Source organism: Periplaneta americana, chromosome 3 (genome assembly GCF_040183065.1).
Source record: "Periplaneta americana isolate PAMFEO1 chromosome 3, P.americana_PAMFEO1_priV1, whole genome shotgun sequence".
NCBI classification, from domain to species: domain Eukaryota; kingdom Metazoa; phylum Arthropoda; class Insecta; order Blattodea; family Blattidae; genus Periplaneta; species Periplaneta americana.
In genome coordinates this window covers 126,047,655-126,284,308 of record NC_091119.1, presented here as the reverse complement: position 1 = coordinate 126,284,308, position 236,654 = coordinate 126,047,655, and the positions used below count along the sequence as shown (strand labels likewise).

At 35.7% G+C, this 236,654-nt stretch overlaps 1 protein-coding gene and 1 long non-coding RNA gene across 4 annotated transcripts; both read right to left on the bottom strand.

Annotated features, from left to right (window-relative positions):
* Positions 1-11,948: 11,948 nt before the first annotated feature.
* Positions 11,949-43,474, bottom strand: LOC138696510 (uncharacterized). 2 transcript variants are annotated; one of them, XR_011331400.1, is made up of 5 exons: positions 43,307-43,474; positions 42,894-43,020; positions 40,349-40,504; positions 34,586-34,729; positions 11,949-28,421 (listed from the first exon to the last, which is right to left on the bottom strand). It is a non-coding gene; the product is annotated as an uncharacterized lncRNA (long non-coding RNA). The 2 variants fall into 2 exon arrangements; XR_011331401.1 differs by lacking the exon at positions 43,307-43,474 and adding an exon at positions 43,146-43,270.
* Positions 43,475-50,256: 6,782 nt separating this feature from the next.
* Positions 50,257-225,836, bottom strand: LOC138696509 (uncharacterized). 2 transcript variants are annotated; one of them, XM_069821565.1, is made up of 9 exons: positions 225,681-225,836; positions 175,987-176,092; positions 115,625-115,741; positions 69,734-69,876; positions 64,089-64,284; positions 59,572-59,881; positions 56,759-56,940; positions 52,936-53,046; positions 50,257-51,002 (listed from the first exon to the last, which is right to left on the bottom strand). In XM_069821565.1, exons 3-9 carry the CDS (start codon positions 115,695-115,697, stop codon positions 50,695-50,697), a joined length of 1,323 nt encoding a protein of 440 aa, XP_069677666.1. In that variant the 5' UTR covers positions 115,698-115,741; positions 175,987-176,092; positions 225,681-225,836; the 3' UTR covers positions 50,257-50,694. The 2 variants fall into 2 exon arrangements, with proteins under 2 accessions (XP_069677666.1, XP_069677665.1); XM_069821564.1 differs by lacking the exon at positions 175,987-176,092 and having other exon boundaries at positions 50,546-51,002; positions 225,681-225,789.
* Positions 225,837-236,654: the final 10,818 nt, after the last annotated feature.

Below are 236,654 nucleotides of genomic sequence, written 5' to 3'. Positions count from 1 at the left end.
AAAACCATATTAAAGATCTTATCACCCTTTAAAATTCATTGGCCTCGGCTTTTCTTTATTGAATATGTAAATGAAATGCGATAGAATTTTTAAATATAATGTGACTTGAAATCGCTTTGTTACTGGTGTGTTGCCACAACGGAATTTAACAGCTGTTTCAGAGTTAGACGCGGTGAGTTAATCTTTCTTGATAATCTTTTTAAATATTATCCCCACCAATTTCTTGTTCGCCATTCATTGTAGAAATTTACTACGATGTACCGCTACACGAAGAAATCTTATGTGACACATTTTACACTTCACTTGTCATTTTCGTACCCAACTCTTTCTTTACCAACAGTGTTTGCTAGTGCAGGGAACTAAGTACCCCGCTAATCCGAAATTTGGTATAATCCGAATCGAAATTCCGAAATTAAAAAGTCGTCAAATTTCTAAACTTGAGTGAAGTACAGAAGAAAAAAATACAATATACGGCAACGTAAAATAGTTATAGGCCTACTCTTTATTTAAGAGACCAAAATCCAATACTGTCCGCAAAGAACGAAATTACAGTAATCATAGGAAAAAGTAAATACATTTTCGTTATTAAGTAAATTTAAGGAAATAATTTATCAAGGGTAACCATGATGCTTTCTGTACATAGGATGATTCAACACTAAAGCTACATTGTTAACAAGGTGCATCTTTATTTCTACAATTATATCCTTGTATTTTTTTATTTATCCAACGAAGAATCTAATTACGTTTTTAAATAGGACACGGTTTTTTTTATGTATTTTGTACACTGCATATCTAGATCCTTCTCTAACAATTCATGGCACGCGTTTAAACGCGATTAGACAGGCAATTTTTTGCACGTTGTAATTCTATAAAGACAATTTAATGTTTAACTGTTATAAAAGTTTTACATATAAATTATATAATTTTCACATCTTTAATTTGTGGTCAATTTGTTTTATTGCCCTTTCCGAATTATTCAAAAGTTTAGCCAATCATTTTCTGTGAGGTCCGTTACATGTTACTGAGCAATTGACAGCTCCATCAAGGATTTTATCCTTCATCCCTACATATCCCGAAATACCAGAATCTGTTGACGGGGCTGGACTCAGTTTTCTGGCTAGCCCGTCCTCCAGCGCGACGAATGTTGCCGCCAGCAACTGAATCACTTATATTCAGAATGAGGAAAGCAAAAATGCCTTACCCCAATCAATTTGTATGTCAAGGACAGACATCCCTTTTCTTCTCCCTTAGTAAAAATGCACACCCTTTCCCACATTATGTCCTCAGCTAATTGGCTAGTACCTTAAATTAAGATAACTTATCCAGAGTGTGATTCTTCGTAGTTCTCCTAAGGCGCTAAAACAAATGTCGGGATGAGCCCTAAAATAAATGGGCCATGGACCTAAATTCCCTTCTCATATAAATTTCGGCATTTCGCAAACTTACCATCAAGCCTAAATTATGACTGCACAGAAAGACAGGTAGATAGGTAGAGATTATTTGTACTTCCACCATGATTGTTACCAATGACTTTATATAGTTACTATAAATGTAATAGAAATTTTTCCAGCTCACCGGAAGATTCAGAACTCTAAACTGGATTGAGGTATGGACCCTGCGATTTGTCAGTGTGGAGCTTGCAAAAATTTTGAAGATATTTTAAGATTTTCTTCTGAATGCTGTTCATTCCCTAGAAGATAGGATAGGTCTACTAATAATAAAGGAGAAAATGGTTATCATAGCTGAATGTTTTGGAATAAGCCCCATTCTTTTATAAGCAAAACTGTATTATAATAAAATAATATTAAACTGCCCTCCATTGAGGGTAGCCTTTACGGATTCAGTATATCCTCAAAAAAAATTATTATACATATGTAAACATAGATATTAAATTAAAAAAAAAAAGTGAAACAAAGAAAAGGGCGTGAAAAATTGCAATTGCTATTAATGTGGCACCATGTGATTAATTAGGATTTGGCAGGATATTTTTAATACAATTATCACGATGTCATCCCTCAGAGATATTGGCAGAGCAAACTGCCGTCGAAATTCTTCGAAAAAAGCTGGTATAGTCCCTCGAGCATCTATGAGCAAGGCGAATACCTCAACGTGAATTAAGGCATATTTCACCTTGAAATAGTTGACTGTAGGCTCATAGATCGACTTCTTAAGGTGGACCTCGGCTGACTGATGACATTCTACTTCAAAACGTATCGTGGGGTCCACAATAATGCCCTGTTTAGTGTCAGCATTGTACGCTAAAATATCTACTCGTCTCGTTGACCCATTTTCAGCTAGACAGGAGATTTCTTCTTCTACTATCCAGCCCTTATTTCTTAATGCGGCAGCAATTTTGGATCTTATAAGATGATGTCTAGAGTTTTCAAGAGCAATCCCTGTTCACAGAATCCCAAGACGTGTGCTAAAGTTTCAATCTCCAGGCAGCCATGTCTGCACCGGGTACCGTCGAGAGATCTGCCGGGAACGGAACGAACAGCTGCTAAATTTGCTGTAATTTTCAGGCTAGATATCCATTCAGTAGTCGAAAGTCCTTTCTTGTTTGCAATCCAACTGTTGGCGGCTGTTACTTCGCTATACCTCTCAACACCTTTTCCCCGTCCTGAAAGGATCTTCCATGATTCATATTCGCGACCTCGCAATTCTTCTCGAAAATTTTGAATTGTAGCTTTAGTAAAATCTTCGGGAAAAGAAAGGCAGAGGGAATCACACGACGATTTGAGTTCGACATCTGTCTCATCATTTTAACATGCGGATTAACTGCTCTGATTAATAATAGACAGATGTTACAATGTTGAAGAAAAGCTTCCCACGAAGCGCATATTAACTGAAGTCCTTTTAACTTTTTACTAGTGTACAGCATGCTATTTGGAATATCAGCCGGGAGAAAAAGCATTTCTTTAACAGAGCTTCGAAGGATCTTATCAACGTCTTCCAAAAAACTTCGAGATAACTTATGTAAGGGAGCCATTTGCAGAGGATATATGAGCTTGGGCCAGAAATATTGATTAACAATATTAAGTTTTTGATCAGGCCGCAACATGGGTGTCGATACTAAAAGTTCAAGATCCTGACGAAGGGAAACTATCAATTCTTCGGAATTAAACTGCAGTTCATCATTGAAAGTTATTCCTAAATATTTTATTGTGTCTCCTGGTCCAATGGCCTTTATATATGAGTCAAGTAGCTTTCCTTTATGAATATTAATTGACGCCGATTTCTGGACATTGAGTTGTAGGCCAAAGTTATAAAGTTATTTCTTAACAAAATTAGAAGATTTTTAAATCATACTATTGTAATTTATTTTACTCTACAAAATGTTATATTAATTTCAAACAGAAACCAATCCATGCCACGCAATCTTTTTTTTTTTTTTTAACTAGTGGCGGGAACTTGATTTTTCGTCATTCACTCGTATGAAGTCAGTTGTATAGATCAATTTACCGACAGAGTCGTTGGCCAGGATGCGTCACAGTAGGCTGGTCTACGCTACGATGAGGTGAGATGATGGAGATTTGTTGGAATGCCACAGCGGAATCGGAGTTCCCGGAGAAAACCCCTGTGTTACCTGGACCATGGGCTTGCCCAACACAAGTTATAAGTAGGGAGTACACCGAAGATAATAATAGCTACATTTTTGGATACACTTGTATAATCACTGATGCACGTTATTGAACAGTAATAACTACAGTACTTCACTGTGTTAATATTGTAAATTTTGATGGTAAATTACCTGGTTGACTAGTTTCGACGTGGTTTGCTCATCCTGACTAAGATTCAGAGGATGACGCAAATCACGTCGAAACTAGTCAACCAGGTAATTTATCAATAGTAATCTCACTAGAGATTTTGATTTATCTAGAGGAAATTAAAATTCGAGTTGGATTTAATTTGACTATTACACGATTAGAAGAAAGTATATAAAGATTAGAAGAAATAAAGTATTCTAATACAATAAAATCTTAATGAAATTCTATTTCACTAATGCTAGCTTCACAAAAACGTTTGAACGGAGTCGCCATTTTCAGTTGACTGTGTAGGCTGTAAGCAAATGACGATCGCGAAGTATGTTTTATAGTACCGTAAAGAATTTGCAGTTTGAAATGTTGGCAAACAAAGAAACAAATGGTAGGTAGGTGATAAAAACAGAAGAAAGTATATAGAGAGTAGAAGAAATAGAGTACTCTAATACAATAAAATAGATATTAATTGACTTACTAAAATTCTATTTCACTAATGTTACCTTCACTAAAATGTTTGAACGGGGCCGCCATTTTCAGCCGACTATCTATGCGGGAAACAAATTACGATCGCAAAGCATGTTTCATAGTAGTACCGTAAAGAATTTGCAGTTTGAAATGTTGGCAAATAAAGAAACAAATGCTAGGGTAGTGATAAAAACAACAAATGCTAGGGAAGCGATAAAATTTAAACAAATGCTAGGGAAGCGATCAAATTGTGTGATAAGCAGCCATGATTGGTTGAAAGACGTCCTTTCGTACGGTTTTATTGGTCAAAAGTAGTATGACGTACTAAAGGGTAATAGCCTAGCTCACCAGATAGCTCATCCCTATGTTAAAATCGGTAACAGATAGCTCATCCCTATGTTAAAATCGGTAACACTCTGAAGAAAACCGCCAGGATCGCCACCCGTCCGCCGTAAACGAACACGAGATGGCAGTACAGTCGCTAATGCAATTCAAATTGGAGTTATGACGTGACTCCTTATGTAACAACTAGATGGCAGCATAGTAAACCTGACAAAAGTTGTTACCGTCAAAGCCTATAAGGCCGAGCAATCTGGGTATATATGATCTAGGGTAATAGTCACCAAAATTTACAACGTTAACAGTGAAGTAGTTATTACATGTTCAATAATGTTCATCAGAGAATAATTGCTATTTTTTTTAGAATTACTGTAAGTAGGCTAATTTCAACCAAGACCACGAATATCGGACTCATCTGTAGTTCGGTCAGCTGACAGATTTTCATCAAAGAGACAGGGACTCTATTCCCGGTACATTCTGTATTATCTGTGGTGGACAAACCTGCTGTGTAGCAGGTTTTCTGCGAGTACGTCGATTTATCATGCCATTATTTCCCCTTTATTATTATCTCATTTATAAATCTAAATAGGTCCCGTAGATTAAATAAATATCGTTAAAGAAACGACTGTTACTACAGCTATCCCGTTGTGTGGAAAAAGGACACGCTACATGGTGTGAGAAGTGAAGTCATCATTTACGAATTAGGGCTGATGTGGTGAAACGAGGTGACTTGACCAGGGGTCACTGGACTAGAGCCCTACTGACCCCGCCCCCCGTCCCGTTACGCAGTGACCAGCGCGACTCCTACACGTCGCAATGTGCCATATGCCCTGCGAGGAACAAGTTCCGAGACGACACATTTGCATGACAGCGCCTGCTGGGCACGCCTCCCGCATTGCTATCTGGCTCAAGCTTGTTTGTTTGCTTGTTGCAATGTTTAAAAAAAAATTAAGTTAACGGCACGACGTAAGACTCACAGTGCTCAACGTCGTGTGCACTATGTAATAATTATAGGGCCGTGACATCGGTATATTTGTATTAGTTTGAGGGTCGATTAAACGACGCCGGACAGAATGCAGTCGAAGTGTTTCATGTAGGATAGGCAGCGGAAGCGAATTTGACACACGGCTAAGCAAGTACGTTCTGTGTTTTTATACGATTATTATGTATTATAAAATCAAGACAATACAATCATATTACCGTATATCAGTATCTTACAAGATTTCAAGAATCCTAAAGATTAGGGATATAAGGTACATACACATTTTCTTCTTGAAGTTTGTTTTCTTGAAATCATTAATACAAGGCACCTGAACTTGGAGTCTCAAATTTCTAACTCAATAATTTTCCTCTAAATCCATCAATAAAAGGCATGAAAACAACAAATTATGTATGAAAAATAGTACAGAAAAGAAACAAGAAAATAACTGAATACAAATTAGGAATAGGAATATTTTTCTTAGGCCAATTCTAAACAGTTCAAAACTCCTCCTCACTTGTGAAGAGTTTCGTCACAGTCCTAGCGAATGTGTCTTATCTCCTCATTATTATTTATAGACTAGAGCATAACTTTTATATGGTTTACTACTCTTTGTGCGTCTTGACATTTGTAATATTCAAAAGAAAATCTCTCTTCTGCAACTTCAACTACTTTTTAATGTCAATGGAAATTTTCCTCCACTTCGATCTGCCTACCACAGTCTCACATAAATATACTGGCTTATTGTAGTCTTCGAGACTTCTCACAAGGGCTGGCAACGACGGTAGTACTCGTCGCCTTCCCGCAATAGTCGTGTGGTCGGATCGTACGACTTGTAGGTGTGAGAGGTTCGCTTATGTCGGACTGTCCAAAACAGCAGCATTGATGATACGAGTCCGAATAGCAATATTTAATTGTATCTTCGTTGCGTGGTTTGCGTCGACTGCTGTAATGTGTGAGCCGGCACACTGAAGATCATGGCTTCATTAAAGATCGGACATCCTCTCTCCTTTCTTCGTAGAAGTTTTCTTCTTGTGAACTTTCTACCCGTGCTGAAGCAGGTAGGCTACACATTAAATGAGAAAGATCTCTTCCATTGAAAAAGAGTTAGGAAATGATCCCAGGATGGAGGCAGCATTCCCTCGCTGAACCTCTATTCCAATGCGTTGACGAAGGAAATTGATAACATCTAGGATCGCCGGTATGGGACAGTAGGCGTGTACCAATTTGGGTGAGTAGATCTTTAGCGTCTAATCATTACATATAATGATTAATATCGGAAAGGTCTAAAATGCTGGTAAGGTTGAGAATAATTGTTGGAAATCATATCCTACTTAAATTGTCACAAATGTGGTAAAACATGTCTGAAAAAAATGTTTTTCTTTTGCATTACAGTTTTAGAATTCCGAAAACGTATATGGCGTACAATTTTGCTTTCACTACATTAAATGTTGCATTAATTTATTTACCACATCTATTCTGTATCTTAATTTCTTGCATGTTGTTTGCTTTGTTTCGGTTCCTGCTGCAATACACAACAACATTCATTTTCAATAATTTGCTATCAAAATTTGCTCCACCAATTTCATATCAGTCTTTTCGAGATATTCGATTGTAGAGGGGATAAATCCAAAATTATATTAAATATATTCACACTGTTTTTTAATATTTGGGTCACCAAGAAGAGTTTGGACATTACTTATGGAAGTTTCCGTCAATAGTACATAATCTCATCTCAAAAATGAATGGTCTGCAAGATGATTTAAGCAAAAAGGTGTGTGCGAAAATTAACACAGTAATACAAAAAAAACGGTGGTTTCAATTCATTATGCAAAATTGCAAGAGTTTTGTCAGATGAAAACGATTAAAGTCATCTCAAAACAGATTGCACCATTGTTTTTTTTTTTTTTAGAAAATATCACATGATTTTGAATACCTACATCACCCCCTTTCCATTTAAAATTTCAAAGTCGCATCCAAAATGGCGGCTTTTGAGATAGCTGAGGGCTAGAATCGAATGTGTCATTGGTAGAGCATTTGGTCTTACAAATACTGGTAACACCTATAGTAAACGAAAATCAAGCATATGGAAGATATTTATATGGTTCCAGACTATTGATTTACCCTGTAGTACGAAAAGAGAGTAGTGCAAGCCGCGAGACTTGTGGTTTAAAGCCTCTAAAGCAATGGTCGTCAGCACTCGGTGAAATGGGTAAAGGATAAGGAGTGTATCTGAATATGCACCATCGTGCAGAAGGGAGAGAAAGCATATCCGCCAGCAGCCACGGATGCACGCTAGTGCCTCTCTTATCCACATGTAAGAGACACTAGCCCGAGAGTGCAGCGTGTTGATGACCGCTGCTCTAAAGGCATGTCTACGACCTTGACCCGCAAGCTTAAGGGGGGACCGGGGAGGGGGCATCAATTCGCTACATCTCCGTACTAAAGGAGGCTAGCCTTCCGTCACAATATTATGTCGTGCTATATTGGTGGTCTCTGAAAGTGCTGCGTTGTTGAGTGTTAATTTAATCAAAAGTGCATCCCCGTGCATGTGTGTTCATGTTAATTTTATGTAAAATGGCTCATACTGAGAGAATATTGAGATCATTATTTGTATAATTAAAAGAGAAACCATTTTCAAGTTGGACGTATGAAACAAAATGGGATTACAAAGATCGACACTAAATTTACATACTAAAATAGTGGATGGAAGAAGACAAAATATAAATTTTCAATTTCCATGGTATAAGAAATATTCTTGGCTAAAAGGTGCTGAGACAAATAAGTTAGGTACCGTATATTGTTTTGCCTGTATTCTGTGTGGGGGTGAAAATAAGTGGTCATCATCTTCATGTGGGGTCTATGTCATAAAAATGTTCTCTAGAAAATTGGATAAACATCTGCTCTATAAAAAGATACAAGGTAAGCAGCCTACCCAGTATTTACAGCTTAACTTCGCCACTGATCATTGTAGGTGTGTGTATGTTTGTATGTTACAGGTTGACTCAAGAGGAAGCGTCAGTATTTTAGGAGTGATATTATGGTTTATTCTGAGTAAAAAAGTTCTTATAAACATGTGCCCTATTCTCAATGGATGCAGAGATACACCTGTTTGAATGGTACTCATAACAAGCCATACAAAAGGTATGAAAGAATGACAAGTGACTACGTAAGAGAAACAGCTCTTTGTGGTTCCCTTGGCTACAAGGATAGACCTAATCTTCCAGCATGATGGACCCCCTGTACATTTCAGCTGTCAGGTCACATATTATCTAAATGTCACATTCCCCGAAAGATGAGTCATCCATGGTGGTCATGTGCATTGGCCACCTAAGTCCCCAGATATTACTCTTGTCGATTTTTGTCTGTGGGAGTGGATGAAAGGTGAAGTGTACAAAAACAAAGTAAATAAGGGACGAATTGATAGCTCATATTATGAATAGCGCAGTCCTCATAAAAGACGACCTCAGAAGATAAACAATTTCTGTTGTCAAATAAGCAAAATATATGAAGGGTTCAGAACCATAATGGGCCAAGCGCCATTTACTAAAACTGTAGAAAACAATGGTTAAAATGAAGTTATTACCATAATTCAACGGAAATATATAGCACGTAATATAAAGTATCCACATTAAAACTAAATGATATGTCCGTCTTCATTAAACTATGGTATTCACTTAACTTTAACCCTTGCTTTCTCTGTTTTTAATAAATGGCGCTTGGCCCACTATGGTTCTGAACCCTTCATATGTAATCATTAAGTCATTCTTCTTTCCTTCTTGCCATTTATAATGCTTGTTCGTGAGTGACATTCAAACAGCTATATCTTCACACACATTAACAGTATGAACCTTTTTACTCACAAGGAAGGTTCATCAAGTGATAATGGATTTTCGCAACGATTTTTTTCTCCATATATTTCACATGAAATAAGAAACTTCCTAATAAATTTCTCCATTCGGAGAAGGCCTCGTTTTCAAGATATGATTTTTCAAAATAATCGCTTGACACCCATTTATTCGTATCCCCATTGCCATCACTAAGAAGTTGCAAATTTGTATTACTGTAAGGAAAGATGGACTCTTTCGTGAGAAATTAAAACATGTCTTCTGAGTGCAGTGGGACACCCTTATTTTGCGATTAGACTTAAGGCAGACAGATGAAAGAAGAGAGCTGAAGGTCACGTATACCAGTCTGAACGAGTCTCTCGTACCATTCAGTGTATAGACTAATCATAGCTTTTTTCACAAGTGTGTTTGCTTCATATTCAGTTTAATGGTGAGAATTAATCCTATAAATGTTATAAACCTGTTAATAGGTATATATCGTAACAGAAAACCAACACCAGTGAATGAAAAGGAATTCGAGCTAAAGGAGCAAAATCTTTGTTATTATAATAAATAGATATTTATATTTTTATTCAAGGTCTGAATTCTTTGTTTTCAGGAATAATTACTTATTTTGTCCACGCAGAGTCAGTTGATGTCGATATTGGACAAGATTTACAACTATTAAGTGATGATGGGAGAGTTTGGGAGGAAAAACAGAAGACACATGAGTCAACAGAGATGGTTTCAAGCAGTAGCCAGTCTTCACCGAGGTCTGGTGTGGGCCCAGATTTGAAGAGGAAGAAACAGATTGTTGAATAAAGATATATATATATATATATATATATATATTTACTTACTTACTGGCTTTTAAAGAACCCGGAGGTTCATTGCCGCCCTCACATAAGCCCGCCATTGGTCCCTATCCTGAGCAAGATTAATCCAGTCTCTATCATCATATCCCACCTTCCTCAAATCCATTTTAATATTATCTTCCCATCTACGTCTCGGCCTAACTAAAGGTCTTTTTCCCTCCGGCCTCCCAACTAACACTCTATATGCATTTCTGGATTCGCCCATACATGCTACATGCCCTGCCCATCTCAAACGTCTGGATTTAATGTTCCTAATTATGTCAGGTGAAGAATACAATGCGTGCAGTTCTGTGTTGTGTAACTTTCTCCATTCTCCTGCAACTTCATCCCTCTTAGCCCCAAATATTTTCCTAAGCACCTTATTCTCAAACACCCTTAATCTCTGTTCCTCTCTCAAAGTGACAGTCCAAGTTTCACAACCATACAGAACAACCGGTAATATAACTGTTTTATAAATTCTAACTTTCAGATTTTTCGACAGCAGACTGGATGATAAAAGTTTCTCAACCGAATAATAACAGGCATTTCCCACATTTATTCTGTGTTTAATTTCCTCCCGAGTATCATTTATATTTGTTACTATTGCTCCAAGATATTTGAACTTCTCCACCTCTTCAAAGGATAAATTTCCAATTTTTATGTTTCCATTTCGTACAATATTCTCGTCACGAGACATAACCATATACTTTGTCTTTTCGGGATTTACTTCCAAACCTATCTCTTTACTTGCTTCCAGTAAATTTCCCGTGTTTTCCCTTATCGTTTGTGGATTTTCTCCTAACATATTCACGTCATCCGCATAGACAAGCAGCTGATGTAACCCGTTCAATTCCAAGCCCTCTCTGTTATCCTGGACTTTGCTAATGGCATACTCTAAAGCAAAGTTAAAAAGTAAAGGTGATAGTGCATCTCCTTGCTTTAGCCCACAGTGAATTGGAAACGCATCTGAAAGAAACCGACCTATACTAACTCTGCTGTACGTTTCACTGAGACACATTTTAATTAATCTAACTAGTTTCTTGGGAATACCAAATTTTATAAGAATATCATATAAAACTTCTCTCTTAACCGAGTTATATGGTTTTTTGAAATCTATGAATAACTGATGCACTGTACCCTTATACTCCCACCTTTTCTCCATTATCTGTCGAAAACAAAATATCTGGTCAATAGTTGATCTATTACGCCCAAAACCACACTTATGATCCCCAATAATTTCATCTACATATGGAGTTAATCTTCTCAAAAGAATATTGGACAACATTTTGTACGACGTCAACAAAAGTGATATTCCTCGAAAGTTACTACAGTTAGTCTTGTCCCCCTTCTTAAAGATAGGTACGATAATGGACATACATGTCTAGCATAGCACTGTTTGTATCAACTGTTATAGCTCTGAATTGAAGAATTTGAAAAAAATCATATTTCGGAAACTAAGCTTTCTCCGGATGTAAAAGTTTATAGGGAGGTTTCTTTTTTCAAATGGAATATATGGTGGAAAAATCGTTGCGAAAATCTATTATCACTTGGTGAACCTTCCTTGTCAGAACAGTCCATACTACCACCTTCCAAAATATTTACTGTTCCTCCTGAATGACCCTGTATGTATGTATGTCTATATGTCATTACATGCGCAGGAGAAATAGAGGAAAATGGAAAAGAGGGGAGAGGCGTAGGAAGAGGAGGAAAAGAAGAAATACAGTGAATTTCAAACATCTTTATGACTAAAGTACTAGAAACACAAATGTACATTCTAAAGATATGCAACAATAATAGTACACCCTATTTCAAAAACATAAGAGAAAAGCTCGTCTATCCTACAAGATAGAAGTTTATTCTTTAAGAAATTTTTTCACTCGTAAATTATTTCCTTTTATTACCTTAGCATGTACAAAAATATTTCATAACTACTCATACACGATAGTGAACAACAAATATTTAGATATTACCTTTTTATATGTAAACCACTATCGAAACTGTCTTTCTACATCTTTTTCTAACATTCTACTACTATCACAGAAGAAAATACTGTACCTAGGTACTTGAACTAGTATTACTAGTTTCTTCTATTACTAAGGAACTATCCAAAATAAATTTCTAAAAATTTTTCAAGGCATGACTATTACAGTGACTAACATACTCATAACTTAATAAAAATACCACATACATGTATTTAAACCAGAAATTCCAGAGTTAGTTGAAGTTTTTGTAATCGCAAATTGAACTCTTGTTAACCGTCACTATTTCAGATTTCGAAACTTCATGGCACAGTTCTAAAAACTTTTGGAGAATAGGTTGAGAATCCCTGGTTTAAACACATTAGAGAGATTATATCCAGCAACATTTAAATTTAATGTTGCATCCAATTACATACTGGGGATCTCAATAGATTCAAGTGAAACTTTAATTTTCATACTATATGTAAGTTTTCGGAGTCAAAGTGATATAATGTGTGTGTGTGCGTGTGTAAAATATTATATACAGTATTGCTTCAATCCCAGGGAAAAATGATAATGAAGAAATTCTGGAATAAAAATGGCAAAAGAATGTCACTGAATGAGCTACAAGCCAGTCTTGGCACTTCCATGTAATAATGAAACATGATTCTGTTCTGTTCTATGTTTCTAATTGAGGGTCCAGTCAGAGAAAGGGATAAGCCACAAATTCTGATATTTATAAATCAGTTTTGCTTTCCACCAGAATGTTGTGCCTATGGGCAAGTGCACCGCTTGTTAACCAGTTCTCGGTGATTAGTGGGAGAGTAAAACAATAAAACAAACCGACCATATAACAATATACAAACAAATTTACGCCGCTCATTAGCCAGTTCTCGGTGACTAGCGGGAGGGTAAAACAATAAAACGAACTAACCATACAACAATACACAAACAAATTTAAGAGGCTCATTACTTACCATATTATCAAATGAGGTCTTGAAACTGCCGCCTTCATTCCCCACACATTTTTGGCACCTCTTTAGGAAATTATTCATCACTCGCTGTAGTTCATTTTGAGAAATCCGGACAGTTTCCTGATCAATATTATCTTCGAGTTCTCGAATGGTATGCGGGTTCTTCTTGTACACGGCATTTTTAAGTTAGTTTATCTTAGCAAAAGTTTTTCTATCGAGAGAACCCTACACTGCGTTTTTGGTTTCTTAGGCTGGACACTCAGTTTCCTGAAATTTATGATAAAGATTATGGACTGTTTTACGATCTGGAGTGTCTACATCCGGGAATCTTTCTTGAAACAGTTTTCGAACTTCACGAGCTGAGTTAACACACAACAATCGTAAATAAAGACATGCTGTGCCATTGTCAACCCACAAGGCATAATTCACTTTATGTATACTGTCGAATTAAGAAACGTACAACACAACACACACCCGGGAATAGCTGTGCTACGAGGTCAACAAGTAAGCAAGCAGACTTGCTACTCCCTTCAGTGCGCGGGAAACGAGTGGGGGCTCGCTCATAGGAAAAAACCTGTGCCTTGTGGGAAAGCATAACTGATCGCACTGTATCTCTTTAATATAATCAGCTATATCAAAGCACAATGGTTAAGTCAGTTTGGGCATATTATGTAGAATGTCGAATAAATAATAGGATGATTAAAAGAAACTATTTAAATGGAAACCTATTAATGCAAGATATATTGGTAGACCAAAGATCACATGGAAAGATGATGTAATTCATGACCTGAAGGAAATGAAAGTTAACTGGATTGTATCCAAGATAAGGAAAGATGCAAAGCAATTGTTGAGAAGGCAAAAGCATTTAATTATTTAAAGCTGTAGCGCCTAGAGAAGATAACAACCCCTTATCTCACTGGAATGTGAAGAAATAATAAGCCATCGGATTAGGTCAGGCAGTAGCACATTTGCTTCCTGATTCGGAGTTAAGCTCGAGTGTGGGGTCAATTCCCTCTTGGGCTGATTACTTGGTTGGGTTTTTTTCGAGGTTTTCCCCAACAGTAGAGCGAATGTCAAGTAATCTATGGCGAATCCTCGTTATCACCAATTCCATCGACGCTAAATAATCCAGTAGTTCATACAGCGTCGTTAAATAAAAAGTAATAATAATATCTTTAAACTAAATTCTATGACAACATATTTCAACGGTGTAATTCATATCTATAAAATGTGAGATTTATGAGCACAGATGGCAGACTATTTCAATTTATGTAAATATCTTCATTGTAGCTTATCCCTTTTCTGATTGGGCCTCTCAATTGTAAAGAGGAATTCCGTTGAACCTCAAAATCAGTAGGCCTACATATATTCTCACTGATAGCGATACAAAAACAACTTATTCTAAAGAATGAGCCTCGTTACGATTGATAATAGTAAAATTAGGTAATTTTCTTCACCAAACCTAACATAGTTTAATTTAGATTAGGTTCAGTTTAGTGAGAAGAAGAGCACCTACCTTTCTTTGAAAATCATCATTCAAAATTTATTTTAAAATCAACATACTATAGCCTACTGGATATGGAGAATGAAGAGTATAAAAACAAATTAAAATGGCTCCTGCAGTTATACTTACATAAAATTTAAATAAGAGATGGAAGATTAAATCTTAGGTACCGGTAGCCTAATTATGAAGATCCACTCCACCATCGGTTTTTTATTTTTTTTAATCCCTAATTTTTACCTCCTTTTTCGAAAGAACTTAGGGGAAAAAAAGTAGCAAGATGACTTAACCTAACCTAAATTTCGACTTACGCATCAATTCACCGAACTATTAAAGTACGAGGGATTGATGTGTGTTATCAGATTGATGTCTAAGTCGAAATTTAGATTAGGTTAGGTTAAGTAAGTCATCTTGCTACTTTTTTTTTTCCAAGTTCTTTTGAAAAAGGGAGTAAAAATTGGGGGTTCTCAGAAAAAAATTCATTGGTAGAGTGTATCTCCACAATTACCAAATCTTACAACTGAATTACTATAGCAATAATTCGACTAATATAGCAATAAAGCCATAGGAAAAAAAAAACTGGAAAGGGAAATTCACACGAATTTTTCTTATCTTAATATTAACCTATCAAATTATATCCAGCTTTAAACTTTAAATGTATTCAGATCCACAATACATAATTGGGTATGAAGTCAAAGTAGGCTACTGTTGTCCCTGTGTAGGTTCAAGGGGTCTCAGTGCATTGTAGCCCCATGTATCATTCATTACTTCATTGTACTGCATATACTAATTTCTTTGGTAATTCTGGAGGATGACCACTCTACGATTTTAGAACTTTTTTTCACAAATAATGATTATATGCCGATTTTCAAAAGGTACCTAATAGAAAAACATTTCGGAAACACATAATTTCGACTGTAACCTAACTTAACCCATCATAACTTAAACTAACCTGACATCATCTAACCCAAACAAAACTAACATAACATTACTAGGTTAGCTTAGTTTTGCTTGGGATAGTTAAGGTTAGTTTAATTAAGTTGTTATAGATTATGTAAGGTAAGTCGAAATTACGTTTCCGAATTTTTTTTTGTATCAACTTTCGAAAAATCGGGCATAAAATAGTTTGTGGGGGTCGTCCTCCAGAATTACCATTCTTTAATCTACATTTCACATATTCACCTCTAACAAAAAAAAAAAAAAAACTGTGTGAACTGTACTAATTTTCAGGGAAAAAATTGTTTGGCTTACCACAAACCCTGAATATATGCATGCAAATTTTACATGATTAGGCTCTGTATGAGACGTAACATAAAACATTAACCCTGTGTACACACATACGCCCACAGAGAAATACGTCGAACTCTGTGCTGTATAGTTCCTAGAATTCTACTGTTTTGCATAACGAAATCATATTTTCGTGTAAGTGTATTGATAATTTACAGTGTTTTACAACAATGAACACAACATACGATAAAATCTGTCATAGACTCATCTAACATACCTGTATTACGTATATTCCATCATATTATGGAAGCACATATTATATTCCTAATATGGTACTGGTAACCTACTGTTTTCTTGTTACTGAAGTGTCCTGTTATCAAAATTGACGTAATAATAAAATACCGAACATTTTTCCAATACAATTTAATTTACGTTCTGGCTCTGCCTGCGATTTTAAAACTAGCACAGAAGATTTCATGTGAAATACCACCAACTAAAAATCAATCACATTCAATAATTTCTACTTAATACATGTCTAACAATATATAAAAGTTCACGTAATGTAAACTGAACAAACGCAGAAACTGTCAATTAACAAAATGGTATACTGAATTTACAAATGTGTTTAAAAAAATAAGTCGTTATTTACATATATCACATACGAATTCTGTGATATATAACACAAAAAAAATGAACTAAGTCTAAAATTTAAATACCGTACCTAACTTGTTCATAAGTAATAAACTTAGGCTATGCATGAGAAGGGTTTTTCTTCATACGTCAAATTGTAATAATTTTATAAAAAAATATCACCCTCCACTAATAAATATGAAAAATTTTTTAAGATTTCACTAATCACATGTCTGTGCTTTTTCCTTTTTGTTCAGCCAATGAAATATCTCTAAATAAATACAAAACAGCATAATATGAAATAAATAGGAACAGAAATCTAATGTTAAAATTATATATTTGTTTTGGTAGCAATCTTATTTCCAAACATACTGTTTCAATATTTTAACTTTGCCGCAATATTTGATAATTTCATTGTTTTCCTACTACCATTTGTACATTTGAAGCCTTAAAATTTCAAAGGAGCTAAGTATCATAAATAGTCCACTTCAGTTTTTGTTACCAGTATAATCTATGTGCCACTGACTAAAGGAGCTATGGTTCTTTATATAGACATTACATTCCTAAAATAACAGACCATTATTGGGACCTTGCCTTTTAAGAGTAATTATTCATTGAGGAATACATGAAAGTGTAAAATGAAACACATGCAGCCAAATACTCCACTAAAAGTGAAAATTGTTCCATTAATATTGTTAGAGCACTATGAAGTATGAAATAAGTCAGGGAGCGATTTCTTAAGGCAATGGAGGCTACCTGTATTTGAATGTTCTTCTAAAGAGATTAAGAACTAATCTAATAGAAATTGCATATGTTCACTAAATGTAGCCAGTAGCCAATCTGTTTCCTATTACTTTCTATAAGTCCTTGATGATGGAGTACCACAGCCAAATGCCAGTTTAAGTACCACATTACTACCAGCCATCAGAGTGTATTCCAGACTATTTCATCATCTTGTTCTTCATTGTCATTTTGTGTAGGCAAATTGAAGAATTGTCGGAACTTCCAAGTGGTGAAAAGATCTCATTTAAATTGAAACAAGAAGGCAAGGATAAGCAGGACCATATCTCAGCAGAAAAAAAAAAAAAAACTTAACAAAAAGAATAAAACATAAAAGACGGGGGATGTTTTTTCTGGCATGTATATTTTACTGATCTTATATTAAATGTTTTGAATAAACGTGCAGGATATTTGATTAACACTTTCAAGATTATTGTTCCAGGCTACTTCTCAATGTCCACATCAGTGCAAAGAAATACTTGATGGCCGAAAGACAAAATTGTTTAAGAGCTTTTACATACGGAATTTAAACTCCTAGAAAAGCACCTAAGTGAATATTTTTGGTGTCTGTTTAGAAGAGTTGTTTGAAATACTGCTAATGAAAACGAAATTGCTAAACGTACAAAAAAGATAAACGAAGAAGAGTTATGTCTTTTAGGTTCACTTTGGCTGATAGGAATGAAGTCCACGATCACATTAGGTCCATTTAAATAGAATCTAGACACTACAACCGTAGATAATCTAAATATGAATATACTCTGCATAACTTTCTTAGAGAGACATCCAGGAAGAAGCTACGTGTTGATAACGTTAACATGTAACAACTTCAACAATGAAAAGGACAGCAAAGTTTATTTTGTAGTTAATAATGCAGAACATGAATAGAAATACACAATCAAAAAAACCAAAGGCGGCTTTTCAATATAGCTAAAGTGATAGTCTCTCTTCATCTACACTGTATAGGGATATTTCTATTAGTAAACATCTGCAAAAAGCTTTCGAATTACCAAAATTGAGATGCTCAAATATGTATTACTGTTGCCAGTTATTGTGCTACAATTTTGGAATCCACACAACACAAAATGTAATAATATACATTATGGCATGGAAGATGATAAACTGTCAAGTGAAGAAAATTAAATAGTTTCATGTCCGTTTCATGTCATCAGATGATGTGGAATTGAATTTCACAAATAAAAGCAAGTCACACATAAGGATTGATGAATGTGCTGGACAAATAATTTATTTTTTATTTATTTATTAATTTTTTTGCAACTAGTATATATGAACAAATTCAACGAAAGTCTAGTTGTAGGTTTCCTGCAGCTAATAGAGACTTATCGAACATTTCTGAATCTTAAAACATAAGAAATTTGAAAAAGTTTCTAAGGCAATAATAAGTTAGGAATTTCAAAAGCTGCATGGCTCTGCATCAACAAAGAAAAGCTAGAAGAACCAAAAGTCAGGATCACTTTCAATGATGGTAAGAACTGGAAAACTGTCAAGTTTTAAATTCTGGAATAACTCCACGAGCCACTCTATCAACGACTCTGGATACCTTACCTGACGCAATGTTCTTCCCAAAAGGATGACGATCTTCTGAAATAGATTTCTTATTTGAAAGAAGAAAATAAATTTTTTATTCAGACTTTGAGTTCAAAGGAGACATTGATACAAACTTTCACAAGTTGATAATCTAATTTAAAGATTATCTTAATAAATATATTGTTTTTGTTGTTTATGCTCTGCATTACTTTTCCCTTGTTATAATCAACACTCAGATTTTTCACTTTTTATTGCTAAATGTTAAATTTAAATATTTTCTTATAGAAATATAACAGTTATCATAGTCTGTATACTTGCATTCTGTATACTTGCATTAAATACAAACAAATAAAACATAGATTTATTTATGTCATGAATTTTTATTATAATAAAATCCTGGACTTAGCTTGAAAGATTAACACTGAAAATCCAGTTTTTTTTTTTTTTTTAAATCAAAGAATGAATAATTCTATGTAACAATTACAGTAGGTAACACATGTGCCAATATAGAATCAGTATAGGCTACTGCACATTTTTATAATTCAAAAATATGTATTGCTGTGGAAAGTAGAACGTTTTTCTTTAATACCAACAAATACTGATTTTTGGCATTTAGCTCATTTGGAATTTCGAGGATTCATTTGTTAGAGATTCTGGAGTCTTCATATACATAACTAATAAAGATACACACATTTATTGCAGTTATGATTCACCCAATTTATGTATTTGCACTGTTCATTTGTAAACCAATTTATGCCCGAATTTATATGCCTGGCATTCTCAACTTTACATCAATTTTATATCACATATTAATACTTCAATTTGTCAATGATTTTGCTTGTTAGTTCATGACTTAACACTCTTTCATGAAAAGAAAAGGCAGAGAACAAAATCTGACATAAATTCAGTACATTTAAAATTACAAAACATCCATATTATAAAGATGTAAATATATCTTGAAAATGAAATTATTTTATGAAAATACTGCTAGGCCATTTATCAGTTAGGCCTTAAATTGAAGTGGGTATACCAAGAAAATTAAAGTAATTTGTATTTAATGGAGCTGGATAGATGTTCTTCTGATGGCACACAAGATCAAGAAATTATTTACTTTGTTACAATGATATGGCTATCTTCAAAAGAAGAAGAAATTTTCAAGATTTCATAAGCAACTTCATGAACGAAAGACAAACAAAATATAAGGATTTAATACTTTATTCAAATTCTTTCATGTTACTCATTTGTTTTCTAAGTAGGCCTATTACTTTCTGCTGCAGGAATGCTGTTTGCTGATATATAAAGCCAGAAGTCAGGGCACGCTTGCTATCGCTGAAACTTTGTTAAAAAAAAGGACTTACCGGTACTATAAAAATAAAAATTTAATATTCACGAAATATTGAAGTTTATCATAACAATACTTCTTTTCAATTGCTTCATTTCAGATGCTTGAGAACGCTTATTTCGATATTTAACAAATCGAAAGTATCCAAAGGTATTCTTGTGTGTGTTATTTCGTTTTTTTCCCCTCGTACATTTATTCCTCGAAATAATGGTTTTGTCACTGTGGGAGCGAATTAGCCCTATTCGGAGTTATTATATAGTGTTAGTTGGGAGGCCTGAGGAAAAAACCTTTGGGGATACCGAGACGTAGATGGGAAGATAATATTAAAATGGATTTGAGGGAGGTGGGATATGATGGTAGAGACTGGATTAATCTTGCCCAGGATAGGGACCAATGGTGGGCTTATGTGAGGGCGGCAATGAACCTCCGAGTTCCTTAAAAGTAAGTAAGTATGCAGGATTATCTTCTGGAAGCTGAAAGAGGCTATTAATAACTGAATAAAAAAATGGCAGTCATATTAGAATTCCATATAGCGTTACACACAAATAAATTCGGATCTTTTTGTGAATTAAATTATGTTATTTTTATGTAAACATAATTTTTAATACAAATTTTAGCGAATTCATATGCGTCATGAGATAAGAGGTATAATTTAAAGTCTAATAAAATAAAGAAAAAAGATATTGATGATGTAAATTGAAGGGTACACGGGAAAAACTAACAATGTCACAATTCCTTTAAGGCTGAAGTCGTTATCTAATTCACTGTATGACTACAAACTTTAGTGCTATTTTTACCAAAAGTGGTAAAGGAGAATTAAAACCACGGATACACTCACATTTCCTTCATGTAGAAACAGCAGTAAATTTTGCAGTAATATACTGAAATAGGTCATTATCTCACCCTTAATGGAAATGTGACATTGTTCGCTTTTCCCGTATACCCTTGAAATTATGTTGTGATAACAGGCTAATCTCAAACATTTTAGAACGTAACTTGTGATTAGTGCTGTGACCTGTACCGAAGTGTAAAAAAGAAATACAATATGCATATGAGTGTCTGCAATGAGAGAGTATTCCTAAAAAAAGACGGAGCAAAAAATATTTCTGTTGGATCAGGCCCATTTTGTGAGATATGAAGTAGTCTCGTGTACCCAATAACAAGGAAATGAATGGAGGCAAAGAGTGCTCATTGAATGGAGTTTGAAAGATAGTAAGGAGATAATTGAAAGAGGAAATTATTAAGCAGATCTCAGCTCTGAAAAGAACTAAACTGAGGATTGAGGGACTTCTTGATAGGGAACTGTACTCTTAGAAAGTACACACACAAGATGGGACTTTATGACGAAAAAGAACGTGCATTAGCTTTGTGACGAAATAGAAGAAAATATTACCTGTCATTAAATCGCAAAGAGATAAATTGTTGGATATTATACGTATATCTGGGCCAGAGAAAGCCATCAAAAGGGATTGTAAGCCTCTGAATCTGATTAATATTTCAAGGTTGTTTAATTAACTCCGTTCTTTTTATGTTACGGAGGTAGGTACAATGGACCTATTGGAAATGAAGTGCATAGGACTAATTTAACCTACCTCTCGTTCAAAACTATATATCTAAGCATGGCGTTTATAATACTGCACTGTTAACACAGCTTCTATGTATTACTCCACTGTTCTGAAATACTTCTTTAGTGAATTGGTTTCCTAACTTTCATAAAAAGATACAATGATTAAAAACTTATCCTAGATACTTAGAAATCAAACAAGTAATGCTGAAGATTTTAACATATCATGGCCACAAATACAAAACAACACAAAGTAAACTAAGATAATTTTAAAGTGAACAGATGAACGACAAATACTGTCAATATAAATAAAACAAATATAATGTAAACTATTATAAAATGTCTGACATCACGAACTGAATAGTGAGAAGAATAACATCACAGGCTACAAAAATGCACATCAAGAACACACTTTTACTATTAATACTAATTATCTTGAAGAAATTCATTGAATAAAGAAAAATATACTTTCTAATCATGTCAAAATAGAATAATATTATTTCTAATCATTTTTACTATCTAACTGACAATGTTAAAAAGGAAAGTGAAAAACATGGTCATGAGTATTAAACTGCGACACATTCTACTCACTGACTCTCACTATATTACGTCTGTGGAAACTACACGGAATCTACTGTTTCTCCAAAAATAGTCTAATGTACAGTACGTAATTACCACAAATACTTTGCTTAACTGTTATGATGTATTCATAATTATTAAATTAACATTGTAAAACGACGTATGTACGAAGATCACTTTCAGCAAATGATCTCTGCACGATCCCCAATACCCTTTCTTAATAATTTTAGTTTTATAATACTGTAGCACACTTTTATTCACAGCAACAGAAAAAAAATTGAATTTTATGAATATATAAGAAACAAACAGATACACGGAAGAAATCAAAGTATAATTTCCTATATTCCCCCGTGAAAATGGTCTCTCCACATGTTGTATCACTGTCCAACTGCACAGTCTCTCATCTCTAGATGACAGTGCCCACTAATACAAACAACATGTGCTTATTATGTATCAGCTTACTGATAGTGATCTATATACAGGGTGATTCACGAGGATTTATCGTCACTTACGGAGCTTATTTCTGAAGATATTCTGAGCAAGAAATGTCATATAAACATGTGTCCTAATCTTAATATTTTCAGAGTTACACTAATTTGAATTTCTTAGTAAAATACCTTTTTTTTTCTTTAGTTTGAAGGGTAAAAAAAATATTACAAATAGAGAATGAACTATTCAGAAGTATCATTTCTTTAATTGGCTAGTGTTCTGAAGCTAAAAATATGTTGTTAATTGCTTTGTACAGATTTTGTTTTTCAATTTTTAATTAAAATTATATAATTCATACGCACTTATGACTTTAGGAACTTGATTCTTTACAGTTTAATTATGTATCCTAATGTACAATCTTGAAGAATTTACAAGAGCGGCGTGATTTGTAACAATGTTTGCTATATGCATAAGAAAGTGTAATTTTGCAGTTAAAAATCGGAAAAAAAAATCTGTTCGAAGCAACTGTGGAATTCACAACACATTTTTAGCTTCAGTATACTAGCTAATTAAAGAAATGATATTTGTGAATAGTTTATTCTTTATCTGTAATATTCTTTTACTCTTAAAACTCAAGAATAATTGTACTTTACAAATAATTTCAAATTAGCATAGCTCTGAAAATATTGAGATTAGGACAAATGTTTATATGACATTTTTGCTCAGAATGTCTTCGGAAATAAGCTCTGTAAGTGACGGCAAATCCTCCTGAACCACCCTGTATAATGAAATGAATGGATTAAGCGCCATTTATGATTAATTTTTTCTGGGCTGTATTTGTGTATGAATTTTTAATGCATAACTCTGACAATAATGTTACCTACGCAGCAATACCGGTACCATAAAAATATTCGGCCATTAGTCCATTATTCTACTTACTTATCTTTTACGCGGCAATGTACCTTCATCAGTATTACGAAAACAAAGTAATAAATTGCTTTCCATATTATAAATGTCCTTCCAAAACAATATTCAGAGATCATGGCCGATGGTATCTTAAACTGATGCCTATTCAGTAACATACACATCTATTTTTATTATCAAATGGTGAGAGTAAATAACAATGCTCTGGTTAAGGGTATGTGTGCGTGGGAGATCAGTTGGAAACAGAAAAGCATTGTACATCGCAGTAGGGAAAAGTGTAATGGCCTATTAATAGTACTGGTAGCTGTTGAAGGGAGGGTAAGAGTAGTGGTGCATCATAATGATGTGAAAAACGTATATCAACAAGAAATGAATGGAAGTAAGATATAGAGAAAAGGGATGATTAATTAATACCATTTCCTTTATTTGTAATGAGTTTAACATATTAGTGCATAGCCTTCAAACAATTGAGGAGCTTGGTATCAAAGTTGGACAACTCCACTTTTGTCTTTTTTTACAGGAGAGGCTAAAAACTAGATCCTTGGAAACCAATTCACCGTTATATGTACATTTTTTTTAATATTCTCATGGTCATAGAAATATTTTTTCAGTCTCAAAATGTGACTAAAATTAATATTCAGGTCGAAATTTAAGTTTAAAAAGTGGAGTTGTCCATCTCTGAAACTAAGTCATGGAGTTGTCTGTTTTTATAACCAAATGAACCCATATTTAAAGTGGAGTTGTCTGTTTTTGAAACCAAACGAAGTCATATTTAAAGCGAAATTGTCTACTATTGAATCTAAGTCTCTTCGAACTCGGTTTCAATGCAAATTTACGTAAGACAGTACTTATTCATTCAAAAACTGATTATATAAACAATCAGCTATGTTGGACTCGCGATGCGTGATGGGAAAAGGTGGTACGAATATGGACTTCTCATTGGCTACTGAAGGAATTGTCCAAATTTGAAACCAAGCCACAGTGGAGTTGTCTACATTTTCATTCTAAAGCGTACAATTAAGTGCTATTTTCGCTCTGTTGTCAGTTTTTGAACCTAAACATTTGCAGAATCGCATTCAGCACACAAAATTCTATGAGAAAGAATCAATATCTCGAAATCGCAAAAAATGGAGTTGTCTAACTTTGATACTATGCTCCTCAATTATTATATGCGTGTGATTGTGTTTATTTAATTATAATGTAAAACTGTGAAGAAATAATAAAAAACGAAGGATACTAATATTGGAACGATACATGATGGATAAAAATGTATAGTATTGTATAATAAAATATACCGGTAATAAAAGTAATAACAATGATAAATAATAGTAGGTCTAATAATAGGTGTTGCATACTACTATCAGAGTTCACAGCTTACTGTACAATGCCAGTTGGATGCAGTTTACTTTTACATAAATACACGTCATATTATGTCAATTTTATATGTACTGTATTATGATAAATTGTTTCATTAAATACCATAGTTATAATTAACTAGTTTGACTATTTGTCTTGGATGAATTTATTGGGGCTGGGTTCATTATACGATTACTTACAGTTCCATGAAAGACAAACCCCACCATTAAATAGTTTGATAAGAAATTGCAGTTTACATAGTGATTTAAGAATGGAGAAGGGTTTTTGGCAGAGGTCATTTGATGAAGTGTCTTTGTGCATTGTAACTTAAATCAGACTTTAATTCCTTGAAACAATATCCGTGTGTAGAACTGTATTGAACCACAATTATTTGTAGGCCACGTTTTTAAAGTCATCAAGGACCTCATCGAAGGCATCATACCTTCAATAAAACATTCTTAAAGAAACCAGGAAACCCATCCCAGTTCATCGGGGCCATCCTTAAAGTCATTGGACTCAGTATATTTTTAAGACTGGTAGTTCTAAAAGGTTACAGATGCGAGATTTGTGGTTGGCTGCCCCATGTGTTTGTCTTAGCAGACAACTGTAGAGCATTAATATTGCTGTCAAACTAGAAGCTATTGACAACGGAATCTAATTTTGTGAAAACGTTAATAAACTGTTAATTGGAAACAGAAACTGTCGAAAGAGGAATTAGCACGCTTTTATTTAATTTAACTGAAAGGAAGAACAAATATTACGAACTCAAGTTACATCAACAGTGATGTTCCATGTTATTATGACCTAGACTATCAGTAACATTTTTGGCTATCAAGAGTTCTATTTAAGTTAGTGTTGATAGTAAATTTTAAACTCTGAAATGATAATAGTGTAGGTAGGTCTATTGTGATAAATATTTACTACCTCAAGGTGCAAGAGACTTTATTCTCTGATAATCAAATATAAAATGGCATTAAATTTAACCCAGCAGAGATCGCTATGTACAGTAGGTTCATTCCAACAAGTGGTTCATGGATCAGTTCATGTACAGTTCCTGTACCATCTTATGCACATGCGCTAGTTGAGCATCTGCTATGGGATTGAAACTGGACTAGACGCTGTTGGAACACTTTCAGGGATCGTTATGTACTAAATCCAAAGATGCTATAACTGTGATCATCTTTGCTAAGAATGGAATACTTAATTATTATCGCTTCGCAGCTAATTTTAATTGCAGAAAATAGAATTTCGATAATTTTCTATAAAAACATAACAAAAAATATGGAAGGCAAGAATTCCGCTAATTCAATGTCGTATACTTGGAGACTCTCATCTAAAATAGTTCTTTTTTAATTATTAATTTATGTACGTTATTTATTATACTTTTAATCAAAGCTGCATGTTGAAATTGTAATTAACTATTTCAATACCCAAATAATTTTCATTCTCTTTCTTTTTGGCGAAAATTTAAATTAAATCTCTAGTTTTCTAGTTTTGTTATTTGTCTGCACTGTAACTTTTCATCTTAACCTCACTGATGTGAACAGTCGATCATGTCTTTCTTCAGTATCCAGGAGACGTTGGTGAGCTTCTGCGCATGCACATCTCACGTACTCTTCAGTACATGCCTCAATCCACTGACTACTTCTGACCGTTACGAACCAGTGTCAAAAGTTTGTTGGAATGCTTAACTGCAGTACATGTTTCCGGTTCAAAACTGGTTTGGACTGTGTTGGAACACCTTTTCTGTACTGCACATGCTCACGATAGTTACGGACGGTTCCTGACTGTTGTTGGAACGAACCTAGTATAGCTTGGGTAGTCACATACTTGAAATTTTGCCAAAATTAGCGCAGCATTGGATTTTTCTTTACATAATTCTAGAAAGGAATGAAATATCGAACTTGGTTAAGACTTGGTTGGGGCTTTCTTTTCATGAACCACAATATATGGTTTCTTTGAAAAGATTGCCCACAGGCCTATTTTAAAACTTCCCAGTCCTATTTGTGTTCTACTGGCTTTTGCATTGATTTTATTTTTTGAAGGAATAAGTTGCCTGGTGGAATCCCTGCATACAGAAAAGTATTAGGAACTTTTAAAAGCAAATAATAAACCCAATAGGATTAGAATTCCACTGACTTTACGAAGATATTATGACAGTAATTATTCCATCACAAGTGAGCTAATAGTTTGAGAAATATTTTCTTTAAGGAGTGCTATGTATTGTTCAAAGAAAATTCTTCTAGCAGGTAATAGCCAATACTTATAAAGTCAGCTAGAGAGAAGGACAAACTTGCAACCCCTTCCATTTTTATGTGATTGACTTCTGAGTTTGATACTGAGCCAAATGCTTGTTTAAATACAGTCATTTCATACTTAATAGATCCATCAAAATTCAGTGCTATTCCCTCGAGTTTATAACGTTCTCAGTGATCAGATTTATCCAGTCCCTAAGACAATGAAATCATATGTTAATGTTTACACAAATCTCCCACCCATTTGCTCCATTAAGACGTTTGTAAACTCAACAGACATTCAGTGTATTCTGAATCTCACCAGACCAATTGACATCAATGACGTCACACTGGAGTGTAATAGGAATAAAACTGCTTGAAGGTTCAAGGGCTATAATGGTGGCTGTGTAAGTTGTTGTATGTGCTACGCTAGCAAGATTTTGCGAAATTTTCATACATTCACTTCGCCCAAATAAAAAATAAAAGGAACCACAAACACTATTTCTTGATGTAGTAGTAATAACTGGTCCGTTGAAATGTTCGTTCATAAGCCATTAACTTATTTTTTTCACATTGTGCTCATTACAAACAACCATGACACAATAGTGCAAGATGTCATTTGTAAGCCATTTCCCGTCCTTTACAAGAACCAGTCAGATACATTGATGGCAGCTGATGAACATTGACATCACCTCTGCAAGCTGATGGAAGCACTGCTGAAGCATCAGGGACACCATTGCTAAAATTCGAAACACCTTGATGCCATTTGATTACTCACCACTGAGATTCAGAATATGCTGAATGTTGACTCAATGGAAAAATCTGTGACGTTAAGAACATTGATGGAAAATTCTAATAACTTTGGCAATGACTTAAAAAACGGGCCTGTGAACAAGATAAAAAAATATAGATATGAAGATATTCAGGTAATAAATTTCTGCTTACATACAGGAAAAACTTTTCCTTTAGATTCTAGAGTATAGCAATTCCTGATGAAATAATAGGTGTAAGAATCTTCGTTTTCTACTTTCTATACTATGAAAGTCAAACAGCTGCTAAATTCATGACTTGTAGTAATATATCAGAAAGACACTGTAACATATCCTGAATGTAGAGTTATCTTGAGTGAAGAGATTACAATGTACGGACTCACCTGCAATGGAAAAAAAATAAATAAATAAATAAAATAAAATAATAATAATAACAACAATATATAAAACACAGTACGCTTGCTTAGTAATTTTCCCAGTCATTGCAGCTGTGTGAATTGATCTCTAAGCACAACATGAGTATGGCAAAAGAAGGCAAAAAGTTGGATGTAAATTTCATGACAGACTGATTTCATGTAGAAATACAATGTTAATTTAGCTAATACATTTTAAAACGGATTCTTTGAATGACCAAAAAATCGGACGAAAGAGCTGCAGTTCTCAAAAGTTCCTGAGATTTGTATGAGAGAAGACACAATTTCTAAGACAGATGCAAGACAAGGAACAAAACTCTTTAAATTAAACTCCTACTGAATTCCAGGAGTTCAGGAATTACAGTCCCAAATTACAATATTACACTCAATTTTTGTAATTGAATGTTATATAAAGTAAATAACAAAGAAATTGATCTCAGATAGATTTTTTTTCCAATCAGGCTTGGCTTCATAGCCACACAGCATCACATAATAAAAGATACTGGTCAGCTAAGAAGCCAACAACTGTGAATGGGATTCCACTGTACGATGCAAAAAATACGGATGTGTGTCATCAGAGCCCATAGGATTACTATACGGTTCTTTCATGAAGAAATAATGAACTATGTGAAGTACAAAAGAGAAATTATTAAACCATATGAATTACCATATACCATACCATGGATAAACGACAGGCTACTGTACTAGTTTTATTGGACTATAGCAAAGCCTTTGATTCTGTTGACTTCGATCTACTATTGACTAAACTACAAACGCTACACCTTTCTGATAGTGCTATCACTTGGATGTACTCCTACCTTACTGGCCGCCAGCAGCGTGTCATATCTAATAATCGTTTCTCATCCTGGCGTACTGTAGATACAGGAGTTCCTCAGGGATCAGTATTAGGCCCCTTGCTCTTCTCTATTTATATAAATGGAATTTCTAAATCATTTAAGCACTGCAGATATCAAATATGTGCAGACGACGTTCAATTGTATATTTCAGCGCGTCCTGATGCACTAAATGATAGCATTAATAGTCTTAATGAAGATCTTGATTCCATCTCTTCCTGGTCTCAACAATTTGAGCTTAACCTAAACGCATGTAAATCACAGGCTATTCTGTTCGCAAACCATAGATTAATTCCTGAAGTCAACGACCTGAATATTCCACCTGTGAAAATGAATAAAACAATCATCCCGTTTAGCTCTACCGTAAAAAATCTCGGAGTGCATTTCGAATGTAATCTTAGTTGGGATACGCATATTAAATATACATGTAAGAAGGCATTCTCTATTCTCCATTCACTAAAAAGATTGTATCATTATCCATCTAAATTAAAACAGACGCTGGTACAGACACTCATTCTACCTCACTTCGATTATTGCGACGTTTTGTTCAATGATCTCAGGATTGATTCCGCCCAGAAACTACAGCGTGTTCATAATGCGTGCGTCCGCTTCATTTGTAATGTTCGATACTATGATCATATCTCACCTTCTTTCGAGAAGTTATCATGGCTTAGGTTACATGAGAGGAGAAATCTGCATTCACTTTCTCTCCTATACCGAATTATGCACACTTCATCCCCCTATTATTTATTCGCTCGTTTTCATACTCTCTCTCGCTATCATAATATTAATACTCGATCACAACGCAATAACACGCTAGAAATTCCACTTCACACATCATCTCTGTATTCCTCATCTTTCACTGTTGCTACCTCTCGTCACTGGAACTCTCTGCCGCCTGAAGTCAAGGGCTGCTGAACATTGAAATCTTTCAAATCCAAGTTAGAAAATTATCTTATGATGAGTTGCCAAACTAACTTACTATTATGACAAGTGTTGTATTGCATGTTTCCACGTATTCACATTTTTCTTATGTTCTAGTGATATTTAACTAATTTTATATTTTTGTTTTCATATTTTCCGATAATGGTATATCTCTAATGTGATAAGTTGAGCTATATATAAACATAATTTTCCTTACTGTGTATACTTAAAAATATTGTATTCATTGTATGCTTTGTACTGCACTATTTTATTACTACTATTAGTATTATTATTACTATTAGGCCTGTTATTATTATTTTATTATTATTTATTATTATTATTATTATTATTATTATCATTACTATTCTTATTTATTATTATTATTATTATTATTATTATTATTATTATTATCATCAATAATTGTCTTATTTTTTATACTTTGTAGGCCTCATTTATTTTTGACCTGCTGTTCACATTTTATTATGCTTTTTTCTTTCCTTCTCTATGTTATATATTATGTCTGATTTATTCTTACTTGTTGTTTACATTTTATTATTATTATCTTATTCAATTTTGTGTGTACTTTGTAAATTTGTAGTGTTTCTGTAACGCAGTTTTTACTCCTGTTGAGTGTTAGAGAAGGCAGTATGGCCTTAACTCTGCCAGGTTAAATAAATCATCATCATCATTATTATTATTATTATTATTATTATTATTATATTATGTGGATTGTTTCACATGGTATTTTCAGCAGAATAACGCCACAGCTCATACTACTAATGTATCCATAACTGAATTGTGCTGAATATTAAATTAAACAGTACTATTTCGAAATCTAAGTTCGTTGGATATTTAGTCACTTCAAAAAATCTGTATTTTCTGGTAAAATACGACAGAAAATTCTTGATTAAAGTAACATAGTTTTGCAATTTATTGTACTACAGAATTTAATAAAATAATAAGCTAAATATTATACATTTCATTTTTCTGCAAAGTGTAAGAAAATAGTAACATCTCTTAACTTGTGACTAGTTAAAAAAAAGGGGGGGAAGAAAAGAGAGGAGATGAGGGGAGGGGAAGGGAAGGGAAGGGAAGGGAAGGGAAGGGAAGGGAAGGGATGGGATGGGAAGGGAAGGGAAGGGAAGGGAAGGGAAGGGAAGGGAAGGGAAGGGAAGGGAAGGGAAGGGAAAGGAAGGGAAGGGAAGGGAAGGGAAGGGAAGGGAAGGGAAGGGAAGGGAAGGGAAAGAGAAAATAAGGGTACGGCCACACGAGCTACATTTGTAGCAAGTTTTCTGCGACAAATGTAGCTGGAATTATAGGCAGCATTGAGTTAAATGGAAGCGGCCACACGGAGCAGTAAATGTAGCAAGTTTGGCGCATCCCAAGGTCGTGTCGCAACTCGAATGGGTCCGGGTCCATTTTTTCTGCGACATTTACTGCTGTTGGGTGGCCACACGTAGCGACATGGGTGGCTACACATGCAGCTACATTTGTAGCAACTTTCTGCGACAAATGTAGCTGGAATTATAGACCGCATTGAGTTAAATGGAAGCGGCCACACGGAGCAGTAAGTGAAGCAAGTTTGCCGCCGTCTGACATGAGGTCTATTCATGACCAATAATTTTCCAGCCTAAACGAATTAACATTGTTGTTAGTTACTGGGAATTTCTTATTACGAAATCCATATTTTTTAAACTTTAAATTTATATTAATATTTATTTCCGCTTTACTAATTCCCAGAGTGAGTCAAAGAATATACATGTCAAAAGACTTTTATCTACTAACTGACAATAAATAAAGAATAAATATCATGCAAAAGAAAACAAAAAAATTGTAATAAAAGTACAAACAACCGTGTAAAATGAATGTTTATGCTTTAATTTTTTAGGAATGAGATAGAAAGCGAAAATCAAATGTCATGTAAAGGACACACAGATTAAGACTTTAAAAAGAGTGAAATAACAAATCAAAGTTATTCATTTTACAGTAGAGAATTACAATAATTTAGCGCAATGTAAGTTTACAAACGCGTATGGATACACGCGTAAGCTAATTTTAAATACTATTTTCTTAATCTTACTCCTGTTTTTTTTTGTTACTTCACCAGAAGGAAAGTAAATATCGCCACTAAGTTCCTTTCTGGTAATTGAATTTGCAGCCAGGCATACAACACCTTGGCATTTTATTCAGGCTTAATGTATTTAAAAATAAAACAAGTGACATTGATGAGTGCAGTGAAATTTGTCTCTCGAATTAGCTATAAGATATCGCAATTTGTACCACCCAGCTTATCTTTTAGCGTTAAAATTTTCTTTTGTTGGTAAAAAAGCTTTGAGACATGAAACTGTAACATACCCTAAGATTCATAGTTCAGTTTCCCCCTCCCCCGAAATTTAATAATCTGAAAAACGTGATCTATCATGTTTAAGAGGACGTAAACTCTGTTTTCTATAGGATAAGATGTAGGCCTAAAATGGGAGAAAGGCATTCTCAAATTTGAAGGAAAACCCGTTTTTTTAATGGTTGAAATTCTCAGTATGTACATGTAATCATAACAACAGAATTAACTTGTGTTTATGAGGGAGTGAAGTAGAGAGGGAGATTGACTTTTAGATGGGAAATTATTATCATGACATATTTATAACAATACGATGCCAATATATATAACAAATTTTGTTACTAACAATACGGTGCCAATAAATATTGCTTCGCTTATGTATAGTCCAGGGTAAGTTCCCCATTTTTTAACTCTCTTCAAAATATCTTTCTTTAAAAAGTACATACATTTTTCTTCTTTCAATTTCGACCTAAAGAATTCTTCAATAATAAAATGTATACAAAAGCGTTCTAGCAAGCCGTTCACAGCAATTTATTTGGTAAAAAAAAAACGTACAATTCTTTTGCAGGACAGACATCACAAATCAGTATTGTTTATAAATATTGTGTTATAAAGACATTTCCACTTTGAGTTGTATTTTGGGATATAAGGGTCAAGTTTAAATTGCCGCAACGTCCAATAAGAATTCTGCAAAACCAAGAAAAAGAGAACTTTTATGTTAGATGTGTTTACTTAGACTCTTTTCAAGATACCGTTCTTTGAGAGTACACATTTTTTTTCTTTCATTTTCGACCAAAGGTTTCCTTCGATAATAAAATCTATACAATAGCGTACCAGTAAACCCTTCACAGCGACTTCATTTGGTAAAAAAAAAAGACACAATTCTTTTACAAGACATCTCTCAAATATGTTACAAACAGATTGCCTCTTTGAGTTGTGTTTTGGGTCATGTTTAAAACTCCTTTTTACTTGGAGATGCTTCAGAAATTCATGTATTGGAAAGGGAAGAGCATGTCTAATCTGTAACTTCTGGTGAAGTAACAAAAAACAGAAATAAGATTAAGAAAATAGTATTTAAAATTAGCTTACGCGTGTATCCATACGCATTTGTAAATTTACATTGTGCTAAATTATTGTAATTCTCTACTGTAAAATGAATAACTTTGATTTGTTATTTCACTCTTTTTAAAGTCTTAATCTGTGTATCCTTTACATGACATTTGATTTTCGCTTTCTATCTCATTCCTAAAGAATTAAAGCATAACCATTCATTTTACACGGTTGTTTTTACTTTTATTACAATTTTTTTTTGTTTTCTTTTGCATAATATTTATTCTTTATGTATTGTCAGTTAGTAGGTAAAAGTCTTTTGACATGTATATTCTTTGACTCGCTGAGTCTCCTCTGGGAATTAGTAAAGCGGAAATAAATATTAATATAAATTTAAAGTTTAAAAATATGGATTTTATAATAAGAAATTCCCAGTAACTAACAACAATGTTAATTCGTTTAAGGTGGGAAATTATTGGTCACGAATAGACCTAACATGTCAGACGGCGCCAAACTTGCTACACTTACTGCTCCGTGTGGCCGCTTCCATTTAACTCAATGCGGTCTATAATTCCAGCTACATTTGTCGCAGAAAGTTGCTACAAATGTCGCTACGTGTGGCATGTCATGTGGCCACACGTAGCGAAATTTAACGCAGAAACTAGCAGTAATTGTAGCGCCCGTGTGGCCACCCATTTTGCGACAATTACGGCAGCTTCATTTGTAGCAGAAAACCTGCGACAAATGTAGCTCGTGTGGCCGTACCCTAAAAGAAAAGAAAGGGCGAAAGGAAAAGGGAGAGAAAAGGAAAGAAAAAGGAAGAGGAAAAGAAACGGGAAAGAAAGAGGAAGGGAAAGAGAAGGGGAAAGGAAAGAAAAAGAATCAGTTTATAAATGAGAAAGGTATATGAAGCCAGCAAAATGATTTCACATTTTAAAAATAAAATAAGTTAAGATTAAAATAAATACCTTGTAAAATATCTTCTGGTTCATAATTTATCCTCCATGAAAATAAATATTTGCACAAATGCAGAGCAAAGTTATGCAGAGTGCGTTGTAATAGATAAGTCTCTTGAATTTTGGATCAACATCACCCTGACGGTACCAAATTATCTGAAAATGAATGAAAGCTTATGTACAATTCTAGAAAATTAAAGATAAATCATTCTGATGTATTACACATTTAACTTTCAAACCCTCACTTTTTTTTAAATGTAATTTATTACATTTATTTTCGCATGAATGTTTAGGAATATAAAAAGTATGCATTGCATTACAAACTTTTCTCAATCATTTCAAATTAATTATTTTTCAGAAAAAAAAAAAAAATCAAACGTCTCCACATTCAACTTCTTAAGAGAGGCAGACAGTTCAAATCAAATACTCAATAATGCTGCAAACCTTTGTATAGATACCCATAATTTTCTTTTAATTTCATTAAGTACTTACAATGAAATTTTATGTAAAAATAGCAAATTATATACTTGTCAAAATTCCATGGAAAAAATGTGAATGTCTCAAGTAGTAGTAAGCTACAGTGGAAATCATGTAAAATATTGAACAATATTGACAAATATAAAATAAATTATCGAGTTTTCCAATGTCACCCACCTTATTTAATATTTATATAAATAACATTACCAAAAATTGGAAAGACGAATTGCTCACAAATTTTATGATTGACAACTTCCCACTTAACACATTATTTTACGCAGATGATCAGATAATCTTAGCAAATTCTGAAGACAACTTACAAAGAGCAATACACACACTAAACAAGATAGCAAAAATTATAATTTGGAAATCTATATAAATAAAACCAGAATCATGGCCTTCCAAGGAAAGAATCATGTAAGATCCAAAATTGCATTCAATAATAATGTATAGAACAAGTCAACACATTCAACTATCTTGGCTGCAATCTTTCTTATATAAACTTCAGGGACGTAGATATTAAACTTGCCAAATTTCAGCAACTGGTAAGGACAATCAAATCAACTCTATTACAAAAGTTCGACCAGAAACAATTTTGGAATTATATTAAGTTATGGCAGTCCCGGCATTATTATATGGATCAGAGACATGGTCATTAACGAAAGGACAACTTCGAAGAATAGAAGCTGCTGAAATGCGATTGCTACGACCTCTTGCAGGAGATACTTTTTACGACCATAAAAGGAACGCTGACATCCGAACAGAATTGAATATCACCGCCATTACGGATATTATCGAATCTTACCGCAACAACTGGTATGAACATGTATTAAGAATGTCCAACAATAGGGTACCCAAGAGACTATTGGACTATACACCTCATGAAAAACGAGACATCGGAAGACCAAGGAAGAGATGGAAAGACCAACTTTCTTCTGGAAGCGGAACCGGCCAGGAGGCCTAATCCAAGACTGTTATTGATGATGATGATAAAATAAATTTAATTTACATACCAGTAATACTTTATGATTGTGTGTGTGTGTGTGTGTGTGTGTGTGTGTGTGTGTGTGTGTGTATATATATATATATATATATATATATATATATATATATATATATCATATACATATATTTATGTCAACATATCCTTGCGTCAACTGTTACTCTGATGGCACTCGTGACGAAATAGAAACAAGGCTTCCAAAGCATAGAATGGAATCTCTGAACGTGGTATAATTTAGTTTCAAATGTTAAGAATACATTCCCCAAGTTTCATGAATATATTCAACCTACAAAATAATTTGTAAAAAAAGTCAGCAGTTAAAACGTTAATAGCAGGTCTTAGTTGAAAAAAAAAATGTTATGTTTAGAAACAAAGTACTCTATTAAAACACAGCTGGAACTATAGTTAAGAAAAAAAATAATAAATGCAGATAATATTTTTAGTACGCCAATCAAAACAAAAATAATGAGTATTCAATTGCAGTAAGTAGAAAATAAATTTAGTTGTAAAGGAAAGAACAAAATGGAACAACATCAGCATAAATACTATCGGAACTGTAAAACCTGTTTAATGAAATATTCAAATAGTGAAATATTTTATTATTTGGAAACTAACATTATCGAAACTACTAAGTAACAGGCCTATACACAAAGTGGAAGTGAAATAACCTTGCAGATTGAAAGGAATAATAGGGTACACGTAAATGAATAGAAAATCTATATTACATCTTGTGATTAAATGCATGGTGCAATTAGAAAATTAAGTTTGAAGTTTCAGCAGTCCGGCAACACAGTCGCTAACACACTCTTCGCGTGATACAGATGTAAGAGGTCAACGAACTCGGCGTGTCTCGGTAGGTGAGCTGTTCTCTGCCAAGACATTGCCACTTGCTCACATCGCGCAATGGCTTGAATTTCGAAGTTTTTTAAAAATTAAATTTACACGAAAACCGTGCACACTATTGAAATATGCGAGAGGGATAAATTATTCTTTATTAGATTTTCTACTCGCAACAGTTATCGAATAAGAGATTGTTAAAAATTTTGGAAAAAACTTTTTTTTTCTGGAACAAAAAAAAAAAAAACTATGAACTTGCCACCAATATGATATTATGTTGTTGTTGTTTTCTAATGCCAGGCATTTGACAATAAAGTCATTTGACCTCTTACACTCCAATATTTTTCAAAGATATTATCATGGTCAGCCACTGAAGCACAGATTTTGAAGTGTTCCGAATCCATTTCTTGGTTTGAGTTGCACAATGGGCAGTTAGGGGACAGTTTTTTGTTACATACAGCATGAGCTATTTGCTCTGGAAATCTGCAAGGCTATTTCATTTTCACCCTGTATAGTTCAATGCTTGCCACACATATTCACGTAACTATTTCCCAAAAATGTTAAAAATTCAGGGTAAGTATAACTCTTGCCTGAAAACAAGTTTACTGTAACATGTAATTTCTCATATTCAATCACTCTCGTTTTACCTAAATGCTATAAAAAAAATGGTACACTAATTTGTGTGTGCGTATATTTCTTTTTTTTTTTTCAGTGTCCACAGCAGTCAAAGTTTTTTCATGCTCAACTTGAAACTACGTAAGCTACATCTAAAATGATATCAACTTTTCAATATAAAAGAACCTGTAACATTACAGATGAAAATATGCACAACAATAATTAACCATGATTACAATTTCTGCTGAATTTCCCTGCTGAATGGAATTCTACAGAAGTACGAACATATGCGAATGGTTTGTTTAGGTTAGTTTTACTTTTCCATGCCAGTTAAAGTTTTGTTAGCTTACTTTTCGATTAAGCTTGGTTTACTCACACAAGTTTCAGTTTACTTATATGCAATTTCATTTGTTCAGTTACATTTTAGTTATTTGAAGTTAGTTTTGATTTCCTTAGCTTAGTTTCAATTTCTTTAGGTTAGGTTTGCTTTGCCTGCGTTATGTTTAGTTTTATTATGCGGCTCTACATGCTTCAGGTTAGTTTCAGTTTCATTCTGCAGCTTTACTAATGTCCGCTTCAAATAATGCCCTTCCTTTACCTCTTATCATTCACCAATCACAACTTTAAATTTTATATCCCTTTCCCATGTTATAACATCATTTGTCACACAGGCTATACTGTTATTGCAAGTTATCTTGAACCTTCTGAGCGGGGACAGAGGGGCAGAGGGAAGGAAGCGCGTAACGCGGGTGGAGCCAACTGAGTTGTTTGCGCATGCTCCGCAGCATAATCTCTTGTCAAGAAACATAGGACTATTTCCTTCACTGCGTACCAGTAGTGTTACCATGGAGCAGCAACCACATGGTAGTAATTGTAGTGAAATCACACCACCGTGGAGAAAAAGTAACGCTGTTATCCGTAGCCGAGAAAGAGAAATTATCGCAAATATAATAAAATTAAGCGTTGCGAGGAGGAAAAATTAAACAAATAGTTGCTGGAACCTCTTGCTAAGGAACATGAGAGAGCGGCTAAATACTCTAGCAAAAGTATTAGTTCCGTGAAAAGAATTTAAAATAATATTGAATTACAACCGAATGAACCTCACACTACTCCGGGAAAGAATAGGTATGTAATGTTTAGAAATTATTGCTATAATAGTTTTGTACAATAGTGTGTGTATTGAGAGCGACATAATGAATTACTGTTGCAAGTTATTATTTTCTTATAGTTCTACTAAACATATTATTTCATTCCAGAATTAGACTTGTGTAAAGTTGAAGTGGACGACTTCGATCAACATGTTATTCGGGATACGATCGAAGAATTCTATCTTGTTCAGAAAGTAGTACCTACGATTAAGAAGATAATTCCGAATGGATGATGCCATTGACGAAATAATTAATTTTGGAACAAGCGATGATGGCAGCAATGATAGGGATATGGATTGTGTATAATTGTAAATTAATGTAAATTCAAATAATAAGCCTGTAAAATATTGTTATAAGAATATGTACTTATTAGCTGAAGGTGTAAGTTATGCAGGCCTATATAATGTATAGAAGTAGCTGTAGTAACTCCTCCATTGCCGGTCCTCAGCCCGGATGAGAGAGGAGTGTACATACGATTATATTTAAATACTTACTCATTACAGGTTAATAAAAGCTTGCTACGAAACTATGTTCTCCTCTCAAAATCGGAGGATCGAGAGAAGATGATGTCTGTAATGAACCAAGTTCTTTTACAGTAGAGAACCGTAAGGTAAAAGAACCAACGTTTTCTGAAAAGAGTCACGTTACCCGAGGGAGGGGCATCCTTGCCGGGTCGTTACGTTGATGAGTACACGCCGTACCGAGCAGTTCCAAAGACAGACTTAGGGGATGTAAGGTTCAAGATAAGTTGCAATGACAGTAGGTTTGTTCCAGCACGGTTCAGAATCGATTCTGAACTGCCTGCTCATGCGCAGTAGCTCAATGTGCGTTCCAACAAGACTAGAACTGATTCCGAATTGATACTGAACTCTCAGTTCCCTATTCCAATGTGCTTTAGAACTCGTTCGGAATGAGTGAAATTGGTTCTTGATTAAGAGCAGGAACTGGGAATTCTGAATTGCTGACGCATGCGCAGATGGTTGTATCTGAAGTTCTGATTAAAACGCTCGAAACTAGGCAGGTTAAAATAAAAAAAAAGTTCATCATGAGTGATTTGGAAGGTGATAGTGTTATATTTTACGCAGAATTAAGTTTGGAAGATGAATGTAATTTTAATATGAGAAGAAACTCAGACAGCCGTGGAAGAAGAGGTCAAGAAAAGTTCCAATAGCGTAAAATTCCAAACAAGTGCTGACACTGTACACACTGACACAGGCATCGAAAGATGTTCAGTATTAGTTCGGAACACGTTCTGAATTGCTTGCTGGAACAAGCCTTATATTTAATCTATATTCCTTCAAATGACTTCGTAGCTTATTGGTCTAAATATAAGACTATTGATCTGCAATAATGCTACCACTACAGTTTCCAATCTTAACTAAATTATAGTTTCATAACATTATAAGTGTATTACTAAACATTAATGTGACAGTTGACAGAAGTGCAAAGTGAAAAAGATTATGACAGAAAAAAAGAGAGGTGGAGGGAAAAGAAAGAGACAAAGATGGTCCGTATATACAGTATATTAACAAATATTTTCTTTTTTTTTCTCATTACCCATAACCACTTTATTCATGCTGTCCAACTGATGCAACAAAACATCCCAGTTATTATTTGGATTTTAGACTTTTATCTAAACAGAAATACATTATTTACTTTAGTCTACAAATAATAATAATGTAAGAGATTACTTACTAAAAGTACATGTGAGGCACATATCATTGCTATCACAAATGTCAATGTAATGTTCAGCCCTCTGGAAGAATTGTTATCAAATACAAAGGCACTTATCATTGTAATTATAACAATAAATACTGTGACGAAACCAACAACTACGTTGACAACTCGAGCCTGCAAAAAGTAAATAAAAATTACATGTGTGTGGTATCAAAAAAAAAAAAAAAAAGGGAGGCATAAATACACAATGCGGGCGCGCTTCCGAACAGGAGCAGCAGCATTTTCCCTAAGGTTAGAGCCCAGTTTAAGTGTGTATGTATTAATCGAAAAAAATGTCATATAAACATGCGTCCTATTCTCAATATTTTCTAGCCACTAATTTTCCATTAATACACACACACACCTAAACTGGACTCTAACCTTAGAGGAAATACCGCTGCCCCTGTTCGGAAGCGCGCCCGTTCTTTTTTATACAGAGGGGGACACTTTCACTTATGAGATTTCAACCAGTCTTCGAATTGACTAAAATACATACATAAAGGAGAGCCTAAAGGTTTGCACTGTAGCCTGAGGCTTATTGTGCTGACCTTCTTAGGTAGAGATGATTATTTTAGGTTCGCAGGAATGCATTCCTGTAAATATCGTGATTCACTGTTTGGTGTCATTATCGATTCAGCTACACAACACCCAGGTCTGATATGCCCCCCCCCCCACCCTCCTGAGAGTTCTGCAGCCTCCTCAAATCTATGCCAATTGTCTGAGAGTCATGGTACTACATCCTGCTGCATCCTACATTGACCTGAAGACTGCGTTCCTGTAGGTATTGTGAATTACTATTTGGCGCCATCTATCAATCCAGTTACACATCAACAGGCCCAAAAGGAATCTGCTACAAAAAAAAAAAAACCTGTCTCCTGGGACTTCTGCAGCTTCCTCAAATAGATGACATTAGGAAGAGTACAGGGGAAAAAGGAGGGATGTCCACTTTCAGGCAAAATTCAGATTTCCATTCCCTTATATACTTCATATGAAATGAATTCATTCTACACTTAGAACAGGGGAAGAAAGTTCTTAGTCGCAGAATAACTGCTGGTTAAATTCTCAGTATTATATTCGGAATGATAGAGTTTCACATTTTAAAATTGGTTTCCTGAGAATTGTTTAAAAGTGGACATCCCCCCTTTTTCCCCTGTACTCTTTTGTATGCAAGTCACTTTCCTACATTCTGCTACATCCTCAGGTCGACCTGAAACTATTGAAAGATGGTAGATGAAGTTGAAATTAATGAAGCAGCAATGAGTCCAGGATAGTGATGGGTGCTATCAAATACAAACTATTGAATTATTCACTATTCACTGACTACCGTTTCATTTGATAGTTTTGTAAAGTATTCAAATGATTCATTTATTTGTCAATACACTATCTAGAGAAAAGAATTCAAATGCTGTTTGCTCGTTGCATTCATGACTACTAAGATTAAAATTTAATTCGTGTATATGTATATGTATGTATGTATGTATGTATGTATGTATGTATGTATGTATGTATGTATGTATGTATGTGTGTGTATATATATATATATATATATATATATATATATATATAAAGCTTAAAATACACGAGTTTTTAATCAAATTCTTACCTGAGCTATACTTAAACTATCCATCCTTAGATCCAAAGTCACACAAACTTATACAGAACTATATTGTGGCTGTTGCTTGAACAATTTCTGATCTTTCTCCAGGAGAAATAATGTTTTAAATGGAAAGGGGTAATATTGTCAATGACATAAATAATGTGAATGATGGGTCAGGAGGACGGTGTGGAAGGGCAATGGCTTAGAACGTGGTGGACAGTGTGCCATAACGAAACATATGGGTAAGTTTGTAGGTATGTAAATTTTCTGGAGAAGTGTTCATGACCCCCAAACAAAATAAACTGTACGTCACTCCTTGGGACACTAGTGACCCAATGATAGTGAAGGGTAATGGACTGATTATTCCGGTTCACTATGATTACAGAAATACCGTACAAATTTTTATCGTTTCAAAGCAACGTGAAATGTTACCATTTTTTTTAAATGCTGTTTGACAGTTTCGCTATTGTTCATTATTTACCACTGTATTAAAATACAAGACCAAATACGGTAATCTGCTAGGAGACGTCGTTGCATATAGACCACTTTTACACTAAACCTAACCTTAGTGTATACAACGTATACTAAAACAGTAACCTAACGTAACCTGTCACAGATTAAGGAAAAGGTTAGGTTAGGTTAGGTTAGTTTAGGGTTTTAGTATATCTTGCAAAAACAAATTTTAGGTTTAGTGTAAAAGTGGTCTATATGCAACGACGTCTCCTAGTAAATTACCCCAAATACAATTTAAAAGTAACATATTACACAAAAAGAAAAATATGTACCGGTAACTACATAATAAGTAAATAACCAATATCAGTACACAGAATTTGTCATGGAACATAACCTATAACATGTTAGAAAAGGTTGCGAAATTCGATCCTAAAAGTAACTACAAATGAGCTGAAATTTAAATAAATATCTTACTGTAGAACTCCGTTCTCCAGCTCCAAATAGTGGAACATCAGGCGAGTCAACAGCTTCGTACGTCGACATTCTTGATTTAATAAATAAATTTCACAATTCCTGAAGCCAATAACCAAGGATGCTGGAACTGAAATTTCATATAGGGAAAAAAATTCTAAATATTTCAAATTACACTGACAATTTACATTTCTGCTACTCAACAAAATTAAAATTCAGAAAGCTCTGAACTACTGAACTGTAATTATCACTTACAATATTACATGTCAACTGATGTGAAATATCAGTATTAGCCGTTTTCATTAACATGATTACGTCGATATGTAAACAAAATAGCCTAAACAATAAAAAAAAACTTAGAATGAAATATTTTTCAGTGAAGTGAAACATAACCTGGATATGACAACTAATCTCACCTCATTTAATTAACTACATGACGAAATTATCGCTTACTTTACCAACAAATGCTCAGTTTAGGATGCAGAAATAAACTATGACAACAACTCTTAAACGACGTAACAGCAAAGTCAGAATCACATGTTACAAACATATGTCAGTCACCTACATCCTCCCACATCATCTAATTCTCTACGCTCTTTGCTTAGTTATTATATAGAGAGAAATTTTTTAATTTGTTGGAATCAAGAGGGAAATTCTTAGCTACAATTTATGCCATATGGCGGCTTTGAATATGGCGCGTTTATTCAAATTTCAAAGTTATGAACACCAAAAGAACACATTAAAAAACTTTCCCATAATTTTCTTTACTTTAGCCCTTGCTCTTCCTACTGAACTCTTCAATCTTGGCCCTCTTTCTTTCGAATCCGTAACAGAATATCAGCACACACATTCATCATCAATTTTGCAAATTCCTTGTTAAGGTATTTCAGCAGTCAAACATCATTAGATCATTAATTCATTACCTATTCAGAATCTTTCAATACGATGCCTACATTACCATTTATGTAGAATACCAATAGAAGTCTCTATCTGAGCTTTATTCTCGGAATTCATGTTCATTTAAATATATACTGTAAGGCTTTTAGAGTCGGAAAACATAATAAAGTGTTATGAACACCACATTACCGTATTGTGTAGGCTACTATAGGCTACTGTACCTATGTTCGAATTGAATGGTGGAAGTCGGAAAATATTTCCCCTTCTGGATTTTTTCTCAACTTCTTCATTTTTTATTTCCAACTGGGGAAAGAAAATTCCCCTCTCTGAATATATATTTTAATCTTTATTAGTAGGTAGGCTATCACACCAGTCCAGTGGCGATTTCACTTAAGGAGCAATGGAGCAGTGCACCACCTCTTCAAATAACGCATGTTTTTAAATGCATATCAATGAGCTGCAGTACACTATGTGGGCGACATAATTCTTTATTATAATACTATGTAAAAATAACACTGCACGTGTACTGTTCTTGTTGACGCCTGGGACTTACGTTTCCCACTCGACACTTGCGGCACACTGTTCCATTCGAGCATGCGCAGTAGTACTGTTTCACTGGCAGGCTTTGGAGCATGGTAGGGAGGCAGTACACAGTGTGCGTAGGAGGAGTTAGGAGCACTTTCAGATGTGTTCTCAAACTCGTTCCATCACAAATGTTACAATGAATAGTGTGCAAAATCTTTTTAATGTGTAATTTTCTATAAGACCTTTACACGAAAAGATCAAAATAAAGAAGATGGGTAGACCTACACATGAATTAAAATTATAAGTGACGAAGAACAGTAATAGAGAAGTGACAAGAAAATTCAACATTCGGACTTACGAAAAATGCAATGTGCGGCTGCAATGTAAAAGACGCTGTATTTTGTTTTCCTTGCCTATTGTTCGACGGCGAACATTTATTGACAAAAATAAGAACGTGTTATGAATTTTATTTATTTTTCTGTTTGAATTTAGGACTGTCTGTAGTAACTAAATAATTTTGATTATCGTTCTGCAGGTATGGTTCGTTTGAAGCACATGAACGAAAGAATTAAAAAAACACCATTCTTTAGCTGCACACGTCAACAATAATGTTAAATTAGCAGTGTTGGGTCAAACAAACATACAGACACAATTGGATTCAATTGGATTGTTGCACTTCACAATGATAAAGTTACCAAGAACAGATATGTGCGTGCGGTTTTGTTGAGCTTTTGAGTTGGCTTTAAGAGGTCACGAAGACGAAAACTCATCTTTAAACGCTAGTATTTTTCTTGGCCTCTTCAATTTCAGTTATAAATTAGACGCACTCTTAAGGAACATTTGGAAAGAGGAACAATGTTTAAGAACACATCAAACACCATACAGAACGAAGTCCTTCAAGCCATTTTGATGTATGGCATGATGAGATTTCAAAGAAATAAAGAAAGCTGCTGACTTTTTAGCAGTTAAGGCTGATGAGACGACACACGCATCGAATGCTTGTGAACGTGTGAACTGTGTTATAAAACGCAAAATAGCGAAAACAATATTATTTACGGTGTGCTGCAATATAAATTGAACACTTTACTTTGCTATTACTGGACCTAGCCTACATAGGAAACTGATTAACTGCAATTTCTTGACTAACAAAATTATGTTAATAGTTATGTAGTAGTTAGTACCTATAATAATAATAATAATAATAATAATAATAATAATAATAATAATAATAATAATAATAATAATAATAATAATAATAATAATATCAGAATCATAATAAATATTTGTGCACCACCAGGATTATTTATCACCACACGCCACTGCACCAGTCTGAATAGCGATATTTTTCCTGAATCATTCATCAACCATTGTCATACTTCTGGGAAGAATGTATTGTACTCACTTTAGAAAAGAAGTGTTTTCTTAAATTAAATCATGGAAATGCATGCATGAAAACTCTGAAATGACTTTAATTTGAAACAATGCTTTCACCTTATAGAGACCCCCATGTAAAATTTGTCGGCCACTTCTAGCCCATGTTTGAAATCGCTGAATAATCTCTGCAGCTGAAAGCATCATTAAATAAAATACAACACCTGGACCAAACACGATTCAGGTCACTTCATAGTACAAGTTAAGTCTCTGATTGAGGTTCTGGCTGATATAATTATTATACATCTATTATCAGGCAGTAGGCTATATCAGACAATATGTGTCAGAGGAAGAACAATTTGTATGCATCTGGAGTCTGACTAGTGTAATATGTAATTAGTCAGCGATGTATACAAGTACAATGGAGGAGAAAGGAACTAGCCACCCTACCCCATTATCTCCTGGCCTAGTTGTCTCATAAGTGATCCATTGTTGGTATCACTTGTGAGGTTCAGACCTGTCTTCTGACAGTTGACTAAACAACAACAATAGTACCAGAACAGTGGCGGCTCCTGGTCAAAATTTTGAGAGATGCACTTGACAAAAGTTTTGACATTTTAAGGTAATCTAATTATTAAAAATATCCATTTTGTTGGTTAGATTTATCAATACAGTACACCTATAACCCATGGAAAAATGGTGCTCAAGCTTACAATACACATACTTGTAAGAGTAAATTAGTACAGTAAGCCTAACAATTTTCTTCCCACAAGATGCTAGATTAATGCTTGCATCATATAAAAGTACTGTATTAATATCATCCAAAAATGTTGCGTCAAATTAGCTGCAACCTCATTAGTATGTATTTTTCATACAAACACAAATACACGTTCATGACAAAACATAATACCGGTATCATACATAAATATATACTCCTGCACTGCAGCCTGAGGCTTATTGTACTTAACCACTCTTCTTCTGAGAATGATATTTGTCGCCGAATGGTCACGCTTTTGTTTGAATACAGCATGCTGCACAGTGAACTTAATCTGGGATATGGTAATGATAATGATGATGATATGTGAATAAATGATGGAGAAATGAATCCGAAGTCCAACGCCGAAAGTTATCCAGCAATTTTGCTTCAGTTGGTTGAGAAAAATCCTCGAGAAAAACCCAACCAGAATTTGAACCCAGGCCCACTCATTTCACAGTCAGATATGCTAACCATTATTCCACAGCAGTGGACATATTTGCTCTTACTTAACTGTTCTACAAAATATAGGTTAGGCCTATTTGGTAAATTAATTTGTCTGTCTTTTAATTTAATTAAACTACATTGCTTTAAGTGACTGTACTGAGTTATCCAGCTTTCATTAGTTTATGCACTTAAAGAAAAACTACCTACTAAAAGCATTTTAAGTTAATTCAGAGAAATAATTAAAATCACAATTAGCCCATAATTTTAACAACTACTATATATATATATATTTTTTTTTTATTATTATTTTATTGGGTTATTTTACGACGCTGTATCAACATCTAGGTTATTTAGTGTCTGAATATGAAGATGATAATGCCGGTGAAATGAGTCCGGGGTCCAGCACCGAAAGTTACCCAGCATTTGCCCGGATTGGGTTGAGGAAAAACCCCGGAAAAAACCTCAACCAGGTAACCTGCCCCGACCGGGATTTGAACCCGGGCCACCTGGTTTCACGGCCAGACACACTGACCGTTACTCCACAGGTGTGGGCTCTATTATATTTAAAGATTGTAGGCTACTGATATATTTGATTTTACAGAAATGAAAGGTTGGATTGTAATATAATGTTGTAGTAGGGAACATATTTGCTTGGCAAGTTAGTCTGCTGGTTCATTGCCTTGAATTCCACAGTGACCTGGAATTCATTATGAACTGAAGCACCGAAACAGCTGTAAGCCGCACATACTTACACAATTAACACGAGTAAGAAACTATTTTCTTATTAAGATTATGGAGCTGTTTAATAATGTAGCAACATTAGTAATACTTTAGATGTTTTTGTTCAGTCATTACTGATTACTGCATTGATTGGATTGGATTGGATTGGATTGGATTGGAATCAGTAAAAATAACAGCTCTGGAAAATGTTTTCACCCTTTGAACTAAGTTGTTAAGAACAGTGTAGGGCCTAGATGGCTTCATTTCCCCCTCAACGTTTGTGGTACTCTTCTCAACTGGTTTATATATATATATATATAAAAAAAAAAAAGTTACACACGACTCCTCCTCCCATACCATCGTGACTGTTCAGCAAAGAACCATCAATATAAATACGAAGCTAGCTTTCAGAAGGATATTTAGGTCTACTATTATCGGGTAGGTAATTGTTTGTAGTGCTAGTTGTTTCGTTTCAACTGAATTAATGTCTCCTTTCTTAAATTCTTCCATAAAGGTGATTTCAAAGTTAGTATTGAAAATTCTAACGGATTCCTTTTTATTTTAAGCATTTCGATGATTGGGAAAGTTGAGGGGGCTTTGAAGTTTTTGTGCTTTTTGAATGAAGCCTTCCTGTGTAATTAATTTATGTGGTCAAGCACTGTATTTTCTCGAATAGTTTGTGTTTGGTAGTCTGATTATTTTATTTTTTTTTTATACGAACGTTTACTGCCTGGGCTAGAATAGGACACCTTGTTACAGAATCTTATCTGCATCGCTTTAAATTATTAGAGTCACCACTATGTAAAAAATGTTTAACAGAAGGAGAAACTATAGAACACATCCTACTTCTATGTAATAACACCAACCATAAACTGCAGGAATGAGTGAAAAACCACTCATTACACGAAATTCTTACCAATCCACATCTCTGGAAAAATTTCATATTTGATTTACAATGGACATAGTGTAATCAACTTATAGCTGGACACACGTATTAAGAAGTGAGAAATAAAGAACAAAAATTGTTGCTATGGAAATGAAAGTACCTACTTTTTCCTCTCATATTTTATGTAGGTCTAACAATGATAAGATTAGCAAAACTGGATACTTTAAATAACAAAGGTGCTAAGTGCCAAAATAATGAAACAGATAGATACATTAGAAAAATTGTTTATTAGGTAAAGTTTTGACAGTACACATGAGAAAATTTAACTAAAGGTAGTGATGTTTCCTTGGATCAGTATGTTGGTAATGATTACTTGTAACAAGATAGTAACACACATCATCATGAGATAACACTTTTCTTACGAAGTATCTTATTGAGTTCACATTCACACCATTTTCTGACATAATTTTAAACAACTTGCAGAGGCCGTAAAACTTTTTAAGATACAATAAAATTTGGTACCTATATAGCACCAGTCTAGTGTAATGACTCATTATTTTTAATATTGACACTTATCACCTTCGTTATTTGACGTATCCAATTACAGAAATACTATTATATATTTATCTGAACCACTGATCAGAGAAAGAAATCAAGATACCGATGTAGAAAAGTTTATAGGAAACAGGCTTTCACGTATATAAGGATAAAATATTGAGTGCCAGATTTAGGATGATCATAATTCATTATTATTACTGATAGCTTCAGTATCAAATAATATGGCAAAGTAATCAGCAACATCATTTTTTATTAAAGATATGGACAGTATTGGAACAATAGTTGCAATATTTATGTGATATTGAGTGACAAATCTAAAGTTGGCTCAGGAATGTATTATTCGTTTAATTTACCTAATGAAACAATAATTGTAAATATTGCAATTTTCTAGAATTTTTTCCGTTTATACTTACAAATTGGACTATTTATGTTTCATCTCCAGTAACTCACAACTGTAGTACAAAATGAAAATTAGTGTAGCAAAAGAAATCTTGTTGTGTAAATATGTTTATAATCTGAGAAGCAATGTCAATATGAAATTTTCAAATGTAATCTTCATCTTACGATGTTTGGTGACGTATACACGTCTGTTGATGTGACATATTAATGAATTTAAATATTATTATAGTCACAATCATGCCATGGTATGAAAGAAAAATTTCACAACCTCGAGCGGGAATCGAACCTGCGACTCCCTGTTCTCCAGTCTGGCGGTCTACCACTGAGCTATCGATACAAGTTTGTAAAGTTTCTTTCAACCCATAAGCAGTGCTGACTAGATCAGACGCTATGGGCAGTACTCTATAACAGAGTAGCTAGTATGAAAGGATAATTCCAAGCCTTTGGCATGAGACGAACTCGATAGCTCAGTGGTAGAGCTATGAGAACAGGAAGTCGCAGGTTCGATTCCCGCTCGAGGTTGTGAAATTTTTCTTTCATACCATGGCATGATTGTGACTATAATAGTATTTAAATTCATGACATTTTCGTTGTGGCACTTGGTTATATGAAAAAAATAAAAAAATAAAAATAGAATATGTACCGACTTTTTTTTCAAGTGCCAGATAATTGTTTTGTTTCTCTATAATGTCGTCATGTCATATTGTTTAAACACAATAATTTTAGAAAATGCATACCGTAAGTGTGAAGTGTGATGGTACATATCAAAATATATGTCTCTTTGGATATTAATAATTATGACAAGCACGTTAGCTCTTAAACAATCTTTACTTCTATAAAAAATAATATTTACAATAATTATTATATTATTCAGTTACAATTTGCAGCTATGTAACACATAATATATGAAATAATCATTAGTATAAGTCTGGTTAAATTTTACATAAATAATAGATTCACTTAACTGATAAAAAAACTGCCCGTTCAAGTTCAGTATTTGAATCGAGTGGGCAGGATCAGGGGTGATGCACCTTAACAGCTTTGTTCCTAAGTCAGTCCTGATCAACCATTGGTGGAAAAAATTGGTTTCTGGCTTCGTTCACAGACTTTAAGCAATAAGCAATATTGTAAAACTTTGGCTGCTTTCACTGTGCAAAAACGAATTTTTACCTTACTGGTGGTAAATATAGAAGTGCAAGATGAACGAACTGTCTGTTTAAATAAATAAACAAGCATTGTTCACGTGCTTAGGCTTCTGACTGAGAGTTTGTTTCAATCATGATGCACGGCTGCTCCTGTCGAACCAGGTGGTGTGTGGGGATCCGTATTGTAAAGACACCAGAATAATTGTGATCCGAATCATTATGGTGTGCACAGTCTGTATCACTTTCACCCTGTCCTTGAATGTCGATAGTCTCAACTTCACAGTGTCCATTCCTTCCTTCATTCAAGGATCCTTCGAAATCTACTTCACTTGCATTGCAATCTCGTAGCGAATTCTCGAAGTTCTCATAAATTGAAACTGAAGATGTGTCATCTGGTGGTGCATTTTGACCTGGTTGAAGACAGAAGAAATTTTTATAAATCTTACTTCATAATAGAAATAATTGTTGTCATGCTGAATGTATTTTTTGTAAAATGTAATTAAATTTTTACCAGTTTTGGTTTACTGAAAGAATGGTGTCATACTTTACAAAAACATTTATCAATAAAATATGTAAATTTTCAAATATTCACTCAAAAAAGAGAGGAGAGAAAAAAAGAGAAAAAGAAACTAAATAAAAGAAAGAAATAATGAAAGAGATAAAAGAAAGAACGAGAGAGAGAGAGAGAGAGAGAGAGAAGAAAAGTAGAGATATGAAAGGTCAGAAAATTTAATTCCTCAATATTGTTATTGTTGTAGACTGACATAAATATCTTCCTTGGCACAGGACTAACTTTCATCTATGAAAGAATTATCTCAAACATACGCACCTTGCACATTTCTCCCTATTCTATGGATCCAATGGTATAGCCATACTAATTGTTAGTGAGAATATTGTGCCACATTACCTATATTATTTAAATTTTTGTTACCTTCTAGTCAAAATCTGTAACTATAACCAGTACCGGTACCGGTAATTGTACAGTTCTTCTAGAAAACAAAAAAGTAAAGAAACAGTTCAAGAAGAATAATTACATTATATTGTTCTCAAGCGAAAAGATTTCATGCTAAAAAAGCATCTCACTTGATGATACGTGTCAGAAGAAGAACAATTATTACATATATCTTAAGTCTGATTAGCAGTGGCGGCTGAAGCCACTTTGTCTGAGTAGTGCCAGAACATTCAAGTCAGAAACGAAAAGTAAGATAATGTATCGTTTTAATTGGTGAATATTTTATGCAACTAGACTAATAATAATAATAATAATAATAATAATAATAATAATAATAATAATAATAATAATAATAATAATAATAATAGACTTAGTAATAAGTTAATATAATAAATTCACGGAACTTTGAAGTTTTCTAAACTGTTCTATACTTGAATTATATTTTTCTGTAATTTTCAGCAAAGAGTTCAATGACTTTCTGGCTAAAATTGGAGATCTCGCCCTGAGAAACACATTTATTTTCATCTTAATACTAAATGACTATGGCTTAACAATGTTTTTAACTAATGGCGGACACTTGACTTGTGTTATTCATCCAAGGGTCCTCATTTAGTGGGCGATATGCAAAGCTTGTAGTTATTTCGGTGCCATGAAGGCGTTGCCCTTGATGCACCATAAGAGGCGAACTACATAATGCCATATGGTGATTAATGGAGTAATGGTGGAATGCTGGTAAGAGAAAAGGGAGTTTCCCGCGAAAACCTACGACCGAACACCGCATTTGTTCACCACAAATTCCAGTTGAACCCACCAGGATTCGAACATTGCAATAATTTCAAAAGCAAAATCTAAAATATTGGCGTTTCGAGGTAAAAATTAAAAAAAAAAGGAAAAACCATAATAACAAAAAGATTATGGAACAAGTAAATTCAGTTAACTATCTAGGAATTTAATTTTATATGAAAATGAAAAGAAGGTATTTCAGTCAGCGAATATTAATATACTATCTTGTGTTAAAGAAACATTTGATAATACAAAATAATTTTACAATATAATGAAACTATGCTCTTATTGCAAATATGAAAAAATTATGTCCTCGAACTAAAGGAAATTGCAATGTACCAATGACCAATAAAAACCGTGCATAAATTAATTTGAATTTTGAGATAGAGATCAAGAAAGAAATATGACATCTAATAGAAAACTGAGCTCTTTGACTATTGATTACTGTGGTATTCAAGGAAATGGCACTATAGCTTGTTTTAAATGTTATAAAATAATTTTACTTCTAATGAAATGTTAGTCAGTTCAATCTGATCATTTCATAACTTTTTCATTTTTAGATTTACGTCAGTGGGAAGAGAGTCTGGAATCGGAAAGAAATTACTTACCTGAGACTCGTTTCCTTAGGCCAGGGATGAACCACCAAGCTGTGAGAGCACAGCCAATCACTCCTCCCACCACCAGGATGATCATAAGTACCATTTGCACAACGCTTTGATCTGTGAGGATAAATGTAAGTCATTGTACATTCATTACTTGCTATGATGGTAGTGGTTTATACATTGTATTCAAGCTCATGAATTAATTTTTACCGGTAAATATTTTTCTGGTTTCAATTACAAATGGCTATCATTTCCCATTTCTCTTCCTCTCCCTCATACTTTTTGTATTTCTTTTTATCTCTTTTATCTTTCTCCTTTCCTGTCCACTAATTCTAGCTATATCTCATTCCCTTTGTTTCTTTCTATCGATCTTTCATTTTCTTTGTTTCTCTATTAATTTGTCATTTCCTTTTTTTCTCTCTATATATCACTCATTCTCTATTTCCCTCTATCGATCTCTTGATATCTATTTTTCTTCATCAATCTCCAATTCTCTATTTCTCTGTATCGATTTCTCAAGTTCTATTTCTATCAACCTTCAATTCTCTATTCCCTCTATCGACCTATCAATGTTTATTTTCCTCTGTCGACCTCTCAATCTGTATTTCTATCTATCAACCTCCAATTCTCTATTTCTCTCCATTGACTCCTCATTCCCTGTTTTTTTTTAGACTTCTCATTCTTTATTTCTCTTCATTCTGTTATTTTCCTTCTTTCCTTTTCGTTGTTTTCTGTTTCTTAACCATTACCTCTTTATTGTATCCAGTGAGGGAAGTGAGATGGTATGCGATGGTATGGAATACCGCCACTGGTTTCTATGACCAGAAGATATAGGGTACTCTTAGTGAAAAACGACATACCGTCATGAAAAAATGTGATCCGTAAAAATTTGTTTATACATTTCTTCACAACAAAGAGTAGGCTACTACCTATTTGCTTCGTAAATCTAAACCACAACCTTCAGCAACTGTATTCAACGTGTATTTAGACACGTTTATTTGATAAGTCAATCCCTGGAATGCTTACGAGTGGCTGTGGTCAGTAGCTTGTGGTGGCCATTGTTGCCAATTTAGTGACTGTGTCATTTTTGTTGTTGTTGCACTTTTTATTTATAATTAAGTAAGTCACTTTGAAGCTTTAACATTATTTTAAATGATAAGTCTCAGTGGACATTGTAAAATAATGTAGTAGATAACTAAAGTAACTTGAAATTATTTTATTAAGAAATTTAATATGTTGCTTAAGCTTCAAAGATTCGCGTTACTGATTGTAACGAAACAATTTATTGTATACATCATTTATGTGTATGTTATAAGGAAGGGTTTTTTTTCCACTTCCCTCACTGATTATATCCCTTATATACTCTTTCTATATCTCTCTCCGTTTGGTACAGCTTAAACTATGGTTCCGCTACGGCGATCATCGCCGAGCGAACAACGCTGACGATGATCGCTCAGCGCTCAACGTCGGCTATGCAGTTTCCTTTTGCAGCGAACATCGCCGTCTTTGCTGTACAGAATAATCGATTTCCAAGAATCGACAATCAGTCGATCGAGGACATCGCAGATTAATATAGATTGTCTCCAGCTGTTTAACAATGAACTTGAGAATTTACAAGTTGTTACAATGGCTTTAAATAGGGGAAAAATAATTACTGTATTACTTCTTGAGGAAGAATAATATGATCGAATTAAATATAATGTATACCAATAGACAGAATACTCCAAACCAATGATATGTTTAAAACCAGACGTACAGAAGGATGTTTCAATGGGCTAATTTGTAGACATATACTTAGGCTTACTGATCAAATTAAATTCAAAGACTATTTTACACTTACTATAGAGCAGTTCAATTTTATTTTGTCTTTAATTGAAAGTGCTGTGAAGACAAATCCTACTTCATTTGTTGAAAAACCATCCAGCGAGAAATTGTCTATTACTTTTTAAGATAGGCCCACCGGTAGCGTAAAATGATATTGCAATTATGTTAAAACAATTATTCATGTTTATTAAATTCTATAATTTTCAGAAATATATAGTTTTCCTCCGTCTGCTTGTTACAAACATAATACTCGACAGGTGCAGGAGCAATACTAAGGAAACTGGCCACATAGGTAGGCTACAATAATTCATCCTGGATCTCTCGCATGTTATGTTGGTAAATTAACAAGTGGAGTGGGGCTACAACAGTGCATAAGAATATAAAGATAGGCATTAAACGATTTTTATTCCGTATTGAAAATACATGTGGCTGCAGACTACTACTAGGTCCGTGTTTATCAATATACAGTATGTAGCTAAAGCTCACAGAAGTCAGTGAAGGGAAAGAATATTGTGCCCTCTTTGTTTTAGCTTTTCCGGAAAAATACCTGTATTTTCCGAGCGAGCAAATCATGTCAACAAAATAAATTACATTGTTCGTTATAAATTGTAGTGGTTTCAATATTCAAGCTGTGGCCTAGCTATTCAACTGAAATCTAATGATAAGACACACTTCATTTGAATTTTAAAATAGTCTCGAGTAGGCTAATTAATTAGACCTACATTACTGTAATCGTCGTTATTAAAGGTTGAAATTTAATGGAAGAGATTCTCTTGACACCCTGTTTATACATCCCTGCTTAAAAACACTCAATTCGGCATTTTTATAACACCGTCATTAAAAAGTTCATTTGTAATATTGTTTTTCTAATGTATCTATTCGCATATTATCCTATCTCGAAAACATGTTACTTTACCACCCTTCCCTATAATTTCACCAACTTCCTTCCACAACATTTATTTTTTATGGGCATCTCTATATACTTTCGAACCCATATCATACAAGCAGGATGACTGGAAACAAAATTAATTAAAATATCATTTATTGTTGAGAAGTTCTAAATACACGTTTTGAAGCCATATTGCTTTACCGTCATTCTTTTGTTTTCTGAATGTACGACGATCATCGCTCTCAATTTGAAGTCAAATCAACCCAGAGCGATGAACGCTGACGCACATCGCTGCAGCCAGCGATGAACGTCGTAAAGAAACCAGCTGCGTATATTTACACGTAATCCTCATTTCAGTTTGGTTGATAGGCTTTCCCCTCTACTCACACTCTTTACCATCCGTGAAGGGGAAGATGCTACTGTCTATCTTACTAACGTTCGACTAATTGACTTTGAACATAGTGAAAATTCTTATTATTGCAAATGTTTACTGGTAATCTATATTTAAAAAATCTAGGCCTATAATAAGCGTTTGTATTTCATTTGATTGTTGTTTATATCAACTGGCACAATAAAAAGCTACTGACAGCAGAAGATAAATGTTTTCTTCACCGCTAGTTGCTACTCTAAGCATATACAACGGGACAATCTGCACTGTGTCACTCCCCCCTGACTTCATAATACAAACTAACATTTCTTAATTTAATTAATTAATTATTAGTTGAAGATATTGTAAGAACGACACTAAAATATACTGAAACATGTAATTGTCAAACATCTGTGTCACTGTATTTTATATCGACTTATATACTTTATTTAATATATTATTTTCTTGTGTGCACAACTTGGGGGGTGCAAGTATAAGAAGTAACAGCTACCGGTCTCTTACTGACGGACTCAGGGCAAGTGGAAGGGGAAGGAAATGCCTTCGCATCCTCTCAACTTGTATGAAATGTCGTTTAGAGCTAATCGAGCGGCGTTGTTCGCTCGGCAATGATTGCCGTAGCGGAACCATAGCTTTACTCTCTTATTGAACCATAGAACATTTAGGTGTATTTACAGATTAATTTGTATTTATATTGCTAGCCCTCCTGGTCCATCACAGCACTTCCTCACCTTGCAGCATCCTCCCTGTGTGCGTGTCCACTATCTGCTGATGGCGCAGGAGGTGGGATACCTGCACATCGTTAACTGACTCGGCGCTCTCTGCCTCGAACGCCATCACTTCAGGCTGGATGTGTTCCACTCTGTTGCTATTGCCAGGCTCATCTCTGTGCCGGTTTGTTGGGAGATTGATGCTGTAATGTTCAAGATAACAGTTTCCTGAATAGTCATTTTAAAAAGCTGTTTAAAGATAAAAGATTTTATAAAACAGTTAACTTCCTTTTGAAAGTCTTGAGGCTATTGAAGACGATGAAACGATGATTCTGCAAGAATGAAGCAGAAATAGAATGACGTCAGCAGAGGAACCAAGATATTCTAAGAAAATCTGTCCCATATCATGTTATATCGTATAGCAGGGCTTCACAAATGCTCAAAATTGCAAGCGCGCAAATAGCCGTGCAACAGTGCAATGCACGGTGCAACAAGGTAAAGAGTACTGCTGTGAGGTATCCAAATACATCTTCCGGGATTATTGCAGTATGACTAGGGGGCGGAACTAAACGGCGGAGCATGAGTCGAAAGGTTACGCAGTTTAGCGATCGATCTTTTTTGTTCTAACCTTCAGAATAAGTTAGTATTGTTTAGATAAATAAAAAATACCTTTGTTATGTTTGGTTAGGCTACATTAGATAAATAAAATCTTAGGTTGGCACAACATGTAAAGATTTGTGTGGTATCGATCACTAAACGGAGCGTAACTTTGTTTACTTTAAGTTTTACTCAACTTGTATACTGTATGTGAACGATTTTTTTCTGTCCTCAAGTGCACAAAAACAAAATTGCGGTCGAGTATTTCAGATGCTAATTTAAACCATATTCTCAGGGTTTCTGTCAGTCTACTATTGCTCCTGATATAACTGGTATCATAGCAAAAAAAAAATAATAACGACGGAAATATCAATAGGCTACGTTTTATGTTAAGTGTTATGTTTCTGTCAATAAAAAAAGATTCAAGTTACCTCAACACACTTCCTGTCAGACATTACTTAATAAAAACAAAAATTGTAAATACATTTATGTAACTTACATTTATTTATTTCGCCGTCACGTATACAGTTCGCACTGACACCCCCTCAGTATTGTCTTGTTAATGCACGTGCAAAGTGCATTGGGCAGTGCAGTGCACCCTGTGAAGCACAGTCGTATAAGATACTCTGAGAATCGAACCCAGAGTCATCATGAGACGGCATTACCTGAGGTACGGCTGAGTCTTACATCACGTTTTTAATATAGGCTAACAATCTTCTCTCGAATTTATTAGACACCTTATATGTATGTGACTAGAAACTTGGTCTTCAGTGGGCTCGTCTTTATCAAGAGGGCTTAGATTATATTCTAAGCCACCGGTGGCGAAAATGTAATCGTGCGCCCAGCCACTGTGTAACCTGCAACGTGCATAGCACCTATGGAGGAAGGCGGACACCCGAAGGGGAAGTGAAGCAACTGTCTGACTTATTAACGGATTTTCATTTTCCTTACGTCAAGCACTTAAATATAATTTTATACAGTACAAGGCTACAAACTATGTTTAGTACGTGTAACGAAGAAAGAAATGAACAATAAATGAACAATATCACAACCTAAAATTGTCTTCAGAATGTCTCTGCGACAAAGTTTCAAAATCAGGAATTATGTCACTTACTGCCAGTCGTAGTTGATCACGAAGGTATTTGTCTGTCAGTTGTGATCTAAATTGCTTTTTACTATTTTAATTGTTGAAAATAATTTTTCACAAACGTAAGTTGTAGCGAACATGGCTTCAACAGAGCAAGCGATAGAACGAAGCTTCGGATATTTATTTTTTGGCAAAGATTTGAAAGTTCAACATTTGTCAAGTCCTTACAGTAATAGTAGTAGGGCTTAAAAAGGGCGCGTCAGCTACTATAGCTATTTGCGCCCTTATCTAAAATTCTTCATAAAACAAAGACATAAATAATATAACAATAAGGATGCTAAAGAAACTAAACAGCGTTGTCACGGTAAAACGAGGTACACTCAAGTCCTTACATCTAGCTTTCATTTGACATCACATAGTAAATCAGTGAGTTCAAATTGAAGAGCTAACCGCATTATTCGTACATCTGCTGAAAAAGGGTCGACGTACAGAGATGATGATGATGATGATGATGATGATGATGATGATGATAACAACAATAATAACACTTAACCTTTTAATGTTTCATCAGCAACATGTAGTATAATGCCGTTTTATGTTATACAACCGTTTTTCTCATAATACTTGTGAACAAATTATACATTTAATATTCTCATCATATTGACAGCAAAAAAATGCGTCCTCCCATCCTACTTGGAACTTTCGTACATGGTTTCGAGACAGACATTATGCCACTCGCAGGTCAGAGACAAATACAAATCGAACGGAGTTTGGCTCCAGTGAGTGAAAGGGTGGGGGTTGGCGGAGGTTAGAAGCAAGCACAGCTATCACTGCGAGCCACAATGTCTCGCGAGTCACGTTCTCGCCACGGCTGTCTAAGCCCTCTTGATATGAATCGTCTCCTACTTATTACATTGACAAGTTTACGCTTAGTACACATTTCAGTTTGAGATTGTAAATAATAGTACAGTACAACGTGCTGAGTTTGCCAGTAGCAACCAAAATTCTACACCACCGATTTTGGCTGCAGAAGTTTCTTTGCACTTCCTACCAAGGTCACACTCCCTCCGAAAGGCCTTCGTGAGCTAAAGGCAATACACATGCCAGAAAAGTTACAATTAAAGAGAACTGAAGTATGTTTAACTCGTACCCAGCTCTGACAGTGAGCGTCTCTGGCTGGAAGGAACAGAGCACGAGGAACCTCCTGGTACTGTGTGTGAGGATAGGCAGGTTCTCCTGCACCAGCACGAAAGTAGCCACCGTGGTCTCGTTGACGTGGGTGCCGCACAACTTGTGGTCGATGCGGAGGATGTACGTGTCTCGGGGGCTGTCTGGGTCCCCGTCCACCGCGCAAAGCTCCCCGTCGCCAGCCTCCACGGCGATGCGGCCCCCGAAGTGCGGACCAGTCGCTACCTCCACCTCACTCGCGTGAGGCAAGCACTGCGTCGCGCGTGCTGAAACTGAACATTGCTACGATTACAAAGAAGCCTCAGTACTGAGCTCTGAGCAGGAAAGTTGTAAGCAAAGTCTAGTATATACAGTCACGAAGCTCAACACGTAGTAAATATGCATCCATAGATAGTTGCTCACCACTAGGATCGCTAATATCGCCTCTTTACAGACAATGCGAAATAATACCGGCACAGCCTATTGTTCCTAGCACCCTCACAACTCAAGCTTCGTGACTGTCTATACTGGATTGTGGTTGTAAGTTTAAGAACTGACTAACGCTGCTATTATACTATCAAAGTTCTTTGACAAAGATCTTTTATAAAATATATATTATAAAATATATGACAGTTTCTTTGATAAAAGATCTTTTATAAAATGCAAGTGCATCTTGTTATCTTTGATAAAAGATTTCTATACCTTGAAACAAATATGGCGGAACGCAAATATAACTGGAATGTTACTACCACAAAAATTCTGATATCGGAGTGTGAAAGAAATTAAATGTTATGAATAAATAATTTGTATAATATAATATTAATATTAGGCTATATAATAATATTTTATAATAATTTGTATAACTTTTTAAGTCTTCGCATTGTAGCTCTTTTAATAAGTTCTGATGGATACCTCTCTTGTCACGTTTTGCAATCTACAGTTTAACCCACAACGTTTCTTTTTCTGTTTCTTTTTCAGTAAAATGCTTACGTAATAATTGAACTAATTTTAACTAAACAAACATAATACTGTTATTCATTCATGGTGTTATAAATAACGTGTAAATATTAGTATCAACAAATTATAAAATTAACGCGTAAATATTAGTTTTAACAAATCATACACTTAACGCGTAAATATTAATATCAACAAATCCTCGGAACACGTGTTCACTGTTGTGGAACAAGTGTTAGGTGAGCTTTTGTTTCTAATTTTAGGTTATCTTTGATAAAATATTTTGTAAAAGATTTTACTTATGTAGTGTAATATACCCCAAATCCTATCTCTTATCAAAGATCTTTGATAAAATATTTTATCACATTCTTTGCAGCCTAACATAGGCTCAAGCGAAGCACATGAAAAGCACTAATGGTGAAAAGTGTGGCTACTAAGCATTCAGAAAACATTAGTCACATCATCTTGAATGCAACGCAATGTTTTAAACGATATTAGTTATCCCATCATTATAGTTGAAAAAAATATAATATCCTTAAGTACCTCAAGAAGAACACTTGAAATCCGACAAGATATCCATTCATATCAAGTCCGAACTCACTTTAAATATTTGTACACAGGTAAATAGGTACTGTAAAGAACATACAGGTATGGCTACCATTACAAAATGTAAGACACCAAAGATAGGTTTGTAAATATCAAATGTCAAATAAAAAAAATAAAATGATGTAAACATATGCATATGGTCTTGAGAACTCTGATTGGCTGTTGGATGCATCGCACGTTTTCTCCCATGAAATAGTCTAGCGAAATACATCCATTTTATTTTTATTGATAAGCTTTTAAAGATAGTTTTAAATAAATGCTGTATAATACAAAGAAAGATTTTCTTTTGTTTGTTGCCATGTGAACAGATCTGTATAGATATACTTACTTTTAAAGAACGCGGAAGTTCATTGCCGCCCTCACATAAGCCCACCATCGGTCCCTATCCTGAGCAATTAACAGTCCCTAGCATCATATCCCACCTCCCTCAAATCCATTTTAATATTCTCCTCCCATCTACGTCTCGGCCTCCCCGAAGGTACTTTTCCCCTCAAGTCTCTCAACTAACACACTCTATGCATTTCTGGATTCACCCATACGTGCTATATGCCCTGCTTATCTCAAACGTCTGAACAGATCTATGTGTATTATTAAATATGGTGTCACGAATATTTTTTAACAACGGCGGAGTGATACATCCCGGTTTGTAATAGTGTTCTGCAGGGCTAATCCGGATAGCTGAGACTGAGCGTAACGAACTCAACAGAGTAGGCGACCCTTTGGTCGTACCTATCTAACCTGATGATGGAACTTGTATGTAGTTCTGAAACGTTGAAAATGTCAAGTTCCAGGACATGGTGGAACACCCAAATGCCTAATTCTAATCATAGTCACCACGAAAGCCTAAACACTCATATTTCCTCTCTTATTATTGTAAGCTTTAGGTCTACTGAGTTTTAGCTTGATGAATATACAGGGAGTATTAGAAAAGCAACAACAAATTTTCACGGTTGGTTACCCTAAGCGGTTAACATATTTACCGAGATTCGAGGGTTTAAATCGAGCAGAGGACGTTAATGTTTAGGGAAATAATATCTAGCATGGTTTCCGTCAGAAGGGAAGTAAAATCAAGAAACTTGTGTTAATAGATTTATATAGAGTGACCAGAAGTCCTCTTTTGTCCGGACATGTCCTTCTTTTTAGGCCTTTGTCCGGGGTCCTGGCGGATTTAAAAAAATTAAGAAATGTCCTCCTTTTCGTAACTTGTAGGCCTATGCCTGATATTTTGAAATTATCTGATTTGACGCCTTTCTCAAGTAATTTGCCTGTAGGTGGAATATACTCTTTGCCAACGATCATAACTCTCTTTGCTCCTATTTCTTATTGTCGTTGCTTTCATACATGTAGCTAACTGTAAAATCATTTTATATCAAGTTTTGTCATAAGTAGACCTATGCTGTAATAAAATATAATATATTGACATAATTTTAAGTATAATATAGGCCTAAGCCTAAATATAAATAGATATTATCTGTCCTCTTTAATAAGTGAATCTGTTATTTCGAAAATGTAACATGTACTGTTCTGCGCAAACTACTTCAGTAGCATTTATTACGTTCACCAAACTAAAAGTCCATTTCTTATCCATTTCTATAGATGATGTATGTGACTTATTTTATGATTTTTAATAACAATATGTTATAGGAAAAAGTAAAGAGTACTCCAGTTAAAAAAAGTAACATGCGCGAAAATGTCACATGTTAGCTACGTTTTCGAAGTAATCGATTCAATTATAGTTCCCTCGACTTTGATATGTAGCTAACTGTAAAATCATTATTATTTTTTCATAATATTGTGTAATAAAATAGATATTAATATATTTTTATGCTCGACCATGCCGAAATGTAGTAATTATACACCTGGTAGTAGCCCTTTAATGCACCTCATTAAAATACACCTATTCATTATAATTCAGTTGTTCAGCCAATGTGAAATTACCTTTGTACTGATTGTACCATTATAAAACAGCAAGTATCGATTATTCTCGGATATGCAATCGAAAGACAATTAGCGAAAAGTCACGGAGGCTGGAAACCCAATACTGTTGCAGAAGGTTATATTCTGTTACTATAATAATTAGCGTTAATTTTAAATAATATTCAAATAAATTCAATTTGTTATCTCGTTTTTCAATTCTAAATCAATTTCTAGGTTACATCAAGCCTAATGTTCATGTTATTCTCTAGATTATATCAAGGCCAATGACATTCGTGTTTCGGAAAAAAATAATATTTTCGCGTCTGCGCACATCTCACAATTCAGGTCAGTTCCACTCCTCACTTACATAACCATAACATGAATACTTCTGAATAATTTCAAGTTAGAAATATGGTCGAGCATAAAAAGTCGTATGAAACTTGCCTATAATGGTAATTAAGACGCTTGTATGAAAATTATGAAGCTCGCTTGCGCTCGTTTCATAAACAAACATACTCGCGTCTTAATTACTACCATTATAGGCTCGTTGCATAATGTAGTATTAAGTAGTATGATATAACCCTAAATCTCTACTGTAAATATTTTGTAATAAAATAGATAATGACGGAATTTAAACTACATGTACAATAAGCCTAAATCTAAATACATATTTTCTGTCCTCTTTTTTCAAACAATGTCCTCCTTTTTTAAGCTTTGTGTCCTCTTCGTTTATCGATGTGAATCTGGTCACCCTAGATTTAACATTACAAGCTAGAAAACACTATCTCTGAATAAGGCAACACTATGTAAATTTCTTCGTCTATATTTTTGCCCACATCGAAATTTATCATCCTTACCTAGCTACCATCTTATAATCAGAGGTAATTAATACATTCCGTCTTACAAATGTCGCCCCTTCCACCTTTCCCATCTGAAGTAAGGATATAAAAATTACATTTTAAATAGTGTGCTTGCTACTTCATAGGAATTTATAATGGACAAAGTCACATATTCAGAACTCACAGCCTTTGGTAGGGACGATAATGCTCTTGTGCATCAATTTACTTTCGCTGCGGAGGTCTTCTCTGAGCCCGGTCTCCACGGGCCACACTTCGAACGAGTAATTAGTGGACATGCGAAGACCACTGATGATGACGGAGTACACGCGGAACTTGGAGTTCTCGGAGATTACCTCACGTCCCAGTGAGTCGTCTACCAGCTGCAAAACAACCAATCGAACTCAAAGATTTCCAGAGAAGCGGTGTACAAACAAGAAACAACACAGTAAGGTGTCTACAAAGATACAGAGTGCGGCAATGAATAGGGCGATTTTAAAAACGTTATCATTGGTGAATGACTAGATTTATTCACCTTTATCACAGACGAACACAAAGTATACATATAAGCATTTAGTTTACAAGCAATTTAACTGAATGAACAGTCCTTATTTTGCGAAAATAACGTTCTGCAAATGACCACCATCCCTGTGTACGCACTCGGTAAATCGTTTCTTTCCTAACATCACCCATTACTCTTTGCAGCATCGCCACAGGAATTCGTTCAATTTCTTACCGAATTCGGTGTTTAAACCCCTGAATCGTGTGTGGACCTGGAGCACTAAAAACATGAGATTTCAAGTACCCCCAGAGAAAGAAGTCACAGTCTGAAAGCCGGTCATCCAATAATCCCCGTGTCTGGAGATAACATGATTAGGAAACAAATTCCTCACAGCTCAAAGTTACGAACCCAGGCCTTGATGGCATGAGATGACGGAGCAGCATGATTCCAATGAATCCCGAACTCTCTCCGAAATTCACGCTGAGCGATCACGTAACAGTCGCCCGCCGTTTTTGTAAAATGCTTTTACAGCATAAGCACGTTGCGCTCCTGATCGTAACTCCATTGTAACAGAAATGCCTTGAAGTGCTTTACCAGAGGGCGTCACCCTCATTCCCACCACTCAAGCCAAAGCAAAATAAGCGCTGTTACAAAATCGCCCGATTCACTCCTGCAATTTGTATATAAACTATAGTAAGAACGCTCTGCAGTAATTAAAACAGTATGTTGCCTCTGCTACAATAAAACAATGTAAAACACAGTTGGATCTCTCGGCAATAATAGAAGCTCTTTGCAACGATGAGAAACGTAGTAGGCCTACGATAATGAAGAACACAATTTGACTTCTCTGCAATAAATAAATACTCTGTAGGGCCTTTCTGTAACAATGGAAAATGCAGTAGGAATTCTCTGCAATAATACAAACATATAGTGACGTAAGACGGCAGCATACTGCCTCGGACAGGATGGTTTTGTCTCGGACCTTTCTACATGACTGTGATTACATGCATTGTTATGAGTAGGGAACGGATTTCTAGTCGTTAAAAAAAGAGAGAGATTTATGATTTTATTTAGGATTTTTAGGAGTTCATATAAAGTTGACAATTAATAATTTTATTTTTAGTAAATATTCCATTTTAGATGGAATTTATGTGCAAAGAACTGATGCTGAAAATGAACGCTTCTGAAGTGAAGACTTAAATTAGGTATATCAGTGAAAGAGACTGATTGCTGATTGGTTAGTTTCATTTCGCATAACGGGGTGCATCGACGCGAAAATTAATTTGTAAGCTCTCGCCTAACCTGAACAACCTACCACCCCTTTTATGCTAGGATGGACTAAATAAAAAGGCGCTTTTAAGGCACGAACATGGGTCTTAGGGGTTTATGATTCATTTAGACGTCTAGGACCTAAAGAATTTTACTAGGGGGATCCTGTGTACATGAAGCATAGAGATATCTGAATAACATACGTCTAGGACGCAGCAAGCAAAATAGATAAGAACTAGAAATCCGTTCCCTAGTTATGAGGCTGCAGCATACTGCATCGGACATCCTGTGTAATCACATCGAACGGTCTGAGACAAAATGGGCGATACAGTATGCTGCTGGCCTATTCTGTAAGAATGAAAAGCTCAATAAGAGCTGTAGGCAATACTGCAAGACACAGTAGGATCTCTCTGCAAGAGTGAAAGACTATGTAGGTCCTCCCCGCAACAATGAGAGTTCCTGTAGACTTATCTGCAACAATTAAGATTCTGTACGACCTCTCTGCAAGAAAGGAAGATTCTTTAGGACCTCTGTAGAACCTCTTTATAACAATGAACATAGGCGGAGTTATGGGGGGCACTGCCCCCAAAACTTGGCCGAACTCTTTTTTTTTCTATTAACGTTAGAAAATATTGAGTTCAAAAGATTTTTCTTGCTTTTGTTTATCAGTAAGTTTCTGTGCTTAAAGTGACGAATTAATGTCTTCAGACCATGTGTATGGACTATAATATTTATTTTAAATTTCTGAATGTATAAGAATTTCTATACCTCATTTGAGGAATGGAAGCATTGTAATGTTTTTTTGTAACAGACTGCTGACGTGTTAGAACTCTGCAAGTGTTCAAGCAGTCACTTGGAGAAATATGAATAACATACGGAACAACAATGCAGAAAAAAGAAAAGTGATCCCAATATAATGTGTAAATTTAAGGAAGAGATTAAATAAAATAATTAGAGTTTACATTTCAAATGATATCTTGCTTTTTAAATAAACAGATAAAGTAAATGTAAAATTGGTCCACCGCTGTGGAGTAATGATTAGCATGTCTGGTCATGAAACTAGCGGGCCCAGATTCAAATCTTGGTTGGGACAAGTTACTTGGTTGGAGTTTTTCCTCAACCAATTGAAGCATAACTGCTGGGTAATTTTCAGTGTTGGACCTCGAACTCATTTCGCCATCATTAATTCACATATAATAATAATAATAATAATAATAATAATAATAATAATAATAAACATCATCATCATCATCATCAATACAATAGCCCGGGTTAAGTTCACGGTGCGGCGTGATGTACTTGTATAAGAGTACGGCCGTTCGGCTACCCAATCATTCACAGAATAGGAGTGGTAAGCACAATAAGCTTCAGGCTGCAGTGTAAGCCTTCGGGTCCCTCAGTTCTGTACAAGAGGAAAAAAAAAAGTTGAATATTTCCAAAAATTTTACTGCTGTAAGCTGTACTTAACCCTTAACGTCAATATTTCTGCTTTCTTCACTTTCAATGGCGAGTACAGGTCATGAACTCAGTCTCATCTGCGACATTGTACTATGAAGATGTATCTTTATTACTTTTAGCTTACTGAATGGGTGCTTCGGTCAATGCTATAGTGACTGGTGGTAAAGTGAGGAGAAGGAAAGTTGCAGAGCTGTACAATAGATCAGGAACACTGCTAGCAATAGCAGAATTTTCTACAATTATTAATAATTCGGCCATTTTCTCATTTTCTTTATTGTTGAAAGTACGAATTCCTTCCATCATTGTGAATCGAAAACTGATCAGTTGTTGAGGAAAAGTAATAAATAAATCCTGTAGCATAATATTCCTAAAATATGTTGGCTTTTTCGATAATTTCCTTTTCAGTTAAGGTGTTGAGTTTTGATGGCAGGAGCAGCGAGAATTTAGCGGAGATGTTCATGCTTTCAAAGCGTACGTTAACCTGCTGAATTATGATGTCCAGGCAACCATTAAAAACATATACTCAGAACCTTTCTTCTGCGTTCTATAATCGTTCAACTGCCAATTCATCAAAGAACTTTTTAACATGGCGTTGCCGTGTTGCTTTGAAAACAGGGTCTTTTTCCAGGAATCTGAGATTTCCTCTGCTTCCTTTACAATAGTACTCGAAAATTACTGCCTCAAATGACGAAGTATCCACCAATAGACATAAAGATACTCTATCATTATTTCAGATTTATTTTTAACAGTGATGTGGCCGTGAATAAGTCAATGGACTTTTCTTGTAAATATTTTGAAACAATATTGGCGTACTGTAGGCCTAATATTTCATACTAAAACACAAGCATAACTACAAAGTCAAAGGAATTCAGTTCATTTTTCAATGTAAGAGCTGTTTTTTTTTTTCGGAAGATTTGTTCGAGAACGTAATTATAATTTGAAAGCATATAGTCACCTACAAAAACTCCCTGTCAACGTGAATAAGCTATCAAACCGCGACGACCATCTCGTAAGGTAGAGTTTTTTTAGTGCTTTTGGTTGTCATATTATCCAGGGAACTATTTTTCAGTCATAGCTGAGAGTTGAAAACGTGATGGAGAAGCGGGATAGGGATTAAATTTGCGTCATCGAAAAGAAAAAAATATATATAGCAACTTGAGAAGTGATTGTTGGAAGAAACTATTGTAATAATGCTAAGTGCATAGGCGGAGAGAAAACCGTTTCCTTGGGGGGCAAAGCAAAACCATAGAATCCCGATGTAACGAGATTATGGGGGACCTCATTTACCTCCCCCTCGTGTTATAGCTTGACCTTGGTACAATATATCGGAATATGATCAATTAATAAAGGTATTGTAAAATAAAGTAAAGTTGTAACAAAATGTACAGAGAATTTTACTTTTTCTTTCCTCTTGTACGAAGGAAGGACCCGAAGGCTTGCACTGCAGCCTGAGGCTTATTGTGCTTATCACTCCTATTCTGTGAATGATTGGGTACCTGAACGGCCATGCTTTTGCACAAGTACAGCACGTCGCACAGTGAACTTAACCCGGGCTATTGTATGGTTAATGGTATGTGAATTAATGATGGCGAAATGAGTCCGAGGTCCAGCAATTCTGCTTCAACTGGTTGAGGAAAAATCCCAACCAAGTAACTTGTCCCAACCAGGATTTGAACCTGGGCCCGCTTGTTTCATGACCAGACGTCCACAGCGGTGGACCAATTTTACATTTACTTCATCTGTTTATTCAAAAAAGCAAGATATTATATGAAATGTAAATACTAATTATTTTATTTAATCTCGTCTTTAAGTTCACACATTATATCGGGATCACTTTTCTTTTTTCTGCATTGTTGTGCAGTATGTTATTCATATTTTTACAAGGGCTGCTTGAACACCTGCAGAGTTCTAACACATCAGTACAGGCTGTTACAAAAACATTACAATGCTTGCATTCCTCAAATGAGGTATAGAAATTCTTATACATTTAGAAATTTAAAATAAATATTATAGTCCAGACACATGGTCTGAAGACATTAATTCGTCAATTTAAGCAGAGAAACTTAATCATAAACAAAAGCAAGAAAAAACTTTTGAATTCAATATTTTCTAACGTTAATAGAAAAAAAAAGAGTTCAACCAAGTTTGGAGGAGGCAGTGCCCCCCTATGCTCCCTCATAACTCCGCCTATGGCTAAGTAGTATACATTTGCATGAACGAAATATCGTGTGAATACTATTCAAAATAGAAATAATGTCTGCAGGTAAAATATAGAACGGTTTTCTACCTCCCCTCCGTATCGCGGGCCCTGTGGGCCCGTTAGTTACGCCCCTGCTCTGAAATTACATAATTCACAGTTGGATCTCTCTACAAAGACATAATTTTATACTTCAATGTGTTTACAAAAGACCCTATACATTTCAGTCTCTCTCTCTCTCTCTCTCTCTCTCTACAAGGACATAAAAGGATCTCTGTAAAATTATATAACATACAGTTATATTTCTTCACAATAATTACATCAAATACAACTGTTGCAGTAGGATTCTCTACAATAGGATAACGATATCGTACACAGAGAACAAAATGAGACTCGTCGATCTCACCTTGGTTCGACATCGGTTCTGTCCCCAGGCCTGCAGTTCGCAGTAGTGCACCTGGAAGCCGTACAACTTGGGAGCGTGGCGATCGTATTCCCAACGCAGGCGCACGTCTCGAAAGTCTGGCTCCGCCGACAAGTGCAGAATCTCTGCAATCACACAATTACCACGGATTACTTACATTTCTCTACATCATAACGACCATAAATAATCACCGTCAGACTCAGGATATACTGAGACATGAGGGCAAAACAAACTTGTGAATAAAATTCTTACGAGAAGTACATAGTTAATTAGACGAAGCAATGACATGATGCAAAGAAGAATTTTATTGAACTGAGCAATTTCGTTGAAGATGAAGTTATTCATTCCCTGAGGCGATTTAAGACATGAGAGAGGATGTCTGCTATGGCATGTCCGTGAAGAGAAATTGATCGATTGACAGCAATGAGCCGACACAGTGAAGCGAAACAGAGAGATTGAGTCTAATTATTTCTGATCTTGCTGCTGTTGAATCATTGCTATTTATTTTATTCCACAATAAAATTGATCATTCCAAAACCTTTTGCGTAAGGTGACCATCTGTCCAGAATCTTCCGGGATAGTCCCGAATTTAGACCCCTTAATTGGACTGCTACGAACAATCGGCGAAAGATACCTGGAGGAGAATAAAGAAGTGCATATAGTATTTGTGGACTTAGAAAAGGCGTTTGACAGAGTGGATTGGAATAAACTGATGGGGATCCTAAAGAAAATTGGCGTTGTTTGGAAAGAGAGGAGGCTGTTCAATAACCTTTATATGAAACAATAGGTCGAAGTCAGGATATGAGAAGAAATGTCAGAAGGAAGTTTAATAGGGAGAGGAATACGACAAGGATGCCCTTTATCACTTACCCTGTTCAACATCTACTTGGAGGATTTAATAAAGAACTGTTTTCAGAACATGGAAGGAGTGATAGTAGACGGAAGAAAAATAAACCGTATAAGATTTGCTGATCATATGACATTGTTAGCAGAAGAGGAGATGATACTAAGGGATATGCTACTGGAGCTAAAAGACAGCTGTGAGCAGTATGAAATGGAGATAAATGCCAACAAGACGAAGACCATGGTCATAAGAAGAAAAGTAAAGAAGGTAAACTTGCGAATTATAAATGAGGTAGTACAGCAAGTGAACAGTTTCAAATACTTGGGATGTACTATAAGCAGTAACATGAGCTGCTGCCAAGAAGTCAAAAGGAGAATTGCAATGGCAAAAGAAACTTTTAATAGAAAAAGGAGCATCGTCTGCGGGCCTCTGGAGAAAGAGCTAAGCAAGAGACTAATGAAGTGCTTTGTGTGGAGTGTAGCATTGCATGGGACAGAAACATAGACATTACGACGAAGTGAAGAGAAACGAATAGAAGCATTTGAAATGTGGATATGGAGAAGGATGGAGCGTGTGAAATGGACAGACAGAGTGAGAAACGAAGCTATGTAGGAAAGAGTGAATGAAGAAAGAATGATGCTGAAACTGATCAAATCGAGGAAAAAGAATTGGCTGGGTCACTGGTTGAGAAGAAACTGCCTACTGAAGGATGCACTGGAAGAAATGGTGAACGGGAGAAGAGTTCGTGGTAGACGATGATGGACGACATAAAGATATATGGATCATATGCGGAGACAAAGAGGAAGGCGGAAAATAGGAAAGACTGAAGAATGCTGGGTTTGCAGTGAAAGACCTGCCCTTTGGTAGAAAACTATTTATGAAGGAATGTCCCAGATTTTTCTGAAGTCATTTTGGGTTGCCAATTTTATTTGTCCTGAATTTTGTCAAAATGTTATGATTTATCCCCATTTAGGTTTTTCTACATTCAAAGTCAAGTTTTTAAGGGATGTGAACTGTAAAGTTGACAATATAGCCGGTTGCCACTACTGGCAATAGTAGTACGATATCTCATTTACTTCAAAATTGAATTAAATGTGAGTGGTAGCCAATAAGAGGAGCTGGCAGTGCCAGTATTACAATGCGCTGTGTTTCGATTGGGGGAAATGTTATAGCCTAAGCCATGTGATTGGCTAAAATTAATTTTCTGGCCATACAGAATTTATTTGTTATGGTAACGATTGATATTAGTGGAGAAAAACACTAGAGGAGGAGAATTCGATTTGGTGCTGTGGATTGAACTTCGGCGTAACTCTGTGTGAGGGTACGTACACGTTGGAGCGACGATAAACGATAAAAGAAGCAGCGATGCTATATCAGAGAGAATTGAAGCATGCATTGGCACTGAGGTGTGCATATTGGAGCAACGATAAAAGCGAAGATACACGATAAAAGCGACGAAAAAGAAAAGTTCCATTTTCTTCGCTCTTGTCGTTCATATGATCTCTGATTAAGATAATATTAATCTGTATAAATACCGGTGGTTATCAATATATCCGAATATTAATAGATTTATTATCATTTCGGTATATTAAATTAATTATCATAAATATTGGTAAGTTGATCAGTTGTGTATTTATTCGAGATACGTTAGGCCTATGTGATCACAAGAACCAATCACAACACAATGAATTATACTAGCTTTGGGATAAGAATCGAGTTCAATTTTGTACGTATTTAAGTTATATTAACCTTGAACCTAGCAGCTGATATATCCTATATATCTTTTTTCATTAAGTGGATGCATAGAATATCTTCTACTGATAAATCAAAATGTTCGCTTCCCGCGTCCTCGTTGCTCCGGTATGAACACTTGATTCTTTGATAATACCAAAGCGTCGCTAGATCATTTCTCTTATCGTTTATCGTTGCTTCAACGTGTACGTACCCTTAGAGCGCTTGGTACTGTACGTAGAACCAAGGACCCGGGTTTAATACCCGGCGCCGGAGCGAATTTCTCTCCTCTAATAGCAATAAGTGATTAAAGTTTTCATTCCATGCCTGATGCTACAAGTTTGCACTTTCATATGACTCATAAGAAAAGTACTCTTCTCACCAGTCGCTATTCTAAAAAAACATCTATCGGCAGAATCAAGAATTTAACTAACAAAGCAGAGAAGCCGACAAAAAAAAAAACAGTACAATTCCCTACATTGTCTAGAAAGCTGGTGAGACACAACCGGAAACCGTAAAACACGCAATTGATGAAGTTTCAGACCTCCTTAAAAAGGGCTAAATACATCCTCTTCTGAAAAGAATAAAAATCTATATAAAAATAATCACTCATCTCCCAGGGGCAAAGGACAGCTAGTGTTTGGTTTGATGCTGAGAGCTACGAACAGAGAAAAGAAACGATCAAGCTTCTGCACAGAGCATGTACAGACATCTCCGAAGCAAATTTAAATCTCTATGCAGAGAAAATGAAAGCAAAGAGAAAGGAAATTAACTTCATAGAAGAGCAAAGAAAGCCGAAGGTCAAGAGGCGCTAACAAAGAGCAGAGTCTTTTCTTGGCATTGGAAGAAAGTTAACCAGCACTGTCACAAAGATCCCAATGGAATCTTGGGGAAAAATTTTTCCTTTCTCCTAACAGAAGTAGCTTAATCATCGCGAGAATCATATAACACACGTGATAAGCATGGCGGAAGTAAGAGCAGCCATCCTCAAGGAGAAAGACAAGCTAGCAACCGCACTATAGTAGATTGAATTTGTAATTAAGAACTCAAGGAACATTTAAGTTGACTCCCTTCTGGACAGATTTATGCAACACATGTAATCGATTGTAATATGTATAATATGTCTAATATGTTATTTTTGTGTTTTTATGTTGTTGTATACATGTATTGCAATGTGTTGTTTTTATCGTGATTATGTTTATTTTTATTGCGTATTTACATTTATTATGTAAATTTATATAAAAGTTTACTATTCATTTACTATCCCAATTTACGAGATATCTCGATTTTGGGACTTGAAAATCTGGTCACCTTATTTTACGGTGTATAGCGTACCTTCATCATTTAACCTACGTCCTGGACGTTTTTTTTACTTGGTTATTTAACGACGCTGTATCAACTACGAGGTTATTTAGCGTCGATGTAATTGATGATAGCGATATATTTGGCGAGGTGAGGCCGAGGATTCGGTTACCTGACATTTGCCTTACGGTTGGGGAAAACCTCGGAAAAAACCCAACCAGGTAATCAGCCCAAGGGAGAATCGAACCGCGTCCGAGAGCAACTCCGGATCGGCAGGAAAGCGCCTTAGCCGACCGGTGGCTTCCTGGACATACTTCCGATAATAGTCGGATGTCTTGAAAAGTGACCTATTCAATTGTTCATGACTGTATTTCTGATTTGTTTTTTTTATGCTTCCATTTTGTCTTTTGTCTAGCAATCTGTATTCTACTACTGTCAACAGAAAGTATTTTGCGTTCCTGAAATAATTTTAATAGCCACGTCTGTAACTAAAGGTTAGAGAGCTGGTCTTCCATTTAGGCAGCAAGGTTTCGATTCTGTCCAGGTGATAGGATTAATGGAGAACAAAACAGGCGTTGCAGAGGATTTTTCTAGGGTTACTCTCGTTTGTCTCTTTCATTCCACCAACACACTCTAACTTCACCTCATTCCAAATATCACTTAAAAAAAATCAACAGAGAGTGCAGCTTTTATGTTTTTTTTTTATTTTAGTCCGTTATTTAACGACGCTGTATCAACTACGATGTTATTTAGAGTTGATGAGTTTGTGATAGCGAGATGGTATTTGGCGAGATGAGGCCGAGGATTCGCCATAGATTACCTGGAATTCACCTTACGATTGGGGAAAACCTCGGAAAAAACCCAACCAGGTAATCAGCCCAAGCGGGGATCGAACCCGCGCCCGAGCACAATTTCAGACCGGCAGGCAAGCGTCTTAACCGACTGAGCCACGCCGGTGGCCGGTTTTATGTTGATGAGTGAAGTAATGAATTCTTTAAATTCGAAATTGCATGCTGAAGGAATATTTTGTGATTTGGCTAAAGCTTTTGACTATGTAGAACACAATACATTGATGATCAAATTATTAAGTTTAACTTCTCTCGACTTTTACTAAATATACGATGCGAAGTATCACACATTGGCGGAGCTACGTGAGAAATTTGAAATGGCATATTCAACACCACATTAATCCACCGCTGTGGGGTAAAAGTTAACATGTCTGATTGTGAAACGAGCGAGCCCGGGTTCAAATCCTGGTTGGGAGAAATTATCTGGTTGGGGTTTTATCCGATGTATTCCTACAACCAAAATGAAGTCGAACTGCGGATAACTTTCGGCGTTGGACCTCGGGCTTATTTCGCCATCATTTATTCACATGTCATTGTCATCATTACCATAGTCTGGGTTAAGTCCACTATGCAGCGTACTGCATTTGTACAAGAGCTCGACCGTTCGGCTACAAATATCATGCATAAGCATTCCCCAAAAGCCAGCTGGCGACTCACGGATGGGGTTGGTGCAGGGACGAGTAGGACGGTTAGTTGCGTCCCTTCTACCTGACTTGTTATTGAAATATGTGTGCCTTTATTTTTCTTTTTGCTGTAAAATAAACAAATCGAAAAATATACAGCAATTTTTCAGTGTATTATAAGATAGTGTGAATCACGAGATGTATTATTCGCCCCAACAGAAATGTATGTGGACTCTGAACTCGCTATACATACCGCTGCCAAACTTGTTTTTCCTTCGGTTTCACCTAGGCCAGAATTGGTGGGAAAAAATCCAAAATTTTGTTTGGCAGCAGAATTTAAAGCAAACTCAGAAAAATGTAAGTTTCTGAAGTATTTTTTTGGCTTAGCCTTTTTTAATCCAGAAGATACTGATGACTGTTTTACTGAAGATATCATGGAGGCGATAGAATTGCAATGTTTACTGATTACATTTTTGATAATTATAATTATAACGAAGCCCTGTTTCCACCGGTTATTTGGACAGCGTTCAGTACAATGACAAATCGCACAACAAACAAATGCGGATCTTTTCACGCCAAATTTCTACACATCTCGTTCAACCATCTACAATTTTGTTGACGTTCTGAAGGAAAGACAGTGTGATGTATACATCAAAATAAGAAGCACAGAAGGAAGAAAGAAAACAAACAAAAAAATATAATGGTGACAGATATATTTCTCAGAGAACGAATGCCAAAATAATAAACAATTCCATATCTCGATTTGATTTTGTAAAATCACTGTCACATAAGTTTTTGTCTAATTGAAAGAAACTTCTGGAAACTAAACAAAACTACGTATTTCTAGTGGCTACATGCATAAAAAATTTTTTTGAGTGTTCATGCAGTCAACCTCCTCGTGATGTCTCTTGGGTAGTCTAACGCTAATGGATTGTTTAACGAATGCTAAAGGACGCAACTGACCGGTAATTGAATCAATGGGTGGACGCAACTAACCTGATTCTTACTTGTGGGAATGCAACTAACCGAACACGGGATTACCTGCTCGAAACGTGTATACACAACGAACCTTAGTTTAGTCAACCGGTGTGGATTGAGAATGCACTCAGTTCGAGGTTTAGTGCAATTAATCTTCTATGTCGCAGTGCTGGGTCGTAGTGCCCCCATCCTGAAATTCAAGTCAAAGTATCACAGTAGACATATTGGTCAACGTTGCTCATGGAGTAGTTTGCGTTCGGCAGAACTGTGCACGCCAATGGGAAGCACTTTGAGCACTTGTGATACTACTTGTTAAACATGTCTCATAACATACCTTGATGTACGAGTATATATCAATTTAATAGTAACGTTTTACGCAGATGTATTTTGCACGTGATATTTTGATGTGTGTAAATCGTTTTTGAGCCCATCTGTAGAACAATTTTTTTTATTATATGCAACTGACTATTATTTCTTTCTTTATGTAATCTTTTATTTAGAATACCTATATCTGTACGATTTTTCAAAAGAGGTTTCACTCCAACGATTTTTAAGAGTTCATTTGTTATTTTCCATTCAAGAATCTCTAGCTCTTCATTATAGTTAACTGAATTAGTATTTAAATGGAAACCACTTCGTGAATCAAGTTTTAAGCAATTCGTGAAAAAGTGGAGATTCATATCTGAGCGTTGCCATGGGAAAGACTCCGAATAAACAGCGCATCCGTAACCTATTAAAACCGCAAAGGCGCTGCTGTTGCACGGAGGTTCACTGGCCGGGGTCACGTCATTTCCGTCTTTGCCGTTGATAATCTTCGCGGGCCCATGATAACGGTAGCTCTGAGCGACAAATCCGCTGTTATTCTGTTTCATGCCGACATTCCGCCCCACTTACTTAAGCGAGCGTTCAGGTAAATTGTTGCAACATGCAGCTACGTACTCAAACGTTCATATCAGCGTCAGAATTTGGATATTTTAGTTCATATTTACACATATCCTCATTTGAAGTGTGATTTAATACTTTCGCCGCGAGTCTTGCGATTTTGAATCGCTCAGATGCACAAATCACCCAATGTTTCGGAGCTACGTATCGATTCGCAGTCTTGATAGTTTAGCGCGTGTCTCAAACTTGAAGTCTATACTAGTGACTAGCAACTAGCTGACTAATGAACTACACAGTTAGAGCTTTGAACATGTATGCTTGAATCACGGCCTTATTCATAGACCATTTTTTTTAAAAGAAACATGACATCATAGAGCAGCACTGAATTAAGAAGCCAGTGTCCTAATGCAGTTTCACCACGAGTTGTGTGGAAAAGATAATGGCCTAAATATTACAATGTTTAACAAATATAAGGTAGGTACTGGTACTAACAATGTCAATACTTCCAAAGCATCTTTAGATTTCCGGTGATTTGGTTCGGTTCTTGAGGAGGAGGAGGAGGAGGAGGAGGAGGAGGAGGATGATGATGATGATGATGATGATGATGATGACGACGACGACGATGGTGGTGACAACGTCGGATGAGTTCATTATTATATCCTAGAAATCAACATCATTTACATCACACAAGGATTAGGTACTTCTGTCTGTTCCAACTCTTTTGGTCATACGTATATTTTATCGTATACATCTTGCTTTGGCCTTCATAAACTTGCTTTCTATAGCAGTACTTGCAATGCTTATACTACTGTATCTTCTGACTGTTGGTTCAAATTATCCAACCATTTCCTACCATAGTCTTTTACAGGTCTATATTTTTGTTTCTAACATTTTAATTTATCTTTTCAGCCGATAACACCTAACCTGCAGCTGCTAGTAAAAACTTCATTTCTGCAGCCTGATTTATTTTTTATTAATGTCAAAGTCTCAGACCCATACCAGAAAGCCGGCACCGCCATCACTACAGAAAATTTCTACTGCGTGTCTGCGTGTTTTCTTCTTATGTTGTCTTATTATTACGCCATACGTATTTTCAGAATATTGAAACTCTCTTTTGAAATCATAAATATATGATTATTCAAAAGTCATGAAACATTTGAAATTCCCGTAATTTTGTTAAAAAGTAAGTTTATAAAAATAATAATAGAGTTTTGTTTATAAAATAATGGGATTTATTTTCACATTAACTTCTGTTTCAATTATTTCACTGTTGTTGCTATGGAAAATGAAATAAATAAATAGAAATTAAAACTATTCTTGAATATGTTAATATCAGTTTTCTTTGCAAATTCATAACACAAACATATAGTGGTTTTGCTTGCTTATACAAATGTGATTTAGCCTTATTCAATGTTACTATGAATGTAACAGAATTTGTTTCAGAAACATTAACTTCTGTTTCAATTGTTTCACTATTGTTTCTATGGAAAATGAAATAAATAAATAAATAGGAATTAAAACTGTTCTTGAGTATGTTAATATGAGTTTTCTTTGCAAATTCATACCACAAACATAGGCCTATAGTGTTTTTGCTTGCTTATACAAATGTGATTTAGCCTTATTCAATGTTACTATGAATGTAACTGAATTTGTTTGAGAGCATTGAGAAGGTTCAGAACTCGAAATGGATTGTGGTATAGACCCTGCAATTTGTCATTGTGGAAGCTTGTAAAAAATGTGAAGAGACCGGTTCCGTGGCAGATAAAAACTTTGTAGTAAACTACAGACCATAGAAAATGATGTAAATGCTGCGATTGTTTTGTAAGAAGTCCAAGAACACACAAATTCCACAATTTGGGACATCTGGCCGAAATCTACGGCTGACCACTAGGATCCAGAATACAAAGCAGAGGTTAAATTAAAAATACAATATGATTGCGGAGAGAATACAGAACAATGATAAATTTAAAAATAAAGTACAATTTGATTTCGGAGAAATATGAAATGAAAATACATTGAAGAGTAATGAAATGAAGTAAAAAAAAATTACAAAGTATTATACAAATGATTGTGTAAAATGGATAATGAATCTCTCAATACCATTAGACAAATTTTGTTAATATCCTCATTAGAAAATTTAAGAGAAAGGAGAATGGTTTTGGTTAACTTAAATGAAGTTCCCCTAGCGCCAAAAAGAAGTCCTTTCACTTCCCATGTATTAATATTCATTTTGTATCTCTCACTGAAGTGAGGAATACATGGGTTGTAAATGGACTTCTTTTCATCGTTAACGTTATTGGCTCGTTGATCATCCTTCTCAAATTGATTATCAATACATTATTGATGTCATAGCAACCCCTTCATTATAGACCATGACATCAAAATATTTTAAATTCTTATTAATTATTGTATTTGTTTATTAATTGCTTTATAATGCTGCCGTATATAAAATAACGTATGAAACACGTTTATAAGGTTATAATAATTACTGCACTCCTTTCGCGTGTTTCCTAAACATTGACTCATGCAATGAAGTCTAACACTACAGACGTGTTTCATAATAACTATTATGATAAAAGTTACGCCATCATAATACGGTAGAAGCCATTACGTCTTAGTTAGCATGACAATATCTTACCACACTGGTTGAATAATGTGGTATACTGTGCAGAATTTTGATTATAATGCCGGTGTACAAAGAGTAAGTTATTGAATAAGACACAATAACAAGCGTAACTATTACTACTCCTGAAAGTATACAGACTGGGGCATGACTCGTGTAGATCTGTGAGTTGCTGATGAACAAATCGGATTTATACTATATGGATTTGATGGCTGGAGAGAAATGCGTAGTGATGGTGGGACGGATTATTTGGGTAGCAGTCGGCACATATCTTATTCCATCATGGGTGTCCAGAAAGCCTTTTCGTGTTCAAGTGTTTGGGGATGTTCTATGTCCCTTTAAAGAAACATCTCTGTAGTTTTAAATCTTTTCGGGATTTACTTCCAAACCTATAGCTTTACTTTCTTCAAGTAAAATTTCCGTGTTTTCCTTAATCGTCTGTGGATTTTCTCCTAACATATTCACGTCATCCGCATAGATAAAAAGCTGATGTAACCCGTTCAATTCCAAACCCTGTTATCCTGAACTTTCTGTCTGTTATCCTGAACTTTCCTAATGGCATATTCTAGAGCAAAGTTAAAAGATAAAGATAATGAATTGAAAAGCATCAGATAAAATCTGGCCTATACGGACTCTGCTGTAAGTTTCACCGAGACACATTTTAATTAATCGAACTAGTTTCTTGGGAATGCCAAATTCAATAAGAATATTATATAAAACTTCTCTCTTAACCGAGTCATATGCCTTTTTGAAATCCATGAACAACTGATGTACTGTACTCTTATACTCCCATTTTTTCTCCAATATCTGTCGAATACAAAAAATCTGATCAATAGTCGATCTATTACGCCTAAAACCGCACTGATGATCCCCAATAATTTCATCTACGTACGGAGTTAATCTTCTCACAGTCTTGTAACCGATTAAAATTAGATTGAAAGATAATAAAACTTGTTCGACTATTACGTTCAGTGTACTGTGCTCTGTTACCGGTACAAGTCTGGCAGTTACACCGTTCACACTCTGTGGATGTCTTAGCGTTGCATATTATGGCCCGCGGCTCCATATACTGTCGCTGTGCGCCTACACTGTGTGAGAGAAGAGCCAGGTCTTCCTCGCGGGAGGACTTTTCCCGTTAGGCATTTCTCCGCTGTTGGCATAATCGTTTCCTCATACCACGTTACCACAATAAAGTAATCCGAAGCTGAAGGTCGCTTGACAGAATTTAGCGGTAGGACAACAACACTAACCGGCCCATCAGCTCCCAGTTAGCAAACTGGTTCAATTACCTCAGATTAGCAGAGGGGCGGAAGGGAGGGGGCGGGCTGCATTTATATGCACCACGCCTCGTTGCGTCGTGCTACGGTGCTCTTGTCACCAGCTGAGGATGTTTACGTACCGAAGTTCAGATGTATTCCGCTGCGGCCACTTTTGAAAATATACTCTTCTTATCCATCTTCTGTTATTGTAAATAGAATTGATTTCAACTTTAGAGGCCATTCAAGAACGATAAAATGTTATTGGAATAATGGGGCAATGGTGAAACGAGAATGAAGTGTATAATTGAGTCGCCTGAAATCAAACTGCACTTTAGCAAAAAACCTGATTTTTCAGGAAAGACGCAAAACTAACGCAGTGATTTTACAGTTAACAGTTAAACTGCAATTTGACTCCAAACGAGCAGCTTAACATATTCCTTGCTAAATTCTGCACTCAAACATATCTTAATCCCATATTTCATAATTTGGAGGAAGTGCAGTTTGATTCTAGACGACTCAAATCCAATATTTGGAGAAAGATTACCAATGGATACTCTCACTGTGAGAGAAAGCATAAGCTGATTAAGCTATGGTCAGTCGCAGCTCGTAGTTAAAGGCCGCTCCAATAAAAACCTGATATTATACAGAATGTTAAAAAGTATCCTGTATTTTAGGAGGTGCTAGTATGTATCAAAACAAGAAAATTATGTTTAATAAACATGAGTCCTACAACACTTACTTTCTCAGATCAGAACACTTGTTCATAGGAGGTGCTCAATGTGACGTCCATTCATGGCAATGAATTTCTCTGCCCTACAATACAGCAGACTACCAGATAATCATACCGTAGTTGACATCCCTGGCATGGAATAGTGATACGTCGCAAGGAATACTGAAAACAAAAGTCTGGTTGCGGATATGGGCAGGGTTCAGCAGAGATGGTGTTGTGAATTTTCGTAATCAGCATGTGTAGGTTGATGAAAATCCCCATCCAGTTGAAGAAACAAGGCATCAGCACCGATTCTCAATCAACTTATGGGCAGGCGTTCTTGGTGATAGATTAATAGGGACATACGTGCTACCACAGAGATTAACTGGGGATCATTATCAGGACTTTCTTATTAACGTATTAAAACAAATTTCAAAGAGTGCGTGATTCTTTACGCCGAAGGTCAGAGGAATGCATTGCCATGAATGGACGTCACTTTGAGCACCTCCTTATGAACAAGTGTTCATATCTCAGAAAGTAACTGTTGTAGAACTCATGTTTATTAGACATAATTTTCTTGTTTTGATGCATACTAGCACCTCCTAAAATATTGGATACTTTTTTTACATCCTGTATTTAGCAATAATGGAATTTAGAATTTAAATTAATAGGAAATGTTTCAAAATTTTACTCTGCCCATTATCTAATAGCAGTCAACATACTCGTGTTTGGAACTGCTGATATAATTATATCCTTGCAGATTTCTAGAGCGAATAGCTCATGTTGTATGTAACAAATATCATATTGGTGGAAAGTTCATAGTTTTCTTCAGAAAAAATGTTTTTTTTTTTTTCCTCAAATGTTAGCAACTATTGCGGTAACTATTGCGAGTAGGATCGTGAATTTTGTCGATATCGAAAGGAAATCTAATTCATTCATTCATTCATTTAGTGTTCTGCCCAAGGACAGGTCTTTCACTGCAAACCCAGCTTTCTCCAGTCTTAAAGAATAATTTATTCCCCTGGCGTACTTCAATAACGTGCACGGTTTTCGTTTAAATTTAATTAAAAGAAACCCTAAATTGAAGCCATTGCATGAAGCGCGCGTGTGGCAACGTCTTGGTAGAAATCAGATTACATATGGAGACTCACCGGTTTCGTTGACCTCTTACATCTGTATATGAGTAGAGTGTTTTAGCGACGATGTTGCCTGACTGCTGAAACTTCAAACTTAATTTTCTAATTAACCGTGCATTTAATCACAAAACGTAATATTTATAATATAGGGTTTCTATTCATTTACGTGCCTCTTTCAATATGTAAGGTTATTTCACTTTCATCCTGTATATAGCTTCTTAGGAAAACCACATACTAGCTCGCAGACCTATGATTTTCCTAAGACAGTTCGCCGTATAGTGTCTTTTTGTGGAAAGAAACGTTAAAAAATCTTTACTTATCGTTAATTCCATCAGTTTATTTTATCTGGTATACCTAAAAGACTGTTTTAATTACAGAATTTTAATTAAATACAGTTTACCTACTAACTAATAAAGTTTCTTCTTGAGGCAACTATTTTTCAGAAATTTGTTTGTTTACTAGTAGGCCTAAGCTTAGTAAACCCCTTAAAAATAGATCCGAATAAATTATTCTTGTACTGATAGTGTGCACAGCCACTGTAGTGCCCTGGTGAGGTCTTGTGTAAAAACAGAGCGGAAAGAAAGGAGTGAAGCCATCACTGCTGCTAAAGATATGGAGTGAGTAAACCAAGCTTGCTTGTCTCTCACCCTCACTCCCCACCCCTGCTGTAGGAGCTGTTCAGAAACGAGAAAGTGATGGAGATGACCTTCTTCACCACAACCACAACCACCACACCGGCTTGAGCTTTCTTCTTTATTAATTCCTGATTCTAAGAATCTAATGTATAATTTGCGTCAGAGTGGACCAACAGAAGCCGAGGAAAAACTGTAAGGATGAATGGCGTTGAACCGTCCTGTCGATAGTGTTAACATATACTGGAATCACACGGTAACGTGTTCTTTACTGTAAACAAAGCTATAAAAATTATAGGAGAAAAAGTACATCCAAAGACTGGATCCAAGTTGAGTGTCAAAATTATCTTTGCGATATAAGTACTGCCAGAGATCATGAAAGACTTAGAGGAGCTCCAGAGGGATAGAAGGGGTTATCTAACTTTAAGAAGTATTATTATTATTATTATTATTATTATTAATATTATTATTATTATTATTATTATTATTATTATTATTATTATTATTTAGGTAAAGGTTCTTTATACGCCAATAAAGGAGTTTGGGGATTGGAGACATGAAGGTAGAACTCTAAGATTCACGGCCTCGGCACTAGAATGCGGTAGTGTTCTCGGCATCACTCTCGGTTCGCCTTTTATTCCGAAAAAGACCCGGCACTCAATTTGGTAGGAGGCTGAGTGGAACCTAAAACCGTTCTTAAAGCTTTTACAACGATAAAAATTCTTCCACCACCCGGGATTGAACTTGACACCTTCCAGTTCGTAGCCAATGTCTGTACTGACTCAGCTACCCGGCCACCATTATTATTATTATTATTATTATTATTATTATTCATAGATTTCAAAAAGCCATATCACTCGGTTAAGAGAGAAGTTTTATATAATTATTCTTATTGAATTTGGTTCGATTAACTAAAATGTGTCTAAGTGCAACGTGCAGCAGAGTCCATATAGGCCAGTTTCTGTGATATGTTTTTCCAATTCACTACGGGCTAAAACAGGGAGATGCACTATCATCTTTACTTGTTAACTTTGCTCTAGAATATGCCATTAGGAAAGTCCAGGATAACAGACAGGGTTTGAAATTGAACGGGTTACATCAGCTCCTCGTTTATGTGGATGACGTGACTATACTAGGAGAAAATCCACATACTATTAGGGAAAACACTGGAATTTTAGTTGAAGCAAGTAAAGAAATAGGTTTGAAAGTAAATCCCGAAAAGATAAAGTGTATGATTATGCCTCGTGACCAGAACATTGTACGAAATGGAAATACTGAAATTGGAAATTTATCCTTTGAAGAGGTGGAAAAATTCAAATATCTTGGAGCAACAGTAACACATATAAATGATACTCGGGAGGAAATTAAACGCAGAATAAATATGGGGCATGCATGTTATTATTCGGTTGAGGAGCTTTTGTCATCCAGTCTGCTCTAAAAAAAACCCTGAAAGTTAGAATTTATAAAACAATTACACTACCGGTTGTTCTGTATGGTTGTGAAACTTAGTCTCTCACTTTGAGACAGGAATAGAAGTTAAGGGTGTTTGAGAATAAGGTGCTTAGGGAAATATTTGGGGCTAAGAGGGATGAAGTTACATGAGAATGGAAAAAGTTACACGACGCAGAACTGCAAGCATTTTATTCTTCAACTGACATAATTAGGAACATTAAATCGAGACTTTATGATGGGCAGGGCACATAGCACGTATGGGCGAATCCAGAAATGCATATAGATTGTTAGTTGGGAGGCCGGAGGGAAAAAGACCTTTGGAGATGCCGAGACGTAGGTGGAAGGATAATATTAAAATGGATTTGAGGGATGTGGAATATGACGGTAGTGACTGGATTAATCTTGCTGAAGATCCCTATGGGCGTATGTGAGGGCGGCAGTGAACCTCCGGATTCCTTAAAAGCCGTAAGTAAGTAAGTAAGTAAGTAAGTAAGTAAGTGGGTAAGTAAGTAAATAAGTAAGTTATTATTATTATTATTAGCCTACTATTAGTATTTTTAAATCAGATTTGGAAATATAGTCTATATGCGGAGTTGTGAAATGCACGTAGACGTATTATACTTTCCCTGATCTGGAATAAAATAAATTATAATGATGCAGCATCGTCCAAAACTAAATGTGTGTGAAGAGATGGGAGGACACTTCCAACTGACTAAGCTGCCGATTAAGAGTGTGGGACGATTTCTGTTGTAGAGAGAACGATGGAACGGGTGGTTACACCACTTGCTTTCATTTTCCATGTCCATTCATTCATAGTGTTCTGCCCAAGGGCAGGTCTTTCACTGCAAACCCAACCTTCTCCAATCTTTCATATTTTCTGCGTTTCTCTTTATCTCCGCATATGTTCCATACAATTTTTCATGTATGCTCTGTTATTTCTTCCACTTTTTATTGTTATTGACCTATAATTCATTATCGATTCAAGCTTTCGGAGATTTTATGTCTCAATCACAAGTTTCCTCAATTCTCTTCTGCCGTACGCTTTATATTCAGTTCCTCCTACTCAATCTAGGTCCAAGCAAACTTGACCTTTCCATCTCAATTTAGGTCCGCCCAATGGTCTATGACGAGTGGGGTTTTCCTGCCACACTGTTTTCAATAATTAAGAATCTTCGGAGTCTTATTAATGAAATAACAATGAACAGATAATGGAAAAGGAAACCACTATCAAATAGCAGGTGCTTGAATTCCTCTCGCTTGGTTAGAAGCCGTCAGCTGATGTCGACTCCTGCTAGCGATCAGGTCCGTCCAGTGCTGTCATGGGGGCCATACGGCACCATACGGCGTATGGGAACCTACAATTTTTTAATGAATCGTATGGGGAAGAGAAAATTCTGCCTATACGGAGCCATACGGCGTATGCGTGCCTAAGTTTTGTAAGCCTACATGAAGATCTACATTTTTACACGGAGATCTGTACTGATCTTAGATTCTCACTTGCTGTTCCTAGTATAATTATCTTACTTGTTGCTTATGAAGTATGGTCATAAATGGTCCATCTCTACAGCGCTGGAATCCAGAAGCATAATTGCATAATTGAAAAACATCGAAGTCCTGCAGATATGCACTCCAAGATTCATCAAGATACGTGTGCATCTACTGTGAGGGCTTGTGAGGTATTCTTTAAATAAAGCTTATTTTGTAATAATGAAAATGTAAATCAAAACAATAATTCTTTACTTTTTGTTATATTAAAAGATTCTAAGTAACTGTTAGCAAGTCTGACTGTGAAACAAACGAAACAGGGTTCAACCACAGTCTAGTATATACAGTCACGAAGTTCAATACGTAGTAAATATGCATCCATAGATAGTTGCTAACCACTAGGATCGCTACTATCGCCTCATTACAGACAATGCGAAACAGTACCGGCACAGTCTATTGTTGCTAGTACCCTCACAACTCAAGCTTCGTGACTGTATATACTAGACTGTGATTCAACTCCTAGTTGAGATAAGTTAGGTACCTGGTTGAGGTTTCATCTGGGATTTTTCCAAAAATCCATTAACAGCAAATGCAACCATCGCAGTTGATGAAGCGACGTAAAATATATATTATAAGAACCATTAAATGACGGTAGGAGAGAGAGAGAGAGAGAGAGAGAGAGAGAGAGAGAGAGTAAAATATATTTTTCAAGGGAGAAAAATAGAGAGTATGGCGTATGGTCAAGAAAAGAATAACCTTGACAGCACTGGGTCCGTCGACCACCGCGTATGGATTGAGTTCTGGATGCGGGACGAGATTGCAATGTGAAAGATAGACGATCTCGCTGCCGCGGGCTAAGCAATCGTCTCCATAACGAAAATATTTTGTTTAACGGTAACGAGCGATGCAGCTGGTCTTTTTAATTTGCTTCGATTGCGAAGCGACAGTTACTTTACTGTAAACGGGACGATCAGCTGCAGAGCATTCTTGTGGGATTCGCAACAATAGCGACGGCGAAGTCACGTTCCAGCTGTGAGGGACAGCTCGCGGACGGGTACCTTCCCATTCACTTTGCGAGCTTGCAAATTACAGGCTTACAAGAACACGGCAGTGAGGAAGTACTGCTTAAGAGAACTAGGGAGAGCGATAAAAAGAGAAAGACAAAGAAAAAAGAGGGAAAGTAAACAAGATCGATCAATCAATCAATCAATCAATCAATCAATCAATCAATCAATATGACTCTTTTAGGCTTTCACGGTGACTGATTAAAATTAGGTTTTTGGGTAATCCACCGTGTCCAGGAACTTGACATTTCAGAACTAAATACAGGTTCCATCATCAGGAAAAGACTAGAGAGTCGCCTTACTCTGTAGGGGTAGTTATGCCAGGCTAATCCGGAGGACTGAGCCCAGTCGATAAAGAAATGAGAAGAGAAACGATAAAGAAATATAAAACATAATGAAATTAAGACAAACAAAAACGAAATAATGACAAGAGAAACAGTAACGAAATACTGAAAAGGGAAACAATAACGAAATAATGAGGACAGAAATAGTAACGAAATAAAAATTGCGAGGAAAAATAACGAAATACTAATAAGAGACATCATGACGAAATGACAAGAGACAGAGTAACGAAATAATGAGAGAAACAATAACAAAACAATAATAACATAAAAAGTAACGAAATGTTGAAAAGGGAAACATTAACGAAATGAGAAGAGAAATAAAAGCGAAATCATAAAAAGTGGGACAATAACGAAATGATGAGAATAGAAACAGTAACGAAATAATGAGAGGAACAATAACGAAATAGTAATAAGAGATACCATGGCGAAATAATAACAGACAGAATAACGAAATAATGAGAGAAACAATAACAAAATAATAATAACATAAACAGTAACGAAATATTGAAAAGGAGAACATTAACGAAATGAGAAGAGAAACAATAGCGAAATAATAAGAGACACAATAACGAAATGATCAGAACAGAAACAGTAACAAAATAATGAGAGAAACAATAACGAAATAGTAATAAGAGATACCATGGCGAAATAATGATCAAAGACAGAATAACAAAATAATGAGAGAAACAATAAAAAGTAATAAGATAAACTCTAACGAAATATTGAAAACGGAAACATTAACGAAATGAGAAGAGAAACAATAGCGAAATAATAATAAGAAACACAATAACAAAATGATGAGAACAGAAACAGTAACAAAATAATAATAATAAGAGATAACATGACGAAATAATGATATGAGACACAATAACGAAATAATGAGACAAACAATAACAAAATAATAACAATAAGAGAAACAGTAACGAAATATTGAGAACATAAATAACGAAATAATGAGAACAGAAACAGTAACGAAATAATAATGAGAGTAACAATAACGAAATAATAATAATAAGAGATAACATGACGAAATAATGATAAGAGACACAATAACGAAATAATGAGAGAAACAATAACAAAATAATAAGAGAAATAGTAACGAAATATTGAAAAGGCAAATAATAACGAAATAATGAGAAGAGAAACAACAGCGAAATAATGAGAAGAGACACAATAACGAAATAATGAGAGAAACAATATCAAAATAATAATAAAAGAAACAGTAACAAAATATTGAGAAGAAAATCAATAACGAAATAATGAGAAAATGAACAACAACGAAATAATAAGAGAAACAACAACAAAATAATAAGAGAAACAGTAACGAAATATTGAGTAGAAAATCAATAACAAAATAATGAGAAAATGAACAACGAAATAAAAAGAGAAACAGCAACAAAATAATAAGCGAAACAATAACGATCTATTAAATTGATAAACAATACTGAAATAAGAGGAGAACAATAATGCAATAATAAGAGAAGGAACAATGAAATAAAAAGAGAAACAACAGTGAAATAAGGGGAGAAAATAATAAATAGAAAGAAAACAAAAAATGAAATAAGAGAAAAAATATAATGAAACAAGAGACAAACATAATGAACTAGGAAGAGAAACAATAATGAAGTAAGAAAAGGTAGAGCATAAGGAAAAGGCAATGAAAGGAAGGAAGATAAAACACAGAAAAATAAACAATAGAAAGTTATAAAAGGAAATTAAGAATAAATGCTAATAGAGGCAGAAGAAGAGGAAGCAAAAATTATGGAATAACAAAGAATAAAATGAAAGGCAAAAGAATCAGAGAAATTACCATTGAAGGAATGAAAATGGAGGAAAAAAGTCCAAGGAAATAAAGAGAGGGAGTGCAGCAAAACAAGAAGAAAGGAGCGTGATGTGATCAAGCTTTAGAAGAAGGGACAAACTGACAAAGGCCCCGAAGAAGGAATGGACTTGCTAGTGCAACTCACTCACTTTAACGAGCCTGTCGCTTGTGATGAACTGCTTTGTATGTGGGGCACATTCTTACGTGTAATTGTAGAAATCTGCACGATCCTCACATCAGCTCTTTGTAGGACAAATATTCAGTCCTAAGCTCAGTGACTGTTAAGTTTCCTCTTCTTCAAGTCTTCCAACATTATGCTTACCACTGCGTCTAAATCGGCAATGCAAACATAACAAAACTTTCTCCAAACATTCCAATTTCCGCCTTCTGTACCTTGCCCCTCATAGAGTTTATTTAACACTCGAATATAGAAGTGATATTCAGGTGCATCGCTTCTATGCAGGGAAGGTAAAGCACAATGAAATTATGAATAATTTCGGATAAACAGCACAAGCAGGTATTATAAATTTCCGGGTACAGTCGATTGAGTCCAGGGCAGGATTTAGGTATAGTGCCATCTCTAGACAGTGCTAAAATTTGCCGCCTCCCAACTCTCACAAACAGTTTATGAGCAGCTAATATACAGGTCATGTTTAGTTTAAATTGGTTTCAAATGAAAATGTTACAATTCAGAAAACAATAAATTACTGGAATCAAAATACATGCGCCTTACTTGTGAATTATAAAGATTTCCTTCGCACTTTCTTCACAGATGATTTCATCAAAGTCGACCTGACGAAGTACATCAGACTCGATGCAAAGAAATATATTCAAACTCATTCATTGTTGAGACAAAATTAATTTGTGAAAGGCAGGCTGTGGTTCATTTTTAAGCATTGGTTTTGTTGGTGGTATAATTATTATTACGAGTTTTTTTTTACTTCGATAGGAAGTATAAAGTAAATTGAAAAGTAAACTCCAACTCTTTTGCAGAATAAACATTTCATATCGAATTATATAGTGCACATGCTGGAAAGAGATTAAATAGTATTGTTAATGATATAAAAGTTGCGGCAAAACATCCTCCCTAATTTAAAGTTTAAATAAAAACAGATGTATCAAAATAAGGAAACTTTATTCATATGAATGGTATCTTAACAGTGGGAATTTTTCATTTTTTTGAATAATGTGTCTCTCAAGTAGTGTCCTTCACTACCAATGCATTGTTGAATGCAAGTTCGGAAATTCTGAATCACTCTAACTAGGCCTAGCATTCCTTGAGGAATAAGACCAATTTCTTCCTGTATTGCATTTCTTAGGTCTGGCAAAGTCCTCGGCCGATGTTTGAACACCTCAGCCGTAAGATGCCCCATAGAAAAAGTTGCAGTGTGAAAGGTCTGGTGATCGTGCTGGCCAGGGGACGTCGCCACGTGAAGAATTTAAGCGTCCGGGAAACATCTGTGCAGCGAGAACGGAATTACCACTTACCAGAAACGATACCACAGCGTAAGCACGTTCTTCACCCCTCCACGGCATAGTTGGAATTCGTTACAAATTACAGTTTGCACTAATTGAATGTCAATTCCGTGTATTCAATGTACTATTCAATTCTTGTTGTTTTGCGCATGTCATTTGATATCGCTATGGCAACGCATGTAAACCTAAATTTTCCACTGTTTAGATAAGTTCATATTAATAGAGTTTCCTTATTTTGATCCATCTGTGTTTTATTTAAATTTTAAATTAGGGAGAATGTTTTGCCGCACTCTTTATTATATTGGAAATGTAACTGATATTTCTGGTTACTATTCACAGCGATAATATAATAAACACACATATAATTTGGTTTTCAACAATGCATCCTTGTTTATAGAAGCAGTTAAATTTAAGCAGTTTCATAGTATAATAACTTGATACCGGCATTACAATAAAACTATGCAGCTACGCACTTTCCTTTTATTCTCGCCACGACCACGACAATGCAATAACAAAACAATATCTGACTTCCACAAGGTGTTCAAGAACAAACTTCAGAAAAGATTTACCAACAAGTGTTTTAAAAACAAATTTCACTGTGAGATGAAATGTTAAAAAAAAAAGGAAGAGAAAAAATGAGAGAAAACGCAGCCCTCCCCCGGAAGTTGCCGCCCTAGGCAACTGCCTAGGTCGCCTAGGCCTAAATCCGGCACTGATTGTGTCCCGTAGCCAGTTTTCTATCTCAGTTCAGTCCAAAGGATTTCTGGATCATGCGTCAGTTCCGTTCGGATGATTTTTGAGTAGCTATTCAATTCCGTCCCAGCATTCTTACCTTCAATGCTAACACAAACAACAATTCCTTTCTCATTTTGCAGACTTAGGATTGCAGACAATTTTACTTGTTTTCATGAACATTACAGGTACGTTAAATATTATTTGTGACATTTTTACCTTAAAATGTAGTGGTATTTAAAACCATTAGTCTACTTTAAAATTATTTAGGTAGAAACTTACACGATACAACCAACTTATAAAATTCTTTAGTAAAAACTTACATGATACAGTTCTGATAAAATTCAATGTATCAATTCGTCCTTGTAGAACTCAGTTATGTCAGAGGATGTGGACAAACGTTCACACTTCAGCAAGTACTAAAATAAGTACAGATACGGAATTAAAATTTGGAGCAAGTCTTGATGGGAGTCCACCTGTATGTAGGCAACAATTTCGCACGACTATCCACAAGTAGTATACATACAGGGGCTCTTGTTTACTGCACATGCGCAGTGTGTTGTAAGCAGGCTTTGCATTTTCGTTCCCAAACAAGTTAGGAAAGTTATCGGTTAGTATATCCTGGAGTTTTAGAGTTCAAAATCTAACTTCAAATGCTTATGTCAGGATTGTACGAAAGGTAAAATCTAGTTCGGTAAATAATAATAATAATAATAATAATAATAATAATAATAATAATAATAATAATAATAATAATGGATCATGACAACTGTAAATGGGATTGGTACTAAATTGAAATGGTCTATCCAGCTACTTTTTAACCACATAAATGCACTAACATTGCAAAACTAGCGCTCTACAAAATATTAGTGCCACATATGACAGGAAATATAATTAGATCGAGTTTTTTTGAGTTGGTTATTTAACGACGCTGTATCAACTGCTAGGTTATTTAGCGTCGATGAGATTGGTGATAGCGAGATGGTATTTGGCGAGATGAGGCCGAGGATTCGCTATAGATTACCTGGCATTCACCTTACAGTTGGGGAAAACCTCGGAAAAAACCCAACCAGGTAACCAGCCCAAGTGGGGATCGAACCCAATTAGATCGATGATAATACTGAACTAGTATATATAATATATATTATAGAACATAATATAATAGCAAACATGATACACATTAACTGTTTATACCAAAAGATGGTAATCGCATGGTCCCAGATCAGAACTGTAAGGCGGTTGTTTCAGTGTTGTCCATCCAAGTTTTCTGATCTGGTCTGTAGTCTTGTGATTGACATGTGGCCGTGCGTTGTCGTGCAATAGCAGAACATCCTGCTTCTGCCGATGTGATCGAACACGACTCAGTCGAGCTTGAAGTTTCTTGAGAGTTGCCAAATACGCGTCAGAATTAATGGTGGTTCCGTGTGGCATAATGTCAACAAGCAAGAGTCCTTCTGAATCGAAAAATGCAGTAGGAATAACTCTTCCTGCTGAAGGCGCGGTATTGGATCTATTTTTCGTTGGTGAATTTGCATGATGTCACTCCTTGTCTGCCTCTTTGTCTCCGGTTCAAAATGGTGGAGCCATGTTTCATTCTTGCAAGAAAGTCATGTCCACCATTCTCATACTGGTCCAAAATTTTTCTACACACCGTTTTTCGGGTTTCTTTGTGGGCTTCTGGCAACATCCTAGAAAACCCACCTGGCACAAACCTTTTTTAACCCCAACTCTTTCAATATTCTGCAAACACTTGATTCTCCTATTCCAACTTTGAGCGCAATTCTTTCACCGTTACGCGTTTGTCAGCCACAACCATATTGTCAGGACTTCATGCAGTGCAGGGTCTGCCGCTGAGTGGAGTATCCCGAATAGTGGCGTTCCCTCTTTCACCAGATAATCTGCTTGCCCACCGACTAACCGTACGCTACTACGATTGACAGCTGCTTCTCCATATACCTTTTTCAAACTCTAGTGAATGTTTCCCACTGTCTCGTTCTCACAGTACAGGAACTCGATAACAGCACGTCGCTTCTGACGAATGTCAAGTACGGCAGCCATCTTGAAGGAGTGCTATCATGGCGCCACTAATGGGAACGACTTAAATTAAATTTGAATATAAGCGGCAAGGATGTATCTATCACCTCCATAAATTGCAAAGGTGTAGAATAAAAATTAATAAAAAATGTGCATTACTTTTGGAGTGACCCTTGTACATTATGTTTTTAATGCATCATTATATTATTATTATTATTATTATTATTATTATTATTATTATTATTATTATTATTATTATTATTATTATTAAAGGCTACTTATGCTTTTCCTCCCGACTGGTATTCCAAATAGTAAAAGGTTAAAAGGACTTCAGTTAATACGCGCTCCGTGGGAAGCTTTTCTTCAATATTGTAACATCTGTCTATCATTAATCAGAGCAGATAATCCGCATGTTAACATGATGAGACAGTCCGATGTCGAACTCAAATCGTCGTGTGATACCCTCTGCCTTTCTTTTCCCGAAGACTTCACTACGAAATTTTCGAGAAATTGCGGGGTCGTGAATATGAATCATGGAAGACCCTTTCAGGGCGGGGAAAAGGTGTTGAGATGTACAGCGAAGTAACAGCCGCCAACAGTTGGATTGCGAACAAGAAAGGGCTTTCGACTACTGAATGGATATCTAGCCTGAAAATTACAGCAAATTTAGCAGCTGTTCGTTCCGTTCCCGGCAGATCTCTTGACGGTACTCGGTGCAGGCATGGCTGCTCGGAGATTGAAACTTTAGCACACGTCTTGGGATTCTGTGAATAGGGATTGGTCTTGAGTAACTCTAGACATCATCTTATAAGATCCAAAATTGCTGCCGCATTAAGAAATAAGGGCTGGATAGTGGAAGAAGAAATCTCCTGTCTAGCTGAAAATGGGTCAAATAGACGAGTAGATATTTTAGCGTACAATGCTGACACTAAACAGGGCATCATTGTGGACCCCACGATACGTTTTGAAGTAGGATGTCATCAGTCAGCCGAGGTCCACCATGAGAAGAAGTCGATCTATGAGCCTACAGTCAACTATTTCAAGCTGAAATATGCCTTAATTCACGTTGAGGTATTCGGCTTGCTCATAGGTGTTCGAGGGATTATACCAGCTTCCTTCGAAGAATTTCGACGGCAGTTTGTTGTGCCAACATCCCTGAGGGAATACATTGTGATAACTGTGTTAAAAAAATCCTATCAAATCCTGATTAATCACATGGTACCACATTAACAGCAATTGTAATTTTTCATGTCCTTTTCTTTGTTTTTTTTTTTAAATTTAATTATCAATATATGCCTAACTTAGAGTCAGACCACAAAGGGAAACATTGAAGGAGGAGAGTTCGGTCCGGTGCTGTGGATTGAATTCGGCATAGCTCAGAAGTCAGAGCGCTTGGTACGTAGAACCAAGGACCCGGGTTCGATCCCCAGCGCCGGAGCGAATTTTTCTCCTCAAATATTAATTGTCAATACTACAGATATCATTCTGTAGGAGAAATTAATAAATATATAATATTAATTATCAATGTTTACATAAGTTATGTATATTTATTATATTTTAAGAATATACTGAGTCAGTAATAGCTATACTCAATGAGGGAGCAGTTTGTAATTAATTAATTCCGTTCATTAGACACACTTAATTCTTGCTACTTTTTTAACTTATAGACTACTACATCAATTCCATTACTCTAATTCCTACATAGACGTTATACTGTATACGCAATGATAGGGATTTCTTCAAATCGCCTGTCACTTTTTATTTTCCTATTTTCGCGTTGTTCTTTAGTCATTTTTAGGTACTAACACTCAGACCGCAGGGAAGAAAAAATTTAATGAATTCAATTTCTAACCCGCCTCCTACGAGCGAATCTTTCATTCGTGAAAACTGTGCGCCTTTTGTGCAAATTTCGCACTTTGCATCCCGCAGATGCGCATGCCAGGCGTTCAGCTACTTACTCTGCGACAGAAACCCGCCCCCGTAATTGTGTTGCCGGGATTTTATCTGCCGGCCACTTGAGCAAATTGTGTTGTGTTCCGTATCAGCCGCGAAGCCACTTGACTGCCCGCAGAAGCATTCTTTACTCAGATCGTGAGCAAGGGACGGTTAAGTTTCCACTAAGCGGGCATCGAACCACCATCTGTAGCTTCACACACCGGTAGTCAGGTGTTAGGCGAGACTCGTGCTTCGAGACTGTGTCAGGTCGTGGATTCGAATCCTGCTTGGGCTGATTACCTCGGCATTATTCCGAAGTTTTTCTAAACTGTTGGGCAAATGTCAGGTTATCTCATGGCAAATCCTTGTACTCAACTTATCAATATACCATCTTACTATCGCCAATCCCATCGACGCTAGATAATCCCTTAGTTAATACAGCTTCTAGATCAACCGTTAAATGGGACAGAAAACAAAAAATGAACTCACTGAAAGAGTGTCGACTCAAAGACACATTAGTTTTGTAGCGGTATTTGTAATTTGTTTATTTACTTCAAATTCTTTTTTATCATCGTTCCTTTCTGTTCTCGCGTTTATGTGTGTATTTACATAGGCCTCAAACAAGACGAAGACAATAGTTATCGGAAGAAAAATAAAGAAGGTAAACTTGCGAATTCGAAGAGGCAGTAGAACAAGTGGACAGTTTCATATACTTGGGGTGTACGGTGAGCAGTAACATGAGCTGCTGCCAAGAAGTCAAAAAAGAGAACAGCAATGGCAAAGGAAGCTTTTAATAGAAAAAGGAGCATCTTCTGCGGACCTCTGGAAAAATAACTAAGGAAGAGACTAGTGATGTGCTTTGTGTGGAGTATTGCATTGTATGGGGCAGAAACATTGACATTACGACGAAGTGAAGAGAAGCGACTAGAAGCATTTGGAATGTGGATATAGATAAGAACGGAGCGCGTGAAATGGACAGACAGAATAAGAAATTAAGTTTTGTTGGAAAGAGTGGGTGAAGAAAGAATGATGTTGAAAATGATCACGAAGAGAAGAATAAATTGGCTGCCTACTGAAGGATGCACTGGAAGGAATGGTGAACGGGAGAAGAGTTCGTGGCAAAAGAAGATATCAGATGATAGACAAAATTAAGATAAAAGGATCGTACGCAAAGTCTAAGAGGAAGGGGAAAATAGGAAGATTGGAGAATGCTGGTTTTGCAGTGAAGGACCTGCCATTGGGCTGAAAATAATGAATGAATGAATGTAAGCTTAGTCCTAATTAAGTACTCCCACTGTTCCAAAATATGGTATAGGAAGATGTCATTTATACAGTTCCAAAATATGTTATACATTTGTTAAAGTTCTCTGGAATATAATGTAACTTCAATGCATCTTCTAGATACTTATTTGTTTGACAAATTAACACAAGAAAAACAAATAAATAAAGTACATTCAATTCTGTGTGATGTCAAATTAATAAAAGAAAAAACAAACGTTGTTTTGAGAGAGGCAAATTAACATAAACATTGCAATAAATTACAACCTGTTTTTATACGACTGTTATGTCTTAGATGTTCTATTCAACATTGTCTGGGTTGGTGTTCCATTTTCTGCAACAGAAAAACCATAACAGGTACCCATTTGATTTCTGTCCATAATGAACTATTTAAATATTATAGTTTGATGCACTACAGAAGACTAAAAACATTCACAACTGCACTGTTGATAGTCCCTTCACTACTGAACAGAGTACCACTCCACGTAATATTTTGTGCGCGCATTCGTAATAATCAAACTTGTTTTGTTTGTTACTATACCATATTTCGGAACGGAGGGAGTGCATATTTATTTGGCAAGTAAATATGTATAAATATTTATTTAGTCACTTTGTATCCATTTGTATTGTCTATTTGTGTTGATTTACATTGAATATATAATTCGTTTATTTATTTATAAATATTCGCTAATTTATTTAATAACTGTTTACTTGCGTGATTTTAGTCAGTTATTTAAATACGCTTCATCAGCCACTCAGGGTTTGAGCTAGAATATAAATAGTTGCCGCAAAAATACACAAACGTAAAATTATATTTGTGCAAATTGCGAAAAGCTTGTGCAATATTATAAATAATTGTACAGAAAGATAAAATTAATAAAGTATGCAGAAACAAAAAGTTACAGTATGTAATTGTTTCTTGGAGTTTCATTGTTTTAAATCCATCTTACCACACTCTAGATATACTTATGTAAGTAAATCATTACTAGGCTTCGTAATCCAGCTACCTAAAGACTGAAGTTAAAGACACTTTGGGTATATAGAACGCCGAACGCAGATGATGCAACGGATAAGGATATAAACAAACACGTCATCGCTGCGTGTTCGTGGAGTACAGTCAACTCCCGACATTTGAAGCTATGCTAGTAAACACTTGCTTGAGCCGTGATGTTCATTTTCGTCGGGATCTTTGCAGTGAATAGTAACGTGCATCCGTAAGTTACGGAACTTGAACATATGCGGATGTCACTTGAAATGATTTTATATTGCAAGAAATTCTTTCAATAGCACATGACGTTATTGGTGCATGATGTAGTACAAGATATTCCTATTGTGTGATATTTTTTCGCGTTTCATTAGGATATTGCATCTCACTCATCAATGAAAAGCCACTAATTTTCTATGTACTTTTCTAGAAATTCCCTAAAATGGAGATTATTTAATTTATTAATTGGGATGTTGGCCCTGAACATCATGGTAGGCTACACAATTCCATGCTAAACGTCGAGTTAATATCTTCATAATTTTGAGATTTTGATGGTACTGGTTCTTTTTTATTACGTTCAATACACTTCTGTACCTTTTGGTATTGCAGTGTCTTTCAGTGCACTGTTTTTGTCACTTTTACGTTTATTTTACACAATTTATATGTAATGTTGTCTATATCGACAGTAAAAATATTAGTTCAAATATCCTCAACTATGCCCCGCAATATTACACGCTCTGAAACGAACCTTCAATCAGCCACAAAGTTGTAGTTATTTAAATAATCCTAATACGACTCGTAAGGACAGTGATCGATAAGACTTCATCCTGTTTATAGGTAGCTGGAATACGAAACCTGATCATTACACATACGTATGTTTAGAATCAATTACGCTGAATTTGCATCACATCAAAGTACGTTATTTTATGTGTACTTTTAGAAGTCGAGTAGCAAAATGCGACAAATGCAACTACGGCTTAAACCCTGCAACTATTAGGTTATTTGTGAATTTGTGTTTTTACTCATATTGTTTGTATATTTATTTATTCTTTTTGGATTCCATTGTGAGTAGCTATATTTCTTTCGAATTTATTTACTGGCGCTCAATTATACTGAATGCTTATTTACTCGTTTGTTTCATCATATAATTAATACAATAATTACACTGGTCAACAGCCATTTTGCGCCAGACATAAAACTAACAAATTCTTACTAATTTCGACCTCCTGAATTAAAAAAATAACAAGCAAAATATTCTATCAATTCGGGTTTTCGAGATGCACAATATAATTCATTTTCTATGCATTTTATTTAAAAAATCACCGTATTTCGTATGTAACCACTTTGTTTTACAAATGTGACGACCCATTATGTGAAAACAATATTAGTATAAGTAGGCCACCATATTAGAACCATTTGTAGATACGGAAACTATTTTATTGCTCTTTTACGAATCTATTTGGAGGGGCAGGTTCGAGATATGAATTCGCTTGAGTTTACCTGATTTTACTTGAGATGTGTATTTCTTACACTGTCATCTTTAATTATATTACTGCAGTTTATATTTTGCAATAGACCACCCTGTCAAAAACCAGTTCTAGAAGCGGAAATTGTTTTATAGCCCTTTTCGGTTCCATTTGGAGGGGAAGAAACAGTTTCGCCATATGAAATCGCTTCAATTTATCAGGAGATTTCCATGATGTTAGTATTCTGTGTAAGACGTTTAAAGTGTGCTTTAATGATAATATTCAAAGTATGAATTATTTATAGGGCCTATGTGCGGATTTGAAGGTTGTAACAGTGCTTCTTGGAATATAATTAAGCTACACAAAATTTTGCTGCTTTCTGTGCGAATGAGACTGTCGCGCACGAAATAAGCATTATAAAATAAAACGAAAATCACTAGAGAAGAAGAATATTACACATCAATCCCTTGTACCTCAAAGTAAAGTAATTTTACCCCCTTTACACATTAAGTTAGAGTTAATGAACAATTTTGTTAAAGAGTTGAATCATAAAACTGAAACATGTAAACATATCCAGGAAAAATTTCCTAATGGATCACAAATTAGAAAATTAATGAATGCCAATCACTTTGAATCTTTGTTGAAGAGAGAGTCGCCTGGATTGCATTCAAGGTGGTTGTATTAAATTTTCTGGGTAACCGTAGAAGTGAGAACTATGAGGAACTAGTGCAAAATTTACTGTTGGCGTATGAAACTATGGGTGATAACATGTGCCTGAAAATTCACTTCCTTCACCCCCATCTTGTCTTTTTCCCCGAGAATTGTGGCGATTTCAGTGATGAGCATGGTGAGCGCTTTCATCAAGAAATTTCAACTATGGAAAAAAGATACCAAGGACAATGGAATACCAATATGCTAGCAGACTATTGCTGGACTTTAGCTCGTGATGTACCTGATGTTCAGTGTAAAAGAAAATGCAGAAAACAGAGCTGTAATCTTCTGAACAGTGAATATTTAATCTTATTGTCATTATATAAAGCAGTATTTTGAATTGATATAAATTCGAAAATTTCTCAAAAACCGTAACCAACAACTGTTTTTTATTGTCATATTCGTATTCAGGAGGCTCAAATTACATAGAAAACATGAATCACATGCCCAACGCAAAAAAAAAAAAGTTAAAATTTGTTACGTAGTGTTAATTAAGAGTATGGTCCACACCTGTGGGGTAACGGTTAGCGCATCTGGCCGCGAAACCAGGTGGCCCGGGTTAGATTTCCGGTCAGGGCAAGTTACCTGGTTGAGGTTTTTTCCGGGGTTTTCCCTCAACCGAATATGAGCAAATCTAGGTAACTTCCGATGTTGAACCCGGACTCATTTCACCGGCATTATCACGTTCATATCATTCAGACACTAAATAACCTAAGATGTTGATAAAGCGTCGTAAAATAACCTATTAACAAAATTAAGAGTATGGATGTTTTACCTACCTGCTGTCAAATGTGAGGTTCTGCATTTTGTTAGGCGGAGATTAACAGAGTCACATGCATAGATCGAAATAAGCGCAAATTATGGTATTGCAATCTTCCTAGGGGTATGAGAAATTCTCACTCTACGCTCACTAGTCATTCACATTAAGTGCATTGGGATAAATTCTTAAGTACTAATTTGTATGCAGTTGTTTTTTCGAAATCCTATTGTTGTAGGTATGATGCCACTAGTGACGATTAGCCCACAGGTTACAATTAGTGAAGACCCGTCCCTGCGCTTGCGCCACTCCGAAGTGGGACAACCCTTGCGCCATGCGGAGGTGTAGCAACAACCCGCAGCGGCCGGAACTGGTCCACTCGCCTTTGTGCGGACTTAACAGCTGGAACACAATGACCTCGGCACATGACCTCGATCGCTTCAGTTACAGGACGCCGGCTATTTCCGACTCACGTTTTTCTGGTCAATTTTGTCAGTTACTCCAGAAAAATAAAAAAAAAAAAACCTTTAAGTATACATTATGACTAGCTTACTCCAAAATCCATTATTATTTACAATTCGTTCATACTCCATGATAAGGCATTTGCACACTGTTTTCCGACACTATTTATATTTTCTTTGCCATAGGTGTTATAATGGGGGAGGGGCGATTATGTGCCCCTGAGTTGAAGGGGGGTGACGGGTGAAGTTTTAGCCATTTTCAATAAAAAATCGATTTTTTTTTCAAATTGAATCAGCAATCTCTTATTTATACGTTGAGCAATTTTTAACGCTCTGCGGCGCTCGAAAGCATAAAAGCGGCGCAATATATAAATGGCTGCACCTTTGAATTTCAATTTCTTGCAGATTTTACATGTTGTTTTCTCACATTTTTTTTTCAGAACATTTCGTCAGGTTCGAATTCTAAAGGCTCTTACAATTTTGTGCTCAGAACATGAAATTTTTACTTCATGTTCTACAGGGTTGTTTCCTATCTCTGATAACGAATTTGAATGACATCATATGCGTCAGGAGTCACTTACAGCTGAACTGTGGCGCGAGGTGACAGACCAGTAGTGAGTGATCTCATAGTCAGAGTGCACGGCGACTCACAGCAGAAATTCCCAAGAAAATCGAGCCTTTTTGAGAGGAGTACAGTTAAGTGAAAATAAAAAAGTCTGCAATAAACGAGGTTTCGTTATTTCCAAGAAAGGAATCTTGAAATTAATTTGTATCATCTTGTGGAGTGCGGCGACTTGTGACGGGCGGTGGATTTGTTTGCTTTTGTCCAATCTGGAATGAATCCCATCCGAGTTTTGTCAGTCTTATTAGGTACACACAAGATCTCTTTCTTGGAAATAACGAAACTACGTGTTTTGCAGGCTCCTATGATTTTCACGTAACTGTACTTCCCATCGGAAAGAGTTGTTATGTACTTCTCCCAAAAAGGCTCGATTTTCTTGTTCATTGCTACTGTGATACACCGTGCACCCTGATTATGAAATCACTCACTATTGGTCTGTAACCTCTCGCCGCAATTCAGCTGTCGGTGTGATTTCTGGCGCATATGACGTCATTCAAATTCGTTATCAGAGATCGAAAACAACCCTATGAATACACTGTGGTTAACAAATTAGAGTATCAGATTTTTGATATGTTAATTACTTTTTAAATTTAAAAATAAATTGTGTAACAATAGGTACTGGAAAATTAAAAAAAAAAAAAAAAACTTTTGACAAAATAATAATTTTTTTCTGTATTCTAAGAATATATTTCTAAAATATGGATGATTAATACTTTTGTAGGTACATCAAAGATACTGTAATTTTTTTCTGGAGTATATACTTAAAATTTGTACGAGGAGATAGATTTTGAAAATATGCACCAATTTTTTTTTTAGAAAAAGTACCTGAATGACATGGTTACGTTTCTGTGATGTCGCATACAGAAACGTAAACATGTTATTCAGGTACTGCCATCTGGTGGTAGATGAAAGAAACGCACTGTCCGATATTACCCGATGTCCGATACTACCCAGCTCTCTCCTATATATATATATATATATATATATATATATATATATATATATATATATATATATAATATGTGGAATATGTGTGTCAAACATGAATCAACTAGCTCAAAAACTACAGAAGTTAGAAATTTCACCCAGCTCCTTTCTTAAGATTAAAAAAAAAAAAACAATAATTGAGTAGTACTACTAAAGGAAAAATGTGAGAACTGTACTTTTAATAACAAAATATTCCACTTTTATAAACGCTTATGAAATAAAAGACGAGCTAGTTAATGACTTTACTCTAACGAAACCAAGGAGTTACCCTTTGCTACATCAGTGGTGGTTAATAATAATAATAATAATAATAATAATAATAATAATAATAATAATAATAATAATAATAAAACCGTGACGCTACAGCCCTTTAAAGGCCCAGATCGACCAACCGGCTGCTGGTCTCACGCCCACATACCGCAGCAGAGGTAGACGATCATCCAACCAGAATGGAGGTATCGTGTGGTTAGCACAATGATCCCCCCAGCCCTTATACCTGGCTTTAGTAACCGGATTTCGCTTCCAATCGTAGCTCCCCAAGTGAATCACGATGCTGGGTGGGCACTGGTCCTATACATTGGCCGAAATTTCACGAGAAAATATCTTCTCTCATTAAGACCCGAACCAGCGTGCATTCCGTAACGCCAGTCCTAGGCACAATGCCTTAGACCATGACGCCACGGCGCGGGTTAGTGGCTATTACCTATTGTAAATAGGAGTACAATGTTTTAAAATTAAAATTAATCTTTTATCAACAATACTGTGTGTGTTCATTTGTTGCACCTAATTCATATTAACAGCTAATGCATGCAAATTACATATCGTACAAGTAGAATATGAAGTTAAAATTATACCTTAGTGTGGAAGCTGGAAATGTACTGTAAAATGGGGTAAACTTGTAGTCTATATAAAACAAAAATAAGCCATGATATCAGCCTTATTTGTGACTTATAAATAATAAATAAAATATTTAAGAAATGGATAAAAACTTTAAAAATAGCTTCAGACATCTGATATAGATTAATTTTTTTATGGTGAAGTTTTACTCCAATGGCCAAGTTTATCGTAGTTCATGGTATAGAAAATAGTTCATTTCAGAGGAAATAACGAAAGAGTACGCCACACGACGTACCTTATAAGAACTTTTCTAAAAATCTTGCTCCCACCCAAGTAGGCACTGAAATGGTGACCCTGTCATCTACCTTCCTCATTCCACCTTTACTCCTTTATCGCCATATCACCTTATGTTGTCCCGGTGTTGTAATGATTACCAAGCTTGTTAGATCCGAGGATCAAGGGTTCTGTATCTGGAAGAGGGAGATGAAATTTTAAGGGCAATAGAAACCCTTAATATATTTTCTTTAGAAGGAAAGTGTACCTATCTAGGGAATAAATTTCGTAGATTTCGGAACGTGAAAGAATCCGGTCTCTGAATAAGAGAACTTCAATCAAGATTTATCAATAATTTCTCGCTTACGTCAAATTTCTTAGATAACATAATAGCCCTACTTGAGTTGCCTAAGAGCTAGTGGATTTGCCCCACCCTTCACATATAATCAATACCAAACTATATTGGTCCTAGGATCTCTGAATAACCTCTTTGAATTCAAATGAAACTTAAAGAATAACCACTACTTTCCATTCCAAATCAATTCATTATCGTTGTTGACATTTGTAAATACTGTTAAGTGGGAGGCTGAATAATTGACGTTTTAATGCAATGAGGCACGTGAACAATTTAAAATATATAACCATAACAGATACGCCGCCCTTCTCAAAAGCAGACAGCTTTAGTTGCTTATAAGCGTTTTAACGGTTGTACATTAGAACAGCAGATTTTTTAACTTGTTAGCTTCAAGTATAATACGTATATGTGTCCAGGATCAAATATTGATCACTAGGGAAGGCATGTATCACCAGTCACGTAAATACTACATCACTTTTTAATACACATTTTGAGTGACAGGCCTATTACTGTATAAAATCCGGGGATGATGGAAGAGAAGAAAAGTTGGTTATGATGTGTACAACTAGTTCTTATTTTCGACGCTATCAGAACAAATTTTTAAGCGTACTAAATCCGAGAAAGGCAAAAATCTCGTACATTATGCGAGTATTAACCAAGTTTGCAATTAATTAGTGTTTATTTTTCTTTTACTTACTTTATTTATTTCTCACTTTATCTATTGATAAACATATTTATTTATTTTATTTGTTTATTGTGTTCAATTGATGTTTTTCACTTACGTATTAACTTATTCCTTTATGTCAGCTGTGACCAAAACTCGAGCTGCGGTAATTACATGCGACAGACAGCCTATGAAGTAAGGAGACGGTGGAAAGGTACTTGGCATGAAAACTACAACCAGTGGTAGTTCTGTACTAACATCTTGATCAATCCCGCGGATAAAAATCTCAAGCTTTGCTGTATCAGTAATGTCACTGCCGTCATCAAGAGCCGATTTTTCTTGCTTCTTTTTTTAACTTTCCTCTTGAATATAGTCTAATCAAGAATTTTCTAAAGTCTTCTCTCGATACTTGGTCGAGAAATTCGTAGTTGTTCACACCTGTGGAGTAACGGTTAGCGCGTCTAGCCGCGAAACTAGGTGGCCCGGGTTCGATTCCCGGTAGGGTTAAGTTACCTGGTTGAGGGTTTTTCCAGGGTTTTCCCTCAACCCAATATGAGCAAGTGCTGGGTAACTTTCGGTGTTGGACCCCGGACTCATTTCACCGGCATTATCACCTTCATCTCATTCAGACAATAAATAACCTAAGCTGTTGATAAAGCGTCATATAATAACCTACTAGAATTAAAAAGAATTCGTAGTTTTTCAAAATCAAAATCTTCTTATGGACAAGTTATTTAAGCTATTTTAATCATTAGTCTTTTGAGAAATTCTGTTCTATTAAAAGGCTTTAGAGCACGAGTAGCTGACTTCCTAACATTTTATCTCATGTTTCTCTTCCTGGCTATGATTTAAGACATGTCAATGCCTGGCGTTTAACAGTTCGTTGACACATAATATTGAATCAATTTTTCTACAATATTGTTATTAAATTAAGAACTAATAAATAGTTACCCTCATCTAAAGATTAAGAAGATTAAAATTGAGATAAAACCCAATAATTTTATCCTTCCAGGGAGAAGGTCTAAAAATATCAATATTCATGCAAGTACAGAAGAATTATAGAAACACATACTTAGTGGTCAGTAATAATAATAATAATAATAATAATAATAATAATAATAATAATAATAATAATAATAATAATACATTACTTAGCATGGTAATTAATGTTTCTATATACTCCTAATTGAATCTTTGAGCAAAGTAAACATATTACATTTTGTCCGATAGAACAACAAAGAAGTTCTCCTTCTCAGTCTTCACGAAACCACCTCTTACTGCTTGTAGAGAAAGAGTTTGTAGAGCGATACGATACCGCTACTGCTTGCCTTCAGTACGTGAATGAAACACACAGCAATGTACAGGAAACTCCTCATACCCGTTTGAATGTCTGTGATTACATGATGTAATCTCGACACCCGGTTTGGTCACCGCTGGTTTATATCAATATAAGACTGCGAAGGTAGTCTAACTCCTGCACTCTACGTGCATCAGCGCTCGAAAGATTTGAATCAAACATGGCTAACTTCATCAACGCCTGTTAAAGTTTAGCAATTCGCTGGAGTCAATTTAACAGGCGATTTAACGAATAAGACGTAGCTAGTAAGCTATCATCATTCTCTGTTAAATTTCGTGTTAATTGAACGTCTCATTTTTGTGCTATTAATGATTAAAGTATTTTTAAACGTATTTTACAAGCATAATTGTTGTACAAAAAGTACTGAACGGTAAAGCATGTAAAATAATAATTGTGCCGAGAACAAATTATTATGTTAATTTACGTGAAAACAATAAACTATTGATAGTTAAGGCTGTCAAAAATTCTTTCAGCAAAGTGTTTGAAGAAATCAAAGCGATGCCTAACGTGCCACAAACAGAAACTAAAGGCCCGCTCCCACTTAGCGGAATCGAACCGAATCGAAAAGTCTGCTACCGCTCACATCTAGTGGAACCGAATCGAACAGTACTTTTATGTTTTGTCATACAAAAGAGGATAATTCTACACAAGATTTATTAATTTTTCTTCGTTCATATTAATTTGTGATTTTTGTATACGTACTATTTCAGCAGTAGCTTTCAATAGCAAATGAATTAAACCGGCAAGACTTCACGAGAACTTACGATCATACCTGAAACATGAAATTCTGTTCCGGCAGTGCAATCAATATTCTAGCTTCTGAATTCTGTTCTGTTCGATTCGATTCGAAGCGAAGCTTTCTGCTATCTTCCATTTAAATACATTGTGAAGAGAAATTCTGTTCGATTCCGCTAGGTGGAAGCGGGCTTTTATACGGAATTTTAGAATATAAAGCACTCATTCGATTCGATGTGTTTTAGGAGCTTATTGGTATGAAATTTAAGAAGTTAATTTTAATTTTAAAATATAACAGTTTATAAGAACAATGGAAACTTTCAGCATAAAGTTGTATTTGATTCACTATATTAGTGTACCATATACACCGTATAAGTCGCCCTGGTTGGCAAGTTGGTATAGCGCTGGCCTTCTATGCCCAAGGTTGCGGGTTCGATCCCGGGCCAGGTCGATGGCATTTAAGTGTGCTTAAATGTGACAGGCTCATGTCAGTAGATTTACTGGCATGTAAAAGAACTCCTGCGGGACAAAATTCCGGCACATCCGGCGACGCTGATATAACCTCTGCAGTTGCGAGCGTCGTTAAATAAAACATAACATTTACACCGTATACACCGTGACCACACTAAGAGTAGGCTATACAGAAATAATGGCTTATAATTTTACAACTGTATATTATAATTCCTTAAGATAAAGCTCAATCAATAGAAAAACTCCCCAAGATTTCGTTTCGTACCTTTTCCATGGCCATTGTTTTGCTTAATGTTTTATTTCATGCATATTGTTGCATGGCCATTGTTGTGTGAAATGTTTCGTTTCAAACTTATTGTTGCATGAATTAAAAATTTGCATTTATCAGTCTAGTTCCTTGTGAACAGAGGTGTGAACGGTACAGCAAAAAGTTCAATGCGTGCTCTGGTTTGCAGAATTGAATTCAGTTACGCGTGTTCAGCGGCACATACTGAGGGATTGGAATGTGGATCCTCCTACACCCAAATCCATTTACGAGTGGGATAGAACTCTACGAGATAATGGAAGCTTGATTTCAAAGACAGGGAAACATTCTAAAAAGCATGCGGCCGAAATGACTGTGGATCAGGTGCGTGAATCATTTGCTAGAATCCACGTAAATCAATTAGGCAGGCTAGTAAGGAAATGCAGATTCCTCTTGAGACAAGATCGGCGTCACTTTGACAGCAGACGTTCTATCTGCTAGGCGGGACTCAAACACAGCGTTTCGTATTAAGTGTGCTCTGCCTGTTATAACTTCTTATTTTGTCTCTCTTCATATTTCATACTTTTTCTTCCTCTTCATTGTCATAATCATATTATTTTTCCTTATTTAACATGTTTTCCTCGTCTTCCTGTCTTTTGTAGTTTTCTTAATTTATCCTATATTCATCTCAAACCTTATGTTCTTCTTCCCCTTACGCTCTCCTTCTTAAGATGTAGGTCTATCCTTTCTGGCGCCACGTGTTGTGTTTTCAAGCTAACGACTGAGACATTCGGTTCTCTTTGTGTTGCGTTGGTAATGCCTTCCTTATCGGGATCCAAACTACAAACCAAGTTGACCGAGTCATTAGTACCTTGACAATCCGACACATTAAAACACTGATCCTGTTAACTGTACTGTCCAACGTAATGGCCGAGGGATGCGATAACCAGCGCCACTGTGTATGCGCGAGGGAGATACAGACCGGAACAATCATGCGAAGGAAGAACACGGACGTGGGCCACACAACGCATGAGAATTCTAGTCATGTATAGCTATTATACCGCATGTCCCACGAGGTTTCAGACATCAGTCAGCTTGAATATTTGAAACAAGTATTATATTTCTGAATTCATAGGCTGCTTTCATAACTTTCATAGGTCATATTAGGTATTACTATTTACTCCTGGGAGTGCTGGTCTTCTGTGCTCTAGGTTGCGAGTTCGATCCCGGCCCAGGTCGATATGCTTAAATGCGACAGGCTCATGTCAGTAAAAGAACTCCTGCGGGACAAAAATTCCGGCACACCAGCGACGCTGATATAACCTCGGCAGTTGCGAGCGTCGTTAAATAAAACATAACATTTAATATAAAGGATTGTATTACATATTGATATTGGGCCCCTTATTGTTTCTAAACAATATAAATGATTTTGACAGTGTTAATTTTAATACAGTACAATTCCTCGTATCCGGCAACTGTGGGACAAATCCAGTGCCGGATAATTGGAAAATACGTTTATAGGTTACTTAAAGACATACTGTACTGCACAAAAATTTTTTTCCATGTTGAAATTTAGTAATTTTCATACAAATATAGTTTTTAAATACGTACAATGTTTATTTTTAGTACTGAATACGGTAATGCAGATTCATCAGTTCATAATTATTATAATGCAGTAATACATAATAGCATAAAAATACTAAAAGTTTTCGTAACCTTATGACAATTTTAAATAGCGGCCATGTGACGTGAAGAGCAGTGTAGTAAACATCGCAGCTGTGAAGATGAAGTAGCGCTCGATGATTTGAACCTCTTTAACATATCTCTAATGTCTTCTTGTTTATATATACTATCATTCTATCACTCGAATTAAACTTTTACGCGCTATAGGAACAGAAAATTTCACACTTTCCCATTTAGACTCGTCCAACACTCCTTAGAAACGGGCGAGTTCAAGTGGTAAATTTAAAGATATCGTCTCTGCGCATTGTTTGCAAGGCCCAAGTGACAGTTTACCGATGCTACCCGATCTACTCCAGGAGCATAACGGGGCTTTCTGTCTATGTTTTCAGGTGTGAACAATGTAAAGAGTAAACAATATGCGCCATGTGCGATCCACGAAAAACCACTCACATCTTCGTCCGACTCTTCCCTTTCACATGAATGACTTTCAAAAGTGCCGTTGTTTTGGTATTGCCGGTTATTTGGGTGCCGGATACGAGGGGTTTTACTGTACTGTTATTTTCATCTTACTATTAACTGTCATTGCGACACAAATATTGCCACAGTTTTGGCTTAAGATAGATTACAAGAAGCTTCCCTTTGGTTTAAAGCAAATTATTTTGTTCTCAATGAGAACAAAACTCAGTTTTTATTATTCTGCTTACAACAACAGAGTTGGCAAGATTGTAATCTCGTAAAATTTTTACTTGTTCCACATCTTAAAGCTTCAATGCTGATGTAAGATCTATGGAATAAAATAAATGAAATAAAAATGAGTAAGAAAATCTTCTAGGGTAACTTTTGACAATAAATAAACTTTTGAATGTAATATATAGATTATAATCTATAATGTTATACATTTTACCTTAAGTTCTAAAGCATTGTTTCTCTTGAGGAAATTGCAGGCACTTTTGCGCGTAACTATTTACTAATGAGTTGTCATGCTGTTTTTGGAAATCATATTATTATTATTATTATTATTATTATTATTATTATTATTATAAATTTTTCTCTTTAATAAAAAGGTAAAATCTAACCACATAGGCTACATATACCTGCTACTGGTAGAGGGAAAGAGAAGGCCTGATGGGATTATCTCTACCAGGTTAAATAAATAAATAAATAAATAAATAAATAAATAAATAAATAAAAGTGAAGCTTCGTGAAATGACTATTTCAGTGCGGACTATGAAGTCGCAAAATGTCTACTATGCCTTTCTTTACACGTCTCTGGAAAAGAGAGTGACTTGCGGGTGGCTGTTGTAACAGGCGCTTTGGACCGCCTCGTCCGTAATTTGTATTCCGCAGGCTTCTAGTTTCAGCTGCAGTGTGCATAGAATGATTGAACGAGGCAGTAGGTTATCCGTTATGACTCCGAAATAGGAATCTGAACACGTTTGTAGTAAAAGGGAATGTCGGAGAACACATGCGATCCGTCTGAGTACAATTGAAAATAAATAACGTACGTTTTACCCACTTAGAATAGCCTACAGCATATGTTTGAGTAACTATCATGTCTAAGTGAAACAGCTGTTAAATTGAATTATTTAAGAGTAACTGTCAAGTTTTTATAGCCACATAAAACACTATTACTGTACGTAAAAACTGATTATAAGTCAATCGTAAATCAATTGTCTTAGTGTCTCAGTATCGTAATCGTTGGCGTCCGCTGGAATGTATGCATTTTAAAGTGTTAAACCTATTTTCGTGGACGACTGATTTGTTATAGTTTGTTTCCTCTTTAAATATTGAGTATTTAAAAAAGGAGCAACCCGCAATTTATGACTGTAGAATTTATGTAGACAAATTCTAACACTAAGTTAAATAATTAGCTCAGTGCCAACATTGTACTCATTGTGTTCGCATGAACTAGTTTCCTTCAGTTCTCATCATCTCCTTCATGGTAAAGGTAAGACTCGTAGCTCGTTTTGTCTTCAAGAAAACTGATGAGATAATCTAATTTTCGGTCTACCTACGTTTCTTGGTTGATGTAAATTTACCAATCGAATGGAATATTATTGATGTATTAGGAAGGAACTACACATTGAGAAGATTCCAGCAGAAACTGGGATTTGCATACATACATACATTTTATGCACGAAATAAAGTTCAACAATACACACACGTCAACAGAAAACATTAATTTAGTGTATCTTATCTTAGGAGTACGACATAATAACAAGTGATAACAACAAGGCACCACTTATGAGGAAACTAAGTCAGGAGATAATGGGGTAGGATGATCAGTTCGTTTCCCCCTCCTTTGCATACATCGCCGACTAGCTACATATTACACTAATCAGACTTCAGATGATACAAACAATTTGTTCTTCCTCTCATACATATCGTCAAGTGAGATGTAATGCCTGATAATAGATGTACATATCAGCCAAAACCTCAATCAAAGCTGTATGTGAACGATATCGCTTTTAGTTGGTAAATTTACGTCAACAATTTTGCGTTTAATTGGTAAACTTCGTGAGAATTGCAGAATACAAAATCGAAAGAGAGTTTCACGAACAAAAGTTTTATTCTATTATTTAACTACATGATACAAGAACAAAGTTCTTCCTCCAGGAGGTCGCGATCCAGACACTCTTCATCACAAAATTTAAAATACCGATAATGTAAATTGTAAAAAAAATTAATAATAATCTCCCTCCCTTGACAAAACTCTTCGTACGCCACTGGAAGTAGCAGTAACTTTTAGCGTTGTAATCAGATATTATAAATGTTGCATGCAGTCAGTAGAAAGTCAGTGGTGACGTAATTTTTATTTCTAAGTGATGGCTATGACGATTAGTGAAAGAAATAAATTACCATAATAGAAGTTGAATGTGGTACGTAGCAAGTAAAAGGTGGGGTAATATTTTGGTAAGCTATTCCAAAGTGACACCAGTATCGGTTACTGAAACAAAAAAATTCTTACTTATTAGATGCTGTAGATTCTACGCCAGTGATGTCAAAGCAAGCGCATTTTTCTGACCTTGATGTCGTGCGCGGGCATCATGCGCTAAGTATGGAAAGAGGAAAGGTTGTGTGTATGAATAAGCAGCCTGTTGAATTAAGAAAACAGAGGTGCACAAACTTCAAACGGAACGTGAAATTTTATGTCGTTATTTTTATATGACTTCTTTTTGTTTGATATTATCTATGTTGTCTGTAAAACAAAAGTACTAATACCAATTCCTTAATATTTCAGTTGTGTTTTAAACGTTAATAACATAATAAAAAGTTAAGAAGGAATATTCACATAAATTACATAGTAGTACCTATAACTATACTGTACTAAATGGATGAAACACATCATTTATGAAGAAAGTGATATCCCAAAGAAAAAAGACTGAGTATGACATAATAAGTTGGAATTGATATTGGTGGTACCTTTAACATTATAAAAGTAATCAATAAAGTAATCAAAACAATATTACAGTACAAAGCAAAGTTAGCTAGGTGCTGTATATGTTTTAAGTGTAATTAATATTTCACAACAAAACCCTTATCGCATTATGCTTTTAAGGTGATATTGGTGAGCAACTTCCTATCATCAGAATATGAAATTATTTTCTCGAAATCTGCTGAAGCTATAGAGCTGACATTTTTACAACACATAGGCACGTATCTTTTGCTTACGATGTAACAGTAGTTGCTTTGTTAATTCATTTCCTTACAAACAATTTCCATGCGAATATTTTCATAATTTTCAATACACTATCTTCAGTATTACCCTAGATCATATAGGCCTATACCCAGATAGGTCGGCCTTATAGGCTTTGAGGTTAACAACTTTTGTCAGGTTTACTACGCTACCATCTAGTTGTTACATAAGGAGTCACGTCATAATTCCCATTTGAATTGCATTAACGACTGTACTGACATCTCGTGTTCGTTTACGGCGGACGGGTGGCGATCCTGGCGGTTGTTCTCTTCAAAGTGCTGCCGATTTTAACATAGCAATGAGTTATCTGTTACATATATGATCTAGGGTATTACGTATTTACGGTATATTAGATTTACGAGAACATTCTGTAAGGCTACTAAATAAATAGGCCTATATCTGAGAATTTCACTTTTCTATAAAAAAAAGTTGAGAAAATATTTATTTTGAATAAAAAATCAAACTTGTGAAAAATGAGCATTAAAATTAAAACTTACATTCTTATAATGCACTTATACTTCTCAGGAAAATCTAAAAATTAACATGGATACAGTTTCAATAAGTTCTCTTCCCTCTATCTATTGAATCAGTGCTGCCCATCCCGGTATATAGCTCGACCAAAGAGTTTGTAATACTTACTAGAGACACATACCCGTGAGTGGCAGGCAAGAAAAATGTCACAAATTGAATCGGCTAGCATCCGCCATTAAAGGGAGTGCTTGCGGCGCGAAATTCGAAAACAGTACCACAATACAGTACATTGATGTAGCCTGGTGATAGACACTGTTCTAAGCATCTTTTACAAAGGATGAGTCGTGATGAAATAAACATGAATGGCAGAGGAGCGCTATATTTATTAAAATATTATGATTCAACTTTGGCGACATTCTAAAAAATAAATTGAATCACCCATATACACTCGGGATAAGTATGTGAAATATTGAATAATGGCAATGTCAACATTAATTTTCGGTATTACTAGTATTGTTTTAAGAACATAATAATGGATATTTACTGTAATATTCAAAATGATCTATATTTCAGTCCTTTCCTGCAAAGGAAGAGGAAGGTATATGGTGCTTAGAAAATATTTAGTGGTGAAATATGAGATCATAAAAATTCTGGAAACTGATTTAAAATATAGTGAGAATAAATTTTATCACAAAAAATCTATTCAATGTGTAGTTGATGACCACCAAGTTAGAGGTCAGTAGACTTTTTAATACAATTAGTAGCGGTAATAGTAGGCCTAGGAGTAGTGGTAATAGTAGGCCTAGTAGTAGAGGTAATAGTGGGCCTAGTAGTAGTGGTAATAATAGACCTAGTAGTAGTGGTAATAATAGGCCTAGTAGTAGAGGTAATAGGCCTAGTAGTAGTGGTAATAGGAGGCCTAGTTTTGGTAGTATTAGTAGGCCTAGTAGTAGTGGTAATAGTAGGCCTAATAGTAGTGGTAATAGTAGGCCTAGTAGTAGTGGTCATAGTAGACCTAGTAGTAGTGGTAATAATAGGCCTAGCTAGGCCATCAGCTATTTTTTCACTAATTTCTTTGCATTTAACACAACCAAAAAGTAGAAACACATACTGCACAAAACGAAAATTACATGATTAATTCATTTATTGTGAAACAAAACAGTTTTAGACAGATATAATCTGAGGATTTTCTTATGCACTCTGCTATTATAATCCACTGTAATGTAATGGCACCTAACGCTTACATTGTACATTGTTGAAATCAACCTTATAAACCTGATTAATGTGTTTCTGGAAAAAAAAAACTTTATCCAAGAAATATTCCGACATTCTGTAAACACATTCAAAGGAGGAACTGCTTTTGGAACATTCTTTCAAATATTAAGATATCCATGCTTTCCTGAGCATCCTACAATAGTAGCTATGTTGGAACAATTATTTGCGGCGCAGTATTTCACCATTTTCTTATTATTTCCCTTCAAGTGTACTTATATTTATTCGTATCCTCAATAAGCATGAAATGCTTGCACTTCTGGCGAAGCATCAACTCCCTTTAATGGCGGCCGAACAGCGGTTCAATTTTGTACGCGAAACTAGCGATGTTGGTGTCTCTAGTTATATATTACAAACTCTTTGAGCTCGACCAAGCGGCATATACTATCTCTATCGTCTGTCTCTTTCCTTTCCGCTGTAAAGCGCTCAGGCTCTCCTGAGCTGTAAAGCGCGCTTGCTCCTATGGGTATCAATTGACATGACTGTTCTACGCTGTCAGTAAAGCAATGACTTGTTGATTTTTGTCTCAGCAATGTCAGCGACGGCTGGTGGAATGAAAGGACAAGGCACTGCAAACAGAAGCTGTATGTTGAGCAATGTGATGAGATGATGAGGGCTGTGTGTCAGGGTACTCACCTGGGAGCTCGGGGGCCGCGGCGGCCCACGCGGCCAGCTGACAGAGCAGCAGCAGTGCCCGTACTGCCCACATTCCCAACGTCAAGGTGAGTGACCGGCAGGCCGAGCAGCGCGAATCTGCAATTAGAACGCCGGAGATGTGGTCACAACTAATTGGCACGGGATTATGCAAGGAATACCCACACCAGACGTGTGATCAGGTGGGTTATTATGCAAGTAATTACACGAAACAAATGCAGAAATTGCAGGTTACTAATAATACCTTTAAAATGGTCTTTATTTACAGTTAGTGAAAATAAAGCTACATAAAAATAAAATAAACGGACGATTACAGGTAGTTAAACCGGTGGAAAAAGTGAAACACTTAAATAGCAATTAAAGTATATTCTTCTACTCTATTTTTAATACCTTAAGACATGAATAATATTCTTGTCCGTCACTTTGCGTGTTCGACTATCTGTCTATGTAACGTCATAATCCATGTCAAAGAGAGTTTTTGGCACATGGCGTGATTAATGACGTCGCAGATCAAGGGGTCCTGCATGTCTAGGTGCTCCAAATTTAATAATAATAACACTATTAATACTTATTTCTCTATTATTATTATTATTATTATTATTATTATTATTATTATTATTATTATTATTATTATTACTACTACTACTACTACTACTACTACTACTACTACCGAGACGTAGATGGGAGGATAACTTAAAAATGGATTTGAGGGATGTGAGATATGATGGTAGAGATTGGATTCATTTTGCTTAGGATAGGGACCGATGGCGAGCTTATGTGAGGGAGGCAATGAACCTCCGGGTTCCTTAAAAGCCATGTGTAATTAAGTAAGGAAGTAAGAGTTATTATTAGTATTATTATTATTATTATTATTATTATTATTATTATCATTATCATTATTATTATTAAAATTAATCAGTGATGAGAGTAGTAATTTTAAATTATTTTAATTTTAATTAATATACATATATATGGAGTCTTAGCATGCAGGCTTTCACGGCCGGTGTCTAGTTGAAACGGAGCTTTCGGGTTAAGATGCCGTGGTCTACTGGTGCAGATGTTACCAGATGTTTCGTCTACTACTGCGGCAGACATCAGGTATCCCGAGCAGAAGACTTCGACCGAGGATACCTAACCACTGAAGATGTCTGCCGCAGTAGTAGACGAAACGTCTGGTAACATCTGCACCAGTAGACCACGGCATCTTAGCCCGAAAGCTCTGTTTCAACTATATACAGAGTGTTAAAAAAGTATGAAATATTATTCATAACTTCTAAATTTTAAGTTATAGGACACGGAGGAATACACAGAGATCAGAGTTAAGATATAAGAGCATCGATGAAGTTTCACTTATACAATCCATAGGTACATTTTTATGTAAATAATTTGTATACATTTCTTCCCTCAATAGAGGTATATACAGTGAACTCTCCTAAGTTCTACAGAACAGAATTGAAAGTTCTGACCAATAAGGGTAGTGGGTGTGGCAGGTGAAATGAATACAAATTCTTATTGGGTATCCATCAACGAATACAGTACTGTACTTGCATTTCCTGCCCGCCCCGAGACTTGTGTATGCGCTTCTAGTACCACAGTGGGTTTCGACAGTTCCGTCTCACAAACGCTACAATTCTCAAATAGAAAAAGAAGAGTTCATTAATTTAAAATCAGTGATCAATATGGATGTCCTAATCAATAAAATATTCTGTTTTCCTTTAACAAAAGTATCACTACAAGACACAGGACCAATTTCCATTCAAATGTCAAACCCATTTTTTTAGTGCCCGTTTAGTGGCGTATCTAATTCTCATATGTAAGCAGTCGAACTATAGGATGTCGAACTTGATTTCTATCGAACTTAAGAGCTTCCACTCTACTTGGCTTGCGTCATTTACTCAACGTACACATCTAGGAGTGAAGCGCCGTAACTGTAGATCGTTTTCCCGTCGTAGCATTGCTCTCCGTGCACATGGAAAGCGAAATACTTAGCACGAGATGATGATTAACGAAGCTATGGTGGAATGTCGGTAGGGAAAACGGGAGTAGCCCGGCGAAACTCTACAACAAAGTACAGTCTTTGTCCACCACAAATTTCAATTAGATCCACCGGAATTCGAACCTGAGTTGCAGAGTGGAAAGCAGACGTTGAATCCGTTCGGCTAACGGTGAGCTAGTGGCACAGATTTATAATATGACTTAACTCCACATTGACAATTTACAAAATAAAGGAGAATTCTTAATAGTGACTTTAATCTCTCACACTTGCTTCATTATATAGACTTTCATGCCAATTACAATTAATCTGAAAATTTTAGTATTACTTAATGTGTCCGTCAGTATAGGCTAGTTCAGTGGATAGGACATGCGCTTCCCAGCCAAGGTATCCGTGGTTAGATTTCCGGTGTGAATAGAAGTTTATCTCCATTCCACGGGACTGAGTGCTTGTTCTTTGCCTTGTACTGATCCTATGACTTCTCCTCGGTGACCATGAGAGGTCCACCATGTGAGAGTTTAGGCAAAAATAATGATGTAGCTCTACAAGAAGAAGAATATTTATTATTTAAATCGCTCAGTTACACTGGACAACAAATTTAAACTTTGTTTCTGTCCTTTAGATGAAACTATGTATTTTTAACTAAACGAGAGGTGCTGAATTCGTTTCTGAAAACCAACATTTTCTAACACAAACCATTTTGATGATACACGCATTTCACATATTTACACAACTTTGTTATACTAGCACATAAAACAACATTTGTTTGGCCAAAATTCACAAATTAAAATGTCTTTTTTGATCTTTTAAGTTTGTAGACAGCTTCTGTAATCTCTCTGATGAGTGACCAGCAATAATCAGCCAGCATACTTGCATTCCACCTTCCACTGAAGCGCTTTTCGAAGGTAGATATTTCTTGATGAAACCTCTCCCCGTGTTCATTGCTTACAGCACCAAGGCTTTTTTGGAAAGAAGTTCAGATGGCTGTCAGGAAAGTGTACTTTCAGTGACATGTTGCATCTCATAAGGTAATGGTAGTGCAACATTTCACTAACATTAAATAACTCTGTATTACAATTATACAGTATGTAGTTACCAATATTTTGTATAGTGTGACGAAAACGGAGAATCCCAGAAAAATAGAGCAGATTAGAGGTTCGTAATAAAACGAAGTGAACTACCGGAGATATCAGGAGATGCGGGAGAGTTGGCAACTCTAAAGCCTCTACTTTCTTTCTTTTGTACCCCCTTCACTTCCTATTTTCAACTGTTATTGGTTGTGTACATAGCACTAGTCAGACCCGTTCTCTGCGTGTGGAATCAGCTGTATTTCGCGGTATCAGTTCCTGGTAACTCATTAAGCCGGCAGCCAAGGTCATCGGCCTTGAGATCATCTGCACAGGAGGCGCGACTTCGGAGCCCTGCGAGGTGTTGGGTCTGGTTTTTGTCTGGCAAACGGGACCGTGTGCATCGACTCCTTCCCCATGCTTCGCGTAGCAGACAGCGAACTACAGTAACATAGGCCGGGTATCATCAATTCTCAATTATTTCGGAACGTGTCCTCATTTTCAATGTCAGCAGTATCATCAGACAGAAATTCTGAGCAGTAACTAGTCAGTGTGGAGAATTGCTATAACATCGAATAGTATCTTTAAGGAAATAATAATAATAATAATAATAATAATAATAATAATAATAATAATAATAATAGAACAAATTAAATATTAATAGTTCAAAATTGTTAACGTACGATTTTAAAATAACTTAATACTATAATCTGGATTTGTACGTCCGCAGAGGCGTCATTTGGGGGGGGGGGCGGAGAGGAAAATTACCTTCTCCCTGAGTTTAAAAATTGTATTAAAACAATATTGATAATTTAGTAGTACTATTAAAAATGTGAGAACTACAGCTTTAATATTAAAGTATTCCACTTAAGAACTAAAAGACGGCCTGGTTAATGACCTTGCTCAAATGAAAACCAATGTGTTACCCTTGAAAATAAAATTTCTTTATCAATAAAATTTTGTGTTTATTTGTTCGCAGCTACGCCATATTAATAGCAAATCTATATAAATTACCCTTACGTTTTGTACAGGCTAAGTAGGACAAGAACTTGAAACAAGGTTTGTGTGCGTAAACTGAAAATGCACTGTAAATTCGTGTAAACTTGACCCTAACGTAATAAATTAAACCATGATGTCAGCCTATTTGTAGCTTAAAATAAAAGTACTTAAGAAACCGAAAAAAAATGAATTTTAAGTTCATCATTCCGATATCATTGTTACATTTTTGTATTGATTATTTATTTTTATTTATTTATTTGCTTTTTATTTTTATTACTTTCTATTTTATTTACCCATTTATTTATTTTGTTTCATGGTCAGAAACTAGTTTACGGTATGAAAAATAGTTAATTTCAGAAGATATTGTGAGTGCGTCACGCAATATATTCTATAAGGTCTTTCTTAAAGACTTGCTCCCTCCTAGCAAAAACTGAAATAACGCCTCTGTAGGTCTGGTTGTGAGAACATATCTTGACGAATAAATGAAATCTACTCCACAATGTTTCATATGTTGTGAACGCCGCTAAGAAAATATTGTCATGGGATATTGCGGGAGAATCAATGAAAGGCAGTTCACTTTTTAAATTCAATCACAAATCTTTTAATTTAATTTTCATGGCTATTTATCCAAAAATTAATAAGTGTTAAAAGTCATACCAAACAGAAAGTATTGTTAATAAATATAATAATACTATGAGTATCATGGAGTAGGTAATGAAACCATTATTAGTCCCAAGATAAACCAGAATGAAAATTTATAGAACTCTAGCTCGGCCATTTTGGCATATGGTTGTGAAACATGGACAGTCAAGAAAGCAGATGAGGTTCGAATAACCGCAGAGGAGATGATGCGTAAGCATGGCAACGGACATGGGTTTGATTAGGATCCAAGGACAGTTATTTGTCTATTTACTGACTCACTTCCGGGGATAAGATATTGCAGTATATGACTGACTCAAAGGGGAAATGCGCAACAGGGCATACTCGGGGATAATACAACAGAACTATTTAGTACCGGTATGTATCAGCACCTGCTTTGAGGTTTGCTAGCTCGTAAACCATCAATTAAAAACCATTGTAGCTTCATAAAATGCAGAACTCTTTAGCCATATGAACGTGCACTGTGTTTTAAAAAAACACCCGTTTGACATAACATAAACGCTTCTTGTTAACAGGTAGTTTTGAAGACCAGTCATATTAAGCCTAACTGCCAAACCGCTTTGATCTTTCGGAACTAGCTTTCTATGGCCTTTAATCAACTGAAGCACTATCAGGAAGATGGCGACATCGAGTAAGTCAATATGTGTGTAAAGAACACAAAACACACCTGTGACAAAACTTAAAGTTATGCTAGAGATAGGCTTGCCAACCTTCCCGTATTTCCCGGGACAGTCCCGATTTCGACCATTGTGTCCCGCGTCCCGAAATAATTTGCACACGCATCAAAATGTCCCGATTTCACGGCATATTAGACATTTACAGTTGATTTTCGTTCTTATCATATTGTTTGATTTAGTCCGAATGTTCAAGGCAGAAATTAATTATCGATGTGTCAACAGAGTGACGGGTGCAATGATCATAATACACAAGTTAGAACAGATTTGATCACAGCCTATATGGTGCTTACTGAATCATCTATCCTCTGAGCTCATCTTATGCACTTCGACTTTAGTTTGAGCCATTCAGTATTATGTCCACTTTGTTCCACTTGATGCGTCATTCATTGCTTTTGGGGGAAAAAAATGGAGGAAAAAAATTACGACCACTTCTACAATAGACATAGATATCAACGAGGTCAACAAAAAAAGACCTGTAAAATACTGTAGTTCCTCAAGTGTGGTAAGATCTGATAGCTCTGATGATAAATCACGTAAACGTCTCTGTGTTTTCCGAGAAGAGTGGCTGAAATCTTTTGTGTAGGTACGTTAGGTTAGTTCAGGTTACGTTAAATAGGTTAGTTTATATTAGGTTATTAATTACAATGGGTTCCTAGTTTTCAACAAGTTAGCATTTCTTTTATCATAAAGTTATACTATTTTTCAACTTGTTTTGTGGCAATTTGGTAAGTTTTTTGTATTTTTTACATGTGAAAAATATATATATATATATATATATATATATATATATATATATATATATATATATATATAATACTGTTATAAAAGTACTACTGCTCAATATGTGGATTGTTAGGTGGAAATAATTAGTGCAATAAAATTGTCAGTAATGTTTATGTCCCTAATTTTTACTTACGAAAGTTGGCAAGCCTAGCTAGAGAATGCCTTCTGAACGCAGCTTGTGGTCACGTATGCAACAAATAGATATGAATACCGCGCGCTATTAGCTTCCGAAATGTCTGTTGTCTGAGCAACCTGCATAAGCAGAGATGTGCGGTATCTCAACAGTCTACTCGCTCTCCCCTGGTAATGGTGCACCGGTAATTTTTAAGAACAAATGCTTAGCGCTCTGAGACACGATCTTTAATGTACCGGTAACTGTAACGGAAATGTTCATGCTCGAAGATAAAATGAATAAAACGTTACGGAATTTTCAATATCTGAAGTCACTTGCTTTTTGTAAGATGAAGTATTAAGGCTGATTATAGGGATAGCGCTATCGCTTTAGTTACTGCATCAGCCAATAGATGGCAGTTTCCAAAACACTTGCTTTTTGTAAGACGAAATTCCTAGAGTCTATTGCAGCGCCATCGCTTCAGTAAAACATTTACGTGGAACCACTAATCACATACTGTATAACAAATTGATCAGCCTAATGGACTTTCAAGGCAACCACTTTGATCAATTTCACTATGCTGCCATCTAGCGACTGCAAAAGAAGTCACGTTATAAACCTTATGTCATTGCATGGAGCAACTGTACTTCCATCTAGCGGTCGTTACCAAACAATGCCTTTTCGACGGTGGAGGCTCGGTGGTTGTTCTCATTTTATGTTGTCATTTCATAACATGGGAATGGCCGATATAGGCCTATATCTGATCAGTGGTAGAACAAAGTAGGGAAATACAAATATACAAATGACATCTGAATCAAATTTACAATATTATATAATCAAACCTATTAGAAAACATGCCAGTGTAGCCCTAATAACAGCTAATTCAATAACAGTAACTAAACTTGAACAAAGGCAGAACAATGCATTCAAGATTACTATCGAGAGCAGTGAAAACAACACCAATTACAGCAATTTAAAAACACACAAGCAACGCACCCAGCGTATAACAGAAAAATAAGCAACAAAACATACAAAGATAAAAAAGTCACTCCAAGATTAAAAATGGATAAGCTTACATAAAGTATGGAACCTCACAAAAGTAAACATCCAAAACACATTAATCATAAAAAAATCTATAATTATCTACAAGAACTGAAACTAGATTTGAAAACCATATATCCTACTCTAGAACTAGAAAACCTACTAACTTACCAAACAATAGAAGAACATCTGAACCTTGAAGAAGGCAGTCGAAAGGATAGACGGAGAGAGAACAGTTTCCTTGGAAGAGGGGGGGGGGGGAGGAAAACCATAGAGTCCTCATATAACGGGATTATGGGGGACATCATTTACTTCCTCTCCCCGTTATAGCTTGACCGTGGTACAGTATATCGGAATATGATCATTTTTAATAAAGGTATTTTCTGGGGCAAGTTTCTTACAGTGTTACAGCCATAACCACGATGTTTCGGACTGAGTTGTATAGGGCTTGAACTGTAGGTCTACTACAAATTATAATAGGACATAACTTAAAACAATCTCCCTCTTTTTGTCTCTCGTACAGAAACACATGCATAGATCAATAGAACTACGTAATTATGCCAACAGAAACTTTTTTAAATGAAGCTTACCATCCTGAAGATATCTTATGAAATGTAAACTCTATTTTGTTTAATCTCGTCTTTAAGTTTAGGCCTACACATTATACCGGGATCACTGTTCTTTTTCTGCATTGTTATGCAGTATGTTATTCATATTTCTCCAAGTGGCGGCCTGAACACCTGCAGACGTGTACAGGCTGTTACAAAAGAAATATTACAATGCTTCCATTCCTCAAATGAGGTATAGAAATTCTTACACATTCGGAAATTTAAAATAAATATTATAGTCCAGACAAATCATCTGAAGATATTAATTCGTCAATTTAAGCACAGAAACTTAGTCATAAACAAAAGCAAAAAAGTCTTTTGAATTCAATATTTTTTAACGTTATTAGAAAAAAAAAGAGTTGAGACAAGTTTGAGGGGGCAGTGCCTTCCATGCCCCCCATAACTCCGCCTATGGTCGAAAGCAAGACATTTCACCAGAGATGTTAAAACAGATACAAAGATCAACAACAGAAGATCAATTTCCTCCAGGAAAATGACTCCGAACCTATACTGATGGATCATTAACAAAAATAACAGTAACTCAGGAGCGGGATTAAGCTGCAAACTGCTTTTTCATTATATCTCAGTTGGGAAATACCAGCCACCTCGGAGACTGTCATGCCAATGCTGGAAAGCCGAAGTTGCGGAGTGGTAGCGTATTATGCATAAGTTAGTATTACAGCCACAAACTGATGACAACAAACTTATAGCAGCAACCCGCTTCCGATACTGGTCGTTCCTTTGCCGCATAGTAATTATAGATTGAGAACGGCAGAGGGAAACTGAAAAATCGGACACTTAGCCAATTTATGCGCTAAAAATCTGACACGATCTGCAGGGAATCAAAAGTCGGTCCCTTTTGACAAAAATCCGTCAGATGACTGAACTACGAATGGATCGAATAGTGTGCTGTGATTTGACGCCGTGACTCTGCACCAGAACGCCAGATGCCTGGTCTTCATCGAGCTATTCGGGCCAAGTTCATTTCTGACACATTAGAAGGGAGATCTCATTGAAAGGAACTAAAAACCAAGACAGTCGACAGTAGCAGCTGGTGTTATTCAACTCTATACAGTCACGATTAGAGAAGAGAATTGAAAGAAGAATTTTCTTTCTTCTGTTATCACGCAGGCGCAAACAAAGAAACAAATGTATTTCGTTTGTTTTACAAATTCCAGGATATACAATACGACTTTGTGAAAACAACAGCTTTTCGCTACTTTGCAAACATAACAAGGTAAAACTTACTGAATTATTCTTTTAATGTCTGTCATTTCCAATTCAACCAAACCGTAAACCAGTCAGCTGACTGACGGCAATTCATTTCTCGTCACGTTCTTTTGAGGTTAGGGAAGGAGGTTTATTTCTAGCACGACCATAAATTCAGACTCTAATAGGGTGCTATGCATAGACATTTCGCTAGCCCGCGCTACAAACGTCTTAAACTAGCCCTGGCTATTGACTGGTTACTTGTACAGGGTTCATATCATATAATATCGCTAACACTGGTTTATGAATACGAAAAACGTTAGTTCGCTGATCATCTACCGGAAACCCGCGCTAAGAATGTCTATGAATACAAAAGTCTAAATAGCCTGTCTGTAGTTTATCATCGTGGTCGTCATCATCATCATCATCGAACGTCTGCTCTATCGAGATATGATCTGATTGCAATTCAATTATGCAGTTAATTTATCAATCTCTTCTTTGGAAGGCCCAGTTATCTCCTCCACTTGAGTGGTAGTTCATTACGAACTACAGTACTGTTCTCCAACCAGGAGATCAACCGTGAAAGGAATGTGCTTACTATTGCGTCATCTATTGGAGCGAATTAGATAGATAATATTACCGCTATAATGTCAGTTTAAAAACCATGCGCTCTCCTGCATATGTTATTTCCTGTATGGAGAGATTAAAAGACCAGGAGATTAATTTTGTAACTAGGGTAGTATCAATATGTGTATATCAATGTTATTGTTTATGCTGTGAGAGCTAGCCAATACAGATACGAGCCCGCTTCGTCTCAGTCCCCAAAGACTTTCTCGTGGTTGGAGTACATTAGTTTACCGTCCTACATTCTTGTGTTCATTATACTCTGATCTTCCTATGGCCATCGTCTTCGTCTCATTTGCAAAGTATGACGAGTGAAAATATTGTAATGTTTTAAATATTATAATTTATATTTCTTAGAAATAAATAACATTTTGAGGGCCTATTATTGCGTTTTAAGTGCTTATTTTATAAGCTTACTTTAGGTGCATAAACATACATTCTTTTAGTGCCCTAAAATTCCAGGTCCAATAATAATTATTACACCAAATAAAACATATACGTACCTGTCCTGAATAATGACGCATCACGGTATGAAGTCACAATTTTAAAAGGTGCGCACTCGCGTTGGTTTAACAGATGATGCTTTTTTTGTTTCTCCCATCCCAACATCCGTCCTTCGATTGTTGGCAGTCAATATGCGACCAGTCAGTCATTCAGTCAGTCTGTCAGTCAGTGGCATGGAACTGATTCGATTGTGGATGTTTCGTCGCGTATTTTATCGCGGGACAATAGAAGATGCCGGCATACAATAGCTCGCCTCGCATCCCAACTGCTATCAAATAGAGTTAACGGTTCGCTGGACACCAGCAACGATAAGTAAACAACCGATATAATTACGTAACACATTTCATTTGCAGCAGCTGTAGTCCATTCGTTTAGATTGAAATTCAAAGATTGACAATTTCAAGTTCAGGAAAGAGTATTCTATAGACCAGCAACTCTAATTTCTCCTTTATTCTATTGTTGAAGTCAAGACTTTATTCTTGCGGCCGTTTATATCAACGTCCGTCGTCAGATTTTGCTTGAACGTAAAATTAATAAGTGTTTATTTTCTAACGTCTCATTAAAATAAGAGCAGTTTCACCAATATCGATCAACAATTAATTTATGACTCTGGTGACATCCTCAGAAGATGAATAACAAAATTGGAATTAAATATGATATGAAAATTAATAAAGAAAAAACTAAAATTATGGCCTTCTGCGCAAAATACCCTGTGTCTAGCAAAATATGTATAGATTAAAAAATATTAGAAAGAGTAAATTATTTTACATATCTCGGATACACATTATCTTTTTTCGATGAAGTAGACATTTCACAGAAAGTTTCTAAATACACCAAAAGAATGAAAATAATTAACAACAATATGAAACCTTCCCTAGTACAAACGCATACTATAATTCGCCTATACAAGACCTTGGCGAGACCTGTACTTTGTTACGGCAGTGAAGCACGGACATTGATGAAGAAAGACGAAAGCAGAATAAGGGCCAATGAAATGAAATTTATGAGATATACAGCGGGATATACGAAATGGGATCACAAATGCAATGAAGATGTAATGGAAGAATTACAACTAGAACATGTAATTAATCACGTAAAACATTATCGGAACAACTGGATAAGTCATCTGCATCGCATGCGTAGAGATAGAATCCCAAAAGTCATGCTCCACTATCGTCCAAACGGGAAGAGATCTCTCTTTCGTCCAAAAAAGCGCTGGATTGAAAATTCAACTGTGAGATCGTAACAGGCCATATGACCTAATACGTACTTGAAGGGAAGAAGAAGAAGCAGAAATAATTTATGATTCACAAGTTTGAAGATCTGTAGGTCATACGTACAGGAGGCCAAACATCTATCGTATAACAGAGGCTGTTAAATGGGAAAAACTCAAATGTAATTTATGATGTTGCTACAATTGACTGGAAGTCACCGGCGTAGCTCAGTCGGTTGAGGCGCTTGCCTGTCGATGTAAATCACACGCACATAGTTCTAGGTAAAGATATGCAGCATAGTAAAGATATGCATATGTCAATTTTCCCTGAGATATTCAAGTATAAGACGAATTTCATGTAATATAGCGACCTGACCAATACTTTACCTTGATGAGAAGGCGTGAGCTGAGAGTGAGCGAGAGAGGGACAGACAGACAGAGAGAGAGAGGAGATATAGAGAGAGCTAGATAGATAAAGAGAGATAACTATATATATATATGAGAGAGAGAGAGAGAGAGAGAGAGTTTGTTCCATGATGTTTAATAGCCTATTACATGAATCTATGTTATGTTTTATTTAACGACGCTCGCAACTGCCGAGGTTATATCAGTGTCGCTGGTGTGCCGGAATTTTATCCCGCAGGAGTTCTTTTACATGCTAGTAAATCTACTGACATGAGCCTGTCACATTTAAGCACACTTAAATGACCATCAACCTGGCCCGGGATCGAACCTACAACCTCGGGCATAGAAGGCCAGCGCTATAGCAACTGCACCAACCAAACCGACTTACATGAATCTACCGACACGGAAGTTCATCTCAAAGTAAACCATATGTTTCCCTGCATACCCATTGATAATATGGCCACGGCATATGATAAGGTCACAGGACAGGTCTTGCTTTCTCTGCTATCCCTCCGAGTGGTTATGTCGCAGTGTCGTCGAAAAGGGAGAAATCACTTGGCAGTTACTTAACGGAACCCTTTAGTTTAAATTATTTTGAACAGTTGTATGGTATTACGTAGACTTACAATTCCGTACAGCAAATATCTTCAGGAAAGAGCCTACCAGACTAGGCAATAGTCTTCACAGAGAGGGCAACAGAAATGGGTGGAGGAAACCGGGATGAGATATAACCACAGTCTAGTATATATAGTCACGAAGCTCAATACGTAGTAAATATGCATCCATAGGTAGTTGCTAACAACTAGGATCGCTACTATCGCCTCATTACAGACAATGCGAAATAGTACCTGCACAGTCTATTGTTCCTAGTACCCTCATAAACTCTAGCTTCGTGACTGTATATACTAGACTGTGATACAACCACTCAGAAGGACAGTACTACCCGTCCCTTGTAAATTAACCGAACTATCGGAGTGCGTCATCCCCCCTCCACGAATGCTTTGATCACCTCAATGTCCCGCGCTCCATAATCGTCTACTACGTCTTGTATACAACGACAGTGGCGACATGAGTGCTTAGCGGTCATGAAACATGGGACGCGTAATAACAGTGCGTGGAATAAGTCTCTCCGCAGCGAGGGCGATGCGCTAGCACAATCATTTATATTCAGTTATGTTGGCAACGAATTCCGCTTACAAGCATAACGTCCACACTCAGCTATACGTACGTAGAATGCTATTCAGTTACTACCTGCTCTAGGTCAAGGCCACACCGCTGCTCCGTCTACTTATCTTAGTGCTGTAATCTTAAGCGTTCCCACGTGCCTCTGAGTTCACTACGGAGAGACTTTTGCCACGCAGTGTACTTGAGTATGATACCATTAAATAAGAAATATATATATAGACTACACTGTCCAAACTCGAATTCTGCGTCCCCAGGTTGTTTGTGATGCTGGATAGTAGCGAAAGAAACAGTGAAGAGTGGGAATAACAGAGGCAAACTGTGGAACGGGGTGATATGACAGATACTATTAATGTAGGAAACATATGTCGTCTTAATGAGTATAGTTTTTCTGTCGACGTTCCAGAATCACAGATCTCGTCACAATCACTGTTGGAACTCACGTTGCAGATGACCATGATGTCGTTCACGAATATCAATTACGTACTGTCCTCAGTTTTACAGCAAAAATGAAGGAGTCTGTGTTTCTGAGCAGATTCAAAGATGAAGTCGGTCAAGCCTAGTGACGGCCGTGGAACACGTCTTTGAATTGGTTGAAATAATTAATTTAAACATCCTTTCTCATACTTCTTGCAAGGAAAGATTCGCCTCAAGTTCCCTTAGATGTACAAATGAAATAACACTGCCGGCGTTCAATTGGTGTAGGCGTAAGCAGCAAGACAGGGCAATGTCGGTGCATATTTTTGCCATGTAATAGATTACAGCACGCGAACTACGGATGTGTTCTAGATGGTTCCGGATATATCCTTTAGTTTATAGTGCATCGTCACTCAACGTGATTGGAATGAATTCTGCAAGCACTAGGAAATTACGTTAAAGCACTAATGCAAATGAGACGAAGTTATCCTGGACATAACACAATATCTGTTAAGAAACACTTCGCCAGTCATCCTCACTTTTTGCCATCTTGTCTGTACAAAGTCTCGTCACTATTGACCAGAGACAGTGAACTCAGAACCAAGCTATAAATGCAAGAGCAACTCGTGATCCAAGGCTACGCTCGAATGTGGGTGCGAATCTCGATTAGGCTGATTAATACCTGGTTGGGTTTTGACGCAGAACTATGTCTTTCTCCTCACCGGGTACAGGGAGATTTCTTGGGAATTAACCGTCCCACAAAAATGTAAACTCCTTCCTCCCCTTGTTCTCCCTGCAGTCCCCCTTGTTCTCCCTGTCTTTCCATTGTTCTCCCGGTTTTCTCCTTGTTCTCTTTGCCATCCCCTTATTCTCCGTACCTTCCTCTTCTTCTCCTTGTCTTCCCCCGTTTTCCTTGTATTCTCCTTGTTCTCCTGTTCTCCTTATCTTCTTCAGTTCTCCTTGTCGTCCCCTCATTTTCCTTGCCTTCCTCTTATTTTCCTTATCTTTCCTTGTTCTCCTTGCCTTTCTCTTGTTCTCCTGTCTTCTGCTTCTTCTCCTTGTCTTCCTCGTATTTTCCTTTTCTTAACCTTGTTCACCTTGCTTTACCTTTTTTCTCTTTGTCTTTCTCTTGTGTTCACCTTGTTCTCGTAGCATTCCTCTTGTTCTTCATGCATTCCCCTTGTTCTCCTTGCAAGTCCCTTGTTCTCCTTGAAATTCTCTTGTTCTCTTTGTAATTCCGTTGTTCTATTTATCTTTCTCTGTTCTCCTTGTCGTCCCCTCATTTCCCTTGCCTTTTCTCTAATTTCCTTATCTTTCCTTGTTCTCCTTGCCTCCCTCTTGTTCTTTCTATCTTCTGTTTCTTCTCTTTGTCTTCCCCGTATATGTATTTCTTCCCCTTGTTCACTTTGCTTTATCTTTTTTTTCTTTGTCTTTCCCTTGTGTTCATCTTGTTATCGTAGCATTCCCCTTGTTCTTCATGCATTCCCCTTATTCTCCTTGCAAGTCCCTTGTTCTCCTTGTCTTCCCATCGATTTCCTTTTCTTCTCTCTTATTCTCGTTCCCTTTCCCCTGTTCTCCTAGTCTTCCTGTTACCCTTGCATTCTTGTTCTCCTTGTACTCTCCTTGTTTCATTTCTCTCATCACCCACACGTAGTTCTACATTAGTACATTATGCAACGAGCCTATAATGGTAGTAATTAAGAGGCGAGTATGTTCGTTTATGATTTTCATACGAGCGTCTTAATTACCATTATAGGCAAGTTTCATACGACATTTTATGCTCGACCATATTTCTAACTTGAAATTATTCATAAGTATTCATGTTATGGTTATGTAAGTGATGAGCGGAACTGACCTAAATTGTGAGATGTGCGCAGACGCGAAAGTATTGATTTTTTCCGAGAAACAAATGTCATTGACCTTGATATAATCTAGAGAATAACATGAAGATTAATCTTGATATAACCTGGAAATTGATTTAGAATTGAAAAACGAGAAGACAAATTGAATTTATTTGAATATTATTTACAATTAACGCTAATTATTATAGTAACAGAACATAACCTTCTGCGACAGTATTGGATTTCCAGCCTCCGTGACGTTTTGCTAGTTGTCTTTCGATTGCATGTCCGAGAATTATCGATACTTGCGCTTTTATAATGCTACAACAGTGATTTCTCATTGGCTGAATAACTGAACTATAATGAATAGGTGTACTTTAATGAGGTGCATTGAAGGGCTACTACCAGGTGTATAATTACTACATTTCGGCATGATCGAGCATAAAAAAGATATACAGCATAGTAAAGGTGTGTAACTGTCGACAAATGATCGCAACCACACGTATTAAGTATATGTAAAGTTGAACATCATAACAGAGCTGTGTATCTGTTGTCAGATGATCTCACCTACACGTAGTTCAACATAAATATATGAAGTGTAGCAAAACTACAAATCTGTCGCCAGGTGATCAAATACGATTCCTTCTACAGTACTTCTTTTTCAGCATGGCACTTCAGTCCGAGAGTGGGTCTCGATATGAATGCAAATATGGAGTTTTTGTGTTTTTTTTTTTTTACATTCACGGAATGTAGCGCTTGTAATGTGGAGCACGCCGCCGGATATCCGCTTAATGATATACAATGATACGGCCAATAAAATCTTCGTTAATATAATTGTATTTATTACTAAATTTGTGCCTACAACATACTTCTTTTTGATAAAATAAGAGCGCTAGAAACTTATGGCACGCGTTCAATTTATGATTTTCCTAAATGATCTTATAAAAGCTTCTTTCTCCATATCGCGTTCAGTTGTAATTGAAAGTGTCCGATTTATTAATAATATATGATCAAATCTATTTTGGAACACCTTGTGCCGTTTATCGGTACATGTACCCGCACTTTCGTAGGGAAGATTATGTTCCTTCCTTAACGAGTCTCGTACTACTATAATACGTTTTAAAGATATTACCCGTATATGTACTTCTTTTTTCTTCCTGGTCGTTATGGGACCGCCGTGTTTCAATTGTCTGGCTTCTATGGGCCATAAATCAATGTCACACCAGAGAGTAGTTATGAGTGTTTTGGTTACACTGCTTGGCGTGGACTGATGGGGCTCAAACCCTTGGCTACAAATCATTTTAGGACAAAGAAGGGGAGAATTAACGGTACATTGTAACTATCGATTTTAGCCTACTTTTGTGAGAGGAATAACCCTTCTCAGAGGTTCACCAGCGTTTGTATCTGCATGTAATCATATATCTTCATAAAGTTCTGTTTCAGTGAATATATTTTGAACAATATAAATGTAAGTACAGTATTATACGTTATACAAATGAAAATAACACGTACTGCGGATGCCCGTTCGTAGACATCCACGAAGTGCCCTAGAATTCAAATCGTCTAAAAATGAGCCTTGGACGATCTAAAATTAAATTAATGGACCAGTATTTTATTAAGCCTCGTAAAGGGTCCTTTGCCCTAGCCTTGTAATGATAGAAGAAGAAATAGTTCATGTATAAAGATACTAATACTACTACTGCTGCTAAGGTTACTTTTTAAATTTTTTAAGTTGGTTATTTTATGATGTTGTATCAACATTTTAGGTTAATTAGCATCTGAATGAGATAAATGTGACAATGCCGGTGAAATGAAACCGGGGTCCAGCACCGACAGTTACCCAGTATTTGCTCATGTTGGGTTGAGGGAAAACTCCGGAAAAAAACTAAACTAGGTAACTTGTCTCGACCGGGAATCGAATCCGTGCCACCTGGTTTCGCGGCCAGACGCGTTAACCGTTACTCCACAGGTGTTTGCTGCTGCTGCTGCTACTGCTACCACTGCCACTGCCACTGCCACTACTACTATATTATTACTACTGCTGCCGCTACTACTACTGCTACTAATAAGAACAATACTAAAGGCTCTTCACGGGATTAAAAAAATGTCCATTATTGAGAAATGTTTGTAGACCCTACTTTATATGATTCATTTTGTTTTATACAGGGACATCATTTTATTTTTACTTCAATTTTTATTGTACCTGAGTTTTTGAATGTACTTCCCTCCCACTCATTCTACTAGTAAACTTCCACCCGTCCTCACACAGAACCAAGGCCGCATATGCAGTCAGAGACGTTCGGTCATAGTAGGTCTAAACAGTACTGAGTGAGTGGGTACAGTTCTTTCCAGAAATATGATCGCATTTTCCAGTGAAGAAAGAGCATTCATTATTGAATCATGGGTATTTTCGCACTGTTACGTCGCATCCCGGTTTCCCTCACCCATTTCTACTGGCTTTTCTGTAAAGGCTAGTGGTTACGTAATATTACACAAAAATATTTAAAATAATTTAAATGAAAAGGCCTCGTTAAGCAACTGTCACGTGATTTTCCCCCTTTCTACGACCCTGTGACATAACCACTTGAACGGACAATAGATAGCATATCTGAATAAATTGATCTGTGCGGATCGGGCAGAAGTGAAGAATGAATTTATAGTACGTAAGGTACTCTGTTATAGAGTAGGTAGAGAACTATTTCAACGTGAGCAGGATTATGGCTCCACATGTCGCGTGATTTAAGTGCTTTGTATTACTTATTTTCGGGTTATTGTAAAACAGTTGTGTTTGCTAAACATCCTACAACAACAGAAGAATTAAAGAATTACATTCAAGAAACAATGCATTCTATATCCGAAGATATGCTTAAAAACGTCTTCGGTAATATGCACAAAAGAATTTAAGCGTGTATCGGAATAAACAGTCACCATTTTCAACAGTTTGTTTAAATATCCAGATTTTCATTATTTTTCAATTTAAATGCACTCTCCATTTTGTATGTTAATGTGCTGTACATAGTATACTATATATTTCGTAATGAATACGTCCGACTGGATATTTCAGTTAATGAATAAAACACGCTTACTGTTAATACTGTACTATATTTAGAGTAAATAGGAACCGAACGGAAATTATAACAATTAAAATCGTACTAGTTTACGTATATAGATGTACTACTTTTCTTCCCTCCTATACCTAGTAAAGTGATTTGTTTTTATTTTACGCTAGTGTCATCAAACTCCGGTCGTGAAAGAGGTAACAAACAGTGTTTCCGATCCTCAACCTTTAATTCAAAGGTATAGCCAGGTTAATATTAGAAATATTAGTAAAAATAAAATGATGTCCTTGTATTTATTGTCATTTACGGTTAATTCTTTCAGAAAAGTATTAAAAATTTTAACACGAACATGGTCAATGTAAAGGAAGATAAAAAAAACAGCATTACTAGAATAATGCATATATTTCTATTTACTTTTCTCACACAGTTTTGGATTAATGTTCCTATGCGAATTTCAACTTCAGAAATAGTTACTGTTAGTAAATCTCACAGTAAGTTGTGTAAGTTTTGCAGTTATCAGTCGTAGTTGTGAGGCACTGTGGAACAAAGATCGCTGCGGGTTTGAATATATCCATTATTGAAAAAAATTTGTGAACTTTGCACATGCGTATTTACTGTACAACACGTGTTCACATCCGTTATTCACGGCAGAATGTCCGCAGCAGAGAAGATACTTTCTTATAAGAAAATATGTAAACATCTCTGTTAATTTTTAAATATCCACAATTGAGAGATGTCTTTAAGGAAAGTTAAACTGAACATGATAATCAAATTCCATTTAGGCCTAATAAGTTTTCAGGGAGAAAATGAATCGGTTTTTCATAACATAAATCAGCGCACTGAAGTGATCTGTTGGCACAATACTGAACTCATCGTTATTTATTACATTATTGATTTATATACAGAGTGATTCACGAGGATTTACCGTCCCTTACGGAGCTTATTTCCGAAGACATTCTGAGCGAAAAATGTCATATAAACATGGGTCCTAATCTCAATATTTTCAGAGTTACACTAATTTGAAGTTGTTAGTAAAATACCTTTTTTCTTTAGACTTAAGGGAAAAAAATTACAAATAGAGAACGAATTATTCAGAAGTATAACTTCTTTAATTAGCTAGTGTTCTGAAGCTAAAAATGTGTTAATTGCTTTGTATAGATTTTATTTTTCAATTTTTAACTGAAAATTACATCATTCTTACACACTTATCACAAAAATTGTTACAAATCATACGACTTTAGGAACTTGATTCTTTACAGTTTAATTATACATCTTAATGTACAGTCTTAAAGAATTTATAAGAGTAGCGTGATTTGTAACAATTGTTGTGATAAATGCGTAAGAAAATGTAATTTTGTAGTTAAAAATCTAAAAAAGAAATTCTGTACGAAGCAACTATGGAATTCACAACACCTTTTTTAGCTTCAGAATATTAGCTAATTAAAGAAATGATACTCTTGAATAGTTCATTCTTTATTTGTAATATTATCGTACCTTCAAAATTCAAGAATAATGGTATTTTACAAACAACTTCAAATTAGTGTAACTCTGAAAATATTGAGATTAGGACAAATGTTTATATGACATTTTTGGCTCAGAATGTCTTCGGAAATAAGCTCCCTAAGAGACGGTAAATTTTCGTCAATCACCCTGTAGATAAATTAGGAAATAGTCTAATGTTTATTAATGTTTCGTTTATTTGTATGTATTTCTCCTATATCCATGACACTTATTAATCAGTGTAAAGGAATTAATATTCATATCACTGCCTATTCTGATGCATGGCATGTGCTACATACGTACAGATACGGAAATAAAATTTGGAGCTATCTTAATATTGTTTCGCTTACAACATGTGCAGTAAACAAGAGCCCCTGTATACATGCTACTTGTGGACAGTCGTGCGAAATTGTTGCCTGCATATAGGTGGACTCCCATCAAGACTCATTCCAAATTTTAATTCCATATCTTTACATAGATTAAGTTAACTGGAAATGAAATAAATTATCTAATTCATTATAGATCAGAGGACAGTTTGTAAGTCCTAATCCGGACCAATTGTCATTTTAGTACATTTGTGAGTATACGCTCTTGGTTACTAGGAAAGACACATAAAGGGTGAAACCGATATAACTGTGCAGATGGAAGGGAGTAATTATATACAGGGTGTAACAACTTTAATGTTTAGAATTTCTGGAACATGTTCCCTGACACGTTCTACGTTGATTAAACCTAACATACCTATATCCGAAATTGAGAGGTTACAGAGATAACAGAGCTGGAAAAAATAGAACTTCTTGCAGCTCCAAGCATTATACCGTTTATACAAGGCCTATTTTATGGCATTACTAATTAGAGATACATAAGAAATATTTGAAAAGCAGTGAATGAAGGAAAATTTATTTTTAAGAGAAATTAAATTAAAATTGTTTAGGTTGCTAAGGAAACGAAACAGACAACAGTTTAAAATAACAGTTGCGAGAAAAATAAACCGTATTGTGACTAGTCTTTTTATTGAGTTTTGACCATTAAAACACGCCTTTTGTGTACACACATCAGGAATACGCCGACATAGTTCATGTGTATGGACTGTGTGATGGCAATGCAACAGCAGCTGTTTTGGCATACCAAGCACGGTTCCCAAATCGTAGGATTCCTAGTGCACAGGTATTTTCACGTGCCTATTGGTAAATTTCAAGAAGTACAGTGTTTGGAATCTTAAGGACATTTTTTTTTTCAACTTTGCACTGCTTCTTTCATACTCACAAGTAGTTGATATTAAAATGTAATATGGTAATAATAAAAATAATGACATAGACATGTCACTTTCGGAAATTGGTGTTACTTCTTTCAGTATTCAGCGATAAAATTAAACTAAAAAATTTAACTTTGGGGTACAAATAGTCCAAACCTATAGAACTTTGGATATAGGTATGTTAGCTTTAATCAACGTAGAACGTGTCAGGGAACATGTTCCAGAAATTCTAAACATTAAAGTTGTTACACCCTGTAGAATGCATTAAAATAAATAAAAACCAACTATGCGTTTTGTAATAAGTGCACGGTTAACTAGAACATTGGGCTCAAGTATAGCAACAGAGCGTCGCAGTTTAACGTGCGAAAGCACACAAGACTCGATCTGAGTTCCGTCCCTTGTCACTCTAGTAGGGTTGCAAAGCTTCCTAATGGCAGGAAATAACAATACGTGTTAATTTTTATTTAATTTTCAAGAAGACCTTCCATTCTATTGAAACACTGCAAAGAGAGAAATCATTCTTTATCAGCAGGGCCGAGTATTTATGGAGATCGCGAAAATCACGACATAATACTTGAGTTTTACTAATCTTTAGGAATTAAGTGATTCTGATTAGTAATATATAGATAAAACAATTGCGAAATAGAGTTCTAATAGCGAAATATGAACACATTCGCGAATTATTACTATTGTGTCGTTTTATAGCGAATTTCATATTCTGAGTTTTTTCGGATCTTTTCTGACTTGAATTTGTTCTATATCCAGGTAGGCTATATTACATGGTATTCCAGGTATCTGATTACGTTCTGAACTCAAAAGACGAAGAATTCAACATTTCACTAATAATTTGAAAGTGATAATTTGAGGGCTCCAAGTTTTTTTTTCTTTCGTTTTTAATGAATGTGTGTTAAATACAGTCTCACTCCAACAAATATTGTCTATTGGCCATACCGTATCTTTATCAGAATCCAACGAATCTTTAATGTTAATTATTTGGAAAGTAATATTTATACTGAGTTAATACTCCAATTCCAAAATAATTGTATTTTCCAGAATTTCAATTAATCTCCGCCAAGAGTACAAATCAATCTCCAACAATCTCCGTCGATACCAATATTAAAAAACACAAATTATAAAATTAATCGGTCCACACCTGTGGAGTAAAGGTTAGCGCGTCTGGCCGCGAAACCAGGTGGCCCGGGTTCGATTCTCGGTCGGGGCAAGTTATCTGGTTGAGATTTTTTCCGGGATTTTCCCTCAACCCAATATGAAAAAATGCTGGGTAACGTTCGGTTTTGGACCCGGACTCATTTCACAGGCATTATCACCATCTCATTCAGACACTAAATAACCAAAGATGTTTATAAAGCGTCGTAAAATAACCTACTAAAATAAAAAAAATTAATCTCCATAAATACCTGCCCCTGCTTATCACTTTCTCTATGTACAAGAGTAAAATTCAGTAGTTATCGAATAAAACAATATTAAGATTAAGGAAAAGTATTTTTTTTTCATTTGGAATTAATATGATATTAGAATTTTTTGTTGTACTCTATCCAGGGAATAAGCTGTTAAAACTGTACAGTGTTATTACTTCCACTCTGTATATCCGGGAAACCCTTAAACTTGAGAATGTAATAGAAGAAATTAAATTACAGCAGAAAAACTGGAAAGACCACGTAAATAGAATGAGTGCAGAAAGGATCATTAAACAAACTTTCTCATGCCAGTCAGTAGAACGAAGAGATTTGGGGCGACCAAGAAACAGATGGAATGACCAGAAGCACCTTCAACACAGTAGCGGAGCAGGACCTAGTGAACCTAATCCGGAATCATTCATCATGACGATTCTCTTTTTCATGTTGAAAAGCAAAGTGGAAACAAAATTTTATAATGAAGACGACATCTTCCTGCATGGATTTATATCGGCCATATTTATCCAAAAGTACACCATCCTTAATAATTAACAAATAGGAATAGGCCAATCTAGCTGATCAGGAAACTCTTCACAATGAGTAGGCAGTAAGTAAGATAAAGCTCACAACACTCACTACAATAATAGTGGGAAAAATTGACATGGAAGAGTAATGGCGTTAAAACATGTACTAGAACTTTTCAAACCCAATCCCAGAACGTGTCAAATAACCTCATGAAGGTTAAGCATTGTTAGGTTTTGTACAAATTTAAAATAACTTAAGAACTTAAGGGAAATAACAGATATTTAATTTCATATTTGTCTCAATTTATACTGCAGGACCTTTTTTTTCTAATGCCACTAGGTTGCCTTTCGACATTTTTGGCCTTCTCTCCTGGCAGTGGCTTAGATGTAACCCACTTCTGACGTTGGGGCACCTGGAAGGCGGAGTTACATTACCCCGATGATATGATAGGATGATTATGATTAATGATCCAGGAGAAGTATTAAATCTAAACTTAACCTAAATTCCAGACCATAGACGAAAACAGGAAAAATTCCTGTATTCTAATCGGGATTCGAACCCGGGACCACATGAACTATAGCCAGAAGCTCTGACCACAAGGCTGATCATTACTAAAGGACCTAATTTCTGAATATGGATGAAAAATTAAGCTGACATCAGCTACCAGTAGCGAAAGTTCTTTATTTCATTAATAATATTGAACTACACTTCTTGGAACTGTCTTTCAGAAAAAAGTACGATGTAAGATGAATTGTGAATTACAGAAACTCCAAAATTTACATTTTTTCTCAAATTTAGTTTTTCATATTATGGTCGTAATATATACAGTACATAGGCCTTTCAAGTGGTTCAGAACTTCCACACGTCCAGTACCCAGTGTACATACTGTGGATTTCACAATGGCAATAAATTACAGTGAATTGCAGGAAATTGGAGGAACATCACAAATCCAAGGCATGTGGAATTTTTTAGAAACTAAAATATTTCAATTCGCTTTTATTTGTTTTTTTTTATAAGATTAAAGAAATTTGAAGAATTATTAAATATGTTATTGATATAGTTTTGTATTTTTGTATGTTTGTGCACTTTCTTCTATTTTTTTGGCTTAAAAATATACATTTAAAGTTCTATATACGATGAAGAAAATTGTCCTTCCCTGTCTTTTTTCGCGTAAAAATTGTTTTAAAGAAATAAAATGTTTGTTACTAGTTGTGAATTGCAGAAACCCCGCAGGTCCAGGCAATTCAGATATTTTTCCAGAAAATACCAAAGAAAAAAATTAAAATTCATCTATGTCAAACACCAGAACTTATTATTATGCTCTAACAAAAATAATAGTAACTTTAAAATAGCAAACCCTTTTGAAGATAATCAATTTTTTGTGCCTCCTGAAAAATGTACATGTGGGTTTTCTGCAATTCACGATTGAGATGTTATTAATACTGTCATGAACACCGATTTAATATTAAATAGGCCTATACAATTTTGGTGTTACGTGCAGTCTGCCAAATACACAAGATTCTTCCAGATTCTAAAACAAAAATTGTGTATGGTCATGTTGACGTTAAATCATCACATTTAAACTAATATCGCGAACCCTATGCTGATATTAGCAGTTGACTAATCAAACTGATATACTTTACTGTCGGTATTGATTGCTGACAATAATAAACTGACATTTCAATGATTAATTCTATGCCTACCTATAAAATGTGAACATCCATTTCGTAATGGTGTTGGTAAGATACGATATTGCATAACACGTTGCTTAATATCTTAATAATCGGTTTATTATCTCCAAGGTTAATGAATTTATGGACACATTGTGACTATACAGAACTTAGTTGCTCTTCCTTTGAAAAGTGGAGGGGGGGGGGGAAACTAAAAAAAAATAAATGAAATCTCGCAGTTTCGTGTCGCATCTATTTTAAGATGTGAACTTGACCGCGTGGAAGTATATAAGGTGTTGTGTAATACAAAGCTGACTGTACTTGCTGTACTTGTAATGTTAAAATAAAACTTGCCGAAACCCACGGTGTAAAAAAAAAAGTAGTTTCTCCTACACTGTGGTGTGGTTTGTGTCATCTTCCTAACAGAAACAAGTGTCTACACAAGGCCACCAATTAAAGAAGGAAAACCGATTCGCTGAGATAGTGTTTTTTGTTCGCAACTCTTCCCAGAGTTACCGACCTTCCAAGTACGCCAGGTTACACGCGAACATGCATATCACGTCGTAAGTCAGTGCATCACGCAAAAACGAAGCTCATTTCTTCAGTAGGAAAGCTACTTGTGGTTTGATATGTAGCATTCCGTGGCGAACGCCTTTACAAGTCGATAAACAATTAAATAACCGCAGAGAATTGAAAATTATCCCGAAAAAATTACCCTGCAGACATTGTCATTGGAAAGAACAGTTTCTTGAGAGTTGATTTATATTCAAACTACACTCACTCTCGTATCGACATCATATAGTGTTATATTTTTCTCGTTTTAAAATATATTTGATCATTTCTGAGCAGATAGACTACGTTGAAGTGAATGCTATAATAGTGAGCATTTTGAGATTTCTAATAAAATCCTTGTAATTTAGCTGTTAGATTGACGATATATTTATTATACACTTTGATTATACAACTTTTAACACTATATTGTCGACCTGGGTAGCAAAGTCGATATAGCGCTGGCCTTCTGTGCTCGAGGTTGCAGGTTCGATCCCGGCCCAGGTCGATGGCATTTAAGTGTGCTTAAATGCGACAGGCTCATGTCAGTAGATTTACTGGCATGTAAAAGAACTCCTGCGGAACAAAATTCCGGCACAGCGGCGACGCTGATATAACTTCGGTAGTTGCTAGCATCGTTAAATAAACCGTAACTTAATTTTTAAATTTAACACTATATTGCTAAGAAATATAATTTATGACGATCACTTTCATGTGTTATATGTAAACTGTACTGTAATAACATGTCTACAAGATTATTTCTTTCAACATTTCAAGGCCACTGGAATATTTCAGTACTGAGTGAACTGAAGAAACCGGAAGTGCAAGGGACTCACTAGTTCTAAAGATGGCTGCTACTAATCTGATACTAGAACTGGGTATTTATAAAGTTAGTTTATATTTAACACGTAAAAGTAATCATAAATAGGCCTATTGAATACGATTATATTCTTTGATGGAAGAACAGTTGGAAGAGAGCAGTTTGGCTTCAGGAAGGGAAAATGTACAAGAGATGCAATTGGGCTACTACGAACAATCGACGAAAGATACCTAGAGAAGAATAAAGAAGTGTATGTACGAGTAGTATCGTGGATATAGAAAAGGCTTTTGACATAATGGACTGTAATAAAATAAACTGATGAGAATCCTGAAGAAAATAGATGTGGATGGGAAAGATATAAGGCTGTTCAGTAATCTTTATGTGAAACAACGAGTCAAAGTCAGGATTGGAGAAGAAATGTCAGAAGGAAGTGAAACTGGGAGAGGAGTACGTTAAGTATGCATTTTTCTTAGAATTTATAGAAATGTATAAATCTTTTCCAGGCTTATGGAAAATCAAATAAGCTATAATGACACTTATAAAGTGAAAGTATAGATATATTATTTAAAAATAACGCTAAGGAATCGCGAACAAATGAAAGCAGAACCATGAAGGAATAGTGATCGCATTTCTCCTTGGGAAATTATTGACTTCAACGACCTCTTACGTTTTCTTGGTGAATTATAAGTTTAGATGGTACGTTCACAGTCTAATATATACAGTCACGAAGCTTGAGTTGTTGAGGTTGCTAGGAACAATAGACTGTGCAGCTACTATTTCGCATTGTCTGTAATGAGGCGATAGTAGCGACCCTAGTGGTTAGCAACTATCTATGGATGCATATTTATTACATATTGACCTTCGTGACTATATATACTAGACTGTGGTAAGTCTAAACATGTATGGAACACATTTAAATACGCTGCTCTAAATCGTTTAAAATCGTTTTGCCCTTAAGTACTGTCCTCTCCTTACGATGTAAGCTAATTCTATATAAACTATATATTCGAAGTCAAATGACATATACAGCCAGAGTTATCAGACGTCCTGGATTTCCCAGGATTCTTCTGGGTTTTAATGATTGTCCTGTGTCCGGAATTGAGTTACATTTATCCCGGGATGCCAAAAGAAAAGTGGAAAAAAAGAACAATTTTTGCTCATTTCCATAAATTGTTTTTAAAATTTTATTACTTCTTCATTTTTTCAAGACTCTATCCAACCTATTTCCAATGTCATTGTTATCTAGTTGAATTGAAATAAAAACGGTAATATTATAATATGAATTAGTTATTATACAGTATCTTTATTATTAATTTCTATGGAAGGTGATTCTTTATAGACAGGATTTAAACACAGTGTAATGCATTTCTTCTCAATAGAACGGGGTGTAATATGACATTGTTTTTCCTGACTTTATCAATAATTCAAAGAAAATTTCATAATTTAGGAAAAATGTAACAAAATGAAAAGTTTAGCCTTGTATAATTTGTTGAAATGCATAAAACAAAATAAAATTAGTTGCATTGCAAATTTAATTAATCAAATATGTAATCAGGTTATGGCAGGACCGCAGTCCTAGACTCCTGATGACAGAATCTGGCAACCCTGTATTCAGCACCAGCTTGGGGATTTGCACCGAATACTACCTTACATCACCTACAAGTTGTCCAAGTTAAACCATTTCGAATAATAGGTGGTTATGACTTGTGCACAAGATAATACAGATGAACGACGATCTTGAAATGCCTACAGTTTCTGAGTACATCCGAGTTATTACCAAGAATATTTGAATGCGTTATTTATGAAAGGGCCTAAGTCATTATTTTGTGAAAATGAGTTTGTAATGTAATAACTGCTCTTTGGGCGTAGATACATCGATTTAGATATGAAGAGGACTAAGTTTCACACTCTAAATGCTTAATAGAATTTATGATAAAATTTTTATTTCAGCCTTAATTTCAAAATTTCGGCTTAAAAGCAGTTTTTCTTTAATTGCTAACAATTTAGTATTCAAGACTTAGGCCCTTTCATAAATAACCTATTCATTTGTAGCCTATACAAGGAAGAGAAAATGAAAATGTATTAACTTCAAGCAAGAACTTTTATAGCCTATACAAGCAATAGGAAATAAAAATGTATTAATTTCAAGTATTGGAAACTCTTATGTTGCTATGTATACCAAGCATAAAATCCCAAAACATATTCTACTGAATTAATACATGGTAACTTACATTTGAGTTAACCACTGAATTGTAATCGATATAATCATTATTAAAGAAAAGCGATGAATTGTCTAGGCTCTTCATGAAGCCGGAACAATAAAAGTAACATCAAGAAAGAGCATCGTCGTCGTTTAAACATGCATGGAGAATCATCCAATTCAGACATACCTCCCGGAGATAAGTCTGTACAGATTTGCCTACAGGTAAGTTTTTGCTTGCATGGGCAATCATCCAATTCAGGCATACCTCCCGGAGGTAAGTCTGTACAGACTTGCCTACAGGTAAGTTTTTGCTTGCATGGGCAATCATTCAATTCAGGCATACATCCCGGAGATAAGTCTGTACAGACTTGCCTACAGGTAAGTCTTTGCTTGCATGTACAATCATCCAATTCAGGTATACCTCCCGGAGATAAGTCTGTACAGACTTGTCTACAGATAAATCTTTGCTTGCATAGACAATCATCCAATTCAGACATACCTACCGGAGATAAGTCTGTACAGACTTGCCTACAGGTAAGTCTTTGCTTGCATAGACAATCATCCAATTCAGACATACCTCCCGGAGATAAGTCTGTACAGACTTGCCTACAGGTAAGTCTTTGCTTGCATAGACAATCATCCAATTCAGACATACCTCCCGGAGATAAGTCTGTACAGACTTGCCTACAGGTAAGTCTTTGCTTGCATAGACAATCATCCAATTCAGACATACCTCCCGGAGATAAGTCTGTACAGACTTGCCTACAGGTAAGTCTTTGCTTGCATGGGCAATCATCCAATTCAGACATTCCTCCCGGAGATAAGTCTGTACAGACTTGCCTACAGGTAAGTCTTTGCTTGCATAGACAATCATCCAATTCAGACATACCTCCCAGAGATAAGTCTGTACAGACTTGCCTACAGGTAAGTTTTTGCTTGCATGGGCAATCATCCAATTCAGACATACCTCCCGGAGATAAGTTTGTACACACTTGCCTCCAGGTAAGTCTTTGCTTGCATGGACATTCATTCAATTCAGACATACCTCCCGGGATAAGTCTGTACAGACTTGCCTCCGGATAGCCTAAGTCTTTGCTTGCATAGGCAATCATACAATTCAGACATACCTCCCGGAGATAAGTTTGTACAAACTTGCCTCCAGATAGCCTAAGTCTTTGCTTGCATAGGCAATCATCCAATTCAGACATACCTCCCGGAGATAAGTCTGTACAGACTTGCCTCCAGATAGCCTAAGTCTTTGCTTGCATAGGCAATCATACAATTCAGACATACCTCCCGGAGATAAGTTTGTACAGACTTGCCTCCAGGTAAGTTTTTGCTTGCAAGGGCAAGCATCCAATTCAGACATAGCTCCCGGAAGTAAGTCTGTACAAACTTGCCTCCAGGTAAGTCTTCGCTTGCATTGGAAATCATCCAATTCAGACATACATCCCGGAGATAAGACTGTAGAGACTTACCTCCAGATAAGTCTTTGCTTGCATGGACAATCATTCAATTCCCCGCAGATAAATCTACATATAGACTTGTCTCCAGGTAAGTCTTTTCTGACACGGGGACCTTAAGTGACATGCCAATATTTTTCTATTGTTCTACAAACTGCTAATCCATCCCCATATCTCTGTTCACAGCACTATCCTTAGAGTGGACGTAAACAACATTACTTCTGAGATATGCCGGCGGTGGCCTTGAAGTGTTGAAAACTATCTTGCAGACATGCTGCAGTACAAGGAACTTTCTGAGTCTTGGCAGAAAGTGTTGGCATAGACAGCCCGCTAAATAAACAGACAATCAAATGAAATTGAAATCACGTAATAATAGTGCATATTCTTGCAGTGCATTGTACAGCAATTTAGTAATTCTGAGAATCGATGCCAAGTGCAGGAATTCCATAAATCTCCTAGTGTCACGATCTCGGGACTTTCGCTTTCCACGCCCGCTCATCTCTGGGAAGCGATGCCGTGAACTTGCTCCGACCCGCATCGCCGCTTTTTCTACATCCAGCGAACGCAAGCGGCCTGCGGCGTCACGGAAACAACTGTCTCTTGAAAATAACAGTTTCGTAAAAAGAAGAAATCAGGTTTCTTCAGCAGGGTCAGAAGTTTCAGCTTGAATTATTAAATTAACTTAGCAAGGCAACTTAATAATAATATACGTTACAAGAGCGGTATGTTGACGTTTTCATGTTCGAGGAAAGGACTGAAAAAGCGAAACGTAGTTGAGCTTTTTTAATTTCCGAGAACATGAAAACAAACATACCACTCGTGTATCGTACATTATTTTGTGCGAAGATCGTTTATTACATACCTGAAAGACGAATTTCTAATTAGTTGCAATGAAATCTCCATGTTGGTTTCTGTTTAATGACGGCAACTTCGGAAAACCAAAATATCTTTCTTCAACATTGTTGCTATAAAATATTTTCTGTGTTTACTATACTCCAGCAGGCCGTGATATACGTCTGTCTTTTTTTTTCCCCTCAGTCTATAAATGCGAACTTAAAACAAACGGTAAGGTTATGTAATGATTTATTTTTCATTTTAATATTTTAACAATATTATTTATATAACATATTGCAGTAATAACATCGGCATCTGGAATCTTGTTGATTTTTTCACGGCTTCCTTAATGTTACTTGTATCAGGAATGCAATAAGTTTCGTGGAGTAGTAGACTTTACTTAATTTTTGCAAATATTTAAAAACCATAATTAACATTGCAATTTAGGTGAAATTGCAGTGGTAAGTTTCCAATTTATAATTATTACTATGTTAAACGTCTCTAAAAATAATATGTTAAAAGCCTAATGCAGTAAAATGAATGTCGCGCTTAAGCGGTAAGAAGAGGGAAATTGTTATGTGTGTTAGGTTGGGAATACTGAATGTGGTATTTCACACTTACCACGTATTGGTTCTGTGCGGAAAACAAGCAAATACGCACGATCTCGCACAAAATAGAACTTTATTCTGTTTTGTGAAGGAAACACGTTAAAACTTCTAGAATCTCAACCACAGACTTATTTTCAAGGTTTAAGATATTCTCTTCGTGAAAATGACGCTATAATTCCAGTCTGGACTTATTTACTGACGAGAAACGTATCCAAACACTGCGAAAATTAATCGCTCAGTTATTTATGGATTTTCAAGACGAAGGAGGTAAAATTTCTGCAAAAATTTGTACCAAGTGTTATGAAGGTACACAAATTTGAAAATCTCGTAAATCATTTAATGCGGAAATGTAAAAGCCACGTATATACAAAAAAATTACTAAGGACGAGAGTACTAGCGTGCTTTGTGTGGAGTGTGGCATCGTATGAATCAGAAACATGAACATTACGACGAAATGAAGAGAAACGGCTAGAAGCACTGGAAATGTGAATAGATCATGAAGAAGAATGAAATGTGTGAAGTGACAGACAGAATAAAAAATGAAGCTATGTTGGAAAAAGTGGGTGAAGAGAGAATGATGCTGAAACTGATAAGGAAGAGAGAAAGGAATTGGTTAGGTCACTGACTGATAACTGATAAGACACTGTCTACTGACGGATGCACTGTAAGAAATGAACGGAAGAAGATTGCGGGGCAGAAGACGATATCAGATGATAGATGACATTAAGATATGTGGATCATATGCGGAGACTAAGAGAAAGGAAGAAAATAGGAAAGACTGGAGAATGCTGAGTTTGCAGTGAAAGATATGTCATTTGTCAGAACACGATATATGTATGTAGGCCTATGTATATGAAATGTGTTTTGTGAATCGTAATAGTTACTGATCAAGGTCAGTCACCTCGAAAAACAGGTCTGATGTTGACACTGAATACATAACCGCCCTCACTGCTGCAGGGAAGAGGTGTTTCCGTGTGTTAAGTGCTACTGCATTTACTGCGCTGTTGCAATCAATTGTCACGATGTTCAGACTAGCGGGAGACGTTTAGTTATTTGCACCATGCAGACGTAGAGTAATCCAGCTACATAAAGGGCCCATCATCGGGGAAGGCTTTTTATGATAATGATACCGATATTTAATTCAGAAGCGTTGCATTTCTCTACACTCATAAACGGTCAAAGTACCAAAAAAAATTTCGCATCACAAAGGCAGAGGACCTTGGAGTATTCAGAGAAAAAACTTTTCAAAACACCTTCTTTCATACACAACAAATTCTACTTGAATTCGGCCAGACCTGAGGCCGGATCTTCGATGCGGAAAGTCGCTGCTATAGAGGATTCGCTTATATAAATATAGATCGTCCGGGCGGCGAGCGATAGGCACGAAGGCCATGCAATAATCGGCAAACTGTCTCCCGCAAGTTCGGCAGATCAATTCAGTTTCTCTGTAAGAGTGGTTATGTTGACGTTAGATTGTGTGTTGTGTTTAGATTTAGATTTAGGAGAGGTCTTTTGGTGCTGTTGCTATGTGGAACGGTAATCAGAAAATTTTTATTACAAATCGTCGTTCTACTTTCTTGCAATCACTCTTTTTCAGATAAGTCTCTACAATGAGAATACTTCGCTTTAATGTAAATTTCTGTGGTGCCATGTGAGCAAGCTAATCTAAACACTTCACTAACACAATCAGAAGAATAACACGCAATCTAACGTCGACACAACAATTCCTATTGGGAGACTGAACTGGACATGAGCGATGCATAGATATGTGAAAAAAATGTAGAAAATTAATTCGAAAATAGTTCTGAGTACTAATGTGTGAAAACCTAGACTAAAAACAGTCTGTAGCCAACAGTTTTTAATCCTGACGGAGGACGTAAAAAAACATGACACCAAGCACACACACACAAAAACAAGAACGATTTTACAGCGGTACCTGATTCCTGAAGGACCGAGTTCGAGGCTGCGGACTATTTGCAACGAATGTCACACTGTTACACGTGCCCATGTCTCAAGTGTTGTTATCGGCAATGACCCGGGCTCTGCCCTCCCCCACCGTTATGAAGAACGGTGCACGCTGCAACTTCCCCAGAGATGTCGCAGTCAAGTCTAACCCCGGGTCGAGACCCCATTATGCTTGTATGAATCACCAGGACAGAGGTACATTTCAAAATTTCCTGCAACCACCCGTCTCTGTAGTTCCGTTCCCTCTATAAACATACGACGAAAAAAATCGTAATCAAATCTGCTCATAAGAATGCTGATAATATTAAAATAATCTCTTTTCATTCATGGTAAAAAATTCATACATTAAAAAAAAATTACATCCTCTAAATTTGTAGCTTCGGTTCCTATTTGAATGTGAGACGAAAATAAAAATGTTACATTCAAATCTGTTATGATGTGTCCATTACCAAAAGTGTCTTTTTAGATCTTCTTGTAGGTGACGGCGGGTACTCATGACGTATGTTCAGTTACCACGGTAATAATAATAATAATAATAATAATAATAATAATAATAATAATAAATAATAATAATAATAATAATAAAATAAATAATAAAACAAAAATTATGGCATTCTGTGGGAAATACCCAATACAAAGTAAAATTTGTCTCGATAATAAAATATTAGAAAGATGTAATAGTTTCCCATATTTAGGTTACAATCTTTCCATTTTTGAAGAATTGGACATATCACAGAAAATTAATAAATACACAAGAGCTATGGGCATTATAAATAGTGTGATGAAACCATCCTTGGTTCAGAAACACACCCGCATACGTCTCTGTAACACATTGGCACGACCGATGCTCAGCTATGGCAGCGAAGCATGGACACTGAGGAAAGCAGATAAAAGCAGAATAACGGCTTGTGAAATGCGATTCATGCGAAGAACAGCGGGCTATACTAAATGGAATCTCAAAAGAAATTATGAAATTTTAAAGGAACTAAAAACTCAACCAGTTTCAGATTACATTGTTCAATATCAGTCTAATTGGAAACATCATTTGGAAAGAATAAGTAACAGTAGACTCCCAAAGGCAATTTATGGTTATGTACCACATGGCCAAAGATCTGTGGGTCGTCCTGCTAAGAGATGGCGTGAAAATTTTACGTGAGACCGTAACAGGCCTTGTGGCCTAACACTTGTCAGGCAGAAGAAGAAAGAAGACAATAATGATAACAACAGCAATAAACTTCGTGTCAAAACATAATGGCCTTCTCTTCTGGAAGGAAAGTCATAAATACACACCTCTGTATTATTTTTTTGTAAACGTTTCCACTGTGGGCGACACACCCTTCTTGCAGCATCCATACAATGTACGTTGAAGTAAATCGCAAGTGAAATAATCGATCAGGGTGTAACAGAATGTTATGCGAGAAGACAGTCATGTTCTGTCATCGACTAGCTATAGCAGCATGGCTAAAGCGACAGAGACAATAGCAATAACTAGGACAAGTTTAGCAACGGCAAAGGTAAGAATAGCAAGGGCAAACACAAGGATAGGAAAGGCGAAGGTAAGAATAGCAAAGGTAAAGACAAGTATAGCAAAGATAAGGAAAGATAGGCTATAGAAAAGACGATGACAATATCAATAGCAATGGCAAGTTTAGCTATGGCAAAAATTAGGCCAGCAAAGACAAGAACATGGATAGCAAAGACAAGGATAACAAGGGCAAACACTAGAATTCCAATAGCTAGGGCAAGACTAGCAATGAAAAAACAAGGATATCAAAGGCAAAGACAAGGATAACAATGACAAAAACAACGGTATCAATAGCTAGGATAAGATTAGCAATGAAAAAAACAGGGATATCGAAGGCAATGACAAGGATAACAATGCCAAAGACAACGATATCAATAGCTAGGGTAAGATTAGCAATGAAAAAAAACAGGGATATTGAAACCAAAGACAAGGATAACAATGACAAAGACAACGATATCAATAGCTAGGGTAAGATTAGCAATGAAAAAACAAGGATATCAAAGGCAAAGACAAGGATAACAATGACAAAGACAACGATATCAATAGCTAGGGTAAGATTAGCAATGACAAAAATAAGGATATCGAAAGCAAAGACAAGGATAACAATGACAAAGACAACGATATCAATAGCTAGGGTAAGATTAGCAATGAAAAAAACAGGGATATCGAAAGCAAAGACAAGGATAACAATGACAAAGACAACGATATCAATAGCTAGGGTAAGATTAGCAATGAAAAAACAAGGATATCAAAGGCAAAGACAAGGATAACAATGACAAAGACAACGATATCAATAGCTAGGGTAAGATTAGCAATGAAAAAACAAGGATATCAAAGGCAAAGACAAGGATAACAATGACAAAGACAACGATATCAATAGCTAGGGTAAGATTAGCAATGAAAAAACAGGGATATCGAAAGCAAAGACAAGGATAACACTGACAAAGACAACGATATCAATAGCTAGGGTAAGATTAGCAATGAAAAAACAAGGATATCAAAGGCAATGACAAGGATAACAATGCCAAAGACAACGATATCAATAGCTAGGGTAAGATTAGCAATGAAAAAACAAGGATATCAAAGGCAAAGACAAGGATAACAATGACAAAGACAACGGTATCAATAGCTAGGGTAAGATTAGCAATGAAAAAAACAAGGATATCAGAGGCAATGACAAAGATAACAATGACAAAGACAACGGTATCAATAGATAGGGTGAGGTTAGCAATGAAAAAAACAAAGACAACGATATCAATAGCTAGGGTAAGATTAGCAATGAAAAAACAAGGATATCGAAGGCAATGACAAGGATAACAATGACAAAGACAACGATATCGGTAGCTAAGGTAAGATTAGCAATGAAAAAAAACAAGGATATCAAACGCAAAGACAAGGCTAACAATGACAAAGACAACGATATCAATAGCTAGGGTAAGATTAGCAATGAAAAAACAAGGATATCAAAGGCAAAGACAAGGATAACAATGACAAAGACAACGATATCAATAGCTAGGGTAAGATTAGCAATGAAAAAACAGGGATATCGAAAGCAAAGACAAGGATAACACTGACAAAGACAACGATATCAATAGCTAGGGTAAGATTAGCAATGAAAAAACAAGGATATCAAAGGCAAAGACAAGGATAAAAATGACAAAGACAACGATATCAATAGCTAGGGTAAGATTAGCAATGAAAAAACAAGGATATCGAAGGCAATGACAAGGATAACAATGCCAAAGACAACGATATCAATACCTAGGGTAAGATTAGCAATGAAAAAACAAGGATATCAAAGGCAAAGACAAGGATAACAATGACAAAGACAACGATATCAATACCTAGGGTAAGATTAGCAATGAAAAAACAAGGATATCGAAGGCAAAGAGAAGGATAACAATGACAAAGACAACGGTATCAATAGCTAGGGTAAGATTAGCAATGAAAAAAACAAGGATATCAAACGCAAAGACAAGGATAACAATGACAAAGACAAGGATAACAATGACAAAGACAACGATATCAATAGCTAGGGTAAGATTAGCAATGAAAAAAACAAAGACAACGATATCAATAGCTAGGGTAAGATTAGCAATGAAAAAACAACGATATCGAAGGCAATGACAAGGATAACAATGCCAAAGAGAACGATATCGATAGCTAGGGTAAGATTAGCAATGAAAAAAACAAGGATATCAAACGCATAGACAAGGATAACAATGACAAAGACAAGGATAACAATGACAAAGACAACGATATCAATAGCTAGGGTAAGATTAGCAATGAAAAAAACAAAGACAACGATATCAATAGCTAGGGTAAGATTAGCAATGAAAAAACAAGGATATTGAAGGCAATGATAAGGTTAACAATGCCAAAGACAACGATATCAATAACTAGGGTAAGATTAGCAATGAAAAAAACAACGATATCGAAGGCAAAGACAAGGATAACAATGACAAAGACAACGATATCAATAGCTAGGGTAAGATTAGCAATGAAAAAAACATGGATATCAAAGGCAATGACAAGGATAACAATGACAAAGACAACGATATCAATAGCTAGGATAAGATTAGCAATGAAAAAAACAAAGACAACGATATCAATAGCTAGGGTAAGATTAACAATGAAAAAACAAGGATATTGAAGGCAATGACAAGGTTAACAATGCCAAAGACAACGATATCAATAACTAGGGTAAGATTAGCAATGAAAAAAACAAGGATATCGAAGGCAAAGACAAGGATAACAATGACAAAGACAACGATATCAATAGCTAGGGTAAGATTTAGTAAATAAAAAAGGATATCAAAGGCAAAGACAAGGATAACAATGACAAAACCAACGATATCAATAGCTAGGATAAGATTTAGTAAATAAAAAAGGATATCAAAGGCAAATACAAGGATAACAATGACAAAACCAACGATATCAATAGCTAGGGTAAGATTAGCAATGAAAAAACAAGGATATCAAAGACAAAGACAAGGATAGCAATGACAAAGACAACGGTGTCAATAGCTAGGGTAATATTAGTAATGGCAAAGTAAGAATATCAAATGCAAAGACAAGGGTAACAGAGGCAACGCATATATTTCCGGGAATATCATGACTTTTTTTTTTTTTTTTTTTTTTTTTTTTGCAGTCACACTAATCTATACTAATAATAAATCTGTAGCCGAAATTTTTCTGGTAATTTTCGATTTTCCAGAAATAATTGGTCCTAACATATATAATTAATCACCCTGAAACCGAAAATCGCTTTTTTGAAATTTTTGTTTGTATGTCTGTCTGTCTGTCTGTATGTATGTTTGTTACCTTTTCACGAGATAATGGTTGAACGGATTTCGATGAAAATTGGAATATAAATTAAGTTCGTTGTAACTTAGATTTTAGGCTATATGGCATTCAAAATACATTATTTAAAAGGGGGGTTATAAGTGGGCCTGAATTAAATAAATCGAAATATCTCGCTTATTATTGATTTTGTGAAACATGTTACATAACAAAAGTTTCTTTAAAAATAATTTTCGATAAGTTTTATTCCTTGAAAAATTTTGATGGGACTGGTATTTAATGAGATAAATGAGTTTTAAAATTAAAATAACTGCCATCTAAGGCCGTGTAATGCATTAAAAAAAAATGACTTCGTCTATAAGAGGCCTTGGACAGCAACAATCGAAAGCTATGAAAGATAGCCTACAGAGAATGTTTCTGTGTTTGTATGAAGTCATATCGGAAGCTAAATTAACCGATTTGTATAATTAATTATTAATTCACCATTGGAAAGTGTAGTTTCTCTAGATGGACATAATGCTATAATGTTATTACAGTAACTTCTGATATAATATAATATAATTATAATATAATTTAAGTTATTTGAAGGGTTCACAACCATAGTGGGCCAAGCGCCATTTACTGAATACGTAGAAAACAAGGGTTAAAATTAAGTTATTACCATAATTCAATGGAAACCTATAACAAGTAAAATAAAATATACACATTAAATCGAAATTATGTCAATCTTCATTAAACTATGGTTGCATGTAATAAAAATTACGAAACAGGTTAAAGGAATTGTCATTGCACCAAATGAGTGTCTCTGGACCAAAATGATCGCATTTTAATTATTTGGATGCAATTTAAATTAAGTAACATATTAAACGATTTATCCTTCTATCAAACACGAATGTTCCCTGGATCAAACGTCCTATTTTAATTATGTAATTACTTTATATTTATTTCTAACGGGTGCAGCGGAGCGCACGGGTACGGCTAGTTTTTTAATAAGGAAATACAAATATTAACAATAATAACAACAATAACAATGATGGTAATAATAATAAAGGTAACAAGAACAATACAAATAATATTAACATCAATAATTACCATGACAATAGTAAAAATGCTGTAGTGGTAACACTAATGATACCAATACAATATCTGGAAGGAATGGTGTACGGGAGAAGAGTTTGTGACAGAAGAAGATACCAGATGAGAGACAACATTAAGATATATGGATCATATGAGGAGACTAAGATGAAAACAGAAAATAGGAAAGACTGGAGAATGCTGAGTTTGCAGTGAAAGACCTGTCCTTGGGCACAACACTACGAATGAATGATGGTAACAATAGCAATAATAATTATAATAGGCTAATTCTAAAAATTTTACGAAATTTTTAACTAATGTTACTGTGAAACTCTCCATTTTACCTATAATAATATTATGCCTACATTTATTGTAGATTGAACTCGCTCCCCATCTATGGAAAGCCTTTGCCAACTAATCTACTATTGTGCCAATAACGTTTATTGGAACCAGTTTACAGTGTGGAGTGGCAAATCCGTTAACGAATAACTCTGCAGCCCGCATGGCCTTAAATAAGTTTCGCTAAGTCATGGAGACCTACTTATGCTTGTTACAGACTCCGATATGGTCATTGCAGTAGTTTTCTCAGCTTACAAACTTCCCATTCGGTTTGTTATATTTAAAATACCTCTACGTGCTAATTTAAATGCTACTTTGTGTTTCATGTTAAGAGGATTCGTAGTGGCTAACAGGATGTGGTACCAGTCTCCTTTCCCAGGAAACGGAAAACTTTTTTACTTCTATAGAGACTGCTCCAATTAAATGAACAACTATTTTTAATGTGTCTAACCAACCTCATAAATCAACATAATATTAATAACATGCAGTTAGTAAGTTAACCTAGATAAATAACCTAAATACCCAACCAACGAAATAATTAACCAAACGCCCCATGGAACAAATTCAAACGAAAAGTAAACAAACTCCATTATAAGTTGAAATACAACTTCAGTAAGAGAAAAGCTGTAAGTACGTAATTAACCATAAAGTATTATTTTTGTCTATGCGGATGACATGAAGACCTTGAGGGAAAATGTACCAACGATTAGGGAGAACACGGAAATTCTATTTGAAGCAAGTAAAGCGATAGGTTTGGAAGTAAATCCCGAAAAGACAAAGTATATGATTATGTATCTCGTGACCAGAATATTGTACGAAATGGAACTATAAAAATTTTAGATTTATCCTTTGAAGAGGTGGAATAATGCAAATATCATGGAGCAACAGTAGCAAATATAAATGACACTCGGGAGGAAATTAAACGCAGAATAAATGTGGGAAATGCCTGTTATTATTCGATTGATAAGCTTTTGTCATCTAGTCTGCTGTCAAAAAATCTGAATGTTAGAATTTATAAAACAGTTATATTACCGGTTGTTCTGTATAGTTGTGAAACTTGGACTCTCACTCTGAGAGAGGAACAGAGGTTAAGGGTGTTTGAGAATAAGATTTTTAGGAAAATATTAGGGATTAAGAGGGATGAAGTTACAGGAGAATGGAGAAAGTTACACAACACAGAACTGCACGCATTGTATTCTCCACCTGACATAATTAGGAATATTAAATCCAGACGTTTGAGATGGGCAGGACATGTAGCACGTATGAGCGAATCCAGAAATACATATAGAGTGTTAGTTGGAAGACCGGAGGGAAAAAGACCTTTAGGGAGGCCGAGACTTAGATGGGAGGATAATATTAAAATGGATTTGAGGGAGGTGGGATATGATGGTAGGGACTGGATTAATCTTGCTCAGGAGAGGGACCGATTGCTGGCTTATGTGAGGGCGGCAATGAACCTGCGGGTTCCTTAAAAGCCATAACTAGTATTATTATTATTATTATTATTATTATTATTACTATTACTATTATTATTAATGACGGTGGTAGTACCATGTGTCCGTCAGTCAGGTTGACTGAAAAGAGTCGAAACTGGCAGAATTGTATTGTGGCAAGCTACAGGTCTTCTGCCGCGGGTCATAACAGTTTTCATACGTAGTTGAGTTGTGAGTATGGTGCTAGTTTGAGATGTTTATTGCTATTCATTGTGTAATATTACATAATATTGTGAGAATTAAATATAATTTAGAACAAAGAATATTCATTTACGATTGTTTTGTGAAAAGAAACATCCTTACAAGTTTTGCACCAGAAACTTTCGTCGCAATTATCCCGGAATACATGTCCCGTCATCACAAATCGTTTTCAAGTTCGTAAAGTGCAAACACATAATATTCTTATAGATTAAAGTATGTAAGACACAGAACCAATCCTGTTTAAACAGAGGGAAAACTTGACGATGTAGAATACAAATTAAAAAATCTCCTGGATAATCTTTGCGACGATTAGCGCAACAGCAAATGTTTCTAAATCAAGTGCATGGAAATAACGGGAAAATTGATAAGTTTTCGTCCTTATAAACCTATTATCGTTCATGAACTTGAAAATATTCAAGCGATTTTTACAATTCAGTAAAATGAACTTCACGCAGTTTCCGTCATTCTTTTCATCAGGATTGACGCATAGGCATCCTTAAGAGCAGAGGGTGAACAATTCGATCGTTTGTCGCAATGATGAACACGATTTGATTATTTCTAATAAGTAATAAAAGTAAGCACGTCAGTATAGTATATTAGGATACAAGGTTGCCAGTGTTTTTTACAAAATCGATAATAAGTTTAAAAAAACTCGCTCTGCTCGTTTTTCAATTTCCGAGATTTTGTAATGCATTTTACAAACGTGCATTGTAAACATTTTTTGCACTATCATATTTTTAAAATTGCAAATATAATATATTTCGCATTGAAAATTCAGAGCAATATTATTCCAAAGCCTTCGCAAAACTGCACTGTAATGGTAACTAAGTAACATTAAGTGCACTGTAATGGGTCTATTTCAGTATAGTTTTATGTTATGAAGGATGGTTTCCATAGTAACAAGTTTCTGTGTGGGAATTTTAACTTTCAAAGCCTAATAACAATAGCTACAATTACAACAAAAAACACATTGTGCAAAAAAAGTAAGTTATTAAAGCAATAATGACATCAGAGAGATGCAGCGCTTTGCCGACGACAAAACACTGCCGGATCAATCTGATTGGTGGATATCCGTTAGTAGCAGTAGCAGTAGCAGTAGCAGTAGCAGTAGCAGCAGGAACTAAATTTCTCTAAGAATTAAATGTATTATTTGCTATACTTGAACAGCAAGATCAAGAAATAACTCTTAAAGCGATGTTACTTGCTTAATATTTTAAAGTTCGGAATATTTCTAAATAATAAATAAGACACATTACTTGTTCTGATATTAATATGTTCATGAACGAAATAGTCTAAGAATCGAACAACGAATACCATCTTTTCTCTTATGAGCAAGAATGGAACACATCTTGTTTAAGAATATTGAAAACGAAATGTCATTTTGCCCCATTCTTGATACTATGATATGTGAGACTTTATAAACGATTTTACTGTAAAAAGAAATTGGTCCTCTGCTACTCACTTTACATCGTATTTTTTTACCTTATTATTTCTGAATAGTATTTGCAGTTGATATGTATGTTTAGTCAACAGTACGAAAACTGGTTGGAACCTCATAAGTGACACCAATAAGACATCACTTATGAGGCAACTAAGCCAGGAGATAATGGAGTAGGATGAACAGTCCCTTCCCCCTCCACTGCATACATCTCTGACTGATTACTTAGACCACTAATCAAACTTGCATTTGATGTACATTAAAAAAAAAGATTTACTAATATCAAAACATATTCCTGACAATGTGACATCTAGACACCTATAGAGCAAGTGTTCACCAAGTTCTTTGGTTTCTCTTGCCACTTTCATTTCTCCATTATATCTGGGTGATTATCTTAGCGCCTTAATAAATTCTGAAATTGAAAATGAATGTTGAACGAACTAGTAGGCCTATAATAATGTCCGATCCTGTTGCTTGGAATAGTAGAATCTTAAAAAACGTAGTAGACACAGTACCGACTGAGCTACAGGACTGCGAGTAAAGTTTCTTTAGAACAAGTTGGCTAGAGCAAACCGCAGAGTTGGGGGAATGCGGTGGTGTTAACCGTTCACTGCTCCGGAAGCCCTGCCCCCGGTTCGTTGTTCTTCTGTCTCTAGAAGGAAACTAGTGTTCATCCTAGTTTCTCTGAGACAATGTCTCTGAAACTGGGGTATGCACTATTCAATACAAATGCTGCAAGATGAGATGTATATTCTGTAGACAGTAAGAGAAAACGATGCAAATACAAGTAATAATAAAGATGCGGTGATAATAAAGCAATGAAAAATGGAAGGAAGGTTCAGAACAGAATTTGCCAAATTTCTGCATACTTATACATTCTACACACTCTATATATTGTATAATTTTGTATAGCTCAACTGATGTATTGTTTATGCTTGTGAATTGAGTTAATCCACTTGCTATATATTGTACAATTTTGTATAGTTCAACTGATGTATTCTTTATGCTTGTAAATTGAATTAATCCACTTGCTACATATTGTACAATTCTGTATAGCTCAACTGATGTATTGTTTATGCTTGTAAATTGAATTAATCTACTTGCTATATATTGTACAATTCTGTATAGCTCAACATGTATTGTTTACGCTTGTAAATTGAATTCATGTACTTGCCTTATATTGTACAATTTTGTATAGCTCAAGTGATGTAAGTATTGTTTATGCTTGTAAATTGAATTAATCCACTTGCTATATTTTGTACAATTCTGTATAGCTCAACTGATGTATTGTTTATGCTTGCAAATTGAATTAATCCACTTGCTATATATTGTCCAATTTTGTATAGCTCAACTGATAAGATACAGATTAGATTTACTTTAAATGTTATTTTAAGTGATCATGCTTCATTTAATTTAGGATGCTCCTTGTTATTATTATTATTATTATTATTATTATTATTATTATTATTATTATTATTATTATTATTACTACTTACTTACAAATGGCTTTTAAGGAACCCGAAGGTTCATTGCCGCCCTCACATAAGCCAGCAATCGGTCCCTATCCTGTGCAAGATTAATCCAGTCTCTATCATCATACCCCACCTCCCTCAAATCCATTTTAATATTATCCTCCCATCTACGTCTCGGCCTCCCTAAAGGTCTTTTTCCCTCCGGTCTCCCAACTAACACTCTATATGCATTTCTGGATTCGCCCATACGTGCTACATGCCCTGCCCATCTCAAACGTCTGGATTTTAAGTTCCTAATTATGTCAGGTGAAGAATACAATGTGTGCAGTTCTGTGTTTATTATTATTATTATTAATTTATTATTAATTATATTTTTATTAGTTGTGTTTATTATTAATTTTCATTATTGAGTGTAATTAGTTACCACTGCCACCGGGTGTATACCCATTTGCAGTGTGAATAAATACATACGTACATATATAGGCTACATATTTCCTCGGCAGTCGCGTTCGATCTATACCAGTAAAAGGCCGACGGCATTTACCTGAAACAATTCTCTTTCCTATAGGTTTACATCTACTCGTAACATAATCTCAAATGATTTGGCGAAAAGTCGAAATCAGTTGCATTTGACATGGAGCCATTAGCTAGATGAATCCTCACGGCTCTTAAGAATAATTGTTAAATAAATACTTAGCAATGACCTCAGAATTTAGAATGACTATTGTAGACGATGAGTGGTGAAAGGCAAAAGGTTACACCGTGGTTTTCAATTTGCCATCTTAACTCTCCAAGCCCGCATACTTAGATGGGGCTTCTACCAAATCTTGCCTCCGATTATTCAACGCTCGAGATGTTCTCTTAAAGATAGCGATTCACGTTTTCACGGTTGATTCACCGTTGACAAATTACTGTCAGGAACCACCATGTGCTGTGTAAAAGAGGTTACGAGGTTTCGAAAGCTCAGCGTCCATTCTTGATTTCACCGCACTAGCACAATGTAACATTTCGTTGTGCCTGTTTATTTTACAACTTGCGTATTGGTGGCACTTACGATGTGCGACTTACACTTCTGGGACATCGCTAAACAATATCTCGACGTGTATCTTACACTTTTGATGTGTTGTTAAGGAACTGTCAATATCTCAAAGATACCTGGTATAGTGTTTAGACACATTTTATTTTGTTCCTAATATTCTTACCTTGTTGCTAAGTAATACCTATGTTGCTAAGCAAAACTTCAATGTCTGTGTTAAGTTTTCTAGTTTATTGATAAACAGTACTTAAAGAAAGTGATGTGTGAAATTTCTATTTCTTACATTTTTCAAGCTAAGGTAGTGATTTCTTTGTACACCTAATCATGGTGTAATACATAATGATGTGGTAAAGTTTCATTTCTGTGTCAATTAGCTTCTGGGTTATTAAAAAAAATTAAAAAAATTGCTCATTTAAAAATAAAATATGTCGCTCAATTTTTTAGTAAAATGTCTCAAATTTTTTTTGCAAGACCCGTGGCATATTTATAAAAAAAAAACATTACGTATTAGTTTCTGTATTTTTTTAATTTTAGTTGTATATTTAACGACGCTGTATCAACTACCAGGTTATTTAGCGTCGAAGACATTGGTGATAGCGAGATGATATTTGGCGAGATGAGGCCGAGGATTCGTCATAGATTACCTTGCAATCACATTACGGTTGGAGAAAACCTCGGAAAAAACCCAATCATGTAATCAGGGCAAGCGGAGATCGAACCCGCGCCCGAACCAACTTCAGACCGGCAGGCAAGCGCCTTAACCGACTGAGCCATGCCGGTGGCGTTTTACTTTATCTTTACTACAAAAGGGGGATGATTTTTTAATATAAAAAAGTATTGCCACTATAAATATTTCATTTTTTTTATTTTAAAAAGTATTAATTTAATCATAAAACCCATGCGCTATTTTGTTAGCCATAGTGTATAGAACATGGAGTAAAAATTTCTTGTTCCTAACATCAAAATTGTAAGAGCCTTTATACTTCGAAACTGACAAAATGTGATGAAAAAAGTGTGAGAAAACAGCTTGTAAAATTTGTATGAAATTAAAATTCAAGGGTGCAGCCATTTATATATTGCATAATTTTTACGCTTTCGAGCGCCTCAAAACATAGAAACTTGCTCAGCGCATAAAGATAAGAGATTGCTGATTAATTTTTCACAAGAAAATGAAAATGCGATTTTCGACTAAAAGTGACCAAAATTTCATGTTTCTTACATGCGTTGTCTTAAGCAATATCCTTCCTAAGGAACAACACGATTTGTGTATCTTCTATGCCTGGTTTATTGCTAAACTATATCTCCATATTTGTTGCTTAAGTTTCCATTCAGTCACTAAGCAACACTCATCTCTTACTTTACTAGATTATTGCTAAGTACTAACCCTGATCACATATGTAACAGATTTGCCATCCCCATGTTAAAAACGATGACATGTAGAAGAGAACAACCACCAGGATCGCCACTGTCGATTAGTAAAGATCGCTATATGAAAGTACAGTTGCTCCATGCAATTCAAATGGGGGTTACAGCATGACTACTTCTACTGTCGCTAGATGACAGCATACAGCAGTGAAATTGATAAAAGTTGTTGTCTTCAAAGCCCACAAGAGTGATCAATTTGTTATATAATGTGTGATCTGGGGTATTAACAACGAAGGTGTTCAACAAGGGTTTATAATTTGTACATAGACGACTTTGTAAAAAAATGGAGAAAAGATTGTAATACTGGAAATAGATTAAATACAAATACAGTTGCAAGCACTTTGTTATTTGCAGATGAACAGATTATTACACAGAGAACGGAAAATAATCTACAAATGGCAATTCATGGGATTATATCAACAAGCTGCACAATACAACTTAAGTACCGGTAGCCTTTATTAATATACAGTATTATGTACGAGTATTTGTAAGACGTCATTTTTCAAGTCATATTTAAGAAACCGGGTATGACATAAACGGGCGTAAAGCTGACAAGGGGTACAAAATTCTCCAATCCTATTATATATTTTTTTATTTACATATTGATTCTTTGATACGCGCGATAGAGAGGTAAATTGTAACTCACTATGAGACCCCAAGGGGTTCAGACTGAGAACAAGAGAATACCCTATTTATCGTCAACTGTCTTTAAACGTCAAGCGAAAGCACACGTAGACAGGAAATTACACTAAATTTGTGTCAGCACAGCTTTAGATCAATGTAGAACATTGAGTCTATGCTAAACGGATGTAAAGGACCGAGGGGATATTTTTGTTTAGCTAAACTACAAGACAAAACTAATTAAAAACAAAAACAGTAAGGTACATGATGGCATCTTTTCTTTTCGGTGCCTGATCTTCAGCTGTTTTAAATTCTGTTAATCTTGGCAGGTGTTTTGGCTAAGAAGGTCATTAATTCATGTAAGTGACTCTATGTAAAGATTCATCTTTAGGGACGAGGAAAGCTTAGTAAAGATAGTAATTCGTTTTGTTTTTCTATAGTTGAGTTGCCGAGATCTCCTTAAGTCTGAAGCAAAAAGGAAAATCCGAGCAACGCCGGGTGCTTTTAGCTAGTCTGTTAATAAAACGAAGATAATGGCTTTGAAAAGCAAATACACCGTAAGATAAATGGTGATAAATAATAGAATAGGCCTACCAGAGAGGATTTTCATTTCCAATACTTGGGTTGTAACATTATATGAACTTAACGATACATATTCTCACTCTTTTATACGGAGTCGAAATATGTGTTACATATTACATACAAGCCACAAAAATGGGACTTCTAAGATATATAAAAAGGATGCACAAAAACTGAGAGAATTATAAGGGCCACAATAAGATTATAATTGAATATATTTCTGTTAACGATAAGAGAGAAATATAAAGGATGAATTATTGTAAAGATCATAAAAGTAGAATGAGAATGGAAAAACTTCCAAAACAAATATTGCATTACAGACCTAAAGGGAGGAGAAACATAGGAAGATTACGCAAAAGATTGCTTAATAATAGAGACTGAAAGAAGTGATATCATCTAATCCTGGAACTAAAAACAGACTAGGCTAAGTAATAACTTCATTTCTGCCACTCCAAAATTAGGTTTGATTCTCTACGCTCCTGAAGACAAATGGAATGACAGCAAGTAGACTTTTGACCGCGGTGCTAGGATACATGGGAAGGATAGTTATTTACTGTTTAATAAAATGATTCATTTAATCACCTTGAAGCGAAAGGGAGAAAGGTCAGATAGACTTCCTGCTTTCTATCAAGAATACTGAAAGGAAGTCAGTTATTTATTGCTCAATTTAACGAATTTTAAACTGCGGATGTTAATTGTCACAGAAGAGGTGATGGAATACCGTAATTTCACATAGAGAGAGGAAACAGTCTTGGCCAGTTCCTAAGTAGTTTCCAAACACATTTCTTTAACAGCTGTAAAAGCTTGTAAGCAGACGGCAGATACACCGCTGAATACAAGAACAGAGAAATAATAGGACGTGGAGGTCAGGGGTTCGAATTCCTGAGGGTTGTTTCGCTGGACACAGGCTGTGAGATCGGACGCGGATCTCTGACCTCTGCAACTGTTACGGTCCAACGTGCGAGGTCAAGTGTTGACACAGACTTCTTCAGAATTATTGTCTTGTTAAAAAACCTCTGCTAGTATTACCTGCCTCTTCGTTATTACCGAAAAAAACAAATACAAATTTAATTTCTCGAGATCATAAATCAAATGTAAATTAAATAAATAAGGAAAGTAATTCGTATAATAAAATAATAGGGCTTGTGAAATAATCAAATAAGAAAAAAATTAAAAAGCAGATGGCTAAAAACTAAATAAAAGTATAAAAATATATAAAGCACATCATATTCAGAATGCAGCTTAGTGCTTTGAAATGCACATAATTATAACAGGCTATAAACATGTATAGATAAATAAGTAGACATATAAATATGAGGAAGTAGACGAAGAAAAGGAGAACCGAATTAAGGGATAGAAGGGTAAGAAGAAGCGAGAGAAAGGAAAAGAGAACGAAGTAAAGGGATGAGGAGGAAGCAGTAGAAAATAGAAAATGACGGCAGAAGAGGAGGAAGACAGTTAAGAAAAAGAGGAAGAAGGCACTAAGGAAACGAGAAGGAAGGTAGTTAAAGAGATGAGGAGGAAGGCAGTTAAGGAGCAGAGGAGGAAGGCAGTTAAGAAGTAGAGAAGAAAGGCAATTAAGAAGAAGGCTAGGAAAGCGGTTAAAAAGAAGAGTAGGAAGGCAATTAAGGAGAAGAAGAGGAAGGCGGTTAAGAAGAAGAGGAGGAGGAAGGCGTTTAAAGAGATGAGGAAGACGGTTAAGGAGAAGACGAGGAAGGCGGTTAAGGAGAAGAGGAGGAAGGCGGTTAAGGAGAAAAGGAGAAATGAGGTTAAGAAGAAGAGGAGGAAGAAGGTTAAGCAGAAGAAGAGGAAGAGAGTTAAGCAGAAGAGGAGGAAGGCGTTTAAGAAGAGAAGGAAGGCAGCAAGGAGAAGAGGAAGGCAGCAAGGAGAAGAAGAGGAAGGCAATTAAGGAGAAGAGGAAGAAGGCGATTAAGGAGAAGGAAGGCAGCAAGGAGAAGAAGAGGAAGGCGATTAAGGAGAAGAGGAAGAAGGCGTTTAAGGAGAAGAAAGGCAGCAAGGAGAAGAAGAGGAAGGCGATTAAGGAGAAGAAGATGAAGGCGTTTAAGGAGAAGAGGAGGAAGGCAGCAAGGAGAAGAGAAGGTAGGCAGCAAGGAGAAGAGGAGGAAGGCGATTAAGGAAAAGAGGAGGAAGGCAGCAAGGAGAAGGACAGGAAGGCGATTAAGGAGAAGAGGAGGAAGGCGGTTAAGAACAAGAGGAGGACGGCACAAAAACAAGGAGCAGAGGAGTGGGAAAATGGAAGAAGAGAGTAAGAGGAGAAGCAGATGGAAGTGAAGAAAGAGAGGAAGAACAAGAAAGGAGGTGGAAAAAGGGAAGAGAAGAAAGCAGGAAGTGAAAGCAAGAAAAATGAAGAAAGAATGAAAGAAAATAAAACTAAATGCAGTATTAATAGAAAGGAATGAAATGCAAAGAAGAGGGAATAAGAGAGAAAATGAAGTAAAAAGGAGAAGAAAGGAAATTAAGGAATAAACAATCAAAAGGAAGAAAAAGTAAACACGGCATAAAGAATGTAAAGGAAAAATAAAGACTGGAAAGAAAGGAAGAAGAGGTATGAGGTAGTTCTTAGCTACTGTAAGAGATGAGAATGTCTACTGCTTCTCCCTGACTGAATGATGGTGCCCTGCACTTAGAGGCACGTCGGCCATATGTTCTTGGGAATGCGAGTAAAAACTTGCGATAAATGTTGCTCGCAACGGCGAATAAATTGTCCTTGGAGCACCTTGCAAGTTAAATTCATGACATCTTTGCCAAATCTCTCTAATATAAATTTCTTTTTGCCCTCATCTGACATATCAGCTGTTCAGATCTCCAACAGTCTGGTATATCTCGAAGTAGGAGGTGAAGAGTTATTTATTTTCGTCTTTCAATTTTTTACACTGGATATACTTCAGGGCCCAACAAAAGACAATGAAACAATGCATAAAAGATTGATCGAAATGCCATTAGATGTAAACTTATATTTTGTTTTAATATTTGATTCCTGAAAGATTTCTAGAATTGTTATAGGGTCATTCCACGAAGAGTGGAACATTTCATCAACATGTTAAAATTATGAGATGAGGTGGAAATTTTATTGTAACCATTGCCTACACCGTGTACTTCCTATTTACACGGATATTTTGGTGAGAAAACTGTTTTCCTTAGAAATTTAGCTTCAAGATATCATCATCAATTGCTGTTTTTTTATGAGAATTTCACTGATTTTAAGGTCAGTATTTTCTTATCTTATATTATAATATAAATAAACTCTTAAGATTTGCAATTCATTTTTATAGTTTTCAGAGAAGTCTGTATTATATATTAAAAGTATTTATTTCAGTCACTGACTTCACAGCATATGTTTAAGGTGTTAAACCTTGCATTACATGTTTAAAAGACGTATGAACGTTTTCGTTGGACTACGCCAACATCATCAGATACGACGTACATTTCAGCAATATCAATAATCTCTACATAATCTCTACAAATACAAAACATATTTAGTGACATGCAAAATAAAATATACTAAAAACCAACATGGTTATGATACGCATTGATATTCTTGTATGACTGCTCTTATTGTCAATTAATTAAAATACACGTGTAAGTTAAAAAATATATATGTTTGCAAGTCTTCACACATGGAATAATGAAGTAACATGATATAAGAGGAATAAAAAATAATAAAATATAAAACTAAGGTAATTATGTATTATGAGTGTGAAGAGTTGCAAATTACAGTATTAATTACATTTAATATATTCATACTTCTGTTTCCCCATAATGCACATATTTCAACCATTTAGAACGTGTGTATCATGGTGTGTGTCTCGTAATGTGTCTTGAATGTTTTTCAAATTAATATGGTTGTCTTATAAATGCCAATACGAGTATATTATAAGTTGGGTTGTTTAATGTTGATTAGTAATGTATATTTAATTTGACAATGATGCTGTTCATCCAATATGGCAATATATGGTCGATATCCAATACTGTAATCGTAATAAACTGTGTGATAAGTCGCAAGTCAGGTGTCAGAATTAATTAGTGTAGACGTGCCTTCTTTAGATGTTGGTTGTGTGATGGTTGTGTGAGGTAATTATTCAAGCATTTTTTCATTTAAAAACTTCATTTCCAAAATTAAAAATAAATAAATAAAATGTGAAAAGTGTTTAAAGGTACAACAGTCTCCCCTGTATAATATAACGGGCATTATATATTTTTTTAAATACTAGAAATTGTATAATTTTTCTTTGCGTTTCATTTTATAATGTGTTAATTATATATTTCCATGTCTTCTTAGCACAAATTGTATTTCAAAATTATTTTTCTGCTATGTAATTCTGGCCAAGTAATGTGAGTGACAGAACTGTAATGTGAGTGACACAAATACAGTAGATTTTTCATAATTTAAACATATTCTATAGGAATTTTATTCCCACTCGGTTATCACTATTAAATTGTGACGTCCAACCAAAAAAATCCTTATCTTTCCAGTTCTTAGAAGAGTAAAATTTGCCATTATTGTGTATGCATACTGTGTGCATGGCCTTGTCTTGTAATGTGAGTGACAGTACATTTCACTTTTTTTTTCCTTTTTAATAAATGATGACATCTCAAGTAACTGTACACTTATTTTTACCCTTTCTACTAGGCAATGAAATACTTTATCAAATGAAAATATACAATTAAAATCAGAAGCTACATAATAAATAAATAAATCCTCCTCAACTTGGTGAGGTTGCCAAAGACAAAGAATGTTAAACAGTAACATTTAAGGTGTGACATTAAAAATGTCTTACAAGAAATTTGTCTACAAGAAACCAAAATTTGTAGTAGATAATATTTCACATAATGAAAATTTATAAAAAAAAAAATACAGATAAAAAATGGACTGAGAAAATTCAACTGTAATTTCAATTGAAATGTCGCCGTAAAATCTGCAGGGAATGTGTGGTGAGAGTTGTTACATTGTGATGTGAGTAAAGGTGGAATGATCCTTTAGGTGATTAGTTTTTAATTTAATATATCCTCATTTTCTCATATTAATACGTGTTTCTTGTGTTATAACAGAAATATATTTAAATGTTAATTTGAATGTATATGAGGAGAAATATCGGTCAATGTTCTTTTGTACCAATATCGGAATAAAACTTAATATAAAAACTGCTGCAGAAGAAATATATGGGTAGAACTCTAGATCATCTGTATCCCCAGATTGCTCGTCCTTATAAGCGTTGACAGTAACAACTTTTGTCAGGTTTACTATGCTGCCATCTACTGTAGTTGTTACATAAGGAGTCACGTCATAACTCCCATTTGAATTGCATTAGCGACTGCACTGCCATCTTGTGTTCGTTTACGGCGGACGACTGGCGATCCTGGCGGTTGTTCTCTTCAAAGTGCTACCGATTTTAACATAGGTATGAGCTGTCTGTTAAATATATGATCTAGGGTAAAACTGAAGCTCAGGAAGAAATACACTGAAGTACTGCACCTATATGATTAAATTTTTTCAATGGAAATTACAACAATCTGACAAAAAAATTCGGTTTCGGTAACCATCTGACGATGATGGAACTCTGCTAACTGCAATGGAAGAAAAACCACTACCAAATACCCAATAACTGTCACTGACATTTCGTAACCAACTACAGTATTGGCCTTCCGTCATTCGCGAAAGCTTCAATTTATGTGTGACCGGCCTCAACAAGATTTATATGAAATGATGACTATACAAATAAAATAGATTGAGATCTGCCGTCAATTGCTCCAAAAATTCTTAGGGTAACAAATCTTTAAACTGATCGTCATACATAGGGAATATGCATCCATAGATAGTTGCTAACCACTAGGATCGCTACTATCGCCTCATCACAGATAATGCGAAATAGTACCGGCACAGTCTATTGTTCCTAGTACCCTCAAAACTTAAGCTTCGTGACGTATATACTAGACTGTGATAGTAGTCTAAAAGCAAAGACAATAATAGCAGTAAGACTCTGTAAGTGATAATAATAATAATAATAATAATAATAATAATAATAATAATAATAATAATAATAATAATCATCATAATAATAACTACAGAACCGTTATATTCATCTGCATGCCTTACTCGTTTTCGTTTTCAACTGTGGTGAATGCAGGCGTAGAGGTGTAATGGAGGTGACACCGCACAGCACGTTAAGGATATGGAGTGGAAAGCGCAAAACAATGGGTGCTTTGTGCTGAGAGACGGGTTTCGTGGCCCGTGCAACCACAGGCTTTCTATTGGGGGAAGGATTCCCATGATTTGCCGGGACGTCGTCCTCACGATAGCGTCATAGCAATAGTTAGAAGTCAACACAATGGGCAGAAGTGACTGTGCAACGGAGATTGAAATAATTCTTTACCTAGGTCTTATTTACCATCACCACCGTAACAATAAATAATCCGTTTCTTTTTAGTTTCCCATACGAAGTACAAGCAAATTATTGCAGATGTGTAAAAAATCGATTTCGAGATTCTTAGAGAAACACACGTTTTCATCATCATCGACCTGAAAGTATGGATTTTGGTATGTAATCTGTGTCTATGAATAACAATTTATAATAAAGAAATGCAAAGATTTAGTCATATTCAGTATGCAGAAGTCGGTAATTCGGAAATTAGAAATCGATACCCGGCCCCGGATTGTATCGAATCCCATCGGCAAATAGGAAAAAACATGTCAAAAAGAGGAGGTTTTTTAAAATTTGTTACAATATACCCTATGACATTTGAAGGGTTCAGAACCATAGTGGGCCAAGCGCCATTTATTAAAACCATAGAAAACAAGGGTTAAAATGAAGTTATTACCATAATTCAATGGAAACATATAGCAAGCAATATAAAGTATACACATTAAAACTAAATTATATGTCAATCTTCATTAAACTATGGTATTTACTTAACTTTAACCCTTGCTTTCTCCGTTTCTAATGAATGGCGCTTGGCCCACTATGGCTCTGAACCCTTCATTTGGAATTTTATAGGCGTAGGGTATACATTTCTGCAGTATTATATGTCACTTATGCATTCAAAGTATTTTCTGTGTCTACAAGTGCAGTACAGTCCATTGACATAGCACAGATTTCTATAAACATTGCTCTGTTATTTCTACAGGACTATGCGAAGCTCGTGGATTTATTTGGGAAATCTAGACCTCGAGTGACATTTATTAGAATTATTTCGTGTAAATAATATATCCCTAAAATTCACTCACAAAATGTTAATAATTGTATATTTATGAATACTTAACCTCTTCAGACATTGTGAAGTCGTAATAGATGAATAACGATTATTGCAATAAATAAATTGAATGTTATTCAGTAATGCCAATTGAGAAAACGAAATACAGGTTTAATAATGTTAATTACATGTACTGCATTTTTTTTCTTGTTATAACAAAATTACGTTTTCATTATCTTCTGAAATCATAATTTAATTTAAACATTTTATAGTATAATTACAAATAACTTGATTAATACATTAATTAAATGAAAAATTGTTATACAGAAATGTCATTTTCTTTAGATAGCCTACAATCGACATGGAATTAGAAGATGAAGATGTGGATGTGGAAGTAGGATTTCGCACTTTATTTAGTACAATGGATTCATGCTCATCGATTTACAGTTGGCGACACTGACTAAACAAAGAACTACATGCGATACATTGATAGTGATAAATCGAGCTGCAGAAATTATCGCAATGTATGACTGTGATTGGTTGGCATTCAAAATGTCATTATACTTTATTGCCCGAAAATGGAATGACGTCATATAAACGAAATAGTCAACATAATTACTTGTTGTCATATAAGCATGTAATAAGTTGGAAATAATGTTTTGGGAACCCCGGAACAGAAAAAGAAAATAAACATATTCGGTATACATTACAAGGAACACTAAACAGTCAGTAACATTACTCCCTTGTGCCAGTCGTATTTTGTGATAGTGCACGGGTAGTAAGAAATCTGGTGTCATTGTGATTAGTTCTGACGTGAAACAGTGGTAATGAATTCAGAAGAGAGTGATAGTGGTCCTAGTAGGCCCTACTTCCAAAAATCTGCATCCGGTGTACTTGAATATAAAATACGGAATATATATATATATATATATATATATATATATATATATATATAATTATGGTAAACTACTCTTAAATTTACGTAAAGATTGGGTGTGCGGTGATGAAACGAACTGTGAAAGACCTAGACGTAGGTTATGCTTCTTTTGTTACTGCTGTTGCTGTTCCTCCTGAGGAGGAAGATTTTACTGTATGTCTTCCATTTCTCAGCAATGTCATAAGATAATCAGAAAACAGAGTGTTTAAAAATCATTTTATGCGACCATATTTCATTCTTAGCAGTTATTTCCTGATGACTTTAAAAATCTATACTAATAATAAATCTGTAGCCAAAATTTTTCCGGTAATTTTAGATTTTCCAAAAATAATTGGTGTTAACATGTATAATTAACCATTCTGAAACCGAAAATCGCTTTTTTGAAATTTTTGTTTGTATGTATGTCTGTCTGTCTGGATGTTTGTTACCTTTTCACGCGATAATGGATGAACGGATTTCGATGAAAATTGGAATATAAATTATGTTCGTTGTAACTTAGATTTTAGGCTATAAGGCATTCAAAATACATTATTTAAAAGGGAGTTTATAAGGGGGCCTGAATTAAATAAATCGAAATATCTCGCTTATTATTGATTTTGTGAAAAATGTTACATAACAAAGGTTTCTTTAAAAATAATTTGCGATAAGTTTTATGCCTTGAAACATTTTGATAGGACTGATATTTAATGAGATAAATGAGTTTTAAAATTAAAATAACTGACATCTAAGGCCGTATAATGAAATAAAAGGAAATGACTTCGTCTATAAGGGGCCTTGGACAACAACAATCGAAAGTTATGAAAGATAACCTACAGAGAATGGTTCTGTGTTTGTATGAAGTAATATCAGAAGCTAAATTAACCGATTTGTATAATTAATTATTATTTCACCATTGGAAAGTGTAGTTTCTCTAGATGGACATAATGCTATAATGTTATTACAGTAACTTCTCAGTGAATCGAGGACAGGTAAGATTAAAATAGCTTCTTATGCACAGAAAACTTGATAGGCTATTCTGTACACAACAAAAGTTTCTTTAAAAATTATTTCCGATAAGTTTTATTCTATGCAAAATTTTTATAGGACTGATATTTAAGGATATACAAGACTTTTAAAATAACAATACAATACATTTTTACCGCCGCCTCAGATTGTAGCGTTGTTGTTCCTCCAGTAACTCCTATGTACAAAATATAAAATTTTTAGTAGGAAGAAAAAACACATTTATTCATTCCATGGCAATGGTACATAGGAGATCGTGAATTCTTACATTTTCAAAAGAAAGAAATATAATTACATATCACTACATATGCTGTATCACTATTTAAGTTATTTGAAGGGTTCAGAACAATAGTGGGCCAAGCGCCATTTACTGAAGACGTAGAAAAAACAAGGGTTAAAATTATTACCATAATTCAATGGAAACATATAGCAAGGAATATAAAGATGGACATTAAAACTAAATAATGTCAATCTTCATTAAACTATGGTTGCATGCAATAACAAATAAGAAACATGTTAAAGGAATTGTCATTGCACCAAATGAATGGTCTCTGGATCAAAATGATCGCAGTTTAATTATTTAAATACAATTTCAATCAAGTAACATATTAAACGATTTATCCTTCTATCAAACACGAACGTTCCCTGGATCAAACGTCCTATTTTGATTGTGTAATTACTTTATATTTATTTCTAACGGGTGCAGCGGAGCGCACGGGTATGGCTAGTCGTTTAATAAAACTCTGTCAAGGTGGTTTAGGTAAAATAATCCAAACAGGCCTAGTTTTATATGTAGTGTACGATCCTCCAATGAAAAATACGATAATTTGGAAGCACTTGTGCGATCCAGTCAAGCCGCAGGGTTGGCAACGCTGATGCTGAGTAACTTTCGGCGCTCAACCCTGAACTCATCTCTCTGGCATTATCACCTTCATCTCACTCAGTCGCTAGATAACCATAGCAGTTGGTGAAACGTCGCAAAATAACCAACTAATAACTTTTTTTTGGTGAAATAATAAAAAATGAGAAGTTATGTCAACAATTGAAAACTGTTTCAGACAAAAATATTTGTGACTAAAGATACGTGAACGAATTAGTTTGTGAAATTAATGTAGCTCTAGCATTTACGGAAACAGAGCAAACATGAATATTCACGTGAAAAACGTTTTTCTGCACAAGCCGCAAAATGTAGCCGGGCACGGCGTTTTAGGTCGTTTTATATAACAAAAGATTACCTGCATTTTACAGTTATGGTGAAGGCTACTCTTAAGTATTTTGCAAAAATATGTTTTTCTTGAACGGTTTTATTTAATGGTTTTATTATTTGCTTGACAAGAATATAGTTACGTCTCTTTAGAAACCACGGACATTAAATTCATACTTGTATTAAAGTTAAGTAAAAAAGTTTCGTAAATATCAAAATAATAATACAAATGATCATTATGTAACAAGAGTTATCTAGTGTCGGTAAAATTGATGACAGCTAGTTAGGTGGTATTTTGCGAGAGGAGTATGAAGATTCGTCGTGAGCTACCTGCCTTTTCCGTACAACTAATTGGGGGAAATCTCGGTAAAATCCTCCTCCTCCTCTTCTTCCTCTTCTTCTTCTTCTTCTTCTTCTTCAAATACTCCATTTTCAAATGTATTTTGTTGTAATAATCATCATTATTAATTATTAGTATCATCATCATCATCATCATCATATCCCCTGTTTATTATTTATCCGGTTTCAATGCAATTTTCTTCTCTCCACTGTTGTTTTCCTCTTTTTACTTTATATTTAAACACTTAAGTCCAATATTGCACCTCTCCGCCCTTCCAGTTGCATACGTTATTCACAGTGGTCAGAACGAATAATAAAGAAGACAGGTTGTTATCTCACTTCTAAAATACAATTCGAGAATTTTCTTCAAAACAGATGCTCGATTTGTACAGTATTTCAATGCTCAAACGTAACCATTTTCTCCACATACTTATTCCATTTTTTAAAATATCTTACAGCAAGCTTATTCACCTCTAAACTCTGGAATTTTCCTTCAATAAGCGCCAAATTTTAATATCTCAATAAAGTATTCTTACTTACAACTTACTTACAAATGGCTTTTAAGGAACCTGCGGGTTCATTGCCGCCCTCACATAAGCCTGCCATCGGTCCCTATCCTGTGAAAGATTAATCCAGTCTCTATCATCATATCCCAACTCCGTCAAATCCATTTTAATATTATCTTCCTATCTACGTATCGGCATCCCCAAAGGTCTTTTTCCCTTCGGCTTTCCAACTAACACTCTATATGCACTTCTGGATTCGCCCATAAGTGCTATATGCTCTGCCCATCTCAAACGTCTGGATTTAATGTTCCTAATTATGTCAGGTGAATAATACAATGCGTGCAGTTCTACGTTGTGTAACTTTCTCCATTCTCCTGTAACTTCATCCCTTTTAGTCCCAAATATTTTCCTAAGAACTTATTCTTAAACACCCTTAATCTCTGTTCCTCCCTCAAAGTGAGAGTCCAAGTTTCACAACCATACAGAACAACAGGTAATATAACTATTTTATAAATTCTAACTTTCAGATTTTTTTGACAGCAGACTAGATGACAAAAGCTTCTCAACCGAATAATAACAGGCATTTCCCTTATTTATTCTGCGTTTAATTTCCTCCCGAGTATCATTTATACATGTTACTGTTGCTCCAAGATATTTGAATTTTTCCACCTCTTCAAAGGACAGTAAGTTATTCTACCATGAATATTTCAAAAGCAATCAATTCTCTACTAAGCAGAATTAAATAATTTCAGTGTTAAACATTTACAAAAGGAATCATTATCTTTGAACACACTTTCATTCTTTCTCACCACCAGCAAAGCAGGACACAAGGCAGTTCACATAGGAAACATGTTATCTGAGAAATAAGAGTATTTTTTGTCAGTTGTATCCCAGAAAAACCCTATGAATATTGACACACAAGCACACATATGTAAAATGATTTTCCATTCTTTGATTGATAACGTTTCATGTTAAAAATGAAGATACTTCTAATGCTAATCAGAATGTTGATAATTTTAATACTAGGCAGTAGATAACTCAGATCTCCACCTGCTTTCTGTCAGTCTCAGCTGTTATGAAACTGGAGTTCACTATTCATCTACTGTATTACAGTCTTGAATGCACATTATTATTATTATTATTATTATTATTATTATTATTATTATTATATCATTATTGTTATAATTATTATTATTACTGTCTTCAAGCTTTGAAAGGCCTAAAGAAAAGTATAAGAGAATTAACAAAATTTCTGCGTATTCATATCTTCTACTCAACTAATGACTTGTTTATACGTACAAATTTATTTAATCTACCTACTATATTATATCATATGATTTGTATAACTTTTACTTGTTCCACGTCTTAAAGCTAGAATGGTGATGTACTGTAAAGTCCATGGAATACAACAAATGAAACGAAATGAAATTCAAAGCCTACCTGTGAGACAGGCGGTTTCTTCACTAATGGGTCATCCAAGCGGACACCAGGGAATGACGTATTCACAGATGCAGATGACTAGTTCTTCAGACAGTTATTGAAGTGGCTAGAAAACAAAAGAACAATAGCTTCGTGTACGCTTTTCAGACTTGACAAAGTAACAGTATGGAAAAGTGATTGAATCAGTGGCGTAGGATGGAAATAATCAGGAACCAGATGGGATAAAACTATTGCAGCCAACAATCTTTGCTAATAATAATAATAATAATAATAATAATAATAATAATAATAATAATAATAATAAGAGTAACAATAACAATTTTTTTTAAATTTATTTACTAATATTTTAGTGTGCTGTACAACAGCCAGAGACCAATAACAGCTCAGCACCAATGACAAAAATTACAAATAATGACAAAAATCATAAATAATGACAAAAATTACAAATAATGACAATAATTAAAAATAATGATAATAATTACTAGGGCTAGGGTTTTGATGAAATTGCATCTTTTTTCTAGTAAGCCAGAAACATAGCTGCTTTAGTATTTATGTGTTATGTGATAAACTGAGTGTTTTAAGACATATTTGTTAGGGAATTTTTTTACATTTTTTGTCTGTTTCAACTCAGAAGAGCATCTTTTGTTCTATTCGGTCATTTTTTAGGCATTTTCATTTAATTTTGGCCAAAAATCCCCGTTATTAATGTAAAATATTATCTATTTCCTTTGATATTTTCTTTACATATTTTGTCCATTAATACTCATTATTTTGTATAATATTTTAATCGTTTTTCTACACAAATATTGCCATTTTAACGTAGTACACCCCACGTAATGGATCAGTCCAACCATCCCTTCAATATAGACTCCTCTATACCTGCTAATTTCAGATAAGAGTGGCCGTGTGGTAGACTATACGGAAACTAAAAGTAAAGTAAATCCATAGTGCTACAGCCCATGAAGGGCCAAGACCGACCAGCCGACTGCTGACCTCACGTCCACATGCCGACGCAGGGTGAACGATCATACATGGAAACTACATCAGATAAAAATAATTAATTAAAGTGTACTACTTAGAAAAAATTATGTAAAATTTAATTTAATTACTAGTCTAAATATTAAGTAGTATAAAAGCTCTTTTCCTAATAAGGCAATTATGTAAGATCAATTTTTAGGACATTTTTAAGGATTTTTTGAAAGATTTTTAGGTCATAAATGCATTGTTTTTAGGACATTTTTTCATGATTTATAGGTCATCAAAATCCTAGCCCTAATAATTACAAATAATGACAATTCCAATAAATGTCCACGAATAGACGTTCATGTATAGATGTGAAAATGAAGAATAACTCAATTGACATAGTAATAACAAAAAATGTGTTAGAGTTGAATTAGAATATAATATTAAAACAACAACAATCAAATATTCAAACTATACATTAAAAGGAATCAATTTCATACCATACAAATTGGCAAGTTTTATGTATCTGGCAACCGATGAAAGATTGAGACTTACTGGTACAAAAAAGGTTTTGAAATCTTAATCCTTTAGAAGGAATCCGAAGTTAGATATTACTTATAATGGATTCACAAAGAATGTCACGCTTTATAGCCTTAGAAAAGAATAAGTAGGCCTAATCAAGATCAAGACGTCTGGCATAAAGACTAGAATGTTTAAAATAATTACGGGTTAGTTCATAATTGAAAACAGAGGAAGTTGGTAGAAATCTAAAAGAACATAAAGAAGTAAATTTTCTTTGAATGTTTTCCAATTTAACCGAATTAATAGAAGTAATAGAATTCCAAACAACAGATGCATAGTCTATTCAAGTTTGGATCTGACTAATGTATTGTAAAAAACTAGTAGAGTAGTAGGAGTAGAAAAAGAATAAGTTATAATAATAATAATAATAATAATAATAATAATAATAATAATAATGATAATAACAGTATTATAGTCCCGTCGCTCTTATTTCCGGCAGCCAATCACGTTGCAGATCGGCTACATTTAAACGTGTGCGTCTTGTGATTCGCTGATGATGACGTTATGCATTTCCTAAGGCTCGATAAATACTTAATATAATCGTCCGCCATTTTGGCTCTTTCGTTGATGTTCGCAGAAAGCACATGAGGACGTTATTTGCTGAATTACTGTGCGTTTGATTTGTTATCATAGGAGCTACGACATGATAATGTTTAACGGTGTGGCAAATAGATTCCTCGTCTGGTAGCTCGACAACGAAAGAACAAAAATGGCGAACGATACTACCTACCTAGACTTTGTAGAGCCTTCACTTCCTAAGACGTAAGCAAAGAGGAGGAGTCACGCCGGGAATAACAGCGTCGCGACTATAATTTCAATATTTATAACAATAACTTAATAATAAAAAAATTAATAACAATACTAATAATAATAATATTAACAATAATATTAATTATAATAATAATATTAACAATAATATTAATAATAATAATAATAATAATAATAATAATAATAATAATAATAATAATAATAATAATAATGGTTAGTTGGGAGACCGGAGGGAAAAATACCTTTGGGGAGGCCGAGTCATAGATGGGAGGATAATATTAAAATGGATTTGATGGAGATAGGATATGATGATAGAGACTGGATTAATCTTGCACAGGATAGGGAGCGATGGTGGGCTTATGTGAGGGCGGCAATGAACCTGAGGGTTCCTTAAAAAGCCATTTGTAATTAAGTAAGTAATAATAATAATGACTTATCATTCTCATTTTAGATTATTAACTGGCCATCTTCCACCGAGTATTGCCCCCACAAAGTATAAAGGAATTAATCGTTGCTAACTTCCTTGAATTGTGCAGGGTGTTACAAGCCTGAACACAATTAAGAGAGCTCTCATGGTTTAATTGAAGTGTACGTGACTCTGCCGTAGCAATTAAACTTAATAAATTGGAGGAATAACTGTGCTTGTCGTTCAGCTTGCTCACCACACCTTCTTAGATTAACAGCCACTATGAAACAGAGTGCTAAATTCCAAACAACGCTTTAATACCTATAAGCTGACGACTTACAACTTTACATTCATTCCCGAACTTGTACAATCAATGACTCTGTGATCAGAATTAATGAAAATCTAGCATCTGTAGCTCAATGGGCGCAAAAATTTGGACTCAGACTAAATCCAGAAAAATCACAAGGCATAATAATGGGCCACCAACGAGCATTAAACAAAATAGATCTAGCCACTGTATCAAACACAAAAATATATAATACCACAATTACATATAGTAAGACAATAAAAAATTTAGGAGTATATTTAGATTCAAATTTAAATTTTCAAAGTCAAGTGACCTATATATGTAAGAAAATTTTTTCCATTATTCATTCCCTCAGACACTTAACCAACGTTTTACCTCTCAGCCTTAAGAAGAACCTGATCCAAACTTTAGTGATGCCCCACTTCGATTATTGCGATTCTCTATTCACGAATCTAAATACTGATCTTGCCCATAGACTACAGCGTGTTCACAATATCTGCGTTCGTTTCGTTTGTTACATTAGAAAATTCGATCATGTAACACAGTCACTAGAATTGTTGTCTTGGAATCCACTTAAAGAAAGAAGAAACTTCAACTCCCTCTTATTACTACCGGTATTTAAAATCATCCACACCCTCTTACCTACCATCTCGCTTTGTTTACCTTTCACTACCTCGAACCCGGAACATATACCTTCTCTCTATTCCTCTGCATAGAACATTCTTATACTCATCATCTTTCAGCATATCGATTCCACGCCTCTGGAATTCTCTCCCTGACCATGTTAGAGACAGTCGGACAATATCAAAATTCAAATTTAAATTAAAGAATCACATTCTAGTTCATGAAATTGCTTGTTGAACACCTGTCAGGATGCGCAACAACTTCGGCTTAACCCATGACATACAGTAGTAAATATTGTAACTATGCCGTTGTAAAATTGACAACTAATATGTAATGTACTACTGCTGCTGCTGCTGCTGCTACTGCTGCTACTACTACTACTACTACAACTACTACTACTATTATTATCAGTTATCACTATCATTACTATCTCTGTCTTCCTTTATTTTTTTTCTTGTATTTTCTCGATGAGAGTTCTATAGTGTTCTTTTGATCCTGTTGACCCTCTATAGGTCTTTAATTTAATTCGTATTATTTTCATCAGCATTGTATTTCTTTTTTGTATTTATATGTGATATCTGGTAGGATGGAAGAGAAGGCCTCATGGCCTTAATCCTGTCAGATTAAATAAAATAAATTAATTAACACCGCATTTACTTCATTGCATTTACTATAGTCGTTTTACTTAGTTTTATTTAATTTGTGTATAATTAATTTTATTTATTTAATTACCGATTAACTATAATATAATTTGGTGTATGTTTTTATTTATTTAATTAATTAATCAATTTTATTTTTCTAATACTTGCAACATAAAATACAGTATACACAGATACAATTTTATCTCACCCCTGAAAGAGTAGAACTCGTGCTTACTTTATTTAAAGTGCACCTGCGGAAACGAAACATGACCGATGTCTAAGTTCAAACAGCGATACACTCTGACATAACAGTAGTAGTAATAATAGCAATAATGGTGGAAATGGTGGTATACTAGTTTCCATGTTTTAAAGCAGTGGTCGTCAGCACTCGCTGAAATGGGTAACGGGTAAGGAGTGCATCGTAATATACCCCGTTGTGCAGCAGGAAGAGGGAGAGAGCATATCCGCCAGTAGCCACGGATGCACCGTAATGCTGTCTCTTATCCGCGGGTAAGAAACGCTAACCCGAGGGTGCAGTATGCCGTTTGTACGCCAGTCACAATGCTTCACGCTGGCATCGTTTTGGATACCGTATTGCAATGATGATAGTGAATATTGAAATGTAGAGTGACGGCGAAATAATGGAAGAAAACGGGAGAATCTCTAGAAAAACCCTCAGGAACCTTGGAGTCAATCACGGCTTAATAATGTTGAAATATTACATTAACAAGAACACAGAAGTTTGAAACGATATTAATATTTTAATAATTTCACTAAATAATTTATTGACATAAATATATGTAGGATCTTCACTGTGCCCTGTAAATAACCAAATAGGAGACAATGAAAACAAAAATTAATTCCTAACCTCACAATCACAAATTAGGCTGCTTTAATAAATAATTTTCTACTAAACTTCTTGTTGTAAAATATATGTTTTCAGTTTTTGTATTGTATTTATTTGAGAAGTAAGCTTACCTGCTTACAACTTACTTACAAATGACTTTTAAGGAACCCGGAGATACATTGCCGCCCTCATATAAGCCCGCCATTGGTCCCTATCCTGTGTAAGATTAATCCAGTCTCTATCATCATAACCCATCTCGCTCAAATCCATTTTAATATTATCCTCTCATCTACGTCTCGGCCTCCCCAAAGGTCTTTTCCCCTCCGGTCTCTCAACTAACACTCTATATGCATTTCTGGATTCGCCCATACGTACTACATGCCCTGCCCATCTCAAACGTCTGGCCTTAATGTTCCTAATTATGTCAAGTGAAGAATACAATGCGTACAGTTCTGCGTTATGTAACTTTCTCCATTCTACTGTAACTTCATCCCTCTTAGCCCCAAATATTTTCCTAAGAACCTTATTCTCAAACATCCTTAATCTCTGTTTCTATCTCAAAGTGAGAGTCCAAGTTTCACAACCATACAGAACAACCGGTAATATAACTGTTTTATAAATTCTAACTTTCAGATTTTTTGACAGTAGACTAGATGACAAAAGCTTCTCAACCGAATAATAACAATCATTTCCCATATTTATTCTGTGTTTAATTTCCTCCCGAGTGTCGTTTATATTTGTTACTGTTCCTCCAACATATTTGAACTTTTCCACCTCTTCGAAGGATAAATCTCCAATTTTTATATTTTCATTTCGTATAATATTCTGGTCACGAAACATAATCATACACTTTGTCTTCTTGAGATTTACTTCCAAACCTATCGCTTTACTTGCTTCAAGTAAAATTTCTGTGTTTTCCCTAATCGTTTCTGGATTTTCTCGTAACATATTCACGTCATCCGCATAGACAAGAAGCTGATGTAACCCGTTCAAGTCCAAACCCTGTCTGTTATCCTGAACTTTCCTAATGACATATTCTAGAGCAAAGTTAAAAAGTAAAGGTGAAAGTGCATCTCCTTGCTTTAGTCCGCAGTGAATTGGAAAAAGCACCAGATAGAAACTGGCCTATATGGACTCTGCTGTAAGTTTCACTGAGACACATTTTAGTTAATCGAACTAGTTTCTTGGGAATACCAAATTCAATAATAATATTATATAAAACTTCTCTCTTAACCGAGTCATATGCCTTTTTTAAATCTATGAATAAATGATGTACTGTACTCTTATACTCCCATTTTTTCTCCAATATTTGACGAATAAAAGAATCTGATCAATAGTCGATCTATTACGTCTAAAACAGCACTGATGATCCCCAATAATTTCATCTACGTACGGAGTTAATCTTCTCAAGAGAACATTGGACAAAATTTTGTACGACGTCAACAAAAGTGATATTCCTAGAAAGTTACCACAGTTAGTCTTGTTCCCCTTCTTAAAAATAGGTACAATTATGGACTTCTTTCATATCTAATTGTTTTTATTTTCAACATCTATTGTAAACTTATAGAAGTAAATATAACACTCTATGTTCACGTTAACATCACTTTCATCACCCCTGAAGCTATTCCCATTCATCTGTTCGTTGCTATGGTTTCAGAGCGCAACACGGAAGTATGGGAAGCTGAACAGTACAGACATGCAACAATGGGATCATCGACATTTACAGAGATTCATTCACACCATTGAAATATAAAGGTATTTTACAGAAAAACGTTCCATTTTGCTACGAGGACAGTCAGATTATTTCAGTACTCAAATAAATAATAGTCTTTATTAAACACGAGTCCAGCGTCGTGGTCTAAGATATCATGCCTTGGACTCGTGTTACGGAATGCGCGGTAGTTTGAAGTTCATGGGGGAAGACATTTTCTGATGAAATTGTTGCCAGTGTATGGGACCGGTACCCACACAGCATCTTGATACATCTGAGGAGCTACGACAGGTACAGGTAGTGAAATCTGGTTACGACAACCAGCTGTAACAGATAGGTGGACCATCTTGCTAACCACTCGTTGGATGATCGTTCATCTTTGCGGAAGTATGTGAACATGAGGCCAGCAGCCAGCTGGTCAGTCCTGGCTCTCAATGGCCTATTACGTAGCAGACTTATTTTTTATCATTAAACGTGAATGTGTACGATTTTAAAGTTTTTTTATTTATTCTGGAGGCCTGGCTCGAGACATTGCACAGTGAGGGCAGTTGTGGAGTATTGGTGGAATAATGATGTTAATGGTGAGGGGAGACGGGAGAACCCCGAGATTTCGCGCCCACAACAAATTCCTTGATAACCCAAACGACAATCGAAGTCCAGTCGCCACGATGAGTTAACCACTTGGCCACGGGCGAGGATTTCACACAAATAAACTTGTGGGAAGAACAGATGGCCTCATCTACGGCAAAACTAGGGGCTACAAATCTGACAGGAATAATTAGAAAGTAGGCAGCTTTGTAGAAATAAGGAAATTTGGAAAGCACTGGCTTATTTACTTATTAAAATCGATTAATGTGTTAATAGAGTATTAAGCGTATGCTAAGTATGTTTGCAGTACGTAGTTACAACTCTCGACAAAAAGTTGAGGTTTTTCTACAGCCAGAATTTTCATCATTTTTATCAGCAACAGACTACACTAGAACTTTCCTCTTTAGATTAGTTTGAACCTATTACTTTCCTTCTACAGTTTATTTGAAAAGTTATCGAAAGTTTGGTAGAAGAGAAAGTGATATATTAATTGGTAAAAGAAATAAGTGTCAGAATTTCCCATCGATAAATCATTGTACAGTGAGTAATGGCAAAAGAGAAGACTGTTGAATTTCTTTATTAAGTGATCTATAACAGTGATAAAAGAGAAGGCGCTAGAATTTCTTTGATAAGTGATCGGTTGTAGCTGTAAAACATAAGATACTGTACTACAATGTATTTGATAAATAACCGAAAATAGGGGTAAGAGACAAAATTTCTTTGATAAATGATCGCTATCAGTTTTAAAAGAGAAGATACAAGAATCTTTGACGAAATAACAAATCTCTTTGAAAAGTGATGGAAAGTAGTATCAGAAGAGAAAGTGATAGAATATCTGATAAATTATCGAAAGAAGTGGTAAAAAGGAGAATTCTACAATCACTTTCATGAATGAATCCAAAGTGGTAAAAAATGATAATATATCACAATGCCTTTGATAAATCAATCGAAAGAAGCGGTGAAAGAAAAGGCACAACAATCTCTTTGATACAATTTTTAAGTAGTAGTAAAAGAGAAGATACTATAATCTCTTTGATAAATCAATCGAAAGAAGTGGTGAAAGAAAAGGCACAAAAATCTCTTTGATACAATATTTTAAGTAGTAGTAAAAGAGAAGATACTATAATCTCTTTGATAAATCAATCGAAAGAAGCGGTGAAAGAAAAGGCACAACAATCTCTTTGATACAATTTTTAAGTAGTAGTAAAAGAGAAGATATTATAATCTCTTTGATGAATCAATCGAAAGCGGTGAAAGAAAAGGCACAACAATCTCTTTGATACAATTTTAAGTAGGCTAGTAGTAAAAGAGAAGATACTATAATCTCTTTGATAAATCAATCGAAAGAAATGGTACAAGAGCAGATAGGCTACTACAATCTCTTTGGTAAATAAAAGAATTATAAAAGAGACGGTACTGCAATCCCGTTAGTAAATAATCGAAAGGCGTGGCTGAAGATAAGATACTATAATCTCTTTCATAAATCAATATAAATTAGTAAAAGAGAAAATACTACAATGTTTTTGATAAATCAGTCGAAGTGGTAAAAGAAATGGTAGTACAATCTATTTGATAAATAATTTAAAGGCATGGTAAAAGGGAAGATACTACACTCGCTTTGGTAAATCTAAAGGAATGGTAAAAGAAAAGATAGGGTACTGCAGTCTGATAAATTATAGAAAGACATGGTAAAAGAAAAGATGCTAGAATCTCTTTGATAAATTATCGAAAGCACAAAGGACAAAGACTTTCCACCTGCCGGCAGAAGACTGCATCTGTGAACTATGCTTGAAGAGTTGTGATAGATATCATGCTATGTGGTGCACACGAAGATCAGTCTCTTTGACACGATCTTGCAGCGAGTAATTGTAGCTTCATGCATATTTTGCTTACTTCTCATTATTACTAAATTATCGCAAGCGGTCGTAAAAGAGAACATAACACAGATACTTTGAAAATAGTAGTAAAAGAGAAGATACTACAATCTCTTTGATAAATAATCTAAAGGCGTGGTAAAAAGAAAAGATAGTACAATCTCTTTTATAAATCAATCGAAATAAGTGGCAAAAGAAAAGACATTACAATCTCTTTTATAAATTATAGAAAGAAGTGGTAAAAGAGAAGATACTACAATCTATTTCTTAGATAATTTATTGAAAGTAGTTGTAAACTAGAGGATACTAGACTCTCCTTCTTAAGTGGTAGGAAGTACCGATTGAAGAGAAGAAGCTGGAACTTGTTTGATAAATGATTGAAAACAATGGTAAATAAAGAAGATACTAGAATCTCTTAGATAAATAATCAAAGGAAGTGGATACTATAACTTCTTTGACAAATGATAGGAAGTACCTATTCAAGAGAAGAAGCTTAAAATTCTCTGATAAGTGATCGAAAACCATGTTAAAAGAGAAGATGCTAAAATCTATCTGATATATGACCTTAAGCAGTAGTAGAAGAGAAGATACTAGAATCTGTTTGATAAGTGATCGAAAACAGAGTTAAAAGAGAAAATGCTAAAATCTCTCTGATATATGACCTTAAGCAATGGTAGAAGAGAAGATACTAGAATCTGTTTGATAAATGATCGAAAGCAGTGGTGAAAGAAAGATGCTAAAATTTGGTGTACCTGATGACTGAACATTTTAAAAATAATAATACGATAACATTTCTTAGAAAACAGATTGAGAAGTACCTGTTTAAGAACAGACGATAGAATTCCCTCATTTATTGATCCGCTGTAGTAGTAAAAGAGAAGAATTTGTTAAATGACCGAAAGTGGTAGTAAAAGGGAAGATGCTTAAAATCTCTAACGTGATTGAAAGTTTCGATTAAAGAAAAGACGCTACAGTTTATTTAATAAATGATTGAAAGCAGTCGTGAAAGAGAAGATATTAGAATCTCTTTTTTGTTATAATGACCGAAAGCAGTGGTTAGAGAGAAGATCCTTGAATATGGTTTTGTAAATATAGAGGTTGGAAAGAATATACCAGAATTTATTTTATTCATTAAGTGTTATGTAGTAGTGGTAAGAAATATGTTAGATTATCTTTGATAAGTGATGGAAAGAAGTGATGAAAAAAATAGATTTAACATCTACGTTCAACTAATAGTAATTTACACCAACAGAACAATATTATGAAGAAATTTCAGAATGAGAGTATGAGGGAAAACCTGTGTAGGCTACTGAGAGAATAGGCCTACCTACCAAACAGTCGCCGAGTTCATTACGAATGTTAACATGGTAGACATGTACTTTATGACACTGATATGACGTAACATTCATAAAAATTAATATATTTTGGAAAATGAAGTCCAAAAATATTATCGCTTTAAAGTAAAGAGCTCTATGTTGAATTTATAATTTCTACGAAACTCAGATTTTGTTACATTAATCGGTCTTCAGCGTTTATATATACACAATATATTTTAGTATAGTGTTATATATGTATAAAGTTTAGTCACTATTTTTTGGTAAACATAGAAGCTACTGAATTGAACTCTGAGGCTCGTAAACACACACAGATGGTCACATTGTAAGATTTCTTTCCTTCCTCTTCTCCCCTGTGCACTTACGTATATTTTTGCAGATTAATGGTCTATAATAGAATAGAGCGACACCTGGACGAAGCCTCTCTGATGTTTCGATACCGGAAGAACGAATTTCCTGCCCGACTCTAAAGCTTTTATTCTGCTGCAGAATGACACAAATAAACCGCATCCAACTCGACAAATTGGCTTACACTTTGCACCTGCGAGGTGCGCCTCTGCTGTAAATTGCCAAGAATTCTAACGAAGCTGTAGTTGTATTTTTACTTGCCAGTTATACTAAGCATAAAGAGCAAGCAAATAAATAATATATATCAAACTTTTCACGGTAGTAGACGTTCTCATAATTCCTGATATAAAATACGATCTACATCTACGTAAATGAAATCTAAGTCTGAGTTTTTCCTCTCTAGCCTTCAGAACTGAAGAATTAACACGGTGGGTTGGTTATGTGACGTACAGGCAAGGTGAGTGTAGGTAGGGTACTGCAAGGAAAGTCTTTGAGTGATCTTCAGTGAAGAATTTGGTCAGTTGGTCGGACTTCTTAGTGAGTACAGGAAAGGGAATGGGTTATTATTATTGATAAGACTATAATTAGTAACATGATTTATGACAATGATTGCGAGGAGAATGAGTACCTCTGAAAATCCATTGGAAATATTCGAATATACAGGGTGTTTCCGAGGTGGTGTTACAAACTTTTAGGGACGATGGCGAAGGGCACATGTATCAATTTGAGATAAGGAACCCTGGTCCGGAAACGACTGAGTCGAAAGTTATAAGCAAAAATAGTTGTGTAGAAATGGAATTGTAATTTGGCAACACGTGCCCTCCTTACCTTAACATTTGGAACAGTCGTGGAAAAATGGTATGGGCCGGATGTCTCCTACGTGGGTACTTGTGCCGATACAATCTGTAAGCTTGTCTACTGTTCCTATTGGCTCATCCGTATTCGAAAATCATGTCTGCATATTCCGCTCTCGTGTACTCCTCCATTTCACTAGGTCTGATAGACTGGACACTGCAACTTGTACACATACACTGCTATCTACAGACGTGCATATCAGGACCGACCATGTCCGTTACACATTACGCTATCTGCATTGCTTTAGTGTAATTTCCTGCCCCCACCCCTCAGACAGCGCACTGAATGGAATACTGTAAGTAGAAAATGTAACAACGTAACATGTGTAAGATGTACAGATAAATACACATAAATAAGGTGTACAGAGGAATAAAATTATTTCATTTCCACACAACTATTTTTGCTTGTAACTTTCGACTCGGTCATTTCGGGACCAGGGTTCCTGATCTCAAATTGATACATGTGCCCTTCGCCATCATCCCTAAAGTTTGTAATACCACCTCGGAAACACCCTGTATAAAGCAACGTATGTGCCTTGCATTGGTTACATTTGTATGAAATCTATGTGTTTTACAATCAAATTTATTCCATCCTAACAATTGTATCTTAATTTCAAAATAGCATAGAACATTAATTATTTATTTTCTTCACGTAATGTAAGTATATTTAGCTGCATATTTACGATACTTCATAAATTTCATTCATTTCACTAGGTAGTTCTGGGGTAGGTGCTTATTTGAGCTTTTCAGCAAATATAGGCTTATTTAAGTACATTATTGCGAATTACAATATTTGAGACCTCATTTACTGACTTTGGGATTCAACAGTCCATAAAGACCAGTCGACTGCTGGCCTCATGTCCACATACCTCAGCAGAGGTGAACGAACTTCCAACCAGTACGGGGGTAATATGTGGTCATAGAGAAATCTGGTTTAGTAAATCAGCTCTAACGGCTGGAGGGGGGGGATAAATCATCGTAATTTGTCTTAGCTTCCCAAATTCATTACTATGCTAGGTAGGCACCGATTCCATACACTGGCCGAAATTTCATGAAAACATTCCTTTCCCATGAGGACTCGAACCAACGCTCATTCCATAACGTGAGTCCAGGCAAGATGCTTTAGGACTGTGGTCGTCAGCACTCGCTGAAATGCGTAAAGGGTAAGCAGTACAACATAACACGCCCCGTCGTGCAGCCAGAAGCCACGGATGCACCATAGTGGTATCTCTTATCCGCGGGTAAGAGACGCTAGCCCGGGGTGACTATGCTGATGATCGCTACTTTAGGCTATGCGGCCTGGGGCATATGCTTATTTAGGTACTTATTAATCTAGGTTACTATTTATTTAAGTATTTCTTTCGTTCTTTGTTTCTTTGTTTGGAGTCGGCCTCGGTAGCGTAGTTGGTATAGCGCTGGCCTTCTATGCTCGAGGTTGCGGGTTCGATCCTGGCCCAGGTCGATGGAATTTAAGTATGTTTAAATGCGACAGGCTCATGTCAGTAGATTTACTGGCATGTAAAAGAACTCCTGCGGGACAAAATTCCGGCACCTCTGCAGTTAAAAGAAAAAGACAAAAATTAAATTATGGTTTATTTAAAACCTTAACTTAATTTTTGTTTCTTTCTCTTACTGTTTTACCCCTTCCTCTGATACAGATTTAGAATCCTGGGGAAGGATATGATCCATATTTTAGAACAAACGATAGGCAGAGAAACATTGCGGGTCTCCCTAGTTCTATTGTCGGCACGGCAAAGAGTCACCGCTGCGACAACATAGGACAAGTAACAAGGAGCGAACATCCAGTACCGTGGACAAAAGATACATTTCTTTCATTTCTCATGTCGGGAATTGAACCAGGGAGTACCTGCATGGGAAGCGCGTACGTTACATACAAAAAAAAAAAAGCGACAAAAATTGATTTACTTATTACTTCATTAATCTGTTTAACATTACGGTTTTGTGGTGAATCATACTCGTTTTGCTACCAAGTATTCAGCTCCAGGTTAGTAGAACGACAGCTACAAAGTGAATGAAAAAAGAATGTAAGAAAAGAAATGGAGAGATTGCAGCAGAAATAAGAACGATGAGATATATAAGGAAAGACAACAACACGGAAGGCAAGTGACATAAAGCAGACAGAAAGGAAGTGGTAAAAGATAGCACAGGAGCAATTAATTCGTTGCCAAGGTAACGGCAGTCTTAACAGAATAAGCGGAGCGCGGCGGCGCGGCGTGGGTGTGGGTGCGGGACGGGTCGACCTCCTTAACCCGGCGTGACGATCTCTCACTTATTCTGAGCCGACATTGAATCTCTGAAATCACTTTACTCGCAGAAATCTTTTCGACCTCAACTGGAAAGGGAAAGACAACGTTATGGATTACTTTCAGGAGTAGCACCACAGTCTAGCATATAGCTACTACTGTACAGTCACGAAGCTTGAGTTTATGAGGGCACTAGGAACAATCGACTGTCCAGATACTACTTGACATTGTCTGTAATGAGGCGATAGTAGCGATCCTTGTGGTCAGCAACTATCTATGGATGCATATTTACTACGTATTGAGCTTCGTGACTGTATATACTAGACTGTGGTAGCACTATGCAGTCACATCATCATCATCATCATCATCATCATCATCATCATCATCATCATCATCATCTCTGTATTTAGGTAGTGCTACGCCCAAGGGCCCAAAAAAATTTTGCGTCCCTCCCCAATAACTAACTAATGCAAATCTTATATATTTAGTAGTAAAAAAAAAATGCTTGTAACAATGCAGTAGAACCCCTATTATCCGTGGTAATGAAGGGGGTGGACTAGACAGTTAATCGAAAAAATCGGATAATCCGTACCATAAAAGATTTTCGTAAATTTAGTGAATAATGCTTACACCTTCGTAGTTTCCTCTATGGTCTTGTATTGAACACGCTAGGTAGTGCATCAGAAATTCACTGATATAAGTCTTATTGTTAACAACGGGATTTTAGGGGGCAAGAAAATTTATTGTAGTGGCCGTCTGTGGAAAGATAGGAATAGTGGAGGTCTCATATTGTAGATTTACATACTTTATATATGCCATCCTTGATTTTTATTAAATTGCAGATGGTTGTGACTCCAATCTTGTATTCTGAGATGAGCCACAGTTTCTCGTTTCCCGAAACCACTCAGTTATTTGCACTGTTTGTAGCCTACTTTGCACAACACGATTTCTTTTGATACTCGTGGAAGACATTTTATATAGAAGTTATAAAGTACGACAACTCGAACAGTAGACCGTACTGTGTAAGGTCAAAGTATTGCTAATATAATGAACAGTAGCATACTTCATATATTTCTGTAGGGAAAAAAAAAGCTGGAGAAAGACAGTCGGATAATCCACTAACCGGTTAACGGAGTGACGGATAATCGGGGTTCTACTGTAATTTAACGTATTCTACTATGTAAAACAGGCATGTGAGAAGTAAGAAAATATCAAACATTTATTTTCAGTTGGATTTTTTCTCACAATTTTGTCGCTCCTACGAATTTGCCGCCCTTGTGACTCATGAGTAAATACGGGCCTGATAATCATCATCATCATGCTTTCAACGATATAAGGTCACTGTTGACCCGTTCTTGCCGCAAAATTTGTCAGTTTCTTCATTTGTCTGTCCCGCCCTTTTCTTCCATTTGAAATATATTCCACTATTGATTCTGGCAACCTTGATCTGGACCTTCGGTTTACACGTTGAATCCAATTATAGTCACTGCAATTACTACAAAAGAGAATAATCAAAATTTGTCTAAAAAGTCTATTGATTACTCTACTGAACTACTTTATTCGGATTTTAACGATTTAAAATTGGAGCAGACACACAAATACACATTATTAAGGACAAGAAAAATTTCAACACATATTTACATAATTATAAGACAAAAAGGAACATATTTCACTTCACAGAATGGAAAAGTTTAACGGCTGCTGGTATGAAACATGGCTTCAGCTATGGCTTAAAACTAGACAATCATATCATTTCTCAGCAATCATATCATTTCTCAGTACGATTATTTAGTCCTGATAGTCGCCGACAATGTGGGCCTGGATCAGGCGAGTCCATTAGGTTACGGCAAGGGGTGTTCGGGTTAGCCAGTCGCTTGCATTCAGAGCGATTGAATGTCACGCATGGGGTGTGCTTCCAGTAGTAAGTAAGTTGTACTGCATTTCTTTACTGACCACTCGCTCTTATCTCTACTCCGGAGTTCTCCCCACTACTCCTATTACTTCCCCTCTTTCGCGTCGCCGAGCTGTCAGAACTAAATAATTGGTCTCTACCCTGATTTATAAAATATAAGTACGATGAAATTTAAACTTAAAATTAAAGAAATTATAAGCAAAAATTAACATAGGGATAGCTAACTAATATATTGATAAATACTAATCTCACTTTTGTATATTGGAGTTACGAACTCAATGGTAATTACTTATTTTATCATATAGGCTATTGTTTGTAATCTATGATATTTTTATTATTTAATTTTTGCTTTTTTTTTATTCTTTCTGCCTATCTACAGTCCAATTTTGAACTCCCGGACCACGAGCATTGCTCACGTGGGGTTAAATTTACTTAACCTTTTTATATTTCATGTGTTCATAATTGTTTAATGTATATTATAGTGTTTTAATGTATTTAATACGTATTTTTGTAATAAATGATACATATTTAAAAAGGAAGAAGAGGAAAAAAAATCCGTTTTGTATGTCATTATTTTATTCAAAATTGGGCCTACTATCAGTTCTTGCAAAATTTCGTCATTAGGTTTGAAGTTTGAAGAATGGTATCCTTCTGCTCTTTGCACGAATTTCATCTCGGCAGATTTCAGTAAGATTTATGTATGGCTGTAATATTGTAACATTCACTATCACATAAAGGCATAGGAAGGGCCAGAATCTTGTATAATATTATTATTCTTGTACTCTTTCATATTTTAATGGGTTTTTAAAATAGAAATGATGATTACTGGTATTTTTAAGAACTTCCAAATTTTACTGTCCATGTCTTTTTCATTTTTAATTTCCTAGAAAGTTGAATGTATTTACTTGCTCGTTAATTTTGTTGTTGATTAATATTTTTCTTGTCTTTGGGTTTTTACCTTGGGACAGCATTATTCTAGCTTTTGCTGCTGAAAGTGTTAAACCATAGCCACTTACAGTTTTGTTATATTATTATTCAATATGCGTTATTCTTCACTTATCGCATACACTAATTCATATTCATTTTATGTACTTATTTGTTGCAACGATTTAGGATCAAGTATGTAGCTGGAGGTCAAGAACAGGTTGGAAGTTCGTCATTTGGAAATGTGTCGTCCCATGCAGTTTTAGTTGGAATCGTAGCGGCGTACTAATCCAGTGTCGTGGGAATGTAACAGCCTATCCGTCTAAATGTCAGGTCGATAAAGTTCAAATATAGGTTTAAGGTGAAAGCTCAGTAGGAGAAAAGTATTCCATGTAGATTGTAGACTTACGGAGGCAGAGCAACAAGGAGACCAGCAACTGTACTTCTTATATTCCACAAATTAATTCTATAAATATTTTTGTTTCATTATTCGGTTTCTTCATTTGTTTATATTTTGATTTACAGTACATATTTTTACTAACATGTTTTGATTTCTCCTTCTTAAATCGAAATATAAATACATGTTTATATGCTTACTTTTAGATTTGTGCTCATTTACCTATTTATCTGCGTGTATATTTATGTTAATTTCAGTCAATCAATCAATCAATCAATCAATCGACCAATCAATCAATCAATCACTGTCAAATCAATATCGCTCAGTCAATCAATCCATAAATCAATCAGCCAGTCAATTGATCAATCAATCAAACAAATCCATCAATTAATCAGCCTGTCAATCAATCAATCAAATCAATTAATCTCTTAGTAAATCAAACAATATGTTAATCAATCAATCAACCAATCTCTCAATCAATTAAACTATCAATCAATCAATCAATCAATCAATCAATCAATCAATCAATCAATCTTTCAGTCAACAAACCAACCAGCCAGTCAATCAGTCGGTCATTCATTCATCCGATCAATCAATCAATTAATCAATCAATCAATCTCTCTAACAAACAATGTCAATCAATCTCTCAATCAATCAAATTATAACTCAGTCAATCAATCAATCTTTCAGTCAATCAACCAACCAGGCAGCTAATCAGTCGGTCACTCATTCAATTAATCAATTAATCAATCATTTAATCAGTTACTCAATCAAACCAACCAATCCATCCAACTATTCATCCAACTCCTGCACGTTTCTTTAGTGCAGCGGTTCCCAAACTTTTTCAGCCACGGAGCCCTTTTTTGAAGCAAAAGTTTCTCGTGGAGCCCCCCAAAAAATGTTTAGTGTTTAGTTCTGTCTATGTTCTATGAAGCATACTACACACGAAACGTATACGGAAGTGTGAGTAATAAGATACATATATTAATAAAGGAAATAACAATAGAAAAGAATTGGAGACAATAGGGTAAACTAGGGTCTGTTGGACAGTCGGGCATGTTGGACACTCCATACTTCAACATGTTACCACGCCACTTGTGGGCACCACATTCAGCTAGAAGTGAATGACGGAAGTAGCCACGAGTGGGGCTACTTCCGTCATTGACTTCTAGCAGAATGTGGTGCCCACAAGTGGCGTGGTAACACGTTAAAGTACAGAGTGTCCAACATGTCCGACTGTCCAACAGACCCTAGTTTACCCTATTATTTAAATCCACAAAATGATATAACAACTAGTTACGATATTTAAAAAAAAATGTTACAGTGTTACGTCTACACCCGAAGTACCGGTTTCTTGCGGCAGAGTTTGTCAAAGTCCGGTGTCACAGAAGTCAGTTGAAGACCTATATCGTCTTCTGCGTCCAAACGAGCTCGATATTTTGTTTTTGTAGCCGCGTACCTCGGAAGGCCGTGTCACAGAAATACGTAGTACCAAGAGCAATTTAGGTTTTGAACTTAATATCGAAAGATCCTCCCCTAACTGAGCCTAAAATTGGGGAAGTGCTTTGCTTTTAAATAATGCCTGACAGCGGCCGTCAGAAACCATGTCTATAAGAACCTCTTATTCTGCTGTAGTGAAGGTTGCTGGTTTGATTTCACTGAAAATAGATCTACAATCCACTCATATTTATTTCGAATCGATTCCTGAGTGTCTCTTGGAAAGAATGAATTCATATTTTTAAGAAAATTGTCAAGATGTTCTTTTATTATTGCTATGAATGAGTCATCCATTGTTATGTTGTTTTTTTTTCTATAAAGTTTGAAGCCGATGAGAAACATGTCAGATCCTTATTCTCGACGCTTTCTATGTAGAACGCTATCTTTTTCTTAAGCGTGGCAATTATGTCATTAGCATCGAATATAGTCTTCCGTTTCCCTTACATGGATGTGCTGAATTCGCTCATTTTTGAAAAAGTGTCTGCCAAGTAACATAATTTGCACAACCATTCCTGATCATTCAAATAATCTGATAGAAAACTGTTTTGGTCATTCAAAAGTGAAGAAACTTCCGTTCGAAGTTCAAGTAAACGGGACAACGCTTTGCCACATGACAACCATCGCACTTATGTGTGTAATAAAATTGACTTATCTATGCTTGCCATATTTTCACACTGGATTTTGAGTAGCCTATACATCAAATGTCATGCCTTAACAAAGTTTATAAATTTGACGGCGTTGTCTAGTACCTGCTTTAATAACGCTGACATTTTTTTTCGTTGCGAGGGGATCCCGGTGTAGTACACAAAAACTAGGCCTACTTGTGCAATTTTTATGAAGCTTTCTTGATCCTTGTAACAGCGCCAGCAACAGGACTACCATGGCCGTTGCGCCATCTGTGTATACGTCAATGAAATTATCCCATGGCATCGAGTTTTCAATGAAGAAGACATCTATCAGGGAAAACAAAATTCAGTACCGTTTGTAGAAGATGGCAATGACTTGCAGAACAAAATATCTTTATGAAAAGAACCTAAAAATTCGTACCGCACAAACGTCATTAACACAGCTAATCCAGCAACGTCCGTGGATTCGTCAAGTTATAGCGAAAATTTCCTTTGACTGATACGGGAAATTATAGTATTTTTAACATCGTTTGATAGAACCTGGATTCGATTACGTACAGTGTTATTTAATAAGGACACACCAGAGATTAAGTTTGCAGTTTTTCCATCTACTATGCACTTCACTACCTTCGCTAATAGTGGTTTTATTAGTTTCAGCAAGGGTGTGAGGTTTACCAGCAACAGCCAGGTCATGACTAACCAGTACGACTCTTCCAGTGCTTTCTCGTTATTTATCTTTACATGAGATAAAAATTTTGTCTGAACTGCATGGAGTTCGTCACTTTTTACATCTTCATAACTGCCACGGACGGAGCCCCTGAGAATTACCTGCGGAGCCCTAGGGCTCCGCGAAGCACAATTTGGGAACCGCTGCTTTAGTGGCTACTCAAATCACTACCAAACACTGATTTCAGTTAGGTTGGTTATCGAAAGGAGTGAGAATTTATCCTTTTCCAGTATGACTGACATCAGCATCTCAATGTCATTTGTTCTGTTCTCTCTTTAATGTTGATTTCTTGTCATTTTGTCGGAATAACCAGAAAGTACAGTATTGTTTGTTACTACTATTGGTTCAAACTTCATTTAAGAGAAAACACAAGAAGGAGAATGAAGATACGATGATAAAAATCAAGGGAAATATTATAAGTTAAGACAAGAAGGGGAAGTGGAAAAAGAGGGAGAGGAAATAGAGGAAGAAGAACAATGAGAGAAAAATATTGACAATCAGAAGCAGGGAGACGGAATAAAAAGAAGAAAAGTAAAGAAAAAAACTTGAAATATATTTGAAAATGAGGCACAGGAGGTAATAGTAGAAAAATAAGTGAAGAAAGAAATAAGGAAAGATGAGAGTGAATGAATAGAAGAAAAGGGGAAACGTAGAAGAAAATGAAAGTGAATTAGAAAGAGAGAAAGAAAAGAGAAGAGAAATGGAGTATAACGAGAGAAAAGACAGAAAGAGAGGAAAGAGTTGAAGAAAATGAAATAAAGTGATAGGTGAAAGGAAATGAATATAGACAAAATTAGTACGAATAAGTGAGTAAGTAAATAAAATAATACATAAATAAACAACATCAACTACACTATCTAGGCCTATAGAAAATTCCAAGTTAAGAAAAAGCTTGGGCATATGCAACTATGCTATCAAATGACCAGTCGCCATAGAAACGCCTACCTATCACAGAGCTCTACTGCATGACGTCACATTCTTAGTCATAACATGGCCAACATTGAACAAGTTTATACATAAATGCATGTTTAATATGAGTTTAATATAGCAATTTCTTCGTTTTTAAAACTTTGAACATGTATTCATATTAGGCGAATGTTACGATGGCCATGACTAGGTCGAGATAACCACGTGACTCCGATTCGTGCCGTAGCCTGTCTTTCTCGTTAGTCACATTCTACAGTGTACTATACTTCGTTCCGTAATGTATGACAGAAGTAAACGTTACCGGCAGGAAGAGAGAGAAGGATAATAATTGCTATTGAACCAATGGCAGAGCTCTCATTCCACGCTTATCTTGAAGTCGGGTGGTCTGAAGCGTTCTACTCTCGCCCATTTTCAAGACAAGCGTGGAAAGAGACCTCTGCCACTGGTTAAATAGAAATTATACTTATTTCCTCCTAGGGCCAGTAATATTTACATCGCCTGTCAGACATTATGGAACCAAGTATTGATAGGCCCATAAACATAGAATGAGTTATAGGAGGTCATGGGAGGGCACTGCCCCCCCAAACTTGTCTGAACTCTTTTTTTCTATTAACGTTAGAAAATATTGAATTAAAAAGATCTTTTTTGCTTTTGTTTATGATTATGTTTCTGTTCTTGAATTGATGAATTAATGTCTTCAGATCATGTGTCTGGACTATAATATTTATTTCAAATTTCTGAATGTTTAAGAATTTCTATACTTCATTTGAGGAATGGAAGCAGTGTAATGTTTCTTTTGTAACAGCCTGTATTCATGTGTTAGAAGTATGCAGGTGTTCAGGCCGTCACTTGGAGAAATATGAATAACATACTGCAGGACAATGCAGAAAAAATGATCACTCTATAATGTGTAAACTTAAAAACGAGATTAAATAAAATAATTAGAGTTTATATTTCATATGATATCTTCAGAAAGGTAAACTTCATATAACAAATTTCTGTTTTATTGATTTATGCATGTGATTCTGTACGAGAGAGAAAAAGAGGGATATTGTTTTAAGTTATATCCTATTATAATTTTTGTAGTAGACCTACAGTTTAAATCCTATAAAATTCTGCCCGAAACATCGTGGATATGGATGTAACATTGTAAGAAACATGTCCTCGAAAATACCTTTAAGTAATCATATTCCGATATACTGTACCACGTCAAGCTATAACGGGGGGAGGAGGTAAATGATGTTCCCCATAATCCCGTTATATGGGGATTCTATGGTTTTGTTTTGCTCCCCCCCAAGGAAACAGTTCTCTCTCCATCTATGCCCATAAAATCAATGCTTTTTCCTTATTCTGGAATTCTCTATAACAAACAGTTTTCGGAGATACTGAGACTCTTCTCTCCTAGCCCAGTTACGGATATGATAGGCTATAATATCTGGCTAATGTAACAATTTATAATTAAAAAAACAAGATCTGGAAAACTGGCATATTCTGCGAGATTAACAAGACGTTGTTTACGCATACTTTTACATTTATGTTCATTTTCTTTAGCTCATTACTCATCCATGTAATATAAAGAGATTCTATAGTTCTGAAGATCAATTAGGTAAAGAACTGCCACAAAACCAAGCGTCCATGGCATTGGTATTGGAATGTGTACAGGGCGTGACAAAATACCTCTGACTGCACAGTCGCCGTGAAACTCAATTAGCCAGCAACGAGCATGGAGGACGCGGGCACCGCAGCGAAGCGCGTCGAACAAGCAGACAATGGGCTGGTGGCCTTCGCTGGCCCGTCTAATGCTCCGCGGAGCAGCAGCATCTGCGATGTCGTGCAAAAAGGACCGGAATTGAGTCCCAGGCAGATCCTGCGATTTTTTTAGTGGACAATACGGTTGTCGGGCCATCCTCATGCCACCACTGTTCCGTTATTGGAGTATCACATATTTCTCAATAGACTCTGTGGTTAAGAAGAAGTAAGTTACTTAAGAAGTAATCGCACACAATAGCTAATCGTACATCATGTAGGGAATATTTTAAGAGTTTTAATATTTTAACAGTTTATGCTTTATATTTTTTTTAAGCTTATAGAATTAATACATTCTAATAAGAACCATTTTCATCGAAATAGTGATTTTCATTATTACAACACTCGTTTTAAGAAAAATTTTAATAAGTTATTGTTCGTATAGGTCAATTTCTGTCAGATGCGTTTCCAATTCACTGTAGGCTAAAGCAAGGAAATGCACTATCACCTTTACTTTTTAACTTTACTCTAGAATTTGCCATTAGGAAAGTCCAGGATAACAGACAGGGTTTGAAATTCAACGGGTTACATCAGCTGCTTGTCTATGCGGATGACGTGAATATATTAGGAGAAAATCCACAAACGATTAGGGAAAACACGGGAATTTTACTTGAAGCAAGTAAAGAGATAGGTTTGGAAGTAAATCCCGAAAACACAAAGTATATGATTTTGTCTCGTGACCAGAATATTGTACGAAATGGAAATATAAAAATTGGAAATTTATCTTTTGAAGAGGTGGAAAAATTCAAATACCTGGGGGCAACAGTAACAAATATAAATGATACTCGGGAGGAAATTAAACACAGAATAAATAAAGGAAATGCCTACTATTATTCGGATGAGGAGCTTTTATAATTCAGTCTGCTGTCAAAAAATCTAAAAGTTAGAATTTATAAAACAATTATATTACCGGTTGTTCTTTATGGTTGTGAAACTTGGACTCTCACTTTGAGAGAGGAACATAGGTTAAGGGTGTTTGAGAATAAGTTTCCTACGAAAATATTTGGGGCAAAGAGGGATGAAGTTACAGGAGAATGGAGAAAGTTACACAACACAGAACTGCAAGCATTGTATTCTTTACCTGACATAATGAGGAACATTAAATCCAGACGTTTGAGATGGACAGGACATGTAGCACGTATGGGTGAATCAAGGCCGGAGGGAAAAAGACCATTGGGGAGGCCGAGACGTAGGTGGGAATATAATATTAAAATGGATTTGAGGCAGGTGGGATATGATGATAAAGACTGGATTAATCTTGCTCAGGATAGGGACCAATGGCGGGCTTATGTGAGGGCGGCAATGAACCTCCGGGTTCCTTAAAAGCAAGTAAGTAAGTAAGTAAATATGTAAGTAAGTTATTCCAGTACATCGATTGACAAGTTTCCACAAAACGTATATGGTCTATGGCTTAAAAATATATAATGGTTTGCTTCATGAAATTAAAAATACGAATGATTTAAGATATTTTAAAAGATGCATAAAAAGAATTTGAACAAACCTCTGTCCCTACAATTTAGATAAAATAGGTATGGGTTTACATTGGTCCTAATTTACCGTGTTTTTATCTATTTTAATTATTGTTTTCTGTTTTAAATTGTTCTCTCTCTCTCTCTCTCTCCTTCTCTCTGACAAGTCCTATGGTTTTAACTATTTTATTGACAAATGAAAGTGAAAAAAAAATAAATAAAAAAAGCCTTTGACATAAACGTTAAAGGGAGGTTCGAAATCGTGCCGATTCCATAACACTGATGTTTCACCGACGTTAGTTCATTCACGCTCCGCATGCGGTCCTCCAAAAGGGATGTGTAACATTCTGCATATTGATACGTTCCTGACTACTTCACTCATTCAGTCATTCACCAATGGTGCGTAAGAATCCGTTGAATTTCGATTAATGAGAGCAGTATAGGACAACGCGATATTATCGTATACATTTTATCTCATACAAATTACGGCATCTAACCCGGTACGGGTCCGTGCACTTAGGCACGGTTTGGCCCATTGTGTGCCCTTATATGCGTTAATGGTCCAAGTCCGACGGGTGGCCTGGGTGGCATTCGTGAATCCGACGCTCACAGGTGGGCCATTCTACCATAGCCCCTGATAAAGCCAGGTCCCGCTTCGCGGACGAGTAACCTGATAAACCCCAGAGGTCCGGAGCCCTAAACTCTTCCTGATCAGTCAATGCTGATAGGTGGGCCATCCTGCCTTAGCCCTGATAAAGCCAGGTCCCTCTTCGCTGACGAGTAACCTGGTAAACCCCAGAGGCCTGGAGTCCCAAACTCTTCCTGATCAGTCAATGCTGATAGGTGGGCCATCCTGCCTTAGCCCTGATAAAGCCAGGTCCCGCTTCGCGGACGAGTAACCTGATAAGCCCCAGAGGCCTGGAGTCCCAAACTCTTCCTGATCAGTCAATGCTGATAGGTGGGCCATCCTGCCTCAACCCCTGATAGAGTCAGATCCAGCCTGATGAGTCCCAAGAGTCCGGAGTCCCAATCGCTTCCTATATCAACATCGGATCAAGAGTTCACCTCAGCCTATTTTTATTATTGCAGATGATAGATGAAATGAGGGGGAGGTGGAGGTGTTAGTTACATCATTACTTTGCCTTACGCAGGGCGAGAATTGCCGTTTAAAAATCTGACGGGAATAATTTCTGTACAATAAAAACAGACTGGTCATTTACTAGCTTTTATCGAGTCATAACTCAGGCCGAGTCTGTTGCTATTTTTTGCAAGCTGTTTATCGTGTTTCACGGTTCGTATTGGCGGCTAATTTTTTGTGTCTAATCATTTCTTTGCGGTAATTACGATTTTTTTTTCGTGAGTTGAGGAAATTTCAAGCTTAATGCTCTAACTCTAAGCAAAAGACAAGTATGGCATAGGAAAAATATGAACGGCGTGATCTTTCAGATTTTATCAACACAAGCTGAGGAGAAGTCACTTGTTTTGCCTAGCTGCACGCACCTAGCAACACAGTTCAATTTCAGAACGTGCGGACCGTGGCGACGTCAACCACGTGTTACGTTATGGTTGGCGGGAGGCGAATTTGTAGAAGTTGGAAAACTGGTGATGAGAAGCTCTCCAGAAATAAGTTACGTAATTTGGTCTACATACAGAACACAAAGCATGCAGTAAGAACATACACTTCAATTGAAAGCAGATGATAATGCGAATGAAATAGCCGTAACAATATTTCACCTTATGTAACTTTGCCTCCTTTAAAAGATTTCCTCGACGTATCCTACGATCTTTAAGATGTCCCTTGCTAGTCCAGATTTGGAAATTATGACGTGAGAAAGAATTTGTCAAAGTCTGTATACTTTGTCGAAAAAGAGGCTAATGTGCCAGCCAATATACATATTCAAATTTAAAATCATAATGTAAATCGGTGTAACAATTATTCATATACTGTCTGATCCGTTTGGGTATGGATAATATTAATTTATTATTATAAAGCTATGATATTAGGAAACATTTCTTGCTGGTTATACCATGATTAAAATATGAGAGTTTACATATATGACAAATAACAATGCATAATCTGAAAGTTAACTTAGAAAGAATATTGTGATGATTCAGACTGTCAATGTTATAACACAATATAATACAATATAAAATTGTTTGTTTATTCAGTCATATGACAAATCAATATTACTAAAAATAATGACACTTATTCCTATATGTAGTCATTATGTTCTGTACAATGCAGATTACGAACGTTTTCCCCTTCGGGCTTCATCAGGCTCTGTGTATAATATCTCATTATTAGTCTCTGTAGTAAAATACAATGATAACTTAATGAAATGAACTGTTTAAAAATTAATATGTATAAAATAACGTACAGACTTATGTGCGTAAAATTAAAACTGTGATTGCATTGCAATGATACATAAAATTATGAAAACTATGAACATGTAGTGATGTTCCTCATTTTAAACTTCAAATAGCCAATGAAAATGGCTACAGTACAAATTTAATTAAGAAATTAATAAATAAGAACAAAAGAACTAAAAAACTAAACAATACATCTACTTTAACTAAACAAAACAACATCAACAAAAATTATTTTGGTCCATCATATAATAAATACATATCAAATAAATTAGCTAACTTTTTCAAAAAAGAAAATATTCATATAGCACATAAACCAGACAACAAACTTAATAACAACCTAAGTAATAGACTTCACAAAGTTAATAAGTTACATAATAATGGTATTTATAGACTGGAATGTCATACATGCAAGAAAAAATATATAGGACAGACTAAAAGAAACTTCAAAATTAGATACAATGAAAACATTTCGGACTTCAAATACAATCCTAAAAAATCCACATACGCCTCTCATTTAATAGAAACTGGACACGAATTAGGCCCGATTCACAAAACCTTAAAAATCCTAAAATCTGGAATAGACACAAAATTAATCAATTCTGCAGAGGAATATTATATTGCAAAACAGATTCAAAGGGATAACTGTATTCTTAATGAAAATTCGATTCAAATCCGGAATCCCCAATATAACTTTTAAACCCCACCACAACGTAATATCCTTCCGCGTGAGCTTTCTACGCGAGCATAATACAACGCTCGCGTCACATTAGTCGGTGAATCCAGTCCAACAAGGTCGTCTCATGTCCTCGTAAGTATGTTCATATAATTGGTATACTTCCACATTTCAAAACTTACATATTTTGATATTAAAGTTTTCATTACAGATAAATACTACTTCACATCGCAATGAAATATCACAACTGCTTGTGCAATATACACGTTTAAAACGTGAGTACATTTCATAACTCAATTTGACCACATTTTCACGTTTGAAGTTTCCCCCTTTTTATTCTATAATATATATTTCAGATGGAATTCACCGCCCAAGTCGAACCTTTGATTTTAGTAGGTTATTTTACGACGCTTTATCAACAGCTTAGGTTATTTAGCGTCTGAATGAGATGAAGGTGATAATGCCGGTGAAATGAGCCCGGGGTCCAGCACCGAAAGTTACCCAGCATTTGCTCATATTGGGTTGAGGGAAAACCCCGGAAAAAACCTCAACCAGGTAACTTGCCCCGACCGGGAATCGAACCCGGGCCACCTGGTTTCGCGGCCAGACGTGCTAACCGTTACTCCACAGGTGTGGACTCGAACCATTGAGACAAGATCTACACATATCAGTATTATGAAGTTTAAATGAGGAACATCACTACATGTTCATAGTTTTCATAATTTTATGTATCATTGCAATGCAATCACAATTTTAATTTTACGCACATAAGTCTGTACATTATTTTATACATATTAATTTTTAAACAGTTCATTTCATTAAATTATCATTGTATTTTACTACAGAGACTAATAATGAGATATTATACACAGAGCCTGATGAAGCCCGAAGGGCGAAAACGTTCGTAATCTGCATTGTACAGAAAATAATGACTACATATAGGAATAAGTGTCATTAGTTTTAGTAATATTGATTTGTCATATGACTGAATAAACAAACAATTTTATATTGTATTATAATCTGAAAGGACAGAGAGACAGAGATACCAAGAGAGCAATAGAGAGCGGCGGAGAAACAGACAGCGAGACAGAGATACCAAGAGAGCAATAGAGAGCGGCGGAGAAACAGACAGCGAGACAGAGAGACCAAGAGAGATCGCAAGAGAGCAACAGAGAGCGAGACAGAGAGACCAAGAGAGATTGCAAGAGAGCAATAGAGAGCGAGACAGAGAGACCAAGAGAGATTGCAAGAGAGCAATAGAGAGCGAGACAGAGAGACCAAGAGAGATCGCAAGAGAGCAACAGAGAGCGAGACAGAGAGACCAAGAGAGATTGCAAGAGAGCAACAGAGAGCGAGACAGAGAGACCAAGAGAGATCGCAAGAGAGCAACAGAGAGCGAGACAGAGAGACCAAGAGAGATTGCGAGAGAGCAATAGAGAGCGAGACAGAGAGACCAAGAGAGATCGCAAGAGAGCAACAGAGAGCGAGACAGAGAGACCAAGAGAGATTGCAAGAGAGCAACAGAGAGCGAGACAGAGAGACCAAGAGAGATCGCAAGAGAGCAATAGAGAGCGAGACAGAGAGACCAAGAGAGATTGCAAGAGAGCAATAGAGAGCGAGACAGAGAGACCAAGAGAGATTGCAAGAGAGCAATAGAGAGCGAGACAGAGAGACCAAGAGAGATCGCAAGAGAACAATAGAGAACGGCAGAGAAACAGACAGCGAGACAGAGAGACCAAGAGAGATCGCAAGAGAGCAATAGAGAGCGAGACAGAGAGACCAAGAGAGATTGCAAGAGAGCAATAGAGAGCGAGAGAGAGAGACCAAGAGAGATCGCAAGAGAGTAATAGAGAGCGAGACAGAGAGACCAAGAGAGATCGCAAGAGAGCAATAGAGAGCGAGACAGAGAGACCAAGAGAGATTGCAAGAGAGCAATAGAGAGCGAGACAGAGAGACCAAGAGAGATCGCAAGAGAGCAATAGAGAGCGAGACAGAGAGACCAAGAGAGATTGCAAGAGAGCAATAGAGAGCGAGACAGAGAGACCAAGAGAGATCGCAAGAGAGCAATAGAGAGCGGCAGAGAAACAGACAGCGAGACAGAGAGACCAAGAGACATCGCAAGAGAGCAATAGAGAGCGGCAGAGAAACAGAGAGACAGAGACACTAAAAGAGACCGCAAGAGAGCGGCAGACAGAGAGACCAAGAGAGTCCGCAAGACAAAAATAGAGAGCGAGACAAAGATACCAAGAGAGATTGCGAGAGAGCAATAGAGAGCGAGAGAGAGCAAGAGAGCGAGAGAGACAAGCGAAAGCATGAGAGAGAAAAATTAAATTATAGTTTATTTAACGACGCTCGCAACTGCAGAGGTTATATCAGCGTCGCCGGTGTACCCGAATTTTGTCCCGCAGGAGTTCTTTTACATACCATTAAATCTACTGACATGAGCCTGTCGCATTTAAACACACTTAAATTCCATCGACCTGGGCCGGGATCGAACCCGCAACCTCGAGCATAGAAGGCCAGCGCTATACTAACTACGCTACCGAGGGCGACGCATGAGAAAATGATCGAGAAAGACAGAGCGAGTGAGTACGAGAGATACAGCGATGCAGAGAGAACAAGAGAGTGAGAGTGAGAGAAGGAAAGAGAGCAAGAAAGAGCTACGAGAGAAAGAAAGCGAGAGAGAGAGAGCGAGAGCGAGAAAAGGAGAGAGACAAAGAGGGTAGGCGCAAGAGAGAGCAAGAGAGCAAGCGAAAGACAGATGGAGTAAGAGTGAAGAAGAGAGTGAATAAGATAGCGAAGAAGATAAAGAGAGCGAGGGTGGCAGAGCGAAAGCAAGGCAGACAGAAAGAGCTAGGGAGACAAAAAGAGCGAGAAAGAGAGAAAGAGCGTGAGAGAGACAGAGAAAGACAGAAAAGCGAGAAAGACGGAGAACAAGAGTAATAAAGAGAGAAAGAGAGGAAGCGAGAGAAGTAATAGCAGTAGTAGTAGTAGTAGTAGTAGTAGTAGTAGTAGTGGTAGTAGTACTATATTTAACAGCTCTTTCAACTGCAAAGGATATTAATCGTAGTAGAAATTGAACTTGGGCGATGGATGACGACAAATATTTTCTGGAATCTTCTATCAGAGATAGACAATATACAACATAAGACCTACAGCTTTACTTCCCTCCAGCAGGAATGTATTGTTCGTAAAATCCATATTCTCTGAGACCACCGAGGACGAGAATGGTAGATCTACAGCGAGAGATAAGAGAAACAATTGCGAATATAAAAAAATGAAACAGAGAGAAAAGAAAGTGGAAGATGAGAGGTGGTAGGACGTTGAAAGTTTGTGAATTATCAACTCCCTGAACCTTAATTTCTACTACAGTACAGCATCGATTATCCGAAACAATTGGGGACAGGGGGTATTCAGATAATTGATCTTTCGGATAACCGATCATCTACAAAAACTAATTGTACAGGTGTCATAGGAGCAGTATGAAACAAAGAAACACTGATATTAAACACAAAACTATGCATAAAGTATATATTTTGTATCACACGTCTTACAAATAACACAGAAAACTGACTAGTCTAAATTAACAAGTTCAAAACGGCCATTAAAGTAGACCTACAGTTTAGGAAGGAGGTCCAAACTTTTTTTTTTTTTTGCTTCAGAGCTGAGACTCGTTTTTTGCCGCTAAATCTCGCAAACAGCGCTAGCGAAACTTCTACATGGCTCGAGCGCAAATTCAAATTTTCCCACTGGAACGCTTTCGGTTAACCGATGTTTCGGTTGATCGTTATTCGGATAATCCATACTACTGTACTCTATTTCCATACATGATGTAGGTATTGTAGAATAACATTAAATCCTGGAGAACAGCTCTTGGTATGGGACAAACAGGTTTCCTTTTTCCTCCTAGTGGTAGAACCGACACGTTTCCCCTTGTGTAAGATGATAAAATACCTTAAAACGTCTCAAGACACCGAACTATGTGGAAATCGAAACATACGGAATTGCATTTTTCCATTTACTAATGCCTGTTAAGTCAAATCACAAAATATAATGAAATAGATATGTAGGAATTAACCCAGATTAAGTTCCTAATCAATATACTTGACCTTCGTTGTTACAGTTCGCTTCTCAGGGCTTCCATCTTCCCATTGGATACCACGCATAATGAATAATATAACCCCGGCTGCAGAAGGGGTGGGTGATCAATGTCAAGGCCCCGAGGGAGAGATCAATCCTGTCGGAAATAGAGCGAGGTTGCGAGGTTCGGCACCCTCATCGAGAAGGCGGTGGCAGCGATACGAAAAGACATCAGACGGAAATAGAATGTCACCTTACCGACTGAACTTCACAACAGGGGGTGAAGTAAATGAGTCACTATTAATTTTCATTTTGAAAAGGTGGTATAGACCGATAAGCAATTAAATTAGGTAAATATAGGTTAAATGGGTCCGTCTTCTTGTTTATCAAGTAATGTATAGTCTTAATTATTAACTACGTCACATTTATTGACTGGATTAACGTTTTCGACAATTATTTGCCATCATCAGATCGTCATAAGTATCATGTTATACATACTGAATACTGAATTACAAAATTAAGTGGAATGAAGTAATATTCGAACAAACAAACATGGTTAGCACTTGACTAGATAAATGTTACAATTAGACGTGCACTGACTAAGCTGTTTACATGAACAATGTTTTCATTTTATCATAATGTTAAGATTAGACACAAATGGAATTATGACATGCAATAATTACATATATTATTATATATTCATGTGAAAGTATTGTGTTCCGTATAATACGTAAATTAAACTAGCAGGTTACGATCATTCTTGCTGATAAATGATTACTCTGTTTGGAAATTATGCTATTGAGGAATACATGTACATATGTAAAGATACCAACCTGTGGTATTGCATATTATCATAAATGTTGAAGATTGAGCACAGAAAAGGGCGCAAATAGCCATAGATGCTGACGCGCCCTTTTTAAACCCCACTAACTAACTTGAGCACAGAATGAAATGTGAAAACAAAATGACATTATGCTATTGACTCTTCATGTGGAAAATATTATGTACCCTATGTTATATAAGTTGAAAGCAAGTAAATTAAGAGCATGCTTGATACAAATGATTGCTGTGTGTTAAAAGTCTTGCTGTTAAAATTGCGTTACATATTGCGTTTGTTTGTTCGAATAATACTTCATTCCACTTAATTTTGTAATTCAGTGTATATAACATGATACTTATGATGATCTGATGATGGCAAATAATTGACGAAATCGTGAATACAATTCAATAAATGTGACATAGTTAATAATTAAAACTATATATTACTTGATAAGCAAGAAGACGGACCCATTTAACCTATATTTACCTGAGTCACTATTAAGTTTGATGCTTTATTGTAGCAACCGTACTCGCAAGGAAAGTATTAAGTTGAAGTATAACTTATAGGAGACATGTAGGCCTAGGTATAACTCAGGTAAAGGCATTATTTACGTATTTACATTACGGGCCGGGTGTTGTGTACACAGCTAAGTCGCGTTTCATGGAAACCATAATCACCAAAAAAATGGTGTTGTGTTGTCCTCAGGTGATCAAGTTCACCACTTGTCCGTTTAAAGGTGCGTACACACTTAGCGAACGAACAACGAACGAATGATGAAGCAAAACTTCGTTGTTCGTTCGCTGTTTGAAGCGACGTACAAATCATCAGCAAATTGTCAGAAAACATTCACATTCGCTGATTGTCCACTATAAAGGCAGACGAAAATATAATTATAGCAAGTGCAGGCCTGTTTCATAAACACAGTAATAATATTAAGTAATAGTATTACAGTCATGAAAACAATTTTATTAACCGACTAAATTCTGTTTCATAAACGTTTTGCACGAGTCATAAAATACGTACAGTAGCCAGATGATTTGAGGTTAAGGCTGACAAACATAACCAAGTTGGTCTGCACTCTACAGCTATTTATATTATTCTCTCTGTTAACAGTTGTTGAATGAAATAAGTTTTGAAGTATTATCTTTAATAGCAACACCAGAGTAAATCGTAATATGTGTGAAGGTTTGGGAGCCAATTTATTTCAGATAAGATTGTAAATCACTGCAACTCGAAGTTATTGTTTCTGTTATTTGATTCAGTTGATTTACGAGTAAAAGAAACAATATGATAAATCTAAAATATTGTGAACAGATATTTATCATTCCTAATTGTTCACGTCTCTGCTGTTGTAAAGTTTGCAATTCCACAAACAGTGTATCAGTGACAGAAGCGTGTGTGTGTGCGCGCGTGTGTAAAACTTGCACCTCGTTATCTAAAGAAGTACCATATGAAAATGTTAAGCAGTGAAAACGTTTGATGACAATATTGTAGCAGCCTTAAGGACAGTGTTAACGACAGGGTTAGTGGACCCTGCAAAGCATCTTATGTAAGATATTTCAAGTTCCGTTATAATTCGGAATACTGCGCAAGTATTTATATAAAAAGGCTTAAAAATTATTGGTGCAAGCGCAAATAAATACACATAAAAATTACTCTTTTACCAAAAATAAATACGTAATGCAATAACGACATAAGTACTTATGCTGTGAAGTCGTTCCTAGAAAATATCGTGTTTGAGTTTGAAGGTGTGGATGTTGTAGAAGATTAATGTTATGACGAAATTAATAAAAATACTGAAATTGTCTTAATGGGTTTTTATTGCTGATTATGTTGTAAGTAGTATTTTCAAGAAGTTACCTGACTATACAAAATGCAAATATGTTCTAATTAGAGATTGTGATGTGGAATTGTAGATACGGTACCTATAAATCTCGTGTAAATTTTAGTTTATGCCCTCAATAGGGGTGGTTTAAAGTAGTCCATATATTTTGTAATAGATCTACTTGTTGATATATGTCTGCAAAAGATTTTGGCTCACCAAGATCTTCACAATGTTAATTAGTGAAGAATATATAGATTCAGGTTGTCACAAGTATACATTGAAAAAACATTTCAATAGGTACAGAAAATATTAATATTACTGTATTTTGTGATGTAAATGTCCCATAGGCATATATTTCTGAACAATTATTATAATTTAAAAAATGACGAGAAAGGAGGGAAAAAACGTTAAGTTCAATCATTCAAATAACATAAAATAATATAAAATATACAGTAATTACTTTCTAACAGTTCTATACTGTAAATGAATTTAATTTAGGTTTCACCCTTTCCAATTGTTCCTCTTTTGCAATTAGATAAGATAGTTTTCAATTTCAGCCTGGTCCACCTACATTGGCGCCTATGACAGTTTGTAAGTATTTGTAAGTATGGAGAGAGACTTTGTTAGTAATTCATTTTGTCTCTGATGCTTTTTAAAATGGGGAAAAGACGTGAAAATAACTTGAAGAAACAGAGTTTTTTGCGAAAATTTCTCGAATTGAAAGGTCAACTATTTCATTATATTCGTAACTTTCTTGCATATGGTTGTAGGATATTCGTTGTCTAAAATTTCTTGGACGTCGGACAAACACTCCCTCTTCATCACTATTTGAGTCAGAATTATCAATTTCAAATGTTTTCACGGTTTTTATCTTCAAAATCTAACCCTACATTGGCATTTACTTTTTACAAATTATTAAACTATTACTTAAAATACAGTCATGGAACTAACGTTAATATTGTTAATAAATTTAATTATCTTTGCTGCTTTATGAAACACTTTAGTAATATTATTATTTATTTTAGTAATAATATGAGCGTTTACAGTAATAAATAATATTATTAACTATTACTTTTATGAAACAGAACAGTATTAATATTACTTAATGTTATTACCTTTTTAGTAATGGTATTAAATTATTACTTTTATGAAATAGTTCCCCAGGGGAAGTTTCAGTACACGGATACCTCACTGACAATAATTATCTTAAAATACTAAAAAGAGAGATTTGTCTGTGTTTGTCGTATGCGCATCGTGCTTACGAAAAGACACTTTTCAGTGCCAATAATTTATTTTGTATGCACAAGGTTGGAACTTTGTTTTTTCTGGGCGTGAATTTGTCCAAAAGAACGACATATGTTTATACGCGAACCAAATTGACTCGTACACTTCATCACTCCCCATTCCAGATCTTTTTGTGGACTTCTGTCTTTCCCTCCGGAATGATGTCAGTAGGGATTCAATTTTCTTTTTGACTTCTGCTCCCTACAATAAACAAAAAACATGTATCCACTAAAAATAAATAAACAAAAATAATTTTCAAATTTTGCACTTGTTTGACTCGCCTATCTTGCAGCTGAACAACTTTCCAATAGGTTCCCAAACATAATGTTTTCTTACTTTATTGTGGTAAGTAGGATACTTGGGATTCCATGAAGTTTCCTGCTCCCTATATGCACTAATAAGATTTATAACAGCGTCTTCCATCCACTCCAGTTTCGACATCCTGTTAGAGAAATTGAACTGAGCGCTGCGTTCTGCTACGAACTACAAGCTAGTGGCAAATCCCGTCCACAACGAATACCAACTTGCTTTGATGTACCGACAAGCGACGGATCACTTCCGAAGGCAAACCAAACGATCGGTTTGCCTTTGCTGCGACGTACACACGTACCGATTTCAATCAACGAATGCAATCGTTTGTCGTTCGTTCGTTGTTCGTTCGCTAAGTGTGTACGGACCTTTACATGAAGTCGAAACGGACTACGTGTAGTGGGCGAGGTTAAACTATTAGGGTCCTGTTCATAGACATTTCGCTAGCCCGGGCTACGAACGAGCTAAAAAGATTCATATCATATCATATCGCTGAGAGTGGTTTATGAATACGAAAAACGTTAGTTCGCTGATCATCCACCGAAAGCCCGCACTAAGAATGTCTATGAATACGTCCCTTACAATTGTATAAAAGTCTCCAACATATTTACTATACAAGGTTCATTTACTAATTTGCGCAATAATTAACTGTTAAGTTATTTAAATCAATAAATAATGACTTCTCTGTGTTAATATTTTAAATAATGATATTATATACCTGATGATGGAATATGTTAGGAGAAAATCCACAAACGATTAGGGAAAACACGGAAATTTTACTTGAAGCAAGTAAAGCGATAGGTTTGGAAGTAAATCCCGAAAAGACAAAGTATATGATTATGTCTCGTGACCAGAATATTCTACGAAATGGAAACATAAAAATTGGAGATTTATCCTTCGAAGAGGTGGAAAAATTCAAATATCTTGGAGCAACGGTAGCAAATATAAATGACACTCGGGAGGAAATTAAACGCAGAATAAATATGGAAAATGCCTATTACTATTCGGTTGAGAAGCTTTTGTCATCTAATCTGCTGTCAAAAAATATGAAAGTTAGAATTTATAAAACAGTTATATTACCGGTTGTTCTTTATGGTTGTGAGACTTGGACTCTCACTTTGAGAAAGGAACAGAGATTAAGGGTGTTTGAGAATAAGGTTCTTAGGAAAATATTTGGGACTAAGAGGGATGAAGTTACAGGAGAATGGAGAAAGTTACACAACGCAGAACTGCACGTATTGCATTCTTCACCTGACATAATTAGGAACATTAAATCCAGACGTTTGAGTTGGGCAGGGCATGTAGCACGTATGGGCGAATCCAGAAATGCATATAGAGTGTTAGTTGGGAGTCCAGAGGAAAAAAGACCTTTAGGGAGGCGGAGACGTAGATGGGAGGATAATATTAAAATGGATATGAGGGAGGTGGGATGCGATGATAAAGACTGGATTAATCTTGCACAGGATAGTGACCGATGGTGGGCTTATGTAAGAGCGGCAATGACCCTTCGGGTTCCTTAAAAGCCATTTGTAAGTAAGTACGAGTATATATCTGATGATGGTAAAAAGTAACATTTAAGTTTGCATGAAAAGCTTCGCAGGCGATTGTCGTGTGTAGGGAGTGTGAAGAAAAAGATCACATCTTTGGTGGGAGGGACTGTCTTCACCGACATACAGTACGTGTCTACGATGTAATCACAAAATCTGTGTAATTGTTCGTCTTGAGGCTTCACAGACATTAGGTCTTCAACAAAACATTCACTTACCACTCTCGGATTAAGAATGACAATCGATAAATGTGTATAAACCACTTTCCTATTGCAGTATCACCACGAACGAACTATTTTGAAAGTCCGAAGTGTATTTTTCTAAACCACATTTGCCCTAAATTAATGGTATACCCCTGATTTTTGCTCTCTGGAAAAATGGATTCGTTTGCCTACTTTGTAGCAATTTAAAAATCAATAACGAAAGTAAGAAGGGACAACTGCTAGCCTAGGTCCTTAATAATATTTAAGTCTCTCATGAATTTTACGTCTCTTATCCAGCAAAAGTGCAAACAGCAAATATAAATATTACTTAAGAAACCAAGCACGGTGTAAAATTGATAGAAGTGTCGGACGCAGAAAGTTCTATCCATATAAACAGTTTGTGTACTCCTTACTATTTGGTTTCTTTAGTGGTTTCTTTTACGTCGCTTTATCAACTACTATTGTTACCTAGCGCCTGAATGATATAAAGGTCAGGCATGCTAACTGTTACTGCACAGCGATAAACTATTTCGTTTTTTACATTGTTTTTAAGAAGAAAGGTTCTCCTATATTTGTATCTATATTTATGGAATTCAATATCTACTTCGTATACCGCGCGTCTACATTTAGGTAGATTTGGGTAAAAGCTTGACCTTGCAAAATGGATATTACGTCTTATAAGAGCAAGGTCTGAACACCTGAGGGAGTTAGTAGGAATTCACATATACCCAAGTTCCAGATCATGTTACCTGATATGATTTTGTAGGAAATCACCAGCTGGAATTCGAACAATGGAACGGTCAGGTACCTGGCTTGGTGGAATTGAGAAATTAACAACGAAAAGTAGAAATAATCCTAGAAGTAATAGTTAAATTATCTTAATAAAACATATTTTCATCGATGCGAACTTCATTGCCTCATTTTACAGTTTTCTAAATAATACAAAAGAAGAATATGGTTGGGTTGCTTTACGGAGTAAGTCGTCATTGCTTTTTTTCAATTTCAGATCAAGCTCCATTAATTTTTATTTGTACACTTTAAATATGAAAACATTCCTTGCGATAGTTTGAGAGAAACTGCTGTCCACAAACAGATAACATGTTCCACTACCACTTTTTCGGTTATTGGAAATGCTGACAACATGTATTACGCGATAATTCCGGGGAAAATAAGAAATTGACATTGGATTTAATAAAATTGCAATCATTGCATGAAACGACTATAGGCCTACTCAAATTAAAGTAATAAAATACTGTATGTACGTCCATCCGAGTGGTTATGTCGCAGGGTCGTCGAAACGGGAGAAATAACGTAACAGTTACTTACTTAACGGAGCCCTTTTCTTAAAATTATTTTAAACAGTTACATAATATTACGTAGTCTTCAAATTATGTAGAGAAAACATTTTCAGGATAGAGCCTAACAACCCAACCAGTACCTTTACAGAGGGACCAGCAGAAACGGGTGGGGAAACCGGGATGAGACATAAAAACAGTACTGTCTGTTCGAGTGGTTAACACTAATGTACAAGGTGGTCCAAAAGACCCGCATCAATAGGTAAATTTTAATATGTTTCGAATACGATCTCTACCAATGTTAAAACATAACATACTGTAGACTGTCTCCATTTTCCGCAGAACGCGGGGCACCATGTCCAGCGGAATGTCACGGCACACTGCAGCAATTCGCTGACGCAGATGGTGGCTATCCTTGATCTTCAAGAGTACACTTTCGATTTGAGGTAGCCCCATACGGGAAAATACAGTAGATTTAAGTGATTCCACTAATCCTCTCGGACCATTCCAGTGCGGGTAATTGTCACCCAGCTAACGACGTAGCTACATGTTCCACTCTGCATGAAGCGATATAGACCTCCCTACTGCCCTCTGATGAGGGTCTTTTGGACACCTATTTTTTTAATATTCATGTACATACATACATGCATCCAGTATTTCCACAATTACTTTGTGGAAAACATCAGTGACAACGACAATGAAAGACAAGAAATTGGGAGGAAAAACATAAAAATAAGCTATCAAGCGTCATTGCAAAGAAAAATGGGAATGTGAGACAAAAGCTATGTGAGCTCCGAGCCTGTTGAGCACTGGTGTCACTTCAATTTTCACTATTCCATGTGAAGGAACTTACAAGAATTTTGAAGGGGAAAAGCTGAAATTGCACATTACCGTAGCTACCACGTGAGGGGGAGGAATATTGCAAGCATGATCAGCAGCACATATACATCAACAGAATTGCCGAAGATGTTAAACATCTTGGTAGAGCGAGTGGTGAGAAGGGGGCGTCGCTATCTTCGCTAGACTAAGGATTTAAGCTCTTATAATGGCCGAGTCACAATCGACCAGAAACACCCAAAGCAACGCGAAACTCAAGGCTCCGATTTTTTAAGGCTTTAATTTGGAAAACATCGAATTTATGGGTCTACCATGTAGAACATGGTTCATTTCTTTTAGAACTCATAAACAACATTTATTTTAGCGAATAGACGGCCAGTCTGAATTCAGTTATACGGCCACCCGCCACGCAGCATAGAGGAGAGGGTGATGCGACAAGTGAAGGATAAGTGTTTCAATAACAAACTCAGGCTTCGCCAGTAGCGGAGTATTTATAACTAGGTTTACAGACAGTACAATGCTTAATAAACTTGTCACCTCGTAAGAACAATTTATAATGAAAATTAATAGAAATTAATAACTGTTTGGTGCACAACTTCTAATCACTAAATTGTGCACCAATGTTCCTGAGTTAAATCCCAAATCTCTCCGCAGTGTATATGAAGAGAAGGCATATGTCACTGTTGATAGTGATTCGTCCGTCAGATGGGGACGTTAAGCCTGGCGGCTCCCTTGGTGCTATTCGACAGGAGTAGGCTACGTGCCGGAACCGGGTTTTCCCTTCTCTCTTCTTCATCACCCTCCTCACCCATTCCCTACACTAAACTTACACGAACATTTACACATACACTCACCCTAGTAAACGACATAACTCTTCACACATATACGGCGTGACCCGCCGAAGTGGTGTACAAATTGAAAATGGGTCACAGTCTCGCAATATGCGGAACTCGAATAACGCAAGTGAAGTGGGTAGGCATTAGACACATACACAATTGTTTGGTAATACTACAAATGAATCATAACTTTTTTATCTTTCAGAACGAAATATAAAAAGAATGTAATTTGAAAATAATTGCCATTCTTCAACCTGTTCAACTAGTCTGCGAAACTCAGGTGTTATATCTGTTATTGCCAGTCGCAATTTATCAGAGAAATGGTTATCTGTTACTCGAGACCTACATTTAGATTTTATTGTTTTCATTCCCGCAAACAGTTGCTCACACATATAGATTGTAGGTCTATCGAACATAGCTTCAATAGTACAGGGACATCATTTTATTTTTACTAACATTTTTAATATTAACCTGTCTATACCTTTAGAGAACCGGAAACACCGCTTGCTCCCCCCTCCAAGACTGGAGTTCGATGATATTGGCGTAAAACACAAATCACTCTACTAGGTATAGGAAGGAAGAAAAGTAGTTAATCCATTTACGTAAACTAGGAAATATCGTGATTTTGAGTTTGATAATTTTCATTAGGTTTTTCTTTAATCAAAGTACAGTACTGTATTAAGAATAAGTGTTTTTACTCACGAAGTGAGTTATGCATGCGAACGTATTCATTATGCGGTGTATATTATACTGTCTACAGCACATTAGCGTACAATATAGAGAAAGAAGTTAAATTGAAAAATAATCATAATATGAATATTTAAACACAATTTTGAAAATGGTGGCCGTTCATTTCGATACAGGCTTCAGTTCTTTTGTGCATATTATCGCAATATAGACTATTGCATCTAATTCCAATTGCCAGTTTCGTCCTTCGTACTAGTAACTCATGTTGAAATAATTCTGTACCTACTCTACGTACTGTAAATTCAATCTTCACTTCTGCCCGACCCGAAAATATAAAATTACTCAGACATGCTATCTACTATCCGTCCAAGTGGTTATGCCGTTGGATTGTAGAAAGGGAGGAAATCACGTGACAGTTAATTACTTAACGAGGCCCTTTTATTTAAGTTAAATTAAACAGCTGTATAATATTACGTAAACGTCCAATTCCTAAGAGAAATTAATGTTTTCAGAAAAGAGCTAAGACAGCCCAGCTATTACAGAGGGGCGAGCAGAAGCAGGTGGGGGAAATCGGGAAGAGACGTAGGCAAACGGACAGTACCTGTGCGAAAATATGATTCAATATTGAAAGCTCTTTCGTCACTGGAAAACGCGAACATATTTCTGGAACGTACTATACTCAGTAACTCAGTACTGCTTACTATCTGCGGTCTTGGTTCTGTGTGGAGTTGGAACTTCATTAGTAGACGGGGTGGGAGTGAAGTACATTCAAAAACTCAGGTACAATAAAAATTGAAGTAAAAATAAAATGATGTCCCTGTATATTCAACTAAAAGAAGACTATAAAATTGTTTGAAAATATTGTACGTTGTCACCATATTGAAGACAAAAGTAACTTTTCTTCCCCTGTGTATGAAATTTCCTCTTTTTTGAGGCACATGGCTTGGAGAGCGACATTGCAATCCGCTACGTACAGCAACAGCGAACAAGTAGCCTACCGACTATTCAGAGCGAAGAAATGCTGGTACAAACGAGGTTGAAGAATATAACTCGTTGCACGAAAGATTGCCGATTTCGAGAGAGGCATTGCGTTATATGATACGATCCAGTGTTTATGGTTTAGTTCGCCTACTGGCCGCCGGAAATCATTTGTGCAACGAGTAATACAAGTGCAATGTGCATGTAAACATATCCACAAATGATCACGATTCACGATTTGAGCATCTGTCTTAGCGCCTTAGAAAATTGTTATGGGAAAACATCAGGGCACATAAATATGAAGCGAGACGAACCGCATGGAACCACGAGGCACGAAGTTCATCAAAGACTTTTGTTTCCATGGTAGCACGAGTGACGTCCGAGGAAAACTTCCATGTTAAAAGTTAACATTTTTCTCATTTGTACCTTCAATTTAGACGTTTCACTCAAAATTAACTCCGAATATAAATATTTGGTGTCCTGACAGAGAACTGAATTTTTGTAAAAAGCATAAAATCTGTAATGAGAAAGTGTGCTATCTTCGTAATACATACTTTTATAATCTAGTTTTATATTAGACTCAAATATGTGGCAGATAATTTTTCCCAGTGATGCTAACAAGATAGAGTGGTGATAATATGAAGATGACGCAAATTGGGGAAATATGACAGGGGAAACCGAAGTGGTCAGTGGAAATTTATCCCAACTCCTTCCTTGCAGACCACAAATTGCAGCTGTCCTAAATTTGCTTCTCCCAATATCAGTCTGAAATGAATATAACTTAAAATATGAAACTACTGCATTTGAATTATACAAAAAAAAATATATATGGTGCGGCGACAATCTAAATTACATAGCTTATTACTGCCGACCTATTTACAGCAGCGGTGACCAAAGCGGGTGTCGTGATTACATCGTGCAACGGGTACGAGGAGTTTCCTGTACATTTCTGTGTGTTTGATTCACGTACTGAAGGCAAGCAGTGGCGGTATCATGTCGCTCTACAAACTCTGTCTCTACAAGCAGTAAGAGGTGGTTTCGTAAAGAATGAGAAGGAGAACTTGTTTGTTGTTCTGTCGGACAAAATGTAATATGTTTACTTTGCTCAACGGTTCAATAGGAGTAAATAGAAACATTAATTGCCACGCTGAATAAAGTATTATTATTATTATTATTATTATTATTATTATTATTATTATTACTACTACTACTACTGACCAGTAAGTATGTGTTTCTGTTTCTTCTTCTGTACGTGCATGAATATTGATATTTTTAGATCTTCTCCCTAGAAGGATCAAATTATTAGGTTTTATCTCAATTTTAATCTTCTTAATCTTTAGATGAGGATAACTATTTATTAGTTATTCATTTATTAATATTATTGTAGAAAAAATGATTCAATATTATGTGCCAAAGAACTGTTAAACGCCACGAGTTGACATGTCTTAAATCATAGCCAGGAAGAGAATGACGAGATAAATATATGTAAGGAAGTCAGCTACCTAATGGGTTTTGAAATATCTCGTGCTCTAAAGCCTTTTAATAGAATAGAATTTCTCAAAAGAGTAATGATTAAAATAGCTTAAATAACTTGTCCATAAGAAGTTTTTAATTTTGAAAAACTACGAATTTCTCGACCAAGTATCGAGAGAAAAATTTAGAAAATTCCTGATTAGATTCAAGAGGAAGATTAAAAAAGAAGCAAGAAAAATCGTAGGCTATATTATTCACTGGCTCTTAATGACAGCAGTGACATTACTGATACACCAAAGCTTGAGATTTTTATCCGCGGGATTGATCAAGATGTTAGTACAGGAACCACCACTGGTTGTAGTTTTCATGCCAAGTACCTTTCCTGCATCTCCTTACTTCATAGGCTGTCTGTCACATGTAATCACTGCAGCTCGAGTTTTGGTCACCGCTGATTTACAGAAAGTTTCGCCCCATTTATCTGTAGATACACGTAAACCTACGAGTAATTTTCGTTATGTTATTAAACAATTGTATGTAATTTCTTATTAGCCACAAGTAAACCATATTCAATTACGTACTCGTAATTTAGATTATTACTGAACGATCTAATAGTAATATTTTACTTGTGATTGTCGTAATTTATCAAAGTGTCCTCGCTCAAGTCTTGAGGTGCCGCTAATGGATCGTGAAATTCTTGAGTCTTCAATCAACATCGGATATGCACACATTAAACTGCAATATGCATACGACTTGACCACATATTTAATTTCATTAAATAAAAGAATGGTAGGAGGGAACGGGTTTCTGATAAAACAAAAGATGAATAGGTACTGATTTATATTATACTCTACGTAGTTGTAGCTAGCAGAATTCGAACCGGTAAAGTTGACGAACCAGTCCCCCGCATGAAGTAGGCCTAAGGGGTGGAACCTAAAAGGCATTTCAATATCTAAATCGATGTGTTTTTTGTTTAAATTGAATTAAATGAATGAAATAAATAGGGTTATTTATGCTGGAAAGTTTTAAAATGAAACCACGTATATCTATACGTAAAAGCTGGATTTACAAACATGTTGATAAAATGAAATTTTTATCTACAACTAAAGTACGTCAAACTTTGAATCTCGTATATCGGCATACAGAATATACCGATTATCTGGTAGTAGATATACCAACGACAGGAATCAGCCTCTCTCAGAGAGCTTAGCTTCTCCGGTTACCTTACTTGCTGTTGTATATAGGTACTCATGCAAACTGCTCTGTTTACAATACGAGTTCCCCGTACCTGAGATACACTAAATGTGAATAGTCCAATATGAGCACTAAGATAATAGTTTTAAATCAGTAGATTGAGTTAAACTAAAAATTAATTTTATAACTTCATCGACCATTATCACAAATGCATCGTTTGACTCCTCAGTGTAACACAAGCTGTATACTGCGTGAGATCCCCTTAGAAAATAGTCTAGAGAACTTCAGCTCTATGCCAAGTGAATGCACTAAATTTGGATTCCATAATAACGGTACACTAAATCAATTCATACATAAATTGCAATTAAATTCCTTTAACCATGTTTAGATAGTCTCTAACACGTTCATTTTAACAACTATGATTAAATGATAATGGGCAATGGTGGAATGAAGATGGAAGGGAGAGCGGTGAAGGTTACTTATGCTCCGAACACTATAGGAACTTGCTAAAATACCTTGAAAATGCCTTCGATTTATAGTATTATTAGAAACTGATGTGATCACTGGGACAGCTGTAGCTAAGCCCACCCAACCCGCCCTAAAAAGTACCTACCTTACTTATATACGAAAATCGTCGTGCGTGAATTAAGAATACGGCCATATTTCCTTAATGTGACAGTGGGTTTCAGTGTCGCCAACATAGCAATAATACTACACACCTAATAAAACCTAACCTAACCTCTCACATAATACTACACACCTAATCAAACCTAACCTAACCTATCACATAATACACACCTACTCTAACCTAACCTGTCACATAATACTACACACCTGTAGTAAAATTCCTCACGTTTAGTATCATTTTGTTTGGATGTGTCACCAACCCTACTTACTACTCGCGTCATAAGCCATTTAGTGGAAGTGGATCGTATTGCATCGTAATGGCAGGAAGAAAATATGGCGACTTTCATAATAACTTCATTTAAATTTGTTAATGTAGTGCTAATTCAATATATAATAATAATAATAATAATAATAATAATAATAATAATAATAATAATAATAATAATAATATAAGAATTCAAATGTGTTGTGGCTGTGATAAAAGTCTTCAAAATTGGTTTATAGCGTCACACTGGCAGTGATAAAAGTGTGCAATATTCCGTCAGTGGCCGGTCAATAGTCTACCTTGACCGTTCGCTTTCTTTAGTCGAAGATATACTTAACTACGTAAGCAAGGTTTTGAATATAAAAAAATAGGTATCATAATTTCTAATTAGGAAATTGGTTAAGTTTCACATGATGTTGAAAACTTGATGAAATATTTTATGTATCTTATTATTAGAGCGGTGCAGACGGAGCACATGACAGACAGAATGGCATCATAGCAAGGGTTCCGACGTTACTCGGCGTGTTCCCTGTGTACAAGTGACGGTCATGTACACGATGTGTTGACGTACAGACGACACAATAGAAATAACACAGTTCCCTAACGTTTCTGCAATTAATTTTCTACAGATACTTTAATAAGATATCAAAATTGCAAAACTAATGAACCATTTCATCCTAAACAAATAATATATACTTTACATGTATGATTTCATACAGATCGCAAACAAAATCACTGTTTATTTGTAACGGGTTCATGATATTCTATTCGCAAAAGAACTTGAACTATTGTTTTTTGTCTTTTTCTTTTCCTTACAATGAGTGTGAGTTATTAATGGACATGTTATACGTTATCACTTTTCTTCCAAATATTGTTACAGTGCACAACAAATGACATTTGTAAGTTATTAACAGAAAACGATTATCGTCTATCTGATAGCATAGCCTTATATGTGGAGAAGCTTCTTTCTACGTCTGTGGAAACAACTGGGGCATACGTAAAATCCTGTGCAACATCTTTTAAACTTCTGTTAGTTCTTCAAAGGAATCCTTATCTCCAGAAATACTGTCACTAATCTTGCAAAGTTTATAATATCCACCATTTTTTTCAACATATTTGTTATTTTCGCAGATATTATTTTAGCAATTTTATTGTCTACTTGAGTCACTTTCTTCCAGATATTTCGCAATAGGAAAAACTGATCAACCAGTTTTGTACCAGACTTTTCTAAAGCTGTTATGCAATCACGAATAAACCCGTAATTTAATTCAATTTATTCCAATTGTTGTTTTATGCTTGAATCAACCAACAGACGTTGGGCTAGTGGTATTGCAAATGCATCTTTCACATCAAATGATTGAATAACATTCTGGACCTGGTCGAAATATTTACATTAATAAATGCAGCCCTTCAATCAGGAACCCCATCGAGTAAGTATAGGAGAAGGAGGAAGAGATACACCAGGACATATCTTCTTGAATGCTTAACAAAACGCATCACGCATTTCTTCATGGAACACGGATGAAGAACTATGACCCTGCTCACATTTTTCGCCTTTTTTTCAACTTCATGGGGGCACGTTTGTGTACATCCCTATTTACATGTCTTAGAATATTACATGCTCTATTTACTGAAACTGATATTTTACACAATTTGCAGAATAGTTTATCTTCGCTGCAACAAAAAAATATCACCATATTCGGAAATAAGTCTCTTAAACTTCGCCGAATGAATTTTCTCCCCCTCAGGCATCGTAATACTAGAACCGAACTGTTCTCATGTTCCTTTAGTATTTACGTTTGCTTTACTAAGCTGTACCTACTGCTTGCATCTATCCTGTGTACCGCAGAGTCAGACTCTGCGGGTAAACAAGGTGAATTTACAACCCTTGCCCTGTTGCCGTTGTGTCGAAAAACTGCTCCCTTTGCACTGCTCTACTTATTATTATGCACCATCCATGGTAGGAGAGTTACTGTAAGTTTTTGTTGTTTAAATGGATTTAATTATAGTAAGATAATTTCATTGTATTTTCTTTTCTTTAGATCATAAAAGGCACAGAAATACTGAGAAAGACTGTGAAGTTTTATTAATTACTTATAAAAGGCTTTTAGAGAACTCAGCGGTTCATCACCGTCCTCACATAAGTCCACCATCGGTCCCTATCATGAGCAAGATTAATTTAGTCCCCAGCATCATACGCCCACTTCCCTCAAATTCATTTTAATATTACCTTCCCATTTACGTCTTGGTCTCCCCAAATGTATTTTTCCTCAGGTCTTCCAACTAACACTCTATATGCACTTGTATATGCTTTAATTAAAAAAGTACAGGGACATCATTTTATTTTTACTAACATTTCTAATAGTAACCTCCTTTGGATCAACGGTTGAGAACCGGAAACACCGTTTGCCACCCCCTTCCACAACTGGAGTTCGATGATACTGGTATAATATACAAACAAATCACTTTACTAGGTATAGGAGGGAAGAAAAGTAGTTCATCCATTTACGTAAAATAGGAAATATCACGCTTTTTTTTATAGGTTATTTTACGATATCTTTGGTTATTTAGTGTCTGAATGAGATGAAGGTGGTAATGCCGGTGAAATGAATCCGGGGTACAGCACCGAAGTTACCCAGCATTTGCTCATATTGGGGAAAAAACCTCAACCAGGTAACTTGCCCCGACCGGAAATCGAACCCGGACCACCTGGTTTCGCGGCCAGACGCGTTGACCGTTACTCCACAGGACATCAGTCTTTTGAGTTTGATAATTTTCATTAGGTTTATGTTTAATCAAAATAGAGTACAGTATTAACAGTGAGTGTTTTTACTCACGAACTGAGCTGTCCATGCGGACATATTCATTATGCAGTATATATTATACTGTCTACAGCATTAGAGAATGAAGTTAAATTGAAAAAATAATCATAATATGGATATTTAAACACATTCTTGAAAATGGTGCCAGTTCTTTTCAATACAGGCTTCAGTTCTTTTGTGCATATTGTCGCACTATAGACTATTGTACCTAATTCCAATTACCAGTTTCCTCCTTTGTACTAGTAACTCATGTTGAAACAATTCTGTACCTACTCTATAAAAGAGTACTTACGTACTGTAAATTCAATCTTCACTTCTCCCCGATCCGAAAAAAATAAAATTACTCAGACATGCTATCTACTGTCCGTCCAAGTGGTTTTGTCGCAGGGTCGTAGAAAGGGGGCAAATCACGTGACAGTTAATTACTTAACGAGGCCCTTTTATTAAAATTATTTTAAACAGTTGTATAATATTACGTAGACGTCCAATTCCTAACAGAAAATAATGTTTTCAGAAAAGAGCTAAGACAGCCCAGCCACTAGCCTTTACAGAGGGGGCGAGCATAAGCGGACGGGGGAAACCGGGATGCGACGTAGGCAAATTGAAGATAGTACCTTTGCGAAAATATAATTCAATATTGAAAGCTCTTTCGTCACTGGAAAACGCGAACATATTTCTGGAACGTACTATACTCAGTACTGTTTACTATATGCGGCCTTGGTTCTGTGTGGAGGACGGTTGAACTTCATTAGTAGAAGGGGTGGGAGTGAAGTACATTAAAAACTCTCGGGTACAATAAAAATTTAAGTAAAAATAAAATGATGTCCCTGTACAAATCATGCAATTCTAATGCCGAGTGTTGTTTATAAACAATATAGTCTATGTTTATTTTTGTAAACTAGACAGCATAGGTTAAGGGATCTGAAAATACTAAAATATCAACACAATTTTGACGAAGTTCTGTTTTCAACTGTCTAGGAATAACAAATCTGACAGAAGAGCACTTCGTATGAATCCCGTAGCGTAGTGTCAGAATGACGCCGAAAAACCAGTACACCGAATTTGTACTTGTTGTTACCCGTACACCACATACTAATGAGCGCACTAACCCTGTTACTTGTCGGGAACAGCTGACCACCACCACCGCAAGCTACGACCAGACGTCGTGGTACTCACCTGAGCTGGAAGCGCGGATGACGACGACCGGTTGGCTGAAGCGATTCGAGCCGTCTGCCAAGAGAAGTTGATGACCACGTCCAACACCCACCATGCCGCCACCTGGTGCCGCAGTGCAGAACCTTGCAGCATGCTACACGTCGGTTTGGGTACATCGAGGTTTAATTACCACGGAAGAGAATCAGCTCACGTCATGTAACTTTTCCGGCATTTGTCTGAAAAAAAAATCGCACGATAGTTTGGTTCCATAGTCGAGTGTTGGCATGGTTTCCTTTCGTAATAAAAATATCTTCATCACTCTTCGTAAAGTCTGTAGTCTGGGAATGGCTAGATGAATTTTTCGTCTTTTCTTCCAGTTTTTATGACGTTCTAACTTCAAGTAAATCACAAATTCGACAATTTGACCCCCTACTGACTCTTCTTTATCAATAGTCTGTTACATCACACCTGTCTTCATTCTTCAAAAAATTAAAGTGGCTGCATTAAAGCAACAAGAAACTAAAATCAAATACCAGCATACAATAGTATGAGAATGTGAGAAAGAAAAGTTGGAGAGGGAATTGAAACCTGTTGGGAAGAGTTAAAAAAGCAATTGAAGTAGCTAGTGAAGAAGCAAATGGGTTAGGAAGGATACCTTTGAAGAACGACTGGTTTGATGACGATTGTGCTAGCGCAGCCATCGTCAACTGGCCTGTATATTAGTTCGGAGCGCCGAGACGCTGGCTGAGGAAGTATACTTGTTATTTTGAAACTTGGGACGTGACAGTTAAGCGACCGAGCTTGGAACTACAGTGCTATGTTGCCAATATGGACTACCACGCTGCCAGCTGATGGAAGCTAGCAATTGACGTTAAGATGGCTGACGTTAAAACATTCATTGACAATTGACGCGAAGGTAAGAAAACAATACAAAAATCGACAGAGAATCGAAGACGAAATGTACCAATGCTAACATTGTGTGCACAATAAATGTCGCCAAGAGAGCTATTAAGCACTCGCCACGTGGGAACTGTAAGTTTGGCAACTCAACTGTCGTTACCATAACAACAGGTCTACCACGCTATGTGACATTCAGTTGTTTTTCCGATCGCAACTCTCCTGTCATGTCCCATCTTAAAAAAAAAACAAGTATAGAAGTGTGCAGTGTGTAGAGCCAAGCCAACGCATCCCATCACAGAAGCCAACTTTCTGACCATAATTTACAATGTCTTTTTCGATTGTGTTCTGCACGAGCATTGACACCTAACATTGAACAGTTAGTGAGGGAAAAACGAATTAAAAATGCTGGAAAACCAATGCTAATGATCATTGAAAATAATTTTGATCGTTTGTTATTTATATTGTAATAAAATAATTTAGGCTTACTTCAGTCTTGTAACAGAAACGATAATATATTTCATATTTTATACATAATAACAAATAATTGGTTTTGTGTTATATAGTGTCAGATAAAAAATGGATAATTATTTTTATTTCATTGACGATACTTGAACAAAGGAATAGAATGACATGATTTAAATATTAGTAATGGATTCGATTTGTTTAATAATTTGTAACAGTGAAAATGCATTATAGGCTTGTAAGTTCTCAATTACTTTAATATGAAAAAAACTATTTACTTTCAAAACCGTTACAATACATAACGGAAAAATACAATTTGTTTCCTGTCTTAAACTGAAAAGTGATTTACTTACTAGACAGTTCCTCTTAAAATAAATTAAGTACCGGTACATGCTTCTTCCGTGTTTATTTTTATTATAACTATTAGAGACTGATTAAAAGGGTTAAACAAGTGAACGGACGCCACTGCTATCACCTGATTCTTTCCCCCCGACTCCTGCTGCTCAGTTGATGTCTAAGGGATGGAACTGAGCTAGCACCATAGTGCACTGAGATGACGACTCCTGTCCTAGAGCATTAAAAGGAAAGGGATATTGCATATAAAATCTATCTACGGTGCCCCACAAGGACTAAGTATAATGAATATCAAGAGAAGAGTAGCTAACCGTATATATTAGCGGAAGAAGATAGAGGCATGGAAATAACACGTCATAGAAATGGAGAATAAACTCAAAGAAAATAATGTTAGACAAGCCTGTAAAAAAATGGATCACTATAGGAAAATATATTATGTCCCCAGAATGGGAATTTAATTAAAAAGGCTGATGAGTAGAGCTAGGAACTTGGTACAAAACTGTTAAGCTTGGACTATATCTCTATCGAATGAAAAGTAATAGAGCGTCTCTCAATGTCAGTGAACCAGAACGACTAACATGTACAGCCGAGTGGTAACCAAAAATGTGCTCCAATCGTCCACAACCTTAGAACAAGAAAATAATATAAAAAACAATAATTTGTAATTATAAAGTTCGTAACTCCCAACCTAAATTAATTTACCCATACATATAAAATAACATACAAGGTATACAATTATGGTTCTAGCCTCATTATAACAAATAATAATGAACATTTTCATTTTACCAAAATAAATACTCCTTTTAGGGCCAAAAAAAAAATTGTACTCTGAAAATATTCGTTCTACGTCACAAGACGTTACTGGAGCATATCTGAAATATGATACAGTATATCTTACTAATATCATCAGGTGAACAACTACTTTGTGAATCTAATAGTGTATCTGACAAAATATTAAACCCATAATTATTTTCAAGAAAATTTTTCGTTTATATTGTAATTACAGCTAGGAAGTTCGTATCGTAATTCCGATGTTGAATGAACTTGGACTGTAACACCACTGAATGCATAGCAGCACGAGACGTCAACATTTAACGAAGTATAATCGGCAAACAAATAAACGTGTTAACCTGTTTGCATAATTATTTAATAACAGATGAGTTTACTATTTTGGAATCATGCATAATATTAACATTACGTAAATAATACAATAATAACAGAAGAGCTCACTTTGTTCAGAACCCAAAATATTAACATAAATTAACATATTCTTCAAACTATTCACGACTCTACACAGCTCCACAGAATGCCACTATGCGTTGTTTGTGAATATACTGTGTATCATCTGTAGCGAACGGCAGAAGGGCGAGGTGCGGGTGATATCTGTACTCCTCGCTCGCTGTAGTCAACTGAAATCTACTGCTTTGGTACGAACTTCCTACCTGTACCGATGAGATCTGAGGTCTCAAAAAAGCGTATCGTCATTCGTGCTCTCGATGCTGCCGCCGAACACAGTGTGCTGTAGGACTAGAGAAGGGGAAGACACACATACCTCAACAGATGGGAGCGGTCAGTGGGGGATCGCGGCAACGGTCTGCTTAGGTTTACAAATACTGTAATAACATCAAAAGAATAAGAAATATCATACGTTTGTATATTATTTTGACATACTATGAAGCTGGAGTCCCTTCTGCTGCATTGCAAATTCAACCTCTTCTCTTCTATGGTGCCTTTCAGTGCATGGAAAAGATCTTCTCCAGTTATATTTTGTAATTACATCTAGAAGACATTCAGACACAGTAAAATGTCCATTAACTCTTAGGATGAAAATGGCTAGGTGAGCGTTGTCATTTCTATCTGTGCTTTCGTCCAATGCAAATGAGTAAGCTACAAACTGGTTAATTGTAGTTCCGACTTCAGATTCAATTACATTTACAATCTTGAAATTCCTTCTCTGAACTGTAATTGGAAACAATTTAACTTTCTTAAACTTTGACTTTGTTCTGGACACAGTATTTTAGTAGCGTTCTGTATGCACGATTTTACAAATGATACTTCTGTAAAGGGCTTCATTGATTTTCCAATATTCCAAGCTAGAACATAGCTAGCAAGAAGCTTTTTATGTTTAAGACTGAGAACACATGTATGATTTGTGTTTGTATTTTCTTGTTTTATATTTACTAAAAATATTTGTAGGCCTAAGCATTTCACTTAAAATTAAAAAAAAAAAAAAAACTGTAAGTATGTCATGCGGAACTGAGTGCAAACGTATTGTAATATACTGATTATTATGTATAACCAACAGTTATACAGATAGCACAAAAATAAATTCTTTTCAAATGTTCAAAATGCCTGTAATTGTATGATATTCTTTGTGAAGAGTAGAGTATTGTCGTCGCATGTTGAATTTTAACACACGTTTAAGCATTTCACATTGTCCCAGTAACACAAAATATTTCTCTTCACTTTCATCCTTGAATGTACTACGTCCATGATTAGAAGATATTGTGAAACGGTGGAACACGCCGACCAATACAGTGGTAATGGCAGTCCGGCACTGCTATTCGTTTGCGCATAAACACTGAGTACAGTACCGATGGGGAGGGTGAGGCGGAGCGCGCTCATTACGTACTGGCTTCGGTTCCGTTCAGGGGCTTACTCGCGAGTACGGATTTGGAGACGTCTGGATGAGATTATTGGCACACCTGAAGGTACTTTGAATAGATGGAAGGAGTATTTTCAACAGTTGTTAAACACCGAAGTAAATAATGAAATAAGTGGCGAAAACCCAGAAAAATTAGTGGTAGAGGACGGGAACAAAACCACAGATGAGTTAGATGTCTCTCTTGCAATAGATGCCTTAAAATGGCAAAGCTCCGGGTATAAATAATATCTCAGCAGAATTAATTAAATCCGTAAGCCTCTGGTGCTTTTTATGTAGGTCTATGTGTCGTTAAGAATTCACAACCACTGTGAGCTACAAATCATAAAAAATCGTCATCCACTACAGTGGATGATTGGTTCGATATCACGTAAACGTAAACAGTTCCCAATTTTTCGAGACGGAGATCATAAAGAAAGTATAATTGTGGACAGTGTGTCAGTGGAATGGCGAGGAAAAAACACACAGCGTTGGCTTTGTCCACCAGAAATACAACTCCAACATCGTAGACATTTGAACCCGGGACCGCGGTGATAATAAGACAGCGCTCTGCCAATTGAGCTACCAAGGCGGTTATTCAATGTAATAATAATAATAATAATAATAATAATAATAATAATAATAATAATAATAATAACAATAATAATTATTATTGTTAATTAATTTATTTAATCTGGCTGAGCTAAGGCCAATAGGCCTTCTCTTCCGACCAGCCAGACTACATGTATGTATGTATGTATGTATGTATGTATGTATGTATGTATGTATGTATGTATGTATGTATGCATGTATGCATGCATGTATGTATGTTATTTTGCGACGCTGTATCAACATCTTAGGTTATTTAGCTTCTGAATGAGATGAAGGTGATAATGCCGGTGAAATGAGTCCAGGGTCCAGCACCGAAAGTTACCCACCATTTGTTCAAATTGGATTGAGGGAAAACTCCGGAAAAACCTCAACCAGGTAACTTGGCCCGATTGGGATTCTAAACCGGGCCACCTAGTTTCGCGGCCAGATGCGCTAGCCGTTATTCCACAGGGGTGAACTGTATGTATGTATGTATGTATGTATGTATGTATGTATGTATGTATGTATGTATGTATGTATGTATGTATGTACGTACGTATGTATGTATGTAAGTCACACTGATAATGGACAAGTATCGATGTATCGATGTCATACGTAAAATTAGAAACAAAGATCGATCGTGGTTCTCACACAAAGTTAAATATGAGTATGTTCTGCTTGGCCGTTGCGTACACACATATTCTTGTTTTTATCACCGTTGAATAATTTCTGACGGCTAGGATATACTGTAGATGTTTGTTCGTATTCGGTTTTTATGTCATGAGTCGTTTTATGTGGATGCTCGACTACAATCGTGACAGGTCTGGAATGTCCAGATAAAGGTTTAGACTATGCTTCTTGAGAGCTGTAAGAGCCAATGAAAAAGAAAACAATGTTCTGTGTAATTAAATGGGTATTGATTAATGTTTATGTTTTGCAAGTGACTTGCTGCATGCTATGCGGGTGGTCTGTATGATGTCATGTGATTTCAACAACACTTTTGTTTCAGTGATGTCACGCAAAAACAACAGCCACAGACCCATTACTTCATACTTGTCCACATTTTCGTGATACAAAGTCCTTCAAGTTCCGCAATGCGGGAAATAAAAAACAAGAAAATGTACACGTTATCTTTGAAGAATTTTGCAAATCTCTGGTAATGATTAAGTAATCACAAGATGTTCTGCAGTGTGAATAAACATAGAACTTTTAGGAAGATACTATACAAAGTCCTTAGGTTTAGATGTAGAGCAGATTTGAGATGCTTAGTATATTTTAATAATGTTCATTAGGTGCTTGAGCTTACGCATTTTTACGCTCCTAAACCACTTGATTCTGTTAACAGAGATGAGTGTCTTTCAAAATGTTAATCACGCTATAAAGTGTTTTGAGAACGTTCTTTTTTTATAATAGCATTTCCATTTTCCTAATTTGACCACTGAAGAACGCTGCAATCTCACAGATCTACAGAGAATATCTGTATCTAAAGCGGAACACTTACCAGAAGTAGACGATAGAGTTTCCTTGGAACCTTCTCATTCAAAGATACAGGTCCGCTAAGTGCCATATATTAGTGACACAAAAGACTAGATTAATAATTAACATATTTATGATCATGTTAAATGTCGTATATTAATTTATTGATACTAAAAACTAGATTAATGGTGAATACACAGGATGGAAAGTAAGGTAGTACATTAACTGAAACGAGCCACAGATCTCATTACTTAAGAGCAAGTTTTGTCAAATAAAACTAATTATAAGACTTACGGATAATGAGATAATTACAAGAGTTTCGAAAGCTCTGACGGCAATTGCAAGATGTCTCAACGCCGCATAAGTAGTACCTCACACCCCAAGCAGTCAGCGACTTGAAGGGGGTGGGTTAAGTTCAACTAACTTTCACCGTGTATCTTGCTGCAGGTGAGAGGAGGACGTCAGCAAACAGATGTACTGAGCTTCGGTGCAATACTTCGCGAGCTAATCTGGGGATAAATCTTCGCACAAAATGACCTACGTAAATTCCGGATAGGGCCGTAGTTATTTGTTTAGTTTGCGTAAATTAATGTCAGAAAATGTAAATTAATAACCCGAATGAACAAAATAGCTCGTGTTCGGGCGCAGTTAAACAATGAATACAGAATTATCAGCTTGCAATGTAATACACTAACAATTCAATACTAAGGATGGCGTAATAATTTTAATGTAAGCAAGAAATACGTACAGTAATAACAAGAAATAACGTGAAAATCAGGAAATTATGTCCAGATTAGTGAAAACACTTGAATTGAAGTTTCAGTTACAATTAATGAAAAAGAAAACTGATGTAAATTTGTGAACAAGATGTAATTAACATTACAGTTTGTTGTTTTACGAATCACTAATTCTCAAATAAAGAGTAATAAACTCTGTAAACCACATTCCACTCACATCTTACAGATACCGTTCAAAATGTCCACCATCAGTGTGCGTGCAGTTTCACATCTTCTAGTCCAATTATGACGAACTCTGGCCAGTAGTTCTTCACTGTTCCGAATTTCTTCCGCGGCCTGGATCATGATCACGATTTATGAACTCTGGCATCTCGTAGTTTTGATATAAACTAAACTGTATCGCTGTACATCCAACTGCACACTAATGCAATGTAAACATCACAGTTGATCAGTTGCGAGTACTACGCAAACTGTCTGCCGTCCCGACAGCGATGCCAGATTTTTAGACCTTCTGTACGCCATTCGACAATCAATGTTTCCAATGTTTCTTCAATCGATTAATTCTAAATCTGTGAATTTTCTAATTAAAATACTGCTGCAACGTGAACATAATAAAGGTTCTCTTCGTTGTTATACAAGAAATTAAACCGTATTTTAAGCAGTAGTCATAAAATTTGCTATCGAAATGTCGGCATACAAGTATTATTTCTTCACAAACCTCGCAAAAACGAGCAAAATGGTATTAGACTTTCTTGCTCGTTATATTTTAAGGAATCACATCCTACAATTAATGTACTACGTTGCCTTCCAACCTGTATAGTCATGCTAAATTCCTATATTAATGATATAAAAGACTAGATTAATTATGAAGCCGTAGTCATATTAAGTGCCTATATTAATGATACACAAGACTAAATTAATGATGAAAATATAGTCGCATTAAGTACAGAATATTAATGATGCAGAGAACTTAATTAATGATTGAGGTATAGTCCTGTTGTTTAGTCAACTGTCCGAAGATAGATCTGAATCTCACAAGTGATACCAACAAGGCAATACACTTATGAGGCAAGTAGGTCGGAAGATAATGGGGTAGGATGGCCAGTTTCTTCCCTCCTCCATTGCATACATCGCCGATTAGTTACATATTACACTAATCAGACTTTAGATGTATACAAACAATTGTTCTTCCTCTCACACATATCGTAGTGATGTTAAGTCCCATACATTAATGATACAGACTTGGTTCAAATCCCGCTTGGGTTGTTTATGTGGTTGAGTTTTTCCGAAATTGGTTCTAACTGCAAGGAAAATGTGAAAGTACCTTAAAACGAATTTTCGATCTCATCTTGCTGTGACTAATTTCATAGAAGATTGAAAACGCACACTTGTTACAGCATAGTTAAATATCCGATTGAAATAAATAATGACATTTTGCAAGAAAATCCGAAGTCTAAAGAGGTAGAAACGAATCACACGGTATTCCTGCTCTTGTTAAGGAAAAGTACAATATTAATATACAGAGTGGAAGTGAAATAATCTGCAGATTGAAAGGGACGATAGGGTACACTTGAAGGAATAGAAAACCTATATTACGTTTTGTGATTAAATGCACGCTTAATTAAAAAAATTAAGTTGGAAGTTTTAGCACTCTGGCAACGTGGTCCTATTTTTTCTCGTAATTTCAGATGTAAGGGATTAACGAACTCACATCTTTCCACCCTATGCGAACCTCTTTCTTTGGCTACAACGTTGCAATCTGGTTGCATCGTTCAGTGGCTTGAAATGAGTGGTTTTAAAATTAAATTTACACGAAAACCGTCCACGCTATTGAAATGCGCCAGAGGAATAAATGATTCTTCATTAGATTTTCTATCGATATGGACAAAAATCACGATTCTACTCGCAATAGTTACCGAATAGGAGAGTGTTAAATATTTGAGATAAACCCTGTATACAGGATGGAAGTGAAATAGTCTTGCTGATTTCCAGAGCGAATAGCTCATGTTCTATGTAACAAAAACTACAATATCATATTGGTGGACAGTTCACAGTTTCTTTAGAAAAAATGTTTTTTCCCCCAAATGTTTAACAATTTCTTATTTGGCAACTATTGCGAGTAGGATCGTGATTTTTGTCCATATCGATGAAAATCTAATAAAGAATAATTTATTTCTCTGGCGTATTTCAATAGCGTTCACAGTTTTCGTGTAAATTTAATGAATACAAAATCCTAAATTGAAGCCATTGCATGAAGCGCGCGTGTGGCAACGTCTTGGCAGAAAGCAGATTACATACAGAGACTCACCGAGTTCGTTGACCTCTTACATCTCTATGACAAGAAGAGCGTATTAGCGACGATGTTGCCAGATTGCTGAAACTTCCAACTTAATTTTCTAATTCACCGTGCATTTAATCACAAAACGTAATATTGGTTTTCTTTTTGCGTGTACTCTATCATACTTTTTAATCTGCAAGGCTATTTCACTTTCACTCTGTATATAAAATTACAAAAAAAAGTTGAATTTAGAAACTGTAATATTTTTGTAATTAAATTACATATAAAATGAAACCATACTGGTATTTAATAAGGCAAAAAAATTATGTGGCTTCACGTGTTGAGTGAAGTATGTTCATCTCGCTTTTCAAGAAGCAACAATCATCTGCTTATAGGTTTGCTGTGATTGAAGTTACGGTAAATACGGTGATGTATCTACAGTTTGTTAAAGCTGAATCCGCCAGTTTCTCGATAGTTGCAGGACTTGTAGGATGCCTTAAAAATCGATGCCATGAAGAGCACACATTCTTGATCATATATTTCTCGTGTTTTGCTAGAATTCAGTTCTTTATCATGTTAGCCGAACGACTGGAGCGTCGGATTTCTACGCTGATAACCCGGGTTCGAATACCGATGAATCCACGTGGAACATGTGACAGACATAGATGGTAGATTTTCATGGGTGCTCCTGTTTCCACCCACCGGCATCACACCAATGCTCCAATAATAATAATAATAATAATAATAATAATAATAATAATAATAATAATAATAATAATAATAATGCGTTGCTATGTAGTTCGCCTCCCAGGGCCTTCATTCATAAATTTTATTTCTTTATAAACTTGTTAACTCTCCCATTTACACCTTTATATACAAATTCTCATTTATCCATTAGCTCTCATTTAATTCTTCATTTATTAATTTTCTCATTTACTTGTAAATTATTTAACTGTCTCATTAATTTGTAAACTCGTCAATACTTATTTAAGTCTTCATCTCATAATTTTCTCATTTACTTGTAAACTCATTAATTCTGTCACGTCTTCATCTATTAATATTGACATTAATATTTAAACACATTACATTTGCCATTTACGTCTTCACTTGTATTTATGCCTTCATTTATTTTCTAATTTACTTGTAAACTCATTAACTCTCTTATTTTCACTTCACTCTTCAATTATTTCATTTATTTGTAACACATTACATATCACATTGGCTCCTGCAATCATTATTTTCTTCATTTCCACATAATTCTCTTCCTCAATCCAACATTAGCAGTTCTCTAATTCACTCCTACGCTGATGATATCCCTTATTTATAGCTACATTCACTCCTACACTAATTGTCATGCATTCCTTTAGGTGATCTATTACTCTCTTTTCACTCACTCATAGCCATTTATTTCTATAATTACTTTATTTCCCTTCACTTCAAGCGTCACTCGCAATATACAAGTAAAAGTTTCTTGCTGCATATATTTACTCTCTACAACGAATAATATCAAGTGAGATTTTCAATACTATTTTGCAGTCTTTTCACAGTCGTATGAG

What these genes read in the sequence shown, in the direction of transcription:
- LOC138696509 (XM_069821564.1), bottom strand. Translation starts at nt 225,774, where the DNA reads ATGGTGGGTGTTGGACGTGGTCATCAACTTCTCTTGGCAGACGGCTCG. An exon ending in CATCCGCGCTTCCAGCTCAG is followed by an intron (nt 115,742 to 225,680) that starts GTGAGTACCACG and finishes TTCTAATTGCAG; the next exon opens with ATTCGCGCTGCTCGGCCTGC. An exon ending in CCTAAGGAAACGAGTCTCAG is followed by an intron (nt 51,003 to 52,935) that starts GTAAGTAATTTC and finishes GTCTTCAACCAG; the next exon opens with GTCAAAATGCACCACCAGAT.